Source organism: Diabrotica virgifera, chromosome 5 (assembly GCF_917563875.1).
Source record: "Diabrotica virgifera virgifera chromosome 5, PGI_DIABVI_V3a".
NCBI classification, from domain to species: Eukaryota; Metazoa; Arthropoda; class Insecta; order Coleoptera; family Chrysomelidae; genus Diabrotica; species Diabrotica virgifera.
The window spans coordinates 236,781,373-237,069,730 of NC_065447.1; the positions used below are offsets into that span (position 1 = coordinate 236,781,373).

The window sequence follows — 288,358 nt, forward strand, 5'->3', positions numbered from 1 at the left end:
AATAATACTAAATAGGGAAATTCAAACGGAAGAAATAAAAAGAAGAAAAAAGTTCGCATGGGCAGCATTCGGCAAACTGAACTATATACTCAGAAATCAGCAAATTCAACTACATCTTAGATCTAAAGTTTTTGATGCATGCATTATTCCGATATTAACATATGGGGCACAAACATGGACAATCACAAAAAAGAATATGAACATACTCAGAGTCACTCAACACGCGATGGAAAGAGCAATGCTTGGCATATCACTTAAGGACAGGAAAACAAATACATTGATAAGACAGAAAACCAAAGTCGCCGATGTGGTACAAAAATCATTAAAATTGAAATGGGAATACGCTGGACATGTATATAGCTAGGAGCGATCTAAACAAATGGTACAGAACAATTCTAACCTGGAGACCATACCAACACAAAAGACCCAGAGGCAGACCTACTATGAGATGGACAGATGATCTGAAACGAACTGGCGGGAAAAATTGGCTACAAAAGTAGCGTACAACAAAAAACAATGGAAAGAAAGACTTGAAGAGGATGTTCAGATGTGGACGTGAATGGCTAGATGAAGAAGAAGAAGCCATAAATAAACAAAATATGTTCATCAGGGGGAAGAAAATACCCTCTAAATACAAATAATAATTTTTTTATTATTTGGACGTCGTTGATCGAACTTTTTTAAGTTTTTAAGACATTTTAGTTTATTTATAACTTCTTTTTAGTAATTATTATACTAACATTATAGAATTTTACTGTTTTAAATTAAATGCAGTAATTAACTCTTACAATTGTTTTATTTAACTCCTAAAATCTAGAAGATATTTAACTCCTAAGGATCTAGAAGTGAATTGACAACTCTATCAAATTTGTAATACTAGCTAATCTTTTAATTAATGATTCATGAAGTCGTAACTTTAAGGAAACTTATTATCTCCTCAGAGTCCTGCTCTTTTGCACAAACTTCAGCATTTTTATCAGTGGGATCACTTATAGGGCTTTTTATCGCTTCTCATTTCTTTCGGGCACTTTTGTCATATATGTCGTATAATATTACATCTTTGGCATGTAAAATTGGTATTATAGTTCCTTTATTCAGGGCCCCCGTAACCGGGCGTGCAACGCGTGCGGCGCACGCGGGCGTAGCCCCAAAGGGGCGCCAAACGAAAGGTTTGGTAAATAAGAAATATTTATTTTAAATGAGATAATCATTTTTTATATACAATTTTAATTATTTCATGAATACCTAGATAAATCTCAAAAATCAAATATTGTGTTATTACTGAAAAAATAATTATTTCCGTCCTGAAATGTTGAACTTACTCCGAATTTTTATTGTTCCTTCCTAATTTTTTTCTTTGAAGTAGATTGAATTACGCTAGGCATACCATCCAATCGATTTTATGTTGTAAACTAAAGCGACACTCAAAATAGTCAAATAAACATCAAATCACACTCATTGACGAGTAGAAACATAAATTAACACCCATAAAACGCAACTTAGCAGTTTTACCCCAACAAAAACACTGGCTGGATCAAGCAGTTTTACTCGTATAAAGAGAATCTTTTACTCGAATTTATGATAATTACCCTTAAGTAAACAAATCTATGAATTATGATTATGTATTTGACTTGAGTATCTTTTCCCTTCTCGTCATGCGTTTATTGGGCACAAACATTATTTACTGTTAATGGTGAACGGGTGGTTTCCTGCAGTGAAAGGTTTAAAATTTTATTTTATAGTGTTAATAATGGTGTTAATAATTACCTACGACTATTATTGCAATATCACTTGGGTTTGTTCTGCCCTGATTTTAAACTTTTGTTTTCGAGTAAAAAATATTGGACAATATTTTTTATTTGTTGATATTTTAAGCGGCGTGGAAATTAAATTAATTGTGAAAATGGTAAGTATGATAATCATTGCATAGAATAATAAGAACTCATTTTAAATAGTTATAATCGGGTTTCCTTTAATAAAATCCACAATTTACAATTTATTTAAAAAAAAAGAGAAAATAATTAAGACATTGTGTCTGCGTTACTTGGAACCATATGGGAAACTTTTTTATTATTAATTTTACGGAAAAAATTTATTCTTCATCAAATGCTTTGCATAGGTAGTCTAAAAACTAAAATGCAACCAAATATAAAATTGTGTTAATGTTATGAGTATCAAAAATTTGAATTTCGATCAAGAGTATAGTCGGTACGCTAAACTCAGACACAACAGGCTAGTGATTTTAGTAAGTAATTTTGCCAATTTGGTGAAATTTGCAAAAAAAATTATTACTAAATAGTTAATAATTACTAAATAGTTAGTAATTTTGCTAATTTTGGCAAAATTGACCAAAAACAAAAAAATTACCGACTAAAATCACTAGCCAGTTGTGTCTGAGTTTAGCGAACCGACTACCTATACCTTATATGTATTTCACAATATCGTAAATTATTATTATGAAAAGTTGTTTGTAATTAATTAAAACCTGTTTTAATATGCAATTATATATCCTTTTAATTGAATTTTTTTTCTCAAATTACAGATACCCAACGCCCTTTTCATTTATTACGAATAATGCGATAACTATTTTACTGTTATTGATTAATTAATTAATAATAAAAATAAAATAGTTATCACATTATTTGTAATAACTGAAAAGGGCTAATTATAATTATTAATAATAAAAGACTTATCACATTATTTCTAATAAATGAAAAGGCCGTTGTTGAAAAGTACAATTAATGTACGATAAAAAGTTGTTTCTAAAAAGCTTTGCATGGTCTAAAATCTAAGATGCAACCATCAAATCCTATCAATTTTTTTCAATTTTATATGAGATATGTATATGTGAAAAATATAAGTTTCGATCAAAAGTAAAGTCCCTTTTTAGATCACAATATATTTCAATTAGAAGGATGTAATTGCATATAGAAACATAGTTTTTAATACTGAACAACTTTTCATAATAACTTTTCATTAAGTATTGTGAAAACTAAACGTACTTTACTCTTGACCGAAATTCATATTTTTGACATACCTCGTATAAGAATCATAAAATTTGATATTTGATGGTTGCATTCTTAGTTCTAGACAATGCAGAACTTTTTATAAATAATAACGTTTTTCGTAAAATTAATAATAAAACAGTTTCCCATATGGTTCCTAGTTATGTAGACATCCTGTATAAAATTTGTTTGAAAACTTTGAAATGATAAAATATTATTGTTTATTTACTTAAATGTATATTTTTTATTTATTATGCAGGGTGCTTCATTAATGTTGCAAAAAATTTAAGGGGAAAGGCGCAAAATGTCGCCTGTCAAAATTTTTAATGTGTTTTAAATGTAGTCATGTTTTTCGAATCCTGAGAAAACTAATAAGTATTTTTTAAAAAATTAAACGCAAAATGAAATATATCGTTATTGCCGAGGGCAGACAGTCCCTTAAAATAAATAAAAAGGTTCTTTTGAATTAAATATTTGCAATTATTAAAAATCACACTAAATATTCTCTTTTATTTTCACCCATGTAACTATATAATACTGTATAATATACGGAACAATAATCAAAAATAACTCATATGAGGTTATTCGATTTTCATTTGTTTCCGAGATACGGGGTGTTAAAATTTTTCTTACAAACTGACGATTTATTTATTGCTCTAAAACCGGTTGAGGTGTGCAAATGAAATTTGGTGGGTTTTAAGACATAGTTATTGCGCATGTTTTGACATACAATTAAGAATTTTATATTCACCATTGGCGCGCGTACGGGTATTAGTCTGAAATTTTTTAAAAATAAAAATGGTACGCCACTAAAATATTTCAAATTAAAAATCTTTCTTGAATTCCTCGTTCAATTTGTGATAAAAATATCTATCTTTCCTTTTTATCATGCAACCCTTCGTTTACAAGAAAATAATAAAACATCTTAATGCTTACAAAGTTTTCGACGAAGTTTCTATTTTAATTTGTAGAAACTTATTTCGAATAGTTTATAAGCGTTAAGATATTTTATTTTTTGCATGAAAACGAAGCGTCGAAACGAAACATGAAGATAGATTGTTTGTCAGAAATTGAACAGGGAGTTCAAAAATAATTTTTAGTTTGAAATATCTTAGTGGCGTATTATTTTTTTTTTGTTTCAAACATTTTAGACTATTACCCGTACGCGCGCCAATGGTGAATATAAAATTCTTAATTGTGTGTCAAAACATGTGCACCAACTATGTCTTAAAATCCACCAAATTTCATTTGCACACCTCAACCGGTTTTAGAGCAATAAATAAATCGTCAGTTTGTAAGAAAAATTTTAACACCCCATATCTCGAAAACAAATGAAAATTGAATAACAACATATGAGTTATTTTTGATTATTTTTACGTATATTATACAGTATTAAAGTTTTGTGCGTTCTTCCCCACTCACCCTGTATAGTAGATTTAAAGGGCGCTAAAATATATCCCGCACGCGGGCGCCAATCAGCCTTGCGGGGGCCCTGCTTTTATTATCTTTGCATATGCATGAAATTATTCAGGAATCACTTTTTCTATTAGGTCTCTTTTTTATTCACAGAAACTACACTTGAGAGCAAAATAATCGACTCACTTGCTGAATAATTGTACACATGGAATTTCCTAAACCTCTTGTCCGATTTGAGTGATTATTTTAGTATGTTATAGCCTTATTATTTAAGAAAATCGATGTAATATTATTGTTGCTATACAGGTAAAGGTCATTTTATACCGGGTGTAACAATCATACTGTGTCTTTTCTTAAAATTCGGAACACCCTGTGGAGTATTCTAGCATATAAAAAAATTTAAATTAAACTTCAATTGTAAGCTTAGGCTTTATTACATTTTCTTTTTTGACTCATTTGCTTATGTTGGATAATAAAAAAGTTAGGTACGTTTAAGAAAAAAAACACCCTAGGATTGTTACACCCGGCATAAAATGACCTTTGCCTGTCTAGCAATAATAATATTACATCGATTTTCATACATAATACGGCTATAACATATTAAAAAAATCACTCAAATCGGACAACAGGTTTATTAAATTCGAGACTTCTAACGTGTACAATTCAGCAAGTGAGTCGATTATTTTGCTCCTAAGTGTAGTATCACAAAATAAAACAGCTTGTCCATAGAAAACACAATAAGTTAAACAAGAATAAACAATATGGCATGTCTTTGATACCTTGTTTACTATGAATTTTAGGCCCATTTTCGAGATGGCGGTCGGGGGGACAAGGGTGGCCACCCCACAAACTTGAAGTTAACACCTTGGCTGCGTTGAGTGCGTTACGAGGCCTATATGTCCCCTATACCCCATTTGATACAGTCGACGCAACCCACCGTTAATGTAATATGAGGTCCATTCGTCCCGTAACGCAGCCAAGGTGTTAAGCTTATACTTACATACCTCCCCAACACGTGAAAAAAATAAAATTGCGCCCTTTGAAAAACGCACGCTAACGCCTGAAAAATTTAACATTTCTTTGTAGATATGATTGTCGGTTTTTTCAATGAGCCTCCAGCAGAGCTGGGCCTGGGGTACTGATAAATTGTACTCGGATACAGAGTACAGGGTACTTTTCATATTTGAGTAACGAGTACAGAGTACATTGCTCAAAAAAAAAGAATTCAGAGTACAATACTCAAAGAACAATTACCCGAATTTCTCGGGTACTTATTTCGAGTACATTCGAATATAGGACCCGAAAAAAAGTAAGAAGGTAATAATTAGGGAGCGGATTTATATGCGATCAATTTTGGTGAAATTGCGCATACATATATGCAGTAAAAAAATTTGAAATATGCACAAGATTTGCACAAAAATTCAAAGATTACACATTTCTTGAAACCACATATTTTCTGTTCTATTCAGTGAGTTTTATAAAAATATTATCTTTCAAATAAAAACATGTTTTATATAATATAGGTACGCAACAGGTATATAGAATCTTGAAAGTACATATTTAGAATAAAACACAATATGACTAGCATATAAAAATTTGTTTCAAACGATTTTCTACTGTCAATGGATAACTGAACAACTTTCGATTCGCTCATCTTTTGAATTTTGACTTTCTGTCCTGACGTGTTGTGTGACCGAAAATTTTCGCTAAGATGGTATCTACGACAATAACACATACTTTTTCAAACTGTTTAAACTTTGAAACTTGAGGATGCAGTCAAATATTATTTATTAAAGAAAGAATAAGAGGAAAAAAGCAATGTTAAAACCCACGTTGGTGTAAAGAATAAACCAAGCTATTGTTTGTTTTTTAACCAAGAGGAGTGATTCAAATTTACCGCGCCGTAATGCTTGTTTCTAATTGGTCCAACCGCAGGCAAGTTTACTCCACTGTTATTAAATTTTGACACTAATGACATTTATGAAATTTTGGCAATTCTGTCATTTTATAGGTTAATTAAATATATCGGCGATTTTTTGTGTTTTCTGCATTATTACTTTAATTTTTTTATTTTTAGTCTACTTTTATATAAAAACAGTTATTTTTAGAACTATTTAGCGATGTGTTGGTATAATATAATATGTATGGATTATCATTGAAAGCTGATATGATCAACGAAAAAAGAAGATGAATTTGGTGACTTTTCTGGTAACTTTCTTGGGTGTGAATCTGTCTTTTTTGTTTACTCCTCTTGGTTAAAAAATCAACTATAGGGTCTTTCCGCATAATGCACTATTCACAAACAGAAGTGCTTTTACACAAAAACTAAGCATTCGGATTGACCGACTAAGGGCCGGTTGTTCGAACGCTAATCAACAATGATCATTATTAAATATTTAATTACTGTCACCAAAACTGTCAATGTCAACTTTGTTTGGGTTGCTGAAAACATAATTAATTACAATTATGAGATTTATTATTAATTATGTTAATAATTATTGTTATATTAATTGATTATAGTCTCAGAATTGTAATTAATTATGTTTTAACAATTGACATTGACAGTAATTAATTATTTGATAATGATCATTGTTGATTAGCGTTCGAACAACCGGCCCTAAAAGTGGCCAATTTTACCGGCTGATTTACTTTCCCCTTTAGCAAATTATTACCCATCATTAGCATTATACCCATTATTAGCAACACCAACGGATGCGGTCGTTCCATTCTAATGTTCTGTTTCTTAACCAGTTTTTAATGTTCTCTAGCTTTGTCCCATAGTGTCTTACCTTCAATTTTTCGAATGGGTTTCATCTGAGCTCTCATCATTTTTTTGTCCTCTCTGTGTCAGGTCGTGTTTCTGTCACGTTTGTCATAATTGGTCTGATGACTGGTTTGTAAAGTCTGCTTTTTATTTCTTCATATTGTTTTATTCAGGCAACCTGTGGCTCTGTTTGCTCTATTCACTTGATCTTCCACTTCTGTTTCGAGCCTTCTGTAGCTAGATAGTGTGATGCCTAGATTTAAGCTCCGTCACTTGTTCTATTATCTGACCTTCCAGCTCTAATTTACATCTTAAGTAGATTTGCTTCTAGATTTCAATAGACTATAATTTTTCCTCGGTATTTTATTCAGGAAATGGTCTAAATTAATAAACAATTAGGCGTGTAATTTTTTATTTACTTATTTTTACTATATAATAAAATATAATTTAGGAGTAATTTAGAATAAACATGACAAATTTACAAGAAACATTGCTCAGATCTTATCTAGACATTCTAAAGACAAATATTATTAATTACAATCAATAAACACAATATTTGCAAATTCTTATTTGTAAGTATGAACAATTATTCGTAGTTCCAAGTTACCTGTTTAGAAAACATATGCCATATTTACCTTGTTGCCTTTCCAATTTTATTGGACAGTTATGATGACGCTATAAGTTATTTCTGTCATTTATCACTTGTCATATGTCATTCTCTTTGAAGACAAGAATGGTTAAAAAATTTGTTTATACTGAAAGACAAGAAGTTATAGAAAAATACAGATGATGAGGAAGATGTTGGTGGTATTTTGGTATTAAAGTGTGAGGAATTGTTGCCTTTCCAATTTTTTTGGACAGTTATGATGACGCTATAAGTTATTTCTGTCATTTATCACTTGTCATATGCCATTCTCTTTGAAGACAAGAATGGTTAAAAAATTTGTTTATACTGGAAGACAAGAAGTTATAGAAAAATACAGATGATGAGGAAGATGTTGGTGGTATTTTGGTATTAAAGTGTGAGGAAGTTAGGCTTAATATGAAATACAGGTATTCTTGGCGTATAAAAGTGTTTAAGAAATTATTTTCAAGTGAAAAGTTTTGAATTTTTAACACAAGTCTGCCTCAATGGTAGAGGGAAAACCACGAAGAAAAAATTCCACACCAAGGCTTATAAACACAGAAAACAATGAGCAAAAGATATTTTTTGTTTGCTGACCTGCAGCACAGTACAATTTTTAAAAGCTATACGACATATTTGTGGATTTTTTTGTCGCTACGTTGGTACCTCATAATTATTTTGCTATTACTTTACTTTCTTGGATCTTACATTTGTTCTACTTTAAAAGATCTATAAGTTCGCTCTCTGCTGATAGATTTGTCATAGAATATCACGATCTGAACAATGATCTTACCGAATTATTCAAGTTATTACAATTACAGTCAATTCACTGCGAAAGCCAATGTAGTAATGTTATAATAGAGTTTTACTGAAATTCACCGATAAATCTACGTCTATTTGCATTTTTCGAATACGAAAACTAAACTCCAATCTTTAGCATACACAACAGAAAGCACAGCTTCCCGTTTCCCTTTGTACATGAAAAGACCTAATAGTCCAAGAGGCAGCGCCGAAAAATCTCTATGAATTTACCAAAGCTAGATTTTTCACAGTTGATTACTGTGATTGTGTAGAGAAACATACTGCGGTCGGTCAAGCGAAACGTAGAACAGGGGTTACTGAGAGGGTATCAAAGTTGCTTTCCTACGAAGGTAATTAATCCATTTACTAAGGCTGAAAATCAGTACACACATTGTAAATTAAATATAAATATTAAATATAAAGTTATTATAGTCGGTCAGCTGTATGACGGGACAGAGCCGGTCGGTCGGGCCCAGTGAATGTACAGGGTTATTCACTATATTTTGACCCCCTTGTAAACTGCTTTATTTACAGAATTAGAAAAAAAAAATGTAAAATACAAAAGTTATTCGATTTTTAAATTATGATTTTTTGACATATATATCGTACTAGTGATGTCATCCATTTGGGCGTGATGACGTAATCGACTATTTTTTTTTAAATGGGAATAGGGGTCGAGTGCTAGCTCATTTGAAAGGTTATTCAATTCCCTATTCAGATAAACATTAACATGATTAATTATACAGGGTGTCCAAATTTTTTTTTAATTAAATTAATTGTTTAATTAACAATTCAAAATATTTTTTGGACGCCCTATATAAACAATGATTTTAATTTTTATAGTACTGTATAGAGAATTGAATAACCTTTCAAATGAGCTAGCACACGACCCCTATTCTCATTTAAAAAAATAGTCGATTACGTCATCACACCCAGATGGATGACGTCACTAGTACGATATATATGTCAAAAAATCATAATTAAAAAATCGAATAACTTTTGTATTTTACATGTTTTTCTATTTCTGTAAATAAAGCAGTTTACAAGGGGGTCAAAATATAGTGAATAACCCTGTACATTCATTGGGGCCGACCGACCGACTCTGTCCCGTCATACAGCTGACCGACTATAATAACTTTTATTTATATTCAATTTAGAATGTGTGTACTGATTTTCAGTCTTAGTAAATGGATTTAATTACCTTCGTAGGAAAGCAACTTTGATACCCACTCAGTAACCCCTGTTCTACGTTTCGATTGAACGACCGCAGAATGTTTCTCTACACAATCACAGTAATCAATTGAGAAAAATTTAGCTTTAGTAAATTCAAAGAGATTTTTCAGCGTTGCCTCTCCGTCTATAAATAACATCTCAAACTATGAGAATACAAAGAAAAAATAATCAGTCCTATAATCAGAAAAAAAGTACTATAACTAAACGCCTAATCCTAAGGAACGAAAACGATTACATTGCGGGACATAGGAAAATTGAAAGAATAAGTAAGGCTTGTCCGAAGCTTATACTAATTAAATAAAATGAACACAACGAAAATTCTTTAATGCCCAACGCGATTCACAAAAACATCAAAATCATATTTCCGGCAGTTCTCCAATTTGGAGTTTCCTTCAAATATTATATACAAACCAAAATGCAAAAAGACGAAGATTTTAAATGCGTACACATTTATATCTAGTAGGAGGCTATCCATATTGACAATAAAGGGCTAATAATAACGTTTTGAAGTTTGTTATTGTAGTGCTCTTTAGTTTGTAATTTACTTTGACAATTCCTTATTATTACCTTTTGCATATCCACTGTTAACGCAAGGAGTTATGGTGTAGACAATCGCCATTAAATAACGAGACTGACAGTTAGAGAAGTAGAATTTTTAAGTCACCTGCTCACAAATGAATCCTGATAACGTGCAGAATATATCGCGGCGGTCCGATAACTACTTAGCCTAACAGCAAGATGGCGCTACCATCGCAAGACAAGTTTACTATCCTATAGTACATTCTCGTTGACGGATTATGCGAAAACTTCAGACGAATCGTACTCGCATTTTTGTTTTGACCACGTGTGGAAGCAAAATCAAAGAGAGTTGGATGCTATGTGTAAGTTTCAACGCGGTCGCATGTCGGTTTTTGATAAGTCACTCCCAGGTGCCCCGAAAACGGCTACCACGGAGGATAACGTGACAAAAATGCATGATTTCGTATTGGCTGGTCGCCGATTGAAGGTATGCGAGATAGCTGATACAGTACTCCTCTTAATTGACCGCGTCGGTTATCTGTAGGCGTGACAAGCGCAACCGTAAGACCACTTTAGAACAGTTTTTGACAGTGAGTATCACAAGTTGAAGGTGAAGACTATCATATCTGGCGGAAAGGTGATCGCCACATTTTTGTGGCAAAATGGTTACAAGACCTCTTGAGTTGATTCGATGCCGAATTGCAGAAAAAACGACCCCGTTTTGGCGAAGAAAAGGTCCATTATGACAATGCACCAGCTTACACCTTCGCCACGGCTAAATTGACCTACTCATCCCCTACATTTTCCATATTTGGCCCTGTGTGACTTACTTTTGTTTCCAAACTTGAAAAAGTTTTGTTTCTCCTCGAATAAGGAGGCTATCGCCGCCACAAAGACTTACTTTGTAGACTTTGAGAAAACGAACTTTTCAGAAGCATTAAAGAAGAAGCAATTAATCTTGCCTCGGCATCTCCCCAAAAAAAAGAAACCCTGTTATACTTACTTAAAGTAAGACAGAGACACAGCGAACAACGAAAAAAATGATGGTGTCATCAGTTTGCTCTGTAGATTGCTCAGTCTATAGTGACAAATCGTGTATTTGCAGGTACTCTTCTTTTCATGAGCATTTTTCAGTGCGTCACAAATGATAGAAAGTAAGTCCGTGATTATAGGGCTTTTCATCGATTGTCATTTGTTTCGAGCTTCTGTCATGTGTCACATAATATTAATATATCTACGTCATACGTCTTTGGTTTGTATCATTGATATAAGATATATACCAATAACGTATGACGTAGATATATTAATATTATGTGACACATGACAGAAGCTCGAAACAAATGACTGTGAATGAAAAGCCCTATATACATTTTAGAGACATGACATTTTAGTTAAATCTGACAGTTGTCACATTTTATTTGCAATTTGGCATAAAATCAAATCAATTGTGTTTATTGCATTTATAAAATGGTGTTTTCTTTGATTTGTATAGTCTTATAAATTGAACAGATTATATTCGTAGATATATTATAATAATATAATAATAAGCGAGTCTTCTACAGCTGTCGCCGCTTCTCGCATCCTAATTTCCAGCGATTTCCGAATTATTATACAATTCGTAAATATTTTTTTCGATTATAGCGCCATCTATTGACAACTAGAATAAATGTTATAAATGTCACCGACCGACGAAACGTAATCACCGACGTGCGTTTTTTTCTGTCACATGCAATTTAATGCGTTAGAAAGAAATCGAAAAACTGTGACGCACTGATCCTCATGAGAAAAAGCATACTTGTTTTTAATAATTCGAAGATATTCATAAATACTTCTTTTTCTTAAGAGCAGCCTTTCTAGCTTTTGATGAACTTGCAGAAGCCTTGGCGGTTTTGTCGGAACTGCGAATGAGGATACAGTTTTAGGTGCTGACTTCTTTCCAACTTTCTTCGCTTTGGCTGGCTTTTTCTCTTTGATGCGGCTTTTTTAGCCTTAGTCACTTTCTTTACATATTTTGCTTTTTCACCGGTAGCAGCATGTTTGGTAGCGACGGCAGTTTTCTTCGGGTTAGCTGCTCCTCCAGCTTTCTTTTTGTCTCCTGAACTAAGCTTGGCAGATCCGGAAGACGAGGAGGTCGACGCTAACTTGAAAGATCCTGACGCTTCTTTTCTCTTTGTCTGCACCAACGACCCAGTAGCAACTGCAGTTTTTAAATATTTACTTGGTAATTTGCAGTGATATATTTCTTGATAGATTGAAGAGAAGAACCACCTCTTTCCTTGAGACGTTTGATAGCATTGTTCACCATTTCAGATGTTGGCGGATGGGAAGGTTTTGCCCGTGGATTTTTTGCCTTCTTTTCCTTTTGGATGCCGAAGATTTTTGTGGCGTTCCAGATGCCGATGTAGCCAAAGCAGCTGATGATTGGTTTTCTGTATCTGCCATTGCGTTGGGATATAAAAAATCGTAAGTTAATATGCAGTATGTGTCGATTCACTGACCGAAGAGCGAAAACTAAAAGTAAGACAGAGCCACAACGAACAACGAAAAAAATAATGGTGCGGTAAGTTTGCTCTGTAGATTGCTCAGTCTATAGTGACAAATCGTGTATTTGCAGGTACTTGTTTTTAATAATTCGAAGATATTTATATACTTCTTTTTCTTAGGAGCAGCCTTTCTAGCTTTTGATGAACTTGCAGCAGCCTTGGCGGATTTGTCGGAACTGCGGATGAGGATACAATTTTAGGTGCTGACTTCTTTCCAACTTCCTTCGTTTTTTCTGGCTTTTTCAGTCTTTGATGCGGCTTTTCTAGCCTTAGTCACTTTCTTTACAGATTTTGCCTTTTCACCGGTAGCAGAACGTCTGGTAGCGATGGCAGTTTTCTTCGGTTTAGCTGCTCTTCCAGCTTTCTTTTTGTCCGGAAAACGACGAGGAGGTCGATGCTAACTTGAAAGATCCTGACGCTTCTTTTCCCTTTGTCTGCTCCAATGACCCAGTAGCAACTGCAGCTTTTAAATATTTACTTTCTAATTTGCCACCTCTTTCCTCGAGACGTTTGATAGTATTGTTCACCATTTCAGATGTTGGCGGATGGGAAGGTTTTGCCCGTGGATTTTTTGCCTTCTTTTCCTTTTGGATGCCGAAGATTTTTGTGGCGTTCCAGATGCCGATGTAGCCAAAGCAGCTGATGATTGGTTTTCTGTATCTGCCATTGCGTTGGGATATAAAAAATCGTAAGTTAATATGCAGTATGTGTCGATTCACTGACCGAAGAGCGAAAACTAAAAGTAAGACAGAGCCACAACGAACAACGAAAAAAATAATGGTGCGGTAAGTTTGCTCTGTAGATTGCTCAGTCTATAGTGACAAATCGTGTATTTGCAGGTACTTGTTTTTAATAATTCGAAGATATTTATATACTTCTTTTTCTTAGGAGCAGCCTTTCTAGCTTTTGATGAACTTGCAGCAGCCTTGGCGGATTTGTCGGAACTGCGGATGAGGATACAATTTTAGGTGCTGACTTCTTTCCAACTTCCTTCGTTTTTTCTGGCTTTTTCAGTCTTTGATGCGGCTTTTCTAGCCTTAGTCACTTTCTTTACAGATTTTGCCTTTTCACCGGTAGCAGAACGTCTGGTAGCGATGGCAGTTTTCTTCGGTTTAGCTGCTCTTCCAGCTTTCTTTTTGTCCGGAAAACGACGAGGAGGTCGATGCTAACTTGAAAGATCCTGACGCTTCTTTTCCCTTTGTCTGCTCCAATGACCCAGTAGCAACTGCAGCTTTTAAATATTTACTTTCTAATTTGCCACCTCTTTCCTCGAGACGTTTGATAGTATTGTTCACCATTTCAGATGTTGGCGGATGGGAAGGTTTTGCCCGTGGATTTTTTGCCTTCTTTTCCTTTTGGATGCCGAAGATTTTTGTGGCGTTCCAGATGCCGACGTAGCCAAAGCAGTTGATGATTGGTTTTCTGTATCTGCCATTGCGTTGGGATATAAAAAATCGTAAGTTAATATGCAGTATGTGTCAATTCACTGACCGAAGAGCGAAAACTAAAAGTAAGACAGAGCCACAACGAACAACGAAAAAAATGATGGTGCGGTAAGTTTGCTCTGTAGATTGCTCAGTATATAGTGACAAATCGTGTATTTGCAGGTACTTGTTTTTAATAATTCGAAGATATTTATATACTTCTTTTTCTTAGGAGCAGCCTTTCTAGCTTTTGATGAACTTGCAGCAGCCTTGGCGTTTTGTCGGAACAGCGGATGAGGATACAGTTTTAGGTGCTGACTTCTTTCCAACTTTCTTCGCTTTGGCTGGCTTTTTCTGTCTTTGATGCGGCTCTTCTAGCCTTAGTCACTTTCTTTGCAGATTTTGCCTTTTCACCGGTAGCACCACGTCTGGTAGCGATGGCAGTTTTCTTCGGTTTAGCTGCTCTTATAGCTTTCTTTTTGTCTCCTGAACTAAGCTTGGCAGATCCGGAAGAAGACGAGGAGGTCGACGCTAACTTGAAAGATCCTGACACTTCTTTGTCTACACCAACGACCCAGTAGGAACTGCAGCTTTTAAATATTTACCTACTTTGTAATTTGCAGTGATATTTTTTGATGGCTTGAAGAGAAGAACCACCACTTTCCTTGATTGAGACCTTTGATAGCATTAAAACTTTAAAAAGGGGGTAAGCTCTGTAGTTGGCTGTATACCTTCGATATAACAATGTGGAATGAAGTAAACACTTCTGTTGTATGTAGGCATATGAATTTATTAAAATTCTTAAAATTTATCCACAAGGGAGTGGAAGTACAAAACGTTTTCGGTCAAACTGACCATTATCAGTGTAAACGTTCAGAAGTACTTGTAACTAGCCACGTCAATAGGTGTAAAAACCTCTAAATTCCATTATTGTTACATTCTATATTAAAAAGTAGTCGGCATTAAGTCGATGTCTTAAGATTTTAAAGATCACATGTGAATGTATTTCATCCTTACTCGAAAATTGCACAAGGTACTTGTGTTCTAGTAAGAACCAACTGTAGGTCGGTCGTCAACCTGTCACTAGAACACAAGTACCTTGTGCAATTTTCGAGCAAGGAAACATATATTCACATGTGATTTTTAAAATCTTAAGACATCGACTTAATGTCGACTACTTTTTAATGTAGAATGTAACAATAATGTAACTTAGAGGTTTTTACACCTATTGAAGTGGCTAGTTACAATTACTTGTACACTAGACGTTTACACTGATGATGGTCAGTTTGACCGAAAACCTTCCACTCCGTTGTGGATAAAATTTAAGAATTTTAATAAATTCATATGCCTACATACAACAGAAGTGTTTACTTCATTCCACATTGTTTGATAGCATTGTTCACCATTTCAGATGTTGGCGGATGGGAAGGTTTTGCCATCTTTTCCTTTTTGGATGGTGAAGATGTTTGTGGCGTTCCAGATGCCGACGTAGCCGAAGCAGCTGATGATTGGTTTTCTGTATCTGCCATTGCGTTGGGAGATATAAAAAATCGTAAGTTAATATGCAGTATGTGTCAATTCATTGACTGAAGAGCGAAAACTAAAAGTAAGACAGACACAATGAAAAAGAAAAAAATGATGGTGTCGTCAGTTTGCTTTGTAGATTGCTCAGTCTATGGTGACAAATCCCAAATAAGACCTTTCGTGACGCATGGCTATAGGAGTAGCGATAATAGGCAAATGCATATAAAATCAAAATAATATTTTAGAGGGTCAGTCATGTTATTTAATCGCCACATCTCGCAGAATATTGATAGGTGATATCAAAACAGCACGAACACTACAAACTTTTATGAAATTAAGCCTCTTACTGATTATAAACATAGTGAACGTAAACTATCAATATTAATGATTAATCTGTTAGTGAATATCAGCAAAGCCAAAGTTTAAGAAGTATCAGTGCTTTCTCGCAAATACATAGTGGATCGTAACGTAATTTTGACATACACTAACTACAGAAACACGTAATTCCATTTGACAACGATTACATTTTCTATATTTTATAATAATTGGTTAAGTGTTGGTCTGCATGCTATTTGCGATAAAAAAATTGCTCAAATTCTGAAAGGCGACGAGGACTAAAGGTCCGCGCCCACTTGTCCGGACCATCCCGCAAAGGAACGGACTACGACGATCGGCAATTTAATATCTTCGTGTATGGGAACATCCATAAACTACGTCGTTGAAAAGGGGAGGGGGGACTTTGCTTATTACGACGGTATACGACAGGGGAGAGGGGGCCATTAGTGTACATTCGACGTCGTTTAAAGTTCACGCATATAAAAAATATACTATTATAGAATTAAAAAAAATTAGTATATTTTTATCGCATACTTTTCATTTTGTTTTTATCACTCACAGCCTTAACCCTTAAATGCCCAATCGGGGTCACTATGGGACCCCAGACATACATTTTTGGCTATAATATCTTTATTTGAAACATTTGGCAACCGCGCAATCAGGTATTTGTGTCGACGTGTCTCCTACGTTTTCTGTTAGTATACCACGAACATTCGTGAGGTGCAGTGGTCTGTAAGAGAGATTTAGATAAGTGGGGTCTCGCTGTGACCCCGATTGGGCATTTAGAGGCACCAGAATATTTTTATTATTTTTAACATTTTTCGTCAGTTTACATTGAAAAATGGACCGTAAGAGAATGAAAATGACAATAAGCGACCAAGAACATGAAAAAATTATCCGAAATATAGAAGAAGGGATATCAGACTCCCATTTCGACTATGAGATTACCGACGAATCAGATAGCGAAGAGCAAGATGTTTTTGAGGAAAATGTTTCGGAAACTGAGGACAATTTAGAAGTCAACAGTGACGAGGAATCAGATGCAGAACCTACCGAAGTGGACGATAATATTAGTGAGGTTAGTGGTCCAACATATACATCCAAATCTGGAATGCAGTGGAATAGCCTACCTTTCGTGAGATCCAAGAGGCAACAAAAAAATATTATAAATGTACATCCAGGCTTAACAAACTATAGTAAAAATTCCAACACGTTTTTAGACTATTTCAATTTATTTTTGACCGAAGAGATGAAGAATGTCATATGCCTTCATACTAATGAAGAAGCTGTTAGGCGTTATCAAGAGTGGAACGAAAAACATCCGAATAACAAAAAAGAGTGGACGGTACTTACCAACAATGAACTGGATAGCTTTTTAGGAGCACTTATCAAAGCTGGTGCTTTAAGGTGTGGGAAAGAATCGACACGAGAGATATGGTCTACAGACACCTCAATACGCCGGTCATTTTTTACAGCCGCATTAGCTAGGAACCGATTTGAAGAATTATCGAGTTTCTTGAGGTTTGATGACAAAGTGACCAGGGTGGAGCGGAAGGAACAGGATAAGTTAGCGGCGATACGAGTAATTTGTGACATGTTCGTCTCTAACTGTGACAAAGCCTTTGAACCATACGAACATATAACCGTTGACGAACAGTTAGTGAGTTTTAGAGGAAAGTGTCCTTTTAGACAATATATAAAATCAAAACCTTGCCGCTATGGGATAAAAATTTGGGCTGCCGCGGATGTTAAAACATCTTATTTATCAAAACTTCAGGTGTACCTTGGAAAACTACCAGGTGGTACAATAGAGAAAAATCAGGGATTTCGTGTTGTGAAAGATCTGGTGGAACCATATCATGGCAGTTGGAGAGGAATTACAACTGACAACTTTTTTACCAGTGTTCCTCTTGCTCAATATCTTTTATCTAAAAACCTTACTTTACTTGGGACCGTCCGCAAAAATAAACCTGATACACCACCACAACTAAGTTTGACAAAAAGACCTGCGGAGTCGTCAATATTTGCTTTTACTAAAGAATTAGCTATGGTTTCGTACATACCTAAAATACACAGGATGGTACATCTTCTTTCAAGTCAACACGATAGTGATATAATTTGTCAAGACTCTCAAAACAAACCCTTGATGATTTTAGACTATAATAATACCAAGGGTGGTGTTGATAATGCCGACAAACTGATTAGGGAATATTCCTGTAAAAGAAGAACTGCTCGTTGGCCATTCAGGCTCTTTATGAATATTATAGACATATGTGCACTAAATGCCTATATTTTATACATTGAAAAAAATCCTGATTGGAAGAAAAATAATTTTTCACGAAGACGTATTTTCCTGTTACAATTAGGGGCTGAGCTTGCTCGAAACAACATGGAAAAAAGAGCGAAATATATAAAACATAAAGCCTATGTAAAATCTGCTCTAAAAGATTGTGGCATACCAATGGTAAACCCAACTACCGAAGTTGCAACTCAATCCGTCCATTCAGCTAAGAAACGTGCTCGTTGTTACCAGTGTCCGCGAAACTGTGACAGAAAAGTGAATACCGTTTGCTCTTTTTGCAAAAAATTTATATGCCAGGTGCACAGAAAAGAAGAAAAAACTATTGTATGTAAAAATTGCAACTAAAAGTTATATGCTTATATTATTATTTAATTTTAATTTTGTTCGAATTGAAAATAATTTGTTTCTAGAAAAGCCGTTAATTTTGTATGAAAAATAAATAAAAATTATTCAAATATGCTTAAAATTATTTTTAACCGTGTTTTCCTTTTAGTCAGTGCTAAATGACGTTACTAAATTGAAAATTTTAGTGGGGTCCCTAGGAGACCCCACATGGGCATTTATGGTTATTTTCATATCACGGGCATTTAAGGGTTAATAATATTGCTAGCAGTTTTATACAGACTAACAAACAATAAAACATGTCTTTGTCTTTAAACAAACGCTTCTTTTCAGAACAACGTCTGGAAGCAATAAATATTAAACTGTTCACTTATTTACTGAATACTCTGTGTGTGAAACAATTCTACAAGAATGAATAGAAATAAAATATTCTATTCTATTTAATTAGTACATTGTATCTATTTATACTTAATAAAAGAAATGGCATTGGAATCAAAACAAAATAAATATTAAGATTTACATGATGGAGTTGAGAAAGCATAGGAACTCCGATAAAAGTGTTGTCTTTTGTCCCAATAAAGCTAATTATTAGTTGTACCGTGAATTGAGAGAAAAAAGTACGCGGATATTAATGAGCTACATAGTAATATTGATTTGGATACATTCGTAAATAAACTTGGAGAGCTAACTTTAAAAAGAATTTTTAAAAAATCTCTAAAAAGGGGGGTCATGAGGGGGGATCAACTGTAAACGACGCTTTACGACGGAAGGGGGGAGGGTATTAAAAACTCCAAAATTTTTACGGCGTAGTTTATGGATGTTCCCTATTCAGCGCATACTTTACGGAAACGGACCACATCGATTCACACCGAAACGCGTCGAAATCTCTGAGTGGAATATTATCGCGGATAGCAAGTTCGACGAAATAGTTATTAAACGATTCGTTCTAAAGCTTTTTTTGTGACATCTTATACAATTTTTTTACAAGAAATCGCCACAATTTTAAGTCTAAATTTAAATAAAAAAAGTCTAAAATGTTGTATTTTGTTTTGTGTGTGTGTTTATTTAGATTTTATGGCCTTGGTTTGAGTCAATTGGTCACATATTTTTTGAGATCAGTTTTTACAACAGATAAAAGTTCTTGATCTTATTCGTAACTCATTCTAAAGTATTGATAAAATTTGTCTTGGTAATCGATTAAATCAGGAGATAAAGTAGCAAATTCACTTTTCGTGTGTCGCTTTTTCCAATTTTTACGCATCCATTAATTACGCTTCCTTTATGGAAGTTTATTGTGTTGTTCCTGTTCCTCACACCATATCTTCCATAAAATATGTAAATATACTGACTGAGCTGGCGTGATTTCGTCCATAAATGTGCCGTAGGTATTTAATTCCGGGCTGTAGCGGCATAGATATAATAACTAATAGATTAGGCAAGGTATGGGCCGCTCTGTGCATCGAGGTGTAACGCCAATATCAAGGACGTCATTGGCCAATATCCACTTTGAGTGGTTTAGCCATCTTTGTCTGTCACATGCGCGGGATCGCTTGGTTAAAAGAAATAGATAGACCACCGATCGACAGCCTGCGCGTTACGCTTTTTTGCTCAGTATGCCTTGTCTATCCTTAATATGTCTATGTGTAGCGGTCCGTTCCGTTGCCGACCGATTCGATCAAATGGGCGCGGACCTTAATAATATTATGAAAACCAAATTGATTTGGCACATTATCTTTGAAAGGTGCGTTACCACTATTAAAGAAATAAATTAATTAACAATATTAATATTTGTATGTTGAATGGGTTGCATATGTGAGTCCATATTAAATGAAGTAAAGAAACACAGACTTACTCACAATCATTTAATAATACTTCGACGACCGGTTTCGATCTCTACAATATTCAGATCATCTTCAGGTCGGCGTTACAAGTAGTTAACGCCGGCATCATTTAACGGCATCATTGCCGTTAATGCCTTGTAACGGCATCATTTAACTACTTGTAACGCCGACCTGAAGATGATCTGAATAGTGTAGAGATCGAAACCGGTCGTCGAAGTATTATTAAATGATTGTGAGTAAGTCTGTGTTTCTTTACTTCATTTAATATTAATATTCTTTATATACAGAGATATCCTTTATACAAAAGAACCATTCAATGGGGCGAACCATTCAATGGGGCGAACCATTTGAAATAACGCTTTAGTGTTTCATTGATAATCTTATCTTAAATTGCCAAGTTAACATATCTTTGTTTAATGTGAACAAAGAGAGACAGATATTATACAAAAATTAGTACATTAAACAAACATATGATAAAATAATATGCAGAAATATACAGATTGAATTGAACAAATTACGACTAAACGGGTTGCGTAGATCTTGCATTTTCAAAAAATCGATTTTTTTTATTCCATATGAAATTATAGTACTTCAAACCAAATTTGAAGTAAATTCGAGCAATATTACCAGAATTATAGAACGCGAGTTATACAGGGTGTTTCATTAATAATTGTCCATATCGTCACTGGAGAAACCTTAGCACAAAATACGAAGATTTAACTCAAAACACTTAAATAAAATATTCTTCCTTACCGAGATATAGAGTGTTTTATTACAAATGTCCTAAAATGATTTTAGCCCATTGTTAAAGCACCTTTTAATATTATTTGTTCAAACGACACACAGTTTACGCATGTTAGGATACTTTAACTAGTGTTAAAAGATAGCTTTCCGCTGTTGCCAGAGGCGTGCCGTACTGATATATACTTCATTTTCGTCCCCTTTCCCCCTCACAATCTACGCCACTGTCGTAATAATCATTTCAGCATGTTTTTTGATTCCTTGTTACTTTTTACATAAATATCATTCTTTTGCCTCATTCCGATAAAGTAAGTAGTTTTCAAGTTATTTGCGTTTAAAGATAATGGATTCCATAAGACTATGTAGTTTAACCCATCAAAGACTGGCGTTGCCATATGGCAACGCAAAACACTGTTTAAAATATTAATTCTTACACGAAAAGTTGAGACCAAAAAACACAGAATTTGCTACTAGTTATTATGTTAACGTTATTAGATTGTTTGTCTAATTTAGGGTGTCACTAAAACGAAAATTAATTTGTCAAATCAGTTGTTTGTGAGAGCGTTTGTGAAATTGTTACTTCAAGATGGACGTCAGATTTGCGTAAGTAAAATAATAATACTAAAAATTCGTATACGTGTTTGAAATTAATAAAATATAAAGTCAAAATAACGTGTTTAAAATACTCAATATTGTGAGACCAATTCTTTTAGTTTTTATTTGTTATATTATATCCCAAATATGAGTGTTGCCATACGGCAACGCTAGGACGCGCTATTACCGACTTTTATAATATACTGTTTTTTTTTAGAAACGGCTTAACACTTGAAGAGGCATTAGAAATTACGTACGATGATGACATAGAAGTGGTCGAAATCTACATTGAGCCTACAGAGGGTGAGCTGGCAGCTGAAGACTAAGGCGAGGAAGATGGTAATGGACGGTGGTCGATAATTTGTCAAAAGATCAACTTCGCTCACAGGCCGAGGTTGTTCGTTCTAACAAGAATAACACAGAAGAAGAGCGACTGGGGAGCAAAGATGGTCCATTTGAGGAAATAGATTTTGAAAGTGTTGGGGATGAAGAATATTTAAAAGTTGATTTGACAAAAGTCATTTGAGTTCGTGGCGATATTGAAGCAACAAGCAAACATTTTCCACAACCTACTTGGGTTGTGGAAGGTGTAACTCAAAGGTGGGCTGATAACACCATAGTGACCGTCGCATCAACCTGATATGGGATTTCACCTGTCAATTAAGTAAAACGCTATTCCCAGGTCGATAAAAAGAACGTACACATAGACAAACCTCAATTTATTGCGAAATATAATTCTGCAATGGGAGGCACTGATCTTATGAACCAAAACATATCCAGATATCGTATAGGAATCCGTAAAAAAAACGGTGATGGTGCTTTTTTACTTGGCTAATTGACTGTTCAGCGCAAAGCAGTTGGAATTTAAAAAGAAAAAAGGCTTACTATGACGCAGCTTTAGCTCAAGCGAGATATTATGAAAACATTTGTCATGGGTACAGAATCCGGCAAACCAAGGGGGTCGCCAGAATTTCCGGTGACGTGCGTTTTGACAATATAGGACATTTCTTAACAAACACCCCTGATAGAAAAAAAAAGAGATGTGCAGCTGAAAACTGCAAATCCATCATGTGCAAAATGTGTACTAAATGGAAAGTTGGAGTATGTATAAGTAGCAACGTTCATTTTCACACACGATTTTAATTTAATATTCACTTTTTTAACTAATTAAAAACAATTCATGTTTTCTAGCATGTGCTTATTTTTTGATCCTACAGGAGACTAGCGTTGCCATATGGCAACATGCTATTTTGAGAAAAATAGATAACAAACATAATTATAATCAAGTATATTCAAATGGGAAATAAGCCACAATTTTCCTAAAAATGATTTTATTAACGTTTCGACGCCCAAGTCGGGTGTCGTTGTCAAAATACAAAATAATACTTTTATTATTATTTTGTATTATTTTGTATTTTGACAACGACACCCGACTTGGGCGTCGAAACGTTAATAAAATCATTTTTAGGAAAAATTGTGACTTATTTCCCATTTGAATATACTTGATTATAAAAATGCCACAAGAAAATAGCTTCAGAAAAACATAATTATTTCTTGTTGTTTTAAGCATTACTAATAATTTACTTAATAATTTGTTTACAATTATTCTAATTTAAAAAAATTTAAAACTCCGTCCTTGATGGGTTAAACTACATTCAATAAGATTACAGTCGGAAAAATGAAAGAATACCAATGAGCGATCATATCAACCACATATTATTAAAATAACTAATAATCTATCTCTCTCGTTTGTTATTTATAGAAAAAAAAAACAGCAAATACAAAATATGTGATTGATATGATTGTTCATGGGTATTCTTTCATTTTTCCGACTGTATGTGTCTAAAATACATAATTTTATTGAATCCATTACATTAAAACGCAAATAACTTGAAAACTACTTACCCTATCGCATTGAGACAACAGGATGATATTTACGTAAAAAGTAACGAAGCATAAAAAACATGCTGAAATGACTATTACGACAGTGGCGTAGATTGTAAGGGAGAAAGGGTCGAAAAGGAAGTATATATCCCTACAGCACGCCTCTGGTAACAGCGGAAAACTATCTTTTAACACTAGTTTAAGTATCTTAACATGAGTAAACTGTGTGTCAAGCTTGAACAAAAAATATTAAAAGGTGCTTTAACAATGGGCTAAAATCCTTTTAGAACATTTGTAATAAAACACTCTCAGTAAGGTAGAATATTTTATTTAAGTGTTTTGGGTTAAATCTTCGTATTTGGTAATAAGATTTTTTCAGTTCCGATATGGACAATTGTTAATGAAACACCCTGTATATGCGCGGTCGGTACGTGCGCTCTTCCTTCCCTATTATACGCATGCGCTGCGGTCTACCGCTTAAAACCACCTTTAAATGCGTTTTTCTCGAATGCTAAGAAAATGCCAAAAAATATGAGACGAAAATTCATTTAAACATTTCAAAATATTAAATTGTATATATTTTTTTTTAATTCCTTCGTTCAATCACAGCTAAGGGAATTCTAACTGTAAGAAAATTTTCAAATTTTTGATTTCAGATGAACCTGCACCGAAATATTCTCCCTATCGCAAAAAAAGGCTGGACGAGGAAAACTGCAGGAAAATTCGACAATTTTCAATACTTTTAGCTGAAATTTTTTTTACAACTTATTCACATGCAAGTCTTTGCTGCGTGTAAATTCGAAATAAAATAGACCTTTGGTTTTTAAAATACAACTATTTGAAAAACTTGTCTTTTTTTCTTCAAGACCTATGTAACTCCTTAATCTCTAAATTCAAAGAACAACGTAACAATATTATCAATGAAACATTTGACATAAATTGTACATCTTTATTCCTTGATTTGGCAGTTCTGCTGTATAACTAAAACGAAGCAATTAGTCTTTTAAATACTGTTTGTCCTAACACTTCTCATCAAATTGTGATTAATAATCGAGTAAGATATTTTTATTAAGCTAAAATTGATTTATTAAGCTAAAAAGAGCCTTTGACTCGATCACTAACCGCTCCTGATCATATAAACAAATATGGTTCCTTCTATACCTCGTGCCTATGCAAGAATTGAGCAATTATCTTTTTTTATCGCAAAAATAGTTTAATCATCATCCCTGGGACATCAGAAATACGTTTGTCGCTTAAACGAAGATACTAGCGTTGAGCTTCAATGGGCAATTATACCAAGTGGACCACATTGTATTCTATTGAAAAATGTGTAAGTACTACAATTAGCTAAAGTGGAAAAATCATTATTCAAATTGATAATTTAACTGTAGGTTATACTTTGTGAGACCCCGTTCACAGTCTTTGATTTTAGCACATCGTTTTCGTAAGACAGCACAGTTTCTTTTCCGTTTTCAAAAATCCTAAAACAAAATAATATATTATTACAACAACATTTTGAGATCTTTCGGAACAACAGCTTATTTAATACAGTCACACACAGCCACAATCCCGTATCCAGGACTGTGGCGTTTTTTACCTAGTGCGCATGACATGGACATGTCCATGTCGTTGATCGAGTTAAAATGTATGAGCATATGCCTGCAATGACGCAACATACGTTTTATGTAAAAACATTCCCTAATCTCAGAAATAAGAGTTACATTAAAAAAAATTCAAAGGTAATCAGTTGACTGCAAAGAACAATTCTCAATTTCTCGGCAAATATTAAAATCTAGTGATGCAACCAATATACAGCTCTATAAAGAGCTGTGGAGTTAACAGAGACAGTAACATCAATGGTTACCAGGATTACAAACGAGGAAGTGGCTCAAGGGCTTCAAAAAATAAAGAAAGGAGAAGCAGTCGGACCAGATGATATTCCTGGGGAAGTATGGAGAGCATTGGGAGAGATAGGAATAAGTTGGCTAGCAGGTCTATTTAATAGAATTATGGAAGTTGGACAAATGCCAGACGAATGGAGAAGCAGTATATTAGTACCTGTCTACAAAAACAAGGAAGACATACAACAATGTACAAACTACAGGGCTATAAAACTACTTAGCCACACCATGAAAATATGAGAGAGAGTAATTGATAGACGGATACGTGAAGAAACCGAAATATCCGATAATCAATTTGGCTTTATGCAGGGCAGATCAACAACAGATGCAATTTTCATTGTAAGGCAACTGATGGAAAAATACAGGAATAAAGAGACCAACGCTCATATGGTATTCATTGATCTTCAGAAAGCATATGATAGAGATCCTCGAGAGATTCTGTGGTGGGCACTCAATAAGAAAGGAGTCCCTGGCGAATATGCAAAGATTGTGAAAGATATGTATGAGGGAGTAATGACTAGTGTTAGGACAGGTGTGGGAGAGACTGATAAATTTCAGGTGAAAGTAGGATTGCACCAAGGCTCGGTGCTTAGTCCTTATTTATTCTCATTAGTTTTGGACCAGATAACAGCGAAACTACAGGGTAGCATTCCATGGTGCTTAATGTATGCTGATGATGTAGTGTTAGTAGGAAATAGTGAAAACTGGAACAGTGGAGACAAGCTCTGGAGGAAAAAGGTTTAAAACTTAAAAAAAAATTAAATAAATATTGTAAAAGATAAATGCAGATTTCTGTTCATATTCGGTTCAGATTTGGATCACCATCTCCATATAGCCATTTCAGCATCCTCATGGCTCATCAGTGAAGCTATGCATGGAGATGATGGTCCAAATCTGAACCGAATATAAACAAAAATCTGCATTTATCTTTTCCATTTTTACTCAGTTCTGAGTATTTCGAAACTGTCTTTCGGTCCTTTTCCTAGACGAAGAGAAGGTAAATGCGTGGCCTAAGTGTCCTTTTTGCTTTCTCCTATTTTCGTCGTCTGTGATTATATATTGTAAAATCCGAAGATACGGGATGCAGCCAGAAAGCAGTTTATTAACGAAGAGTCTTGGATTTAAAATATTGTTTACTGTATTTTATTTCAATTATTCTAATTGTTTAAAAGGTAGTAAACTTTGTATCTAGGGCTTTTCGTTTTCCTCTTAATAAATATTGTAAATTCGCAAAGTAAGAGATCTTGAAGAGGCCTAGCTCTTCGAAACGTTGTATCTTGTTCTGCAATTGTAGGACCCACTAGACATATTGATGAAGTCTTCTGAAGACATTCGAATGGAAATTTTAAAATGAAAACAGTCCATATCTCCCAACAGACTTTACGACTTAAAAACAACCTCTTTATCCAATGGCTTTTTAGGTTTTTTTTTAAATTTATTTCTATTGTAATAAATTGAATAAGAAAAAACGTTCCATCAGCTAGAACCAGATTCTCTGCTTCCAAGGTCAGACGAACACTGAAATAAAATGAGTAGGCCATGGGAACGCGGCGAATAGGGCTTTTCATCGATTGTCATTTGTTTCGAGCTTCTGTCATGTGTCACCTAATATTAATATATCTACGTCATACGTCTTTGGTTTGTATCATTGGTATACGCTGTGAGCTCGTACGTAGAGGGGATATTTACAAATTCGCGAGCGCCTGTAGTGACAAGTCTGTAAACCTTTACCGGAAATTTGACATAAATGTCAAAGTGATTAATTTAAAATTAAAATTAAAAACATTAATTATAAAAAATATTAGTTGGTCAAAGCTGTGGTATATATTTTTAACTTAAATATACTTACGTTTTCAATACTGAATTTATGTTTTTTTAATGTTCCGTAATATGTAATTATAAATCAATCTTAGCGCCATCTACACGATAATTGTGAAAGTATCCGAAGTAAGAAATTAATATTTTATCAATAGAACGTCAAAATGATTAGCAAAATCTTAAAAAAATCGATTAAAATTTGATTAATTTTTTGCGTTGTAAATATTAAGCGATAACAATTAAATAATAAATTTAAAAATTACCGGTGAAAGTTGAATTAGTAACCGCTAGGAGCGACACCAGCGAAGCTCAGAGCGTATATACCAATAACGTATGACGTAGATATATTAATATTATGTGACACATGACAGAAGCTCGAAACAAATGACTGTGAATGAAAAGCCTTATAGAACGAACACTTCGAATAACCTAAGATGCAAAGAGAAAATGCTCTATAGCCCGATCAGGGAACACCAAATTTTACGAAAAACTCCAAAAAAAATAAAGGAAAGATGAAAATTTGGGAATAGGTAGTTGAAATTATATACATAAGAAAAAGTTTACAATTCTACATTCCCTCCATTTTACAAAAATTGGGAAATACGGGGTGAAAAATATTTTCTCGGGAGTGAAAAAATCATCATCATTCTCTTTGCCTTATCCCTATGCGGGGTCGGCTTCCCTAATTGCATTTCTCCACACAATTCTATCTTGGGCCATATCAATGTTAATCCCCTTTACCAACATGTCCCGCCTTATCGTCTCCCCCCAGGTCTTCTTTGGTCTTCCTCTCCTACTCCTTCCAGGAATCTGCACTTCAGCTACTCTTCGTATTGGGTGGTTAACGTCTCGACGTTGAACATGACCAAACCATCTTAACCTATGCTCTCTCATTTTGGCATCAATTGGTGCCACACCTAGACTTCCCCTAATATACTCATTTCTAATTTTATCCTTCTTTGTCACTCCACTCATCCATCTAAACATTCTCATTTCCGCCACATGCATTCGCTGTTCCTCTTTCTTTTTCACTGCCCAACATTCAGTTCCGTACATCATAGCTGGTCTTATGGCTGTTTTATAGAATTTTCCCTTCAGCTTCATTCGAAATTTTTCTGTCACACAACACACCTCTCGCTTCTTTCCACTTCATCCATCCAGCCCTAATTCTACTGCATGCATCTCCATCTATTTCTCCATTACTCTGTAATACCGATCTTAGGTACTTAAAACTATTGCTTTTTACAATCATTTCACCATCCAAAGATACCATTTTATTTGTAGTAGCTCCATCTTTAAATGAACATTCCAAATACTCTGTTTTTGTCCTACTAAGTTTTAAACCTTTTTCCTCCAGAGTTTGTCTCCACTGTTCCAGTTTTTGTTCTAAGTCTCTTTCACTATTTCCTACTAACACGACATCATCAGCATACATTAAGCACCATGGAATGTTACCCTGTATTTTCGCTGTTATCTGGTCCAAAACTAATGAGAATAAATACGGACTAAGCACAGAACCTTGATGCAATCCTACTTTCACATGAAATTTATCAGTCTCTCCCACACCTGTCCTAACACTAGTCGTTACTCCCTCATACATATCCCTCACAATCTTTACATATTCACCAGGGACTCCTTTCTTATTGAGTGCCCACCACAGAATCTCTCGAGGAACTCTATCATATGCTTTCTCAAGATAAATGAATACCATATGAGCGTTTGTTTCTTTACTCCTGTATTTTTCCATCAACTGCCTTATAATGAAAATTGCATCTGTTGTTGATCTACCCTGCATAAAGCCAAATTGATTCTCGGATATTTCGGTTTCTTCACGTATCCGTCTATCAATTACTCTTTCCCATATTTTCATGGTGTGGCTAAGCAGTTTTATAGCCCTGTAGTTTGTACATTGTTGTATATCTCCCTTGTTTTTGTAAACAGGTACCAGTATACTGCTTCTCCATTCGTCTGGCATTTGTCCAACTTCCATAATTCTATTAAATAGACCTGCTAGCCACCTTGTTCCTGTCTCTCCCAATGCTCTCCATACTTCCCCAGGAATATCATCTGGTCCTACCGCTTTTCCTTTCTTTATTTTTTGAAGCGCTTGAGCCACTTCCTCGTTGGTTATTTTGGTGACCATTGCTGCTACTGTCTCCGTTGACTCTACAGGCTGTCTGTCAAATTCTTCATTTAATAAGCTGTCAAAGTACTTTCTCCATCTCTTTTTGACATCCCTTTCGTGAACTAGTATTTTATTATTTTCATCTCGGATACATCTAATCTGATTAAAATCTTTTGCTTTCTTTGCTCTCTGTTTGGCTATTTTATATATCTTCGTTTCGCCTTCCCTGGTATCAAGTTGATCGTATAGGTTTGAATACGCTTCTGCTTTAGCTTTTGCTACTGCTACTTTCGCTTCCTTTTTGGCGACCATATAGTTTTGAAGATCTATGTCCGATCTGGTTTCTTGCCACTTTTTATATAATTTTCTCTTCTCTTTTATTTTTCCTTGTACTTCATTTGACCACCACCAAGTCTCTTTATCCTCAAACTTCTTAACTGACGTTTTCCCAAGTATTTCAATAGCCGTCTCTCTAATAATATTGGCCATTCTTCCCCAAATTGTATTAGGGCTTCCTTTCATGTTCCAACATATTTTTTCTACTATTCTTTCCCTGAATAGACCTTCCTTCTCATCTTTTAGCATCCACCACTTGATTTTTTGTGGTCCTCTCCGATATTTTTGTTTAGTTTCGCTTTTTACTTCGATGTCTAGAACAAGCAGCTTATGTTGTTGGCTTACTGTCTCACTAACTATTACCTTGCAGTCCTTGCATTCACGTATGTCTTCTTTCCTTATCATGAAGTAGTCTATTTGGGATTGATGTTGTCCACTTTTGTAGGTAATAAGTTGAGTTTCTCTCTTTTTAAAGAATGTGTTAACAATGTGAAAAAATATACGTTCAAAATAGACCCGGAATTGGAAAAATGACTAATTCTAAGCAACTTTTGTTCTATGGAGTTTTTTCACTAAGTCAATACTTTTCAAGTTATTTGCGAGTGAATATGTTTTAAACATTTTTAACAAAAAAAAAACATGTTTTTGGACGGTTTTTCGCAGATAATTCAAAAAGTAAGTATTTAGCGAAAAAATATTTTTATAAAAGTAAAAATATAGCTTATAAAGAATTGAAAAAAATGGTGTACACGTGAGGTCTGTAGACCCAGTAAAAGCAGAGTTGTAGCTAATGAAAAGTAGGTTTTTCTTCGGCAAATTCCAAATCGAATATTTCATTGTGATATAACCAAAAAACAGAGCACTTTTAGGGGAAAATTCATTACAACTTTTTTAAAGTGTTTAGGTTTATTTTTGGTTTTTTTTTTAAACTTCCAACATTAAAAATAAGTGAATTACGCTCAAAATATTGTTGGTCCCTTTTATTTTTTGGTACAAAAATCGCGAAAATCACCCCCTAATTAGCTTCCCAAATAAAATTAATCGTTATCGCTTCACAAGTTACTTTACTTATGTATTGTTTATATCTATATGTTTCATTGGTTCAAAGTGCTCATTTTTGAAAAAAAATTGGGTTTAAAATAAAACATTTTTCTTAATTTTGAAAAAAAATGAAATTGTTCATGGAATTAACTTAAAAATTATTAGTAATAGCAAAAATCTTAAAGAGTAATAAAATTTACGTTTTGCTTTTCTGAATGTTTTTGCTTTTTTGTTTTCTTGTTAGACAAAAATTGGTTATGCTATGGCTGTTCAAAATTTGCCTAAACTCGTGATTAGTTACTCGTTCAAGCCATTTTAACTACAGCTTTTTCAAAGATAAGCACTTTGAACCGATGAAACTTACAAATCGTATAAATAATACATAAGCAAAGTAACTTGTGAAGTGGTAATGATAAAATTTATTTGTGATGCTAATTAGGTGATTTTCGCGAGTTTTTTACCAAAATATAAAAGGGACCAACAATATTTTGAGCGTAACTCACTTACTTTTAATGTTACAAGTTAAAAAAAAAGCAAAAAATAAACCTTTTTTTAAACACTTTAAAAAAGTTGAAATGAATTTTCCCCGAAAAGTGCTCCGTTTTTGGGTTATTTCACAGTGAAATATTCGATTGGGAATTTGATGCAGAAGAACCTACTTTTCATTAGCTACAACTATGCTTCTACTGGGTCTACAGACTTCAAGCATACACCATTTTTTTCAGTTTTTTATAAGCTATATTTTTGCTAAGAATATTTTTTTCGCTGAAATACTTTTTGAGTTATCTCCGAAGAACCGTCTAAAAACATGATTTTTTCTGTTAAAAATGAACTATTCACTTGCAAATAACTCGAAAAGTATTGACTTAGGGAAAAAAACTCTATAGAACAAAAGTGTCTTAGAATTAGTCATTTTATCCAATTCCGGACTTATTTTGAATGTATATTTTTCACCTTCGAGAGGGGGGTATTCCTTTCTATTTTTGTAAAATGGAGAAATGTAAATGGAGAGATGTAGAATTGTGAACTTTTTCTTATACCGGGTGTCCACTTATATTTCCCCCATTTTAACTGCCTATAACTTCTAAACGGCTTAAGATAAAAATATGCGGTTTTCGCTGAAATGTTTTATTTTAGTAAAAGTTTTGTCTAAATGGATTGAATTTTTTATATCGCTGTTAAATACGAAAATAAAAATGGCGGAATTTTGAAAAAAACGTTGTCGACTTTATGTTTTTTATGTTTATGTTAATGGAACACCCAGTATATTTTTTGTAAATTGAAAAAAAGGTCATTCACCTATCTAGCGATATAAAGTTTTTCAAAATCGGTTGTCAAATCACTGAGTAATTAATCTTTAAAATGAGAGGTGCAACGTGGATATCACATACCTAAATAACATAACAAAGCAAATTGATATTGTTATGAGATTTCCACCTTGCATCTCTCATTTTAAAAATTGATTGCTCAGTCATTTGACAACCGATTTTAAAATTTTTTTATCGCTGGATAGGTAAATGATCGTTTTTTCAAGTTTTTAGGTAAATGGCCATTTTTTATATCGCCTTGAAATAAAAAATGGCGGATTTAAAAAAACGTTGTTAACTTTTTTTATTAAAACACCCAGTATATTTTTTTGTAACTTGAAAAAAAAACGGTCATTTACTTATCCAGCGATATAAATTTTTTTAAAATCGGTTGTCAAATGACTGAGCAATTAATTTTTAAAATGAGAGATGCAATGTGGAAATCACATATTACTATCATAATATCAATTTGCTTCGTTATGGTATTTAGGTATGTGATATCCACGTTGCACCTCTCATTTTAAAAATTAATTACTCAGTGATTTGACAACCGATTTTAAAAAACTTTATATCGCTGGATAGGTGAATGATATTTCTTTCAGTTTACAAAAAAATATACTGGGTGTTCCATTAAAAAAAAGTCAACAACGTTTTTTTTTCAAAAATCCGCCATTTTTCTTTTCGTATTTGAAAGCGATATAAAAAATTCAATCCCTTCAGACAAAACTTTTACTAAAATAAAACACTTCAGCGAAAACCGCATATTTCTATCTTGAGCCGTTTAGAAGTTATAAGCAGTTAAAATGGGGGAAAATATAAGTGGACACCCGGTATAATAATAAACAATTTCAACTACCTATTCCCTAAATTTTCATCCTTCCTTTATTTTTTTGGGGTCAGATTGTTCTTTGGGGTCAGATTGGGACTACTAGTCAAGACGCACCTTTACAGGTTGTAATTCAATATATACTCACTTTTTCGTAGTAATCTTCTTTCCATTGGCGAACCTTGTAGAAGTGGAGGTCCTCTTGACGTTTGCATTACTAGGAGCACCAGCGAACGAGGTATTTATTGAACTAAAAGAAGTAAAGCCGCCTGAATGCGGCCCCGGTGCAAAGAAATCGTCCATGAAGTTACCGCCGATTTGTAGACCGAAAGGACTGAAAAGGGACGTGCTGCTCAGAGCATTCTGCGGGTGTGAGTGCCTGTTGTGGTGATGATGACGTCTTCTATCTCTGGCGTGTGGATCTGAAAATATCAAAATGAATTATGTTTTATGATCCATACCAACCAATGAACTGTCAATACGGATGGAATGGCCCTGTCCCATTCAAATAGTGAAGCGAGATTGCCACCAACATACAAGAGAGAGGTCCTAGAGAGAGACAGAGAAGGTGCTGGAAAATTTGACAGGCCGTGTAATTTCAGTTGCCTATATCAACTTAAATCGGGGAAATGGATCTCATATTTTCTTAACTTGGTATCAGGGCTGATAAGCAGTATTTAAAAATTAAGTTAAGTTAATAAAATTTAAAAAATATGAGGTCTATTTCCCTGATTTAAGTTAATATAGGCAACTGAAATTACACGGCCTGTCAAATTTTCCAGCACCTTCTCTGTCTCTCTCTAGGACCTCTCTCTTGTATCGTGGCCGCATTAATTTTCTTCGTGCCTATGGACAGCCGGAGTGATGACGTAGAAGTGTCAATTTTTATTGACATATGTCATGTCAAAGTTTTCCAAACAAACGTTGTTTAGTGTGGCAAATTTGTATCTTTTATTGTTTTTTCAGTTTTTACAGAGAATATTTCCGTTTTTTGCAATATGTAAGTATTGTTATAGTTACTACAACAATTTTAGAAGGTTGTGTAAATAATAAAGCATGATGTTTATATAAATAGCAATAAACTATATGTATGGGTGAAGTAAGGTTAGAATTTATTTGATTTTTAGAAATTTTAGATTTAATATTTTATTTTATTTTTTTTTAGATTTTATACTAATTAAAAAGTCTCGAGATTCGGTAAAACCTTACTTTTCAACGTGTTTACAATCTTTGTTTGGAAGTGATCATCATAACACTTAATATAGCCGCAGTTGGCTGTGACGTCACACTCTGGTCGTCTATTCCATCCGTATTGACAGTTCACTGATACCAACTATGTTTTATGATCCTGCCAAAAGAAATAATATAACGAAAGACTTCTCCAAACACAAGCATTGATGGAACAGAAGAGAAAAATGCAAAGTAATAGAAGCAAAGAACTGAGAAGGAATGAACTTAGAAAGATAAGTAAAAAAACACAAAAATTTATTAGGATGGACAACGAAAGCATAAAAGTACACAACGCCAACAAACGAGTGAAGACAAGATCATCAAGGTACTAAGGAGAAAATTAAGAAATGACAAAAAAGAAATAATGAAATTTTTAATTAATGAATGAAAGAAATAATAAATCATACAGAAGTCATCAAAACTGATAGTAACTAACAGAAAAGTTAAAAAATTCAGGAAAAAGATTAGTCAACCAAGGATCGGAATTGATGCCAAGTCAACCAAGGATCGGAAAAGAAATAAAGCTTGTAGAGAATATAATATTGTTATTTTTTCTCAGAGGCCGCAAATATTGGAGGAGACAGACGGTTAGATAATATAGAGAAATTGTTCAACTTATGTTTGCACTAAAGTGAGACATCTACAAGATGGCACAGTGCACTTACCATTTTATTGTACCAAAAGGGCGATCCAACAGACCTCGAGAATTACCGGCCCATAAGAATATTAGACCACCTCTACAAGTTATTCACAAGACTAATAACAAATAGACTGGAAACAAAATTAGATTTTTAGTTTTTACCAATCTAGGGAATAGGTAATAGACCTGGATCCCGCGTACCTAAAAAAAGTTGATCAATAGCAAGCTGAAAATTTGTTAATAGCTTAACGGTGTCTAGTCGGACAAACTTTGATGTACAGGAACACTGGAACAGGGGAAGTTTTAATTGTGGAACAGTTTAAAAATTTGGAACGTCAGATTACGAAAACGTCCATGTATTTTGTCGGACAGAACATCCAATGGATTTGTTACCCTTTCATTAAACTCTCATGCAAAATCAGACTGCTATTAGTCACCAACACGATTCCTGTCATTTGACATGTTGTTCCTGTTCCACTCATTAAAATGCCCAGTTGGTGATAGACACCAATCTTATTTTTGCATGAGAGTTTAATGAAAGTTCTGCCCGACAAAATACATTGAACGTTTTCGTAGTCTGGCGTTCCAAATTTTTAACCTGTTCAACAATTAAAATTTCCCCTGTTCCAGTGTTCCCATAAATCAAAGTTTGTCCTACTAGACAACGTTAAGCTATTAACAAATTTTCAGCTTGCTATTAATCAACTTTTTTTTGGTACACGGGATCCAGGTCTGAGTTTTAGGAAAAACTTTGAAACTAACGACCACTTCTACCCCGTAACAGGGATTATAGAAAAATCTAAACAAGATCTAAAAGATATGGAAAAATCTAAACATTTCTACTGTAGTGGATAGTGGTCGATCGGTTGATCTTTTTACAAATCTTAAAAGAGAAGGATTTTGTGCTCTAGGCTATGCAACCGATGTAATTATAGTAGTGAGAGATAAGCATAACAGTATTATTGCTGATCGCAAGATGTTTTGCAAGCTTCCTGGCGTTTAAGAAAAACGCAGTAAAATAGGAAGAAATTAACAATATGAATGGAATCACACTTTAATTCTATGAAGAGGTTACGCATCTCGGAATTATCCTAGATATGACTTAGATCTTCATCTAGAAAATATAGCCCCTAAAGTAACGTACCCAGGCCAACTAGGAGAATGTTCTAGGCCAGTGGTTCCCAACCTTTTATGTCTGGCGACCCACTTTCTCATGTTTTTTCATATTCGCGACTTATCCCTTACCCATGATGATATACAGGGTGTCCAGAAACTCTACCGACAAACGAAGATAGGAGATTCCTCAGATAATTTTAGGACAATTTAACCCAATTCACCTAGTCCGAAAATGCTTCCTAAGGAAGCTAGAGCTCTTTGAAGATGGCGTCATGTAATTAGTTTTTCTTAAATACCTCCAGAACGCTTCCTTTTTGGAAAAACGAAAATTTGTGTACATATTTACTTTCCAGAAATGAGTCGATTCCATCCATTACGAATTTCAAGTACCGGTCATAGGCGTCCTCTTTGGGTAGGGCAACGGTTATTTTATCGTCTAATTTTTTTGTCTTTAATTTTTAAGCATTTTTGACTCTGAATTATTAAATTGTGAGGTATTCTAGTACTAAAAGGCACTCTTACTTTAAGTCGATAGGATACACCGTTTTCTAGAAAAATCGATTTAAAAATTTTTCGTTCTTTGAATTTCAAAAAAGAAGATTAAAAAAAAATGATTTAGAAAGATGAAAACTGGTACATTTATTTATATTCCAGAGATTAATCGATTTCATTAATGGCGAATTTCTAGTTCCGGTCATAGGCGTCCTTTTGGGTAGGTCAACAGTCATTTTATAGCATAACTTTATTATCTTTAATTTTTAAGTATTTTTGACACTAGATTATTCAATTATGAGATATTCGAGTACTAAAAGTTACTCTTGCTTTAAGTTGGTAAATTTTTTTCAACTTTTTTTTTCAAATTCCGAAAACCAAAAACTTTCAAATCGATTTTTCTAGAAAACGGTGTGTCCTACCGACTTAAAAGAAGAGTACCTTTTAGTACTAGAATACCTCACAATTTAATAATCCAGTATCAAAAATGCTTAAAAGTTAAAGACAAAAAAGTTATGCGATAAAATAACCGTTGCCCTACCCAAAACGGGCGCCTATGACCGGCACTAGAAATTCGCAATGGATGGAATCGACTCATTTCTGGAAAGTAAATATGTATACAAATTTTCGTTTTTCTAAATGGAAGCGTTCTGGAGGTATTTAAGAAAAACTAATTACATGGCGCCATCTTCAAAGAGCTCTAGCTCCCTTAGGAAGCATTTTCGGACTAGGTGAATTGGGTTAAATTGTCTTAAAATTATCTGAGGAATCTCCTGTCTTCGTTTGTCGGTAGAGTTTCTGGACACCCTGTATAATGTACATTATTCGGCTACTGTAAGAGCCACGCCGCGACCCACCTAAAATCCGCGCGCGACCCACTAGTGGGTCGCGACCCACCGGTTGGGAAACGATGTTCTAGGCCATAGGCTAGTAAAAGGTTATTATACCTTCCATTCGTTCCGTAAATATATTCTTCAAGCTTCCGAAGATTAAACTCGGAGTAATCACAAACAGTAATGAAACGACCGATGCTAGGTCTCTATTTACAAGACAAAAGAAGAAACGACTGGTTAACCCTTTCAGCCCCCTCGGGATACATATGTCCCACTAAAAGTTAAAAATATTTAATGGCTCAAATACGTCCAGATTTAAACGTAGTTTTGCTTTAGTAGTATTATTAGTGCAAAAGCAAGAAAATAAAACCTTGACAACACTGTGTAACTTCTGGAGTCAGTTACAGATTTATTTTCACAAGTTCTCGACGTTTTAATGCGGTTACATTCGCTTTTTACCATTTTCATCGAGATTTTTGAACAGTAAGTGAATATTTTTCTGAATTTATATCAGTGATACACCATATTCTAATAATATGGTATAGTATTTTGATAGAAATATTCCTGATTTTCTAAGAATTACCCTAATGGGACAATAATGTCCCAGTGGTATTTTTAAGCGGGACATATTTGACCCATTGGGTTTTTTGCAGTATGTCGAAACGAGGGCTTTCTGAAAAGGAACTTCGATCTTTAGCCGATAAGCTTTCAGATATTGAAAGTGAACCGGACCGTTTTGAGACTGATGACGACAGCGACAAAAACTATGAGACAGAGACAACAACACATGGACTTTTTTCATAGACTACCTCTGGGTTGTATATGTCCCAGTTAACAATACCATTGGGACACATGTCCCATCTGTCAATGTCAAATCTAAGAAAAAAATCTTAAGGAAACCTGTTTGGGTAACCTAATTACATACAAAAAAAAGCTCAGAAATTACGATTTCAACTCCGTTTATTTAAGTAACAAAAGTGGGGCTGAAAGGGATAAAAACAAAACAAAAGTAAAAGGCACAAACTCGCAAATCTTAAGTGTGAATTTACAGGATAAGTTGCAAGACGAGAGGATAACAGATAGAGTACAAATATTATTAAATGGAGGCTATATCTACAAAGAATAAATCGGGGAACACAGGATGTTAAACACAGGATAGAAACAAGTTAAGAATTATGAAGGAGAGAGACCATTGTTCAGAGCTGGATCCACGACGGCAAGAAGATAAGAGGTATGATGATCAAATATTTTAGCTGTTGAATATTAAAATTTTTCTACATTTTCTTACAAAATATACAAAGGAAACAAAAGATACAAGTACATACTGCGATTGCTAAATACGGTTATCTTTGTTTACCATTAAAACACAACGCAATATCAGTACCCATTCCTCTCTTCTCGTCAAGAAAACTCAGATTAACCCATTGTTATAAACACTTACCTAGAAGATCGAAAACTGTGGCACCGAAAAATTCTCTGAAAACATCTTCTGGGTCTCTGAAGGTAAAGAATCCAAATCCACCAAAGTCAAAATCGTCTTCGTGTCTACTTCTGCTGCGACTGTTGCCATTCAGTAAACCGTCTTTGCCATATTCATCATAAACACGTCTCTTTTTCTCTGAAAAATTATATTAAGTTATAAGGAATTATCAATAATAACTATATAAGCAAATAATTGACCAGTTTATCTAAATATTAAATCATTGTAATAATAGTACATTATTTCACGGTTTTTGCTGTAAATTTTAAAGAACCGCTTGGAATGACATGAAATTTGGCACACGCATAGCTAACACGTCAAAGAAAAAAAGTGATATGGTGCCGATGTGTGCTTTTGCCCTGGGGTGACTTTCACCCCATCTCGGGGGTGAAAAAATATATGTCCAAGATAAGTCCCGAAACGGATAAACTGACTAATTTTAAGCAACTTTTCGAAATCAATACTTTTCGAGTTATTTGCAAGTGAATATGTTTATTTTTCAAAATAACACAAATAACAAAATAACCACGTTTTTAAACGGTTTTTCGCAAATAACTCAAAATGTAAGCATTTTGTCGAAAAAAATATTCTTAGCAAAACTATAGCCTATAAAAAAGTGAAAAAAACGGTGTATATATTAGGTCTCTATACTTAGCAAAAAAAAAGTTATAGCTAATGAAAAATAGGTTCAAATTCGAAAAATTCCAAATAGAATAATTCAATGTGAAATATCCAAATAATGAAGCATTCTTGGGGAAAACACACTACAACTTTTTCAAAGTGTTTAAAAAATGCTTTATTTCTGTTTTTATAAAAAAAATTTCTAGCATCAAATGTAAGCAACTTACGCTCAAAATAAAGTTGGTCCCTTTTGTTTTGGCAAAAAAAATCAGGAAGATCACCCCCCAATTATCAACTTAAATGAAATTAATCGTTACCGCTTCACAAGTTACTTTACTTATGTTGTGTTTATATGATCTGTAAGTTTCATCGATTCAAAGTGCTTATTTTTGAAAAAAATTTGTTTTAAAGCAAAATTTTTTAAAATTTTAATTTTGAAAAAAATGCTTTTTTTTTTTCAAAATAACGTAAAAATTGGAGAAAAATGGAGAACAGTGCCAACGTTCCTTCCGATGAAGGCTCCAATAAGAGCCGAAAATCGCGATTCAAGGGACTGGACTGCACTCCGTATTCTAATTGAAAAGTAAGATTGTTTTGCCTTCGCATTGCAACTGAATAAAAATGGTATACATTTTTATTTTATAGTCGTATTACTCCGTAGAGTAACTAGGTGCATTTTTCCGTTGGAACTTTACCAGCTGCAGACGGGGGATGTGAATTGCATAGTGTAGAATTCCTTCCCTCTCGTCTTCACTGCAGCATCCATTTGACTTGCAAATTGTAGAAGTCTTGGAGGTGTCACCAGGAAAGTGTACCAATAAGTTTTCAATTTAAAAATCTTTTAGTAATATTTTTAATATTTTCAATATTAATAATTTACTATTAGGATTGAAAACTACTTCGTCGAACTTAAAAATTGTTAGAGATACCAAAAATCTTAAACAACAAAAAAAGTCGGCTTTACTTTTCTGAATAATTTGTATTTTTTTGTTTTTCTGTAAGACAAAAATTGGTTAAGATTCGGTGTTTCAAAATTTGCATACACTCGTGATAAGTGACTCGTTCAAGCCCTTTTAACTACAGCTCTGTCAAAAATAAGGACTTTGACCGATGAAACTTACGGATCATATGATCAATACATACGAGATTAAAAAACTTGTGAAGTGGTAACAATTAAGTTCATTTGAAATGCTAATTAGGGGGCGATTTTCCCGATTTCCTACCAAAAAAAGAGACCAACTTTATTTTGAGCGTAACTTGTTTACTTTTGATGCTAAATTTTTTTTAAAAAAACAAAAATAAGCATTTTTTAAACACTTTAAAAAAGTTAAAATGAGTTTTCCCCAAAAAAGTGCTTCGTTTTTTGGTTATGGCACGTTAAAATATTCGATTTGGAATTTGACGAATATGAACCTATTTGTCATTAGCTATAACTCTGCTTCTACTAGGTATAGTGACCTAATGTATACACCATGTTTTTCACTTTTTTTACGTGCTATATTTTTGATAAGAATTTTTTTTTTCGACCAAATACTTACTATTTGAGTTACTTGCGAAAAACCGTCTGAAAACGTGGTTATTTTGTTGAAAAAATGAACATATTCACTGGCAAATAACTCGAAAAATATTGACTTAATGAAAAAACTCCATAGAGCAAAAGTTACTTACAATTAGTGAGTTTATCCATTTCCGGACTTACTTTGGTCGTATATTTTTTCACCCTCAAACGGGGATGAAAACCACCCCCAGGGCAAAAGCACACATCGGCACAATATCACTTTTTTTCTTTGACTTGTTAGCTATGTGTATGCCAAATTTCATGTCAATCCAAGCGGTTCTTTAAAATTTAGAGGTTTTGCAATATTTTACCTTTAAAGAACGTTTAATATTAATTTTTTTTTTGTTACAAAAACAAATATTTAGAGAAATAAATCTAGAATATCGGTCTAATATAGATGATATTGCCTCATAGGTTATAAACTTCACACAACTCAGTTGGCAGGCTATTACAGTCCAAGACATATGTAATTGTTATTTCGAATGGGGACACATACTGTTCCCGGATAGTTTTATCCATTTTAATTGACTTTATGTCGTTTAATTTAATATTTTTATGTATAATCTGCAATTTAAACCCAACCACTGCTTGGTTTTGCGGTTATTAGCGCAAGTACTTCAAAGTTAACTGAAGATGGACTGATAAGTCCGAAAACGTCAGTTCTGAACAGCCATTTTTGGATTTTTAATTACTTATACCAATTACACCACATACTTCGATGTTAAAGCTTTTCAGATTTAGAAATGTATTATTGCTTTAAAATACAGTAATTGCTTAAAGTAATAGCTCCCCTAATAAAACAAACATTTATTCCCCCATGACCATCGGTCATCTGGAGGGTATGTTATTTTAACTACATGGTATACACTAGTATACAGTATTAGTCCAAGTAATGAAGCTTAAAATAGGACAAAACCTCGCAATTTTTACAGAATGGATCGATTTGCTTGAAAATTTGAGAGTAAGTAGTGGATAGTCCAAGGATCAAAATCTATATGATGCCGAAAGGCGCTTTTACCATGGGGGTGGTTGCCACCCCATGTCGGGGGTAAATTTTTTTTATTATATTTTGACCTCAAAAGTTGGTAAAAACATTCATTCTAAGCAAAAAATGTTGTATATAATTTTTTGATAAAATTAATAGTTTTCGATTTATTCGCTATCGAAAGTGTTAGTGTTATATTAAAAAAATTAGTGTTTTCAATCAGTTTTCTGCAAATAACTCAAAAAGTTTACGTTTTATCAAAACAACTTTACTTAACAAAAATGTACCTTTTGAAAAATCAAAAACACCATTTTTTTTATTTTCTTTAAGACCAATAGTAATCGAGCTATACTTTATTATATAATTGATGGATTCGACCGTTACTTGATGGAAGTTCATTTTATCTAACAATAAAAAACTGAAAACGTTTGTTTTCTATACTTCCACAAAATTTATTATATCTAAGTGACTACAGCTGTTTCGGCGGAGTGCCTTTCTCAAGTAATATAGTTTACAATATGTTTGCCTTTTTAATCTTCAACTGAAGAGGTTGAGGAGTGGGGAGCTGTTTGTCTCGAGTTGGTCATTCAGAATTATATCTGTATTTTTCAGTTTATTAATTTCCATAGATTCTAAAAAAGATAGCTTAAGGCCTTTATTTTGAATATGTAGAATTTTAAACTCTTCATTGAAAGAATGATTATGATCTAGAAGGTGAAGTGCGTATGTAGAAGTGTCTGTTTTTCTATTGTTGAATGCCCTTTTGTGTTCTGCTATCCGTTTGTCAAAAGTTCTGCCAGTTTGACCGATGTACGTTTTCGGACAGTCACCACAAGTTAGTTTGTACACACCACTCTGTAGTTGCTTTCTCTTTCGGCTTTTATTGTTCTTAATATATTTGCTTAAGTTGTTGTTAGTTCTGAAAGCTGGTGTTATTCCTTTCTTTTTTATGTATCTGGCTATTGTTGTTGTTATCTTGCCAGTATATGTGAGAGAGCAGAAGGTACTGGGTTCTTTCTGTGGTGGTGGATACACTAATTTCAGGGCTTTCTTATGGAGTTTTTGGTTTAAAATTTTGTTAACTGTTTGTTCGTTATAGCCGTTGTTTACTGCTATTTGTTTAATGATGTTTAGTTCTATTTCGAAGTTATTTTTTGTCATGGGAATTTCTGTCAGTCTATGTATCATGCTATGGTAGGCTGCTAATTTGTGTTGTGTAGGATGGGATGATGAATTGTGTATAGTTGTGTCAGTATGGGTAGGTTTATGATATATGGAGAACTCATGTTTGTTGTGTAGTCTGGAAATCGTTACATCTAGAAAGTTTATAGAGTTATTCTGTTCTGTTTCTACTGTAAACTCAATATTATTATGAAGTGAATTAATATATGATAGAAATTGGTCAAGTTGTCTGTTAGTTCCTGTAAAGCATACTAGTATATCATCCACGTATCTCCACCAATATAAGAACTGTTTAAATACGGGATGTTTAGAAATTGTTGTTTCAAGTTGGTTCATAAATATATCTGATAGCAATGGGCTTAGAGGATTACCCATAATAAGTCCTGCACTGTTGTTTGTGTATATTTGATTATTGAATTCAAAATAGTCTTGATTTATGCAAATTTCAAGAAGGTATAAAATTTCAGATGCAATGATCGGATTTGTACTATTATGTTCTAAAAGATTCTTAACTAAAACAAAAGTTTCTGTAGGAGGAACACTAGGAAAAAGATTTTTTACGTCAAATGAAATTAGTCTGGAGTTTTTGGGCAATTGAAAATGTTGTATTTTATTAACTAGTTCTAGTGTATTTTTTACGGTGAATTTAGGTGAAAATTTAGTGTATTCTGTAATAATATCTGACAGTTTTTTTGAAATTTTATATGACGGAGCTGTATAAAAAGAAACTACAGGTCTTATTGGGTGGTCAGGTTTGTGTAGTTTAATAAAAGAGTATAATTTAGGAGGTTGTGGGTTCATAATATTAAGGTATTTCTGTTCTGTTGGATTTAGTATTGATTTTGAATTTTCAATGGCTAGTTTAATTTGTTTTCGGTATTTTTCTGTGGGGTCTTTGTTTAGTTTTATACTGTTTTGGTTAGTTAAAAATTCTATTGTTTTGTTATTATAGTCTCGTTTGTCGATAGCAATAGTAGTGTTACCTTTGTCTGCTTTTGTAAATATTATGTCATGTTTTATTGATTTATTTTTAATTGAAACGGCTATTTGGTTTTCTTTGAAACAGGAATTATTAGTTTCACTACATACATCAGTAATAGATTTTGCAATGATGCTTTTTTCTATGTTTTTGGCAGTTTTGTTTAACGCTACTTCACACTCTACACCTAAATACTCTAAATTTTTTTGATTATTATGTTGAGGCAAGTTGTGTTTGAATCCTTTCTCTAAAAGTTCTATTTCACTATTATTGAATTTAGTATCTGTTAAGTTTATAAATCTATTGAAAAAACTATGATTTGAAAAATTTGTTGTATGAGTATTGAGTTTTTTACTATTGCAAATTAGATTATTTAGTTTTTTACATTGTGTATTAAATTTTTTGTCTATTAAATTATCTACTTCAGTTCTTACTTTAGAATCTAGGATGTCAAATTCTATATTATCTAATCTATAATGTAATTCTGAATGACATACCTTAAGATAAACAGCTATAATATCTCGTTTTCTGTATTGGGTGCTCCTATCCCGTTTCAGCCATCTGGTTTGACCCTGGAGGATACCTGCTATGGCAGCGGCACTGCGGTTGTTGGTTTTTAACTTTATGTATTTCGGGAACACGTTGTTTTTCACGCACATGTTTAGAAACCAGATATTTTGTGTTGTTACTCTACGCTTTAAAAGCAATCTTGAAAACAATATGGTCAATAGCCCTGTATTGGCTTCCTGTAAATAATTGATGGATTCGACCGTTACTTGATGGAAGTTCATTTTATCTAACAATAAAAAACTGAAAACGTTTGTTTTCTATACTTCCACAAAATTTATTATATCTAAGTGACTACAGCTGTTTCGGCGGAGTGCCTTTCTCAAGTAATATAGTTTACAATATGTTTGCCTTTTTATTCTGAATGACCAACTCGAGACAAACAGCTCCCCACTCCTCAACCTCTTCAGTCGAAGATTAAAAAGGCAAACATATTGTAAACTATATTACTTGAGAAAGGCACTCCGCCGAAACAGCTGTAGTCACTTAGATATAATAAATTTTGTGGAAGTATAGAAAACAAACGTTTTCAGTTTTTTATTGTTAGATAAAATGAACTTCCATCAAGTAACGGTCGAATCCATCAATTATTTACAGGAAGCCAATACAGGGCTATTGACCATATTGTTTTCAAGATTGCTTTTAAAGCGTAGAGTAACAACACAAAATATCTGGTTTCTAAACATGTGCGTGAAAAACAACGTGTTCCCGAAATACATAAAGTTAAAAACCAACAACCGCAGTGCCGCTGCCATAGCAGGTATCCTCCAGGGTCAAACCAGATGGCTGAAACGGGATAGGAGCACCCAATACAGAAAACGAGATATTATAGCTGTTTATCTTAAGGTATGTCATTCAGAATTACATTATAGATTAGATAATATAGAATTTGACATCCTAGATTCTAAAGTAAGAACTGAAGTAGATAATTTAATAGACAAAAAATTTAATACACAATGTAAAAAACTAAATAATCTAATTTGCAATAGTAAAAAACTCAATACTCATACAACAAATTTTTCAAATCATAGTTTTTTCAATAGATTTATAAACTTAACAGATACTAAATTCAATAATAGTGAAATAGAACTTTTAGAGAAAGGATTCAAACACAACTTGCCTCAACATAATAATCAAAAAAATTTAGAGTATTTAGGTGTAGAGTGTGAAGTAGCGTTAAACAAAACTGCCAAAAACATAGAAAAAAGCATCATTGCAAAATCTATTACTGATGTATGTAGTGAAACTAATAATTCCTGTTTCAAAGAAAACCAAATAGCCGTTTCAATTAAAAATAAATCAATAAAACATGACATAATATTTACAAAAGCAGACAAAGGTAACACTACTATTGCTATCGACAAACGAGACTATAATAACAAAACAATAGAATTTTTAACTAACCAAAACAGTATAAAACTAAACAAAGACCCCACAGAAAAATACCGAAAACAAATTAAACTAGCCATTGAAAATTCAAAATCAATACTAAATCCAACAGAACAGAAATACCTTAATATTATGAACCCACAACCTCCTAAATTATACTCTTTTATTAAACTACACAAACCTGACCACCCAATAAGACCTGTAGTTTCTTTTTATACAGCTCCGTCATATAAAATTTCAAAAAAACTGTCAGATATTATTACAGAATACACTAAATTTTCACCTAAATTCACCGTAAAAAATACACTAGAACTAGTTAATAAAATACAACATTTTCAATTGCCCAAAAACTCCAGACTAATTTCATTTGACGTAAAAAATCTTTTTCCTAGTGTTCCTCCTACAGAAACTTTTGTTTTAGTTAAGAATCTTTTAGAACATAATAGTACAAATCCGATCATTGCATCTGAAATTTTATACCTTCTTGAAATTTGCATAAATCAAGACTATTTTGAATTCAATAATCAAATATACACAAACAACAGTGCAGGACTTATTATGGGTAATCCTCTAAGCCCATTGCTATCAGATATATTTATGAACCAACTTGAAACAACAATTTCTAAACATCCCGTATTTAAACAGTTCTTATATTGGTGGAGATACGTGGATGATATACTAGTATGCTTTACAGGAACTAACAGACAACTTGACCAATTTCTATCATATATTAATTCACTTCATAATAATATTGAGTTTACAGTAGAAACAGAACAGAATAACTCTATAAACTTTCTAGATGTAACGATTTCCAGACTACACAACAAACATGAGTTCTCCATATATCATAAACCTACCCATACTGACACAACTATACACAATTCATCATCCCATCCTACACAACACAAATTAGCAGCCTACCATAGCATGATACATAGACTGACAGAAATTCCCATGACAAAAAATAACTTCGAAATAGAACTAAACATCATTAAACAAATAGCAGTAAACAACGGCTATAACGAACAAACAGTTAACAAAATTTTAAACCAAAAACTCCATAAGAAAGCCCTGAAATTAGTGTATCCACCACCACAGAAAGAACCCAGTACCTTCTGCTCTCTCACATATACTGGCAAGATAACAACAACAATAGCCAGATACATAAAAAAGAAAGGAATAACACCAGCTTTCAGAACTAACAACAACTTAAGCAAATATATTAAGAACAATAAAAGCCGAAAGAGAAAGCAACTACAGAGTGGTGTGTACAAACTAACTTGTGGTGACTGTCCGAAAACGTACATCGGTCAAACTGGCAGAACTTTTGACAAACGGATAGCAGAACACAAAAGGGCATTCAACAATAGAAAAACAGACACTTCTACATACGCACTTCACCTTCTAGATCATAATCATTCTTTCAATGAAGAGTTTAAAATTCTACATATTCAAAATAAAGGCCTTAAGCTATCTTTTTTAGAATCTATGGAAATTAATAAACTGAAAAATACAGATATAATTCTGAATGACCAACTCGAGACAAACAGCTCCCCACTCCTCAACCTCTTCAGTTGAAGATTAAAAAGGCAAACATATTGTAAACTATATTACTTGAGAAAGGCACTCCGCCGAAACAGCTGTAGTCACTTAGATATAATAAATTTTGTGGAAGTATAGAAAACAAACGTTTTCAGTTTTTTATTGTTAGACTTTATTATATGTTAGCTCTTCTTCGTCAAATGCTAAATATTGTAGTTTCAAAGTCAAAAGACGGGAAAACTATGCGTTTTTCGAGGATAATTTGTTTAAACTAATTTGAAGTATTTAAAAATATCTATCTCCAGAAATAAAAAAAAGTCTTTAGCTCAAAAATTAAGTGGCTTATAATGAAAAAAATGTCAGACCCTATATTTTTCAGCTAAAAAGTGATCGAAAGCAAACCCCTAATCACCACTCTGATATAAATTAGTCATTGACCTTATTTCGTCTTCTTTATTTATGTATTATTAATAGGTTCTAGAAGTTTAACTGGTTTAGAATGATTAGTTTTTAAAAAAATGGAGTCAAAAGCAAATATCGAATTTTTGAAGTTTGGTAAAAAATTCCTTTTCTTCAGAATAGAAAGATTATAATCAGAGATACGAAAAAATATTTAATTATGAAATTGTAGCTTATTTAATTCCCAAGAACCTGGTATGAAAAAAATTTTTCTATGGTAAAAATTGAGTGAGCTATTGACAATTAAATCTTGTAATAACATGCAAAAATCACCTTTACTAACCCTTTCAAAGTCACCAATTTTTGCGACTGAGGTTTTTAAAAGGATTTAATATCAATAGTCTTATAGATCTTATAAAAACCTACAAAATTATTTTTTACCAAACTTTCTAAGATAAAAATTAAAAAGGTTACGGTTAAAAATCAATATATATTTTTGAAAAAAAAAAGAAATCCAATTAGAAGCATAACATTGTAAGTTAGCTTTGCTTTTAGTCATTGGCCTTATTCATTTTTCTTTATTTATGTATTATTAATTGATTTTAGAAGTTTGACTGGCTTAGAATGATTAGTTTTTAAAAAACAGGAGTTAAAAGCGAATAACGAATTTTTGTAGCTTGGTAAAAAATGCCATTTTCTTCAGAATATAAAGTTTAGCATCAGAGATACAAAAAAATGTTTCAATATAAAATTGTAGGTTATTCAATTCCTTAGAACTTGGTTAAAAAAATTTTTTTCTACGGCAAAAATTGAGTGAATGGTTAATGAGTATATATCGATAAACATTGATTTTTTCTGTATAAAACTCACACTTTCGATAGCGAATAAATCGAAAAGTATTAATTTTATCAAAAAAATGTATAAAACATTTTTTGCTTAGAATGAATGTTTTTATCAACTTTTGCAGTCAAAATATAATAAAAAATTTCCACCCCTAAGATGGGGTGGCAACCGCCTCCATGGTAAAAGCGCCTTTCGGCATCATATAGATTTTGATCCTTGAACTATCCACTACTTATTCTCAAATTTTCAAGCAAATCGATCCATTCTATAAAAATTGCGAGGTGAAATGCTTCGGATCCTGGACTATATGTTTAAAATCAGCATTTTATGGGCCAATTTTTTTATTTTTGTAGCTCATAGAGATCAATATTGGGCATTCATTATTAGTGTTATTACTAAAGTGTGTGGTGTGAATATCTGTAAACGTGTAATACCACACACCAGACGACTCAAATCTAAAAACATTTATTGTCTGATTAAATTAAAAACTCAATTATTTATATCAACTTACTCCGGAAGTTTAAAAACACGCTTATCATAAAATCAAACAAAACAAAACAAAGTTATTAGTCTCAAATTATATTAAAAATTGCAATAACTTTAAATTCAAAATGTTACCAATGAGTGTTTTTTTGTTATTGATATTGATTATCTTTAGTTAATGATATAATTTTATAGCGAATTGAGATAAAAGAACAAATCGAAAACCAATATGAGGAAATAGAAGATCAGAGTGGATTCCGTGCTGGCAGACCTTGTGTTGATAATACACACACCGGCAAAATTAAAGGAACACCTTAAAAATGGGACATGTTTGAGGTCTCGAATCTCCTAAACCAGTTGTTCGATCTGAGTGATATTTTTAGTATTTTATTTTAGAATATTTAGTATTTTTAGTAATGCCATTTTATACCGGATGTAACAATCATACTGTGTTTTTTCCTTAAAGTTTGGAACACTCTGTGGAAAATTCTAGCATCTATAAAATATTTATATTAAAACTCGATTGTAGCCTTAGGCTTTCTTAACATTTTCTTTTTTGATTCATTTGCTTATGTTGGATAATAAAAAAGTTAGGTACTTTAACAACTAGCCATGTTCTTCATCAATACAGGGTGTTTCTAAATAAGTGCGACAAACTTTAAGGGGTATGACAATTTACTTTATAAACACATGTCCGCAAATGCTTCTTTTCCGAGATACGGGATGTTGAATTTTTTCTTGCAAATTGACGATATATATATTGCTCTAAAACCGGTTGAGATATGCAAATGAAATTTGGTCGGTTTCAAGAAGTAATAATTGCGCATTTTTTGACATACAATTAAAAATTTTGTATTCACCATTGGCGTGCATACGGGATATATCTAAAATGTTTATACCCGTATGCACGCCAATGGTGAATACAAAATTCTTATCCCGTATCTCGGAAAAGAAGCATTTGCGGACATATGTTTATAAAGTATACTGTCATTATGTTTTCATGCAGAATTACCCCTTAAAGTTTGTCGCACTTATTTAGAAACACCCTGTGTATTGATGAAGAACATGGCTAGTTGTTAAAGTATCTAACTTTTTTATTATCTAACATAAGCAAATGAATCAAAAAACAAAATGTTAAGAAAGCCTAAGGCTACAATTGAGTTTTGATTTCAATATTTTATATAGGCTAGAATATTCCACAGGGTGTTCCGAACATTAAGGAAAAAACAGTATGATTGTTATACCCGGTATAAAATGACAATTACCTGTCTAGCAACAATATTATTACACCTATATTCTTAAATAATAAGGCTACAACATACTAAAAAATCACTCGAATCGGACAACTGATTTAGGAGATTCGAGACATCAAACATGTCCCAAGGTGTTCCTTTAATTTTGTCGGTGTGTGTATTATTTGTACTTCAACAAATGATAGAGAAAAGAACCAGAAATTTACTGACTCATTATTTAATGTTCGTTGATTTAGAGAAGGCCTATGATACAGTACCCTTAAAAATATTGTTTGAACTATTGACGAAGGCAGGCCTCAGTAATGCATAATATATCAATGCTATAGCGAACATGTACACAGTCCCTTTGTTTAAAATATTATTTTTAAATTTAGTTTTGTTATGCAATGTTAATGTTATGCATTAACTATAATATATTTAATAATAAACAACAATAAAATATTTGAAAATATTGCATATTTATATTTTTTTAATATTTTGTTGAACTTCAGACCTTAATCAGATGAAAAATATTTGGGAGCTTTTAACACGAGAAATTTCAGATGAAAAGGTCACTAGCGAAATTGTTTTAATTAAAGAACTAATATATCATTGACACCACAATGACAAATTAAAGCAAAAAAAAATTTACCTGCATTCAAAATATGCCAAGACGGGTACTAGCGGTAATCAAAGTTAGAGGGGCTCAGCAAAATATTTAAAAAATGCACATATGTGATATTTTCAAATGGTTTATTGCTGTTTATTATTAAATGAGGGAAAATGAAAATGTAGTATGTCAAAGTGTGTAAATAATTTATTTCCTTAGCTGAGCGCTTTCGACATAAACGTCATCATCGGAGCTAATGCTAAAATAAAAAAAGAGATCTTGTAAGAAAAAGAAGTACAAAACTCTTTTTTTACTTACGTCAAATACTAAAAAAGTACCGCTACATAGAGGTGTAAACAAGTGCATCTTAGGAATGTAAATTTGATTTTTAAATTGTGAATGCTAACTTAGTCCTCCGTACAACAGCAAACAGCAAAAAAACGGAAAGAAACGGCCACAAACACGTTGCACAAAATCAGCTGTTGTTACTAGGCCAAGGATGGACGGGTGATATCGACACCCGTACCATGAAAAAAGTTTATGTGTTTTTGTGCAACGTGTTTGTGGCCGTTTCTTTCTGTTTTTTTGCTGTTTGCTGTTGTACGGAGGACTAAGTTAGCATTCACAATTTAAAAATCAAATTTACATTCCTAAGATGCACTTGTTTACACCTCTATGTAGCAGTACTTTTTTAGTATTTGACGTAAGTAAAAAAGAGTTTTGTACTTCTTTTTCTTACAAGATCTCTTTTTTTATTTTAGCATTAGCTCCGATGATGACGTTTATGTCGAAAGCGCTCAGCTAAGGAAATAAATTATTTACATACTTTGACATACTACATTTTCATTTTCCCTTATTCATTCAAGTGTGTACAAACTTATCAGTCTTTCAACTATATTATTAAATGTATTATATTTGATAATAAACACAAATAAAACATTTAAAAATATCACATATTTTTATTTTTTCAATATTTTGTTGAGCCCCCTTTAACTTTGATTTTTGATTAGCGCTTATATCCGTCTTGACATACTCTGAATGTAGCTATATTTTTTTTGCTTTAATTTGTCATTGTGGTTTCAATTATATATTAGTTCTTTAATCAAAACAATTTCGTTAGTGACCTTTTCATCGGAAAATACTCGTTTTAAAAGCTCCCAAATATTTTCCATCTGATTAAGGTCAGAAGTTCAACAAAATATTAAAAAATATATAAATATGTAATATTTTCAAATATTTTATTGGTGTTTATTATTAAATATAATATAGTTAATGTATAACATAAACATTACATCAGAAAATTTAATTTAAAAATCATATTTTAAACAAAACGTACCTAGTGGAATAGTTGATTTTTATAAAAATTCATAGGTGGTCATAATAATATGGCCAGAGACTGTAAATGCAAAAAGTACCGTTAAGATGGAGAATAAAGATAAAAGAACGATAAAAGGTTGAGGTAAGGATGTTCTTTATCTCCAACTCTAATCAAAATCTATGTTCAGGAAGGATTAAACAACTGAAGGAGAAAGTGCACAGTGATAGGAATAGAACTTGGAACAAGCCATCATCATCATTTGGCTCTACAACTATATGTGAACCTTGGCCGCGTTTACTATTTCCCTCCATTGTTGTCGGTCCTGAGCAGCTATTTTCCATTGCTGTACTCCCATTCTGCGTAGATCACTGGCTACTGCGTCCTTTCATCTCTTTCTTGGGCGACCAACTGACCTTTTGCCATCGGGCCCTTCCCAGAATGTGGCGTTCAGAAGCCTTTCGTTACTCGATCTTAGCACGTGGCCCGCCCATCTTATTAGCTTTGCTTTAAATGTGACATACTATGTTTTCATCACCATATACTGTCTGGAGGTCATCATTGTGTCTTCTTCTCCATTCTCCTGTTGTCTTTTCTCTGTAAGGCCCATAGATAGTCCGCAGTATCTTTCTTTCAAGTACCAGTAATTTTGTCGCTTCCAGCTGGTTCAGAGTCCATGTCTCGCTTCCATACGTTATTGTGGGACGAATTATTGTCTTACTCTTATTTTTGCTGGTCTTGAGAGTATTTTTGATTTAAGAAGGGTCGTTGATGAGTAATATGCCCTGTTTCCTGCAATGATCCTGGCTGCCATGTCCTTTTCATATTTATTTTCAGATGCTATGATCGCTCCCACGTACAGCTGGTTCCAAAAAAAAACTGATACGACTCTTAAAGCGTATTTTGTAGAAAATTGAGCAGTGTACTTTCTTCTTCTTCTTCTTCTTTTTGTTTTTGGTCTCGCTGCAAGGCAATTACCAGCACGATTTATAGGGGATCTTGATGTAGTCTGGCTCTAAGCCATGTCAAAATCGCTGACTATGATCTTGTCTATGTTTTCTCATCAAAAAGCTTTTGATGAGGTGTGATAGAATGACTATGAGTTTAATTATATTTAATTTATTATATTTTGAAGGATAAATACTTATTATTTACATACTGTCACTGTTACTGCCAAATCGTAAAATTTGTCAGATAACTTCAACCTCAAAAAATGGCTGTTTGTTTGTTTATTTTATTATTTGTCTGTCATAATAAATATAATATAATGTCAGACCAATCATACACTGCTCAAAATGATCATATCTTACTATGAATTAAGTGTCGTATCAGTTTTTTTAGGAACCAGCTGTACTTGAATTCTTTGATGACTTCAAAGTTGTATTCATTAATTGTTACGTTTTGTCTAACCCTTGGTCTTGTCCTCGTTGACCCTAAGACCAACTTACTTGGCTCCGTTCTCGAATATTGTGAAAATTTCTTTTGCATCTCTGGTGGATTGTGCAATTGTGTCCACGTCATCCGCAAAGGCCAATAGTATTTTTGATCTTTGGGCTTGTTAGTTGTGGCTGAGCTTTCCTTACTGCATGTTCCAGTGCAAAGTTAAACAGAAGGGGGGCGAGAGGATCTCCTTGTCTAAGCCCGGTGTCAATGAGGAATTCCTCATGGGAAGAAGTACATAACAAATCTTTTCTTCGCAGACGATCAAGTGATTATGGCAAACGATGAGGTAGACGTGGATTATATGATTCGAAAGTTAACCGAAGAATACCAAAATTGGGGACTCACCATCAACATTAACAAATCGGTATATCTTGGAATAAAGGACGAAGAAATAGACTCACAACTCTCGATTAGAGTTATAAAAAAATGCGAAGAATTTAAATACCTAGAGACAGTGGAAGGAAGGAACATCTTCTTCTTGCAGTACCGTCTCCTATCGGAGGTTGGCTACCATCACAGCAATCTTAACTTTGTTGACTGCAGCTCTGAACAACTGTATTGAACTGCACCCATACCACTCCCTTAAATTTCGCAACCAGGAAATCCTCCTACGTCCCACATTTCTCTTTCCCGAGATTTTTCCTTGGATTATGAGTCTTAACAGAGAGTACTTTTCTCCTCTCATTATGTGACCTAGATACTCCAGTTTTTTAGCTTGTATGGTTTTTATGACTTCGCATTCCTTCCTCATCTTCAGCAAAACATCTTGATTTGTTACTCTTTCTGTCCATGGTATTTTCCACATTCTTTTGTAACACCACATCTCGAATGCCTCAATGTTTTTGATGTTTATCTTTTTAAGTGTCCAAGCTTCCATGCCGTACAGCAGAACGGAGAAAACATAGCATCTTAACATTCTCGTTCTTAAGTTTATATTTATGTCCCGGCTGCATAGGAACTTTTTCATTTTGACAAACGATTGTCTCGCTATCTCAATTCGCCTCTTGATTCATCTCTTGATCCATTCGAAGGAACATCGAAACGGGACATTTAGCAGAAAATACAACAGGACTGAAACGTGGTACAAACACTAAACTCATTACTTTGGTCTCCTAAAATTAGTTTACGAACACAAATGACAATCTACAAGTCGGTTGTAGAACAAATTTTGACGTATGGATCTGAATCAAATGGCAAATGCCGATGAAAGAGAAGAAAAACTGGAAGTGGTAGAAATGGACTATCTAAGAAGAGCGGACATAGACTTGATCACATTTCAAATGAAGAAATAAGAAGTACAAGAAAGATTTACAATAGCGTAGATACAATAGAATCCATACAACTTTTATGGTACGAGCATGTAATGCGACTGAGAGATGAACGATAGCCAAAACAGGCCTTAAGCTATATAACAACTAGGGTTAGGACAGACTGATTACTTTATAGCATAACTAGTGCTTAGTCTTTATTCTTATTAGTGATGGATCAAATAACAAGGGAAGTTATCGGTAGACTTGACATATTAATATTAAAACGTCGTCGGTATACTGCGAAAACCAGATAAATAACAAATTTTAAAATATTGAGTTAAGTATACCAAAATTCTCAGCTTTTTACGCTCTACATACAGGTAAAACTCAATAAATGATACGACTTACCATTCAGCAGATAATTTGTGTAATAAACAAATAAGTTACACCTAACCAACTATTCATTTTTAAATAAAACAATATATCGCTACTTACTTCAATACAATCAAAGTTCTGTTGCATGTAAAACCAACTAAGCGCACATTTATATTTGCCGGACAATAATATATTTCTACTGCTGTATATCTACCATACTATATTGTAAACTTGTAAATAAAAAAGGAGAAATAACAACAAATAAGGAAGATATTTTAAAAATTGCTCAAGATTTTTACTCAGAATTGTATAAGCGAGAAGAACTTCCAGATCCTGATCAAAGTCAAATACCAAAAGTTCAAAATGTAGGCTCAGAAGACATCCCAGATATCACAACAGAGGAAATAAAAGCAGCTCTCTCGGAGATGAAAAACAATAAATCACCTGGAGAAGATGGGATAGTCATTGAACACATCAAAGAAGGAGGAGAAACGTTAATAAATGTGTTGAAAAAGATGTTCAATGTTTGTTTGACAAGAGGCGTAACCCCCTCTCAGTGGCATAATGCAATAATAACCATAATGCATAAAAAAGGTGACATTTCAGATCTGAAGAACTACAGACCTATTAGTTTGCTCTCCCATACATACAAACTATTCATAAAGATAATAACAAAACGGCTTGTGAACAAACTGGATAGTTACCAACCTTGTGAACAGGCTGGGTTCCGCTCCAGATACGGAACAAACGATCATCTACAAGTTATAAAAACGCTAATAGAAAAGTGCACAGAGTATAACAAGCCTATCTTTCTTATATTCGTGGATTATGAAAAGGCGTTCGATACTATAGATCATCATAAAATGCTTCGAGCATTGGCGGACTGCCGCATTGACTACCGATATATCGCCTTGATTAAAAGTATCTACGAAACTGGTACAGCTTGTGTTCGACTTCATGAAGATACCAAGAAATTTAGAATAGAACGTGGAATTAGACAGGGTGATACTATCTCCCCGAAATTGTTTACAGCTGTTCTTGAATATATGTTCAAGCAAATGGAAGGAGAGGATAATATGGGAATCAATATAAACGGGGAGGATCTGAACCACCTAAGATTTGCCGATGACATCGTTTTAATATCTGATAGAGTTGATAAAGCTACAAAAATGCTGCACACGCTCTATAAAGTGTCAAAAACAATTGGTCTTAAAATTAACACCTCAAAGACAAAATTTATGACCAACCTTGTAGTCAGCGATAAAATTCAGATTGAGAGTCATAGCATCGACCAAGTAATAGCTTACAAATATCTAGGGCATGAGATTCGCTTAGGCCGAGATAACCAGACAACTGAAATACAAAGAAGGATAGGTCTCACATGGGCTGCCTTCGGTAGATTAAATAACATTTTCAAGTCTAATATTCCAGTTTGTTTAAAAAGAAAGGTTTTTGACCAGTGTGTTTTGCCGGTTCTTACATATGGTGCAGAAACACTAACTCTGACAAAAAGAACAATAAATAAAATAAGAGTTACACAACGCGCTATGGAAAGATCAATGTTAGGTATTACCATCAGAGATAAAGTACCAAACCTAGAAATAAGAAGAAGAACAGGAGTCACGGAGGCAGTTGAAAGAATAGCCATGGCTAAATGGGCTTGGGCAGGACATGTTGCCAGACTGACGGATGACAGACGGACCAAAAAGATTCTGGAATGGCGACCAAGGCAGGAGGCATATCGAAGCAGAGGACGACCACCGACTAGATGGACGGATGATATCAAGCGCATCACCACAAATTGGATGCAAGAAGCTCAAGATAGAAATAGGTGGAAATTTTTACGGGAGGCCTACGTTCAGCAGTGGACAAATATAGGCTAGTTGATGATGATGATATCTACCATATTCAGTAAAAAGGTGATAAGTGTCTTTAATACAGTGTGATTTATTTTGATTTACAGGTAAAACCAGGTAAGTGATTGCACACCTGGATCTTAAATTTAGGTTTAATCAGCTAGGTCTCTTAACTTTTTCAAACTAATGATAGCATATTATTTCTGATATATGCATCTTTCACTAGCATATCGAATATCAAACACAACTGGTCCGCTTAATTCAAAATAAAGCACTAAACTTTAAAAACGTTTTTTCTCGATTTCGGTATTTCGACATTTACCTGGTTTTCGTATTATACCGACGGTATGGCACACTAAAAAGACGAAAACAATATAAAATGACTCCAAAACTTACGTAGAAAAGGAGGTTATTGAGAAATAGAAGAAAAATAAAAAATATAAAAATAATAAAAAACGGAAACATCAATACAAATACTAAAACACTGGGCTTCCGATTAAAGATGACATCTGAACATTCACAACTTATTCTTTTATTAGAACCCCCAAATATCTCGTTTTATGTTGACTTAAAATTAAAAAACATTTTTGTAGTCTAAAATTATTGCTATTTAAATAAACATTAATAATTATGGCAATGTTAATTTAATAAAAAACTACAAGCTACGCAGATCCAATTTTCCGAAGCAGAAAATTCGGCGACATTCCTAGACAACTTCTTAGCAGTAGTCCGGATATCTTCATAAAGGTCCGAACCAACGGAGTGTGTTGAGGCGCGCTTCACTATTTTACCAATTTAAACGTCGGCAAAGAGAGATAGAAAATATAAAACAGTGAAAAGGAAAGAGAGTTCAGTTAGCACGGCGCAGTACTGTAAAATTAATAAATATTTACTTCGTGATAAAATCGGTCAGATCATTGTGTCCCCAAGAATATCAAGGTATACCGTCAGTGTGGCCGGTAAAAAATATTAGCAGGTTGGTTAATTCACACAATGATACAAATTAAAACACAACGTCGCCAGACCACAAAATTACCACGGCACACACTCTACCCTCGGTTGCCAAGTTGGAAGGGTCCTGTTTGAGATTCTGATTTTCTTTTAACTGTGTAATTTTACCGACAATTGACGGGAAAGAACGCGCCGCTCCACAGGGGCCGTAACCAGAGGGTTCGGTATTAGTTTAAGGATTATATATCACAAATTTTGAGAGAAATGTCTCTATTTCACATTGCGTTGATTCCCGTCCTTAGTTTTTATTTTTTTCTATTGCGCAAAGCGTGCCTCAATACGCTCCGTTGGAATTCTTCTTAACGTAGTATTAGTGGAAGACATATTAGTAATACCCTAACCGGAAATTTAATCAGTATCAGTTATCTCCAAGCAGTATTCAAGCGTAGAATAATTGATTAGATGTAAATAGTTCCATTGTTATTCATTATCATTTGAAAGAACTTCCGAACGCACGTTTTTCGTGTACACGATCTTCTACTCTACAGTAAAAAGTATTACAGGAAATATTTAGAATGTATAGTTTTTTAGGAAGTATGTGGAAATCATTTTCTTTGTGTAAAATGTTATTCTACACCTAAAAATTACCTATATTAGTTTCTAATGCAATTATTACGTGGTTTGTTAAATAGAAACTCATCTTTGGCCTAGAAAAAATGTGTTCTTAACACTAGAAAGTCTGGGTTAGCATTCCTACCTAGAAAGCCTGAAGGGATAATTTTGGCCACAAGTTCTTAAATCAATAAAAATTCAGTTTAAAGAAATTATATCAACTCTAGACGATAGAATCTGATTTGATTTTTTTAGTTTCATTGTTTAACACGTTCGCTGCCTATCAAAAACATATGGAACACCATACAGTTTGCAATTTTTGAAGTGTGATTTCCTGGCACTGATTGGAAGTATGATTTCCTTTACAAAATATTTCAAGTGACATTTTTTTCGTTTTTGGATAGAAACAGTGCGGGTTGTTGGTAGAAATGGTGTTGCTGGGTGTAGTACCATATTTCGGAAGGCAAGGTATGGAGCCTATAATTCTTCACACAGACGAAGATTAAACTTACGAAGACTGAGTCTACGTCCATCTACTTATTTATAAATAATCCATGCATTTATTGCTCCTAAGTCAAGAGTATAATAAAACATGCACATAGACCATTGTCTTGTAACAACTTTCGTAGTATAAAGACGCACCATTTGGTCCTCTACACTCTACACCAACCCCATATATGGTTTGTTTATAAAAATATACTGTTTCAGGAAGTTTTATTCCACAGACAGCAACATCCACTGATTGATGTAACGAGCTCAAGAAAATCACTTGGTATTCAGTAAGTGTTATTTTTGTCGCTCTGGAATATAAGGGTATCTAATATATAGTGCTAGTCAAAAGTTCGTACCCCCCTCTTATCTTTTGAACGGTTACACCTATAATAGTGAAATTTTGGAGGGAGGAAATAAACGGACGTAAGCTTCTTAACTATTCATGACAGGTGACGTAATAGTGATAGATGACGTTACAGAGCCACTGTGACCGATAATTTTAAATGGGACCTTATGGCAAGTGATACCTCGTTTGAAAGGTATTCAAAATACCTATTCAATCATACTAATTTTTTTGGGTTTAAGTTGATTTTGATTTTGGTGAATAAATTAAATAAATATAATATTGCAGTTTTGCATTTAATTAATAAAAATTCAAATGTCCGCCTATGGTTTTTTTTTGTCAAAAAAGTTGACGTTTTTCAATTCTCTAGTAGTTTTTACGTCAACGTCAACCTTTTTGACAAGTAATCATAGGCAGAATTTTGAATTTTTATTAATTAAATGCGAAACTACAATTTTATATTTATTTCATTTATTCATCAAAATTACCTTAAACTCATACAAAATTAGTATGACTGAATAGGTATTTTCAATACCTTTCAAACGGGGTATCACTTTCCATTAGGTCCCATTTAAAATTATCTGTCACAGTGGCGCTGTAAAGTCATCTGTCACTATTACGTCACCTGTCATGACTAGTTAAGGAGCTTACGTCCGTTTATTTCCTCCCTCCAAATTTCACTATTACACGTATAACCGTTCAAAAGATACGAGGGGGGTACGGACTTTTGACTAGCACTGTATACAATTATCTATTTTCACACTTTACGCTTAATATATATTATTAATACTATTAACTTATTAATAGCAATAATAAAATTATTATTGCTTCGAATAAAAAAACTATTATAACTTCAAATCGCAACAGGGGCCAGATTGGCCCCTCCGACTTTCTAGTGTTAAATCTATCTACATATATGTATTACCACTACAATTAAGACACTCAACCCCTTGTTTCGCACCAATCGATTATATCCTGCTTAAAGAATTCTGGTGGCTGTTGCTGAAAGAATTCTTTTACGGCATTGTATACTTCGTCCTATTGAAAAGATTATGGTTTAACGCCTTTTTCAGATGCCCAAAGATAAGAAAATCGCAAGGGGATAAATCGGGACTATAGGGTGGATGCTCAATATCCTTCATTTCTTTTGTTGTAGATTTTGTTTCACTAATGAAGTCAAGACAAATAAAATCAGGTGGGGTAGGAGGATCGACGCACAGGACTCACTATGACTATGCGAAAATGATGAAGTTCAGAACATGGAACACCTACTGAAGTGCAGCTTATGCTATAGTAGATGAACTCGAAGAATTGACGATGATGTTACTTGGCGGAGAAACTTTAAACATTTGGAATTAAGCTTCTCTTACTGCTTGATGGAGCTTGTTCAAAGTTTCATTATACATTTTGCGTTGATATTCGCTCTCAGGAAAGTTATTACTGTTTTGCCTTATTCGATGGGTATGAAGTTCACCTTTTTCGACAAAAGTCAACCGTCTAATAGGAAGTGATCAGTGTGATGTTTACAAACATAACTAATATTGCAGAACGTGAGAGGGGTGTAGATTACAATAGTTTCCTTCCAAGGTTAGTCTGACCAAAGATGGCTTTCAAAACAAGCCTCGTATTAATATTATTTATTTCTACATTAGATGGTGCTAGCGACAGATAAGTTCGAGGCACATGAATCAGAATAAGTTGCTACGTTTCCACTTAGACTACTCTTGTATTTTTAACACGTTGACGGACAGTGTGTCAAATGTATAAGCAAGTGTTGTGACACTACAATATGTATTTTGCAAAGTAGAATAGGGAAAGTGCAACGTCTAAAGACGTTGTGTCACATTACATCAATCGAAATTAGACGTCTATAGATGTTCTGTCCGTGAACGTGTTAATTGAACGTAGGAGCTTCTTTCTAGAAAAAAGATGCAGTTGGCCATGGCATGGCTGTTATAATATATCTAGAAAATAACGGCATCGGGCATGGCCTTGCTGCATTAGACGATCTTCTGGACACAAATTACAATACATAGTATAATACGACGGCATCGAAGTTGTACAGTTTGGAGATATAGCACTTTGATCTTTTTTGTGCCATAGAATTATCAGACGATAGAGATCACCTTGGCAAAAGCTTCACGGTCTTTTGCCATATAAAAACAGTTGTCCTGCGTTTAGTATTTCTGTCAAATCTCCAATGTTTCGAAACTTGCTTTCTGTCTGACCTAATTTTTTGTCCTGAGACTCAGGTCGATGGTCTCCGAGGCACCTGGTGCCCAGAATGAGCATCTAGGTCTGGATCCCGCGTATGAAAAAAAAGTTGATTAATAGCAAGCTGAAAATTTGTTAATAGCTTAAGGGTGTCTAGTCGGATAAACTTTGATATATGGGGACACTGGAACTGGGGCAGTTTTAATTGTGGAACAGGTTAAAAATTTGGAACGGTCAGACCACGAAAACGGCACATTTATTTTGTCCGACAGAACAGACTTAAACTCTCCGTACAGAGATTAAACTCTCATGCAAAAATCAGACTGCTATTTATCACCTGTCATTTGACATATTCTACATGTTCCACTCATTAAAACGCCCATTTGGTGATAAATAGCAGTCTGATTTTTGCATGAGAGTTTAATCTCTGTTCGGAGAGTTTAAGTCTGTTCTGTCAGACAAAATACATGTGCTGTTTTCGTGGTCTGACCGTTCCAAATTTTTAACCTGTTCCACAATTAAAACTTCCCCTGCTCCAGTGTTCCCATATATCAAAGTTTGTCCGACTAGACACCCTTAAGCTATTAACAAATTTTCAGCTTGCTATTAATCAACATTTTTTTTCATACGCGGGATCCAGACCTAATTGTCTCCTGGACTTTTGTGATAATTCGATACAAAATCAGGACAAAGTTGTTATTCGAGGGGCTTTTGGGGTCGCCAAACACGAATGTCATGTCGGCGATGATCTGCGAGACACTTGGTGCCAAGGGCGAACTGATTTTGCATCGAATTTCCAGAAAACTCCAGGTTTCGAGTCAGCTTCTTGAACGGTGATTAATACTATGATTAAATTCAGGTGTGGGTTCTACATTTGGTTTTAAATTAAATGTACGTAGGTGACATTATGTCACACTATTACATGAGTGATCTTGATTTTGTGTTCTTTTCTTGGTGTCCAATGTAGTGTGTTGGTTTTAGAGTGTCACGCAAGAATGTTTAAAGTTAGTTTGACATTGAAAATAATAAAATACAGGTTAGCTAATGGTTAACAACAAATTTAAACACACCAAACCACACAATATATGTCTTTTTATAGACGTTTTAGCTTTTATAGACTAATTAATAGCTTAAAAACTATAGCAAAATCAAAAATAATATATCAGGGAATGATATATCGGAACTTGGCAACATTCGTGTTATTGACATTATACGATTATGACAAACATTATAAATGATGACACAATGAGCTATGGAGGCAAGGATAATGAAAATTATTGCAATATCCATCCTATTAGCCATATTTAGCTCCCTTTGATTACCAGCGTTCTCAGATGTCAAAAAATGCGTGGGAAATGATTTTAATCTAACGAAGAGGCAACAGCAATCCTGTTTGGCCCATTTTGATAGTCTTGCAGATTCTCACTTTCAGAAATGGAATCCCTAAATTCTAGTGATATTGATTACAGTTACTTTCGAGTATTCGTTAGAAATCGTTACTTTTGTATAAAGTAATCATTTACAGTATTCGTTACTTTGATTACTTTTGTTACTTTTGTATTTGAGTATGTACCGGTAATCATATCGAGAGTCGTATTTCTCAGTAGGTAGGTATTCACCCCTGTGATGTAACAAACCCGTTACAAATAACGTGTACACGTTATGTTAACATAACGTTTGATTATAACAGCCTGTATAACGTGTTGTCAAAAATTAGATGTGATGTATCATGTTTTTAACGTGTACGTTATCCAGCATGTTATTTTCAAAACGTTAAAGTATCGTCTTGCACGACAAATACAGAAATTGAATAAGTTAGAGGAAGACAGACATAAACATGCAGTGCAGCGAAGTACGCATCTTGTTCATCGCACATCTGGTACCAAAGCCAAGATGTTATTTGAAATTCCCGGTTCTCGGTCCGTGAGCCGTGAGGTGTTTTTTTTATTGTGCATTTTATGTCATTTTTGCTTGTCGTGTTGTTATGTTATAAAATGGCTCAACAAGGATTGAAATAAACTACAAAATGAACATTCAAATGGATTTACCCAATCTTTTCTTCATTTATATGAATAAAATGTTTTTGTTTACAAATAACATAACCTCAAAAAATAATACACTATTTCTAAAAAATAACTTTAACAAACCTTCTAATAGCATCATCTAATTATTTTAATAACCCGACGTTTACAATCTGACAAAATTCTGGACTAAATTGTCCATTTTTTATATTGAATTATTCTTTATACTACACGTTATTTTATAACAAGACGTTAAATAGGTCCCGTTAAAATGAGCCTGTTATGTTACCAGATAACGTTTTTGAGAAACGTTATTTGTCATACATCATATCAATTTGTAGAATTTAACGTAAATGCAGGATAACGTGCACGTTATTTATAACGTTTTTGATACATCACAGGGCTGAATGCAGGATAACGTGCACGTCATTTATAACGTGTTTGATACATCACAGGGGTGATTTTGTATAGGTATTCCGATATAACAACGACCTTCCCCGATCTGTTTAAGGGATAAATAATTCGATAACACTCGTAAAATACCGGTCCCGTCCGTTACTCGCTGGGATACGATTGGTATTTTTTTTATAGAAAGTAATCAAGTGTACTGGTTGTAGATACAATAGTCGTTACTCGCTCTGATACGATTGGTACGAAGTAATCAGAGTAATCAAAGTAATCAAAGTAAGGATTTGCCTCTCTGTATAGTAATCGTTACTTGAGGTATTCGGAAGTAACGAGTACTTTGTGGCGAATAGTTACTTTTTCAACATCACTACTAAATTGGAAGAGTACCTACTGGAACACGTGTACTGAAGTTCAAGGAGGTTACATTGAATGATACAATGTTTTATAAAACATAAAATGGTGTTTTTTTATCGAATTACAAAACTTATCGAATTCAATAATCAAAACTCTCTTCTCTGCAATCGAAATCAGCTATAATTCATCCACAATCGAGAAAAGCGCGCGAAATACATGAATTCTGAGTGATCATCTTTCCGATGGAGAGAATAGGGGGGTGAGTCGCTCCTATCCTTAGTAAAAGAGGACCTAACCCTGTTCACGGGTAATAAGTTAGGCACGCTATTGACTGCTATAGATTATGTCTGTAATTTTTCGTAGATTCACCTACTTCCATTTATTTAATATCATTTTTCGTTAGGTTTTATGTGATTTGTTTAGTTAGTATACTTCCAAACCATAATGAATAACATAATAAGAACACAGACTAATTCTCCCCAATTACATAATGGAACAAGGTCATAGAATCTTTTAAAAAATATGAAACGATGGAAGGCAACCGTAAATACATTTTTTGACTAGTTGGTTGTCATCAGTACAGTGCAGCCAAGTTAGAATAGGTGAACATTAACTTGGGAAAACCATTCCTACAGAATATTGCGACATATACCCCAATAATTTATTGTTATACACTCATGGACAAAAATATGGAATATTTTTAAAATTATCAAAAATATGTTCAATATGATGAGTTCATGTTACCAAGACACTTTTTTCTAAAAAGTAAACTTTAGTTAACACATTTTAAGAATAATTAAAAAAATTAAACCATGAATTTTTTGAAATGAAAACAAAAAATAGGTTGAAACTAAGTATTACTTAAGAGAAACTAAGTCATATTTAATATTTTAATAAAATTAATAGTATATCTCCTCCTCGAATTTAGACCACAACATTTAACCGTTTTGAAATACATACTCTGAATTAAATCTTGAATATATCTTGACAAATTGCATTCCATTCTTATTGTGCTGCAATTCTTAGCTCTCCCAGTGCCATATGAACGGGATTTATTTTCTGAATATGGCGTTTTAAAGTGTCCCACACATGCTCGATCGGATATAAATCCGGGCTATATGGCGGCCAATATAATCTTTCAAATTGATCCTCATCAGTTTGTCAATTTTGCTTCCTTAACTGAATTCTGGGCCTAGATTCCGTGCACTGTAGATATCTACAGTCGCTTTCTGTCGATGGAATTGTCATGAAAATATTTGAATTTTTAGTTTTAATTCAAATATTTTCTTGTTTTACTAAGTGTCACTTCAGCATCAATTAGAGTATAACCTAGCAAAACTAGAAAATAATTCAATTAAAGCTAAAAATTAAAATATTTTCATGACAATTGACATCGATAGAAGGCGACTGTAGATATCTACAGTGCACGGAATCCAGACCCTGGTCTCATCTATGTATGCTGTCATAACATATATTCCACATTTTTGGCCATGAGTGTATTAAGGGGGGAGGGTATGGTTTGAAACAAATATTTCAAGCACATTTTGTGAATTGTTTTTTAAACTATGGTAGAACTATTCTATGGATATTTATTCCTGTTTCATCGACTTCGAAAAAGCGTTCGACAGGGTCCGACATGAAAAACTAATAGAATTATTGAAAAACAGAGATATAGACAGACGAGATTTACAAATTATCATCAATCTGTATTGGAATCAAAAGGCCAATATAAAGATAGAAGAACAAGAATCCGAGAATATTGATATAAAGAGAGGAGTAAGACAGGGTTGTGTTCTGTCGCCGCTACTGTTTAACCTGTGCAGTGAAGCCATATTTCAGGAAGCGATAGCGGAGCTAAGTGATGGAATCTCTATAAACTGAAGAATAGTAAATAACATAAGATTCGCTGATGACACCGTTATAATGGCAGACACCCTGGAATCGCTACAAGAATTGCTAAATAGAATTAACGATTATTGCATTCGATACGGACTAAAAATAAACAAGAAAAAAACTAAATTTATGATTGTCTCAAAAACAGAACATGGAAATCAAAGGTTAATGATAGAGCAAACCCAAATAGAAAAAGTTAAGACATACAAATATCTGGGAACCTGGGTTGATGACAAAAATGACCAAAGCAAAGAAATTAAAGTCCGAATTGAAACTGAAAGGCAAGCATTTATAAAAATGAAGACACTGCTTACAAACAAAGACCTTCAGTTGCCTCTCAGATTGAGGGCTCTAAGCTGCTACATATTTTCTATATTTCTATACGGAATGGAAGCTTGGACACTGAAGAGACAACACATAAGAAGAATAGAAGCGTTCGAAATGTGGTGTTACAGATTGAAAATTCAGTGGGTTCAAAGGATTACCAATGTTGAAGTGCTACGACGTTTAAATAAGGAGTTAGAAATTATGAAAAGTATAAAAACTAGAAAACTGGAATATTTGGGTCACATTACCAGAGGAGAAAAATATGAGTTGCTGAGAATTATTATGCAAGGAAGGATCCAAGGAAGACGAAGCATAGGAAGAAGACGCATCTCCTGGCTGAGGAACCTTAGAGAATGGTTTAACTGTAGTTCATTACAACTATTCAGAGCAGCAGCCAACAAAGTGACCATAGCCATTATGATATCCAACCTCCGATAGGAGAGGGAACTTTAAGAAGAAGAAGAACTATTTTATTTTTAAATTAAATAAACTCATTCAGTCCATTTCAAAGAGTATTAAAACAAAATTGCAAGGCAAAATATTGAAAAATAAGCCAACGGTGACAAATTTTTACAGACACCTAAAAAATAGCTCAACAAAGTTACCTCACGAAGTGTCTAAAGAAAATATACGCAAAATTTCAGGTGGATCAATCAAGTAGTTTTCGAGTTACAATGTCCACCGCTTTTGAAAGAAGTAGTTTTGAGAAAGACGTGTTTAAAGTTTTGACAACTTTTATTTTCAATCTCTCTTTGTCTGGCAAATCCTAAAGTGATACACACCGGAATATGTAGTTGAATCGCAAAGTAATTTGCAAAAGAGAAGGGGAACATCTGTTGAACTTTTCCCACTACGCCCAAGTGCGCTGGTGTGAAGATGCTGCAAATTGAGTCGAAGGTAGGGATATTCAATATGCTGTATTGTCGGTAATTTTGCTCAGACCCATCTGAAATTTTCATAATATTCTTGAAGTTATCTACTTTCTAAGAATAAAAAAATCAAAAATTTCAAAATACTCAAACCATACTCCCCCCTTAATAAAAATTTATATAGTTTATAATTTAATAATAATGAACGCATTATGCACTCCTTGCCCCATTATGCAGTTGTTAGAGCTCATAACAAAAAGAAAATTCAAACAAAAAGTCATTAGCCACACAAAAAACTTAAAATATACCAAAATATCTCTGTGAGAAAGGATTGAAATCGAAATCTCTTCTGTAGGATCTTGTTTTTGACGAGGTAGTTCGGCTGCTTCGACTGTCATAAATCTTTCTTTTAGAATCTATAAAAACGAAACAACAACGATATCTAAGACCTATATTTAATTATAAAAAAATAGTAATGATGATTAGGCTGAAATCTGGTGTGTAGCAAAAAAATAGTCTAGGGACAAAGGGGGCTTTCGTGGCCGATTGAGGTCCATGCGAACTAGTTCGCTAAAAATTGTTTTCACGGTGAACGACAAGTCGTGGATGCAATTATAGATCCCCTTGTCGACTAATCCAGTACTCTGTTCTGCTTTGTATTTTCCATCTTAAAAATCGCAGAGGAAAACAATTCGAATTTTAGTTCCTGTCCCTTTTGACTAACTATTCATGGATGGTGCTACACTAAAATCACAATAAAGATGCACTAGAAATAAATACACCAGACACGTTGAATGTTACGAAGAGAACTCCCAAATCATGATTTACAATGTATATACATTATGTATATACATTGTAAATCATGATTCGGGAGTTCTCCTCGTAACATTCAACGTGTTTTGGTTTGTTATTTCTAGTGCATCTTTATTGTGATTTTAATATATAGTTGCATTTTTGGTAATTATTTTAATAATTACACAGAAGAGATGAAAATATTTGATTCCAGTTAAGTGTCTCTACACAAGTGCTCCGATGAGTATATGGTAAAGCCGAAATTCGTATAAGCAGCCCTGTTCTGTAATCAAATCTGAATCATCTCTACTCTCACTTTGATTTTTACGTATTTTGACCCGCTGAATTCGAATCTTCAACATAATAATCCAAATGTTTGGGCAAGAATTTATTATCACCAAATTTGTCATTAAAAATTTAAGTGTTTAAATGCTTATAACTAATAAAGTCGTATAAATAATAAATGAAGATATGTCGTATTCTCAAATCATGGCTTGTTTCTTAAAAAACAAACAAAGAAAACAAACTTCGAAAAATTAAAATCCGCCAATTAGAAGCCGAGATATTGCCAATTTATTATTAAAAAATAACAAATGGTCGACCATATCAGACATTTTTGCTTATAACTTTACTTTTGCTCAACCTAAAAAGATTTAAAGCACCTCATTTTAAAGCTACGATTATTCGCCCCGTAGATGACTGACACGACACCTAGTGTAGCCGCCTTGACATTTTTGGCGACCACATTTGTGATAAAATTTGTTATACAAACAATAAGTGTGTTCGCGGAGACAGCAGGGACTAGTCCACGACACGTGGAGCATGCGGACTTTAAAGTAATATAAATAATACCATTGATAGATAAATATACAAGGTAGACTTACTATTAATTAATATTATTAATTAATTATTAATATACTAGTACATTTATCAATAAACGATAATACATTAAATACAGTGCGTCCATAAAGTAACGCATAAATTCATTATTTCGTAAACCGGCGACTTTAACGAAAAATCCTGAAACAGGTCGATTTTTATTTTTACACTACGATTTTTTGGCATATATATTATACTAGTGACGTCATCCATCTGGCCGTGATGACGTAATCAATGATTTTTTTAAATGGGAATAGGGGTCATGTGATAGCTAATTTGAAAGGGTATTCAATTATCTATTCACTAATATCAACAGTAACATAATTATTTATACAGGGTGTTCAAAAAAAAATTAATTAGGTAAATTAATTAAGACAAAAAGAAGAATGTATGTAATTTATTTGATTCAAAATACATTTTACTGTTGTCAGAAAACAGGAAAAAAATATTTATTTGGCAAATAAATATTGTTTTTCGCTTAAATTCAATGTTAAAGCTGCCATCCACCTGCCCCTTGGCAGTTTGAACATTTCGTTTAAGCGAAAATCAATGTTTTTTTTCTCAAATTGTTTTTTTTGTCTGTTTTCTGACATTAGCAAAATGTATTTAGAATTAAATAAATTACATACATTCATCTTTTTGTGTCAATTAGTTTAATTAAAAAAAAATATTTGTTTGGACACCCTGTATAAATAATTGTGTTAATGTTTGTATTAGTGAATAGAGAATTGAATATCCTTTCAAATGAGCTATCACATGACCTCTATTCCTATTTAAAAAAATCATCGATTACGTCATCATGGCCAGATGGATGACGTCAGCCAAAAAAATCTTAATTTAAAAATAAAACTCGACCTGTTTCGTAATTTTTCCTTAAAGTCGCCGGTTTACGAAATAATGAATTTATGCGTTACTTTATGGACGCACTGTATAATATGGAATTCAGTTGCGCATGCGTTGTCGTGGACTAAAAGTCACCGACAGGGTCCGCGAACGAACATAATGACACTGACAATACAAAATTTCGCCAAAATTGTCATATTTCGCCGCTACGGATACGGACGCTGGCATAATTTCGTGTATCCCCACCATGATCACGCACGGAGCGAATAAGCTTTAAAATGAATTTTGAAAATTAAAATTTTATCAATTTTTGACGAAGATATTTGAGTTTAAAGTATAATTACGCTTAAATCGACGTTTAGTAAAGCTTAAAATGATCATTTTCCATTGTACTATGGTCCTCATAAACATGATACTAATTTTTTTGATCTTGTACCACCAAAAAATCGTTATCAACAAATTCAATTGTTTTTTTACAACTCAATTGTATACTTCAAACTTGTACTGTTAAAACTTGTACTTGTATGTATATACTTGTAAAATAAAATTTTTCAAAATTCAATCATAATTAACTATTCTAAAAGGGAAATAAGCCACAATTTAACTAAAAAAATGATTTTATTAACGTTTCGGCGTCCATATCGGACGTCCTTATCAAAATACAAAATATCAATAAATTAAACAAAAATGTTGTTGCTTAGTGAAAAATTCTTCTAATAATTTAATTATTGGCAATATCATTTTAAAGTATTTAAAATGTATAATATATATGTCTGAATTGCCGATATAAATGAGTCAGATTAAATTTAATTATTAGAAGAATTTTTTACTAAGCAACAGCATTTTTGTTTAATTTATTAATATTTTGTATTTTGACAAGGACGTCCGATGTGGACGTCGAAACGTTAATAAAATCATTTTTTTAGTTAAACTGTGGCTTATTTCCCATTTAGAATAGTTAATTACAAAAATGCCACAAAGAAATAGCTTCAGAACAACTTATAATCATAGCTTTAAAACATGGTACAGTGGAACCTCGATAAGTCGGCGTTCGATAACCCGGACCGATTTTCGTCAGACAAAACAAACATATTTTCTCCTTGACTAAGTTTTTTACCAAGAAATAAACCAATACTGTATACAACTGTACGTAATTTAGATGTACTGTGCATATGTATTTCATGTTTTTGCAATTATAATGGAGTTTATCTGTAAGTATACCGTATTTTATTAGGTTTTATCATATTCTCCGGTTAACCCGGATTTTCGATAACCCGGATCAGCCGGGGTCCCGATTAATCCGACTTATCGAGGTTCCACTGTACATTAAATTTCTTTACCTTGAGCAAAAGCAAAGTTATAACGCTGGTACCTATGATTAATGTGATTCCTAATACATTTCCAGTGAAAATAATAACTCCCTGATAAGTGTTGGCGATACAATGTTTTTAAATATGCGTGTCCGCGAAGATTATAACTCCCAAAATATTTATAACGAAAATATTTAGTTCATAATAGATGCCGACGAAAACAATTATTTCCCTTTCTGTTTCTGCTTCTGACGACGAAAACAATTATTTCTGAGAACTTTTTAGTAATTATAATTTTCGTGGACCCACAAACAGAAATGATGTTTTTTGCTGATACTCCTTAAAAAATAAATTTTTTCGCTAACAATTAGGGATTATAATTTCACAATGATATAATCGAAAATAATTGTTCGCGGCGTTCATTGAAAGTTCTACTCTTAACGGCATTTTTCGGAGTTACACTTTTCGTAGGCGGCGGCGATAAACAAAAATATCTGATATAGTCAATAAATAATTTATTATTTTTTAATAATAAACTTGCAATACCTCGGCATTAATGATTGCGATCCAGCAGCATTTTCAATCCAGCTGGATTTTTGCAAGATTGGCCTGAATCCAGCTGGATCCAACGCGGATCCAGCAAAATGTGGAATCAAAATAAAAACACGATTTCAATGTTTTTTTTTGTCCGTATTCTAAATTTCTAAACAACAGAATCATGAATTATTTAGTTTTTTTAGAAGTGAGACTTTAAAAAACATAGGCCTAACCCTAACCTACTGCGCACAGAACTGCACATATAGCTGGTTGCGGAGAAAGCCCTTCCGGCCTCTATACTGGTCGGTTTTAAGATCATATAGACCATGGACAAATGATCGCCTTTCACTCCTCCGGTCTCATAAATGGCCATTTCCTTTTCCAAAATCTTTTCGTAATCTTTTTGAGAATCCGTTTTTTTTTTTGTTATAAAAGTTGTCTCTTTCTCGTTTCAATTCAATGTTCTTGTTCCAGTAAAATTCAAGAGCTCCGGATTAGTTGGCCCATCTTCTTCCATTATGTCCTCTTGCACTGGTTCCACAATGACTTGTTTATTTATGCGACTCAACAAATTTTTCATATCTTGACGCATTGCATTCTTTTTCGGCATGAGGAAGTATAACCAGGATTGTTTAGTCCACTAATGTACCTGTAATTTCAGAAAGTCACCGTTCCGCGATTCTGGTGCGTAGTGCTTCAGATATATCGGCACTAAGGCTAGAGTCCTGGCTATTTAGTTTGTCTAAGGCAAATTTCATAGTTGTGTCGGCCGTTATTCAAAGTCAACTCTTATCTGCAAAGAGATTTTATAGCCAGTTTCACCGGTTAAAATGTGGCGATCAACTCATTGATTATTGACCATTCGCCAGCAGGAATTTATCTCAGAATCAATGTCTATCAACGCTTTATCGATGCAAACTTTTAGGCTGTAGAAGCTTTTCAGCATACTAAGCTGCTACATACTACTACTAGCGTCATAGAATGGCAAGTTGCCGACTCACGGCTTTGAATAAAGAGGATAATGAAGACATTAAGTAACTTATTTCGAATTTGACATGTTTGCGGATCCGCGCTGCTGGACCCAGCACGGTTTGTTGGATCCAGCATGTAAAAAAAAGCGCTGGATCCAGCTGGATTGCTGGATACTGGATCCAGCAATTCCCATCTCTACTCGGCATCTAATGAACCGATTTTAATTTTTCAAAGTTTGGTTCGTTTTTTGTTAAGAGACAAAACATGATTTTTGAAAAAAATTATAACTGTATTAGTTTATTAGTTATAAGCATTTAAACAATTAAATTGTTGATAAAAAATTTCTGCCCAGAAATTCGGATTATCATGTTGAAGATTCGGATTTAGCTGGTCAAAATACATAAAAATTAGTTGTAAAATCTTATAGACCTCAATCAGCCACGAAAGCCCACTTTGCCCCTAGACAATGAGGTTAGATGTGTTATAATACAATTATGTAAATTGTCACTACTTTTGCTTTCTCTTATTGTCATGTTAATGTATTAAATTCTACGTTCCATATTTCTATAAATTAATAAGTTAAAAATTAAATTATTCAGTTCGTCCAAGGTCATTATGCAACATAAAGTTTACTCGTTTTTTCCCATCATATATGGAGAAACCATTTTTATAATAAGAGATATAAGAAATAGTGTAAAAGATATACGTGTGGTTTTTATCTTAAATGTTGGATTTTCAAAACAAATTTCTAATTTCCTGATGACTATACACTTCTGGTAAAAAAAAATCCGGAAACTTACATTTTGTGTGTTTTTTAAATTATGTAGGTGTTGTGGTTTATGTATTTGGGGAGGAAGTAAACATTAATAATAGAAATCTTATTTATTAAAACACCAAAAAAGTAATACAGTGGAACCTCGATAAGTCGGCCCCCGATAACCCGGAAGTCCGGCTAACCCGGACCGATTTTCATCGGACAAACATTTCAACAATAAAAATGTATGTATTATGTTAAAACATTTTATCTGCAGCCGCTTCTGGAATGTCTTAAAAATATCGAATTTCATTGATAAAACTTCCCTTCAATCATAATATAATATTTGAGAGATAATGGGTATCTGTGTAATTTGAACTGTATGATAGTAAAAATGACTCATGCACACGGCGGCGGCAGAGCGACATCGCAAACAACAGGCACCTGTTATTCCTTTATTTATTTTCAACTGTCTTTTAAAAAATTGTTTTTTAAACAATGGTCTTTTAAACAATGAAAGAGTCACTGTTCTTAAATTACATAAGCAGACCAGACGAAATTATTGACACAACCAAACTGACTGAGGTGTTTTACCTAGAAATTAATAATACTCTATATTGTCTATACTAAACTCTATACAACCATAGGTAACTGTGCATATATATTTCATATTATTTTGCTTATAAGGGACTTTATCTATAAGTATACCGTATTTTATTAATTTTTACCATGCTCTCCGGCTAACCCGGATTTTCGATAACCCGGATCGGCCGCGGTCCCGATTAATCCGAGTTATCGAGGTTCCACTGTAATAGGAAAAATAAGTAGCCCAAAAGAATGTAATAAGTAGCGCAAAAAATTAACTTTGTTCGAAAAATTAAACAAAAGAAAAAATAAAATTTTAATTGTCTACAGTTCGCTGTTCTTTAGGTTTAGTATCGGGTATTACCTCCCCTACATTTGCGGAGGATTTCAATACGCCTAGGCCTAGGCATCCTTGGGATATGTTGCTGAATCTGTTCTTGCGGTATATGTTTCCATTCTTCATTCAATGTTATTTTCAGCTCTTGAAATGTTTCTGGTAAGTGTTGCGCCTTTTTAATCGTTTTCCCTAAAATGTCCCATAAATCTTCTAATGGATTCATGTCAGGACTACAAGCGGGCCAATCAAAAATTTGAATTCCGATAGTATTTAGGTAGTTCCTAACGATTCGCGCAGTATATGTATGCGCATGATCCTGCATAAATAAGAAATTATCCCCAATGAAAGGGGTGCCCCAACATTGTCCTCTAGTCTAGACACTATCGTATGTATCTGTCTGCTGTTAGAGTTCCATGTTCGATGAAAATTAATTTGATGCATCCGTTGAAAGAAATACCCGCTCGTATCATAGCACCTAATCTCATCCTGTTAGCTCAATGCATGCTAAATCATCTCTATTAAAACCACTATACACTGACAATATAAAAAAAAATACAAAATGGAAGTGTCCAGATTTGCTTGACCAGTTTATAACACATTAATGAAAAAAATAAATAGAAATAACAGATATATACATACATATACACATATCTACAAGGGAAACTATAAATTTCACAGATTATATATTCAGTCATAAGAATATCAAACCCAAAGAAGAATAAATATATGAAACAGACATAATTAATGTGGCCAATCTGCTCATTGAAACCGTTGCCAGAGAGAATAGGAAACAGATGTGATATAGGAATGAAAAGCCTGGAGGCGTAAGAAAATGTGGAGGAATTGTGGACAAAATGTAGAAACATAACTGGAGGAAACGGAAATATTGATGGAAAACTAATTGGTTAAAATGCAACGAAAAACAAATGGTTTGACAAGGAGTGTCAAGATGCAACGGATAATAAAAATAGACCATACATAAAGGCAAATCAAGCAGGATGCACAAGGAGTGATATAAGAACGATATGTAAAGTGTTGAATGTTGTGTGTACGCTTCTGTCTGGGTGAAAATGAAAGAAAAACTTTCTATGATCAATTATGCGGAACGATGGAATGATATTCCATCAGAGGAGAGAGTCATAACAGGAGATTTTAAAGCACATTTGTTCCAATCCAAGAGAGGATGTGAAGCAGTACATGGAGGACTAGGCTTTGCAACTAGAAATAAAGCTGAACTTCATATGTTGGAATTTGCAACATTACTAGATATGGTGATTTTTAAAACATTCTTTTAAAAGACAGAAGGTCACTTTGTCACATACAAAAGTGAAGAAAATCGCTCTCAAATAGATCATTTCATGACAAAGGAAGAAAATATACGTGAATGTAAGAAATGCAATAATTAGTGAGACAGTAAGCCAACAACATAAATTGCTTGTGCTGGAAATCGAAGTAAAAAAGCGAAACTAAACCAAATATTCAGCGCAAATAGTAGAAAAATATACTGGAGCATGGAAGTCTTAATATAATTATAAGAGATATTGCTATTGAAATACTGCACAAAAAACCCAGAAAAGTGAGTCTCGGTGTAAAAATAAAGAGACCTGATGAAGAAGTAGAGAAGTAAGCTGTGGTAAGAAAATAGATCTGACAGAGAGCTTCAAAACTATAAGGTTGCCAAAGAGGAATCGAAAGTAGCAGTAGCAAAAGCTAAAGCAGAAGCGTATATAAATCTATACGATTAACTTGATACCAAGGACATTCAGACTTGAAAAGTACTTAGACAGTAAACCTATTAAATGAAGAATTTGACAAAAAACCAGTTGAGCTGCGCAGACAGTAACAACAATGGTTACCACAATACCAAACGAGTTTTTCATCTCTGATTATATTTATTACATATATTAATTTTCATTTTATACAATAGTTACATTAATAATGTACATCGTTATCATCTGATGGTGACGTCTAACATATTGGTTTTTTAAGTCAATTATAAAGTAATCTATTTTATTGACTAATTAGCTGGGAAATTTATATTGATCTAACAACAAATAAAGACATCAGACGCTACCATATATGATTATTATCAGCATACGGAAACTACATACTAACATATAAAAAAAATTACTAATAATTCCAGTACAGTTCATAATTAGGTAATAACACTCATTCCACTAATCATCATTTGTAAAATCGAAGATCACTGTATAGTAGAAATATGGTTTTTCTGGTAAACGGATGATTCATTATTAAAATAAAATTTTTAAATAATATATGTATAATGCGAGAACCGGCTGCAAAAATTTTGACCTATCATTTGTTGTGTCAAAAATATTCCTAAAATTGTTTAGGAACTTCAAGCATTGACGAAATTGGATAGCAAAAATATTTAAGTACTACCTACGTTAACTTTAACAATCTCATTTGAGGGACCGCAGATTTTCGGATACAATTAGCGTCTCTTTGTAAAAACAATGAAGTGGACTTTACTAAGTAACAAGGCATTCACTCAACACACATACCACACATTACTCCTCTATTGTGACTGGCTGAATAACTAATGTCTATGAGAGCACTGGAAGGAAAGCAGTTTTATTCAGCCGTTTTTTTGGATGCTGCTCAAGCTTTCGACAGAGTATGGCATTAGTTGCTCATTTTTATTGGATTCTTACATTTTAACAGATTCTTCAGGAGGAGGAGGAGGATGCCTATTCTGGGTTGAAAGAAATCAAAGCGGGGGTACCGTAAGGTAGTGAACTGGGACAGCCACACTACCTATTATACAATTATACACTAATGACAGTCTTGAAGAAGATATGAGAGGCACTTTTGCTGATGATCAAGTTGTCCTATCAGTTGGAAAAGACCACGAAGAAGCTGCAACAAAACTGCAGATGTCAGTCAGAATGAAAATTAATAGTACAAAATCAGTGCATGTCAATTTCACCAATAAAAGAGAGCGATATTAGCTTATCAGAATAGATAACATGAAGGTCGGAGGTCCCTGTTGATTCTGATCTGCAAGATTCTGAAAAATACCTGGGGTTACATTTGGACAAGAGACTGGGAATGTTCACATTAAAAAGAAGAGAGAAAAACTCAACATAAAATTTAGAAAGATGAACTGGACGCTTGGAAGAAATTCTAACCATTGAATCATAAGAAACATCAGAATCTATATTTTTTCACCTACTTCGTTTTCTATAGGTACTGAGGTATAAGTTGTTAATCAAAATTAGGATTTTAATTTATACAGGGTGAACAGAAACTACAAGTACTTTTGCTTTAAGTCGGTAGGATGCACCGTTCTCTAGAAAAATAAATTTGTTTTTTTCAGAAAAGCGTTTTTTGAATTTGAAAATTTTCTTAAAAATGATGTATTTTACGGACTTAAAGCAAGAGTAACTTTTAGTATGTACTAGAATAGCTCATAATTTAATAATCTAGTGTAACAAATCTTTAAAAATTAAAGACAAAAAAGTTATGCATAAAATAACGGTTGGCCTACCCAAAATGTACGCATACTCGTATATGACCGGTACTAGAAATTCGCAATTTTGATGAAATCGATTAATCTCTGGAACATACATAAAGGTACCAGTTTTTGTTTTTCTAAATAGACTTTTTTTTTGAAATTTTTTCAAATTCAAAACAAATAATTTTAATATCAATTTTTTTAGAAAACGGTGTATCCTATCGAAGAGTACCTTTTAGTACTAGAATACCTCAAAATTTAATAATCCAGTGTCAAAATTGCTTAGTTAAAGACAAAAATGTTATGCGATAAAATATCTGCTGTCCTACCCAAAACGGGCGCCTATGACCGGTACTAACAATTTGCAATTGATGAAATCGATTTGTCTCTGGAAGATAGATAGACGTACCAGTTTTCGTTTTTCTAAATACAAGCGTTCTGGAGGTATTAAAAAAACTAATTACAAGACGCCATGTTTAAAGAGCTCTAGCTCCCTTAGGAAGCATTTTCGGACTAGGTGAATTGGGTTAAATTGTCGTAAAATTATCTGAGGAACCTCCAGCCTTCGCTTCGTTTGGCAGGAGAGTTTCTTTACACCCTGTATTTTTTGCTTCCGTTTGTTCGTTATTTAGTTGATAAAGAACTTTCGATTTAATAAAAATATTTGCCACTTGTCGACTCATATCGATATCGATCACGTTTCCTTATAAGATATTTTTAACAATCTAGGTCTGGATCCCGCGTACCAAAAAAAGTTCATTAATTGCAAGCTAGTCGGACGGACTTTGATGTATGGGAACACTGGAACAGGGGAACTTTTAAATATAGAACGTGATTTTAATTGTGGAACGTGTCATCATGACAAGTTTAGGATTGTGAAAACTAGCAGGTTGTTTATAAGTTTATTTAATAGCAAACTTTATATAATATATGAAAAAATGTTTGTCTGACAAATGCGTTGAGCATTTTAATAAGTCCGACACGTAGAACATGTCAAATGACAGGAATTATTTTGGTGGTAAATAGCAGTTTGATTTTTGCATGAGAGTTTAATGAAAGAGTAACAAATCACTTGTAAGTTCTCTGGCGTTCAAATTGTAAGTTCAAATCAATTGTGGCGTTCGAAATCTGTAACTCGTTCCACAATTAAAACTTCCCCTGTTCCAGTGTTCCCGTTCATCAAAGTTTGTCCAATTAGACACCGCTAAGCTATTAACAAATTTTCGGCTTGCTATTAATAATTTTTTTTTGGTGCGCGGGATACAGACCTAATACAACAATTTTGCAGCCGAACCTAACATTAACACTACTAACCTTGTAAAAATAAAATTGACCAGTTATCTACTATTATACATAATAAAGATCAAATAATATCCTATTTACATTTAATAATGGTCAAACTAGTAAAACCTATAGTTTTATTACCATCTGTTGTTATGGTTATTTTCTTTAAAAAAGCTACAGATTCTACTTACCGTCTGATAAAACTTCGTATGCTTCTGATATTTCTTTGAATTTTTTTGTTGCTTCGTCCATGTTGTCTGGGTTTTTGTCGGGATGCCATTTTAATGCCAATTTTCTGTATCTGTAATACAAAAATAACGTGTGATACAAAATTATTGTCACCATAGGTGGCTCTGAACGACAGAGATAGCTATACAGTGCATGTCTATTCTTAATTCAGATATACTTTCCAGTTTACGTCAACTTTGCAGTGTACGTCAACTTAACAAGAAAAGTAAGGTTATGTAGAGATCTTGTTTGATTTTATTTATTATTGTTACTTATAATTTTGTTAATTCTTTTTATTTTTAATTAAAGTTCTGGTTTTGACTGATTTTTTATGTTTTATAATGTTAATCAAAATTAATTGATAAACCAATGATATAAATTCAGATTAAAACAAGACATACGTAATTTTTTGCACGGCTAGCTTTGATCCCAATAATTGTGGATCGCTCGTTATAATAAGTATGTAAAATGCTTACAAACAAGTCATTTTTTTTATTTTATAATAATTTCCATACAAATTTGGTAAAAATTCACACTCAAAAAATAAAAAAATTAGAAGCATACAAAACGGCCAGTAATCGGTAACAAGGAATCCCGAAATGATTCTATCGGAGATAAGAAAATTACTCACCGATATAAAAAAAATCAACAACAAAGGAAACTGTACAGACGCAATAGAAATCGAGGCCTAAAAAATAGGGATAAAAATGAAAAGATTACAAAATCTTGAAGAAACAAAAAACACACACTGAAAAAAAAAACAAAAAAAAGAAGTTAGTATTATTTTAAGCGACTTAAATAAGAAGGTAGGGAAAGGAGGAGACGGAGATGTAGTATGCGAATATAGGAGAATATATACCTGGAAAACCAAGATGATGGTCACAACGCAGTAAGGAACCATATTACACCATTATAAACCAAAGATTCCTTAAGGGGATGGGTACGTATTTTCGGCTGCAATGCTATTCAAATGGGGATTCATTTATTTCGAATCCTGAGAAAACTAATAAGTATTTTTGAAAAATTTAAACGCAGAATGAAAGATTACGTTCTTATCGAGGGCCGAAAGTGCCTGAGAACTTCTATAATGTTTATTTTAATAAATTAGAGGGGTGAAAAACTAAGAGAAAATTTAGTGTGATTTTTAATTTCAAATTCAAAATAAACTTTTTATTTATTCTAAGGGACTTTCGGCCCTCGGTAATAATTTAGTCTTTCATTCTGCCTTTAAATTTTTCAAAAATATTTATTGGTTTTTTCAGGATTCGAAAAAAATGAACACAATGTCCGTGGTAATATTTTCCAAATTTATCCTTGTCTTACAACGCACTCAGTCGAATAGAATATTGTCAGCATATTGTCAGCTAGACAGTGACAATCAGTGACAATTTTAAATATTTGACATGGCATCGGGAATATTTTGAGCTGTTGATTAAATAATGTTGATATATAGTGTACATATTTGATAAATTAATTGATTAAGACCTAAACTTAATAAAAAGTTATTTATTGTGCATTATTTGTGGAAAATCCAAGCAGTGAATACATTAGGATAATATATTCTGTGATCCAAGTATTTTGTTGTTAAAGATGTTCAAAATTGTAAGCGTTCCATAGTAACAATATATTATATAAATTATTACAATCACTGAATACATAGTTAGTGAAAAAATTATCAGTAGCAATTGCACAAGAGCTCTAAAATTATCGACTTTTTCCAGAGTGACACTTTGACAGTTTTAATTTCACGACCCGAAGGAGAGTGAAATTATGTCAAAGTGGCACGAGGGAAACAATTCGATAATAATTTTAGAGGTCGAGTGCAATTTGCTGCGATTATTTCATGAATAAAACTGTTCAAAACCAAAATTTTATTGTAATTGATTTATGTAAGTAGAAATTACTACAGTTAAACACACATTTGTTAAATATTTGACGGTTGAAAGTCATCACTTTTATAACTTTTAAAACAGTAATTGTCATTAATGTCACTGAATGTATTTTTTCGTTGCAACGAAGGGCATCTGACGTAATATACTTGACGACGGGATATTATCAAAAATTATCACTTTAATTTTTATTTCTGTAGCTTTCTATTGGTCAGAATCTCCTATGAATGAAATAATCACATTTATTAACTGAATTAATAATTTGCAATTATACAAATAACAGTTATCCAAGAACATTCAAAAGACATCTCTTTAAAGTTAATCACGACATTGTCAAGTAGAATGACGTTCTAGTAATGTTTACATATCCATACCAGTGTGAATTTAACTAAACGTGATTTGCCGTGTAAAGACAGAAAAAGTAGGGATAGCCGTAAAATATTTGCGAATTATGTACCGATGGCCTTAACGCCATAACCATCGACTACAGGTGACCACAATTTTGTTTTAGCTGACATGAAACTCAAACTAAACAAAATAAAAAAGCCACCGAAACACGTAGAATTTATCTGAAAATACTGAGAGAAGCTGATCTTTGCTAACAAATTAAAAAGGTAGCTGGCATATACAAGAAAAAGGTATTGGAAACATAATGGACAAAAATAACAAAATAATATTTGAAAATTCAGACAAAATAAACAGATGGAAAGAATGCATAAAAGAGCTATTTGAAGGCGAAGAAAAAATGGAGACCATAGAACAAAGAGGAAAAAGTGGGCCTGCAATTACCAAAGAGGAAATTGAAAAATTAATAAAATAAAACAAAATGATAAAATCATGGAACCGTATGAAATACGTACAGAAATAGTAACAGATAACTTTATTGGGATACTAGTAGAATTATTCAATGAAATCTTCGATACTGGGGAAATTCTAAAAGAAGGGCAAATATCTGTGTTCATCCCAATACCAAAAAAGTCAAAGCAATTAAATGTGAAGAATATAAAACGATCAGCTTGATGAACCTTGATTTAGAAAAAGCTTTATTTACTAAAGGGGCATATTTACTGTACAAACACTCATAAAACGGTGTCAGATGTCAACTGTGATGAAAGCCTTCTACAAAACACAACACAGAAGGCTTGCAAACATGTTACGGGACATAGAAATAGACCATCAGTCTGTTTCTATGTCCAGTTTCTAGTCTGGTGTAACGTGTTGGATTTGTAAAGGTGTATTCTAGCCACAAGTAAATTTCTCATCATTTTTTGTTTGATAAGTTTATTTGTTCATCTGTAGTTAATTCGCAACTTATCTGTTCCCCCATTTCTTTGGCAATTTTATCTGCAATTTCATTGTTTGTTATTCCTACGTGTGCTTTAACCCAGAAGAATTTTATAAATTTATTTTGATCTTATAATTTTTTAATAATTGTTTGGATGTTAAAGATAATATCATTGAATACTAGTTCTGTTAAAGCTAATATATTAAATAGTTCTGAACCAAAAAAAAAACAAAAATTATTATAGTCAGTAAGAACAAGATTAAAATCGAAACAATCTACGTTAAAGAAAAAGCTTTCGAGAAAGTACCCACATACAGGGTAGCGAGAGAAAGTATGGAAACACGGTAATTTCTCGGAAACAGCTTAAACGATTGTTATACATTTTGGTGGGTAAGGGTATTCTAATACGGCCGATTTTATAGTGATAATTACACTGTTGTCAAATCTTCCGTTTTTCTGGGAATCTAATGCACTTTCTTATTTTAAATGGAACACACTATATTTTTGCGTTTTGAAGTCCTTAAGAAATACTGATGGTTTTTCATGTTATGTTCCCTATACCTAAATGCCATAATTTCGGAGTTATTGCTACATTTATTTAAAAAAAATTTAACAAATTATACAAATTAATTTTTTTGGACCGGGTAGATATTATTTTAGGTTCTTTGGGTCATTGGAAACAAAAAAGATCTTTTGTAATTTTCCTCAAAAGTTAATCGTTTCCGAGTTATAAACAATTTAAAACTGAAAAAAATCGGACAATGACGATTTTCTGGGTTCAAAAACATAAGTAAAAAATATTATTTTTGAAACCATGAAGTGCCTAAATTCAAGTTCAAACCTTACTTTATCAGATGCCGATAAGTGATTTGGCCTTATTTCATTCTAAAACATTATTTTCTAGTTGTTAATGCAGCCCGATAGCCCGGTCCTCTCATATGAGCTTTATTAACAATTAATGTTGTTCTGAAGCTATTTCCTTGTGGCATTTTTATATTAATTATTTATATGGGAAATAAGCCACAATTAAAATGAAAAAAATAATTTTATTAACGTTTCGACGCCCAAATCGGGTGCCGTTGTAATATTTTGTATTTTGACAACGGCACCCGATTTGGGCGTCGAAACGTTAATAAAATTATTTTTTTCATTTTAATTGTGGCTTATTTCCCATATAAATAATTAATCATTAACAATTAAAAAAAACAATGTTTTAGAATAAAATATGCCAAAAATTCTGGGGATCTGATAGAAAAAGGTTTGAGCTTGAATTTAGGTACTTCGTAATTTTAAAAATGAATTTTTTACTTGTGATTTTGAACCTTGAAAATGTCATTTTTCGATTTTTTTCAATTTTAAATTGTTTATAACTCAGAAACGATTAACTTCTGAGGAAAATTACAAAAGACCTTTTTTGTTCCGAATGATCAATAAAACCTAAAATACCCTACCTGGGCCGATAAAATTGACTTTTATAAATTGTTAATTTTTTTTTAATAAATGTAGCAATAACTCCGAAATTATGGCATTTAGGCATAGGGAACATAACATGAAAAATAATCAGTATTTCTTAAGGACTTCAAAACGCAAAAAATATACAGGGTGTTCCATTTAAAATAAGAAAGTTCATTAGCCTTCCATAAAAACGGAAGATTTGACAACAATGTAATTACCACTATAATATCGGCCGCATTACGACACCTATCCCACCAAAATTTATAAAAATCATTCGACCGGTTTCCGAGAAATCACCGTGTTTCCATACTTTCTCGCTACCCTGTAGAATTACCTGCGATGTGCTGGGATGATAGAATAAACAGAACCATGTCCTACAAGAAGAAGAAGAAGAAAAAGTACTAAAGAACCAGAGATGCTGATGAAACAATAACTACCTAAAATGGAATTGGGCAGGAAATATATAATTAATGGAAGATGGACTAAGAGAATTATCAAGGGGAGAAGACGTCTTTACAAATACAGGGCACCCTCAAACATGATGAGATTTTATATGACAGCAGTGGTCAAAAATGTAAAAGCTAAAAATGATAATGATGATGAATTATACATTAATACTTACGCTTTTTTGATTTCCGAGTTAGTAGCGGTTTTTGGCACCTCAAGGACTCTGTAGTAGTCCACCATGTTGGTGCCACAAGTGTCTTTATGCCCCAGTTTTTAAAATACGCCTGAAAACAAAACACAATGTCAAAAACAAAACAAAAACGAAAATTTTAACGTAATACATAAATGCTTGATGTTGTTTTTTAAACGTTTAATAAATGTACTGTTTTAAAAAACTGATTGCGTACTTATAAGTTAATCAAAAGAATCAAATAAAAACCAATGATGTCGAAAGCTATAAAAAGAATCTCTGTATGTTTGCAATTTTTTTTAAATAAATCATACTATAAACAAAGCACTCACAAAAGATACGCAGTAATTTTAACATTTCAACTCAACAAATCTGAACAATATAAAAATTAATACACAAAACTTTTATGGAATATGCAAAATAAGTTTGTCGGTAAAAAACAAGAACTCACAAACGACACAAAAAAGACGCCTATTAACGAAAATCATTGCCTTGTTTTAGTATTTATTGATTTCGAAACAACTTTTAACAAAGTAAACTTGGTACACATCTACATACGACTGTTTTATGTTTATTACCATGGTTTCGTATCTGACGCAAATTCCAAATGCAGGGCTATCAATAAAGATAAAAACTACCTAATCATCCATATCAATAAGATAAACAATAATGAAACATGGTTATTCAGAATAATGTGATAAAAACATTCATTTGCAATGTGGCGAAAGATTTCGATTCATTGCACTTTATACCACGTTGTTCAATGCGTTTTGTCATTCGATAAGAGATAGAATTTGAAGCTCGCCGTTTTATTTTTCTAAAGATGGTACAGTCTTGAAACTTTGGCAGTTGGTAGTGGCCATACTGCTGAAGCTACATCTGTCAAATTGGCTGTCAGATTGTCGATTATTAAACGACAAGACCAACGATCGTTCAGCATGTGAACAACTCAATTGAGGGTCAGACGGTACCCGGGGCCCAATTCATGTGATATCTAATACATCCATGTTTATTTTAATAATTATTGGGACCGTGCAAGTTCGGCAAAGCGACCCCTATTTCTACGCTCTGTACTTTTATTCGCACTTTTAATTATATTGGCCAATTATATTAGTCCTGGTTACTGGATAATTGTCAAGGCCATAGTCCAAAAAAATAATAAGAAGAAAAACTAAGATGCAGGTTATGTGATGCAAACGTAAACAATTGTATGTAGTAAATAAAATTAGTTATTAAAATGCAGTACTGCAAGCAAAATACAATTAATTAAATTTACCTTTATATAATAATTGCATATCATATCAATATTGTGGAGCAATATATAATTTTTCGGCTTCAATGACAGAAGGTATGAAATATACGTCAATTTGAAAATTTCAATTGACAATATGAATTATTTAAGATAGTTGCAATATTTCTCCGCGACTCGCGCACGGTCGTTTCTCGTTTCCCTTCCAAGTACTTGCACACCGCGAATAGTCAATGTTTCCATGACTGATTAAGTTTAAAAGGTTTTTACCAAATATTTTCATTTTGCTGGTTAGCATGTCAGCATTTTGTCAGGACTGATGATGATCTGTAATCAGATCGAAAACTAGTTCTGCTTTTGTGATTACGCCCTTTTTACTGAATTTTAATAAATATACCTTTTATAAAGGATTTTACTTATTATTTTTTGTAATATATGGTATACAGCCAGCTACAAGAAAACCTTTTTCCCTGCGGATTTGCATCTATTCTCTTTTCTGTTCCAGAGTCCTTCTTCATCCTCAGTCCTTCCAGAGTCCTCATCTTGGGTAATATCAATGTTAATCCCCTTTACCAACATGTCCTGTCGTATCGTCTCTCCCCAGGTCTTCTTTGGTCTTCCTCTCCTACTCCTTCCAGGAATCTGCACTTCAGCTATTCTTCGTATTGTGTGATTAACGTCTCGACGTTGAACATGACCAAACCATCTTAACCTATGCTCTCTCATTTTGGCATCAATTGGTGCCACACCTAGACTTCCCCTAATATACTCATTTATAATTTTATCCTTCTTTGTCACTCCACTCATCCATCCAAGCATTCTCATTTCCGCCACATGCATTCGTTGTTCCTCTTTCTTTTTCACTGCCCAACATTCAGTTCCGTACATCATAGCCGGTCTTATGGCTGTTTTATAGAATTTTCCCTTCAGCTTAATTGGAATTTTTCTGTCAAACAACACACCACTGGCTTCTTTCCACTTCATCCATCCAGCCCTAATTCTACTGCATGCATCTCCATCTATTTCTCCATTACTCTGTAATACCGATCCTAGGTACTTAAAACTATTGTTTTTCACAATCATTTCACCATCCAAAGATACCATTTTATTTGTAGTAACTCTATCTTTAAAGGAACATTCCAAATACTCTGTTTTTGTCCTACTAAGTTTTAAACCTTTTTCCTCCAGAGCTTGTCTCCACTGTTTCAGTTTTTGTTCTAAGTCTCTTTCACTATTTCCTACTAACACTACATCATCAGCATAATACATTAGGCACCATGGAATACCACCCTGAAGTTTCGCTGTTATCTGGTCCAAAACTAATGAGAATAAATAATGACTAAGCACCGAGCCTTGGTGCAATCCTACTTTCACCTGAAATTTATCAGTCTCTCCTACACCTGTCCTAACACTAGTCGTTACTCCCTCATACATATATCTCACAATCTTTACATATTCGCCAGTGACTCCTTTCTTATTGAGTGCCCACCACAGAATCTCTCGAGGAACTCTATCATATGCTTTCTCAAGCTCAATGAATACCATATGACCGTTGGTCTCTTTATTCCTGTATTTTTCCATCAGTTGCTTTACAATGAAAATTGCATCTGTTGTTGATCTGCCCTGCATAAAGCCAAATTGATTATCGGTTATTTCGGTTTCTTCACGTATCCATGTATCAATTACTCTCTCCCATATTTTCATGATGTGGCTAAGTAGTTTTATAGCCATGTAGTTTGTAAATTGTTGTATGTCTCCCTAGTTTTTGTAGACAGGAACTAATATACTGCTTCTCCATTCCTCTGGCATTTGTCCAACTTCCATAAATTTATTAACCTTCGGAGTACGGAGATTATTTGACTTACTTAGATTACGAAGATGGGTCAAGCGTGACCCATTCTCATTTTATTTATAAGGATGTTTTAAATAGTCAGTATTATTAAACAGTATCTTTAATTTAACAAAAAACAAAGAAAATCCTAAATTATTGCCTTTAAATTTTTTAAGATGGTTACCCATGGGCATATACTAGTTCGCTCCCGCGGCCAGATTTTAATACCTTACAGAAAACGGGCATAGGTAAATTTGCTCCGGCCATATATTTGAATACAGTGGAACCTCGATAAGTCGGATTAATCGAGACTGCGGCCGATGCGAGTTATCGAAAATCCGAGTTAGCCGGAGAATATGGTAAAAATTAATAAAACACGGTATACTTACAGATAAACTCCATTATAATTGCAAAAACATGAAATACATAAAATATGCACAATACATCTAAATTACGTACAGTTGTATACAGTATTGTTTATTTCTTGGTAAAAAACTTAGTCAAAGTGAAAAAATGTTTGTTTTGTCTGATGAAAATCGGTTCGGGTTAGCCGGACTTCCGGGTTATCGGAGGCCGACTTATCGGGGTTCCACTGTACGTATACCCGTAAACAGACACGGCTGCGATTTACGTGTACCTACAAACATATTGAAAATATTCTTCGAAATCCGAAAACCGGGTCAGGACTGACCCGGCATCATAGATGTTACGTAGAGGAAAAACTGTAGTTTGCATGTTCACGAATTATAAACGAAAAAATAGATTGAAACAAATAAGGAGAACTTACGATTAATCGGATTTGTAAAAAAATTATTTCATAAAATATTAAGAAATAACTGAATTTCGGGTCACGCTTGACCCAGTCTTCGTACTCCGAAGGTTAAATAGACCTGCTAGCCAACTTATTCCTGTCTCTCCCAATGCTCTCCATACTTCCCCAGGAATATCATCTGGTCCGACTGCTTTTCCTTTCTTTATTTTTTGAAGCGCTTGAGCCACTTCCTCGTTTGTTGTTCTGGTAAGCATTGCTGTTACTGTCTCCGTTAACTCCACAGGCTGTCTGTCAAATTCTTCATTTAATAAACTGTCAAAATACTTTCTCCATCTCTTTTTGGCATCCTTTTCGTGAAATAGTATTTTGTTATTTTCATCTCGGATACATCTAATCTGATTAAAATCTCTTGCTTTCTTTGCTCTCTGTTTGGCTATTTTATATGTATTTGCTTCGCCTTCCCTGGTATCAAGTTGATCGTATAGGTTTGAATACGCTTCTGCTTTAGCTTTTGCTACTGCTACTTTCGCTTCCTTTTTGGAGACCATATAGTTTTGAAGATCTATGTCCGATCTGGTTTCTTGCCACTTTTTATACAATTGTCCCTTGCCACTTTTATTTTTCTTTGTACTTCATTTGACCACCACCAAGTCTCTTTATCCTCAAACTTCTTTCCTGTCGTTTTCCCAAGTATTTCAATAGCCGTCTCTCTAATAATATTGGCCATTTTTCTCCAAATTTTCGCAAAGGTTCGCTATGACGAACTACCCCATTTATTATATTTTGTAGTTCTTGTGCGTTGCTTGCTTTATTAGGACGGTATCATCGGCGTACTTGATGTTGTCCATAGTAGGTGGTTCCGTTAATCTTGATTCCATCTTGGACCTCGTCTAATGCTTCTCTGAATATAGACTCCAAATACAGATTAAATAATAGCGGTGATAAGACGCTAAATATTAGCGGTGATAAGACGCAACCCTGTTGCACTCCTTGTCAGATTTGTATATCTTCGGATGTTGTGTGCTCTATTTCAATAGGGATGTTCACAAAAAATTAAAAAGTCATTTCAAACATGTAAAACGATTAGGAAACACCCTTTATTAGAAATCTAGCATTATTTTAAATTTCAAGAACGCTTCTCTATTGGCCTGACGTCACTAGTTGCATACCCAAGCGCGCGCCATTCTCATAGTGTTACTGTTTACCTGTTTGACGTTTCAGGTCATTTTATTTTGTTCTCTTCTTGTTTTATCAGGGTTAAAGTGGAGTTTTATAGTGAATTTGTTTAGTTTAAAGTGGATAGACTGTTTGGACTGTTTGTAAGGACATATTTTGGGTTTTACAAAAATAAACAAATAAAATGGAAGAGGGTTTTCAGAAAGCCGATTCGTATAAACTACCGACTGTAGTGTAGATGAAACAATGGTGTATGATTTATTGGAATCTTGTAAAAAAATAAATCTACCACAGCTTTACTGAGTGTATATTCCATATAATTTTCCATGTCTTCTTTAAGCTAAAAAAATAAATGCTTAATACTCCACAAAAAAAAATAGAGAAAGTTGTATGCATGCATTGTACGCATGCATATTGTATACATACATCGGCTGGTTATTACTTTACCTTGGTTAGGTGTATTAAAAATATTTTTATTCTTCTTCATGTACCTTGTCCGTTGTGGACGTTGGCTATCATCATGGCAATTTTAATTTCATTTGAGGCGTTTCTGAATAACTCGATCGATTTTTGTCCAAATCATTGGCGTAAGTTTTTAAGTCATGCGTGTCTTTTCTTCCGGGTCCGCGTTTGCTCTCTATTTTACCTTGCGTTATCAGTTGGAGTATACGATATTTATCATGCCTCATGATATGACCGAAATATTTAAGATTTCGTTTCTTAATTGTAAAAGAGATTTCTTTTTGTTTTCCCATTCGACGCAATACCTGTACGTTGGTGTGGGTCGCCCAGGATATTTTGAGGATACGTGGGTACACCCACATCTCAAATGCCTCTAGCTTTTTCATTAATGTTTCCATTATTGTCCAGGCCTCTGCGCCATATAGCAAGACCGGAAATAATAACATTTTAGCAGCCGCATTTTTATTGGGAGATATTATGTCGCAATGGGTGAAAATATTTCTCATGCATGTTGTTAAATGTTGCTATGTCCTTTTCAACTCTAGATCTTATTTCGGTTGTTTGGTATTTCGAGTTGACAACTGTTCCAAGGTAAAAAATATTTTTGAACTTGGGTATTATACATTTTCATTTCAACCAATCTTTTCACTAAATTATTAATGATTTTAATATAATATAAAGTCATACCTACATCCACATGTAGTTATTTCAAGGTTTACTTTTACTGTATGTACTATTAGAATCCCGTTTTCAGGAATATCCCAGTTTAAGGAATACAAATTTGATGTCCCGAAACTATTTCATTTACTCTTTAAGGGGGTAGGTGCAAAATCTTGGTCCAATGCTATTTAAATTAATTAATTTTTTTCGAATCCTGAGAAAACTAATAAGTATTTTTGAAAAATGTAAATGCAGAAAGAACAATTACATTATTACCAAGGGCCGAAAGTCTCTGGAAAACTTCTATAATGTTTATTTTATTAAGTTAGTTCTTTAAGTTAGTTATTTTAAGTTCTAGCTGCAACAAACCATTTCTTTTTCTGTTTTAAATTGGCTGGAACGGTAATAAAAATCTTGTCAGAACTGTTTTTTGATGTATTTACACACCCAGGAACAAAACACCACTTATTTGGCTTTATTTTTAATAATTAAATACGTAAAAAACTGCGCACATTCAAATACACCGAGTAAATAAGTATACAAAAATACATATAAAGTCATACTATATAAAGTCATACCTACATCCACATGTAGTTATTTCAAGGTTTACTTTTACTGTATGTACTATTAGAATCCCGTTTTTAGGAATATCCCAGTTTAAGGAATACAAATTTGAGGTCCCGAAACTATTTCATTTACTCTTTAAGGGGGTAGGTGCAAAATCTTGGTCTAATGCTATTTAAATTAATTCATTTTTTTCGAATCCTGAGAAAACTAATACGTATTTTTGAAAAATGTAAATGCAGAAAGAACAATTACATTATTACCAAGGGCCGAAAGTCTCTGGAAAACTTCTATAATGTTTATTTTATTAAGTTAGTTCTTTAAGTTAGGGTCATTTCATATGAAATCAACCAATAAAATGGTGACTTTGGAATTTCATCTTCCCGATTTTGATAATTTTTGGTACACTTATTCTACTTATAAAGTAGATGAAAAATCTGAATTTTCAAATTTTTTGGTCCAGTAGTTTTTTTGTAATTAATTTTTGAAAATTATAAAATTACCAAATTTTGCTCTTACATAGGTATAGAAAAATAGGAATATCTGTAAAACTACTTATTGGATATGCATGAGCGATACCTTGTTAAAAAGGTCTTTTAAAGGCCTTTCAAACGATGTGTCACATGACACATTTTCAAAATAAAAAAATTGAAAAAAATTTTGAAAAAATTTTTTTTTTATTTTTTTCAAAAGCACCATTTTTATTTTTTTTCAAAAAAATATATATTTTTTGCCAATATTTTAGTGAGATACTGACCAAATTTTAAGATGGAGAAATCATGGGTTTAGGTACAAAAAATAAATAAAGTTTTCAATACACATGATTTTACCTTAAAAAATTAACTTTTTATTAAAGCTAATTTGGTTTCTCTTGGTTTTTGTAAAACTTATTTTGTTTCTATGAACCACTTTTTAAACTAGATACAAAAACTTGCATGTTCACGTTTTAGCTAGGCCACACCTCAATTTCCCTGATTGGTCAGTCTTAGAAATAAATTAGAATGCATGTTTTTGCAGGAAAAATCCTGCATAAAAGAAGCACAGGGGTAAACTCACTTTTAATTTATTTGAGCTCAACAAATAGACGTTGGCGTATCTATTGTGGTGTAAGAGTACGTGTTTAAAACTGTAAAAAAATTGCAAGTGTTGTTTTTTGAAAAATAGTGATTTAGGGGTTACGGCAAAACAATGTCTGAAAACCAGGCAAAAGAATGGTACAAGTATTCAACTAAGTGTTGTGATCCATTTAAAACTGGAAAACATTCAGGAAAACTTAGAAATGTTACTGAAGCCATGTGCAATCGCGTCAACATAAAAAAAGGAATGAAGATTTGTGATGGGTGTAGGCTAAAGTACATGAAGACTTTGAAAAATGCTGAATCTCCTGAAGCCGGGTAAGTTTTAATTTATTGTTTTTTTTTTACAAAAGTAAACATCTACATTGGATTTTTTTATTATATAGACATGAACTTTATTTATTTATATTAAAAAAATATTTTTTATTTATTTTATAATTTTTTTGTAACTTTAACACTTATTCAGTTCTTTTTTTTTTCAGACCTTCAACAGAAAATCCATCCCCCAATTTTAAAGCCGAACCTAAGGTTGGACCAGACCTGTCTTTAGAGCTACTTGAGCTAGCAATCACTTGAGCTTTTAGGAGAATCACCAATTAAAAAGAAAAGATTGCCAATGCAGAAAGCGGAAAAGGTTAAAACTGTTATTGAGAAAGAATTAAGAGAGGAAAGACGAGCTGAAACTGAAGAGCCACCTGTTGAAGCTGTAAAAGAACATGAATGCGAGATGGTACAGCAATTAAAGAAGAAATTTAGGGAACTTACAAAAAGGAGCGAGAAAATGCATTTGCTATCCTGCCTGCCTATTAGTTGGAGTAGATCAAAAATAGTGAAAGAATTCGGAGTCAGTCAGTATATGGCAAGGGCTGTTAAGCAGATGGTAAAAGAAAAAGGGATTCTGTCCACCCCAAATCCAAAGCCAGGAAAAACGGTTTCCCCTGAAATAGTCAAGTTAGTTACAGAATTTTATTTAAGAGATGACATAAGTCGTATGATGCCAGGAAAAAAAGACTGTGTTGTGGTCAAGCAAGAAAACCAGAAAGAACACGTTCAAAAACGCTTACTTTTAGCCAACTTAAAAGAAATTTATGCCCTATTTAAACAAGAGAATTCTGAAGTTAAAGTTGGATTTACAAAATTTTATGAGTTAAAACCAAAAAATTGCATATTAGCAGGACAAAGTGGAACACACTCAGTATGTGTTTGCACTATTCATCAAAACATTAAATTAATGATTAATGGTTTAAAACTGAATAAAATAATTGTTAATGAAAATAACAAACCTAGCTATCCGGATTACTATGCTTGCTTAACCAAAATAATGTGTAATCCCCCAAATATTGATTGTTATTTGGACCGATGCTCAACATGTCCTGGCATAGAAAATTTGAAAAATCATCTTATGGAAAAGTTCAATGAATCCTTCATTGATAATGTTTCCTACAAAAAGTGGATTTCTGTTGACCGGTGCAATATGGAAACGGTGATTAAATCTACAGAAGATATTGTGGAAGACTTTGGTGAAAACCTTTTAAAATTAAAAACATACTCATTTATTTCAAACATTCAAAAGGAATTTTATAACGAGACCAAAAATAATTTAAAAAATGGAGAAGCGCTCATTACGTCAGATTTTGCAGAGAATTACTCATTTGTTTTACAAGATGAGGTACAATCGTACCATTGGAATAATTCGCAAGCCACCCTGCACCCATTTGTGATTTACTATAGAAATGAGCAAGGAGAAATAAAGCATATGAATTATGTTTTCATATCTGATTGTTTAATACATAATACAATAGCTTTTCATTTATTTCTAACTGTGTTGATACCGGAATTGAAAAATGAAATTATGAATCTATCAAAAATATTCAACTTTTCTGACGGATGTGCCGCTCAATATAAGAACAAAAAAATTTTTTTAAATCTGTCCTACCACGAAAAAGATTTTGGTCTTACAGCTGAGTGGCATTTTTTTGCCACATCACATGGTAAAAGTGCCTGTGATGGTCTAGGAGGCACAGTCAAAAGATTGGCCACTAAGGCCAGTTTGCAAAGGCCTTACGAGAATCAGATACTAACACCAGAGCAATTATTTCAATTTTCCACCGAAAATATTCACGGAATCACTTTTAAGTACTGTTCAACTGAAGAATATAATGAACATACTCAAAAATTAGAACCAAGATTTGCTAAAGCCCAAACAATACAAGGGACACAAAAAGTGCATGCGGTTATTCCTTTTTCAGAAACACAAATCATAACCAAAAATTATTCATTAAGTTCTGATCAACAAAAACAACTAATTCAGAAAGATTTGTCAGAATTAAATCAAATGGAACTTAAACTAATTGAATCTGGATTTGTAACGGTAGAGTATAACAATGCTTGGTGGGTGGCTTGTATTATAGGCAGAAATGATGAGACAAATGAAATTAAAGTTAGTTTCTTGCATCCAAACGGGCCAGCCCCCTCCTTTTATTACCCCAAACCTAAATCAGATATTCTAATTATTGAAAGAAAAATGATTTTAAGAAAAGTTCAACCCATTACCGCTACAGGTCGGACTTACACACTGACAAAGGAGGAAATGTCAGATTCCACCCACATTTTGGAAAGAAAAATAACTTTAAAAAATATTTAATTTATTTGAAATTTAGAGAAGCGTTTGTGTTACTTATAAAAAATTATTGTTTTCTATATTATAGCATGTATCTTTGACTTTTATGTGTTTTACTTAAAAAAGCTACCATTTTTTAATGTTTGAATATTGTTTTATTTTTTTTTCATATGGAACCCACCATTTCTCCATCTTGAAAATTGGTGTGTGTCTTAGTAAAACATTGAAAAAAAAAATATATTTTTTTCAAAAAAATAAAAAATGGTGTTTTTGAAAAAAAATAAAAAATACTTTTTTCAATTTTTTTGAAAAAAAATGTAATTTTAAAATGTGCCATGTTATACATTATTTAAAAGGTTTTTAAAAGACCTTTTAAACAAGGTATCGCTCATGAATTTCTGATAAGTAGTTTTAGAGATATTCCTATTTTTCTATACTTATGTAAAGGCAAAACTTGTCAATTTTATCATTTTCAAAAATTAATAAAAAAACTACTGGACCAAAAATTTTGAAAATTTAGATTTTTCATCTACTTTATGGATAAAATAAGTGTACCAAAAATTATCAAAATCGGAGAGGGTGTCTGCCAAACCCCTGGTTGATTTGATATGAAATGACCCGTTAGTTATTTTAAGTTCTAGCTGCAACAAACCATTTCTTTTTCTGTTTTAAATTGGCTAGAACGGTAATAAAAATCTTGTCAGAACTGTTTTTTGATGTATTTACACACCCAGGAACAAAACACCACTTATTTGGCTTTATTTTTAATAATTAAATACGTAAAAAACTGCGCACATTCAAATACACTGAGTAAATAAGTATACAAAACTACACCTCGTCCAATTTACTTACCGTTGCACGTCATCCGCGCCATAGCCTGTGACACGATACCAACACGAAATATCTAGGCGGTAGGTGTGTTCCCCTTTAGAATCATTTTGATTCTAAAAAAGAACACACCCACCGCCTAAATATTTCGTGTTGGTATCGTGTCACAGGCTATGGCGCGGATGACGTGCAACGGTAAGTAAATTGGACGAGGTATAGTCGTCGATCAAAGACGTTACGACTGCTGACGTCACAGACCGTAGCCTCGCTGCAGGGTACCGTTTTTCTAGCCTCCAAGAAAATCAACATTATGAACTCATTTATCTTAAAAAATATACATTTTTAAACAGTTTTATGATTGTTACGTTTTTATATACCTTGTAATCTATTGAATTTAACTATATTTAAAAATTAGTGAACATCCCTATTGTTGCTATTTGTTGCCAATATACTTCTGAGATAATTCGCAGGTTTTGCTCTTCAACTCCAGTTGTTTTTAGAATTACGATCGTCTTCTGATGGTTAACGCAGTCAAATGCTTTTAGATAATCAATAAAACATGCGTACACATCTACATTCATGTCTCTGAATCGTTGTGTTAACACATTTAAGGCAAAAAGAGCTTCTGGTGTTCCCAATACATTTCGAAATCTCAACTGAGTATCACTCATCTGGAACTCACACTTCTTATAAATTCGTGTATGGATAATTCTCAGAAAAGTTTTCAGGACATGAGACATCAAGTTTAATATTAGATAATAATCTCACTGCGAAGAATTGAGATCTGATAGATATTTAAAATATTTAAAACTGGTTTGAGGTTATTACACCAAAAGATTTGGCTCGTACAGTGAACTCCATACCTCGCAGAATCGGAATTGAGTGTATGCTAAAAAACAAAGGTTATCCAGCCAAACACTATTGCATACAATGACGCAATAAAATTAAAAATAATTTTGCAAATAACAAAGTGAAAATGAGGAATACTAATAACATAATTAAAATTTTTGTTAAAGTTTACACAATTTTGGCCATTGGTGTATATTATCTGTAATTGTTACTTACTGTGTAGTGCGTATGTTGACTTTTTTCTATATTGTCATTACTAATAGTTTAATATACAATAATAATCACTTTTATTATCTGTACAAGGCAACAACAACAAAAAATTTGTGCTTAATATGGCGATCTGATGTAATGAACTCATTCAAGTGTGTACCAAATGCCTTGAATTATTTAATACTGTATTGTAATCTAATATTATTCCCATGCAAGTTACTAACAGGAATATAAAATAGAGGGATCATAGTTTTTCATTGTGTTATAATGGAAAACAATAACATAAAATTTATGAAGAATGCTCCATTACTAAAACATAATGTGTATAAGTTGTAATAGACGAAGTGTGAAACATTATGTTAATGTTGGTATTATATTATTAATAAACGTGATTATATGCTGGATATTCTCATAAAATCCAACAACAAAGCTATTCTACAGTTTAAACAATTCGCGCAAATTTAAGATAAAAAATTGAAAATATACAGGGTGCTTCATCTTATTCGCCTCGGTCTCTGTACGGAAAACCACTTGATATTTTAAAAAAATTTCTTCACAGCAATATACAGGGCCTTTAATACTACAACCTAAAAATAATGTGAATTATACAGGGTGTTCCAAAAAAGAGTGGTATATCAAAGTTATATTTTTTCTTATGGAATGTCCTATATCTGATGACATTATTAAATTGACCTTAAAAAATAAGCTATACTTTCATAAGGGTTCCCTATAGCTAAATACAGGGTGTTTTGATTTATTTCGATTTTTATAAAAATGTAAGGTTTTAGAGAAAAATAAATATCTACGAATCTAAGAAGCAGTAACAAATTCTTTCTTGGATCTTAATAATAGACTATTTAGCATACTTAAACAGATGCTTATTGCAACAAAATTTCTTACAGGGTGGTCAAAATATGAGATTGTTCTATTAACAAATTCAAGCTGTAATAACTTATTTATTTTAAATGGAACACCCTGTATCTTACTAGTCTATCGCGTAGAAAATTTAATTAGCTTTCAATTTGTATTAGGGTTTCCTATACCTATCTTTTTACAGGGTGGTCAAAATATTAGATTGTTCTATTAACAAATTCAAGCTGTAATAACGTACTTATTTTAAATGGAACACCCTGTATCTTACTAGTCTATCGCGCAGAAAATTTACTTAGCTTTCAATTCTTATTAGGGTTTCCTATACCTATCTTTTTACAGGGTGGTCAAAATATTAGATTGTTCTTATTAACAAATTTAAGCTGTAATAACTTACTTATTTTAAATGGAACACATCCGATTATGGATTTGCAGATTGAGAACATTTTGATTACTCAGAAATATCCTCATCTTCAAAAAAAAACTACTCTCGATGGCTCTATTCTTAATCGAATTTCTCATCTCGGATTTAGGTCTTTAGTAGATCGTCCTTTAACATTCTACTTTTTCTTGTATTCAATAACTTGCTTCTTCATTCGTACCTATTGATTGATACCTCTATGGGAGATTGCCATTCATATCACATAGTGATCCTTTGGACTTAATTGATCGTGGAGGTGATTATTCCTGAAGCCGAACTGATTTTTTGAAGATTTTTTCTTATAATATCAAGTCTCTTAACAATCGCTCCCAAACAGTTTTGATATTATTGGTAATACTAGGATACGGTAGCATTGTCCAATACGAGGAGACTGTATTTAGTGATTTTTTATCTTTGGGGGCATTATGATTTTAGCCTTCAGGCTTCATTTTTTTTAATTATTTCTGTTATGAGATTATATTTTGGCGTTTTTTGGATTGATGTTTTTCTGGATTTCTTTAGCTACTTAGTTGGGAGTTAGCTGGCCTGATGTTTAATTATAGCTTCATAACTTTACGGATTTTGGTCTAATTGGAAAATCTTCTCTAGGTGCGTAGCGAACATGTTTTTCTTCTGCGTCTTGTCTTACTTTATATAAACAGAGTTGTTTGTTTATTTTGGGGCGGTTGCCTCTATGGAAGATTGTTACTCTATCTCTTGCTCGTTCGACCGATACTTTTTCTACCACTTGATGATTTGCCCCTTGCTATTTTAACAACTTTTGCTTCCTTCATTATATTCATCTGATTATGTCATTCTTTTTTCTATTTAGTGTCTACTCGTTTATACCCAGTACGTTACATTTTGTTCTAATCACGTCACTCCTAGCATCATCTTGGCGTGCTGTACTCGATCAAAATTCCATTATAAAGAATAGAATATCGAGTATGTCATTTAAAATAAGAACACTCTGTGCGATTAAATGATAATAATGTGAATTTTATTAATGAAACTATCTTGACTAAGATATTTAAGTATATTGGCGGTGTTGATGATGTGTTGTACATAACCACGACATAGGTATTTAATTCTAATTTTTAAAGCTTACAAATTAGGAAATCTTTAAATATTTAAAAAATGAAGGGAGATAGGTATAGCAAACCCTAATAAGAATTGAAAGCTAAATAAATTTTATACGCAATAGACTAGTAAGATACAGGGTGTTCCATTTAAAATAAGTAAGTTATTACAGCTTGAATTTGTTAATAGAACAATCTAATATTTTGACCACCCTGTAAAAAATAGGTACAGAAAACCCTAATACAAATTGAAAGCTAAGTAAATTTTCTACGCGATGGACTAGTAAGATACAGGGTGTTCCATTTAAAATAAGTAAGTTATTACAGCTTGAATTTGTTAATAGAACAATCTCATATTTTGACCACCCTGTAAGAAATTTTGTTGCAATAAGCATCTGTTTAAGTATGCTAAATAGTCTGTTATTAAGATCCAAGAAATAATTTGTTACTGCTTCTTAGATTCGTAAATATTTATTTTTTTCTATAACCTTACATTTTTATAAAAATCGAAATAAATCAAAACACCCTGTATTTAGGTATAGGGAACCCTTATGAAAGTATAGCTTATTTTTTAAGGTTAATTCAATAATGTCATCAGATATAGGGCATTCCATAAGAAAAAATATAACTTTGATATACCACTCTTTCTTGGAGCACCCTGTATAATTCACATAATTTTTAGATTGTAGTATTAAAGGCCGTGTATATTTCTGTCAAGAAATTTTTTTAAAATATCAAGTGGTTTTCCGTACAGAGACCGAGGCGAATAAGATGAACCACCCTGTATAATATATCATTAATAGTCGTAGTTTCGTATGTGTTATTAGTACATTCTTTGACGGTTTTTGCTGTAAATTTTAAAGAACCGTTTGGATTGACATGAAATTTGGCACACGCAGAGCTAACATGTCAAAGAAAAATAGTGATTATGAATGTTGCAGTATTAAGAAGAATTAAGACAGAAAAAGAATAGAGAGATAGAGAGGAAGAGGGAGGAAACAGAGAAGAACACTGAGATGTTGGTACAGGTACAATATAGAATTTTTTTTAAATAACGAACTGAGGCATGAAGACATTGAAGGATCATTTTTATGAGGTACTCAATAGTAATATAGTACAGGAAAAGGGGATTATGATAGTGCAAAAACAGAATTAGTAGTCACAACTCAGGAAACTTTAGAACATTTAAGTGAGATAGAAAAGATAATTGCAGAATTGAACATAAATTGAACATTTTAGGCTATTATAGTAAACTGAATTATAATTTTTGTTGCATTATTTTTCCAATGTCCTTTTAGACCAGTAAGGATCTGCGAAACAACGTCTATTTTTGAATGTGAGGGGTGGCATTCGGATTTTTGCAGATAAAGTTAGGTGACACCTTCAGTAATAATAACTGACTTATGCTCCTTCTCAAATATGCCCGGAACATTAATAAAAAAATTAAAATATTTAAAAATTTCGAAAAACATCGATTTTTTTCTGCTTTCTTTGCTTATAACTTTAAAACGATTCGTTTTGGAACAAAGTCTTACAGAAATAAAATAAAGATAATTAAATTTTGTATGATATACGACTGGTAAAAAATGTCTTAAGGTATTACCTTTTCTGCAATATAGCAATAAATACAAAATAAGGGGGCAAAATAAGTCTGTTGTTATTCAATATTTTTTAACCACTTTGGTGGCACTTAGAACCTTAGTAATTCGTTTAGGAAATTCTTTGTAACATACTTAAATCGTGTACCAAATTTCATTAAAATCGACTTAATAAATTTTGCATAATAAATTTGCAATCTAAATGTTTTTAAAAAAGTTCAAATTTTTTAAAATCTTTCTGAACAAAAAGTAGACCTTTTAGAAGTTGGCTAATTTTTTTATATATAAAGAGGTGCTCTACCTATCTAATACACTTTACAGAATTAAAATCGGATTATTTAAGGGGCCTCAGCAATGTTTTAAATTTATAAACAATTTTTTGGCTTATAAACAAATAGGTTTGTTTAATAATAAAAAAATTAATTTTTAGCAATGCAAATAATTAAAACCGGTATAATTTGACTTAAACTTTCAAATGCTGTCAGCAGAATTGCTATTTTATTTTTTAATCAAACGTTATTCGCGTTCAAAAATTGCAATTTCTCGATTTTTTTAAAGTTCCACCGCGTTTATCTCGAAAACTATGCATCCTACGAAAAAACTTGTAAAAACATTTTTTTGCTTAGAATTACCCAAGAAATACAAAAAAATGTTTTATTTTGCGAAAAATCGATGTTATGTAATTCCTCAAGTTCTTTGTTTATAACAATCTTATCGACATCCGGATCAACTGTTACCCAAAAAATTCGTGTTCTACGGGTCAAATACATACGGGTCAAAAACTTGGGTAAGTTCATCTAAATAAAGGAGTCCGTAGCACCCCCTCCTGGCCACAGCACTAATTTGTTTATAAGCCAAAAAAATTGTTTATAACTTTAAAACATTGCCGAGGCTGCTTAAATACTCCGATTTCAATTCTGTAAAGTGCATTAGATAGGTGGAGTACTTCTTTTGTAAAAAAATTGACAAATCTTTGTATGTTCTAGTTTTTGTTGTGCAAGATTTTAAAAAATTTTAATTTTTTAAAAAAAGTTTAGATTGCAAAATTATTATGCAAAATCTAGTAAGTCAATTTTAATGAAATTTGGTGTACGGTTTTAGCACATTACAAAAATTTTCTAAGCGAATTAGGAAGGTTCCAAGTGTAACCTAATTGAGGGAAAATCATTGAATAAGGACAGGCTTCCCCTTTATTTTATATTTATTGCTATTTTGAAGCAAGGGTGATAAATTAAGACATTTTTAACGAATCGCATCTGATAGAAAATTTAATTATACCTTTGTTTTATTCCTATACGACTTTGTTCTAAAATGAACAGTTTTTAAGTTATAGGCAAAAAAAGTAGAAAAAAAAACGAAATTTTTTGAAATTTTTAAATATTTTATTTTTTTTTTATTAATGTTCCGGGCATATTTGAGAAGGAGCATAATTCAATTATTATTAACGAAGTTATCACCTAACTTTATCCGCAAAAATCTGAATGCCATCTCTCACATCCACCTAAAAACAGATCCTTACGGGTCTATTTCAATAAAAAAATTATACACATCAGACAAATTTACTGACTTCGTTTAGATTTACATACCACTTTTAATAATAAAATTTTAATATCAGCCTTTTTTATCGTCTACTAGTCTACTGGATTATTCTTGTTGATTAATGTTTATTATAAAGTATATTCATGAATAAATTTCGCTTTTAATTTTATTTTACTGATCTATAAATAGAACACTGGTACTTATCGTTATCAAAATTTGCACCATTTCAGTATTCAATTGAATGTGTGCACAAGTCGTATTTTTTTTAATTATACATTTATTTACTGCGACTTGCATAAAAAGTTTTCTATTTTATCAAATTTAGGAGTAATTATTCCACAGTAACTAATACTTTAACGAATATTATTTTTGATAATAAATATGAAAATATAAAAAATAAAATTACAAAATCATATGAACAAAACTAATTGAAGGAATTTGTATGTGGTTCAAATTTTCCATTTGAATACAAATTTTGGAATTTTTGTTGAAGTAGCGGATACTGTTTTAATTTTGACATTTATACTGACAAAAAAAAATCACTAAAATGATTTGGGGGTTAATGGGTTAAAGTTATAAATACTTAATACTAAAAAATAAGCTGATATCAGTGCATAAATAAACATAATCAGCGTGAATAAACAAATCAGTAATTAGATGTACAATGACCTTATTATAATAATATAATATACAGTATACATACATTATACTGATTCTAAAACAAACAGGTATCAAAGCTCTATCTCTATAAAAGCATGGTAAAGGAAAATGATTAAGAAAATATTAGATCAAGCAAAGGACATCGCACACATCTTATGGAAAATATAATGTCACTCAAATTCAATAAAATTTATACCAATAGATTCGTTTTAAATTAACGATCAAATCTTATCATTGCGCCAACTCTCTATTTTCAAAAATAAGAGCAGAAATTGATATAAATAAATCTGAAATCAAATGGGTAGGTACATAAGTTAGAGAGAGAAAAAATATTTTAAAATACCCAGATTTTCGGTACTCCATAAATCAGCGTATTAGTTTCACTAATCCGCTTAGACCCAGCGGGATTTAAGCTGTTATGAATAGCACTCAGAGCAATAATGATTGTAAACTAACATTTTATGGACTCCAAAAATGTGATTTCGATAAACTTTAATTTCAATTTGCGCCGTAATTAATCATAATTAAGAGTTGGCGCAATGATAAGAATTGATCGTTATATTAAAACGAATCTAATCGTATAAATTTTATTGAATTTGAGTGACATATTTTCCATAAGATGTGTGCGATGTCCGATGTGAGAAAACGAGAAAAGTAAGACCAAGGGATATATGGAATAGTGAAGTGGAAGTAGTTTAAACTTGAAAGAGAGATACAATCCAAAATTAGAACAACTGCTAAAGAAGAAATTCTTCTTCTTGTGGTGCTTTCTCCTTTAGTGGAGGTTAGCGACTACACAGGGAAATATGTCTGTGTCACGTGATTCTAAATCCTGACCCATTACTTTGTGCTGTGTAATTTGGGTTGCGTATATGAACTTGAATCGGCGAAATGGGCATATTAAATAATAAAGTTGTAAGGCATGAATGAATCAAATATGTAGTACCTTTTTTGTAGATGTATTTAAAAATGAAACTGAAAAGTTGTTAAGTACTATAAAGAGTGATCTGTAGGTAATACCTATAACTGTAGCTACGCTTGACTTAAATAAAACAATTAGATATAAAAATCACAAATTTTAGTAAATTTGGGAAAGTATCATAAAAACAAATACCGATGTTGAAACGTGTTTAAATAAATACTAAAAATGTACCCAAGTTTTTGGGTAAATTTTTTTCTTAATCATTCACGCTTTTTGTACATTTTATATTTTTAACTTGGTATCGGAGCTAATGGGCCGTATTTCAAAATTTAAATACTTATTTTGTAGGTATTTAAATATTTTAGACTTTAGAGCATTTAAATACCAAGTACTTATTTATAATTATAGAGTATTTAAATACTTGCCATTTAAATAGGTACTTACTCTAAAGTCCAAAGTTTTAAATACATACTTACAAAAAGTATTTAAATTTTGAAATATTGCCCATCAGCTCTGATACCAAGTTAAAAATATAAAATGTGCAAAAAGAGTGGATAATTAAGAAAAAAATTACCCAAAAACTTTCCCAAATTTAATAAAACTTTTGATTTTTTTTTTATATCTAAACGTTGTTTTATTTTGGTCAATCATATAGGCACAGCATAGGTACATATCACTCTTTATAGTAATAACTTTTCAGTTTCGTTTTTAAATAGGGCCACCTAGGGTTAGTGTGACGGAAAAATACGCAAATTTGATTTTAAAATAAAAAAAATATATTTGCTTTTAATTCTACGGTTTCAGATTTTTAATGAAGACTTTCTGGTTAATTGTCAGTAGTAATAACCCAAGGACATTGATAATTGTTCGAAAAAATTTTATAACAGATTTCGAAAGCTTGTTGCTTGGAAACAGACCGACGCCGTAGGCGGAGGTCTGTTGCCTGTAAGCAACAAGCTTGAGAAAGTTGTTAAAAAATTTTTGAGCATTTATCAATGTTCGAGGGTTATTCGGATAGAAAATTTTTTGCTGGTTATGAAAAAAAAATACAGAGCAGAAACAATTTATTTAAATGTGCAATTAACAATTCTTCCACCGTCCGATTTCCATCTAATTCATATTTTCTATCATTGCAAAAGTCCATAAACGCTTTCCATACAAATTTTTTACTGTAAACAGTATTCTTTGGTATATTTGATTCGATAATTTCATTAATATTCTCATCAGTACTACAACCAAATCGTGACATTTTGAAATATTGAATATTTGAAATGTCAAAATCGAAATGAAACGAAATGTAGGTATCCATAGCTACATGATTGAGTGAAAACAGCCCATGGGATCTGTTTTCAGTATAATGTTGGTTTTATTGGTTGTATTCAATCAGATGACCACAAATTAATTGATTTCATTGGATTTCTAATTGAGCAAAAAATTTTCACAATCATTGCACAGTGAATACGCATGTTGCATTTTTAAAATTCCTTCTACATTATATTTTATTTAACAGGGTAAGGTGTCACACTATCCCTTCATTATGGGGTTACTGTGACTAGGATTAGGGATAGTGTGACAACTAGCTTTTTTGCCATTTAAAAGCACCTAGGATTGAGTGTGCCTTGGTGTGACAAAGACATTACAAAAATATTGTAATAATTTTTGGCATTTAAAAATTCGACAATTTTAGAAAAAAAATGCGAAATCTCTCATTTATAACACCAATTTTTTATTAAACGTAGATATTTTGAGAATATTTTCTTATTTTACAAATTCAGTAACATCTAACATTCAAAAACATCAACTTTTAGAACTTTTCCATTAAAAGTATACCGAATTCTTTCACCATTAAGGGATAATATCGGATCCATCAATATTCCTATAATTTGAGACATTCTAATAAATGAACTGTATTTTTCATTAACAACAAAACTCTTTTTATCCTTATCAACACTTCTTAATCATACCACTTCTATTTCATCTTTAGCGTGATCAAAGTTTTCAATTACACAGACATACCTAAAAGCAGTTCTACCACGCTTCCCACCTATAAAAGTTGCAACTACATATAAAAGAGCCTTGTTTAATAACTTCCTCGTTTACAGGTTTTAGTGTCGCAGTTTCCTCTAAGAATTTCTCTTCTGCTTCGTCACTTTCCCCTAAAGACATATCTTCTATCTCCTCATCACTGTCTGATTCATCTTTCTTTGACTTTTTCTTGATTGTTTTTGGACAAGTTTTCTGTTTTGCTTTAATGGACTCAGCCTTTTTGTCTTGAAAGAACTGATGTACATATTCTTCTTTTGTTATTATTTCTGCAGTATCAAATCTTCGTTTAACTTTCTTTTTTACGCTAGTTTGAACTATCTTTTCCAGAAGCATAATATGCTCAAACACTTTCCCTGGTGTTTCTTGCCCATCAGAAAGTTCGGTGATTTGACACCCTTGTAAGGGACTGGAGGATTGGCCAGTGATTTGATGCTCTTTTAATAGAGTGATAGATGATGAACCAGCGATCCCTTGCTCTTCTGATGAACAGTTGCAAGTTACTGTCAACCATAACCTGATCAAACTACGGTAGTAAGTGGTGATAGTGTCACATGTCACACTATACCCATGTTTCACTGTCACAGAAACCCCACATTGTCAAAATCTGTGGGGTTACTGTGACATGCCTAAAAAAATAATAGATAAAGATAATTAGGCCTTTAAAATAAGTTTAAATGTTTAAGATAAGTTATGCAATACCATGCAGAGAAAAAATCATAATTAAATACAAATAATTTTGAAGAAATCCAAAATTTGGACTAATATATCAGAATTTCAAATTCGAATTAAAATACATACATTAATAAATACTATGATTTTAACATAAAAAAAAGAAGGGACTGAAACAATTTTTTTTAAATAATCTGTTGAAATGCAATAGAAGTGTAATATAACATCATGTGTAAAATAAAAGCACAATACAAATTAGTTAGTATTTAATGTTGTCACACTAACACCGCTGTCACACTAACCCTAGGTGACCCTACATCTGCAAAAAAGGTACTACATATTTGATTCATTCATGCCTTACAATGTGAATTTTTAAAGTGGTTAATACAGCAAAACTTTATTAAAATAAAAATGTATACCATTTTTATTCAGTTGCAATGCGAAGGCAAAACAATCTTACTTTTCAATTAGAATACGGAGTGCAATTCAGCTCTCTGAATCGCGATTTTCGATTCTTATTGGAATCTCATCGGAGAAAGCGCAGGCTTTTCTCCATATCCTAACTGACCAGCACCGAGAGCTTTTCCCACACATTGCAACTGAAACAAATAGGGTAGGTGACTAGCGTCATCTGGCAAATGAAAGATGAAGTTTTTTAATCCTAAAAGCAACATTAATAATATTGAAAATATTAAAAATATTACTAAAAGATTTTTAAATTGAAAAACTTATTGGTACATTTTCCTGGTGACACCTCCAAGGCTTCTACAATTTACAAGCCAAATGGATGCTGCAGTGAAGACAAAGGGAAGGAATTCTACACTATGCAATTCACATCCCCGTCTGCAGCTTGGTAAAGTTCCAACGCAAAATGCACCTAGTTACTCTACGGAGTAATACGAATATAAAATAAAAATGTATACCATTTTTATTCAGTTGCAATGCGGAGGCAAAACAATCTTACTTTTCAATTAGAATACGGAGTGCAATCCAGCTCTCTGAATCGCGATTTTCGATTCTTATTGGAATCTCATCGGAGAGAGTGCAGGCTTGTTCTTCATATCCTATCACCAGCACCGAGAGTTTTTCAATTTAAAAATCTTTTAGTAATATTTTTAATATTTTCAATATTATTAATGTTGCTTTTAGGATTGAAAAACTTCATCTTTCAAAACTTTATTATTTATATGCCCATTTAGCTGATTCAAGTTCATATAGGCAACCCAAATTACGCGGCACAAAGTAGTGGGTCAGGATTTAGACAGAATAGTCTCTGTCCAATGTTGCTCTAAACAAAGATGTTGAATCAAGTCGGTTCAGTCTCTGACATTTCTAAGCCATGAAATCTGGTGCCTACCGGGACCCCGTTTTCCTTCAATCTTACCCTGGATGATCAGTTGCGTGAGGCAGTACTTTTCATTTCTCATTATGTGTCCCAGGTAGCTAACGTTCCCTATCTGTACCTATCCTCCTCAGAACATTTTTGTTGGTGGTGTGGGTTGTCTAAGGTATTTTCAAGACTTCTATAAAGCCAAAGTTCAAAGGCTTCTAACTTGTTTATCAGTGTTATGTTGAGTGTCCAGGCCTCCGTACCATAAAAAAGTATTGACCACACATAGCATTGTAGAAAACGACATCTAAGGTTGATATTAATGCTAGTGTTACAAAATAAGCTTTTCATTTTGATAAACCCTTGTCAGGCTACCTCTTATTCTCGCCCTTACTACTTGTTTTAAAGAAGAAATTAGTTAAGAGAAAATTGCAACGGGAGTTATGTTCAAAATTGTGAATAATAAAGTAGAGAAATAGAAAGGTAAAAGAGAAAAGCTGGAAAAAGTAAATTATAACTGAATTCTCAACTCAACTCAAATTATAACTCAACCCAAAAACCTATAAAATTATAATGGGCAGGGCAATATTACAAAGACGACAGAAAAGAAAAAGACATAAGAGGAAAAAGACGAAACAGAAAAGAAAACAATAAAATCAAAAGAAGTGATACAAATGGTAACATGAAAATTAATATAAGAGGAAGCAATAAAAAAGGAATAAAATAGAAACAAATGGTACTTGACCTTTTAGAGAACATACAGTAGAACCCCGATTATCTGTGTGCAGATTATCCGGGCTGCGGATTATCCGTGCTATGAATTTCTATTACCAAAATTGTTTTTTGAGGTTTTATCAAAATAGCGTCACCGTAAATCACTCTGCATAAACTCTATACACTGTGAGGGAGACTCATGAATGAAAGATTTATTTTTTCTGTATCTTTTTATGGCAGTTGTATATGTATGTATATACGTACATATGTATTATATTATATAAGAAATAAATGTTCGGCTTATCCGTGCTTTTCAATTATCCGTGCCACGTCCGGTCCCGAGGAGCACGGATAATCGGGGTTCTACTTGTACTTATAACTTTCAGATTGAAAGAAACTACTCGTATTATTACACCATTACACGAAATTAAACAAGTAGGCCAATATAGTCATGATTATCTACTTATTCTTTAATATCAGAGGAAATAAACGAATGCTATGTACAGGCTTTTTAATACATATGCCAAAAAATTTCATTTGTAAATATTAACCTTCAGAAGGAAAAGAAATAGAGGCAAAGGGCATGTTTTATAACTTACTATACTAAATTTACAATCGAGATGCAATAGAAATAAACAAACCAAGACACGTTAAATGCTACTAGGAGCACTCCCAAATCATAATTTACAATGTATATACATTGTAAATCCCAAATCATGATTTCCAAAGTTTATACATTGTAAATTATGATTCGGGAGTGCTCCTAGTAGCATTTAAAGTGCCTTGGTTTGCCTATTTCTACTGCATCTTCATTGTAAATTTAGTATAGACAAAGTATAAAGAAAATTGTATGGTAGGTTTTGAAAATAAATTGAGGATGCCTTCTTTATCCTAAATAATTTTCAACTAATAATAAAAAAGCTTATTGGCTAGACACGAAGATTAGCTTTACACAAATGCATACCCACTGTTACATAATGAACGAATTGCTGTTGACCAATATAATATCAACAAAACATCTTTTTTCTTTAGTTTGATAACAGACAAAAGAATCTTAAATGCGTTTGCGGCTCTCTGACCATTATTAAAAATGATTCTAATACTTGTTATTTCTTTTCACTAATTTATTATCTTTTAGTGATTTTTTGACTATTTTAATGGTTTTCTGACTCTACTTAAATATACGAAAGTTATTCTTAGATCGAAAATGATTTTTATATATTCTGTATTTTTCTACTTAATTAATAATTAATACAGGTTTTACTTAGAGGTAGGTATATGTATGATGATCATTAGCATGAGTAATGATAAATTTAAAAATTACTTATTTTGTAAAGTAAATATGACCCTTATTAAATTAAAAACTTGGTTCACATGACTAGACATTGTTGATGTGTGTACAAGACCAATGAATTGTTTTGTTTGATCAAACACTGACTCAGATTAAAGGTTAAATAATCAATGAGCAAAATGGATGCATTTGTTAGTAGTTTCCAATACGCAAATACATAATAGGAATTTCATTATTTTACCTATGCAGTTTGATGGATCCATATTTTGAGAAAAATAGATATGATTATCTAGGTCAGGGGTCACCAATTGGCGGACCGAGGTCCGCATCCGGACCATGGGCTAGTTTTGTGCGGACCACCATAAAATTCTAGTGTTTGGCAATTTTGAAAATGTTTGGCCATGAAATTGTGTACTATTTGTGGCTCAACTTATGTGTGCAAAGTTGCTTTATCAAGAATGAACTTGTTTCAATAACTGGATTTAAAGAAAGTTAATAACTATGTACAAAACTGAAGATGTCTAAAAACTTCATTAGCATTCAAAATATAAATTCCTGACTTTTAAAATATTCTCAGTAATAATTTACAATACTGCTGCGTTCAAAATATACTGATAATAACATCAAAATAATAGACAATGAATTTATATTTTCTTTACTGTACCAGGAAAGCTTTAAGTCTACAGTGACCAAAAAAACAATCAGATATTATTAGTTTTCCTTTCCATATTAGTCTATGTGTGAGGCCACTTTCGTATGAAGAATATTTTTGACTCAATTTCTTTGCAGATTCCTGTTCGAGAATGTCTCCTTTAAACAAATCAGAAGGGTGCCGGGCAAAACAATTTTTTAAACAAATTCAAAATTACCTTTTAGCCTCGAAAAATGTATTTTTAGGTTTCTTAGGTAATTTTAAACAAAAAAGGTCTCGTCATATTTCTGAAAAGTTGATAGTTTTCGAGTTATAAGCGATTTAAAATTTGAAAAATGCGAAAATAATGCTTGAAAACTCTCAAGTTTTGATAAAATGACAGATCTTTTTTGCTGAAGGTGACTCAAAACTGCTAAAAACATATTTTCGGGGGCAAAAAAGTGATGTTTTGAATTTGTTAAAAAAAATTGTTAAACAATTTCTGCCTAAAAATTTCGCCCGGTACCCTCTTGATTTGTTTATAAGAGATATTTTTTAACAAGAATCCGCAAAAAAACCGAATCACAACAACCAGATACAGGCAGCCTTAAATCCGGACCCCAGAAGTTGAATCCTGGACACTCACTGAAGCAGTGGAGGAAAAAAGCCTTTGAGATGTGGCTATACAGGTGAATCCTAAGGATATCCTGGAACCAACGAGACTGTATTACGAAGAGTGGGGAAAGAAAGAGAGGTGATGTATACCATTAAAAGGAGAAAGTTAGAATATCTCGGACACATAATGAGAAACGGCACTAAATACAGATTACTGAAGGTATTCCTTCAAGGTAAAGTATTCGGAAAGTGAGGAGTTGGGAGAAGAAGAATATCATGGTTAAAGAACCTGAGGAAATGGTTCTCCACAACAAGTAATCTATTTAAAGCATCAGTTAATAAAATAATTATAGCCAGAATGATCGCCAATATTCAAAACGAATAGGCACTAAAAGAAGAAGATAATGGTGTAAATAAATAATTATTGATTGGCGTAAGGTTTATGTTATTTATGTCTGTTTACTATTAATAATATTGGCTAAGAGCAGATAATATGTTTGGTTGTGTAGTAATTTCCAGAGACATGAAGATTAGCTTTAAACAAATGCCTAGCCACAGTTACATAATGAACTAATTGCTGTCAGGCCCGGCCCCAGGGGTGGGCAAACTGGGCGGCCAATTTAGAGGCGCCAAACTTTAGAGGACAGCCAATTTTTAGAATTGAAGAAATAATTAATTATGTTTTTAATATTATAAAAAATATTATGAACAAGAGCGGCAAAAATGGAACAAAATGGAAAAGTGAAAAAATAACAATTGCAAGGTTCATTCGACGGGAAATCGACAACGCCTCCTTCTTCTTCATCGCATAAGAATAGTGGGATCGTCGTCATTGGACAAATTTAATAGAACTACAGTTGAGTCCGCGAATCTTTACCCTTGCGTCATCATTTAAAGCATACGAAATAAGTCAATAATAAGTCAGAAATTGAAATTTACTAAACGCAACAGCAAGTCACTTACTGTCACTTGCTGTTGCGTTTAGTAAATTTCAATTTCCGACTTATCAACGACTTATTTCGTATGCTTTAAATGATGATGCACGGGTAAAGACTCACGGACTCAACTGTACTTATATCAATAATACAGTTATTAGCACAACAGTGTCTTCCACTGAGGGGCGATCCTGATAAACTTTTTCATCACAACAATGGTAATTTTTTAAGCTTGTTGAGCTCTTTAGAAAATTTGATTCTGTTTTACAAGAGCACATTAGAAGAACAATGAATGGTAGTAACAAGCAGCATCACTAATTGGGAAAACGTATTCAAAATAAAATTATTCAGCTCCTCCATGACCAAATCAAAAATAAAATTTTAAACTTTTTGAAATCAGCAAAGTATTATAGCATAATTTTAGATTGTACACCTGATATTTCTGTCGATACATTTTGTCGATTTAGGTTCACAAAGTATTAAAATTGCAGAACATTTTCTTGGATTTGTGCCTGTACTGGAAACCACAGGCTTGGGACTTACAAAAGTTAGGTATTTTACAACTGAATGAACTGGGAATACCTTTGGAAGATATGAGAGAACAATGGTATGATAATGGGGCAAACATGAAAGGGAAGAACTTGGGAGTTCAAAACAGAATTTTGAAAATGAATCCTAGAGCACTTTTTGTCCCATGTTCTAGCCATTCACTCAACTTAGTCGTGAACGATGCTGCTAAAGCCCATCACAGTTTGTAGTTTCTTACTTTTCCTCAGTGACAAAATTTTACAACTTTTTACAACATATTTCTAGCCTAACATTGAAACCTTTGTCCGAAACTAGATGGGAAAGCAGAATTGATGCAATTTCTCCCATCAGATACCAAATTGAAGAAATCTACAATGCTCTTTTAGAAATCAGTGTCAATAAAAACAATGATAAAATGGTTGCTCATGAGGCAAGCTGTTTGGTAAATCAAATCCGTGATTTTACTTTTCTTTGCTCTATGGTAATATGGCATGACATTTTACTTCACATCAATGTAGTCAGCAAATCACTGCAGAGTATTGATATGGGAGTGTATCAAGCTGTCGGTTTATTAGAAAAAAGGAAATCCATTTTAAGTCTCTCAGAAGTGATCTAAAATTCCAGGGCTATTTGACAGACGCAAAGTTAGAAACTGAGAACTTGAAAAACGGAGGCACAGTAATAGCAAGAAAGAGAACAAATGGAAAGACAATTCGGCTATGAGGCTGAAGATGAAAGTATGGACCTAGATCCAAAGACACAATATAAAGTTGACTTCTGTTTAAAAATTATAGACACAACCGTTAATGCATTAAGTGATAGATTTCAGTGCAAATCAAGAGACATGGTGAAATTTTTGAGTGTTTGTATGACATAAACTAGATTAGATTAGAAGGACATTACTGCTATGGATTTACCAGATAAATGTTTTAAGCTATGTGATGCTTTAACTTTTGATGAGTCAAAAGATCTAAATAATGCTGATCTAAAAGATTAATTCAAAATATTTTCCACGATTGTGAAGCCCAATAGTACACCTCTACAGACCCTGAAAATGATTAGAGTATGATTTTGATTTCGCACCCAATGTTAGTGTTGCTTTGAGGATTATATTAACCCTACCAGTGACAGTGGTCTCTGGAGAGAGAAGCTTTTCAAAGCTACAACTAATTAAAAAATACTTAAGATCAACTATGTCCCAGGAACATTTGAGTGCTCCAGCGACAATCTCTATTGAACACGAAATTGCTGAGTTCCTGGATCTTGGAGAATTATTAAAAGACTTTTCCGGTGCCAAGGATAAAGCGTTATATTACAAAATTTATAAATGTTATCTGTTTTAAAAATTACTTGGATCTGAGTTGTGAGCAATGAATGTGTTAATATAATATAGTAATGTAGTAAAATTTCATGAAAATTTTGGAAATACATATGTGTTTTTAAGCATGTATTGTTCAAATAAAGTGGAAAATTGTGTATTAAATAATTTAGCACAAAGCACACATCAATAGAAATACAATTGTGGTTTAAGTTGGCGATCGCTTGAAAGGTGGTCAGTCATGGGTCTACCAAAGGGGGGGGGGGCGGTCGCCGATCTTGCCCAGGGTGGCAAAATCCCCTAGGGCAGGGCCTGATTGCTGTTGATCAAATCAATATATTATCACCAAAACATCTGTTTCTTATAGTTTGATAACAGATAAAAGAATCTTGAAAGTATTTGCAGCACCCTGGTTGTTCTTAAGTAATTCTAATAGTTGTTAATATTATTTCTACAATTCATCATCTTTTAGTCATGATTTTCTGAATCGACTTGACTATACAGAGTTATTCTTAATACATACTGAGAATTATTTTTAATATTAGATATTCTTCTGCTTAATTGATACAGGTTTTATTTAGTTGTATTTATGATTATTAACATGAGTAAGTAAAGATAAATTTAAAAATTACTCATTTTGTAAAGTAAATATGAACCTTATAGGCCTGGTTCCCACATATCAAAAAAAAGTTGATTAATAGCAAGCTGAAAATTTGTTAATAGTTTAACGGTACCTAGTCAGACAAACTTTGATGTATGGGAACACTGGAACAGGGGAAGTTTTAATTCTGGAACAGGTTAAAAATTTGAAACGTCAGACTACAAAAACTCACATGTATTTTGTCGGACAGAACTTCCAATTGATTTGTTACCCTTACATTAAACTCTCATACAAAAATCAGACTGGTATTTATAACCAACTGGGCATTTTTGACACTGGGTCATTTGCAATGACAGGAATTATGTTGGTTCTAAAAAACAGTCTGATTTTTGCATGAGTTTAAAAAAGAGCAACGAATCTATTGGACGTTCTGTCTGACAAAATAAATGGGACATTTTCGTGGTCTGACGTTCCAAATTTTTAACCTGTTCCACAATTAAACTTCCCTGTTCCAGTGTTCCTGTACATCAAAGTTTGTCTGATTAGACACTGTTAAGTTATAGCTTAACAGTGTCTAATCGGACAAACTTTGATGTACAGGAACACTGGAACAGGGGAAGTTTTAATTGTGGAACAGGTTAAAAATTTGGAACGTCAGACCACGAAAATATCCCATTTATTTTGTCAGACAGAACGTCCAATAGATTCGTTGCTCTTTTTTAAACTCATGCAAAAATCAGACTGTTTTTTAGAACCAACATAATTCCTGTCATTGCAAATGACCCAGTGTCAAAAATGCCCAGTTGGTTATAAATACCAGTCTGATTTTTGTATGAGAGTTTAATGTAAGGGTAACAAATCAATTGGAAGTTCTGTCCGACAAAATACATGTGAGTTTTTGTAGTCTGACGTTTCAAATTTTTAACCTGTTCCAGAATTAAAACTTCCCCTGTTCCAGTGTTCCCATACATCAAAGTTTGTCTGACTAGGTACCGTTAAACTATTAACAAATTTTCAGCTTGCTATTAATCAACTTTTTTTTTGATATGCAGGATCCAAGCCTATTACTAAAAGTTTGATTAAAATGACTAGACATTGTTGATTTGTGTACAAGACCAATGAATTGTTTTGTTTGATCAAACACTGACTCAGATGAAAGGTTAAATAATCACTGACTAAAATGGATGCATGTGTTAGTAGTTTCTAATATGCAAATAATAGCAATTGCATTTTACCTATGCAGTCTGATGGATCCATATTTTGAGAAAAATAGATAGGATTATCTAGGTGTACATTATTAAATGATAACTCCCACTTAGCACTGCAAAGTGTGGTATCCCACGTCTCAAACTATATTTTAATATTGAGTGGGCAGACACATCAATGTAGCCAGAATTTTACATGAATTTTGGTAGATTTCTACCTCATTTTTTCAAGGTCGGGTCATTGATTTTCGTAAATAAGTCCAACTGTTCTAAGCATGTGGAAAATAAATAGAAAAGTTCACTCGATGCAAAAAATAAACAGGCCAATCTACGTAATTTTCAGAAAGCTGATCAATTTCTAAGGTGAAATCAGTAAGCAAGCATAGACTTATTTAGGAATCGGACACAGTGGGAGGTAAATATTTTGTTGTTTACCCACTTATTATCGTCAGACACTCAAAATACCACAATTTAATTATATCTAATGCTAAAACACTCACCTTAAAACGAAACACGAAGTATATTGATAAATCTATAGCACTTTAACCTGATTGATAATTTTTTCAGACTTCCATTGTATGGGCACCAGGAAACAAAAACTAAAGCACTGACACAGTTTACTGAAAAAGAAAATGCAAACGCTTAAAATGATAATTAATATGACTAATAACTACTGAAATTTCCATATATTTTATAAAAATTGGGTACAAAGTACTTTAACGCACCTTCTAAAAATTTCAGGTGACTGTCAACTGTCAGACATTTTAGAGCAGGATGTGTTCCATAAATTGACTTCTGTATGAGCTTTCGTAACGTTCGGTTGTGTGACAGTTCAGTGTGGAAGTGATAATTCAAAAAAAACGCAGGCGGCAAAAACAAAATAGGAACTACATAATAGAGGTAACTAACAAATTTCCTATCTGTTGAATTCCTAAATTTCCTGTACTTTCTTTGAATAAAATAAATTATACATTATCTAGTTAGGTAAAAAAGAGACAGCTTTGCATTACACGGTTAATTATGGGGGATACTACCGGGGGGGCTAACCCCCCCGGTGATGAGGAGATGTTAGATAATATAGAAAACACTGAAAAGAATAGTAGTTTAAATAATACACCATTACTTGATAGCAATGCTAATTCAATCACTAATAATAACAATGAAATAAAAAAAGGAAAAAAACATTTCTATTATCAGTACACTGATACCGGTCCCTTTGAGGTATTTATGGAGTCAAAAGGCGATAACGTCGGTAATTATAGTTTTTTGAAATTAGCAAAATACATAAATGACAAAAAAATCGAGAATGTACTTAAACTTAGCAAAAAAGGAAAAAACCGAATTAGCGTTGCTTTCAAGAAATGGGAGGATGCTAATAAATTTGTTTTAAATGACGTGGTCAGAAATGATGGATATGAATTGTTTATTCCGGCAAATAACGTAACATGTAGGGGAGTCGTTAATAATGTAGATACTAGTATATCGGATGCAGATCTAATCAAATTTTCGGGATTGGCTTCGGCCAACATTAAAGTACTAGAAATAAGACGATTTAAACGGAAGTCTAAATATGACACGGAGAAATATATTGATACAGAAACGGTCGCATTTACCTTTTCGGGAAAAGTAATCCCGAAGGAAGTGAATATATATGGGATCCCTTTTAGGGTAAAACCATACATGATACCAGTGGTTCAATGTTATCGGTGTTTTCTTTTTGGACACACAAAAAATCTTTGTAGAGGGGGAGAAAAATGCAAAAACTGCGCGGAAAAAATACATGAAGGGGACTGTTCGATGAAATGTTTACATTGTAATAGCAGCTTTCATATAAGTACCTATGAGGAGTGTCCAGAGTATGTGAGACAGCGGAATATTAAGGCTGTCATGTCTCTGGACAATCTTTCATACTACGAGGCATGCGAGAGATTTCCTTATGTTTCTACTAGAAAATCGCAAGAGAATAATATATTCAGAATGAGCCAGGAGGAATTCCCAACATTACATAAAACTCAAACAAATAATTTAGAGACAATTCCCATCAATATGCGATGGATAGAAAATGTAAAGAGTAACCCTGAACACCTGTTTAGTAGAAAAATTGAGAATAACTCAAACAAAAATAAAAGAAAGGCTAATGAAACAAATAAGACATACAATAAAGAAGTACACAATCAATATTTATTATCTCCAAATGGGAGAAGCGAAGAGAGAGCTCGTGCAGTAAACAATGAGACTCCTGGATGTTCCCGTACAGAGCAACTAGAGAGGGACACAGAAAAAACACTGAATGCGATATTAAAAAAACTAGATTGGAAACATAAGGAACATATAATCAATTACTTGAACCAGCTATTTATACATGAAAGCTCATCGAATCAAAAGTTGCTAGATTTAGATGGATATCAAGAATCCACTTATTATCCAATGGAACATAAAAAGTTTAAGCAGTAACTATAACAGTCTGAAATATTTCATAAGCGAACATAGACCCAAATTAATTCTATTAAATGAAACTTGGCTAAAAAATAATCATCACTTCTATCTAAGAGGATATGAAATACATAGGTTGGATCGAGGGGATGGTTATGGTGGCCTAGCTACTGTGGTTCATAATAGTCTGGATCACAAAATAGTATATAGGTATAATAATAATGTTAGTAAAATTCAAATTTTAGCAATAAAAATAATAGATTGGGACATTACAGTTATTAACATTTATATCCATCCTAGGGCAAAAATAAATTTAAATAGTTGGGTTGGACGCATAAATAAAATCAGGGGAAATAAAATTTTAATGGGGGATATGAATGCACATAATGCACTTTGGGGAAGTCAAGTGTCTGTTAATGTTAATGGAAGAATAATTGCTGAATCCTTAGAGGATTTGGATCTAGTTTGCTGCAATGATGGGAGACCCACGCGGATTACCCTACCTGGACAGAATGCCTCAGCGGTAGACCTAACACTAATTTCCTCGGAAATTGCAAATATATGCCAATGGGATGTGTTAGAGGATTCTGGAGGCAGTGATCATTTTCCAACTTCTTGCAAAATCGCAATTGTAAATGAAAATATAGTAACACAAAAAAGTCATAAAAGAAATACAAAGAATGTCAATTGGGAGAATTATGCTTCAAAAATGGAAGACTTGATGAAGAATGGGTGTGAAGACTATAATTCATTTACACAAATTATGGAAATGGTGAGTGATGAGGAAATACCTCTCTTGAAAACAGAAAAATCTATAAGAAAAAAGAAAAGCCCTCCCTGGTGGGATAAGGAATGCTCTAATTTAATAAAAACAAGAAAAGAAAAAATTAAAAAATATAAGGAAGAAGCAAGCAATGAAAATTATATTGAAATCAAAAAAATATTTGCATACAGTAAAAAAATATTTAAAACAAAAAAAAGAAATAGCTTCAAAAGCTTTTGCAATGGATTGACAAGGGACACTCCTCTATCTGAAATATGGCGAACAGTTAAGCTATTCTCCACATATCAAAATGCTGTAATCCCTGCTAAACTTCCCAACAAAAACATAGCTCAGAACATATTAAATAATTTGGCAATTGACATAACAGATCCTGAGTTCACGGTTACCCTAACTAACGAGGATGTGGAGGACATTTCAAGGCAAGAAATAATAAGTGCCATAAATAAAAAGGATAAGGCTACTGGCTTAGATCTTGTAACATATAGCATGATAAACAGACTTCCCCTGGTGGCGCTAGATGCATTGTCAAAAATATTTAATCAAATAGTTAAAAGAAACACAGGTTTTCCACAAGAATGGAAAAACACCCTTGTCATTCCCTTTTTAAAACCCAATAGAGACCCTTTATGTGAGGATAATTATAGAAACATAGCTCTAGAGTCATGTGTAGGCAAAATTTTGCAAAATATAATTAAATTAAGAATAGAACAAATAACGGAAAAAAAATCGATACTAAGCCCTAAGCAGTTAGGTTTCAGAAGAAACAAAGGGTGCAACGATAACTTAGCTTTAACAATTAATTATATTAGAACTGGATTTAGTAAAAATTTAAATACAATTGGAATTTTTTTGGATATCAGTAGGGCATATGATACAGTCAATATATATTTGCTATATAAATACTTATTAAAGTATGACATCCCAATAACTTATGCAAACTTGATCTTGCAATTTTTGCTCAACAGAAATATCTACGTTAAAGACAAATCAAATAATATATTAGGCCCAATGCAAGCATCCACTGGATTGCCTCAAGGGTCTCCACTCAGTCCAATATTATTTAATCTCTATACTAGATCCCTACATGATTTAATAAACCATGAGATGGAGTGTTTTCAATATGCAGATGATTTTGTAATTCTGGTGCAAGGATCTGATATATACAAGCTAATTAATTCCTTAAATACCCATATAATAAATTTACAGGAGTGGTTTGAGAAACACAACTTTAAAATTTCAGCACACAAATCAAAAGCAATAATATTTAGAAAAAGAAGTCAGGCTTATAACTTCCCACATTTGATATATCAAAATATGGAAATTCCATGGAAAAATGAAATAAAGTATCTGGGATTTCATTTACAGTGCAATTTGAATATGACAATTCAAATTAACGACATGATAACTAAAGCAAACAAAGGAATAAATGTCATGAGAGCAATTTGTGGTACAAAATGGGGAGCTGACCCGAACATTCTTTTGAGTTTATACAAAGGAATAGTTAGATCTCATTTAGATTACGCAGCCAATCTTTTAAACCCCTGCAGTAAAAGTTTGATGATGAGGTTGGAACAAGTACAGAATGTTGCCTTGAGAATCGTAACGGGTTGTCTACGTTCTACACCCATCTTAATATTGCAAGCAGAATGTTCAGTAACAACGTTACAAGTTAGAAGGGAGATACTAGCACATAAATATATACTCAAACAAATGCCGGAAAAAAACAATATCATAGTAAAGAGTCTAAATAAGCTAAACGAAGCAATAAATGCAAACAATAGATTCTGGAGGAACAAGGTCATACCAGATTACTCACTAGCATATACAAATATACTCAAAAAAACAAAAAACATAATTAGATATAAAATCAATCCGATATATGAGGTAGAAAGAAAAACTCTTCTATACCCCATTACAATTAAAAGTCTAGAATTTGAAAAATATGAAATTGAATCGAACGAAAGGTTCATAGCTAAATATGGTGGAATATATAATAATCATACCCACGTATATACAGATGGATCAATAGACCCACAAACAAATCAATCGGGATTTGGAATTTACATCCCAAGCATCAATTATAAATATTCGTCACGACTCCATAACTACACACAAATCTGCACAACTGAAATAATAGCGGTATACAAAGCCATGTCGGTATGTATTGAAAAGGAAATCATGAAAGCAGTGATCTTTGTAGATTCAAAAAGTGCCTTATCCAAAATATCTAGTCACAAATGGGACCAAATGGATTATGTAACTATAATGACCAAAAAACTACTGGTAGATGCAAATAATATGGGATTTTCAATAGGATTAGAATGGGTACCGGGACATCAGGGGATTAAAGGCAACGAGGTGGCAGATAGCTTGGCCAATATTGGGAGAGAATTAAGAGTACCATATGATGTAAAAAACATCAGCACAGATATCTTTTGTGTTACAAAAAAGAACATCTTGACTCAATTTTACAATAACTGGTATTCCCAAATTAAAGGTAAATATCCGGACTATTATGGACTGCAGGATAGTTTCCCTATAAAACCTTGGTATAACAAATGTGGATATTTGGGTAGGAACAATATTACTAACCTTAATCGTTTACGAAGTGGACATTGCAAAACTCCTTGTTATCTCCACAAAATAGGCAAAACGGAAACACCGATATGCGAATGCGGTACTATGGGAACATTGGTACACATCATCTTTGAGTGCCCCATAAATAAACATAAAGATATGGATTTGTATCTAGAACTAATAAAAGCTGGAATAGACAGTCCAATATCTTTACAGAGCATTTTATATAAACCCTCGAATAAAGTTATTAAGATAATCAATAAATTTATCAAATTTTTTCAAGTAGATCTATAGAATTTTCAAAAAATAATAATAATAACAATAACAATAAATAAATACTTCAGAAAATACAGGGAATCTCCTAAAATGTCAAAAATTATATTGGTATCCTTAAAATCCTTAATCCTAACCGAAGGTAGCCAGCCCTAAACCTATGTGAAAATGTTTGGAAGCTACCCCCAAACGAGAAAAGTCTTAAGTTAACCTTAAATGTTGTAACACTTTTCCCCCTCTATCTACAGAAAAACAAAAACAAGAAGGACAAGGACCACATAGGACCAAAAAAAAAATAGATCTGAAGTTGACAGGACACCTGGTTGTGCATTGCCTTGAGCAAGACGCGCATAACCAATAACATGTACTGGGTAAATGATTAAAAAAAAATCGAAACCCAAAAAAAAAGGAAGAAGAAGTGTTCCATAAATTACCCCACAGGTGATTACGCATCGTTGCCGGACTTCCGCAAAGTATCATAAATAATGGTATTATTTTTCTCATCAGCATCTTTCAGTGCGTCACAGTTTTCCGTTTTCTTTCTAACGCATTAAATTGTATGTGACAGAAAAAAAAGCACGTCGGTGATTACAGACATTTATAACATTTATTCTAGTTCTGTTGTCGATAGATTGCGCTATAATCGAAAAAAAGTTATTTACGAATTATACAGGGTGTTTCATTAATAATTGTCCAAATAGTAACTGGAGAAACCTTAGCCCAAAATACGAAGATTTAACATAAAACACTTAAATAAAATGTGGTTCCTTACTGAGTTACAGGGTGTTTTATCTAAAAATTTAAAAACTATTTTTGCTCAGCATTTTAAAACTATTCGACCTATCCTTTTCATACTTGGCAGAAGGTGCGACTACTGTACACCCTACTAAACTATGATTCGCAAACGTTTTTAGCTACTACCAGAGGCGTACGACAGGGGATAGTGAACGGTTGACCCTTCTCAAATTCTACGCTACTGGAGAAATTACTATTTTAGTACCAGTTTTAGATTCTCCAATACTTTCTACGTAAATAATATACTCTTCATTGGTAACGATAAAGTCATTAGTTTTCGAGATATTTGAAGTTAAATATGAAACGGCACAGTTATTTTGATTAATTATGAAATAATTCATAATATGATTAAAATTTAAAAATTATTTGTACCCAGTACTTTAAAACTGTTTGGCGCATCCTTATCATACTTGTCAGAAAGTGAAGGTTCTGTACACCCTACTAAATTAAGATAAATACACGTTTCTAGCTACTACCAGAGGCGTACGACAGGGGATAGTGGCTGGTTGACCCTTCCCAAATTCTACGCCCATGACTAAATTACTATTTTAGTGTAATTTTTTGATTTTCCAATACTTTTTATGTAAATAATATATTGTTCATTCGTAACGATAAAATGATTAGTTTTCGAGATATTTGAAATTAAAAATGAAGCGACACAATACATTAATCAAAATAACCGTGTCGTTTCATTTTTAACTTCAAAGATCTCGAAAACTAATGACTTTATCGTTACGAACAAAGAGTATATTATTTTCATAAAAAGTGTTGGAGAATCCAAAAATTGAACTAAAATAGCAATTCCGCCAGTGGCGTAGAATTTGGAAAGGGTCAACCATTCACTTTCCCCAGTTGTACGCCTCTGGTATTAGCCAGAAACGTTTGTTTATCATAATTTAGTAATGTGTATAGTAGTTGCACTTTCTGCCAAGTATGAAAAGGATACGTCAAATAGTTTTAAAATGCTGAGCAAAAATAGTTTTTAAATTTTTAGATAAAACAGTAAGGAACCACATTTTATTTAATTGTTTTATGTTAAATCTTCCTATTTTGTGCTAAGGTTTCTCCAGTTACTATTTGGACAATTATTAATGAAACACCCTGTATAATATATCTACGAATATAATCTGTACAATTTATAAGACTATACAAATCAAAGAAAATACCATTTTATAAATGCAATAAACACAATTGATTTATTAAACGTTATACGCTCTGAGCTTCGCTGGTGGCGCTCCTAGCGGATTACTAATTCAACTTTCACCGGTAATTTTTAAATTTATTATTTAATTGTTATCGTTTAACATTTACAACGCAAAAATGTAATTAAATTGTAATCGATTTTTTTAAGATTTTGCTAATCATTTTGACGTTCTATTGATAAAATATGAATTTCTTACTTTGGATACTTTCACAATTATCGTGTAGATGGCGCTAAGATTTTTAGATTAAATTATAATTACATATTACGGAACATTAAAAAAACTTAAATTCAGTATTTAAAACGTAAGTATATTTAAGGTAAAAATATATACCACAGCTTTGACCAACTAATATTTTTTGTAATTAATGTTTTTAATTTTAATTTTAAATTAATCACTTTGACATTTATGTCAAATTTCCGGTAAACGTTTATAGACTTGCCACTACTGGCGCTCGCGAATTTGTAAATATCCCCTCTACGTACTAGTCCTGTCGCCAGGGGGGGTACAACGGCCTTCTTAATTCAGATGGACTTACCCAAGTTTTTTTTATGTATTTTGACCCGTAGAACACGAATTTTTTGGGTAACAGTTGATCCGGATGTCGATAAGATTGTTATAAACAAAGAAGTTGAGGAATTACATAACAGCGATTTCTCGCAAAACAAAACATTTTTTTGTATTTTTTGGGTCATTCTAACCAAAAAATGTTCCTACAAGTTTTTTCGTAGGATGCATAGTTTTCGAGATAAACGCGGTTGAACTTTCAAAAAATGGAAAAATTGCAATTTTTGAACCCGAAGAACGTGTGAATAAAAAATAAAATAGCAATTCTGCTTACCGCCTTTAAAAGTTTAAGTCAAATTATATCTGTTTTGAATATTTGTATTGCTACAAATTTATTTTTTGATTGTTAAAAAAGCTATAAACACATACTGTTTCCCGTGCCTAATACATGCGTTTTATTGCATGCTACTTAGAAATAGCCCCGCTTGCACTTTTTCCTCCTCTACGTACTCGTTCGATTTTAAATGAGAAATCATTGAAACATCACTCAAGCACTAGTTGTTTATAGCTTTGTTTTAACAATAAAATAATACATTTTTGGCAATACAAATAATTAAAACCGATATAATTTGACTTGAACTTTCGAATGCGGTAAGCAGAATTGCTATTTTATTTTTTAATCAAAAGTTTTTCGGGTTCAAAAATTCCAATTTTTCGATTTTTTGAAAGTTCAACCTCGTTTATCTCGAAAACTATGCATCCTACGAAAAAATTTGTAGGAACATTTTTTGGTTAAAATGGCCCAAAAAATACAAAAAAATGTTTTGTTTTGCGAGAAATCGCTGTTATGTGATTCCTCAACTTCTTGGTTTATAACAATCTTATCGACATCCGGATCAACTGTTACCCAAAAAATTCGTGTTCTACAGGTCAAAATACATAAAAAAAACTTGGGTAAGTCCATCTGAATACAGGAGGCCGTTGTACCCCCCCTGGCGACAGGACTATACGAGCTCACAGCGTATAAGACCAAGGCCAGAATCAGAACAAAAAAAACAATTGATTTGTTTTTATGCCCAATTGCAAATAAAATGTGACAACTGTCAGATTTAACTTAAATGTCATGTTAGAATAAATGTGTATTATCAAATACTATAGAAGGGTTAGGGTCACGGTTATTAGACTTTATTACGGTTGTCTTGTCCGACGGTGGTGGGGAGACTTATATTTTTGACTTTACGTCACAAGAGTTTACAGTCCCATATTTTTAAATTATTTTCGATCATTGAATGTATGTTATTGTGTATATATGTGTATTATTTGTGTTATTATGAAATAATAAGACAAATAGTACACATTTTATCTTATACCGGGTGGCGAATCGTAAAAAGGGCCATAGGAAACTCAATGTAAAGTTCTGAATTGTTGAATTCCTGTTTCCCTAATTATTCTACATCAAAAGTCATGAGAGAATACTTGTAGAGAATTAAAATCTGTATTAAAATCAAAAGTTAAAATTGTTCTACGATTTAAATGCATTCCAAAATTTTGAAAAATATGATACATTTGCCACAATAGGTATGCGTGTAAAAGTAAGGCCACACGTTACTTTTTAACTGACAGTGCTCACACCATTGACTGAATAAAAAAAAACTTTATTATTAATCCTTTCTCCGTAACTGAGGGTATCTTATCAACTGTATTGTTTTTAAACAATAGATGATAAAATAAAAATATTGACAGTTCAAAAATGTGAACATTATTGCATTGTGTGTGGCCTAAGTTTGGGCTGAAAACTAAAATGTATTACATTTTTACAAAATTTTGGAATATGTTTAATTACGTAGACCAATTTTAACAGTTATTTCCAATACAGATTTCAATCCTCTTCAAATAGTTTCTAATGTCTTTTGATGTAAAATAATTATTAGGGAAGCTGGAATTCAACAGTTCAGAATTTTACATTGAGTTAATGCAAAACTTTGACGCATGTCAAAATTCTCAATGTGTTTTAATTGTATTCATCTTTTTCGAATCCTGAGAAAACTAATAAATATTTTTGAAAAATTTAAACTCAGAATGAAAGACTACATTATTGCCGAGGGCTGAAAGTCCCTGAAAACTTCTATAATGTTTATTTTAATAAGTTACAGGGCTAAAAAGAAAAGATAAGTGTAATATTTAATTTCAAATATTTCATTCAATAGAATCTGCTTGTTTATTCTAAAGGGCTTTCCGCCCTCGGTAATAATGTAATCTTGCATCCTGCGTTTAAATTTTTCTAAAATACTTGGTTTTCTCAGGATTCGAAAAAAATCATATTACGATTCAAATGACAGTAAACTCTCGTGACGTAATCTCACCCTTAATGTTCATTGGTTAGTCGATTTAGGCAACCGTAGTAATGTCTAAGAACCGTGGGTTAGGGTTACCCTTCTATAGTATTTGGTATTATCACGGACTTACCTTTTTTTTCTAGGATTTGTGACCCACTGAAAAATGCTCATGAAAAAGACCATACAGGTTTTTGACTGTTTAAAAAATTAAATAATAAAAAGTTATATTGTAGTAGACTACTTTATGGTCCAATCGGGTTAGATGAAAAAAAAGAATGTGTGTATTTTGTACGCACGTAAGAAGTTATACTTCTATTATATGATTTCAACGAAATCAATATACTTTAAACAGTTTATTTATATTTAATTTAACTATTAAACTAATTTTAATACTTACTACTTTCCAAAAATTTTTGTTAAAACAATACCAAAAATTAAAAAAATAAAAGAATAAAACACACACAAACACATTGAAAAATGCCACAAAGAAATGATTTCTGAACAATAATTGTTGCCAAAATTTTTAACTAAATACGTATTTTCTGAAAAAATTATATAATAATATACTTACAATCATAAAATGTATAAAAAAAAATAAAAAAATTGTAACTTGCATTGGGGATCGAACCCACTTCCCGTCGATCCCGCCGATCGAAAATCTAAGTGCTTTCCCATTGCGCCAACTTCGCGTGCCTGTCATGTGGGAATATACACCAACTGAACGTTTACACCATAAACTTTTTGACAGTAGTTGTTTATTACTTATATGAATTTAATCAAATCAGTTTGATTTTTGTGGAATTAAAGGAATATTTTGTGGAATAACAATATATTAGGTGAATATCGGTAGAAATTTTGATGGCAATCAAATTATTTATATCAAAGCATTACATACTATTTTGGTAGATTCATTTTAAATTTTCCTGATACTGAAACATTTACAATTATTACGTACCTGTCGCTTTTAAAAAACTATTTAAAAAGTCACTACAAATATAAACCTGCTTTTTTCTCTGCCATCACAACAATAAAAACTAATATACACAACATTTTTTATCCATAATCTCCATATTGAACAATTACATATCGACAGATGATTTTAACACCCAATCAGATCCCGTATAACGTTTGAGCGACTAATACCATACTGTCCGTGTCCGCATGCGCCAGGGAATGTAAAAAATTCACCCTATTGCCTAAAGAAGTAAAACTTCAAAAAGTGCTAACCTTCCATGACAAGCTGCCCGAAATTTTATTATTTTAACCTTTAGAAGGGGTCAATAGTAGTCTGAATTTAAAATTTCGACTGAATCCGACATCTTGATAAAAAAACAAGATGGCGGTTTTTGCTCAATATCTGCGATTTCCTACAATTTTTTTGTGCGCTAAATATTTTCCGAATCAAGGGGGAAATACTGGAAGGATGGATGAGAAGCATAATTCTTAAGTTATCTCGATTATTATAAACTTTACGACATAATTGTACATAAAAAAATGCATAGAATTATGTTATGAATAGTTGTAATGGATAGGTATACAATTTTGCAATATCTTGCATTTTTTGCTGAAATTAATATTTGAGGTCGTAGGTACGTATGCGGGAAAGGCATCAATACTTTTGAAATATATTCATAAGTGCAATATTGCGCAGGATTGCGCAATATATTTTCCCCACCCATCATAATAAAAATGAAAGTCACGTTGATTAACACACTATAAATTGCGCAATCATTGAATGAGATCTACAGACGATCAATATATTGTAAGATTTCAATTTTTATTGTGCGATATATTGACCGTCTCAGATCGACGTTTGACCGAATCTGTCTGTCGATTCTAGGATCGTCCAGGCAAAGCCCGAAAATGATTGTGTTTCTTTCGATGTTTTACTGAAAAGCTTAAGTTTTGCTAAAATCGCTTCAGTTTAAAGTTTGAAATGGATATTTTGAGATTTTACCAAAGGCATGATACAATTGATTTTGAAATATATAACCTTTTCTTGTTAATTTTATTATATTTATATATTATGATAAAGAAAATGGAAGAAATGATAAACACTACTTTTTACAAAAAATATCATAGAATGTGTTACAACGTGGCAACGTCGATAACCGTTAGATTTCCTTTATTAGTGTATGCAGCCGTCCAGCAAAACTACAAAGCTCTTTTCGCGTTTGAATGATAAATAAGTAGCTGTGCAAATGTCGTGAACGAACGGAACCGTTCGAATGCATTTAAAGTTTCTGCGACAAGGTGACGGAATATGATTGGCGGATTAGTAATCGATTATTAAATTGGAGTATTTCGATTGGTGGTTATGCAGATAAGGATTTTATTTAAAATAACTTGGATATTTTTATTTTTATTTACATTTTAAATTTATATTATGTATGCTATAAAAATAAATAAAGGGGAAAATAACAAAGGCTATTGTTTAACAACATAAATATTTGTATTAACTGGAGAAACTCCTTACAAACTATACACATTAACGATAATTTACAATATCAGTTATGCTTCGATGGTTACAAACCTATAATCTAAAATATGTGGATTATTTTTACCATTGACTGTTTTTGTAAACCAAATTATACAGCTACAACTTTCTGATATATTTTACCTTTTAAAAAAGTATTTTTAACGTGACAAGACACCTCGTAAGAATTCCTAACGCCATCAGTTCGTAACGGCGACATCAATTCGACACTGAAATATATTTGAAACTAATTGATCTTTAAAAAGTACTACTTCTTCTCGTGTAGGAAAGTATGCTAAATTTGCTAAAAAAAAAACAAAAATACTTAAATGTTGGCGTTACGAATTATACTGTTACGAAGTGTCGCCGTTACGAACTGACGGCGTTACGGATTTTGGGGTTACGAATTGTGGCGTTACGAGATGTCATGGAACCATTTTAAGAGTCCTGGTCGTACCGCTCTTTGTCAGCTAGGCTTTTAGACAGAAACCATTTTTCTTTTAGAACTTTCTTTTTATGGGTGACAGGAATTGGTTCAGAAAATCTAGCATCCAGTTCAGATTTAGGGAATTTAGATTTCTTTGAGTGTTTATATTTGTACGATTTGTGTTGTTTGCTTCCTTCGTTCCTGAAGTATTTATCTTCTGGAATGGTGTATTTAGAGTGGTAGCTTTTCGTCTTTTTGTACTTTTTAGGATGCTTCTCTCTTTTAGGAACATGCTTGGAAGAACCACGTTTGTTGTCTTCTTCAGCTTCATCCTCGTCGTCTTCAAGGTTTTCGTGATGTCTAAAAATAACAGTTTAATATACCGGGTGTCCACTTATATTTTCCCCCATTTTAACTGCCTATAACTTCTAAACGGCTTAAGATAGAAATATGCGGTTTTCAATGAAATGTTTTATTTTAGTAAAAGTTTTATCTGAATGGATTGAATTTTTTATATCGCTTTCAAATACGAAAAGAAAAATGGATTTTTGAAAAAAACGTTGTTGACTTGTTGGAAACGTTGTTTAATGGAACACCCAGTATATTTTTTTGTAAATTGAAAGAAAGGTCATTCACCTATCCAGCGATATAAAGTTTTTCAAAATCGGTTGTCAAATCACTGAGTAATTAATTTTTAAAATGAGCAGTGCAACGTGGATCACATACCTAAATAACATAACTAAGCAAAATGATATTATGTTATGTGATTTCCACATTGCATCTTTCATTTAAAAAATTATTTGCTCAGTCATTTGACAACCGATTTTAAAAAATTTAATATCGTTGGATAGGTAGAGGAACTGGTCCGAATATGGGCTATGTATTTAATATGGGCCACCACACTATCTATGAAACAAGTAGTGCTATCTGTTAGAAAATGCCCAAATATACTAGAAGGCCCCTCTCTTGTCATATATTTACAGATTCGTCGACCAGCACATATGTTGTTGTTACACAGTGTACACCGTTTGATTTTGACTTTTGAAAAAAATTTATTGGGCAGGTTTATATTACGTGATATTTGTGTTTATTGACATTATTGCGGAATTGATATATTATGCTTGTGTGGCAGAAAAAGGGAGGAAAATAGTTTTGATATAGGTTGGAAACAAAAAATAATTACAAAATCATAAGCTACTATTTTTCTTGAACGTACATATTTTGAAATATGGGCCCCTTGTGTGACGTAAATATGGGCTAGGGGCTCATATTTAGACTGCTCGCATAAATCTAGCAGAACTATTGGAAACGGCATTATTTTTGAAATGCCAGGCGGCAGAGATAGCTAAGAATGGTTTTAAAGTAACAGAAATAGGGCCAATAAATATAACCATTTTTTCTGATGCTGATTTCAGTGCTGAAAAACTTGAATCTGAGAAAACTTGTAACTTGACTGAAATTTATTTGTAAGCATTGACAAGCGACCTTGCAAAAACGATTTCTTCAGAAAATATAACAGTTCGTTCAGAAGATCAAGGACCAAGTTATTCTAAAGACCCAGATCAACTATTAAGGAAAACAACGAACACAACAACTGTGCTAGAACACCGTTCAAAACATTCACGAGTCCATTCGTTTTTTCAACTGTCCCATCAGTTACGAAGCGAGCGTCTTCAAGAGGAAGGAAAAGTTCTCGTTCTCAAGTTATAATTTCATATTCGTATAAATCAGACCTTGAATTATCAATTGAGAATATAAATAAATCAAAAAAAGAACGGGGAAGAGAACTGTTTTTTCAGTTGAATCAAAAGAAAATGTAAAAACCAAGGAAGGAAAGGGGGGAACTTCCTAATAAATTCTGCGCTAAAGCCGAAAGAAAATGTAAAGAAACCCAAGAGAAAAATCAAATTCAGTTCGGATGAAGAAGAGGAAGAGGAATTTTTGCCTGCTGACGAAGACCTTGACGTAAAACAGATAGGACAGTATTCTCCTGAAAGCATCAATGACACCGCATGTCTATTTTCTGAACAACAGTTTTCTGATGATACTAGAGGAGAACCGTGGGTTCAATGTTTAATGTGCAATGTCTGGGCACATGAACAGTGTTCCGGAACTGAGAAAGACTCTTACGTTTGCGATTTTTGCAGTTAATTTCATTTTATTTTTTCACATATATGTTTCTTATTCTCCAAGCATAAATTGTTGGCTAGGTTATTTCGTATTTTTGTTGTCAAAAGAAAATTTTGCTAGTTTTTGAATGGGGCCCATATTTTAGACAGCCTGGCCTGGTTAGAAAAATATGCCTCACATCATATTATTACCCGTAAAATAAATAAACTTTGTTATAAAAAATACATAGTTAGCAGTTTTTTTTTTCTAAGGTCTCATAGCATGTATAAATGATATTTAGACATTGTTATAAAATATTATAAGCAAGTTTCAATAGAAAAACAAATGGGGGGCCCATATTCGGACCAGTTCCTCTAAATGACCGTTTTTTCATCCTACAAAAAAATATACTGGGTGTTTCAATAAAAAAAGTCAACAACGTTTTGTTTCCAAAATCCGCCATTTTTTATTTAAAAGCGACATAAAAAATTATAATTTACCAAAAAACTTGAAGAAACGGTCATTTCCCTATCCAATGATATAATTTTTTTTAAAATCGGTGGTCAAATGACTGAGCAATTAATTTTTAAAATGAGAGATGCAATGTGGAAATCACATAACATAATATCAATTTGCTTATAGTATGATAGAATTGATTCAAAAAATGACATAACCCAGACATCCAAAGTGAAAGTTATCCTCCAACACCAGATTGTTCTATATGGTCCATATAATGTTCAGAAAAAAGTCACACCTTTTTGAGCGTCGGGTTTGGAGGGAGAGGGGGGAGAAGTCGGTAAATTCGTAGTTTTTTACGTTTTTCGTCAATATTTCTAAAACCATGAGGTTTAGCATGAACAACCTTCTATACAAAAATGTTCTACAATAAATTTTAAATAAAAAAGCTCTATACATAATCCTTCTAAAATGAACGGTTCCAAAGTTACGGAGGTAGTATAGCATCATTGGTCCAAAAAAAATCCTAACCCAAACATCCAAAGTAAAAGTTTTCCTCCAACACCAAATTGTTCTATATGGTCCACATATTTTTCAATAAAAAGTTACACCGTTTTGAGCGTCCTGTTTGGGGGGGAGGTTGGGCAAAAGTCGGTAAATTAGTAGTTTCTTTACGTTTTTCGTCAATATTTCTAAAACTATGTTTAAGCGTAAACAATGTTCTATACAAAAACGTTTTGCATAAGATAAATGGTCCTATCCATAATTGTTATAAAATCAACGGTTCCAGAGTTACGGAGGGTGAAATGTGGAGGTTTTCGATACTTTTTATATTTTTTGGGCAATTGATGATGATTTTGGGTGGTGAGGTTGACGTTTCTTCAAGGGCTTATTACTAACATACCATCGGCCACTGAAATAGCAAATCCTGTTAAAGAAAATATCTTTCAATCAGTAAAAATATTATAAATTGCCCAAAAAATATAAAAAGTATTGAAAACCTTCACCTTTTACCCTCCGTAACTCTGGAATCATTGATTTTATAACAATTATGTATAGGACCTTTTTTGTTTTAAATTTGATGTAGAACATTTTTGTATAGAATATTGTTTGCGGTAAACCATAGTTTTAGAAATATTGACGAAAAACATAAAAAAAACTACTAATTTACCGATTTCTCCCTATCTCCCCACCAAACCGGACGCTCAAAATGGTGTAACCTTTTACTGAACAATATCTGGACTATATAGAACAATTTGTTGTTGGAGGAAAACTTTTACTTATAATTTCTGGGTTAGGCCTTTTTTGGACCAATTATACTATACTACCTCCGTAACTTTGGAACCGTTCACTTTAGAAGGACTATGCATAGGACCTTTTTTGTTTCAAATTTAATGTAGAACATTTTTGTATACAAGATTGTTCATGCTAAACCGCATAGTTTTAGAAATATTGACGAAAAACTTTAAAAAACTACGAATTTACCGCTTTCTTCCCCCTCTCCCCCCAAACCCGACGCTCAAAATGGTGTGACTTTTTTCTGAACATTATGTGGACCATATAGAACAATTTGGTGTTGCAGGATAACTTTCACTTTGGATGTCTGGGTTTGGATCTAGTTATACCATACTATTAGTTATGTTATTTAGGTATGTGATATCCACGTTGCACCTCTCATTTTAAAAATTAATTACTCAGTGATTTGACAACCGATTTTGAAAAACTTTATATCGCTGGATAGGTGAATAACCTTTCTTCCAATTTACAAAAAAATATACTGGGTGTTCCATTAAAAAAAGTCAACAACGTTTTTTTTCAAAAATCCGCCATTTTTTTTTCGTAATTTAAAGCGATATAAAAAATCCAGTCCATTCAGACAAAACTTTTACTAAAATAAAACATTTCAGCGAAAACCGCATATTTCTATCTTAAGCCATTTAGAAGTTATAGGCAGTTAAAATGGGGGAAAATATAAGTGGACACCCGGTATTATAGAAGAAATGGGCAAGTGACGGACATAGGGGGAGGGAAAATGGGAAAATTTCTCCCACCCCTCTAAAAAGATCCAAAATGAAAGAAAAAAATTGTTGAAACCTAAAATATATTAGCCGACATGAAACGTAAACCAGAAACAAACAAATTCAACCCAATAAATTTGTCTTTTGGTTGAAGTTTCATGGAAAGTTCCTTGCTAAGGCAAATTTTCCCTCCCAAGGCAAATGTGTAGATCCGTCACTGGAATGGGTATACTAATAGCATTGTATAGCAAATAGTAAGGAACGAATACCTATATACCCTAAATTTTGCTGACTACCAAACAGTGATCGCACAAGACGAAGATGACCTCAGTTTTGTGATGAAAAAACTGGAACAGGAATATACAAAGAATGACGAAGGTAAACAAATCAGAGGAACAGATAAGTACAATTACCTATTTATGTTTTATAATATCAAACTAAAAAACAACGGAAGAATATATAAAAAATATACTAGGACGAACAAGAGACGAAAATTGAACCCGGTACTGTGGAATAAGAACATTAGCATAAAAACAAAAAGAAGAGTATATACAGGGTGATTCATTAAGAATGTCCAATCTTTGAGATGTAGATTCTAGACCTCAAAATATTAAGATTTAACCCAAATCATTTAAATAAAATGTGGCTCGTTACTGAGTTACAGGGTGTTTTATTTAAAAATTTAATAACTATTTTTACCCAGGGCTTTAAAACTATTTGACATATCCTTATCATACTTGGTAGAAAATATAGGTAGTGTACATCCTACTAAATTATGGTAAATAAACTTTTCTGCCTACTACCAGAGGCGTACGAGAGGGGAAAGTGAATGGTTGACCCCTCCCAAATTCTACGCCACTGGCGAAATTGCTATTTTAGCACAATATTTCGATTTTCCAATACTTTCTATGTAAGTAATATACTCTTAATTCGTAACGTTAAAGTCATTAGTTTTCGAGATATTTGAAGTTGAAAATGAAACGGCATAGCTATTTTGATTAATGTACAGTAGAGCGTCGATTATCCGAACGTCGATCAACCGAACGACCGGTTATCCGAACTCCCGACTCCCGCGCCCCGCACTCAAGTACTGAGCAAGCGTTAGTAATTATCGCTTAAAATATCTTCAATTTTCTTCAATTGTGTATCCAAAAATATGTTGTTGCAAAGACTGCACTTTTTTGTTTAATTGCTATTTGTCATTATCAAGGTATAAACAAATATACAGTTATACAAATATGGTTTTTATTCACTTGTGGATAAATATGCATGACAATCTCAATATAGTTCGATTATCCGAACAAATCGGTTTTCGGAACACCCATGTCCCCCAATTAGTTCGGATAATCGACGCTCTACTGTATTTTGTGCTCTTTCATTTTTAACTTTAAATATCTCGAAAATTAATGATTTTATCGGTACGGATGAAGAGTATATTATTTGCATTGAAAGTATTGGAGAATCGAAAAATTGCAATAAAAATAGTAATTCCGCCAGTGGCGTAGAATGTGGGAAGGGTCAACCATTCACTTTCCCCTGTCGTACGCCTCTGGTACTAACCAGAAAGTTTTATTTAACATATTTTAGTAGGTTGTACAGTATCTACACTATCTGCTAAGTATGATTAGGATATGTCAAATACTTTTAAAATACTGGATACAAATACATAGTTAATATTTATGTAATAGGGATGTTTAATTTAAAAATTTTAAAATTATTTTTACCCAGTACTTTAAAAGTATTTGAAATTGCCGTATCATACTTGCCAAAAAGTGTAGGTACTGCACACCTTACTAATTTATGTTAAATAAACGTTTCTGGCTATTACCAGAAGCGTACAGGGGAAAATGAATGGTTGAACCTTCCCTAATTCTGCGCCACTGGTGGAATTGCCATTTCAGCATAATTTTTAGATTCTCCAATACTTTCTATGCAAATAATATGCTCTTCATTCGTATCGATAAAATCATTAGTTTTCGAGATATTTGAAGTTAAAAATGAAGGGGCACAATACATTAATCAAAATAACTGTAAAGTTTCATTTTCAACTTCAAATATCTCGAAAACTAATGACCTCAACGTTACGAATGAAGAGTATATTATTTACATAGAAAGTATTGGAAAATCGAAATATTGTGCTAAAATAGCAATTTCGCCAGTGGCGTAGAATTTGGTAAGGGTAAACCATGCACTGTCCCCTGTCGTACGCCTCTGGTAGTAGCCAGAAACGTTTGTTTATCATAATTTAGTAGGGTGTACGTCAACTACACTTTCTGCAAAGTATGACAAGGATATGTCAAATAGTTTTAAAGTACTGGGTAAAAATGGTTATTAAATTTTTAAATAGAACACCCTGTATCTCAGTAACGAGGCACATTTTATATAAGTGATTTGGGTTAAATCTTAATATTTTGAGGTCTAGAATCTACAACTCAGAGATTGGACATTCTTAATTAATCACCCTGTATAATATATATGATAAGAAGTATCTTCACCTAAGGGTGTGAAAATTGGACAATAAATAAGGAAACCAAAAACAAAGTAAGAGCAATGGAATTCCTAAGGAGAAGCTGCAGAGTAACAAGAAGAGATATAATAAATAACATAGAGATTAAGAAAAGAATGGGGATGAAGTCAGATATAATAGACTATATTGAACAGAAGAGATTAATGTGGTACGGACATGTCAGAAGAGCAGACCAAAGTCGTTGGATAAATAGAATAACAGAGGGGATTGTGGACGAAGCAATGGAAAGAAGAAATCTACAGGAAGAGAATTGGCAAAACAGAAGAACTGGAGAGAACGGTTGAGTCAAGAAATACAGTGAAAACTGTGGAAATCCTTATATTAATCTGTGTGATAATGTAATTGCATACGAGAGCAGTAGTTCTTACCCATATTCTATTTCTTCTTCTTCTTCAAAATATTTCCCAAAAGGTGCGTCGTATTCTTCGTGTTCGTCCTCATCTTTATAGTTGGATCTATCATCGCGTTCATCATCAGCTTCTTCATTTTCTACTACTGGCTTTTCAACCGGTCTTCGTTTCGGTTTTTCTTCTTGTACATTTTGGGAGGGCATATCGATGGTTTGATATTGGTTTTTGCTAGGAGGTCTAAACTTTGGGTTGTTTTGGGTTATCGGTGGGATTTCCGTCGTTGTTAGCATTATGTTATTATGCCTTAAAGGATAACATATAGTAAGTAAAATATAAAATATCTCAAGATGGACAACACTATATGTAATAGGTATTGTAATAAGGCTTTAGGTCGGGAAGATCATGCACCGACTATATTTATAATGAGACAAATTCAAGAGAAATCGTTAGAATACAATAAACGAGCATATTTATGTTTCGTGGACCTTAAGAAAGTATTCGACAGCGTCAAATTAAAGAACGTTATCCCAGTGGCGTAACGTAGTGGGGGCGGTCCGTCCCGGGCGGCACTTTTTAGAGGGCGGCAAAATTTCACAATAAATAATAAAAATATTTTGTAAATATTTGAACCGTTTTATATTTTTATCGCAACTACAAATTCGGACCGATTGAAAGGAGCACGGAATTTTTCATTGCTTATTTTGTGACGAATTCGGGGAATTCCTTTTCTTTGAATGCTATTTTGTAGCAGGTGAAAGCTTAAACACTAGGACAGATGCAGCTGCTTTACTAGTTTCGATGCAGTAATTTTCCTTTGTTTGTTTTTTGGGCCTGTGGCAACCGGTGCTACATGAAGTGAATGATGCACAAAAATATTTACAAACAAAGGGACTTGACATAAGATTGTGCGCTCAGAAAGTAAATGCTTTGCAGATGATATTGACAGAGAAAAGAGAGGAATGGGCAAATGGCGTTATAGGTTATGCAAAAATATGTGTGAAAAACTTGGAATTTCCATAAAACCTCGGAGGCGCATAAAAAGAAAACATATTTTTGATGACGGAACTAGAGATGCTAACTTGTCTTGTGAAAATGACTTGAGACGAAAGCTGTTTTCTTCGTTAGATAGAGTTATTGTAGAAATTCGTGAACGTGTTCAACAGCTGCAGAATTTATCGGATAAGTTTGCTTATCTAACGCCGGCTATATTATTAGATCCAGACAACACTGAATGTAATCTAGACTACGCATCTGACGAAATTGACGAGCAGGATTTCAAGCTGGAAAGGCTTCGACTGTGGACTTTCGTTGCTGCTACAGGCAACGAAAATAAATTGATTAATGCAGACTCACTTGAATTATTTAAATTTATTGTTAAATCTAAGCTGTAAGATATCCGATATTTTAATAATGTTCCGAATATTTTTCACCGTTGCTCTAAGCAATGCTAGCTGTGAGAGAAATTTTTCAAAATTGAAATTGATTAAAAATTATTTAAGAACGACAATGAGTAGTCTAACACTATATAACTAATTTGGCTATTTTGTCTATTGAGCAAGAGGTGTGTGATGCGATAGACATTGACGGTGCAATAAAAGACTTTGCTTTTAAAAAAGTAGACGTATAAATTTTTAATTGAAGAAAGAAGTTTTGTTTTTAATTCTAACAAATACTCATATTACTTTTCAATAAAAATATAATATTATACTATCGTTCTGGTTCTAATTAAAAATTGATTTTATTTAATCTTGTCGATCGTCAAGGTGTACCTAATCTTAAGTGATAGGTACCTAAGTTATATCAATGTATCTAATTGGTTAAAATAAAAGAATTTTTGTATTAATAAACGTGATTTTAAAACTTAGATAAACTTTTTTATTTAAAATCTAACCTGTATAATGCAAAATAATGATGACTGTTCTCGCCGAAATGTTCTCTATAATTAATGTATGTAATGTATAGTATACATTAAATTAAAATATATAAATAAGAGGGCGGAAAAATTGTCTTCCGCCCCGGGCAGCCGACACTCACGCTACGCCACTGTGCTATCCATTTGTTATACTCAAGAGAGGTACCTACCTCTAGGAATAATTAAAATGATGGAAAACATCTACCAGAACATCACAATAAACGTAAAAGTAGAAGATGAACTAATTGACCCAATTGAAGCTGTTTCCTATTGTTCAATCTGATCATGGATGAAATAATAAAAAAAGTAAGAACTAAAAAAGGATACCAAATGGGAGAAAAACAACTTAAAATAATCTGGTATGCAGACGATGCAATAGTAATCTCTCAAAGTGAAGATGGTTTACAACATATACTGCACCAATTTAATATAACCGGCAAACAATTTAACATATTAAAAATTCATATTCATAGAAAGTTCAAATTAAAAACAAAAGGGAAGAACTAAATATCCGTTTATTTATTTATTTCCGTTACAAGAAAATGTATTGACCGATGGGAAGAAAGTCAGTATTGTCCATACATAACAAATAACTGCTATATAAACAAATACTGAAGAAGATGTGACGAGGTCACCGGTCAAGAACAATTTGGCTTCAGGAAAGGTATGGGGACACGAGAAGCAATATTCTGTCTTCAAACTCTGGCACAAAGGTGCAAAGATCAACAAGCAGACCTTTTTGTCTGTTTTATAGATTTTGAAAAAGCGTTTGACTGGGTGCAGCACATGACCTTGATAGAGAGATTAAACGACATCGGAGTCGACAAAAGAGATTCTAAAATTATAGAAGCTATTTATTGGAATCAGAAAGCAATCGTAAAGACCAATGGTAACACGTCAAGGCCAATTGAAATACAACGAGGTGTCAGACAGGGTTGTGTGCTATCACCGATATTGTTTAACGTCTACTCTGAGGTAATATTTGCGAACGCTTTATCGCACTCTTCAGAAGGAATCAGGATAAACGGGTAAAGAGTAAATAACATCCGCTGTGCAGATGACACGGTATTTTAATGACTGATTCGGACCATAGTCTTCAGATACTGCTAAATAGGGTTAATGAGAGTTGTGAAAAAATAGGCATGAAGATCAATACTGCGAAAACCAAAGTTATGAAAATATCAAGGAACAAAAATTTACCCCTTCCAATATATGTGAACCACCAACAGCTTGAATACGTAAAGCAATACAAATATCTTGGTTGCTGGTTCAACAATCAACTTGATTATAAACAAGATGTAAGAGCGAGAATGGAGGTAGCCCGACAAGGGTTTATCAAAATGAAAAGCTTATTTTGTAACAGTAGCATTAATATCAGCCTTAGATGTCGTTTTCTGCATTGCTATGTGTGGTCAATACTTTTGTAAGGAACGGAGGCCTGGACACTCAACATAACACTGATGATCAAGTTAGAAGCCTTTGAACTCTGGCTTTATAGAATAATCTTGAAAATACCTTGGACAACCCACACCACCAACGAAGATGTTCTGAGGAGAACAGGTACATATAGGGAACTGCTAAAAATCATCAAAGTTAGAAAAGTTAGCTACCTGGGACACATAATGAGAAACGAAAAATACCGCCTCGCGCAACTGATCATCCAGGGTAAGATTGAAGGAAAACAGGGTCGCGGTAGGCGCCAGATTTCATGGCTTAGAAATATCAGAGACTGGACCGGCCTTGATTCAATATCTTTTTTTAGAGCCGCATTGGACAGAGACAGATTTGCCAGTGTAGTCGCTAACCTCCACTAAAGTAGATAGATTTCATGGCTTAGAAATATCAGAGACTGGACCGGCCTTGATTCAATATCTTTTTTTAGAGCCGCATTGGACAGAGACAGATTTGCCAGTGTAGTCGCTAACCTCCACTAAAGTAGATAGCACCACAAGAAGAAGAAAATAAACAAATACTAAGACTAGTATGGGCGTATGGAGGCCAACTCAGGAGCTGTGCTAATTCAAGTAATATCCAGAAAGTTTTAAAGAACATCGTTGATGCTCCCTATATTAGAAATCTCGACCTCCACAAGAACATTTATATGGGAGATATAGATAAAGTTATCAAAAAGGTACACACTAAAAACGGCTCCATATTCTTGTAAACATCAAGGGCATTCAGCTCCTCGATAATACTGGATTACAAAGAAGTCTCAAATGAAGAAAACCATTTGAGTTATTATAAAGTGTTAACTATTAGTGAAAAAGCAAAGCATAGTGCTGAGATGTGTATTAGCTATAGTGCACAGTTGTTAGATTAAATAAAAGGACACCATATAATTGATAATTGGTCAACAGTGTCACAGCTTAGGTATTTAACAAAAAAACTACTTAAAAATGAATAACCATTTTCTATTTCGTTGCAACACGAAACTACAGCCGCATCATTATTCTAGTCCAATCAGAGAGTGCAGCAAGCACCTCTACCGGTTTCGAAACTTATTAGTCTCTCATCAGGAGGCACATATGCTACTCTCTCTGACCCAACTAGGACAAACCCGGGCGTGCAGTCACGGATTGCAACGAGCGAAATGGCAGCAGGGATGCCCTAGCGGCAACTGCTAGCAAAAACTAAGCTTTCAATCTAATAGCACATAAAACAACACCAAATGATGTTACTCTAAATCCTACCAGATTGAAAACAATGGGAACCTTCTCTGGTAACACCTCCGAGGCTTCTACAATTTGCAAGCCATAACGGATGCTGAGACTAAGGAAGATGAGGGAATTTTACAATTTATAATTCACGTCCCATCTGCTCAGCGCGGTAAAGTTCCAACGAGAATGGTTCCCTTCGTACTCCAATCAGAGTAAACATGTAAATCAAAAATAAATAACCATTTTCAATTTCGTTGCAACACGAAACTACAGCCGCATCATTATTCTAGTCCAATCAGAGAGTGCAGCAAGCACCTCTACCGGTTTCGAAACTTATTAGTCTCTCATCAGGAGGCACATATGCTGCTCTCTCTGACCCAACGAAATGGCAGGGATGCCCTAGCGGCAAAAAAAACTTCTTCTACTGAGAGCAGTTCCACAAATTCCTCATTTCGGTACTCCAGTTTTATGCCGTTAGTAGATTCCTTTTCCAGCAACTGTCGAAAGTGTCTTACATTGTAACAGGATATCCCCTTTGTTAGCAACTTTCGTAAGCAATAAGCAAGTTGGCATATCATTACAGAGGTTGATTCGTGGCTTGAGTTATTATCTAATAATGGTTATGTGGTGATAGAACTTTCTTGTTTCCCTTTGATATATATGGTTTATTTTTTCGGTGTATGCGTTTCTCCTCTCTCCTTAAATTGTTGTACCTATCTATTGTTGTTCTAGTTCTTCATTGTTGAATGGTCCTAAATGTCTCAGACAATGACAATATTCATAATTCGTCTTCTTTGTTTAGGTAGGTATATGGGATTCATACATATTCTTGGACTCTTTAGCAATATTCCTGAGGTAATTTTAGCAACATTTTATATCCTCTTGTGTAGAGCATTTGAATGAGAAGATTTTATCAGAGGAGGCTTTAAAACTATATAACTATAATACTGAAGAAAATATCCTAATTTTTAAGTAATTGTACAATACATTTACTAGTAAGGCATCATCTTAGAGCAGAACCTACATTCCAAATTCCAAAATGTTTCATCTGCTAGTACATACCTTGGAAAATGGTTAACATAGTTCAATATCGGTTTTCCATGTTGTGCTCCTTGGGGCAAGAACGGCTGATTCGAATAAAATACATTCGGACTTCCGGGATGATGATAGTTACTTTGCTGTGGATGCTGTGGAAGAGTAGAATCTACTATGATCTTCCCGTAGACATACTTCTTGGGCTCAAGAAAGGAAGGTTGGATGCTGTAAAGGGGATGCTGCTTAACATTGAAATTTTGAGGGCTAGGATTTTGTGGATATTGTTGATATTGTTGTGCTGGTACCACAGTTTCAGAGGCCATAAGAGTCTGGGGATTGCTGGGCGGTGGTGGTTTCAGATCAGGCTGAAAAAGTTGCTTCACGTGGACGTTAGATACGGCATCTGTGGGGGTTTGTTGAAACTCGTATAATACTTGTTGAGATGCAACCTAAACATTTAACTGTTACTATCTGCTAAATCTAGATTTAAGCGAGGAAATAAAGCATTACACTTCTAACTTTTTTAAAGTAAGACGGATCGTTATGAAACCTTTTGGATTCGATTCGGGACAGTGGCGTGCTGGAACTTTTCAAGCGGCCCGTTGATTTTATAGAAAAGCGGCCTCCCATCCTCATTTTACCTTCTATTTATCAGGATGTTTTATTTGTTATTTATAAAATAAAAAAAAAAACGAAAAGATAAATTATTTTTAGATAAAACATAAAACTTTGAACTTAATGATTTTTTTTAATTAGCTATATTTTTTTATTTAAAAATAACCAATCTTACAAATAATAAATGACATGTATGACAATATTGTATGCAGTAAGGTAGGAACCATAATTTCCTGAATAAATATAATATGAATTTGATTTAGGAATTAAGATAAAAGTAAAATAAAATTTTGAGCATGATTCAATTATGTATTGGGTAAGTTGAATTTTAGTAAATCAATTATACAAGAGAGTACAAATACAAGTACAGTGCAAATACCTACTTTAATTTAACAATATTTAAATATTAATACATCGCTATAATCTAAACATTCTTTTGCAATTATTTTATAAAATAATTACTTAACTCTCGATCAATAATTTCCGTATCAAAGTAGATTTTTGAGCAAATTTTCGATTATTTCATCATGTTTAAAGTTAATACATTTTTTTCTATAGCCATTAGCATGAATATTTTCAAGTGATCTTTTGTTAAAGTACTTCTTAACCGATTTTTTATGTATTTCAACGTTGAAAAACTTCTTTCTCAAGATACTTGTGTCACTTAAAGAGTTAATAAATGCTTATAGGTATACTATATTTAAATTTGGATGAGCACACTGATATAAGTTATACATATGCAAAAGAGCGTAATAGCAAGCTATAGGTACAAGCTTTACACTTTTTAGTACCACAGGGAGGTGAAGTTTTCACGATGTCAACAACATTGTCATTTGTTACTTCATGTTCGTTATCACTTAGATTAATAATATCATCCTTCATATTTTCTGTATATATTCATCATTAACTCGATCTTCTATAATTTCAGTTATTTGCAAAATCCTATTTTTAATACAGTCCATTTATCAGAAAATCGAGTTCTTCTTGAATTACAGTCGCAGATAATATGGTAGGATATTTTTTTAAAATTTTTAAACAAATGATTTAAATGCCGTTAAAGGTATATCATTTTTTATTGTATCAAAATCACAACGATCATTTGGCGATACTTCCAATAATTCGGTCAAAAATGCACGTTTTTCCGATTTTTATTCTGCAGAGTACATATTAGATGTTTGAAGGAAATTGGAATACCATAAATATACTTGTATGTATGAAAATATATATTATCTGTAGCAATAATTTATGTATAATAGAGTCTTATTCATTTACTTAAAATGTATTTTACAATTAAAAGAAAATTAAATTTTATGGAAATGTTTTTGAAATTAAAAAAATATTTTTTTTGTTACATCTAAAATTTTTGGTAAAAGAAACCTATTTAACCGGCCTCAAGAGGCCGCGGCCTCTCGGTGATTGCACCGATTCATTTATATGGCCAGCACGCCACTGATTCGGGAGAGCTTCAGGAAAAAAGTTGACCTATTGGCATGAGGGACAAATGAAAATTGCATTGTTGTAGGCGGAAAATGCATTTTCCAAAGTGCATATCAAAGTATAAAAAAAAGAATGTGTGTACGTTGTACGCACGTAAGAAGTTATATTTCTGATTTCAACGAAATCAATATACTTTAAATAGTTTATTTATATTTTTATTTAAAGTTTAAACTAATTTTAATACTTACTACTTTCCAAAAATTTTTATAAAAACAATATCAAAAATTAAACAAATAAAATAATAAAACACACACAAACACATTGAAAAATGCCACAAAGAAATGATTTCTGAACAATAATTGTTGCCAAAATTTTTAACTAAATAGGTATTTTCTGAAAAAAAAAATATAATAATATACTTACAATTATAAAAGATGTAAAAAAACTAAAAAAATAAAAACTTGCATTGGGGATCGAACCCGCCTATTATAGAGCTGTTAGATTGGAAATCCAAGCACTTTACCATTTAGCCACCTAGACGTATTGGTCATGTGGGAAGATACACCAACTGAACGTTTACACCATAAACTTTTTGACAGTCGCTTATTACTTATATGAATTTAATCAAATTAGTTATATTTTTGTGGAATTAAAATGTTAAAATACAACAAAACATCGAGTAAGAAAACAATATATTATATAAAACTCATACAGAAGTAAAAAACTTCAACTTCTATTCTGGTATAAAATCGTTTATTAAAAAAACTATTTAAAAGTCATCCAAATGGATTGCAAAACGTTTTCGTTCTAATTCAGAACATCTTCACTGCATTCTGCTGAGTAGTTTGAAACTAGCACACTATCTAAAGTGGTAACCCCATAATATATGGTTTAAATATCTTATTTTACTAGAACATGGTGGCTACAAGTCGATGTTGTTAGATATAATAGAACACATGCTCAAAGGGCAACATGGTTCCCTGCTTGAAAATGCTAGGTACTTGCCAGTTCAATGGGCACAGACTAACTCAGTTTGTACCTCATGTCAATAGGTCAACTTTTTTCCTGAAGCTTTCCCGAGTCGAATGCAAAAGGTTTCATAACGATCTGGCTTACTTTAAAAGAGTTAGAGGTTTAGGCGATTTTAGTGCTTTATATCCTCGCCTAATTTGATAAATCCGATACTTTAAATAATAATGACAATTTTCTTACTTTTGGCTCAATAACCTTAACTGGTTGACTGAGATCCACAAGAGCCAGGGGTCTCACTTGGTACGTATTTATATGTTTTGGTTCATAGTAAGTTTTCGTACTATCACTATACGGTAAAACCAAACTAGACTCTCCATAAGACTGAAGATCTCTGGACAAGTTTCTTTTAGTTTTAGCCAATATGTTTGTTAAGTTTTGGGCTTGGACAATCCACATACAAAGCCATGTGACTCCAATCTAAAACAATACAAGGTATAACACAGCAGGAAGAAAACCAAATATGAAGTAAAAATGGAAAGACAGATGTGTCAAAATCAGAGAATACAGTAATAGTCCAGGGCGCATCTGTTTTGAGATATACGTTGAGAGGTGACTCATATTTTTTTGCAGAAACTGCTTGGAATTAACTCATATAATAATAATTATCCTCCCACTCAAAAAGGTCCGGAACATTGTTTAAATAATCAAAATGTCAAAAAATAAAGGAAAAAGTCGATTTTTTCTTCGCTTTTTGATTATAACTTTAAAAGTATTCACTTCCTAGAAAAGTTGCACCAACATAAAAGTAGCATAATTAAATTTTTTACAATACAGGATTGGTTAAATTTTTTAAAAATTGTCACCCTTGTTGCAAAATAGTACTAATTGCGAAAAAAAAAAACCATAAAACACACAAGTATTCGCATTTTACGATTTTCAACCATTTATGCTACTCTTAGAACCTTAATATTTTACACAGAAAAACTTTACGATATAATAAAACAATACTGTAAATTTCACTAAGATCGTTTCAATAGATTTTGCAAATCCAGCTTTCGCAAAAAAATTCATTTTTCAAAATGTTGCAGGACTGAAAATAAAACAGATAGCAAGTTGAATTTTTTTTACATATAGAAGACTACAGTACCTTTCATTTGCAATTTGCAAAATTAAAATCGGTTAACTACCACGGTGTCAGGAATTTTTTTAAATAAACATTAATTTTTGGTGCTACGCGCAGGACAACGGTGTTCGATTCACACAAGTTGATTTCCACCAAAATGTCGTCCAATCTTTATCTAATATATTATTTTCTTACTCTATATTTTGTTGTATTTTAATATTTTAATTCCACAAAAATCAAATTAATTTGATTGTTGCTTGTGAAATATTGTTTAAACAATATATGTTTAAAAATAATAAACTTTTATTCTCTAAGTTAAAATATATGAACAAAGAAAGTTTTTGCTAAAAAAAGTGTTATTTCAAAGGACAGAGTATGTGTTTTATTTTTCAATAAACAAATTTATTTATTTATATCGAAACGTAGTAAAAATTAAAATGTATCAAATAAAATAAAAATGTATACCATTTTTATTCAGTTGCAATGCGAAGGCAAAACAATCTTACTTTTCAATTAGAATACGGAGTGCAGTCCAGTCCCTTGAACCGCGATTTTCGGCTCTTATTGGAGCCTTCATCGGAAGGAACATAGGTAAAATGTATCAATCATTATCAAAGGTCATTGGAATGCCCAATCACAGCAAACGTATCCGCTGTTCTGCGCGTAGCACCAAAAATTAATGTTTATTTTAAAAAATTCCTGACGTCCTGGTTGTCAACCGATTTTAATTTTGCAAATTGAAAATGGAAGGTACAGTGCTCTTCTATTATATCAAAAAAAATTTAACTTCATATCTGCTTTATTTTCAGTCCTGCAATATTTTCAAAAATTGATTTTTTTTGCGAAAGCTGGATTGCAAAATTTATTTTGCAAAATCTATTTAAACGATCTTTATGAAATTTACATTATTGTTTTACTATATCATAAAGTTTTTGTGGTTAAAATATGAAGGTCGTAAGTGTAGTACAAATGGATGAAAAACGTAAAATGAGAATACTCGTTTTTTTTATGGTTTTTTTCGCAATTATCGCTATTTTGCAACAAGGGTGACAATTTTTAAAAATTTTAACCAAACCTATATTGTAGAAAATTTAATTTTGCAACTTTTAGTTCAGTGCAACTTTTCTCGGAAGTTCAAAAAAATCGAATTTCTCCTTCATTTTTTGACATTTTGATTATTTAAACAATGTTCCGGACCTTTTTGAGTGGGAGGATAACTCAATTATTATTATATGAGTTATTTTCAAGCAACTTCTGCAAAAAAATATGAGTCACCTCTCAACATCCAAATGTACTAATATTTTATAGATGCGCCCTGGTCTATAATAACAATTGTGGAAACTAGAAACGCGCTTTAAATTGCTGTATATGCGTCTATATATTGTGCCGACTCACCTGAGAACATGATAAGAAATCAGATAGATTATATTAGCAGTACCAACAGGATATAAAACATGATAAAAGCATCAAAAACGTAGCATCGAAAACGTACCCTGGTGCCAATGCCACTACGAATCACATTCTGCTGGTGTGGAGAATGGTGATGAGGGTAAAATGGCTTGAGAAAAAACTAATCTAAACACCATAGATTGGAATAAACTCACAAACCGAAATAAAAGTACAAGCACAACAAAAAACGGGAATAAAGGACATTAACGAGAACACGTCGGATATGATAGAGAGATTGGACAAATCGAGGAAATCTATACAAACCACATGCGCGACTCTATTAACACGTGACATACAGAAGAGCAAATAAGGTGTCTGATGAGATAATGTATACGATGGATGAAATAAAATATATTCAATAATACAAATGCAGAAGAATACCAGCAGATACACAAAATCATAAGAACAAAAATTAGAGCAACGAAGGAAAACGGAGGGAAATATGTAGAACAATACGAAAGGAAAGACTGTTACAAAATGCAAAAAAAAATAAAATCGTGATAAGCAAGAACAATTTAAGAAGTCCAGTGAAACGAAATGAAGACATCTCTATTAAGGCGGGTTGACATTACTAGTGAATAACGAACGTGGCTCACGCTTACGTATTTTGACCGTGCTATTGTCAGATATTTTATTATCTATTTTCAAACTCGAGCAGTACATTTGTATCTATTCATTGCATAAATACAAAAGTACTGCTCAAGTTTGAAAATAGATAATAAAATATCTAACAATAGCACGGGCAAAATACGTAAGCGTGAGCCACGTTCGTTATTCACTAGTAATGTCAACCCGCCTTTATACTCAATACTTTCGCACAGTGGTGGATCTACGGGGAGGGAAAATGGGGAAATTTCCCCCATAACAAAGTCCAAAATTTAAAAAAAAAATGGTTGAAACATAAAAATATATTAGCTGACATGAAAGTTAAGCCACATACAGACAGACTCAACCCAATATACAGGCTACTTATGAAAATTAAGGAAACTTAATGCTTATAAGTTATTATCTATACCTTTTATGTGGTTTGGGTTTATCTATTTTCTGTTTTTTGGTTGAAGTTTCATTGGAAGTTACCCAAAGGCAAATTTCCCTTCCCAAGTCAAATTTCTAGATCCGCCACTGTTTTGCATGAAAATCTTAAATCAAAAAAAGAAAAAGAAGAAATAATGGATGACAGATCAAATATTGCAGATAATGAAAGAGCGAATTAAATTAAAAGGTAAAAATGCCAATGAATACAATAAGTTGCATAATACTATACTACGGGAAATACAATGAGCAAAATGAGCCTGGGCCATGTACTTATTTTCGAAAAATTATTTTTGATACCTAGAATATTTTCACGGCCAACCTAATAAAATTTTAAGAAATTTTTGTTACAATTAATGTTTTGGAAAATGCTTAAGAAATAAACAAATACCATGAAATATCATTTCATTATAATACTAAAATACATACATCATCATTAGTACACTATATTAAAAATCATTTGAACATAATTAGAGTTTTTGATGTCAAATCAGTCAATTCTACAGGGTGTGAAAGTGTGAATATTGCTACAAAATTAATAAAAAAAACCGTAATTATCTTTTAAACTACCCTGTATAATATTACAAAATCTCATATTTTAAGAAAGAAAACATCGAGGAGAATCCAAAAATGTAAAAATATGCAGAGTGGCCCATTTAAAAAACGAAATTATAAACAAATTCCAGTATAACCGGAAATCTACAAAGGAAAAGCTTTAGAGAAAGTACCCAGATACAATTACTTGAGATGTGAATTAAATGAACAATGGGAGCGTACCCATGAAAGAAAACTATGATTTGAGATGACCAGAAATGCTTTCAATAAGATGAAAACAGTATTATGTAATGGAGAACTGGGAATAGAAATTAGAAATAGCGCATTGGGATACTACGTATGCACTGTCATTTTATATGGAGTTGAAGCCTGGACAATTACGGACGCAACTGAAGAAAGGAAAAAGAAATACTCAACACCATGAAGGAAAAAAATGAGCTACTTTGGTCATATACTAAGAAATGAAAAATATGAGTTAATGTGATTGGTTATACCAGGAAAGCTGGAAGGAAAAAGAGGATCGGGGAGACAACCCACTTATGGTTGAAAAATTTAAAGCGGTGGGTGGAAACACAACAATAAAGCTTTTCAGATCCGCTACCCAGAGAAAAATGGGCCGTGATGGTCGTTACTGTCCTTAAAGGATGAACTACACGAAGAAGAGAGGAATAGTTACATTTAACCATATATCTAATTATTGATAATTGGAAAAATGCTATGCTGTATGTAAAAAAATTGAAGGAATATATAAATATGTAAAAACGGGCCTTTTCCAAATAAGGCAGAAAACAGCGGGCTCTACCTAAAATGTTCAATTTAGGGTTCAATTATAACTGAAAAAGTACTTACGATAAAATACGTCATACTGTTCTAACTAAAGTTCATGAATTTACTAAAAGTGAAAAGGCCATTTCTAATCTTTTATAGTTTTATTGAAATGATAATTGGAGTAAAGAGAAAACAGAGACGTTTTTCAATTTAATATTGTACAAGAACGTATTATCTTTTTTTTATCCTTCAGAGAGAAAACATGAGGTTTGGCTTTTGTGATGCCAATAAAATTAAAAGGTAAATAATTGAAAATAGCTTTGTTTCTGTGTGGTGATTGTTTTGCGGTGAGCGTGTCCAATTTTGAATGTCAGAGATTATTTAATCTGATTTGAATGGTTTATTGATCCCATTGGTAATATGTTACTTCCTGAAGAATGTAACAAAAAGTTGGGATATTTGCACGAGTTCTATGAACCCCCTAGTCCATGTTGTGAGGCCTTCCCCTATTTAAAATTTCTGATTCGGATTCTTTGCGAATTCCTGTTCAAAAATGTCCCCTTTAAACAAATCAGAAGGGTAGCGCTCGAAATTATTGGGCAGAAATTGATTAAACAATTTTAAATAAATAAATTTCAAAACTCGCCTTTTTCTACTCCGAAAAATATTTTTACTCCGAACAAGTTTTGTGAGCTATTTTAAAAGTTGATAGTTTTCGAGTTACAAGCGATTTAATGCCAAAATGTGAAAACAGCCGCCACAAGTCACACTATATGGTGCGTCTCTGTCACACTATATGATTGGCGTATTTAATTAGCACACTGGCAATAATTAATTGAATGAATAAATATATTATTAAAAAAAAATATGTTAAAAATAATTATAAAATTGTAATATAAATATCTCAAGTATTTTTACATAAGTACATATAATACGAATAAGTGCGACAGACACGCTCCATATAGGTACGAGCGAAGCCACGGTGCGGTGGCTTAAAAGGCCAGTGGACGCGCATAGTTAACAATTAAAAAACAACGGTCTATATCGAAATAAGAAATAAGCCACGATTACCCATCAGAATCTTGAAATTGAATGTTTAAACTTTAATTTAGGCACTTGGCAACTTCAAAAATAATAATTTACATTACAGTATTCAAGTCTCCAATTTTTTCAGACGGGAGCGGTCTCAAAACATGGACTATCATGGTTTCGTATACACCATACTTGAAAAATTATAATTTGGAAAAAATATGAAAGTAGGAAACAAATTGGGATATATAAGGAATAAACAAAACCAAAATCCAACAAAAACATTGAAACGAACACCATGGGAGTTTAGTTAAAAGAAATGAGGAAATTTTAAACTGCTTGAAAAATCCCAAGTATATCGAGATAGATAGTAATGCAACTATTAATTTAAAAGAGTTCAGTTCAATTTACAAGAGAAAGTATTAGAATATAAAAATATATAATCTATAAGTATTATTATAATCCTCAACCGCTTACCCAAAAAAGAGACTGATGACGCAATTATCAGGACCTGACTAAGGAAACAAAATCAAGACCTTATGACGAAAGACTGGTTATTGAAAAATTGGAAGATTGGTAGTCATGGAGGTTAGCGTGGTTAGCCTCCAGCATAGTAAGGCAGCTTAGACAGAACTTACTAAACTAAGAAGTTTATCCGATCTGCCAAAATCCCGGATTAGACCAGGGCGGATCTGTTTTGAGGTGGATGTGAGAGGTGGCATTCGGATTTTTGCAGATAAAGTTAGGTGACAACTTCAGTAATTATAATTGACTTGCGCTCCTTCTCAAATATGCCCGGAACATTATTAAAAAAATTTAAATATTTGAAAATTTCGAAAAATATCGATTTTTTTCTATTTTCATTGCTTATAACTTTAAAACGATTCATTTTGGAGCAAAGTCGTATGGAAAGAAAATAAAGATAATTGAATTTTGTAAAATATACGACTGGTTTAAAATGTCTTAAATTATTACCCTTTCTGCAAAATAGCAATAAATAGAAAATAAGGGGACAAAAAAGACTGTTTTATTCAATGTTTTTCAACCAATTTGGTTGCACTCAGAACCTTCATACTTCGCTTAGAAAATTCTTACAACATACTTAAACCGTCCACCAAATTTCATTAAAGTCGACCTAATAGATTTTGCATAATAATTTTGCAATCTAAATTTTTTTAATATAGTTCAAACTTTTTAAGAACTTTCTGAACAAAAAGTAGACCATTTAGAAGTTTGCCAATTTTTTTGCATATAAAGAGGTTCTCTACCTATTTAATACAGAATTACAATCGGATTATTTAAACGGCCTCAGCACTGTTTTAAAGTTATACACAATGTTTTGGTTCATAAACAAATACAGTGAGGACGTTTGAGTTGGAATAAATTCATTTCCTTGAGAATGGGCGACTCTGGAGAAAAATCCCGAAACAGATCGATTTTTATTTTTAAATTATAAATTTTTGGCATAAATATCATACTAGTGACGTCATCCATCTGGGTGTGATGACGTAATCTAAATATTGGAATTAATGTAATTCAAATTTTTTTTATTCAAACCCTGTATAAATAATTATGCTAATGTTTATATTAGTTAATACAAAATTGAATAGCCTTTCGATTGAGCTATCACACGACACCTATTCTTATTATAAAAATCATCGATTACGTTATCACGCCCAGATGGATGACTCCACTAGTATAATATATATACCAAAAAATTAGAATTTAAAAATAAAAATCGACCTGTTTCGGGATTTACTTTCAGAGACGCCTATTCTCGAGAAAATGAATTTATGCCAACTCAAACGTCCTCACTGTATTTGTTTATAAGCCAAATAATTGTTTTAACTTTAAAACAGTGCTGAGGCCGCTTAAATAAATAATCCGATTTTAATTCTGTAAAGTGTTTTAAATAGGTAGAGAACATCTTTATACATAAAAAAATTAGCAAATTTCTAAATGGTCTCCTTTTTTTTCAGAAAGTTTTTAAAAAATTTGAACTTTTTAAAAAAAATTTAGATTTCTAAATTATTCTGCAAAATCTATCAGGTCGATTTTAATGAAATCTATCAAGTCGATTTTAAGGGTAATAATTTAAGACATTTTTAACCAGTCGTTTATCATACAAAATTCAATTATCTTTATTTTATTTCCATACGACTTTGTTCCAAAATGAATTGTTTTCAAGTTATAAGCAAAGAAAGTGGAAAAAAATCGATGTTTTTCGAAATTTTTAAATATTTAAATTTTTTTATTAATATTCCGGGCATAGTTGAGAAGGAGCATAAGTCAATTATTATTGTTAAAGTTGTCATCTAACTTTATCTGCAAAAATTCGAATGCCACCTCGCACATCCAAACATAGACGTTTTTTCACAGATCCGCCCTGGTCTAGATCTGTATATTAGCCAAACGACTCATTAACCAACGTGGTGTGGTGACCAACGTTCTGAAACAACATGGTGCATGAAGAAGAAGAGGAATTATTAAAATATTGCTGTTGATGAATTTCTCTTCCAGAAGTTTAACTATGATATAGATAAAAATTACAGAGAGAGGGACTATGAGATAAATAATTCACGAATCAGCATAACTTTATGATTATGACAAACATCCACCAACAAGGGACATGGAACAACTATTAAGATTAGACAGTACAGTAGTTGAATTGAATTACGACCTAAAGGAGCCAGTGCCAGTGAGAAATTGTGCAAATAATAATTGGGCTTTCTGAAGCTGCATTTGGCCCATGTTACCACATCAGGGATTAACATTTTGGGTCATTGAACCTTCGCCATTTGTGTCTCCCACTTATTTTGCCCTATTTCGAGCATGTGTGATCTTACTTCGGATTTTATTTGCGGTAGATGACCGTTTTCTCTTATATAGAGTTTATATTTCTTGAGCTAGGAGGTGACTGAGGAGGGTACCCGTTATGGCCTGTAGGGCAGTCTTAGAATTAGTTCGGTACGCGTCAGACAGAGCTAGATTGTCTGCGTATGTAGTAGCTTTGGTTTCTGATCCATGGTCGATTTCTAGTACATACTTCATTATATAAAACCTTCCAAAGCGTTGGTCCTCATACGGATCCTTGCGATATACTTGCTGATGTTTTCAGATCCTTAGGTTTTGCCACTTGGACATACCTCTCATTGAGGTAGTTCTTGATATCATGGCAGAACTGGCGATCGGGGTCGGTCGATCGTAGTTGATCGAAGGAGTATCCGTGTTGGCGCACCCCCTCTTCATACCCCACTAGACGAAACCGAAGGAGAAGTGGCATGGAAAGTAGCGTATTTAAGAAGATAAGGAGAATCATAGGATCAGTTATGCTTAACGTATTGAATTAGGAATAGCTCGATGGCAGAGATGCACCGGGTTGAGGTGGTACTCTACCTAGGTAGGCGCCGCAGTGAGCGGTAGTAGCGATGGATGGGTGACTGTGTGTCGCTGTTTAACGTTATCGCATTGAATTGAAATGCGATTTCTCCGAGTCTGAATGTGTAGATAGGTTGATTCCATGTAGCGAGATTGTTATTGTATACATTGTGTTGTGTATATATTGTGTTGTGTATTATATCGTTTTAATATTACTATTGTTTCAATGACAGTAATAAGTATAATGTTATTTTTCCTTTGCATAAGATATAATTATATTTTATTTTATTTATTTTGAACTGTATATAAATAATAAGTCAGGAAATAAAATTAGAAATTATTTATCCTCTGAGCTTTTTAAGTTGGAAAAATAAAGCATAACATAGTGGCGAAATACTCGACAAGGGAAATCTAAATTGCATTTCACATCCTGTCATTCACCGTGATAATAATTTTAGCGAACTATTTCATTTAATATCCACCAAAGGTGAATAAAGTATAAACTAAAAGAAAAGAAAAGATGGTTCAGATTTGATTACAGTACAGAGCCTCTACTATGTGCTTATACGTATTTCGGAATAGCCGTTTTACTTTATTCACCTTTGGTGGATATTAAAGGAAATAGTTCGCTAAAATTGTTATCATGGTGAATGACAGGATGTGAAATGCAATTTAGATTTCCCTTGTCGAGTATTTCGCCACTATGTTATGCTTTATTTTTCCAACTCATAAAGCCCAGAGGATAAATAATTTCGAATTTTATTTCCTGGCTTATTAGACTTTTGATTTATAGATGGTGCTAGTAGCATCTTTGGTAATTATTTTGATAATTACCCGGAAAGGATGAAAGGATTTGATTTCATTTCAGTGCCTCTACCCAGGTGCTCCGATGAGGAAACGGCTATTCCGAAATACGTATAAGCACATAGTAGAGGCTCTGTAATATAATCAAATCTGAACCATCTTTTCTTTTCTTTTAGTTTTTTGTATATAAATACTTTAAATATATTTACTTTGTATTAAACCTGTGTTTTACTGAGGCTGTCGTCTTAAAAGAGCTACCCGTTACAGGCTTTCTGCCCGGTTTATTTATTAACGTCAGTCCTGCCTGTTTAATCTCTTTGGGAAACATTTGTTTCTAGAAAATTTCATTGACAATTTTTTGGACCCTATTTATCGCCATCTATATCTCCTCAGGTGGCACATCATCAGGACCAGCTGCGTTTCCTAATTTTTAAACTTAGTTAGTATTGCTATGTCTTCAGCTAAAAAATCGTCAGATCGAACGTTGACGTTATTTGGAGTTAACTGTAGCGGTGGCTTAGCAGAAAATTAATAATTAGCTATTTCCTACAGTTTTTTTGCACAAAGATGGGGATGTATGGGGTCTTTGTCATTAATGTTTTTGCGGCAATCCTATAGGCTTCGCCCCATATATCATCTTCTAGTTCGGTGAATAGGTTCTACCAGCAAGCGTGCTTCTCAGGTTTAGTTGCTCTACCCACTTTTTTTTAGCTCGCTTGTAATTTTCAGTATGTTATGGGAACTTTTTTGCCGTTCACTTGAGTTTAAAGTATTTAGCTGTCTTGCTTTGGATCTCGTCATTCCACCAGTATAGTACTGTATAATGTAATGTTTTCAGTGGAGCTACTTGAGATGTATGCATTCATATTTTTCTCTCTGAAACTTTGGAATTTAATAGTATTGTCTTCTTGTAACCTTGTAGGTTACTTATCTTACCCCCATGTAAGCTTCTTTATTGAAGGTTACTTTTTCCGGCCGATTTTCGAGACCTTTGTACCAGTTTCAAAGACTATGTATCTGTGAGAAGTATAGACATTATTCTCCAACACATCCCAGCCCACAATTTTGCAGGTACAACTTTCTCATTCACAGGGGTAATATCATTTTGTTAACCTATTCATCATTCTTTTGTGGAGTGCTTGTTTCTCTTCTTTGTTATTGAATTTTCCATTTCTGCACTTATAAAACCTAAACTTGAAATGTTGGACATACAATTTTTTACGTTTTCATGTCTCATAACTGATAGTCCAGAGAAATAATATTTTTCTCATGACACATCCCCCTCCAGGCCGCAACCAATTTTTTTGAGTAGTATGGACAACTATATTAATAACCTATATTATGTTTCTTACAGCCGATTTTGATGATATACGTAGTTATAAACAAATGAAGATAAAAAACGGTGAATTTTCGGTTTTTTCGTCTATAACTAAAAAGTGAAGCATTCCAAACAAATTTGAGAATAAGAAACTCATAAATTATATAAAAAAAATTTCAATATGGCGTTCGCTGAATATGTATATCCTTATTTGTTGCTTAGAAACTTGCAAAATAAGTCATAAATTTTGAGATTTTATAAATGTTCATAACTTATGTAAAAATTAACTTAGAACCTTCTAATTACACGGAATGCTGAGACTTCTGGTGCTTAAATCATACTCTAAATTTCAAAGCAATTGGTCAAATAGTTTAAAAGTTATTTAATTTGCAACACTATAAGTTAGAAAATGAAGTTACAGTAATACATTGGATAGTTTATGAAAGAAGAAGATTTACACTATTAACTTAATTAAAAAAAAATGACAAAAAATAATTTTAAACAGTGTAAAATTATTTTGCAAGAACCTGTCGATTTTTTGCTTACTTAAAAACAATTAGAATAACTTTTTAACCGTTACCCGTAGAAAAATTATTTTTTCATATTTAGAAGAACTGAATTTTTATACACATTTAGAAAGAAAAACAATTGTCCTAGGACAATTAGGGACGAAGTTAGTCCCCCCCTTTTTTTAATTCACATGTTCTTGCAATAATTAGAAATATTTTTGGTCATTTTTTTTTAAATTAAATTAATAGTGTAAATCTTCTTCTTTCATAAACTATCCAAAGTATTACTGTAACTTCATTTTATGACTTATATAGTGTTGCAAAAAAAATAATTTGGGATAAACGAATTAAATAGCTTTTAAACGATTTCACCAATTGCTTTGAAATTTGGGGTATGATTTAAGAACCAGAAGTCTCAGCATTCGGTGTAATTAGAAGGTTCTAAGTTATTTTTACATAAGTTATGAATATTTATAAAAACTCAAAATTTATGATTTATTTTGTACTTTTCTAAGCAACAATAAGGATAGACATATTCAGCGAACGTCATATTGAAGTTTTTTATACGATTTATGAGTTTCTTACTGTCAAATTTGTTTAAAATGCTTAACTTTTTGATAATCGATGAAAAAAGCGAAAATTTACCGTTTTTTATCTTCATTTGTTTATAACTATGTATATCATCAAAATCGGCTGCAGGAAACATATATAGGTTATTATTATAGATGTCCATACTACTCAAAAAATTTGGTTTCGGCCTGGAGGAGGTTGTGTCACTAACAAGATATTTTTTTCCTTATTTCTCTAAACTATGAGTCTAGAATTATTTTTCCAAAATTTGAACAAATAATACGTAACACCTTGTACATCAAATCACTACATACATGTAAACGTATACAAATATAATTTTTTCTAATTTTGAATTAAATTAGCAGCAAAAGAAAAACTACTACATTTTTTAGCATAGATCATCGCAACCTGATATTTTGATTTTTTGAAATCGTGCTCCATTCTGATCTTCTCTTCGCTTTAAGGCCTTGCGTATAAAATCGATATCATCTCAGCAGTGGGCTTGACAACAGGGCGGGCGGCCTCATCTCCGATAGTTTCCTAAAAAATGTTGCTTAAAGTTGTAATTTACGGTTTGATTTGTTGTTGCTTTTTGAGTTTTTTGAAAGCGAATCCAAGGGATTGGCCCAATCCGACGGTTTTTAACATCGGAGGGGTTCTTAGCAGTAATGAGAGTGAAAAATATTTTCAGGAGACTATTGCGGTAAATATTTTCATTATTTATTATATAATTCTACTCAATATACACAACTGGCTTCTATTTTTTTGTTAAACTTTTTTTCTGCATTTAAATTTATTTTACAAATTTTTCTAATGGTTTTTTAATACGTATAATTAAATATTCCAAAAAAACACAAAATTTTGGTTACAATAGATTGGATATTGTCACGTTTTGCTGTAAATTGTTCTAGATCATTTTAATTTTCCTAATTTTTATTTGTTATTACTTTTGCACCTTTATGTTTTATTTATTATTAATAAGTACTTTCATATTTATGTATATATTTGAGATTATTTGTTTTATTTTAGAGTCTCTCCTTTGTTACAGTATTATATTATGGTGATATTAGAGTGAAATCAAATTAATCTTTATCTTTTTGGCACACTCTTTACTCATTGCTAGTGTTCATCTACTTATCTATCTTACTTATCAATTTTAGCTCCTAATCATATGCCTCTATACTTTAAGATCTTTCGCTAAATGTTTAATTTATTCTAAACTTTTACTTGGTCCTAGTTCTTCTTTCCTTTTTTATCAGCTTTTACTTAATCTGCTTCCTCTTATATTGTCCATTATTTTAGCATCTACTCCTTCAGGACTTTATTTTCATCTACCCTTACGATATTATGTTCAAACTATTTAAGCTGTTTTATCTCTACTTCTAATTTAATATATGGCTCTCAGATATGGACGTTTACAAAAGAGAATATGGAAAAAATAGCAAAGACAGAAAGAGCCATGGAAAGACAAATGCTGAACATTAAACTATCAGACAGGAAAAGAAACGAATGGATCCGTAACAAAACAAAAGTAAAAGATGTCTCTACCCAAGTAGCAAAGCTTAAATGGAAGTTCGCCGGACACACCCTACGGCAGAAGGATGAAAGATGGACTAAGATGATTATATATTGGAGACCGTGGAACCACAAACGAAAAAGGGGAAGGCCACAGATGCGATGGTCAGATGACCTGAAGAAACACACTGGGTCAAAATGGATGCAAATTGCCCAAGATAGAGAGGCATGGAAGAAAGAAGAGGAGGCGTATATCCAAGGATGGATGTTTAGGGCTGATTAGATAGATAGATTATCTCTACTTTGGTTAATCTCTCTCTCTTGAACCATATCTCCTAGTTTTGTTATTGGGCGCATCTGCGTTTCTGGGCCGGTGGTGTAAGATGGCTGGTTGTCAGCTCAGCGCGTCTTCTTAGTGTTTATTCTCTGGTTAATCTGCTTACCAGTTCCTTCCATTCTCCCCTGTTTCTTACTTTGTTTTTCACTTCCCCCCATCTTAAGCTGATTCTGTTTTCTGTTGTGTTCTCTGGTTACTGTTCTTTTACAGATATTACCTTGTCTTCCCCTCTTTCTTGTCCCCTCAAGTTGATACTAAGTGCTTGTCTTGTGATGTTATTAGGATTTTTCCTTAACCTGTGGCCAATCCATTTCCATAAGATAAAAAGATAACAGGGAAAGATAAGAGGCGGAAGAAGCATAGAAAGAAGGAGAATATTATGGTTGAAAAATTTAAGGGACTGGTTTAAATGCAGTTCCATAGAACTTTTCAAAGCAGCAGTAGATAGAGTAAAGATAGTGATGATGATATCCAACCTCCGATTGGGAGGCGGCGCTTAAGGAAGAAGAAGAACCCATTTCCATTTATTCTACTTGTTGTTATTATACTGGTTTGTCTTCTTCTTTTCCATAGTTCTATATTCGTTATTTTATTAGGTCAGTAAATTTTTAGGATCTTTCTTAAGGACCTATTTATAAAAGTCTGTAGCCTCTTTGTTGTGCTTTCGTCGTGCTTTCAAGTTTCTGCTACGTAGAATATGCTTTGACACAGGTATTGAATACATTGATTTTTGTAGCTTCTAAAATTTCTTCTTCTTTAAATACCACTTCAGTGTAGACATCGAAGAGTGGTGAGGATAAATTTTGTGTTACTAATTTCATATTCAAGTATTTTAATAATTCTGCTGTGTATTATTTTCAAAAATGTTTTTAAAGTGTGCAATAAAGCTATTGTTCTGTGATCTGAGCAGGTTGGTGCATTTGGTAAATACTTTATTATTTATTATTATTTTAAATATATACAAATGTTGATTTTGTCTTTTATATTTCAGCATTTAAACTTTGATTCGCAGTATGTTCCAAAAGGCGTAACGTACTACCACACAGCTATATTAATGGATCCAAACCCTATCCGCACTGCCCTGAATGTCTGCAAGTACTTGATATCTAGGAAGGTAATGTATCGAATAGCTTATACAATAGTTTTATTATTACGTCATCACATATAGGATTTGGTATATTATCGTCATTATTTTCGGCTGAAAAATTGCACAATGCCTTTAAATGACTATCTCATCTAGTTAGTTATAGTTATTCAACCATTCGTAATCGTAGAGCATGTTTTGCCTCTTCTTTGAGTGTGCACCATTTTATATATTATCTCTTAGGAACTCTATCCTATCTCGACAACTTTTGAACTATTTTTGCTATTTTTACTTCGAAATAATTAAAAATATTCTTTCAAAATGGGTCATATGTATGGACGATGTAATAGGTGTAAATAAATTAAAATAAAAACTAATAAAAATCAAATAAATATTTAAAAGACATTACAATAGATATACATCGAGTTTCTGAAATTTGTTGGCCTCCTCGGTCTCCAGATTTGACGCCACTTATTTTCTTCCTTTGGGGTTACCTATAGGAAAAATTTGGGCTTTCAAAGGCCATTTACGATGTTGTTCTTCTTCTTATTTTTGTATAGACATGACTCTGTTTTTTCAATGTGCCTCTAGTAAGTTGTCATTTCATCGTTTTCGTGATCTTCCCACTGATCGTCTTCCTATTGGGGAACCGTCTCTCGCTGTCCTGACTACCCTATTTGTTGTCATTCGGCTTATGTGGTCATTCCATTCTATTCTTCTGTTTCTTACCCAGTTATTAATGTTATCCACCTTGCATCTCCGTCGTATATCTGTACTTCTAGCTCTGTTCCATAGAGTCTGACCATCGATTTTTCGAAGGGTTTTCATCTCCGCTGTTTCGAGCAATCTTTTTGTCCTCTCTGTGTCGCTTCGTGTTTCTGCCGCGTATGTCATTATTGGTCTGATGACTGTTTTGTAAATTCTGTCTTTTATTTCTTTTCCGATATTTTTATTTCTCCATATTGTGTCATTCAGACAACCTACGGCTCTGTTTGCTCTATTCACTTGATCTTCCACTTCTGTTTCGAGTCTTCCGTAGCTAGATAGTGTGATGCCTAGGTATTTAAACTCCATCATTTGTTCTATTATCTGATCTTCCAGCTCCAATTTATATCTTATTGGATCTGTTAAATTAACATGTTAAATTTTCTGGCAGTTATGTTGAATTGGTGCAGCATACGTTGTAAATCATCTTCAGTTTGACATAGCAGATTACTTTAAGTTGTTTTTCTCCCATTTGGTATCCTTTTTTAGTTCTTACTTTTTTTATTATTTCGTCCATGATCAGGTTGAACAATAAAGGACTCAAGGAATTCCGCTGTCTTATCCCATTGCCGGCTTCAGTTGGGTCAGTTAGTTCATCTTCCACTTTTACTTTTATTGTGTTGTTCTGGTAGATGTTTGCTATCGTTTTAATTATTCCCAGAGGTACCTCTCTCGAGTATAACAAGTGGATAACGTCCTTTAATGTGACCCTGTCAAATGCTTTCTTAAGGTCCACGAAATTTACAAATGTTGCTTCAGAGTATTACTGCGGCTATGGTTAGAAGGATTGAGTAACTTTCGTGATAGAACAATTATATATGTATTGAAACAGAAGGAGGATATCTTGAGTTGTTAGTGAATTGAGGGAGCTAATAATCTTCTTTAAATCACTACAACAAAATGAATTATTATGGTAGATATTAATAATTTTAATGCATCGCTAAAATGTCAAACGCACATCGCTAAAAGGCACATCCACGAATGAAAAGATTATTAAGAATTAGTCATAATAATTATCGAAAAAAAAAATAATATTTTTATCTCAATTTCTATTCTATCTTATTTTATAGGTATATGCTGTCGTTGTTTCCCATCCCTTAATAGGCGATCTATCCCCAGCTGCGGTGTCATATACAAGTGGGTTCTACCATATTCCTGTTATTGGCATATCGTCTAGAGATTCAGCATTTTCTGATAAGGTAAGTTAAAGAAGGAGCTCGTATAGAATCCAAGATTTTTAATTATAATTCTAAATTCCAAATTGAATTTGGTTATGATTGAATGTTCCTATTTTGTTTATATCATTAGCGAATATATAATAGTACATTATATACCGCGGGACTGAAGTAGTACATTTAATCCTGAAGGTAAAGTTTATGGCCCGACCGCAGGGAGGGCCATAATTTACCTGAAGGATTAAATGTACTTCAGTCGCAAGGTATATACGATACTTTTCGTACTTCCGGTATGATTTTATTAATTATTTCAATAATTTCAATCAGTTTTTTCTCTCTTCAACTCATTTAATAAACTGTCTTTAAAATAAGTTACCATAGTAACATTGCGTTGTGACAGTTATAATTTAGAAACATTGTCATTACTAGTGTCATTGTAAAGAAACATTGTTATTGATAATTATTGGTATCATGAGTGAAGAAGGTGTATCTGATATTGATAAAAGAGCAGCCGAAGTAGGTGAAGAATTGTTACCACCGAAATCTAGAAAACTATACGAGCAGCAGTACGATGCTTTTAAAAAGTGGTGCCGCTTAAAAAATGTGAGACAACCTACTGAAAATGCGCTGTTAGTCTACTTCGATGATAAATCAAAAGCGGTTTGTGCCTCAACTCTCTGGGCACATTACTCAATGCTGAAATCGGTTATTAACATTAGAGAAGATATTGATATAAGTAAATTTCCAAAATTATTAGCTTTTTTGAAGAGAAGAAATGAGGGATTTAAGCCAAAGAAGTCAAGAATTCTCACGTCTGAGCAGGTAGATCAGTTCTTACGGGAGGCTCCGGATGATAAATATTTAATGCTTAAGGTAAATTTGGAAATTTGTTTATATTCAGAAATTTTAAGAAATCAATTTTTTTGTAGGTTGCACTTATTTTGGGCGTTGCGGGAGCTTGTCGTGGAAAAGAGTTGGTTGATTTAGAAATCGACGATGTGAGAGATTTGGGCGATTCCTTCCTAATTGCGATTAGAAACACCAAAAATAAAATTGACCGAAATTTTGTGATCAAAAATTCAGAAAACAGTGCCATCAGTTTTGTGGCGATATTTCGGAAATATGTGGCATTGCGAAAGACAGGGACAACTCATTCAAAATTTTTTGTTCAATACATCAACAAAGAATGTACTACGCGAGTAGTAGGAAAAAACATGTTTGGTACAATTCCACGGCAAATAGCAGCTTTCTTGAAATTAGAAAATGCGACGTCTTATACGGGACATTGTTTTAGACGCACATCTGCGTCTTTGTTAGCTGATTCGGGAGCAACAATAGACGTGCTGAAGAGACATGGAGGATGGAAATCCTCCAACGTGGCCGAGGGATATATTGAATCGTCTATTAAAAATAAACAAAAAATTTCAGATAAAATATTTGGTCAAGTCGCCGATTCGTCCACTATAGTTATGCCACAGTCCTCATTCTCGCTTCCTGTTTCCGCAGGATCTTCGAAACAAACACCAGTTCAATATGAAAAGGACCTATCTGTTACTCGTCAGTTACCTGCTGCATTAACCCAGGAAAGACTGGTCAATATGACGAACTGTCACAATATTAATTTGAATATTAACGTTAATTACCATTCTAATTAATTATATTTTTCAATAAAATATCCCTTAAATTCGTTTGTTTGTGATTTAATCGTTCCGGGAGTTTCGTCAATATTTAATCCCGGAGGGATTAAATGTGACACTTTAGTACCTGTCACAAGGGAGTGAAGTTGTCACTTTAGGCCCGGAAGTACGAAAAATTAATTTAATGTCTTATTTCTAGAATATACACGTGTCATTTTTAAGAACCGTTCCTCCATACTCCCACCAAGCTGATGTATGGGTAGAAATGTTAAAGCACTTCAAATACAAAAAGGTAATATTTATTCATAGTTCTGATACAGATGGAAGGGCTTTGTTGGGACGCTTCCAGACTACTTCTCAAAGTTTAGAAGATGATGTGGATATCAAAGTTCAGGTAAGAAATTTACTCCTACACTTTTTTTACATTAGGAAATTTTGAATATTGGAAACATGCAACTCTTTTCTTCCAAATGCGTAATTAAGTTAGTTTTCTAAGAAGATGGTAGAAGCGCTAGTCTTAAGCCTTAATTGACGAGTAGTATCAGAAGGAAAACGTCACTTCTCTCTAAAAATTGGTTCTTTTACTCTGCATATTCCGGCCTATAAATAAGCTTGCCGGAGCAAAGGCAGATAGAAGACAGACTCATGAGAAAAACAGGATTGTTAACTACGATAAGTTTTTAGTTTTGAATTTACTTATTCATTCCTCTTTAATTATTAAATATCCATACACTATAATTCACTTTTCGTGTTTAAGGTGGAGTCCGTAATTGAATTTGAATCAGGATTGGATAGTTTTCGAGATCAATTATTGGAGTTGAAGAATGCTCAATCCAGAGTATATTTGATGTATGCCAGGTAAGCTAAATTAAAGAGTTTACTTTTGAACACAGTCTTAACACCTTGTATTTGTGCCAAACTTATCATTTACTGATATTTTATTCCTTTCGATATTTTGTAATTTGTATTAGGATTCACTAAATAGCATCTATAAATAAAATCAGATTATGTACAATCACAGAGGATAAACTTGTATACACTTAAAAGAACATCGACCCAGATAAAAAAGAACAAAAAACACACATGTTTTTCTAGAAAATGAATTGGTAGACGAGGAAACATAAAGTGGTCCCCAGCCCCCAAGGTCTCCAAATCTTACATCCCTTGATTTTTTCCTATTATTATGAATTATTTTTGCTACCCTGTATAAACATTTATGTTAATTATTATATCACTGCACTCCAAAGTATCCTATTTTCGAAAAAAAAAATTCCATAATTTTACTCCTTACTGTATACTGAAGACGAAACGATTGAATAATGCAACGAATGCGAAAAAATAGCTAGACCAGGACTAAAAATAATAAACCCACAAAAATTTCAAAAAAATTGTATCCGTTTTTGAGATACTATATTTTGTTCTCCATTATTTTTAAATAATCTTGGATCTTTTTCACTATTTCATCAAAAGCAATGGGTGCGTTCGGACGACCATAGCGGCTGGCTGGCAGCAGAAATCGGCTGAGAGGTTGCATCCAGCCGTGATAGGGAAAGCTTAGTAAATCTCTCAGCGGCTGGCTTCCAGCGGTGACGTCTGACAGCTACTGCTGGCTCAGCTATCCAGCCGCTGTGGTCGTCCGAACGCACCCAATGTTAAGCAATAGAAAGTACAAATGATTTATATAAAAATGCTGCTGTATATTAATGAATCTAATTTTTATTTATAGTACTGTATCATTTATTCTTCTTGTTCCTTCTTGTATGTAGGTTTTAAAGCCTGTTTCTTTTTCAATATTAGCCTCCTAAATTGTTTAAGTTATCGCACCATCTTTTTCTTGATCGTGACTTATCTCGTGCTATTCGTACTATCCTATCCTCTGTCATTCTACTAATGTGTTCGTTCCACTCCTGTTTCCGTTTTGTCACCCATCCATTTATGTCTTCTACATTGCATGATCTTCTTATGTTTTCACTTCTCTCCCTATCCAACAGACCTTTCCCTGATATTCGTCGGAGTATTTTCATCTTTGTTGTTTCTAGTAGTCGTCTCATTTTAGATGTGTCAGGTCTTGTCTCTGCCGTGTATGTCAATATAGGTCTAATTGCTGCTTTATAGATTCTTGCTTTTGTGTCTTGTCTTAGGTGTTTGTTCTTCCAGATTGTGTCATTCAGACATCCCGCCGCTTTACTGGCTTTTAAGCTTTGTTGTCGTACTTCCTCTTCAATATCTCCTTAACTGGTTATATCTATTCCCAGATATCTAAACCTTGCTTCCTGCTTTATTATTTTCCCATCAATTTCGATTTTACATCGTAGTGGGTATTTAGATGTTGTCATACATTTGGTTTTTTCAGCTGATATTATCATATTGTATTTCTTGGCTGTTGTATTGAAGATGTGTGTTAATCTTTGGAGATCATCTTCTGTCTTGGCGATTAATGGGGCGTCGTCTGCATAACATAATATTTGGATTTCTTTGTTCCCCATTCTGTAACCATGACCTTTACGTACTAGTCGTAGTATTCCGTCCATTATTATATTAAAGAGCAGTGGTCTTAACGAGTCACCTTGTCTGACTCCGCTTTGTACTGGTATAAACTGCGTTAGTTTTCCATTTATCTTTGCCTGTATTCGATTATGAAAGTAGATGTTTTCAATGGTTTGTATAATATTTATTGGTACGTTTCGTCTATACAGTAAATGTAAGACGTCTTCGACTTGGATGCGATCGAAAGCCTTTTATTTGTCAAGTCTAGAATACATAGATAAGTTAATCAATTAGGATAATTTCTTCTTCATGTGCCTTGTCCGTTCCGAACATTGGCAATTATTATGCCTATTCTGACTTTGTTTATGGCAGATCTGACTAGTTCGGCAGGTGACAATCCCAACCAGTAATATATTTATTTATTTTTTTAATATACACTCATCGGCACAAAATTCCGCCACTCAAAATTTTTGATTAAGTTTGACAATTTATAACTTTATTATTTGTACTTACTTCGATATTCAAGATTCTTGCATCAATTTGTAGGTATCCACATGTATTAATGTCGTTTGTTATTATTCCGGTAACAAAATTTTTTGCTTAGATGGCATTATACGGGGGTGAATGGAAGCGTTGAATTTTCTTCTAACTTTAAAAAATTCTGTGGAAAAATTGAAGGGTTGATTTTGTTTCATACTCCTTTTGTATTATCTTGGATGTATCCCTAAGATTTTGTTTTTTTTTTAATTATACGAATATCTCTTTTCTTGTAAAAGCTGTAAATGAAAACACTGCTTTGAAGGTTTATTTAATTAAAAATATCAAACGCACTAAAATTAACAATACAAAACAAAACAATTTAATAGCAAGTATGCCCACCTCTAGGAGCAACGACTACTCGCATCTGTTGGGCATCAAATAAAGATGGGTAAATTTTCTGGGGGCCTAGGATGACGGCGAATAGCTATTTTTTATTCATCCCATAAAGTCTCAAGAGGATTGAGATCTGTGCTGCATGCGGGCCATTCTAATCTTATCAATCCAACCTCTATTTTATGTGTCCATCAGTGTTTTTATTTACAAAAAAGTGTACAGTTCTTACAAGAAAAGAGATATTCGGATAATTCAAAAAATAAAATTTTAGTAATGCCTCCGGGATAATATGGCAGGACTATGAAACAAAATCAGCTCTTTAATTTTTCCGCAGAATTTGTTAAAGTTAGGAGACAATACAACGCATCCATTCACCCCCGTATAATGCCATGTAAGCAAAAATTTTTTGTTACCGGAATAATAACAAACGATATTAATACATGTACCTACAAACTGATGCAAGAATCTTGAAAATCGGAGCACAAATAATAAAGTTATAGATTGTCAAACTTAATCAAACATTTTTAGTTGCGGAATTTTGTGCCGGTGAGTGTATTAATAGGATACTTTACAACAAGATGTAAGAGTTAAAAAATGTTTAGCACAATAATATCTATTAATCGTGAAAAGATATTAAAAAAAAAGAATGTGTGTACTTTGTACGCACGTAAGAAGTTATACTTCTATTATATGATTTAAACGAAATTAATATACTTTTTATTTATATTTTATTTAAATATTAAACTAATTTATACTTACTACTTCTCAAACATTTTTATTAAAACAGTGCCAAAAATTAAAATAATAAAAGAATAAAACACACACAAAACACATTAAAAATTACAAATGATTTCTGAACATTAATTGTCGGAAATTTTTTTAACTAAATACGTATTTTCTGAAAATAAAATTATATAATAAATATACTTACAATCATAAAATGTATAAAAAAAATAAAAAAAAAAAATAAAAGTTTTTATTGGGATTCGAACCAGCTATCAGCGCGGTTGGTATATTGGGGTTCATTTGCCTTAAACGCTTCGCCACGGAGGCAATGTGTCATTATGTGCGAAGATCGACTAACTAAACGGATTAAGCTTTTGACATTTTTGAATTAAATTAAATTATTTTGATTTTGAATTGAAATGATTTAGAATTGAAAAAATACAACAAAACATAGAGTAAGAAAACAATATATTAGGTGAACATTGATAGAAATTTTGATGGTAATCAAATTATGTAAATAAAAGTATTAAATACTATCTATTTTGGTAGGTTCAAATAGGTAGGTACCTATGATACATTTACAATTATTACGTACCTGTTGCTTTTAAAAACTATTTAAATGTAAAACAATTATAAACTTTTTTGTTTCTGTCCTCACAACAATAAAACTAATATATTATACATTTGTTTACCTTCATATTGAACAATTATTTATTATTGACAGATCATTTCAACACCCAATCAGAGCCCGTATAACGACTAATACCATACTGTCGGTGTGCGCATGCGCACAGATCAATATAAATTCACCCTCAATCTCAATCGCGCCTAAAGAAGTATAACTTCAAAAACAAAAATTAATTAAATAGAACATTATCGTTGGTTTGGAAGAACACTGTCACAAGTAGAAAAGTTCTAGTTTTCATTATAATTTTGGTAAGGTAAAAAATAAGAGGTAAAATCTTTTACAATATTAAAGAGCCCATTATTATCATTTAAATATAAATAGAAAGATCTTTCTTGTTCTCACCTTTCTACCTGTAATTAGCATTTGGAACAGTTTTCTCCAAAATGTGTTCGAAATGTTACTGTTTTGCTCATAATAATTCTATATAGACACACATATCCTATAAGGCATAGGTTCTCAATCTGTGGTACATGTACCACTGGTGGTACATATCATTATTGGCAGTGGTACACAAAACACAGAAAAAATTAAAATAGTGGTAGTTAGTAAGTATTGGTAATACAATTTAAAAATATAGGTGGTATTGTCGAAGCGAAGATCGGTGGAATATGCGCATTTTATCAATGAAATTTGATATTTTTAAGATATTCCAGAAGCCGCTACAGATAAAATGTTTTAACGACCTATTAATCATTCATAATTACTGAACGGCTATTAGTACAGTTAAAATAATTAAGACGATAACCGGACAACATTGATTTAATGAGTAAAATTTAGTTTTTTTTACTTTATTGACAAAAAAAGCAAGCCCATTAGCAGAACCCAATTAAAAATTATTTTGCACATCATATTTGAAACATTATTTGGTTGAAAAATCTCATTTTTGTTGGCAAAAAAATATATTAATTTGTTTGGACTAAATTACAGTTGTGCTTATCTTAAAAAGGATATGTTACTATCAACATTCGCACAGTGTTGCCAAACTGAATTTTGTTATTTTGGGTGTAAATTTTTTCCACGGATCTCCGAGGGTACATTACCAAAAATAATAAAAATAACTGTAGGTGGTACATCACTCAAAAAGGTTGAGAACCGCTGATAAGGAATACTTACCTAAGACGAAATGTAACTGTCTTGAATTAAATATTAAACACAAAATCCCAAAAAAATACGTTCCTTTTTTAACTTGTAACACTGTTCTCCAAAAAACACGTGGTAACTTCCACAACAACTGAAACACAACTAGGTACATTGCGCCACTCTTCCTTAAAATGTAGTGCATGGATTTAACAAAGTCAAACTGTCATAAGTCGCCATCTAACGGAAATTCTATGAGTGCAACTTCTGACAATTTTTCCCATAATAAAGTTTAACGTGTAGAGTTGATTAGAGGATAAACCTCAAAAATAGCAATTTTTGAGTTGTGACATTCTTCTTCCAAACCAACGATATGTTGCGGATAAACACCTGATAAACCATATTATGTTACGGATAATATAAATATGTTACGAAATTGGGTAAAACTAGTTTTGTCTGGATACTTTGCTTATTATCCAAACTGGCTGGAAAAAAAGGCAAAGAAGATTGATAACTTCTTGATTTATCCGGGTCATTCTAGATAAGGTAGGGGAGCCCAAGCGGGGATTTTTACAGTTACTCGAGAGCTTTACAAATTCACATGGGGAGAAACCTTGTCCTGTAAATGTAACCTCTACCATATATTGGCTCTTAATACAGGAGAGTTCGTTAAGGGGGTCCGAAAAAAAAAATTATCCTTAGAAAAACTGGAATCGTCAGATTAAGGTAAGGTAAGTTCAGTACATGCAGAACAGTGTATATTTAAAGAATCAGACGATTTGCGAGGGGTGTAAAGAAATGGGCGAGTCACAAAGTTTCACCAAAAAAGCGAATATTTCGCGAAATGAATGTCAGATCGAAAAACTAAAAAATACATGTTCAATATTTTTCAAAAATCTATCGAATGATACCAAACAAGACTCCACACGGAAAGGGGTGGGGGGTTACTTTTAAATCTTAAATAGGAGTTCCCATTTTTTATTACAGATTTGGATTTCTTACGTAAAAATAACTTTTGTTCGAGACATTTTTTCGAATTACCCCCCTTCCTGAAAGAGTAGTCTGAAAAGAATTAAACAATATTTAAATAGTGTCATTCATACTAATATTAATCGTTAAAATGAATTAAAATGAAACTAAAATTAATTGAATGACATATACAATCAATTAGGTATTATATATCTTCCATCTTCCTTTTTTTCAGCAAAAACGACGCGAAAATTATATTCAGAGATGCCGCAGCATTTAACATGACAGATGCAGGATTTGCTTGGATTGTAACAGAACAAGCTTTAGAAGCTGATAATATTCCTGAAGGAATATTAGGCTTAAAACTAGTCAACGCCACCAACGAGAAGGCTCATATCAGAGATAGCATGCAAGTAATTACAATTTATTCCTCTTCTGTTCTTTAATATGAACATTTTTTAGATACGTTTTAGCTTCAGCTCTGCGTGACATGAACCAAACGAAGGAAATCACAGAAGCTCCTGAAGACTGCGACAATTCGGGATCCATTTGGGATACAGGACGAGATCTGTTTAATTTCATTCGAAAACAAGTATTGATAAATGGTGAAACAGGCAAAGTTGCTTTCGATGATCAAGGTGATCGAATTAACGCTGAATATAACATTGTAAATATACAGAGAAAGAAGAAGAAAGTGGTAGTTGGAAAATATTTTTTCAATAAGGTAATTCGATAGAGTTTATTTTTTGCATTCTTCTTCTTCTTTTATTGCCGTCTCCCAATCGGAGGTTGGATATCATCAACACTATCTTTACTCTATCTACCGCTGCTCTGAAGAACTGCTATAGAACTACATTTAACTAGTCCCTTAATTTTTTCAACCATAATGCTCTCATTCTTCCTATAGTCCTCCCTCTTCTTAATTTCGCAATACTTTCGTATTTGTTTTCTTCTTTGTCCATGTTATCCTAAGCATCCTTCTGTTATCTGTAACACCACATTTCAAATGACTCTAGCTTATCAGATACATCAGACGCATCTCAGACATGTCTTACTCTCAGTTTTAATATAAGATCTTTATTGCAGAAAACTTTTTTCATATTTACAAACCAATTTCTAGCTATTTCTATCCTGGCCCCAATTTCTGTTTTTTGATTATTATTTTCTGAAATCCAGGTTCCTAGGTATTTGTATTTATCAACCCTTTTTATCTGTACAGCTCCTAAGTGTGTGTTTATTTTGGTATATTTGTTGTCTTAGTTATTATCATATATTTAGTCCTTCATTTTTAGTCCTTCATTTTTAGTCCAAATTTTTCACAGAAACTATTTGTGTTGCTTAGTGTATAGTAGTCGGAGTTGTTCAGTAGAACTTGCCATGATCACAGTATCATCTGCATATCTTATGTTGTTGATAGTTCTTCCGTTTTTTATTATTCCTTCACTTTTAGATAGTAATGCTTCTTCAAAAATGGATTCACTATACAAATAAATAAATAAATAAATAAATACTTTATTTTCTTTTAGACAGACAGAGTCTGTATATAATTAGTCAAAAGTAATACATTAAGTAAATATAACAAACAAAATAAACAATCACACTACACAAACTAACAACGAAAATACATTTAAAATTGAAGAAATTCTTCAACTGAATAAAAAATGTGTGTCATCAGAAATTCCTTTAAATTTAGTTTAAAGCTTGTCAGGCTCTTACACAATTTTATATGCGTTGGTAATCTATTATAGAGTCTTTGTCCCATTATACTCGGGGACCTGCAATATACAGGGTGCGCCAAACCTCTGGTCTTCTTTGATTACGGCTAAACTATGAGATATACAAAAAAATGTTTATAACAAAACTAATGTGTATCAAAGAGGTCTATAATTTAAAATTATTTTCAATTATACAGGGTGAGTCAGAACGACGGTATGAACCAAAGTTTTATTTTTTTAAATGGAACACCCTGTATATTAAATCATTTTTGAATATATTATTTAAAAATATGAAAAATTTGTATAAGGTCTTATAGGCCTAAAGTTAATAATTTTCGAAATATTTACATTTTTATTGAGAAAAATGGTAATATTTATAGGGTTGTGGATTATGTTTCCAAGCAAATAAAAATTTAGGTGATAGGTCAAAGTTTTTAAAATATAGTGGTATTTGTAAATAATTTAATATTTTTTACTTTTAGCCATAAAATATACAGTGTGATCACTATTTGCAAATACAAAATTTTCTCATTTTTTTTAAATGGGACACCCTGTATATTAGTTTTGCGTTTTGTAGTAAATATTACAACCTTTCTTTTGGTATAAGGTTGTATGTACCTAGCATGTTTCGTTTTGTAGATATTTTAAAAAAACTATAGATTTTACGTGTTTGCGGATTTTTTATTTAAATTTTTTTTTGCAAAAAAAATAATTATAATCTGGTTTTAGAAACATACACTAAAATATAAAATATGAAAATAAAAACGTAATTAAAGATTAAAATAAATCGTATGGTAGTACAACTCAATTGAATTTAATAACTTTAAATTATTTTACAAAAAATATTTTACCATATTAATGAATGCATAAATTAGTTACTAAATTAAATAAACAACCAAATTTTAAATCAACCGTAGTAATTTTTCTACTACAGCAACTTTCCTGTACCAAATTAATTGTTAGTTAAATTGTATTTAGTTAAACTTTTAATTTACCTTTTAAATTTACTTACATACATCTTGAGAATATAAAAATTATTATAAAGTATGCTTTGAAACAAATGAATGTTAAATGTATCATCCAAATTATTTATTAATATAAATAGTATTTACTGGTGTCACAAAAACTGGTAATACTTTTGTAGTTGAAATTTTTGTAACAATTTTTTATATTTTAAATTTTAATTTTTTAACCGAAAAATTTTTGGATATGACATTTGTTTTGGGCGAAACAATTAGAAATTATTACCAGCTTTTGTGACACGAGTAGGTACATAGATACTATTTACTTCTTAATATACTTCCATAACGTTCATTTGTTTCAAAGCATACTTTATACGTTCTCAAGATGTAGGTAAATTAAAAAGTTATTAACTGATCTTACTCGTAAATACAATATAACTGACAATTAATTTGGTACAGGAAAGTTGCTGCGGTAGAAGAATTACTACGATTGATTTAAAATTTGGTTGTTTATTTAATTTAGTAACTAATTTATGTATCCATTAATAAGGTAAAATATTTTTTTGTAAAATAATTTAAAGTTATTAAATTCAATTGAATTGTACTAGCATACGATTTATTTTAATCTTTAATTACGTTTTTATTTTCATATTTTATATTTTAGTGTATGTTTCTAAAACCAGATTATAATTATTTTTTTTGCAAAAAAATTTTTAAATAAAAAATCCGCAAAAACGTAAAATCTATAGTTTTTTAAAAATATCTACAAAACGAAACAAGCTAGGTACATACAACTTGTACCAAAAGAAAGGTTGTAATATTTACTACCAAACGCAAAACTAATATACAGGGTGTCCCATTTAAAAAAAATGAGAAAATTTTGTATTTGCAAATAGTGATAACACTGTATATTTTATGGCTAAAAGTAAAAAATATTAAATTATTTAAAAATAACACTATATTTTAAAAACTTTGACCTAGCACCTAAATTTTTATTTCCTTGGAAACATAATCCACAACCCTATAAATATTACCATTTTTCTCAATAAAAATGTAAATATTTTGAAAATTATTAACTTTAGGCCTATAAGACCTTATACAAATTTTTCATATTTTTAAATAATATATTCAAAAATGATTTAATATACAGGGTGTTCCATTTAAAAAAATACAACTTTGGTTCATACCGTCGTTCTGACTCATCCTGTATAATTGAAAATAATTTTAAATTATAGACTTCTTTGATACACATTAGTTTTGTTATAAACATTTTTTTGTATATCTCATAGTTTAGCCGTAATCAAAGAAGACCAGAGGTTTGGCGCACCCTGTATATTTCCCCTACACATTGGGGCACGTAAGGGATCTTTATATTATATCTAGTATTCATGTTATGTATTTGACCATTGGTTTTAAAATTTTCGAGGTTACTAAATATATTATGCAAGTCTCCAGAATATAAATACAGGCCAATGGCAATATTTTGAAATTTTGAAAGTATTGCCTACAACTTGTTTTATGAGGGATACCAGCAATAGTCCGTATTATTCTTTTTTGTGCAAAAAACACTTCATTGATATGGCAACTTGATCCCCAAAAACAAATACCGTATCGCAAACGAGATTCGGCTTAGCACAATAAAGCATTATTAATTGTTTCTCCGCTAATACTTGTTTTAAATTTCGAAACAAAAACGTTACTGAGTTCAATTTTGCGGCCAGTGTATCACAATGTTTCCTCCAATTAAGACATTCATCTATATGAAGTCCTAAGAACTTTAATGATGAAACAAGTTCAATATCATTATTATTTATATTTAAGTTAATTGGGTTAATACAACGTTGCCTATTATGAAATTGCATGAAAAGAGTTTTTTGGGTGTTCAACAATAGATTATTATTACAGAACCAGTTAAAAAGATCTGGCAGTAAACTGTTAGGACTTCAAAGAAGTATCAGGTCCATTGACTATTGCATTTATGTCGTCTGCAAATATCGTGAAATGTCCATCCGAGTTAACCGAGACAACATCGTTTACATAAATAAGACAGAGAACAGGTCCTAAAATTGAGCCTTGCGGTACACGGTACACCTATGTCAATATTAAGATAGTTGGATTTATGCGTCGCATTTGATAATTTGCCTTTTTCTGTTAAGCTGACGTATTGACGACGTGCAGTTAAATAGGATGTTAACGATGTTGAATGCCGATATTTTTTAATTTATAAAATAAAATTTCGTGATTGACACAGTCGAAAGCCCTGCTAAGATCACAAAATATCCCAACAGGACTCTCTCCAGTATCTATTAAAGATGTGAGAGTATCATAAAAGGAATGCATTGCTGTTTGGGTAGATTTTTTAGACTGGAAACCATGTTGGTTACTAACAATCACTTTATTCGTCTGTAAAAATGAATCAAGTCTTTGTAAATAACTGTATTCAAAAATTTTAGAAAATACCGAAGAAATTGTAATTGGACGGTAGTTATTAACTTGTTTTGGGTCACCTTTTTTATGAATTGGTAACACCTTTCCAGTTTTTATACAATCTGGAAAATCGCCGTTTAAAAACGATAGATTAACTAAATATATTAATGGCGATATTATACAAGAAACAACCTTTTTTATTAAAAACCCAGGGATTTCATCAAAGCCCCGAGATTTTTTGTTTTTTAGTTTTTGGTTTAATAATTTGTTTAATTCTATTGTAGTGTACGGATGAAGAAGAAGGTGGTCATCCAAAACAGTGTTGTTACAAATATATGTACTATCAGGTTTGATTGGGATGGTCGCAATTGCATCCAATGGAGCATTTAAAAAAAAATAGGTTAAATTTATTGGCTATTTCTAACGAATCTGTAATTAAGTTATCCCCGTTTGAAAGTGTTATGTTACTCTCATTTTGAAGTGAAGAGTTTGAAAAATTAACAAAGACATTATCAATCGTCGTAATGCTGGTATCCGTGACCCTAGTGGGCCATTTTACGAGATTAAAATTTAGATTAAAAGAAGAAAGGACATTTTGTAGTTTGATAACATCATAATTTAAATATCTTGTATCAACATTAAAATCACCGCATACAATAATATAGGTATTAGATTTAAAAACGAAATTTAAAACCGACTCAAGATTTTCTAAAAAAGTATTAATATTGCCAGAGGGGGCAATAAATAACATCTATAACAGTTTAATATTATAACTATGTTATTTAATCTGTCTTTATATGAAACTCAACAAAATTCTGAATGTTTATTAACACAAAACTCGTGAACATCGATTTTGTTTGATTTGATACCATTTCTAACCCATATTTCTACGCCTCCACCTCTGCGGAATACAGATTATACATTGAATAGTAATGGAGATATAAAACAACCCTGCCTTACTCCTCCCTTGATTTCAATTTCTGAACTAGGTTCGGTATCTATTACAATTTGTGGTCTCTGATTCAGTGGCGTAACTAGTCTGACCTGCGCCCCTATTCCCAGACTTATTCTCCACCCCCCCCCAACCTCCAACGAAACTAACATTTCTCCAGAGAAAGATTATACAAAAAAATATAACAGTAATTTTAAAGTTAATTATTAAAAAGTTATTATTCAAAAAATTAATTGAAAGTAAAATTAAGGGGCTATCTTAGTGTAAAAGTACGAAATTCGTATTGTTACACTAGGATAGCCCCTTAAGTTATTGAACATTTCCAAATACCAATAATATAACTGAAGTAAGGATCACATTATATACTTACAATTAATTAATGTACTTTTTAGGACGATAAAATATACACTACTTACTTTACTCAACATTTTTTATTTATTCAGTGCCCTATACAGTATCGTATACATGATATTGCAAGCAACAATATAATGTTTATGTTCCGTTTCTCAAACTTTGATTAATTTTACCAGATGATGCATTCTTACAGTCAAACCTACCTACAGCTCATAGGAACAACACTGTACGTTAATTCCTATTCCCTGACAAAGCCCCTGCGGCTCTTTGTTTCTAGGAACAGTCTTGCTAACTTTTCTACATCTAAAGACCGAGCTCTTTCATGTTCAATACTAATTACACTAAGATCACACAGTCTAGTATTGGACATAGAGTTCCTTAAGTAGTTCTTTATTATTTTTAGTTTAGAAAAAGTTCTTTCACTACTTGCAACAGTTACGGTAATGTAAGAAACATTATTAATGCTGTACTTACATTTGGGACACTTGATGCAATAAATTTATTCCTAATCAATAGATAATCAGCCAAGTGGCTGATTTTGCTTATTTTATTACTTTTGATATCGTCTTTGACTACATTTCTAAGGCAAATTACTTCATTGGTCAAAGCATGAGTCACATCAGATTCATATTTTTTACAAAACTCAGAGGCTGACTTTACAAGTTGTTTGTCAGAAAAATGTAATAAATTATCTTGGTTTAAAAAACTGAACGTGTCAGTTATACATACCATAGATTTAAACCTTTCGTTTTGGTAGGGGAGCCCAAGCGGGGATTTTTGCAGTTACTCGAGCGCGTCAGATTATCATATGGGGAGAAACCTGGTACCCTGCAGATGTACCTCTACCATATATTGGCTCTTAACACAGGGGAGTTCGTTAAGGGGGGCCCGAAAAAAAATCTATCCGTAAAAAAAACTCGAAATTGTCAGATTAAGATAAGGTAAGTTAAGTACATGCAAAAGAGTGTATATTTAAAAAATCTGACGATTTGAGCCGGGCGTAGTCTCAAAAGTCCCAAAGTTTCACAAGAAAAAAGCGAATATTTCGCGAAATGAACATCAGATCGAAAAACTGAAAAATACACTTATTCAATATTTTTGAAAGATCTATCGAATGGCACCAAACAACCCCCCACGGAGGTGGGGGTGGGGGTTACTTTAAAATCTTAAATAGGAGCCCCCATTGTTTATTGCAGATTTTAATTCCTTATGTAAAAATAAGTAACTTTTATTCGAAACATTTTTTCGAATTATGGATAGATGGCGTTATAATCGGAAAAAACGATTGTTGGAAATGGAAAATTAAATTAAAAAATGGCAAGCGCCCACTAAAATGGAAAACTTTACTTAACTTTTTTTGGTTTTAGGACCTACTCTTCAAAACCCAGTAGGTCCCCATAACGCTCGAGTGACTGCACATTTAGCATACTTTGCTCCCCTACCATTAACTGTGAAATAAGAATATCAACAGCTCTCAAAAATACCTTAACTTTAAAGCAATGCACAGGATCACTAAACTCATAGTCACTAGAAAGTTCGTCAAAAAAAGTCTTTACTTTTCTTTTGCGTTTGGAGGTCATTGAGGAATCAATATTCCACTTCGCAGCTAACTTTCTGGCTTGATCCAGGATATCGTCGAATTCTCCTCGCAATTCGCTCACAGTCTTTAAACACTTCTGAATGAGCTTCTTTGCATCATCTAGATTACCATTGGATCTCTGTAGGGTTTTCGATGTAATCTGGATTCTTTCTAAAATTCGACTTTGAAACACTAACATCAAAACAAAATCAAATGAAGACATTTGCTTTATAAGACTATTTGCTTCTGCAACTTCACTGTTCTTGTTCGAAGTCAAAATTATTTTTGTTGGACTGACACATGACAGGGACACGTTGTCCTAGTTACTAAAATAATACTAAAATATTTTACCTGAATATCTTTGTAGCTAACAACGATAAATAAACAAAAGCAGTTTTGATGAGAAAGCCATAAACACAGATGTGCATCGTCGCGCTGAGGAGATAAGATAACGATAATAGTATAGAATAGAATAGAATAGAAATATGCTTTATTGTCACTGAAAATACAAATTTTATGGACAAAGCTTAATTAAAGTCAGAAAAAATAAATAAATAATATCTAACAATAACAATAACAAATACAATTTTATGAAATTTGATTAATCGTCAATATAAAAAAAATATACAAAAATACAAAATATAAGTTAATAAAGTAAAGAAAAAAAAACAAAATCGATATATTTGCAACAATTTATAGAAATTGCAAAGTGAATATACAACAAAGTAAACTATTTATAGACATAGGAACTAATAAGTTTAAGCTGCTGCATGTGACACCCAAATATAGATAAGTTTGGTTACTTGTACATTACTGTAATTTCTTAGTTAGTCATTAAGAAACTCTTCTACTGAATAATATGGTCTTTTAGATAGATGAGCTTTTGTCATTTTACGGAACTTGGGGAAAGATGTTGCAGATTTGAGTTGTAAAGGAAGATGGTTGTATAGTTTTTTTGCGGAATATAATATAGATTTCTTTACTAACTCAGAGGACGGGATCGGTAAATAGACATCAAAATTTGAATTTCTGGTGGAGTAGTCATGACGAGGCCTTGCTGGAAAGACATGCATGTGTTTACGAATTAAGCAAACAGTTTCTAAAATATATAAAGATGTAAGGGTTAAAATGCCGTGATCTTTGAAGTAACTTCTGCAATGTGTTGTTCTTCTGAGGCCAAACAGATACCTTATTGCTCTTTTTTGTAATTTAAAAATAACATCTAACTGGGCAGCTGTACTAGAACCCCAAAAAGGAAGACCATATCGAAGATGAGACTCGAACAAAGAAAAATATGTTAGTTTAGAAGATGCTAAATTGAGTTCTTTCGAAACAGATCTTATAGCATAGCAGGCTGAGGCGAGTTTCTTACTTATCACAATACACTTTCTTACTTACACACAATTATCACTTATAGTAAACAAAAAAATCACCAACATTCTGTTGTGACTGAACTGAAGTGAGTGAACGTAATAAAATACCACGAATATTTTTTTACATTTTTTATTTTCGGGAAGCTACAGGTAGTTTTGCTTCAACATATTTTTTAGCTAAAATTTTTCCAGAATATCAGTTTTTTGCGCCCCCCTAAGGCCTGCGCCCCAATGCACCGCATTGGTTGCATTGGCGTTAGTTACGCCACTGCTCTGATTCCAGTAAAGGTTCGTTATTGTTCTTAAGTCCCTTTTTTCTATGTCTTTTGTCTTTAGAATTTGGACTAAATGTGTATGTCTTACTTTGTCAAATGAACTGAATCCAAACTGACTATCTTCTATTCCTTCTTTCAGTTTTTTATTTATACCACCATGTATTATCTTCAAGAATAATTTTTGAGAACATGATGGTTTCCACTGTAATTTGGTCTGGACCTACTGCTTTGCCATTTTTGCTGTTTTTAACGCCATTTTAATATCATCTTAATATCCTTTAAACCATACCATCTTCTACTTCTACTTCAATCTGTTCTGCCCTATTTTCTTTGAACAGTTCATTGATGCATTCTCATATTCCACATTTCTAGTAGAAGTGCTAACAAGTCCACCTTCCTGTTGTTTACACATGGCAAGTTTAGTGGCCGTAAGTACTTTCAGCTAGTAAACTTGCCAAGTGTAAATGAACCACTACTATATTTTGTGCATTTATTTAAAGGAACTTTTATGTTCCCATAGTGTCGTTAATTTTATATTTTTAATAACCTAAATTAATTTTAGGAATTAAATAAAATGAATTTAAAAGTGGACGAGAATAGCATCATATGGCCTGGTAGACAAACAGAAAAACCAGAAGGTATTGAAATTCCCACTCACCTGAAAGTACTAACCATAGAAGAAAAACCATTTGTGTATGTAAGGAAACTGACTGAACTGCAAGAAACTTGCAATCCTGATGAGATCGAATGTCCTCATTTTAATACAACGTTTGAAGAAAGTAAGTAGAAAATGTATAATTTTGGTACATCAATGTATGTTCATCAATGTATGTTCTAACGAATTGTATTTATATATTTTCTGGTGTACAAATTTAATTCTTTTGTCTTTTATCACATGCTTTTCTTGCAATCTACAGTGCAGACTGTCTCTCCATATTTTAGGAAACCTTCCTACTGGTCGACAACGATTGGGATTGTCTTTTCACTGCATAACTGTTTAATTTTATTGTTATTAAATGATTATGTAAGAACCTATAACAAAAGTGAATAATGTAAACCCACGTTAGGAGTCAATGGTGACAAAAAGAGTAATGAAAGCGAAGTCAATTTTGACGAATAAAGATGGTGATAATGTTAACAAAAAGGAGTACCTAACTTATATCCTCGGTCTAAAAAAACCAAGAACATTATTGCCACTAGAGACTCAAGGACGAAGTTGACCCATTTGCATGCTCGTTAAAAACAGTGGAATATGGAACAAGATCAATAACAAGCAAACAAATTAAAAGAAGCCGAAACTAAAAAATGACAAAGAATGAAGATCCTTTACTAAACAGAGTTGTGATCTATGTTAAAATAGTCACTGGTTTATGAAAAATAAATAATGATGAGAATAAAAACAAAATTGTATATACGACCCCTTTTGACAATACATGGTAAAATCTAGTTAACAATATTTATAATAAATATTTCTTGTTCTTCTTCCTTACCATTACCCCTTTCACAAGTCTCTGAAAAACCTTTCTGTGCTGCTAAACCTTTTTCAAGTCAGCTGCCACATGCTACTTACATCTTCTCCTCGGTTTTCTTGTACATCTCTTTTCCTAAGCTTCATTATATTACTATACGAAGTCTATATTTTGCAGTTACAAGCGTCTACTGCTGCAGAGGATACTGTATAGATCTACTCAAAGAATTGTCCAAAAAGATCAACTTCACATACAGTTTAGCTCTATCGCCAGATGGCCAGTTTGGGAACTATCTGATTCGTAACGTGTCAGGCAGTGGCAAGAAAGAGTGGACTGGATTAATAGGAGAACTGGTAGCAGATCGGGCAGCTATGATCGTAGCACCCTTAACAATAAATCCGGAAAGAGCTGAGTTTATTGAATTCAGTAAACCGTTTAAGTATCAAGGAATAACAATTTTAGAAAAGAAGGTAGGTTAAATTTCATTACGTTCATCATCACGGCATGTACACTAGGGTGGTGCGAAAAAAGTTAAGTTGATAATTCCGTATCGCTATAGTGGGGAAAAGTTGGGATTGGTAATTAAAAAAAAAAAACAAAAAAAGAATTATTCAAATCGGACTTTATCTTCCGATCCCGCAACGGACCTAAAGATTATGAAAAAAATGAAATTTAACCTTTTTTTCAAAAATTTTTATTTATCCTTCGAGTATGTTTTATTTATGGTTACGCATTTAACGGATATTTTCCGATCCTCAAGGTCAATCAAAATCTAAAAAAAATTGAAATTTTTGATGATTTTAAAAAATTAAAAAACATTTAGTAATCTCATTTTTTTGTTACATTGTGAAGCTCTTCGCTTGTTTAGATATTGCACGACAATATTTAAACAACCCAGATCTCAAAACTAGGGGGTGGTAGCACTTCTAACTCCACACGCCCCCTTGTCTCCAACCAGCCAATGAGTGTGTGTTTTTTACATTATTTACATATGTACATTTCTTTTTCATCTGTTTGTGTCCAGCTCTCAAACACCAACTTTGCATTGTGATTTCTTGATAAAATCTGGCAACATGGACCTTGATTTAAATGTTGTCCTGATGCATCCATCTCTTGATTGAGGCCCACATACATTAGCATTAGATGATGCTTCCGTGCCCAACTTTAGACACCGCTCATCAGCTGGCCTGTGGCAGGGATAATTTTGTACCTATATTCCAGTCTGACATGTCGCCTGATGTAATGGAGAAGATAGTTTTGCATCATTCCAGTCTATTATTTTAGTTTAGTCCTGTGCTTCAAAATTTCAAGTAGTAGGGAGAAAGGAAACACATTATAGAGAGCTAGGGTCAAGAAGAGTGTTAAAAGCTGGACAGACTAAAGCCAAGGGCAAAAGTATTAGAAATGTCATCCCTCCTACTTGAAATTTTCAAGCACAGGACTACACTGGAATGTTACAAAACTGTCTTCTCCACCAGTTCTTCGAAGAGTTTCAAATGAAGATATAAGTTCTTGCATTACATCGGGAGACATGCCAGACTGGAATGTATAAAACTATCCCTGTCACATGCAAGCTGACGAGCGCTGTCTAAAGTTGCCCACGGAAGCATCGTCTAATGCTAATGTATGTGGGGCCGAATCAACAGATGGATTCATCAGGAAAACATTTAAATCAAGGTCCATGCTGCCAGATTTTACCAAGAAATCACAATACAAAGTTGATGTTTAAGAACTGGACACAAACAGATAAAAAAGAAATGTACTTATGTAAATAATTTAAAAAACACACACTCATTGGTTGGTTGGATAGAGGGGTGCGTGTGGAGCTAGAACTGCAACCACCCCCTCGTTTTGAGTCCTGAATTGTTTAAATATTGTCATGCAATATTTAACCCGCGAGTAGTCGCGCGCTGAGATAGAATCTCAATTTTTATCCTTTTTCGCGATAACTTGATGAAACATTTTGAAATTTTGAAAAAAATTTGTAAGTGCCTCGAGGAAGGGTGTAGTAATGCGTAGGAATTTTTTTCTTCTTCTTCTTCTTTTTGTGGAATTTATGGCTTTGGGCAGAGCCAATTAGCTTTAACCCGCGAGTAGTCGCGCCGTTAGATAGAATCTCACATTTCATCCTTTTTCGTAATATGTACAGTAAAATTTGTCAGTAACGGCCACTAAAAATGAAAGAAGGAAATTTTTAAATTGGCCGTTAGGACAGGTGGCCGATGTTGGCAGGTGGCCGTTAACACAGGTTTTTTTAATAAAATTGTTAGAAATATATATTTTCGATATAAAAAGTAGATAAAAATAGTACAAAATAAAAATTTGTTTTAAATTCGTATTTTGAGATAGAATCTCACACGCAACTATCGACGTTACAGAAGTGAGCGCGACTACTCCCGGGCTAAACAAGCGAAGAGCTTCACAATGTAACAAAAAAATTGGATAACTAAATATTTTTTAATTTATCCAAATCATCAAAAATTTCAAATTTTTATAGATTTTGATTGACCTTGCGGGATCGGAAAATATTCGTTAAATGCGTAAATCAATTTTTTCTACTACTCTACCATGCAAACTGTAAATAAATTTCACTATAGCGATAAATAAAACGTACACGAAGAATAAATAAAAATTTTTGGAAAAAAGGTAAAATTTCATTTTTTTCATAATTTTTAGGCCTGTTGCGGGATCGGAAGATAAAGTCCGATTTGAATAAATCTTTTTTTGTTTTTCTTGTAATTACCAATCGCAACTTTTCCGCACTATATCGACACGAAATTATCAACTTGACTTTTTTCGCACCACCCTAATGTACACTCCAACCGGAGTGATGGCTTCCCTCTTTGGGCTCTTCCGATTCATTTGTCGCAAGGCATTAGTCCGCATTAACATTTTGGTTTTACAATTGGTTGTGTGACTTTACGTCTTCTTCCTTATTTCTCCATTCGTTCCTGTTTTTGCTTATGGTTGTTTATTCTCTAACTACCATCTTCTTAAGGAACGCAGTTATCTAGTTCTCCTATCTCTTTTTAGGTCTTCCTCGTGGTCTGCCTGATACTGGTCTCCATTTGGTGATTTTCTTGATAATTTCTTCTTTTTATATGTCCCATCCATCATCCATCTGGGTCTTTGTGCCTTGATAAATCTGACGATGCCTTCTCTTTCCAAAAGTTGTCTTACTTCGTAGCTCATCAGTTTTCCAATTTCATTACTGCCTTAGTTTAGTGGGCCTTCTATTCTCCGAATGATTTTTCTATCTAGGATCCTCAACCTTTCTTCATCTTTCTATATCAGGCACATTACTTCAGTACCATATGTGATTACTGGTCTAATTGCTGCTCTGTAAATTTTCAGTTTTGTATTCTGAATAAGCTTCTTATCTTTGACGACGTTGTTATGTATCCAGTAGGATCAGGTTGCCGCCAGGATTCTTTAATTGATTACTTGGTATGCTTCTATAATTAGTTTCATTAACTGAGACCCCAAGATATTTAAAGTGTTCTACATTTTCAAACTTATATTCACCAATATCCTCATCTCATTAAAATTATTTTTCTTGAGCATATTAGGTGTTTTATTTTATTTTGATTTATTGCCAAACCCTTCTTGGAAGCTTTCCTTGGACAACTTTGCAAATTCTTCCTTTACACTACTTACGTTTCTGCTAATGAAGGCTATGTCGTCAGCGTACGCCACAAGTTGCACGTCAATGTTATAACTGCACATTTTATTTTTTCTATTTTAGCCATCAAGATCTTCAACACTCGTATCTTTCTTGCAACCATTCAGTAACACTTTATGGATACTTGTGATGGTGTCAGTACACGTGGTCGCTTTGGTGCTTTATCTACTGGATAGATTTTCTCCATTTGGCAGATTTAAATTAGCAAATACTGATGGAACGGAAGAAGATGCCTTAAATCTCTCCAGTGCCATCTGGTTTGCTTGGGGAGTACTTCTTAACAGTGGTATAGGCGAAGGTAAATGTGATGTAACAGAATTTTAGTAAAATTTATTAATTTTATTACTGCTATTCATCGAAAGGATTGAACAGATTTGTATAATATATTGTAGGAACCCCAAGAAGCTTTTCAGCTAGAGTTCTGGGAATGGTATGGGCAGGATTTGCCATGATCATTGTTGCCTCATACACAGCCAACTTGGCTGCTTTCCTCGTGTTGGAAAGACCGAAAACTAAACTGACTGGTATTAACGACGCTAGGGTAAAATTTTTAAACGCCAAAAGGTGCATATAAACTAAATATGTTTTGTTTTAGTTGAGGAACACAATGGAGAATCTGACTTGTGCTACAGTGAAAGGATCATCGGTGGATATGTATTTTAGAAGACAAGTTGAATTGTCTAATATGTACAGGACTATGGAAGCCAACAACTACGATACTGCCGAAATTGCAATACAAGATGTCAAAGAGGGGTAATATATAATTTTTATGGTTTATGTTAGTTTCCTTAGTTGGAATCTTAATTTAGTATTTAATGGTTTCTCTTCTTCTTCATATGCCTCATCCTTTAAGGCCATTGGCGATCGTCATGGTCCATTTTACTCTGTCTGCAGCTGTTCTGAAGAGTTCTATTGATTTCTTTCCACTCCCCTGTTTTAAAATTTTCAACTAAGACGTTTGTCCTTTCCTCGGTCCTCTTTTTCCTTTCACTTTCCCTTTTATAACCAATCGTATCAACTCATATTTTTCATTTCTTATAGTGACCAAAGTAGCTCATTTTTCTTTCCTTCATATTGTTGTATATTTCTTTTTCTTTTTTCATCTTTCTTAAGGTTTACGTGTTTATTACGTGTTGCGTCCATGATATTTTCCACATTTTTCTTTAACACCACATCTTAAAGCTGGCAAGTCTTTTTTCAATTGCGGCCGTCATTGTCCAGGTTTCAACTTCATATAAAAAGGTAGAGAATACGTAGCATCTCAATACTTTAGATGAATGAGTTCGTCTCAGTTAAACTTCTAGCTGAGCCTGGAATCTTCGTTGGAGCCGTGTAGGTAGTGAAACACCAAATTTACAATGATACGAATTTATTTAAACTGATACTTTGACCCGGGACAATTACAAAGTTTAAATTTGACAGTAATAAGATGTAACTGTTAATAATAACGAATGAAAAATGATCGAGACTACATCTTGTCTCTATGAAGTGATTCGAATGAATGATCATGAATGTACGCTTTTCTTTGTGGCAGTATTTTTCTGGGTCAACACCACACGTGCCGTAACGTTAATACGACATATTAAAGAACAAAGAAATTATACTAAATCATCAAATTTATGTGCACTGTCCGAAATTATTGTTTACGCTTCGTAATAATTAACTAAATTAGCCGGCCGTGCATGTTTGTATAACAATAACAATTCGTTAGTTCCATATACAGGACGTTTAATAGATTATTTAATTCTCGGATATGAATTTAAATATTGAAGATTAAACACTAGTTCTAATTTCTATTACCAGTTTTCTGCTTGCATTGGGGTACTTTTTCTAAATCTTTTCTTTTAACTTAGGTTGTTTCGTCTTCAATCTTGTTCTAACTGATAATCATGATTTTTGTTTTTTTTTGTTCATTTTTTTTGTGTTTTTAATTATGGAGACATCTATTATGTCGTGAATTTTGTTTCTGTCTGTAGGTCAATAGGTTGATCTACTATTAGATCATAATTCTATATTCGTTAACAACTACAAAGGCTCCATTTCATTTGAAGAATGGGTATTTTTAATACTGATGTCTCTCCTATAACATATTTCACCTAAGCTAGCTAAAAACTCATTATACAGCTCTTTTTTAATGGCATGATTTTATTGACTTAATATACAGGGTGTTAAACCTTAGCACAGATTACGAAGATTCAACCTAAAACACTTAAATAAAATGTGGTTCCTTACTCAGTTACAAGGTGTTTTATTTAATAATTTAAAAATTATTTTTGCTCAGAATTTTAAAACTATTCGACGTATCCTTTTCATATTTGGCAGGTAGTATAGGTACTGTATAAACTACTAAATTATGTTAAACAAACGTTTCTGGCTATTACCAGAGGCATACGACGGGGGAAAGTGAATGGTTGACCCTTTCCAAATTCTACGCCACTGGCGAAATTGCTATTTTAGTTAATTTTTTTGATTCTCCAATACTTCCTATGAAAATAATATACTCTTCATTCGTAACGATAAAGGCATTAGTTTTCGAGATCTTTGAAGTTAAAAATGAAACGACACGGTTATTTTGATTAATGTATTGTGTCGCTTCATTTTTAATTTCAAATATCTCGAAAACTAATCATTTTATCGTTACGAATAAACAGTATATTATTTACATAAAAGTATTGCAAAATCAAAAAATTATACTAAAATTGCAATTTCGTCAGTGGCGTAGAATTTGGGAAGGGTCAACCAGCCACTATCCCCTGTCGTACGCCTCTGGTAGTAGCTAGAAACGTTTATTTATCTTAATTTAGTAGGGTGCACAGTACCTACACTTTCTGCCAAGTATGGTACGGATACTCCAAATAGTTTTAAAGTACTGGGTACAAATAATTTGTAAATTTTAATCATATGAATCATAATAATATCATAAATTAATCAAAATAACTGTGCAGTTTCATATTTAACTTCAAATATCTCGAAAATGAATGACTTTATCGTTACCAATGAAGAGTATATTATTTACGTATAAAGTATTGGAGAATCGAAAAATAGCACTAAAATAGTAATTCCTCCAGTGGCGTAGAATTTGAGAAGGGTCAACCATTCACCATCCCCTGTCGTACGCCTCTGGTAGTAGCTAGAAACGTTTGTTTATCATAATTTAGTAGGGTGTCTAGTAGTCGCACTTTCTGCCAAGTATGAAAAGAATACGTCAAATAGTTTTAAAATGCTGAGCAAAAATAATTTTTAAATTATTAAATAAAACACCCTGTAACTCAGTAAGGAACCACATTTTCTTTAAGTGTTTTAGGTTAAATCTTCGTATTTTGTGCTAAGGTTTCTCCAGTTACTATATGGACAATTATTAATAAAACACCCTGTATATACTTTTTTACACTTTTAGGAAGCTAATGGCGTTTATATGGGATAGTTCTCGTCTGGAATTTGAAGCTGCACAAGATTGTGAATTAGTGACTGCTGGTGAACTTTTTGGTCGCTCAGGCTATGGAATCGGATTACAAAAAGGGTCGCCCTGGTCAGACGATGTAACTTTAGCGATACTAGACTTCCACGAGAGTAAGCATAATTTGAAACGCTTCTATGGACACAAAAGTAAAACCACTAATTGACCTAACTATATTTACGTTTATTTCCATTTTTAGGTGGATTTATGGAAAGTCTGGATAATAAATGGATACTTCAAGGCAATTTTCAACAATGCGAACAATTTGAAAAAACTCCGAATACGCTGGGACTTAAAAACATGGCTGGAGTTTTTATTCTAGTAGGAGCCGGCATAGTTGGTGGTATTGGATTGATTGTTATAGAAATGGCATACAAAAAGCATCAAATTAAGAAACAAAAACGTATGGAATTAGCAAGACATGCTGCCGACAAATGGAGAGGAGCAGTTGAAGTAAGTTCAAAGTCATCATCATCATCATTCAATCTTCGCTTGTACACTGCTGGACATATATCTCACTCATAATTTTCCATCTGTTTCGATCTTGTGAATCTTGCATCCAATTCCTATGACAACGTTTTAAATCGTCATCCAACGTGTTGATGGACGACCTCTGATGTTTCGTAGGTAGGCAATATCTCTTGGTCTCCATTCCAGTAACCACTTTGTCCATCTTTTATCTGTCATTTGAGCCACGTGACCTGCCCAGTTCCATTTCAGTGTTACTATTATCTCTATAGCATCAGCCCGTTCTGAACTTCATCGTAGCTGGCGGTTTGGGCTTGTCTCGTATTGACATACCCAATATAATCATGGATATTTTGCACTGTTCTCCTTGTCATGGTCAACGTTTCCACTCCATAAGTCAACACTGACAAAACACACTGAATAAACGTTTTTATTTTAAGACACATTGGTATGTTATACGATTTAAAAATGTGGTTCAACTTGCTGAAGGCTGACAAAGTCAACCTTATATGATGGAAAAGCTCAACGGTTTGGTTACCTTGGGGGCCCCGGGGCAAACGTGATCTGGGGGCCCCTGCCAGGTGGTCTGGGAGGTTTACCACCCCCAGCGGAAAGGGGGGGTCCGGAAAAATGTTTGATATTTAGCTCCTTGAAAACACATTTTGATGCATTCCATGACTGAAGTTTCTTATACCTACATATTGCTATTTTAGTTGACAAACATAAAAAAAATTTAAAATCACCTTATCTTAAGCTAAATAATTTTGCAAGTACATACCTTCAATATAGTATCTTTTCTGTTTTCATAAAAAATATACTATAACGTTAATTACATTGTTCGGCTACAATGTAGGTTTGTAATCGCGTTATATTACCCATAAGCAGTATAAAGCGATTACAAACCTACAGTGTAGCTAACCTAATTCGGTACGTATTTAGCCCTGCTTTCATTCCTTAAGAGTGTCCAGCTGATGGCAACGATTTGAATTCAGCAAATTGACTTGCAGGATTATTACTTTCGAGTACTTTTGTACATATTTGCAGCGACATAGAACTTTTGATTTACTTTCCCTTTCCCTTTTCCTTGTTCGCCTTCTTTTTGCTCTGACGTTGTATACATATTGTTTGCAAAATTTTTAATTTTTTAATAGTCCATTCGTTCACGGTTTTTGCTCTAAATTTTAAAGAACCGCTTGGATTGACATGAAATTTGGCATACGTATAGCTTACATGTCAAAGAAAAAAAGTGATATTGTGCCGATGTGTGCTTTTGCCCTGAGAGTGACTTTCACCCCCTCTTGGGGGTGAAAAAATATATGTCCAAATAAGTCCGGAAATGGGTAAACTGACTAATTTTAGGTAACTTTTGTTCTATAGAGCTTTTTCGCCAAGTCAACACTTTTCGAGTTATTTGCGAGTGAGTATGTTCATTTTTCAACAAAATAACCACATTTTTAGACGGTTTCTCGCAAATAACTCAAAAAGTAAGTATTTTGTCGAAAAAACGTTCTTAGCAAAAATATAGCATATAAAAAAGTAAAAAAAATGGTGTACGCTTTAGGTCTCTGGATCTCGTAGAACCAGAGTTATAACCAATGAAAAATAGATTCATATTCACCAAATTTCAAATAGAATATTTTGACGTGAAATATCCAAAAAATTAAGCACTTTTTGGGGAAAACACATTACAACTTTTTTAAAGTGTTTAAAAAAAGCTTTATTTCTGTTTTACAAAAAGTTTCTAGCATTAAATTTAAGCAAGTTACGCTCAAAATAAAGTTGGTCCCTTTTGTTTTTGCAAAAAAAAAATCGGTAAGACCACTCCCTAATTAGCAACTTAAATGAAATTAATCGTTACCGCTCCACAAATTATTTTACTTATGTTGTGTTTATATGATCTGTAAGTTTCATCGATTCAAAGTGCTTCTTTTTGAAAAAATTTGGTTTCAAAGTAAAATTTTTAAAAATTTAAATTTTGAAAAAGATGCTTTTTTTCAAAATAACTTAAAAATTGTTAGAGATACCAAAAATCTCGAAAAACAAAAAAAGTCAGATTTGCTTTTCTGAATATCATGTATTTTTTTGTTTTTCTGTTAGACAAAAATTGATTAAGATTTGGTGTTTCTAAATTTGCATACATTCGTGATCAGTGACTCGTTCAACCTCTTTTAACTACAGCCATTTCAATAATAAGGACTTTGAACCGATCAAACTTACAGATCATATAAACAATATATACACGAGTCAAGAAACTTGTGAAGTCGTAACGATTAAGTTCATTTAAGATACCAATTGGGGGGTGATTTTCACGATTTTTTTACCAAAACCAAAAGGGACTAACTTTATTTTGAGCGTAACTTGTTTAATTTTGAGGCTAGAAATTTTTTTTATAAAACAAAAATGAAGCTTTTTTTAAACACTTTAAACAAGTTGTAATGACTTTTCCCCAAGATGTGCTTAATTTTTGGTCCACTTTAACGTATTCACGTTAAAGTATTCCATTTGGAATTTGACGAATATGAACCTATTTTTCATTAGCTATAACTCTGCTTCTACTCGGTGTAGAGACGTGATATATACACCATTTTATTAAATTTTTTACAGGCTATATTTTTACTAAGAATGTTTTTTCGACAAAATACTTACAATTTGAGTTATTTGCGAAAAACCGTCTAGAAGCGTGGTTATTTTGTTGAAAAAATGAACATATTCACTGCCAAATAACTCGAAAAGTATTGACTTAGTGAAAAAACTCTATAGAACAAAAGTTACTTAAAATTAGCCAGTTTATCCATTTCCTGACTTTCTTTTGACGAATATTTTTTCACCCCCAAGAGGGGGTGAAAACCACCCCTAGGGCAAAAGCACATATTGGCACAATATCACTTTTTTTCTTTGACTTTTTTGCTATGTGTATGCCAAATTTCATGTCAATTCATGCGGTTCTTTAAAATTTAGAGGTTTTGCAATATTTTACCGTTAAAGAACGGACTATAATGTGTACTTAATAACTGTAAAATTATATTAAGTAGTATAACTTACGCCATTTACTTAGTGTCTGTTTCTGTTTTTGTTTTGTTTGTAGTTTTTTATTATTTTTTGTTTTTTATTGTATTTTTTTTATTTTGTATAAGCTTTGTCCACAAATTGGTAAAATTTTATGACAATAAAGCATACCTTACTTACTTACTTACTTACTATGGCATAATGTGTCGATCATTGAGTAGAACATGGTTACTCTAAAGTATAACTTACGATCTTGAAGTCTTTCATCTTCGCACAGTTCATCGAAATGTTTTTTCGTCTTCTGCATTCTTTTTGGAGCGAACCCTACTGGTATTCCCCAACGTTGACACATATTTGAAGTCTCTTCAAAGAAGGTTTCAAATTATCCTCTCATTTCAGTCAGTTTTAAGAGGTTCTCTTCAAGTAAACTGTAAGCTGTTAAAAGGTCCAAAGATTCTGATTGCAGTGCTTTCGAGACTATGTTAAGGATTTCAAGGATTTTATACAACTAGTTTTTTACAACTAGTAACAAAACAAATTTGATTAATTGTAGTTTCTTTTTCAGTTGAGCCACTTCATTTCAAAATTGTGTCATTTGAAAATATTTCTTTGGGATCGGCTTTTAAAATACATATTTTTATTTTCCTCGTTAAAATCTATGCACTGCCAACCAAACGGTGGCCTCTGCGGGGCCCCCTTTTGTCAAGGGCCCCGGGGCACTGCCCCGGTTGCCCCAATGGTAGTTACGGCCCTGGTTCCTACCCATATATCTTCGCTGGCTGCAAAATTTGTCATTGTCTGGATTTTAGATATATTTATTTTCAATCCCCACTCTAGCGAGGAAAGGTAGAGCTGATTTAAAAGTTCTTTGGCCTCATCCTATCCTATCAGCTATTAGTACAATATAATTTGCTAACTTCAGGTGGCTAAGCTTTTCTCCGTTTATATTTATACCCTTGTTGGTCAGTTTTGCCATTTTATATACCTAACGTTGTATCGGAAATATCTGAGTTTGATGATCACCTACTCTAACTCTAATAAATTCAAAGTCTTGCTGCGTAAATCTATAATTTGTGATCATATTTTGGTCATTACCTAGTAGGCTTCGGAAACCATGTACTAGGCTTTCTTAACACGTTGACGGACAGAACGTCTATAGACGTCTAATTTCCATTGATGTAATGTGACACAACATCTATAGACAACATTTTTAAAATAACGAGTTGTGACAAAAAAAATCGATAAATCTACAGATGCATATGAAATGTGACACAACGTCCATGGTCATCGTACACATGTTTATAAAAGATGTTAAAAAATTCATTGTTTCCATAAACTATACCTAATAAGCGCTAAAAGAAATTCACTAATTTCTTTATTCTACATTACAAAATATCGTCACAACAATTGCTTACATACATTTGACGCACTCTCCGTCAACGTGTTAACTTTAATATGAAAATATGATGTAGACAAAGATACAAAGATATTAATTGTACATCATGCATAATGGCATTAACAATATGTTTTAAAACCAGATGCAGTTAATATAATTGTAAAACATCCATTTTTAAGAATGCGAATATTGGTAATTAAAAAAAAATAATTTTAGAAACGAAAAACTCTTCGTGCTTCTTCTACTGCCCAGAGAAGAATAAAATCTAACGGAGTCAATGAAGCTGTAACAATTTCTCACGTATTTGATAAATTCCAACGAATAGGTATGTATCCTGAACGGACTTGGCCTGGAGATTCTGATGTCAGACAAAGAAGAATGGACGATGTGGGTGGTGGAATCCAGCCTGTTCCACGTTATTTGCCATCCTACACACAAGATGTATCCCACTTAATAGTTTAGAATAAATTTACATGTTTATAAATTTGAAATAAATAAACGTTAAATGTTAAAAACAAATAATCGACTTGGATATAAAATAAAGTAATTAAAATTAATACCTACTTAAGAGTCACTCATATAAATAAAAATAAGTTAATATGACTATATGTATAAATGTTAGAATATTATATATTCTTTCTAAAATGTTATTAAAAATAATTTTTTGTTAAATATTCATTTTATTATTAATAAAATTTTTTCGAAAACCATCACGAGAGGTTTTGTTTTATTTTTACTTTGGACCTAAACTTTTAAGAGCAAATACATAGTCCTGTCGCCAGTGGGGGTACAACGGCCTCCTTAATTCAGATGGACTTACCCAAGTTTTTTTATGTATTTGGACCCATAGAACACGAATTTTTTGGGTAACAGTCGATCCGGATGTCGATAAGGTTGTTATAAACAAAGAACTTGAGGAATTACATAACAGCCAGCGATCTTTCGTAAAACAAAACATTTTTTTGTATTTTTTGGGTGATTCTCAGCAAAAAATGGTCTTACAAGGTTTTCGTAGGATGCATAGTTTTCGACATAAACGCGGTTGAACTTTAAAAAAATCGAAAAATTGCAATTTTTGAACCCGAATAACTTTTGATTGAAAAATAAAACAGCAATTCTGCTTACCGCATTGGAAAGTTCAAGTCAAATTCTATCGGTTCTGATTACTTTCATTGCTAAAAATTAATTTTTTTATTGCTAAACAAAGCTATAAATACATAGTGATTGAATGACGTTTTCAATGCATTTCTCATTTGAAATCGAACGAGTAGACGCGCAACATGCATTGTACACGGAAACACTATGTGTTTATGGCTTTGTTTAACAAATAAAAACTTCATTTTCAGCAATGCAAATAATCAGAACCGATAGAATTTGACTTGAACTTTCAAATGCAGTAAGCAGAATTGCTATTTTATTTTTTAATCAAAAGTTATTCGGGTTCAAAAATTGCACTTTTTCGATTTTTTTACAGTTCAACCGTGTTTATCTCGAAAATGATGCATCTTACGAAAAAACTTGTAAGACCATTTTTTGCTGAGAATCACCCAAAAATACAAAAAAATGTTTTGTTTTGCGAAAAATCGCTGTTATGTAATTCCTCAAGTTCTTTGTTTATAACAATCTTATCGACATCCGGATCAACTGTTACCCAAAAAATTCGTGTTCTACGGGTCAAAATACATAAAAAAAATTTGGGTAAGGCCATCTGAATTAAGGAGGTCGTTGTACCCCCCCCCCCCCCCCCCGGCGACAGGACTAACAGTGAGCATTTTATGGCCACAAAATAAAATGCCCTGAAAAAATCATACTATAGAGCATTTCACGTTAAGAATAGAACATTGCGGAGATAGCCCCATGTATTTCTTACGGACGATAAAAGCGCGCCAATGCCACGCCGTTCTGACTAGAATGAATCGTATATCAGCAGTCGAGTTTCCACCCGTGCGTGAGAAGTTTGGCAACACTGATCTTCGTAAGCGTAACGTTCTATTCTTAACGTGAAATAAAGTATAGAGGACTGTTTTTAACTGTAGTCCACTCGAGATGTGTTTAGGTTAGGTGCTCTACTAACCCATTTGGATAATAGTACCTAGTGGCTAAAAACCTATGACTACAAAAAGACATCCAAACCTTAAACGAAGGATCAGGAGATTATAATCCCATACTCCCAGAAATATGCACATGGGAAGAAGATAACCTACTATCAAGGAAAATAAAGAAAACAAAGTGGTCAAACTTCAAACGACTAGTGAGCATAGGAATTGTGAACATCCACAAGAAATAGAAGGAAAAATCCTAGAGCTCGAAAACGTAAAAGAAGCACTAATAAATAATATTGCTAAAGAAAAAGACGAAATTAAAAACTCAGACATTTACAAGTTGTTCGTCAGAAAAATGTAATAAATTATCTGGGTTTAAAAAACTGAACGTGTCAGTTTTACATACCATAGATTTAAACCTTTCGTTTAACTGTGAAATAACAATATCAACAGCTCTCAAAAATACCTTAACAACTTTAAAGCAATGCACAGGATTACTAAACTCATAGTCACTAGAAAGTTCGTCAAAAAAAGTCTTTACTTTTCTTTTGCGTTTGGAGGTCATTGAGGAATCGATATTCCACTTCGCAGCTAACTTTCTGGCTTGATCCAGGACATCGTCGAATTCTCCTCGCAATTCGCTCACAGTCTTTAAACACTTCTGAAGGAGATTCTTTGCATCATCTAGATTAACATCGGATCTCTGTAGTTTTGCTTCAACATATTATTTTGCTAAAATTTTTCCAGAATATCAGTTTTTGCGCCCCCCTAAGGCCTGCGCCCCAATGCACCGCATTGGTTGCATTGGCGTTAGTTACGCCACTGAGGATTGGTTACAAATTTTAAAAGTTGTCACCCTTGTTGCAAAGTAGCAAGCATTAAAAACATAAAAAACAAGTATTTGCATTTTACGTTTTTCAACCATTTATGCTACACTTAGGACCTTTATATTATACCCAGAAAAACTTTATGACATAAAAGAACTCAGTGAATTTCATTAAGATCGGTTCAATAGATTTTGCACAATAAATTTTGCAATTTGCAAAAAAATATTTTTTTCAAAATATCGAAGGACTGAAAATAAAGCAGATAGCAAGTTATTTTTTTTGCATATAGAAGAATAATGTACCTTTCATTTTCAATTTTTTCACGGCGTCAGGAATTTTGTTAAATAAACATTAATTTTTGGTGCTACGCGCAGGACACCGGTGTTCGATTCACACAAGTTGATTTTCACCAAAATTTCCTCCAATCTTTATCTAATAGGTATATTATTTTCTTACTCTATATTTTGTTGTATTTTAATATTTTAATTCCACAAAAATCAAACTAATTTGATGATTGTTTGTGAAATATTGTTTAAACAATTTCTTATGTTTAAAAATAACAAACTTTTATTCTCTAACTTAAAATATATGAACAAAGAAAGTTTTTTCCAAAAAAGTGTTATTTCAAAGGACAGAGTATGTGTTTTTATTTTGCAATAAACAAATTTATTTATTTATATCGAAATGTACTAAAAATTAAAATCTATCAATCATTATCAAAGGTTATTGGAATGGCCAATCAGAGCAAACTATCCGCTGTCTTGCGCGTTGCACCAAAAAAGGTAATGTTTATTTAAAACATTTTCTGACGCCGTAGTGGTTAACCGACTTAAATTTTGCAAATTGCAAATGAAAGGTACAGTATTCTTCTACAGTAGAGCGTCGATTATCCGAACTAATTGGGGGACAGGGGTGTTCGGAAAATCGATTTTTTCGGATAATCAAACTGTATTGATATAGCAATATTATTTATCCATATTTGAATGAAAGCCTTATTTACATATTTTTAGTGACAAATAGGATAGAAATTAAACAAAAAACTGCTGTATTTGCAACGAAATGAAGATTTTTAAGCATTAAAAATTTTTATAGAAAGGGCCGGCAATACGCTTTCGTTTAGGCATTTTCAATCGAGTTTTTACACAAGTTGGGAGTTCGGATAAGCGGTCGTTCGGTTGATCGAAGTTCGGATAATCGACGTTCTACTGTATATGTAAAAAATAATTCAACTTACTGTCTGCTTTATTTTCAGTCCAGCAACATTTTGAAAAAATGAATTTTTTTTGCGACAGCTGGATTGCAAAATTTATTTTACAAAATCTGTTGAACCGATCTTAATGAAATTCACAGTATTGTTTTCATATATCACATAGTCTTCTGGGTAAAATATGAAGGTCCTAATAGGTCTGGATCCCGCGTATGAAAAAAAAGTTGATTAATAGCAAGCTGAAAATTTGTTAATAGCTTAAGGGTGTCTAGTCGGATAAACTTTGATATATGGGAACACTGGAACAGGGGCAGTTTTAATTGTGGAACAGGTTAAAAATTTGGAACGGTCACACCCCGAAAACGGCACATTTATTTTGTCCGACAGAACAGACTTAAACTCTTCGAACAGAGATTAAACTCTCATGCAAAAATCAGACTGCTATTTATCAACAAATGGACGTTTTAATGAGTGGAACATGTAGAATATGTCAAATGACACGTATTATGACAGGTGATAAATAGCAGTCTGATTTTTGCATGAGAGTTTAATCTCTGTTCGGAGAGTTTAAGTCTGTTCTGTCGGACAAAATAAATGTGCCGTTTTCGTGGTGTGACCGTTCCAAATTTTTAACCTGTTCCACAATTAAAACTGCCCCTATTCCAGTGTTCCCATTTATCAAAGTTTATCCGACTAGACACCCTTAAGCTATTAACAAATTTTCAGCTTGCTATTAATCAACTTTTTTTTCATACGCGGGATCCAGACCTATAAGTGTAGCATAAAAGTTTGAAAAACGTAAAATGTGAATACTTGTTTTTTTAATCGTATATTGTAGGAAATTTAATTACGCAACTTTTATGTCAGTAGGTACATCTTTTCTCGAAAATGAATACTTTTAAAGTTATAATCAAAAATAAAGAAAAATATCGAATTTTTCCTTCATTTTTTGACATTTTCATTATTTAAACAATGTTCCGGACCTTTTTGAGTGGGAGGATAACTCAAATATTATTATATGATTTATTTCCAAGCAATGTCTGCAAAAAAAATGAGTCACCTCTCAACGTCCAAATGTACTACCTAATATTTTACAGATGCGCCCTGGGCTAACAGGTATAATTATTTAACTTAAGAATAATTAAAGAAGAAATTGTTAATAGGTACGTGTTTTTCGGTTGGTTTTTGGTTTATCATTCCTACCTACCTACCTATTGTGAGATATTTCGTTTGATTGTATTTTCATCCATATTAGCTAAATATAGTTACAATTGACGTACATTAATTTGCAAAAATATTGAGATCTGCAGTGTTGTCAATTTCTCATTTTCTCTAGAAATAATAGTCAGTTTTATTATCCATTTTAAAACATTTTAAAATTTTCGATTATGTCACCAATCCACCTTGTTCTTGTTTTTCATCTATTATATTTTGCTTTCTTCCGATAGTCGTCTCCCCTTGATCTATTCGTCCTGTATTCTGATTTAGTGTATTCCCATGAAAAAGCTACAAAAATGGACCTAAGCATAAATATCAGCAAAACGACGAATCCTACGGTCACTCGTTATAGAACGTGACTCTATCGAATTAATTAACGAATTGGTTTCAGTACATGGAAGTACATTCTTGTCTACATCAGATAATATAACTCCTCTTCTTCTTAAAGTCCTATCCTCTATCCTCTATCCTCGATGGGATGGAGGTTGGCTACTACAATTGCAAACTCTTCTCTGTCCTCAGCTGTTCTTATTAGCTGTTCAAAATTTAGCCATTGCCGAATGTTTCTCAGCCACGATAGTCTTTTCCCACCTAGTCCTCTCTTTACCTCGATCTTTCCTTTCACTATAAGTTGAGCATATTGGTACTTATTATTTCTCAGTATGTGGCCTAGATAATATGATGTTTTTCTGACTTTCACTTTGTTGAAAAGTAGGTAGGTATTAGGTATAACGTTACCGAGATAAAACACAAAAACACAAAATTTTCACAGATATCTTGCGCTATTTTCTATCCAATTCCCATTTTAAATATTCAATTATCTTGAGAAATATAAATAGGTATGTACCTACAGTAGGAAAAATGAAAGAATACTATTGCGCTGGGCAATTTTCTTTGTGACATGGTGACAGGAAAATACAGCGTGTTTTATATGTTCGTTCATGGGTATTCTTTCATTTTTCCGACTGTACTAAACTTTACACAACAATAAAAAAAATAATGAAAACGTTAAGATTCCGACAGAAACATTTTTTGGATGTTACAACACAATTTCTTTTTTCAATAATCTTTTTTTAAAACGATTTCGGGAATGGAACGCTAAATATCAAATCTTTTTAGGTAAAAATATAATTTTCATTACAATACAATCAACTGTGATCAATATCACTATCAATAATAAACATAATAAGTATTTGACATGCCACAAAAAAAACATTTCAGTATCTATACAGTATGGTGCAAATGTTTGGAATAAATCCGGTATTTCGTAAGCCCGCGACTTTAAGGAAAAATCCTGAAGTACCTATTATGTTGTTGTTTATTTGGGTTTATATGACTGCGGACACTAAATCCATTAGCCAATTTGACTATTTTTGAAGTTTTACTTCTTTAGGCATGAGGGTAAATTTTTATTTTGCTGGGCGCATGCGCACACCGACAGTATGGTATGAAACGCTATGAGGGATCTGATTGGATGTTAAAATCATGTGTCAATAATTGTTCAAATGGAGATTCTGGATAAACAAAATGTTGTGTATATTAGTTTTTATTGTTGTGAGGACAGTGACAAAAAGCAAGTTCATAATTGTAGTGACTTTTTAAATAGTTTTTAAAAGCAACTGGTACGTACCATATTGTAAATGTTTCAGTATTGTAATAAAAAATTACAAATTAGGTAAATACCTATTTGGAAAATGTACCTACCTAGCTAGTAGGTAATGCTTTGATTTACATAATTTGATTACCAACAAAAATCTCCATCTAATATATTGCTTTTTTAGTCTATATTTTGTCGTATTTTAATTCCACAAGAATAAAACTTATTTGATTAAACTAACAGAATAAGCAACTGTCAAAAAAAAAGAATGTGTGTGTACTTTGCACTCACGTAAGAAGTTATACTTCTATTATATGATTATATAATTATAAACGAAATTAATATACTTTTTATTTATATTTTATTTAAATATAACACTAATTTATACTTACTACTTCTCAAACATTTTTATTAAAACAGTGCCAAAAATTAAAATAATAAAAGAATAAAACACACACAAACACATTAAAAATGCCACAAATGATTTCTGAACATTAATTGTCGGAAAATTTTTTAACTAAATACGTATTTTCTGAAAATAAAATTATATAATAAATATACTTACAATCATAAAATGTATAAAAAAAATAAAAAAATAAAAGTTTCTATTGGGATTTGAACCAACTTACCAGCGCGGCTGGTATTGGCGTTGTATTGGGGTTCACTCGCATTTTACGCTTCGCCACGGAGACAGTGTGTCATTATGTGCGAAGATCGACTAACGGATCTAACTAAACGGATTAAACTTTTGACATTTTTGCATTATGTAAATCAAATTATTTTGATTTTGAATTGAAATGATTTAGAATTGAAAAAATACAACAAAACATAGAGTAAGAAAACAATATATTAGGTGAATATTGATAGAAATTTTGATGGTAATCAAATTATGTAAATAAAAGTATTACATACTATGTATTTTGGTAGGTTCAAATGATAGTTCAAATGATATAAACTACATACTATGTATTTTGGTAGGTACCTATGATACATTTACAATTATTACGTACCTGTTGCTTTAAAAACTATTTAAAAATCACTACAATTATAAACTTTTTTGTTTTGCCATATTGGATAATTTTTGTCATGCCATTTGAATATCCAATCAGAACAAAGTTGTAATGCGACTGCGCCGGGATCAAAGGTTTTAATCCTATTAAAATTCACCCTCTATCGCGCGTAAAAAAGTATAACTTCAAAAATTTAAAACGTTTAGTTGCTAGGTATAGCTTTCCACTTCGTTCACATGTCTCGGTAGTTAAATTCTGCGTGGGGTAAGTTCAAAATAATCTAAACCTGATATACGCAGGTTCAATTCCCAATGCAAATTTTTATTTTTTTTTATACATTTTATGATTGTAAGTATATTTATTATATGTTTTTTTCTGAAAATACGTATTTAGTTAAAATTTTCTCGACAATTGTTCAAAAATAATTTCTTTGGTTTCATTTTTCAATGTGTTTGTGTGTGTTTTATTCTTTTATTTTTCTAATTTTTCGTATTGTTTTAATAAAATTTTTTGGAAAGTAGTAAGTATTAAAATTAGTTTAATATTTAAATAAAATATAAATAAACTATTATATTGATTTCGTTGAAATCATACAGGGTGGTGAATCGTAAAACGGGCCATAGGAAACTCAATGTAAAATTCTAAACTGTTGAATTCCTGCTTCCCTAAATATTTTACATCAAAAATCATGAGAGCTCATTTGTAGAGGATTGAAATATGTATTAAAAACAAAAGTTACAATTGTTCTACGATTTAAACACATTCCAAAATTTTGAAAAATATAATGTATTTACCGCAGTAGGTATGTGTGGGCATGTTAGGCCACACGTCACTATTTAACTGACAGTGCGCACACTATTGACTGAAGAAAATATCTTTATTATTAATAGATTCTCCTTAACTGAGGGTATCTTATCAACTTTATTGTGTTTTAAACAATAAATGATAAAAGAAATAAAAAATTGACAGTTCAAATTGTTAATACAGGGTGAGTCATGAGGAACTGTACATACTCCTACCTCGTATAGAGCCCCCTATGGGGAATAACAAATGACCATTAAAAAGTATCTGCTCCCATTGTTTAATAATATACAGGGCGAGTTTCGCATTTTGACGGAAATTTGTATTCGTCATAATTTTTGAACGGTCAGATCGATGTGTCTATTATTTTGGTCAATCGTTACACTATTACCACCTAATCTACTGATTTAGTCAAACTAGAAAAAAATCAGGTCCGGCTTTAAAAAATTAGTTCGTTTTGGTCTTAGAAAAAACTTCACCCTGTAAACGCTTTTTGAAAACTCTAATATGAATTTTACAAATAAGACAAATAGGGCATTAAAATGGCATATTTATTTTTTTCCCACACGATTACCTAATGTTTTATAAAAAAATCAAATTTGACTACGAATTAAAAGTTTGGTAAAGTGAACCATAGATTTAATAAAATTAACTTTTATTACAAAAATTAATTTTTTTTTAACAAATATTTAATTTATGTTACCACCCAATCAACTGATTTATTCAAACGAGAAAAAAATCAGGTCCGGCTTTAAAAAATTAGTTCGTTTGGGTCTTAGAAAAAATTTCACCCTGTATACGCTTTTTGAAAACTCTAATATGAATTTTACAAATTAGACAAATAGGCAGTTAAAATGGCATATTTATTTTTTCCCCATACGATTACTTAATTTTTTATTAAAAAATCAAATTTGTCAAAATCGCAATTTTACCATAAAAATAAAAAAAATTAAACAACGTTTTTCTTTAAATTAAAAGTTTCACCATTTTTTTTTTTCTATAACACGTCTAGATCTAGAACTCCCCATACACTTCTCTTTGGACTCTATAGTTTAGCCTAGACGTGATCAAATAGACAAATTTTAAATTTTTTCACTTAATTTTTGCGATTTAACTTTGCAATTCACGAATCTACACCTTTTATTTTTTAAAATTCATAACTTTTACGAGACGAAGACTGAAAGTCTACAACAATTTTTATAGTCTTCACAATGGTAAGAGAATTGTGCTGTAAAAATTTTAGAAAAAAGAAATATTAAAATGGAACAGAGTTGTAGCGAGTTACCGTGATTTCATTTTTTTTTTCATTTTTAGGTTAAAATTCCCATTTTGACAAATTTGATTTTTTAATAAAAAATTAAGTAATCGTGTGGGGAAAAAATAAATATGCCATTTTAATTGCCTATTTGTCTAATTTATAAAATTCATATTAGAGTTTTCAAAAAGCGTATACAGGGTGAAATTTTTTCTAAGACCAAAACGAACTAATTTTTTAAATCCGGGCCTGATTTTTTCTAGTTTGAATAAATCAGTTGATGGGGTGGTAACATAAATTAAATATTTGTTCAAAAAAAAATTAATTTTTGTAAAAAAAGTTAATTTTTTTAAATGTATGGTTCACTTTACCAAACTTTTAATAATTATTCATAGTCAAATTTGATTTTTTTATAAAAAATTAAGTAATCGTGTGGGAAAAAATAAATATGCCATTTTATTTGCCTATTTGTCTTATTTGTAAAATTCATATTAGAGTTTTCAAAAAGCGTATACAGTGTGAAATTTTTCTAAGACAAAAACGAACTAATTTTTTAAAGCCGGACCTGATTTTTTTCTCGTTTGAATAAATCAGTTGATTGGGTGGTAACATAAATCAAATATTTGTTTAAAAAAAATAAGTAATTTTTGTAATAAAAGTTAATTTTTTTAAATCTATGGTTCACTTTACCAAAATTTTAATTCATAGTCAAATTTGATTTTTTTATAAAAAATTAAGTAATCGTGTGGGGAAAAAAATAAATATGCCATTTTAATTGCCTATTTGTCTAATTTGTAAAATTTATATTAGAGTTTTCAAAAAGCGTATACAGGGCGAAATTTTTTCTAAGACCCAAACGAACTAATTTTTTTAAAGCCGGACTTGATTTTTTTCTAGTTTGACTAAATCAGTTGATTGGGTGGTAATAGTGTAACGATTGACCAAAATAAGAGACACATCGATCTGACCGTTCAAAAATTATGACGAATACAAATTTCTGTCAAAATGCGAAACTCGCCCTGTATATTATTAAACAATGGGAGCAGACACTTTTTAATGGTCATTTGTTATTCCCCATAGGAGCCTCTAGACAAGGTAGGAGTATGTACAGTTCCTCATGACTCACCCTGTATAATAACAACTTCATTGTCACCAAATGCAACCTTATACATATTATTGCACTGTGTGTGGCCTATCTTTGGCGTATTACTCTGAAAATTGTATTATATTTTTACAAAAATTTTAATAATAATTATTGTTCGTAGAACAATTTTAACAGTTGTTTTCAATACAGATTTCAATCCTCTACAAATAGTTTCTTATGACTTTTGATGTAAAATAATTAGGGAAGCAGGAATTCAACAGTTTAGAATTTTACATTGAGTTTCCTATGGCCCGTTTTCCAATTCACCACCCGGTATAGTATACTACAAAAGCGATATTACGTAGGTCAAAATTTTTGACGTAAGAGAACTGTCAAAACATTAGAATGTGACTTTTCATTATTGCCATGTTTATTATAAATCATCATTTATTATAATCATCATATAAATCATCATCATTTATTATAAACATGGCAATAATGAAAAGTCACATTCTAATGTTTTGACAGTTCTCTTACGTCAAAAATTTTGACCTACGTAATATCGCTTTTGTAGTAAAAATACTATATAGGGCTTTTCATTCACAGTCATTTGTTTCGAGCTTTTGTCATGTGTCACATAATATTAATATATCTACGTCATACGTTATTGGTATATACAAATGATACAAACCAAAGACGTATGACGTAGCTATATTAATATTATGTGACACATGACAGAAGCTCGAAACAAATGACAATCGATGAAAAGCCCTATAAGCCCTATAAGAGACGTATAACTTCTTACGTGCGTACAAAGTACACACACATTCTTTTTTTATTTTATTATCTATAATAGTCATTTTTTCGTATCTTATCCTAAAACTAATACTAATATTAATCTCTAATAAACAATTCTACTAATAAATAATTATTTTTGTATTTTTTTTAATAATTTTTTATAATATATTTTTTTGTATTTTTTTTAATGATGTTTTCTCAGAGTTCCACAGCAAAAACTGCAACATTCTTCTTTAGCCCTCTATATATTTAATTCGAAAGCTTTTTACTATGGACTGTCCAAGTTTAAGTGTTTAAATTATGATTTTTTGACATATATGTCACACTAGTGACGTCATCCATCTGGGCGTGATGACATAATCGATGATTTTTTTTAATGAGAATAGGGCTTTTCATTCACAGTCATTTGTTTCGAGCTTCTGTCATATGTGATATAATCCGTGTATATTAATATTATACACAGATTATACAACATATGACAGAAGCTCGAAACAAATGACAATCGATGAAAGGCCCTATATAGAGGTCGTATGCTAGTTCACTCAAAAGGTTATTCAATTCTCTATTAAGGAATATAAACATTAACACAATTATTATTTATACAGGGTCTCAAAAATATTTTTTTTAATTAAATTGATTTTGACATAAAGAGAAGAATGTACGTAATAATTTATAATTCAAAATACATTTTATTGCTGTCGAATAACATAAAAAATATTTATTTGATAAATAAATATTATCTACTTTTCGCCTAAATTCAATGTTATAGTTGCAAACCCATGTCTCTTGGCAGTTTGAACATTTAATTTAAGAGAAAATCAATGTTTATTTATCAAATAAATATTTTTCATGTTATCTTACGGCAGTAAAACGTATTTTGAATTAAAAAATCACATACTTCGTTTTGTGTCAATTAATTTAATTAAAAAAAAAGTATTTTGGACATCCTGTATAAATAATTGTGTTAATGTTTATATTCCTTAATAGAGAATTGAATAACCTTTCAAATAAGCTAGCATACGACCCCTATTCTCATTTAAACAATCATCGATTACTTCATCACGCCCAGATGGATGACGTCACTAGTATGATATATATGCCAAAAAATCATGATTTAAAAATAAAAATCGCCCTGTTTCATGGATTTTTCCTTAAAGTCGTCGGCTTATGAAATATTCAATTTTTCCAAACATTTGCACCATACCTGCTACTGTACAATATTATGTTGGCTTTGGTTTTCAATAATTATTTTTATTTATACCTACCTACTATTTTCACTGTTTTTTTTTTAAACACTATTTAATTTTCACTGTTTGCGAATTTGAAATAAATCTGTTTTGTATTTAATATTCTAACGTATTATCTTCAGTAATTTAATTAATTAAAGTACCTACCTAACAATAACAGATAAGAAAATAGAAGTAAACACGGTTTGTGAATGTTTTTAAATTTAATATTAATGTGCGTAGGTAATATTTTTGATTTGAGTAAGAGTAGGTATAAATAAGTGTGTCAGATTAGGAACTACATATACAATTCTTTTAAATTACTCAGACAGAATATATAAAGTTTTTCTATCTAATATATAAAGAAATACTTTAGCGAAATACTATGAAACCGGCAGCACCGCAGTTGCCATTTTTAGTAGTAAATACTGTATTTTTTTTCTATTTTTTGTATTGTTTGGTATCATCCAAAAACAACAGACTCGTCATACGCGGGATGATGACATTGCGTTTTGTTTGTCTATAAGGTTGTTCGTTAGATATATGTCATCAGTTGCTGTCTGTCATTTGTTACTATCTCTTATTCGTTTGCATTGGTTGACTAGCGTGACTAGTAGAATTTTGTTGACAACTGACATAAGTCATCAGATCCGATCATATTAACGTGAAAAGCATATTTATGACAGACAAATTAATGGAAGTTTAGTAGTGAGTAGTGAAAAAATATGGCCGGAGCAATGTTATTTGAAAGAGCCCCGTCTGTTTCTTCTCAACACGAGAAGCTTTTAAAATTATCCAGGGATTCAGATGATGAAGATCAAAATATTGTCAATAAAGAACAAGACATCCTTAATCTTGGTGAGAAATATAAAAAGGAGGGCAAGGCAAAGGAACTCGCAGAGCTTATAAAGGCCACCAGGCCTTTTTTGAGTTTAATAAGCAAAGCAAAAGCTGCTAAATTGGTAAGGTCTCTAGTTGACTACTTCCTAGATTTAGAAGCTGGTATTGGTATCGAAGTACAACTCTGCAAAGAATGTATAGAATGGGCAAAGGAAGAGAGAAGAACTTTTCTACGTCAGTCCCTTGAAGCCAGGCTGATTGCTCTTTATTTTGACACTGGAATGTACAGCGAAGCGCTACAACTGGAATCGACCTTACTGAAAGAGTTAAAAAAGTTGGATGACAAAAATTTGTTGGTGGAAGTACAACTACTTGAAAGCAAAACATATCATGCTTTAAGTAATTTACCGAAGGCTAGAGCTGCACTAACTTCAGCACGAACCACAGCTAACGCTATCTATTGCCCTCCAAAGATGCAGGCAGCTTTAGATTTACAATCCGGAGTATTACACGCTGCAGATGAGAAGGATTTCAAAACAGCTTATTCTTATTTTTATGAAGCTTTTGAAGGTTTTGATAGTGTTGAATCCCCAAAAGCCCTCACAGCCCTTAAATACATGCTTTTGTCAAAAATCATGATAAACAGTCCGGAAGACGTCCAACAAATCGTTAGTGGTAAATTGGCCTTTAAATACGCTGGTCAAGATATAGAGGCTATGAAATCAGTTGCACAGGCTGCACACAAAAGATCACTAGCAGATTTCCAACAAGCTGTAAAACAGTTTAAACATGAATTAGAAGATGATGTTATTGTTAGAGCACATTTAGGAACGTTGTATGACAATATGTTGGAGCAGAACCTTTGCAGAATTATCGAACCATATTCTAGGGTACAAGTAGAGTATGTAGCAAAAACCATAAAACTCCCAGTACTACAAGTAGAGAAGAAATTGTCACAGATGATTTTAGATGCCAAGTTTCATGGAATTTTGGACCAAGGCGAAGGTTAGTTACTTTTCATTACTTTCAATAGTTTATTGTATAAGTATTGACCCTGTAACACTCACACTGTTTTCTAAAAGTCGAAAGCAACTTTGATAATCATCCAAAAACTACAGTCGAACCCGCTTATTGGAATAGCCTTTGTGCCAAGCAAAAGTATTCCTTTAACCAGGATATTCTAATAACAGATCACTGATGGCTAGTAGAAACGTTTTGGGACCTTAAATTTCTATTCCTTAAACCGGGATATTCCTTTAACCGGTTTCTAATAAGCGGGTTTGACTGTATTAGCAATGACAGTATGCTGAAACATTTGGAGTCTACATTTTTAGCCACATTTACTCCATGTGCCTACATCGTGATTTGTAAAAAGTGTCCAATAATGTTGTTATAAGAAAAACATGTACATTCAGAGTATTTTTTTAGTGGTTACAAATGTAACCACTAAGGGTTAAAATGCCTAACTTAAGTATAAACTTTCATTAATGTGACACTCTTTGATATACTGTGACTGTCTCTGTCAAATCAGCTTATTTTTCTACTGGCGGTACTTTTGTATAGGATTTTATCATCTTCCAACTCTGGAAATCTGCTTCTCCTCATATTTTTAATGATTGGTCTAGTGGTTGCCATTCTTATTCTGTTTTATTGTAATTTTATTGCATTTTTACTATTACTTGGTATCATTATCTATTTATATAGGGGCGCTACCCATCATTCTACAAGATTTTTAAAATGTATATGCATGTCACAAAAACACAACATAAAAACATTAATCTTCTTCTCTAGGTGCCATATCCACATACAGATGTTGGCCGTCATCATGTTTACAATTTTCTGAAAACAGCTTCTCTAACAGCTGCTGTGCGAAATAATTCTTTTACTGTGGAACCATACCATTATCTAATATTCATCATCATCAGGGCTTTTCATTCCAGGTGGAATGTTTACCGCTCTTACTTAGAGCTCTCTGATTCACTTATTGCGGCGAATCACTCCGCATTCCACTTGTATGTTGTCAAAGTTTGGTTGTATGACTTGGCTTTTGTTACAATTTTTCCACTCATTTCGATATGTGCATAGTTCCCTCCAGTTTCTCACTTTCAGAATTTTGATATCTCTCATGACCTGGTCCTCCCATCTCTCTCTGGGTCATCCCCTTGGTCTTTCAGTTTCTGGTTTCCATCTGGTGATCTTCTTAATCAGTAGGTCGTTTTTCCTTATGTGTCCCAGCCATCTCAGCCTCTGTGCTTTAATAGATCTAACTATATCTTCTCCCTTCATTATGTCTCTTAGTTTATGGTTTATTCTTCTTCTCATTTCTCCATTGTTTGTACATTATTATCGGGCCCATAATCCGTCTGAGGATTTTCCTTTCGAATATTCTCTATTTTTCTTCATCTTTTTCTGTGAGGCACATTGTCTCAGCTGCGTATGTAACTACTGGTCTGATTGAAACTCTGTATATTTTCAGTTTTGTATTTCTGGATAAGTTCTTGTCCTTCATAAGCCTATGATATCTCCTATATGTTTTGTTGCCTGCTAGTATTAGTTCCGTTACTTCTTCACTTCTCTTGTTTTGGCCATTCACTATTACTCTCAAATATTTAAATTATTGGACTCTTTCAAAAGTGTAGTTTTTTATTTTGATTTCTCTCATCCTATTATCTTCTCTTCTAGAGCAGAGTAGATATTTTGTTTTTTCTTTGTTAATTTCTAGACCTCTTTTCCGTGCTTATTTGCCAGGATTGTTACTGCTTCTTTTAATCTTTCCTTGTCGCTTCCCATAAGAACTAAATCATCTGCGTATGCAACTATTTGTGTTGAGGCTTGGGCTATAGTTCCTTTAATTTGCTGGCCTTGACTGTTCCTTCTACTGCTATGCTGAATAAGGTGGTTGACAGGGAATCACCTTGTCGCATTTCTGTTTCTATTACAATTGATTTTATGCTACCTTCTTCTGTTGTTACTTTAGCTCGAGATCCATCCATGGTCATTTTTGTTAATCTGGAGGATGTGGAGTTTTATGTTTTGATCGTGGCATTTTCCGATTGTTTGTGTAACTATGTGGATCGCATCTGTAGTAGATCTGCCTTCTCTGAATCCTTGCTGGTAGTCCCCAATTTTTTCTCTGTGAATTGAGTGAGTTTTTGTTTGATGAGGGCTGTTAGAATTTTATATGTTGTATTCAGTAGAGATATTCCTCTATTCGCGGTGTGCAAGTACTCGGAAGGGAATTGAGAAACGATTGTGCGCGAATAGCGGAGAAATATTGCAACTTTCTTAAATAATTCATATTGTCAATTGAAATTGTCAAATTGATGTACATTTCATATCTACTGTCATTGAAGAAGAAAAATTATATGTTGCTCCACAATATTGATATGATATGCAATTATTATATAAAGGTAAATTTAATTAATTGTATTTTGCTTGCAGTACTGCATTTTAATAACTAATTTTATTTACTACATACAATTGTTTACGTTTTAATAACATAACCTGAATCTTATTTTTTCTTCTTATTATTTTTTTGGACTATGGCCTTGACAATTATCCAGTAACCAGGACTAATATAATTGGCCAATATAATTAAAAGTGCGAATAAAGTTGCAAAGCGTAGAAATAGGTATCGCTTTGCCGAACTTGCACAGTCCCAGTAGTTGTTACAGTTTGTTACTTCTCCTTTCTTAAATGTTGGTATAATTCTGCCTTCTTTCCAATCCTCAGGCATTTCTTCTGCTTCCCATATTCTAACTATTAGGTTATAGATGCTTGTTAATAACTGTTCCCCTCCGTTTTTAATTAGCTCATTGGGAATGTCATCTGGGCCAGGTGTTCTTTTCTGTTTCATTTTTTGAATGATGTCTAAATATTCATCATATGTTGGTATCCCTATTTCATTATCTCTAATGTATTCCATTGTGCCTACTTCCTCTTCTCCGGGTTTTCTTTGCATCTATATAGTTCTGTGAAGTGTGTTTGCCATGATCTATTGTCAATTTTAACTACTGGTCTGCCTTTTCTTTGTTGAGCTTTTAGGTATCCAAATAGTTTGGCACTGTTGTTACTATTCTTTTCTAGGTCCTTTAACAGCTCTTCCATCCACAGTTTTTTTTTGTTTTTGCAACATTTATCAGCTACTTTCTTTTTTTCTTTATATTCGTTTCGATGATGTTCTTCTTTAGTTGATATCTATTTATCTCTTGCTTGGTTCTTCTGTTTGATTTTGATTTCGCATTCTGCATCAAACCACTCTTTCCTTCTTTTTATTTCCTTCTGTCCTAGCACCTCTTCAGCTGAATTCAGAATGGATTCTTTTATATTTTTCCATATGTCCTCTGTGTTATTTGCTTCCGTTAGCTTTTCCTTTAGGGTTGTCTCATATTGTTCTCTTAGTTCCTGTACTTTTAACTTCTCCAGATTCCATCTTCTTTTGTTTTGTCTTGTTCTCTCTGCTTTAATTATGCAGCCATATTATGCCATGGACCTCTCTAGGGACCGCTGCGTAATGACGAAACTACTGCTTGGCCTGGGGGGCATTTTTTCAATATTGTGTCTGGCTTTAACATGTTAAGATAACAGGAAAACAAAAAAATCACTTGAAATTCGGAGAACAATAAAATATGATATATATAATAGCGCTGCAGGCCTCAGGGGCCCATGGCTTGAAATTTTTCAACTGTCTTTCTCCACTTTACTCTGTCCAGGGCAGCTGTCTTCCAGTTTACAACGCCTGCTCTTTGTAGATCCTCTTTGGCTGCTTCCAGCCACTTTTTCCGCGGTCGACCCCCCTTCTTCTTCCCTCACCTCTTAAGGCCGGCCGTTGTATGAAAGAGAGGTCCCCAAATGCCGGCGCAACAGAGAGAAAAGATTCTTTCCCGAGAGATGCTGCCTCTATCGGAGAAATAACGCAATAGATATCTAAGCGAGGCCGCAAACGGCAGAATTTTTAGTGAGTCGATAGTTTAGTTAAGTACAGAGAGTATGCAGGTGCGGCCTCGCTAAGATGACTCGAAATCGTTTTATATATCAGGTGCGAACTTTTAATTTTTTAGTAGGCGGTTTAAGGACGGGGTCTCGCTGAAAATTTTACTTGGATAAATACTGTGCTCGTATCTCGTGGTAAAATCTAAACCAAAAGTATTGGAGAAATCTATTTTAGTCCATGTGGTGAGACCGCTCCCGTCTGGGAAAATTTCTGATTCGGTTTCTTTGTGGATTCCTATTCAAACATGTCCCCTCTAAACAAATCTGAAGGGTGCCGGGCGGAATTTTTGGGCAGAAACTGTTTAAACAATTTTTATAAACAAATAGAAAAGATCACGTTTTTTTGCCCCGGAACATATATTTTTAAGTTTAGTGGGTCATTCTAAACAAGAAAGGTATCTTGTAATTTTTTTCAAAAATTGATAGTTTTCGAGTTATAGGCGATTTAAAATCTGAAAAGTGCGAAAATACTCATTTACGAGGCCTAAAAACTCATATTTAAATTAGAACTTTTGAGGTTGCCAGATTCTTAAATTGAAGTTTAAACATTCAGCTTGAAGATTCTAAAGAGTGATTGTGTCTAACCCTAATTTAAACCGTCGTGTTTTAATTGTTAAATATACATGTCCATCCGATTTTTTTGTCGGTGCGGCGCGCTCTATTTCAAAAATCTCCAGTTTTCCTCCAAAAAATATTTTTTCTAGATTTTTTGGGACATTTTAAATAAAATAAGTTTCTTGACATTTTTCTCGAAAGTTAACAGTTTTAAAGTTATAAGCGATTTAAAATCCAAAAATGCGTTTTGGCATTTTTCGGATTTAAATCGCTTATAACTTTAAAACCATTAACTTTGGAGAAAAATGTCAAGAAACTTATTTTATTTAGAATATCACAAAAAATCTAGAAAAAATATTTGGAGGAAACTAGAAGATTTTTGAAATAGAGCTCGCCGTACCGGCAAAAAAATCGGATAAACATGCATATAACAACTAAAAAAAAACGGTATAAATTAAGGTTAGACGCGATCACTCATATGTGGACCATATAGAACAATTTGGTGTTGCAGGAAAACTTTTACTTCGGATGTCTGGGTTAGGCCTTTTTTGGACCAATTATAACATACTACCTCCGTAACTTTGGAACCGTTCATTTTAGAAGGGTTATGCATAGGACCTTTTTTGTTTCAAATTTAATGTAGAACAATTTTGTATAGAAGGTTGTTCATGCTAAATCGCATAGTTTTAGAAATATTGACGAAAAACGTAAAAAACTACGAATTTACCGATTTCTCCCCCCTCTCCCCCCCAAACCCGACGCTCAAAATGGTGTGACTTTTTTCTGAACATTATGTGGACCATATAGAACAATTTGGTGTTGGAGGATAACTTTCACTTTGGATGTCTGGGTATGGGTCTAACTATACCATACTATATTCCCTAAAATAAAATGTTTCATCATAACGGCTGACCTGAGTAAAAATCACTTATTTATAAGTTAAATTTGAATTATAGGCTTGGATCTCGCGTACAAAAAAGAAGTTGATTAATAACAAGCTGAAAATTTTTAACTTAACTGTGTCTAGTCGGACAAACTTTGATGTACGGGAACACTGAAACAGGCGAAGCTTTAATTGTGGAACAGGTTAAAAATTTGGAACATCAGACTACGAAAACGTTCCATGTATTTTGTCTGACAGAACTTCCAACTGATTTGTTACGATTTCATTAAACTCTTATGCAAAAATCAGACTGGTATTATCACCAACTGGGCATTTTAATAAGTTTAACACGAAGAACATGTCAAATGGCAGGAATTATATTTTTGATAAATAGCAATATGATTTTTGCATGAGAGTTTAATGAAACAGTAACAAATCAATTGGAAGTTCTGTTCGAAAAAATACATGGAGCGTTTTCGTAATCTGACGTTCCAAATTTTTAAACTGTTCTACAATTAAAACTTCTCCTATTCTTCTCCTGAAAAAACTTCTCCTGAAAACTTAGTGAAAACAGAGAAAATTTAGTGAATTGCAAATATTTAATTCAAAAGAAACTTTTTATTTATTCTAAGGGACTGTCGGCCCTCGGCAATAACGTTTTCTTTCATTCTGCGTTTAATTTTTTTAAAAATACTTATTAGTTTTCTCAGTATTCGAAAAAAATGAACACATTTAAAACACAGGAAAATTTTGAGAGGCGACATTTTGCGTCTTTCCCCTTAAATTTTTTTGCAACATGAATGAAGCACCCTGTGTATTAAATTAAAAATATACATTCAAGTAAATAAACAATAATATTTTGTTATATCAAAGTTTTCAAACAAATTTTATATAGGGTGTCTGCATAACTAGCAACCATATGGTTTCATATTAATTTTATTAATTATTAATTTTAATTATTATTAATACATTATTAATTTTACGGGAAAAGGTAATACCCAAGTTAAATACATAATCATAATTCATAGAGTATGTGTTTACTTAAGGGTAATTATCATTAGAGTAAAAGATTCACTTTATAGGAGTAAAACTGCTAAGTTGCGTTATGGGTACTAATTTATGTTTCTAGTCGTCAAGGAGTGTGATTTGATGTTTGATTTTCATATGGCAAGCGTAATTCAATCTATCTACATACTTCAAAGAAAAAAATTAGGAAGGGACAATAAAATGTAATATATTTTAGACGGAGTACGTTCAACATTTCAGGACGGGAATAATAATAATTTTTTCAGTAATAACACAATATTTGATTTTTGAGATTTCTCTAGCTGTTCATGAAATAAATAAAATTGTATATAAAAAATGATTATCTCATTTAAAATAAATATTTCTTATTTACCAATCCTTCGGTTTGGCGCCCCATTGGGGTTACGCACGCGTGCACCGCACGCGTTGCACGCCCGGTTACGGGGCCCTGATATTATTCCAAGTACGCAATAATGAACCACCCGCATCCCTCAAAACGGTATTACTCTCTATACAGTACCGAAATTTCCAAAGGAAAGTTTCAAACGGGCCATACCGCTCCTGAATTTTGCACATGTATATAATATTTTTCGTAGCGCCATCTTATACATAATGGCTACATTAACAGAGCTTAGATTCTTACAGATTCCTATACTGTATTCGTATTATATGTCGAATATTTACGTTTCACATGCCAATTTCTATTAATTTCAGAAATTGATTTTAAAAGTACACCACGCAAAAAGTACTTTATTAATTCACATTTTTTTAACGTTATATCCTTCCATTACTTCTACTGTAGTGCTAAACGGAATTTTATCATGAAATTCATTTAAATACTTAAGTAATTTAGATATAAACGCTCTTATATTTATTGAGAAAAAAGCAAAACTTTCACATTTTTTTATAAACAATACACAACACGTAGGATAACAAAAATATGGCTGGAACTAGCGACATATATTGTTAGTAGGTTAAGCATTTTTCGGTATACATATATGCTCTAGATTATGAGTGGTGTACTTTATAAAGGTGATGGGATCGGCTATACTTATAACATTACCAATGGCCGGCCTTAACAATATACTCTTCGCCCATCGGTCCCCTGACATCCTTTCCACATGTCCTAGCCAGCGAAGTCTTCTAGTTTTTACCATATGGCTGATTACTGGCTTCCCAAACAGTTCTTGAACTTCCGCATTCGTCCATCTTCTCCATTCGTTCTCTCCCACTTTCACACCACCGAAAATCTTTCTCAGCACACTCCGTTCCCATCTTTCCAATGCATTTTCTTCTCTCTTATTCAGAACCCAACATTCACTACTATACAGTACTGTAGGTTGTATCACCGTACTATATAACCGCAATTTTGCTGCTCTTGAGATAAGACTACTTTTTAAAAGTATGCTCAATGCTCCAACTGCTCGTCTTCCCTTCGCAATTCTTTTTTCAATTTCTGGAACTTCATCTCCTTTCTCTGTTACAGTGACCCCTAGGTATTCAAATTCTTTTACTTTCTCGAAACAATATTCTTTTCCATCGTTATCTATTCTAATTTTCAAAACCTGTTCTTCATTTAGTGTATCTCCCATTTCCATAAATTTTGTTTTGTGTTCGTTAATTTTCAGACCGTACTGCTTAGCTTTTCTTTCAAAAAGGTTAAATACTCTTAGCAGTTCTCTTTTTGTTCTTGTTATCAATACTATGTTGTCTGCATATGCAAGTACCTGAGTTCTTCTATCATGGATCGTACCTTGCGTTCTGATCCCGCTCTCCCTGAATATTGCCTCTAATACACAATTGAAAAGGACAGTTGATAGAGGGTCTCCCTGCTTCAAACCCCTTCGTACTTTAAACTTTTCTGAGAGGCTACCCTCCAGTGCTACTCGATTTTCTGTTCTCTCGAGTGTCATTTTCACCAGTTTGACCAACTTCTCCGGTATCCCAATTAACCGAAGTGCATGATAAAGGCGTTTCCTTACGACTGTATCATATGCCTGCTTGAAGTCTAAACAGGAGCTTCATATTTACCTGTTGTTCGTAGGTACCACACTGTAACATCTTTAGTACGAAAATCTGATAGATGGTAGATCTTCCTTTCTTAAAACCACCTTGATATTCTCCTACCTGCACACTCATATAATTGTCTAATTTTTCTCTTATAACCTTGGCAAGGACTTTATAAATTACATCAAGCAAAGCGATAGCTCTGTAACTTTCACATTGAGATTTATCTCCCTTTTTGAATATCGGGCATATTACAGCCTGACTCCATTGTCTCGGCATTTCTTCCTGATCCCATATCATCTTTAGTAGGCTGCATATTCTCTTTTCTAATATTTTACCCCTATGTTTAATCATTTCTCCTGGAATGTCGTTGATACCCGCACTCTTGTTGTTCTTTATGCTTCTTAAAACTTCCATTATTTCCTCGTCTGTTGGCGGCCCCACTACATCCTCTTGGTTGTAGTTTTCTTGTATCACTTCCATCTGAACCTCGTCATTACCTTCCTGCCTCTCATTTAGCAGTTCCTCAAAATGCTCTCTCCATCTATCTAGTTTTCCTTCCTTGTATGATATAGTAGAATATGATATAGTCGATATAGTAGAACAAAATACAAACTACTACACATGTTACCCTGCATTTTTTTTGTTGATGATTATAGACTCATTTTGTTGGGTGCTTCTTTTAGCCCTATTCGCAGTGTGCAAGTACTTGGAAAGGGAAACGAGAAACGACCGTGCGCGAGTCGCGGAGAAATATTGCAACTATCTTAAATAATTCATATTGTCAATTGAAATTGTCAAATTGACGTATATTTCATACCTTCTGTCATTGACGCAGAAAAATTATATATTGCTCCACAATATTGATATGATATGCAATTTTTATATAAAGGTAAATTTATTTAATTGTATTTTGCTTGCAGTACTGCATTTTAATAACTGATTTTATTTACTACATACAATTGTTTACGTTTGCTAAACATAACCTGCATCTTATTTTTTCTTCTTATTATTTTTTTGGACTATGGTCTTGACAATTATCCAGCAACCAGGACTAATATAATTGGCCAATATAATTAAAAGTGCGAATAAAAGTACAGAGCGTAGAAATAGAGGTCGCTTTGCCGAACTTGCACGGTCCCAATATATGGGTCTCATACATAATTTTTTATTGTTATTAAAACTTACAGCTAAGGATTTACACAAATTTGTTATATTAAATCTGTGGTTGTGTTTTGTGCTTATTACTTTCTCTATCGCTAGATTAACATTTTCGTTTATATTGCTGATGAGCGACTTGCACAGAGAACGTGTTAAACAGTATACAGGAGAGAAAGGACCACACTGGTGTCGAAAGATGTTGGTTTTAAAGGTTTCAGACAATACCCCTGGATGCGTACCTTGTACTCAACTTTTTGAAGGGCTATTGTGTTAACATTATCAGCAGATTTAGTATTCATTAGGTCTCTCATTACCCTAAAAATCTCTCCTATTTACTAATACTCAAATACAAGGTTAATAGATTAGGGCATGATTAGGACCCCCTATCTGTGAACCTTGACTCAAATAGGTATCCATACTCGCTATGATATGATTGGTACAAAGTAACGAAGTAATCAGAGTAATCAAAGTAACGATTTGCCTCTCTGTATAGTAATCGTTACTTTCGGTATTTGTCAGTAACGAGTACTTTGTAAAGAATATATACTTTTTCAACATCACTATTTACTATATTACATTATACTTTAATCCAAATAAAACCAAATTCATTCAAAGTAACACGAAATTATACTCCGAACGGAAGAAAAAATATTAAAAATTTGTATAATCAATGGCATACATGCACGCCATCCGCAGATTGGTGAAACCATCATGTAGCTCACATGTGTATTACCCACACGGAACATGTTAACTCATTCAGTGCCCCGCTGCTGACTTTGTGTCAGCGAAAGGGTTTCATTGAGGGTACCACTGACACTTAAGTGTCAGCAATGGTATTGCATTACTAAATGGCCCGTAATGAGAGTTGAGGTTGAGGTCTGTTTACGGTATGGGCATTGAATTAGTCTATGGGCATTGAACAAGTTAAAAGTCTCCACAGAAGTGTATTAGAAGCATTGTATATTTGCTTATTTTTCAGTACTACATTAAACAAAGGAATTATAAAGTGTTGCCCTTTTACTTTCATATCATATAGGTACAACGTTATGTCCTTATTAACCTTTTGACTGCCACGCACAATAAGAGGTTATTCTCCATATGCCAGCGAAATTTTAGATCCATAAGATGAATCATTGAAGAAAACGAGAGTTGCATTGCCGGGACATAAAGTTGTGCCACTTCTAGTTGTATATTTGTTATCATTTATTTTATCCCTTTCCTCATCAACTAAATCTGGTTTTACTCTAATAAATTGTTCGTGCTATAATACATAACATCCTAAAAATCTAATAAAATACCAATGCTGCTAGAATTGTGGAATTCTTCAACAGTTTAGGGTATCAGATTTAGTTTTTGAGAATGAGTCACTCTCTTCATTTTTATTGGACTATGGGAAAATGAATTCAATAATGACTTCTGCATTTAATATTTTCTATTTACCAGCGAAACTAGATGGAGTTGCCCTCTTCTTCTTTAAGTTCCATCTTTTATTGATGGTTAGACATCATCATGGTTATGTGAACCCTGTTGACTGTCAGTCTAAATAGTTCTGTACTACTATATTCAAACCATCCCCTTAAGTTCTAAAGGCAGGATATTCTTCATCTTTCTGCATTTCGCTTTTGTCAAATTTTGCCTTGCATAAAAACTTGTAGTAATGAGTATTTTTGCCCTACTACATACTCAGTCGCAATGCAGTTGCCTAGGTAATAAATTAAAGGAATTATAAATCCTGTCTTATTAATTGAAAAAGTCGCAGATTAAGGATGTACCAGTAAGAACTTTCAACGCGAAAAGTCTGAGGTTTAAATCACTATTTACCATTTTAATTTTTATTAAATTGGTGGATTCTGCATCTGAGACTCTTCAATTTGTTATGAGATGTCGCTGTATCGCGTCTAATGGGAAGTTTGAATTATTTTTCAGATTCCCTTTAAAATGATGGTGGAGCTATTTTTCGATTCAGAGGTGTGCACTCTAACAAAAGCTACTGAGGACGCCTTAAATGGTAGAAACAGCCTGTCTAGCGGGTGTGCAACCCTCTGAATCGAAAACAAGCAAAGCCATCATTTATTATTTTAAAGGAATTATATTCACATTTTAAATTCTAATGTGCCTATATCTGACAGAGATGTAAATCCACATGTTCCTCGAGTTCAACTTCACCCATCGGACAAAATCAGTGATATGAACTATAACATTATTTGTAAATGGGAATTTTTTATGTAAATGTAAAGATTTTATGTGAATTCTAAACAGTATTTAATACTTTTGTTGTTTTTAGGTGTCCTCATAGTATTCGAAGAAAGTGCAGTAGACAAAACATATGAAATGGCCCTAGAAACGATCCAGAGTATGAGCAAAGTAGTAGATACTCTTTATCAAAAAGCAAAGAAATTGTCATAGGTATAATGTAGCCGAGAATGTTATGAAAATAATAAAATGACTGTAAATTTTTCAGAACTAGATTTTTTGTAGACACTGTGTTTATATAACCTATTTAATTTGCTTTTGTTAATTCTTGTCTTTTTAAGGATTCTTATAACTCATAGTTTTCGGAGCTTGAGGGTTTTGGATGTGATGGAGTTTTTTTGTTAATACAGTATAGATATTTTTTAAGATACTTAAAGCTTATCTAAATCTAGGAAAATATCATGCCTAAAGTCATAAGAGATTCATAATCCATATGTAACTAACTCATAGAACTATTTTCTTTATAATATTTTTTACAAGCAATGAAATAAAAGCCTCAAAAAATAGACTGAACTTTAGAGACTTTAGGCATTGAGTTTTGGTCTTTATTGGGAAAATATTAATACAAAAGTTCTATAAGAAATATCTTTGTATGGTTTATTAATTCATTTTTTAACCTGCCAAGACATTGTGATCTCTATTACTATCAGTGTCATTGGCTTGTTTTCATACAATTTTTCCCTAATAATACAAATAGTTACAATAACTCTAAGATAATGTTTATTTTTCTCTTAAGAAATTCCTTTTAAAAGTAATACAAGCTTTTTATTTTTCTCCTTACCAATTACATACAAGTACACCAGTTTAGAAAAAGATGTATTATGTGGATACAGGTGTCTGATCGTTTTGAGTCATAGGGGGACATGGTTAAAGAAATATATGTACATATTTAGGTACTGTTAGATCAGCACCTTTTTATAAACAAAGGCCAAAGTCAAAAAATGTAGCTTTAACCTGTAGTATTTTTTGATTATATTAGTAACAAAACTATCTTATCGACCTATGCAATGAAGATTTTTGGTTGAACTGAAGTAATAGCGCTTGAAAAGATTTAGATTTAAAAGATAATAGTATGAGACCCCAATGCAGAATCACTATGTATAAGTTAGTTAATTAAAATTACATTTTTATATAAATTTAAGAATAGGAGTCGGTATACATTAGGATTGTCCGAAAAAACTAAAATTATTTTTTTCAAGTCGTAATACCACGGAAAAGTTGCGAATGTATGAGACTAAAAAGGGGTAAGAATTTAAAAAATATCGGTTTATATCTCCCATTCGCGCATGAGCCATAAAGTTTGCCGAAATTGGTAAAAAACTGATTTTTTACTATAATTTTTAATAGATTAGATTTAGCGTGGATACGTTTGTAATAGCTCATTTTCTCATTCTTAATAACCATACTAACTAAATTTAAGCGTGTTATTAAAATCTCGTTAACATTTTCCGTTCGCGCATAAGGCAAAAAAATAGCCAAAATGTGACAAAATTGCATATTTCATACACATTTAATTTTTCGTAATTAAGAGTTTAGTTGAATGAAAATAATACTCACATATACACTTTGTTGAACTTGTATTGAGAACACTTAAAATAAACACATCATTTTCAGAACTTTAGTAGGCTATTATTTAAAAATATTGTTTGTGACTATAGAAAAAACCAAATTTTTTTACGAGATGCAAGTTTTCAATTCGACAATATGGTCCATTGTCCGTCCAGTCCATCTTGTATTATTTTAACACCTTTTTGCTATTACATAGTAGAAGGCACTTTGAACTGTGATTTCTGTGTAAAGTCCGGCATTGCAGACCTTGATAACAATGTTGTTCGTATGAAGCCGTCGCGATTCTCAGCTCCGCAAACTTTTCCAACGGCTTCTGTTACGAGTTTTACACATCGTTCTACTGCCTGTGTATGAACAGGAAATGACTTTAATATTACATCCCAGTTAAGGGCTGAATCACTCTAAATAATTAATGTTATTTCATCATCATTTATATCTTAATAATGGAGGAGAAGATAAGTCACAGTCTAACCAATGAATTATTTCTGAATAGTCTCGACATTCAAAATTTAGTTTTGGCGGTTTGAATATTCTAATGTTAGATCTTGTTTTATCTAGCTGTCTCTGTCTAGCTGTCTAGCTTTTTTCGCCCATCCAGAACATTTGATGTTGGCCATGACACAAGATAACAGAAAACATATAAGAGAGCTTGGACTTCGCAGAATTCTGAAAGCTAGACAGCTAGATAAAACAGGATCTAACATTAGAACATTCAAACCGCCAAAACTAAATTTTGAATGTCGAGACTATTCAGAAATAATTCATTGGTTAGACTCTGACTTATCTTCTCCTCCATTATTGTTTGTATACACCGTTCTTATGCGTCAACGCCCTTCGGTAGGGATCTATGGAGGAGTATCACCAAGCCGCAAGCCCTTATCTCTTGCCGTACCGCTCCTCCATAGGCCGATCCGACGCCAGTTTATCCAGACCAAGCCGTAGACTCTATTGAGTTTTATACTACGGCGTTGGCCTTTTATAAATTTCATGGCCTAGCTGAGGCTCGAACCAGCGACCGCAAATCCACTAAACTTGTCGATCGACTGCGTCCCAGCTAACTGGACCGCCAAGACCGACTCCTCCATTATTAAAAGATATAAATGATGATGAAATAACATTAATTATTCAGAGTGATTCAGCCCCTAACTGGGATGTAATATTAAAGTCATTTCCTGTTCATACACAGGCAGTAGAACGATGTGTAAAACTCGTAACAGAAGCCGTTGGAAAAGTTTGCGGAGCTGAGAATCGCGACGGCTTCATACGAACAACATTGTTATCAAGGTCTGCAATGCCGGACTTTACACAGAAATCACAGTTCAAAGTGCCTTCTACTATGTAATAGCAAAAAGGTGTTAAAATAATACAAGATGGACTGGACGGACCATATTGTCGAATTGAAAACTTGCATCTCGTAAAAAAATTTGGTTTTTTCTATATTCACAAACAATATTTTTAAATAATAGCCTACTAAAGTTCTGAAAATGATGTGTTTAAAGTGTGTTTATTTTAAGTGTTCTCAATACAAGTTCAACAAAATGTATATGTGAATATTATTTTCATTCAACTATACTCTTAATTACGAAAAATTAAACGTGTATTATGAAATATGCAATTTTGTCACATTTTGGCTATTTTTATGCCTTATGCGCGAACGGAAAATGTTAAGAGATTTTAATAACACGCTTAAATTTAGTTAGTATGGTTATTAAGAATGAAAAAATGAGCTATTACAAACGTATCCACGCTAAATTTAATCTGTTAAAAATTATCGCAAAAAATCAGTTTTTTACCAATTTCGGCAAACTTTATGGCTCATGCGCGAATGGAAGATATAAACCGATATTTTTTAAATTCTTACCCCTTTTTAGTCTCATACATTCGCAACTTTTCGGCGGTATTACGACGTGAAAAAAATAATTTTAGTTTTTTCGGCCCACCCTTAGTGTACATTGATAACAGGTTGTCAGTCAAAAAGTGGCCGTAAATAGTTTTATTTAACTTAATTGCAATTAATTTTTGAAAACAAGTCGTTTATGACTAGGATGCATTTTTTTATATAAAATTGAAGCTATTTTTTCTGATACAGTGATATAAGGTTGAGTGCGGTAAAATGGCCGCAAATTAGGGTTGCTAGCTGTTAAAATGTGAGGTATCAGTGATAAAATGAAAGAGAGCTAGCGCGCAACGCCACTGGTTTGACAAGATTGACAATGTTTGATGACTGTTTTAACAACTTTCATTCGCCTTCAAACATTGTCAAACCAGTGGCGTGGCGCGCTAGCTTTCTTCCACTTTATCTCTGATAGCTCGTGTACAACTTGCAATCTTCGTTTGCGGCCAGTTTTTCACAAGCAACCTTATAGTGATTATGCAGTAGGATCTTAGATTATAAGTAATGATGTCATCTTTGGAAAAATGCACCTTGTATACGTACATTTCGTATATCTATATAATATTATACAAGGATTTTAAGGGATTTCAAATGTCAAGCATAATAAAAAACACATTTTCAACGAAAACTTTTAGTATATAAATTCGCAAAGTCTGTGTGTTATTGCGTTGCCGCTCCTGCAATACTTAGAGCAGATTTATCGATGGATTCATGTAGTTTTGTCTTCTGAATCCAAATCTGAAAACGACATTTCGATATCTCTAACAGTCTTCGAGATAATCGACCTCAAAGTCTAAAATGTGACGTGACAATCCTTTTATTTTCTGCCGACACACTAAACGTCAGCTGAAATCGTTGCTAGTAAGTAGGCTAGTTTTTTAATATAGGTTATTTACATTTGAGTTTGACACTTCGTGAATGTCAAAATAAATTTTAAATTAAGTATTAATAAAATATCAATGAGATTTCATAGTGAATTTAATTATATAAAATAAATACGATGTTCAAAAATACAATTTGAGTATATTTTGAAAGCAATAATTTATTAATAATTTTAAAAAGGTTTATACGAGTATACGGCCTCCCCTTTAACGGGAGTACCTGATGATAAATGGACTGTTCCATTTGTTATGAAATGAAAATTGTTATTATAGTCGATTCGCTAAACTCAGACACAACTGGCAGTGATATTAGTAGGTATTTTTTTTTGTTTTTTGGCAAAATTACTAATTATTTAGTAATTATTAACTATTTAGTAATTATTTTTTTGCCAAATTGGTAAAATTACTGACTAAAAGCACTAGCCAGTTGTGTCTAAGTTTAGCGAACCGACTATATGAAATGTTGCTTGGAATAAAAAATTATTTCTTTTTTTATTTATTTATTATTTATTTACGGACCGAAGTCCATTAGTACATGATACAATTAAATTAAAATCTCACACAAATTAGAAAAATAAGTTCTAGTAGGTACAAAATTGGTAAATACATAACAAACAATAATAAAGAATAAAATTACTTGCTCTCATTTAACAATTGAGAGCTAGAACATTTTGAAATTGACAAATACAACTTATCCTAGAACAAAGACAATAACAGTAGTTGACAAATCAGTCTTGAAATTAGAACATTAAGTTAAGTATAAATGTAATTGTGTGGAAAACGCAGTAAAGTCGTTCACAAAGAAATCAATTTGCGGAGATAATGTGTTTGCTAATTTAATAGTTTTAGAGAGATAGGAACTTGAACCATAATTTGTGCGGTTAATGACCTCGTGGAAGGTGGTCACAGAACGGGTGGTTCTTGAAGGTACATGTAGACCAATTTTATTTAAAAGTGGGATACAGAATTTATGACCATGAATTAAGTTATATAAGAAGCAAAGATCTTTATGTTGACGACGACTCTGTAATGAGTCAAGTCGAATAATTTGCAGTAAAGACTCATAACTTTGACCAGTGAGATGCATCTTATAAGCATAATAACGTAAGAATTTATGCTGAACTTGTTCGATTTTATTAATATGACAGTTATATTGAGGTGACCAAACACATGATGCATAATCTAAATGTGGTCTAACCAAAGAACAATAAAGAAATTTTAAAGAACGACCAGTCGTAAAGTCACAGCTGCATCTTTTAACAAAGCCAAGCATCTTTAATGACTTAGAAACAATGCTATTAATGTGTAGGTTGAAATTCAAGTTAGTATCAAGAATAACACCCAGATCTATAACTGAGTCAACTAATTGTAACCCTTATGGTCTGATATTATAACCAATTATATCCTAATCGAAAAAATATTTGAAGATTTTTATCAAATTATTGATAACAACAACATTTTCATTTATAACTCTTTTATTTTTAATTTGACGAAGAAAAGTTATTCTTCATAAAAAGCTCTTCATGGTCTAAGATTTATGATGCAACCATCATATTATGTATATCAAATTTTATTAATTTTATACGAGGTATATAAAAAATATGAATTTCGATCAAGAGTAAATTACCTTTATAGTTCACAACATTTAAATTAGAATTATATAATTGCACATTAAAACATAATTTTTAATTCTAAACAACTTTCCATAATAGCAATTTTCCAGATTTTGAATTAAAATACGTAAATAAACAAAGTTTTCGTTATGATAATGCTCGCATTTTCAGCTTGTTTTTGCTAAATTTTGTAGAATTACTATAGTCTTTGTCAAAGCAACTAAGATAAAAAGTATTTACTTACTCTAGACTCTAGAGCTCTAGACTTAGTAAAATATTTACTCAACCAAGGTAGTACTGTTAAAAAAAAATGCTATATTGTATACTGTATAAAAATGGTGCAGTGCAAAGTCACTATAGGAAAAAGTTGAATGTAGTAGTAGTAGTAATCTTTATTTCGAAAATTGTACATGCATATAATATACAGTGGAATCGAAAAAAAAACGGTTATCGAAAATCCGGGTTAGCCGGAGAATATGGTAAAAATTAATAAAAGACGGTATACTTACAGATAAACTCCATTATAATTGCAAAAACATGTGTTAAACGTTAAAAATACATCTAAATTACGTACAGTTGTATACAGTATTGTGGTAAAAAACTTGGTAAAAAACTCAAAAGTGAAATTTTGTTTTGTCTGATGAAAATCGGTGCGGGTTAGCCGGACTTCCGGGTTATCGGAGGCCGACTTATCGGGGTTCCACTGTACAGAGATATACACATACGTAGAGCAAACTGCATGTCAAAAATATAGTGCGGTGTCCCACATAACAATGATGTTCGCATCATGTTCTAAGCATATCCTACCAACATTCGTCGAAGTATATCCTTTTTAGTATATGCGTAGTACAAGCATAGCATGTACCATAAAAAACATTCTAAATTTCATGTTCTTTGCATGTGCCTCAAAGAATATTCTTCCACCGAATATACTGAGCACATTCGGGTACGTAGTATCTCGGAATGTTCGTAAAAGTTTATTCTTAGAATATACCTTAATCGAATATTCTTAGTATATGCAAAAGTATATACTTAACACATACCTACTTGTATATACTTTTAAAATATCTAAAAAATAATATACTGTATGTATGTACCTATAGGAACAAGAATAATGTGAGCCTATAGATTATCAACTTCGCGTTAAGAATAATTAATAAAATTTATGTATTTTAGTAGGTACTACTGAACTATCTAATTCATTTTTTTTAAACCGTTTTAATTGTATGGTAAAAAGTTTAAAACTTAATTCTATTGTGAAGAAAAATGAGAAATTCTCGTTTCGTTTTCAGTTGAAATGAATATACCATTTTGATTTGAGTTTATACCATAAGTAAAATAATTTTCGGGAATCCGGAAACGGCCATTCATTGTCATTCTGACCCTTGCACTGCATTTTATACCTGCACAAGGGAAGGGGGTAGGTAACAAAAGAGCAAAATATGAAAATAGTTTCCAGTACAGTTATGCATTTATGTCTACGCTGTTAGGTAGGACCAAGTATTTCTAGCTACAAGGACTAAAACATTTTTAAGAACATAAAAAGCAGTTTGAAAATAATAAATTCATATTGGTACTTCAATATTTCCTAAATACCTAGTAAGTAAAAGTATGTATAATGTATATTAGATACCTATAAATTTTAGTAATTTACATACATATTATAATATATTTGGCTATTATATAATTATATAAGCAGCATTTTTATTTTGATGTGCACATAATAACTAAATATATTACTTATATTTTATATATAGGCTACTTACCCATATAATATTTATTATACATAGGTAGGTACCTATATAACTAACTAAAGTTTATATATTTTATACTTACTTTTTACGTAATATTGCAGAATGTAATAACTACATTCTCATATGCAATTAGAATATGTAAATATAATATATTAGTAGAACCTATAGGATGAGATTGGGTGATGTTGAAAACATACTTCTGAGAAATACAGCACATCCTTGGAATATTCTTCCCATATACTAAAAATATGTGCGATAGTACATTCTAAGTATATACATAGAAGGTATATAGCACTTCCTTGGAATATTCTTCCCATATACTAAAAATATGTGCGATAGTACATTCTAAGTATATAACTAGAAGGTATATAGCACTTCCTTGGAAGATTCTTCCCATATACTAAAATATGTGCGATAGTACATTCTAAGTATATAAATAGAAGGTTTATAGCACCCCCTTAGAATCTTCTAAAAAGTATGTTCTTGGTATATACTGAAAAGAAGTGCGGTAGTACATTCTAAGTATATACATAGAACGTTTAAGTACTGTAATGTAGTATATACTCAGTATATGCTCTGCACATTCGCAATGGTAATTACGCATATTCTAAGTATATACTTTTTCTGAAAAGTATGTTCTATGAATCTACTAAGAACATGAAATTGTTATGTGGGGTGAAGTCATCAATTATTACCCAAATGGTATTTGTCTTTTTAACCTGAGCTGAAGCCTGCCTGTTTTTTGAGCTGATAGAAATCAAGATCCCTCTTTAAGATTTTCGTAAATAGGTTGTACATGTGTCAAGAGGCTGATGGGTCTATAATTTTCTAATTTAGTAATATCACCTTTTTATGTAACAAGGCTATCACTGCATTGTTCCAGTCTGTTGGAATCATAGTCTCATCAAAGATTTATTAAACAGTTCATTACTGATTATTCATTTCCTTTATAGCTGCATTTACTTCTGACACTGTAATGGGTAAAAGTACCTTCAGACCCATATTTATGAGAGTCCTTACTCCTGTCGGGAAATTGTCTTGTGTTCTTTGGCTGGTAGAGAGGTCTTTTTATTTATTTTTAGAATGACCTGTTCATCTGCTGTTGCCTTATCGTCTTTCTATTTCATATTGTATATTTATTTTTAACTTTGTGTAATTTTCTTTTCATTACTTTTATACCTTCTTTCTTTTCTATTGTTACACATAATCCTAATGTAATTACTCAAACAACCAATAATAAAAAAAGAAAAATATTTTATAAAAGTACATTTTTTTAATAAGTAATGAAAATATATTATTATACAAAAGTAATACTAAGTACAGTCTTATTGTTTTTTTATTATTTTATTTCGAACTTTAAAAACGACTCGCACCAAATTCTCTCTCCCTCTCTCTCTCGAACGATTTATTCTTAATCTCTATGAAGATATGGTACCTGAAGACTCAAGAACTGAAGTCGGCGTGATTGGACGGCTGTTAGTAGTATTCTGGTCATTTGCTATCTGTTGACCTTCACTAGGAACCGAAGGGTGCTCATTCGCATCTAGTAGATGTTCGTTGGAACTCGATGGACGCTCATTGGAAGTTGAAGGTTGTTGCTCATTAGAACGAGGAATATGTACATTAGAATCTGATGGATACTGGTCCGGAATGAAAGGACTTAATGCGCACAGTTTTAGTATATTCTCTATGTGCTTCTCTGTGGAAATAAGTTCATTATTTTCTGAAACTGAAGGGTGCTCATTCAAGTGTAATGGGTGTTCGTTGGAACTCAATGGACGCTCATTGGGTGTTGAAGGTTGTTGCTCATTAGAACGAGGAACATGTACATTAGAATCTGCTGGATACTGGTCCGGAATGAAAGGACTTAACGCGCACAGTTTTAGTATATTCTTTATGTGCTTCTCTGTGGAATCAAGTTCATTATTTTCTGAAACTGAAGGGTGCTCATTCAAATAAAGTGGATGTTCGTTGGAACTCAATGGACGCTCATCGGGAGTTGAAGGTTGTTGCTTATTAGAACGAGGAATATGTACATTAGAATCTGATGGATACTGGTCCGGAATGAAAGGACTTAATGCGCACAGTTTTAGTATATTCTTTATGTGCTTCTCTGTGGAATCAAGTTCATTATTTTCTGAAACTGAAGGGTGCCCATTCAAATAAAGTGGATGTTCGTTGGGACTCAATGGACGCTCATTGGGAGTTGAAGGTTGTTGCCCGTTAGAACGAGGAATATGTACATTAGAATCTGATGGATACTGGTCCGGAATGAAAGGACTTAATGCGCACAGTTTTAGTATATTCTTTCTGTGCTTCTCTGTGGAATCAAGTTCATTATTTTCTGAAACTGAAGGGTGCTCATTCAAATAAAGTGGATGTTCGTTGGAACTCAATGGACGCTCATTGGGAGTTGAAGATTGTTGCTCATTAGAACGAGGAATATGTACATTAGAATCTGATGCATACTGGTCCGGAATGAAAGGACTTAATGCGCACAGTTTTAGTATATTCTTTATGTGCTTCTTTGTAGAATCAAGTTCATTATTTTCTGAAACTGAAGGGTGCTCATTCAAATAAAGTGGATGTTCGTTGGAACTCAATGGACGCTCATTGGGAGTTGAAGGTTGTTGCTCATTAGAAAGAGGAATATGTATATTAGAAACTGATGGATGATGACCCGAAATCAAAGGACTTAATGCGCACAGTTTTAGTATATTCTCTATGTGCTTCTCTGTCGAAATAAATTCATGATTTCCAGAAACTGAAGTGTGCTCATTTGAATCTAGTGAATATTCGTTGGAACTCAATGAACGCTCATTAGAAGTTGAAGGTTGTTGCTCATACGGCTTTGAAAGTAAAGAACTTATTAGTCTCTGTGTTATATTTTTTCTCCTCTTCGTGGAAATAAATTCATTATTTTCTGAAACTGAAGGGTGCTCATTCGAATCTAGTGGGTGTTCGTTGGAACTCAATGAACGCTCATTTGAATTTGAAGGTTGTTGCTCATACGGCTTTGAAAATAAAGAACTTATTAGTCTCTGTGTTATATTTTTTCTTCTCTCCGTGGAAATAAATTCAATATTTTCTGAAACTGAAGGGTGCTCATTCGAATCTAGTGGATGTTCGTTGGAACTCAATGGCCGCTCATTTGAAGTTGAAGGTTGTTGCTCATACGGCTTTGAAAGTAAAGAACTTGTTAGTCTCTGTGTTACATTTTTTCTCCTCTCCATGGAAATAAATCCATTATTTTCTGAAACTGAAGGGTGCTCATTCGAATATAGTGGGTGTTCGTTGCAACTCAATGAACGCTCATTTGATTTTGAAGGTTGTTGCTCGCACAGCTTTGAAAGTAAAGAAGTTATTATGCTCTGTGTTATATTTTTTCTCCTCTCCGTTGAAATATATTCATTATTTTTTGAAACTGAAGGATGCTCATTCGAATATAGTGGGTGTTCGTTGGAACTCAATGAACGCTTATTTGAATTTGAAGGTTGTTGCTCATACGGCTTTGAAAGTAAAGAACTTATTAGTCTCTGTGTTATATTTTTTCTCCTCTCGGTGGAAACAAATGCATTATTTTCTGAAACTGAAGGGTGCACATTCGAATCTAGTGGATGTTCGTTGGAACTCAATGAACGCTCATTTGAATTTGAAGGTTGTTGCTCATACGGCTTTGAAAGTAAAGAACTTATTAATCTCTGTGTTATATTTTTTCTCCTCTCCGTGGAAACAAATTCATTATTTTCTGAAACTGAAGGGTGCACATTCGAATCTAGTGGATGTTCGTTGGAACTCAATGAACGCTCATTTGAATTTGAAGGTTGTTGCTCATACGGCTTTGAAAGTAAAGAACTTATTAGTCTCTGTGTTATATTTTTTTTCCTCTCCGTGGAAACAAATTCATTATTTTCTGAAACTGAATGGTGCTCATTCGAATCTAGTGGGTGTTCGTTGGAACTCGATGCACGCTCATTTGAAGTTAAAGGTTGCTGCTCATTCGAAAGTGTAAAATATGTAAGTTTTAGTTTTAGTATTCTTTCTTCTTGCTTTCTCTTGGAAATAAATTCATCATTTTCAGAAACTGAAGGGTGCTCATTCGAATCTAGTGGATGTTCGTTGGAACTCAATGGACGCTCATTTGAAGTTGAAGGTCGTTGCTCATTGGAACCCGGAATGTGTACATTAGAAACTGATGGATACGGCTTCGAAAGCAAAGAACTCAATATGCTCAGTGGGATAGTTTTTTTCTTTTCCGTGGAAATAAGAGAATGCTTATTTGAACTTGAAGGTTGTTGCTCGTTGGGATCCGAATTATATACATTAGAATCTGGAGACTGGTCCAAAATCAAAGGACTTAATACGCTCAAATTGAGTATATCTTCTTCCTGTTCCTCCGTGGAAATAAGTTCACCATTTTCTGAAACCGATCGATGTTCATTCGAATCTAGTGAATGTTCGTTGCAGATGAATGAACAGTCATTTGAAGTTGGAGATTGCTGCTCATTCGAACTTGCAACATGTACATTAGAAACTGATGGATACTCGTTCGAAGTCAAAGAATTTGATACGCTCATTTTTCGTGTGTTTTCTTCTTGCTTCTCCGTGGAAAGAAATTCATCATTGTCTTCTATTTCGAGATCGCTATCAATTGTCGAAGGATTTTCGCTCGTTCCGGTGCTTGATGATGACGGTGACCAGGAGCGTCATTTGAAATTTTGATAGGGGGGGGCAAGCATTATATATACAATACATTTATATGCAAACATAATACAAAATTGATCTATTTTTTGTAAATTTCAGTAATTTTCAGGGCCAGGGGGGGGCAAATGCCCCCCCTGCCCCCTATCAAATGACGCCCCTGACGGTGACGTAGCCGTTCCACGTAGTGTTTCTATATTTTACGGGAATGATAAATGAATTAGTAAATAATTAGTGGATGGTCAAATACATGACAATAACTAAGAAGACAAATACACAAACAAACATACATATATACAAACAATATACAAACAAACATACATACATGTGCAGAGAATGCCAGAACACCGTCTGCCCAAACAGATTCTAGATTGGTCAACACATGGAAAAAGAAAAAGAGACCCACCCAGAAAGAGCTGGAGAGAAGGAATAGACAGAGAGATCCGATAGAGAGGTTTAGACGAAGACCTTTGGAAAGATAGAGATGCATGGAGATTGGGCATCGGAAGACGTCGGAGGACGTTTAAACCGATTATATATATACATATATATATATATATATATATATATATATATATATATATATATATATATATATATATAATTAAACGAAAAGATTTCTCTGGTATACAGAAGAAATCTTTTCCGTAGCGGACGTGAAAATGTAAATTTCAAAGTCTTCATAAAAGACGATGAACGACAAAAGACACCTCTTTGTGTCACAGATTTGTCTACAAAGCCACGTTATTCGCTACACATTCGTCAATAACGGAGAAGAACCGTGATATGAAAGGAAACGGCAATTGCATTTTATTTCACTTCGACCACCACCGATATTCTACACGACGTGTTTCGAGCTCATGTCAAGCTCTCGTCAGGAACATCTAGGTGGATGGTCGAGGTGTAAGAAAATGCTTTTGGCCTTTCTGGTAATAATAAAATAACCAGACTTCAGTACACTTGGTACGACATCTATATTAATTAAACGAAAAGATTTCTCTGGTATACAGAAGAAATCTTTTCCGTAGCGGACGTGAAAATGTAAATTTCAAAGTCTTCATAAAAGACGATGAACGACAAAAGACACCTCTTTGTGTCACAGATTTGTCTACAAAGCCACGTTATTCGCTACACATTCGTCAATAACGGAGAAGAACCGTGATATGAAAGGAAACGGCAATTGCATTTTATTTCACTTCGACCACCACCGATATTCTACACGACGTGTTTCGAGCTCATGTCAAGCTCTCGTCAGGAACATCTAGGTGGATGGTCGAGGTGTAAGAAAATGCTTTTGGCCTTTCTGGTAATAATAAAATAACCAGACTTCAGTACACTTGGTACGACATCTATATTAATTAAACGAAAAGATTTCTCTGGTATACAGAAGAAATCTTTTCCGTAGCGGACGTGAAAATGTAAATTTCAAAGTCTTCATAAAAGACGATGAACGACAAAAGACACCTCTTTGTGTCACAGATTTGTCTACAAAGCCACGTTATTCGCTACACATTCGTCAATAACGGAGAAGAACCGTGATATGAAAGGAAACGGCAATTGCATTTTATTTCACTTCGACCACCACCGATATTCTACACGACGTGTTTCGAGCTCATGTCAAGCTCTCGTCAGGAACATCTAGGTGGATGGTCGAGGTGTAAGAAAATGCTTTTGGCCTTTCTGGTAATAATAAAATAACCAGACTTCAGTACACTTGGTACGACATCTATATTAATTAAACGAAAAGATTTCTCTGGTATACAGAAGAAATCTTTTCCGTAGCGGACGTGAAAATGTAAATTTCAAAGTCTTCATAAAAGACGATGAACGACAAAAGACACCTCTTTGTGTCACAGATTTGTCTACAAAGCCACGTTATTCGCTACACATTCGTCAATAACGGAGAAGAACCGTGATATGAAAGGAAACGGCAATTGCATTTTATTTCACTTCGACCACCACCGATATTCTACACGACGTGTTTCGAGCTCATGTCAAGCTCTCGTCAGGAACATCTAGGTGGATGGTCGAGGTGTAAGAAAATGCTTTTGGCCTTTCTGGTAATAATAAAATAACCAGACTTCAGTACACTTGGTACGACATCTATATTAATTAAACGAAAAGATTTCTCTGGTATACAGAAGAAATCTTTTCCGTAGCGGACGTGAAAATGTAAATTTCAAAGTCTTCATAAAAGACGATGAACGACAAAAGACACCTCTTTGTGTCACAGATTTGTCTACAAAGCCACGTTATTCGCTACACATTCGTCAATAACGGAGAAGAACCGTGATATGAAAGGAAACGGCAATTGCATTTTATTTCACTTCGACCACCACCGATATTCTACACGACGTGTTTCGAGCTCATGTCAAGCTCTCGTCAGGAACATCTAGGTGGATGGTCGAGGTGTAAGAAAATGCTTTTGGCCTTTCTGGTAATAATAAAATAACCAGACTTCAGTACACTTGGTACGACATCTATATTAATTAAACGAAAAGATTTCTCTGGTATACAGAAGAAATCTTTTCCGTAGCGGACGTGAAAATGTAAATTTCAAAGTCTTCATAAAAGACGATGAACGACAAAAGACACCTCTTTGTGTCACAGATTTGTCTACAAAGCCACGTTATTCGCTACACATTCGTCAATAACGGAGAAGAACCGTGATATGAAAGGAAACGGCAATTGCATTTTATTTCACTTCGACCACCACCGATATTCTACACGACGTGTTTCGAGCTCATGTCAAGCTCTCGTCAGGAACATCTAGGTGGATGGTCGAGGTGTAAGAAAATGCTTTTGGCCTTTCTGGTAATAATAAAATAACCAGACTTCAGTACACTTGGTACGACATCTATATTAATTAAACGAAAAGATTTCTCTGGTATACAGAAGAAATCTTTTCCGTAGCGGACGTGAAAATGTAAATTTCAAAGTCTTCATAAAAGACGATGAACGACAAAAGACACCTCTTTGTGTCACAGATTTGTCTACAAAGCCACGTTATTCGCTACACATTCGTCAATAACGGAGAAGAACCGTGATATGAAAGGAAACGGCAATTGCATTTTATTTCACTTCGACCACCACCGATATTCTACACGACGTGTTTCGAGCTCATGTCAAGCTCTCGTCAGGAACATCTAGGTGGATGGTCGAGGTGTAAGAAAATGCTTTTGGCCTTTCTGGTAATAATAAAATAACCAGACTTCAGTACACTTGGTACGACATCTATATTAATTAAACGAAAAGATTTCTCTGGTATACAGAAGAAATCTTTTCCGTAGCGGACGTGAAAATGTAAATTTCAAAGTCTTCATAAAAGACGATGAACGACAAAAGACACCTCTTTGTGTCACAGATCACGGTTCTTCTCCGTTATTGACGAATGTGTAGCGAATAACGTGGCTTTGTAGACAAATCTGTGACACAAAGAGGTGTCTTTTGTCGTTCATCGTCTTTTATGAAGACTTTGAAATTTACATTTTCACGTCCGCTACGGAAAAGATTTCTTCTGTATACCAGAGAAATCTTTTCGTTTAATTAATATAGATGTCGTACCAAGTGTACTGAAGTCTGGTTATTTTATTATTACCAGAAAGGCCAAAAGCATTTTCTTACACCTCGACCATCCACCTAGATGTTCCTGACGAGAGCTTGACATGAGCTCGAAACACGTCGTGTAGAATATCGGTGGTGGTCGAAGTGAAATAAAATGCAATTGCCGTTTCCTTTCATATCACGGTTCTTCTCCGTTATTGACGAATGTGTAGCGAATAACGTGGCTTTGTAGACAAATCTGTGACACAAAGAGGTGTCTTTTGTCGTTCATCGTCTTTTATGAAGACTTTGAAATTTACATTTTCACGTCCGCTACGGAAAAGATTTCTTCTGTATACCAGAGAAATCTTTTCGTTTAATTAATATAGATGTCGTACCAAGTGTACTGAAGTCTGGTTATTTTATTATTACCAGAAAGGCCAAAAGCATTTTCTTACACCTCGACCATCCACCTAGATGTTCCTGACGAGAGCTTGACATGAGCTCGAAACACGTCGTGTAGAATATCGGTGGTGGTCGAAGTGAAATAAAATGCAATTGCCGTTTCCTTTCATATCACGGTTCTTCTCCGTTATTGACGAATGTGTAGCGAATAACGTGGCTTTGTAGACAAATCTGTGACACAAAGAGGTGTCTTTTGTCGTTCATCGTCTTTTATGAAGACTTTGAAATTTACATTTTCACGTCCGCTACGGAAAAGATTTCTTCTGTATACCAGAGAAATCTTTTCGTTTAATTAATATAGATGTCGTACCAAGTGTACTGAAGTCTGGTTATTTTATTATTACCAGAAAGGCCAAAAGCATTTTCTTACACCTCGACCATCCACCTAGATGTTCCTGACGAGAGCTTGACATGAGCTCGAAACACGTCGTGTAGAATATCGGTGGTGGTCGAAGTGAAATAAAATGCAATTGCCGTTTCCTTTCATATCACGGTTCTTCTCCGTTATTGACGAATGTGTAGCGAATAACGTGGCTTTGTAGACAAATCTGTGACACAAAGAGGTGTCTTTTGTCGTTCATCGTCTTTTATGAAGACTTTGAAATTTACATTTTCACGTCCGCTACGGAAAAGATTTCTTCTGTATACCAGAGAAATCTTTTCGTTTAATTAATATAGATGTCGTACCAAGTGTACTGAAGTCTGGTTATTTTATTATTACCAGAAAGGCCAAAAGCATTTTCTTACACCTCGACCATCCACCTAGATGTTCCTGACGAGAGCTTGACATGAGCTCGAAACACGTCGTGTAGAATATCGGTGGTGGTCGAAGTGAAATAAAATGCAATTGCCGTTTCCTTTCATATCACGGTTCTTCTCCGTTATTGACGAATGTGTAGCGAATAACGTGGCTTTGTAGACAAATCTGTGACACAAAGAGGTGTCTTTTGTCGTTCATCGTCTTTTATGAAGACTTTGAAATTTACATTTTCACGTCCGCTACGGAAAAGATTTCTTCTGTATACCAGAGAAATCTTTTCGTTTAATTAATATAGATGTCGTACCAAGTGTACTGAAGTCTGGTTATTTTATTATTACCAGAAAGGCCAAAAGCATTTTCTTACACCTCGACCATCCACCTAGATGTTCCTGACGAGAGCTTGACATGAGCTCGAAACACGTCGTGTAGAATATCGGTGGTGGTCGAAGTGAAATAAAATGCAATTGCCGTTTCCTTTCATATCACGGTTCTTCTCCGTTATTGACGAATGTGTAGCGAATAACGTGGCTTTGTAGACAAATCTGTGACACAAAGAGGTGTCTTTTGTCGTTCATCGTCTTTTATGAAGACTTTGAAATTTACATTTTCACGTCCGCTACGGAAAAGATTTCTTCTGTATACCAGAGAAATCTTTTCGTTTAATTAATATAGATGTCGTACCAAGTGTACTGAAGTCTGGTTATTTTATTATTACCAGAAAGGCCAAAAGCATTTTCTTACACCTCGACCATCCACCTAGATGTTCCTGACGAGAGCTTGACATGAGCTCGAAACACGTCGTGTAGAATATCGGTGGTGGTCGAAGTGAAATAAAATGCAATTGCCGTTTCCTTTCATATCACGGTTCTTCTCCGTTATTGACGAATGTGTAGCGAATAACGTGGCTTTGTAGACAAATCTGTGACACAAAGAGGTGTCTTTTGTCGTTCATCGTCTTTTATGAAGACTTTGAAATTTACATTTTCACGTCCGCTACGGAAAAGATTTCTTCTGTATACCAGAGAAATCTTTTCGTTTAATTAATATAGATGTCGTACCAAGTGTACTGAAGTCTGGTTATTTTATTATTACCAGAAAGGCCAAAAGCATTTTCTTACACCTCGACCATCCACCTAGATGTTCCTGACGAGAGCTTGACATGAGCTCGAAACACGTCGTGTAGAATATCGGTGGTGGTCGAAGTGAAATAAAATGCAATTGCCGTTTCCTTTCATATCACGGTTCTTCTCCGTTATTGACGAATGTGTAGCGAATAACGTGGCTTTGTAGACAAATCTGTGACACAAAGAGGTGTCTTTTGTCGTTCATCGTCTTTTATGAAGACTTTGAAATTTACATTTTCACGTCCGCTACGGAAAAGATTTCTTCTGTATACCAGAGAAATCTTTTCGTTTAATTAATATAGATGTCGTACCAAGTGTACTGAAGTCTGGTTATTTTATTATTACCAGAAAGGCCAAAAGCATTTTCTTACACCTCGACCATCCACCTAGATGTTCCTGACGAGAGCTTGACATGAGCTCGAAACACGTCGTGTAGAATATCGGTGGTGGTCGAAGTGAAATAAAATGCAATTGCCGTTTCCTTTCATATCACGGTTCTTCTCCGTTATTGACGAATGTGTAGCGAATAACGTGGCTTTGTAGACAAATCTGTGACACAAAGAGGTGTCTTTTGTCGTTCATCGTCTTTTATGAAGACTTTGAAATTTACATTTTCACGTCCGCTACGGAAAAGATTTCTTCTGTATACCAGAGAAATCTTTTCGTTTAATTAATATAGATGTCGTACCAAGTGTACTGAAGTCTGGTTATTTTATTATTACCAGAAAGGCCAAAAGCATTTTCTTACACCTCGACCATCCACCTAGATGTTCCTGACGAGAGCTTGACATGAGCTCGAAACACGTCGTGTAGAATATCGGTGGTGGTCGAAGTGAAATAAAATGCAATTGCCGTTTCCTTTCATATCACGGTTCTTCTCCGTTATTGACGAATGTGTAGCGAATAACGTGGCTTTGTAGACAAATCTGTGACACAAAGAGGTGTCTTTTGTCGTTCATCGTCTTTTATGAAGACTTTGAAATTTACATTTTCACGTCCGCTACGGAAAAGATTTCTTCTGTATACCAGAGAAATCTTTTCGTTTAATTAATATAGATGTCGTACCAAGTGTACTGAAGTCTGGTTATTTTATTATTACCAGAAAGGCCAAAAGCATTTTCTTACACCTCGACCATCCACCTAGATGTTCCTGACGAGAGCTTGACATGAGCTCGAAACACGTCGTGTAGAATATCGGTGGTGGTCGAAGTGAAATAAAATGCAATTGCCGTTTCCTTTCATATCACGGTTCTTCTCCGTTATTGACGAATGTGTAGCGAATAACGTGGCTTTGTAGACAAATCTGTGACACAAAGAGGTGTCTTTTGTCGTTCATCGTCTTTTATGAAGACTTTGAAATTTACATTTTCACGTCCGCTACGGAAAAGATTTCTTCTGTATACCAGAGAAATCTTTTCGTTTAATTAATATAGATGTCGTACCAAGTGTACTGAAGTCTGGTTATTTTATTATTACCAGAAAGGCCAAAAGCATTTTCTTACACCTCGACCATCCACCTAGATGTTCCTGACGAGAGCTTGACATGAGCTCGAAACACGTCGTGTAGAATATCGGTGGTGGTCGAAGTGAAATAAAATGCAATTGCCGTTTCCTTTCATATCACGGTTCTTCTCCGTTATTGACGAATGTGTAGCGAATAACGTGGCTTTGTAGACAAATCTGTGACACAAAGAGGTGTCTTTTGTCGTTCATCGTCTTTTATGAAGACTTTGAAATTTACATTTTCACGTCCGCTACGGAAAAGATTTCTTCTGTATACCAGAGAAATCTTTTCGTTTAATTAATATAGATGTCGTACCAAGTGTACTGAAGTCTGGTTATTTTATTATTACCAGAAAGGCCAAAAGCATTTTCTTACACCTCGACCATCCACCTAGATGTTCCTGACGAGAGCTTGACATGAGCTCGAAACACGTCGTGTAGAATATCGGTGGTGGTCGAAGTGAAATAAAATGCAATTGCCGTTTCCTTTCATATCACGGTTCTTCTCCGTTATTGACGAATGTGTAGCGAATAACGTGGCTTTGTAGACAAATCTGTGACACAAAGAGGTGTCTTTTGTCGTTCATCGTCTTTTATGAAGACTTTGAAATTTACATTTTCACGTCCGCTACGGAAAAGATTTCTTCTGTATACCAGAGAAATCTTTTCGTTTAATTAATATAGATGTCGTACCAAGTGTACTGAAGTCTGGTTATTTTATTATTACCAGAAAGGCCAAAAGCATTTTCTTACACCTCGACCATCCACCTAGATGTTCCTGACGAGAGCTTGACATGAGCTCGAAACACGTCGTGTAGAATATCGGTGGTGGTCGAAGTGAAATAAAATGCAATTGCCGTTTCCTTTCATATCACGGTTCTTCTCCGTTATTGACGAATGTGTAGCGAATAACGTGGCTTTGTAGACAAATCTGTGACACAAAGAGGTGTCTTTTGTCGTTCATCGTCTTTTATGAAGACTTTGAAATTTACATTTTCACGTCCGCTACGGAAAAGATTTCTTCTGTATACCAGAGAAATCTTTTCGTTTAATTAATATAGATGTCGTACCAAGTGTACTGAAGTCTGGTTATTTTATTATTACCAGAAAGGCCAAAAGCATTTTCTTACACCTCGACCATCCACCTAGATGTTCCTGACGAGAGCTTGACATGAGCTCGAAACACGTCGTGTAGAATATCGGTGGTGGTCGAAGTGAAATAAAATGCAATTGCCGTTTCCTTTCATATCACGGTTCTTCTCCGTTATTGACGAATGTGTAGCGAATAACGTGGCTTTGTAGACAAATCTGTGACACAAAGAGGTGTCTTTTGTCGTTCATCGTCTTTTATGAAGACTTTGAAATTTACATTTTCACGTCCGCTACGGAAAAGATTTCTTCTGTATACCAGAGAAATCTTTTCGTTTAATTAATATAGATGTCGTACCAAGTGTACTGAAGTCTGGTTATTTTATTATTACCAGAAAGGCCAAAAGCATTTTCTTACACCTCGACCATCCACCTAGATGTTCCTGACGAGAGCTTGACATGAGCTCGAAACACGTCGTGTAGAATATCGGTGGTGGTCGAAGTGAAATAAAATGCAATTGCCGTTTCCTTTCATATCACGGTTCTTCTCCGTTATTGACGAATGTGTAGCGAATAACGTGGCTTTGTAGACAAATCTGTGACACAAAGAGGTGTCTTTTGTCGTTCATCGTCTTTTATGAAGACTTTGAAATTTACATTTTCACGTCCGCTACGGAAAAGATTTCTTCTGTATACCAGAGAAATCTTTTCGTTTAATTAATATAGATGTCGTACCAAGTGTACTGAAGTCTGGTTATTTTATTATTACCAGAAAGGCCAAAAGCATTTTCTTACACCTCGACCATCCACCTAGATGTTCCTGACGAGAGCTTGACATGAGCTCGAAACACGTCGTGTAGAATATCGGTGGTGGTCGAAGTGAAATAAAATGCAATTGCCGTTTCCTTTCATATCACGGTTCTTCTCCGTTATTGACGAATGTGTAGCGAATAACGTGGCTTTGTAGACAAATCTGTGACACAAAGAGGTGTCTTTTGTCGTTCATCGTCTTTTATGAAGACTTTGAAATTTACATTTTCACGTCCGCTACGGAAAAGATTTCTTCTGTATACCAGAGAAATCTTTTCGTTTAATTAATATAGATGTCGTACCAAGTGTACTGAAGTCTGGTTATTTTATTATTACCAGAAAGGCCAAAAGCATTTTCTTACACCTCGACCATCCACCTAGATGTTCCTGACGAGAGCTTGACATGAGCTCGAAACACGTCGTGTAGAATATCGGTGGTGGTCGAAGTGAAATAAAATGCAATTGCCGTTTCCTTTCATATCACGGTTCTTCTCCGTTATTGACGAATGTGTAGCGAATAACGTGGCTTTGTAGACAAATCTGTGACACAAAGAGGTGTCTTTTGTCGTTCATCGTCTTTTATGAAGACTTTGAAATTTACATTTTCACGTCCGCTACGGAAAAGATTTCTTCTGTATACCAGAGAAATCTTTTCGTTTAATTAATATAGATGTCGTACCAAGTGTACTGAAGTCTGGTTATTTTATTATTACCAGAAAGGCCAAAAGCATTTTCTTACACCTCGACCATCCACCTAGATGTTCCTGACGAGAGCTTGACATGAGCTCGAAACACGTCGTGTAGAATATCGGTGGTGGTCGAAGTGAAATAAAATGCAATTGCCGTTTCCTTTCATATCACGGTTCTTCTCCGTTATTGACGAATGTGTAGCGAATAACGTGGCTTTGTAGACAAATCTGTGACACAAAGAGGTGTCTTTTGTCGTTCATCGTCTTTTATGAAGACTTTGAAATTTACATTTTCACGTCCGCTACGGAAAAGATTTCTTCTGTATACCAGAGAAATCTTTTCGTTTAATTAATATAGATGTCGTACCAAGTGTACTGAAGTCTGGTTATTTTATTATTACCAGAAAGGCCAAAAGCATTTTCTTACACCTCGACCATCCACCTAGATGTTCCTGACGAGAGCTTGACATGAGCTCGAAACACGTCGTGTAGAATATCGGTGGTGGTCGAAGTGAAATAAAATGCAATTGCCGTTTCCTTTCATATCACGGTTCTTCTCCGTTATTGACGAATGTGTAGCGAATAACGTGGCTTTGTAGACAAATCTGTGACACAAAGAGGTGTCTTTTGTCGTTCATCGTCTTTTATGAAGACTTTGAAATTTACATTTTCACGTCCGCTACGGAAAAGATTTCTTCTGTATACCAGAGAAATCTTTTCGTTTAATTAATATAGATGTCGTACCAAGTGTACTGAAGTCTGGTTATTTTATTATTACCAGAAAGGCCAAAAGCATTTTCTTACACCTCGACCATCCACCTAGATGTTCCTGACGAGAGCTTGACATGAGCTCGAAACACGTCGTGTAGAATATCGGTGGTGGTCGAAGTGAAATAAAATGCAATTGCCGTTTCCTTTCATATCACGGTTCTTCTCCGTTATTGACGAATGTGTAGCGAATAACGTGGCTTTGTAGACAAATCTGTGACACAAAGAGGTGTCTTTTGTCGTTCATCGTCTTTTATGAAGACTTTGAAATTTACATTTTCACGTCCGCTACGGAAAAGATTTCTTCTGTATACCAGAGAAATCTTTTCGTTTAATTAATATAGATGTCGTACCAAGTGTACTGAAGTCTGGTTATTTTATTATTACCAGAAAGGCCAAAAGCATTTTCTTACACCTCGACCATCCACCTAGATGTTCCTGACGAGAGCTTGACATGAGCTCGAAACACGTCGTGTAGAATATCGGTGGTGGTCGAAGTGAAATAAAATGCAATTGCCGTTTCCTTTCATATCACGGTTCTTCTCCGTTATTGACGAATGTGTAGCGAATAACGTGGCTTTGTAGACAAATCTGTGACACAAAGAGGTGTCTTTTGTCGTTCATCGTCTTTTATGAAGACTTTGAAATTTACATTTTCACGTCCGCTACGGAAAAGATTTCTTCTGTATACCAGAGAAATCTTTTCGTTTAATTAATATAGATGTCGTACCAAGTGTACTGAAGTCTGGTTATTTTATTATTACCAGAAAGGCCAAAAGCATTTTCTTACACCTCGACCATCCACCTAGATGTTCCTGACGAGAGCTTGACATGAGCTCGAAACACGTCGTGTAGAATATCGGTGGTGGTCGAAGTGAAATAAAATGCAATTGCCGTTTCCTTTCATATCACGGTTCTTCTCCGTTATTGACGAATGTGTAGCGAATAACGTGGCTTTGTAGACAAATCTGTGACACAAAGAGGTGTCTTTTGTCGTTCATCGTCTTTTATGAAGACTTTGAAATTTACATTTTCACGTCCGCTACGGAAAAGATTTCTTCTGTATACCAGAGAAATCTTTTCGTTTAATTAATATAGATGTCGTACCAAGTGTACTGAAGTCTGGTTATTTTATTATTACCAGAAAGGCCAAAAGCATTTTCTTACACCTCGACCATCCACCTAGATGTTCCTGACGAGAGCTTGACATGAGCTCGAAACACGTCGTGTAGAATATCGGTGGTGGTCGAAGTGAAATAAAATGCAATTGCCGTTTCCTTTCATATCACGGTTCTTCTCCGTTATTGACGAATGTGTAGCGAATAACGTGGCTTTGTAGACAAATCTGTGACACAAAGAGGTGTCTTTTGTCGTTCATCGTCTTTTATGAAGACTTTGAAATTTACATTTTCACGTCCGCTACGGAAAAGATTTCTTCTGTATACCAGAGAAATCTTTTCGTTTAATTAATATAGATGTCGTACCAAGTGTACTGAAGTCTGGTTATTTTATTATTACCAGAAAGGCCAAAAGCATTTTCTTACACCTCGACCATCCACCTAGATGTTCCTGACGAGAGCTTGACATGAGCTCGAAACACGTCGTGTAGAATATCGGTGGTGGTCGAAGTGAAATAAAATGCAATTGCCGTTTCCTTTCATATCACGGTTCTTCTCCGTTATTGACGAATGTGTAGCGAATAACGTGGCTTTGTAGACAAATCTGTGACACAAAGAGGTGTCTTTTGTCGTTCATCGTCTTTTATGAAGACTTTGAAATTTACATTTTCACGTCCGCTACGGAAAAGATTTCTTCTGTATACCAGAGAAATCTTTTCGTTTAATTAATATAGATGTCGTACCAAGTGTACTGAAGTCTGGTTATTTTATTATTACCAGAAAGGCCAAAAGCATTTTCTTACACCTCGACCATCCACCTAGATGTTCCTGACGAGAGCTTGACATGAGCTCGAAACACGTCGTGTAGAATATCGGTGGTGGTCGAAGTGAAATAAAATGCAATTGCCGTTTCCTTTCATATCACGGTTCTTCTCCGTTATTGACGAATGTGTAGCGAATAACGTGGCTTTGTAGACAAATCTGTGACACAAAGAGGTGTCTTTTGTCGTTCATCGTCTTTTATGAAGACTTTGAAATTTACATTTTCACGTCCGCTACGGAAAAGATTTCTTCTGTATACCAGAGAAATCTTTTCGTTTAATTAATATAGATGTCGTACCAAGTGTACTGAAGTCTGGTTATTTTATTATTACCAGAAAGGCCAAAAGCATTTTCTTACACCTCGACCATCCACCTAGATGTTCCTGACGAGAGCTTGACATGAGCTCGAAACACGTCGTGTAGAATATCGGTGGTGGTCGAAGTGAAATAAAATGCAATTGCCGTTTCCTTTCATATATATATATATATATATATATATATATATATATATATATATGTATATATATATATATATATATATATATATATATATATAGATATATATATATATATAAACAAACAAATGAAATAGAGAATGCGGAAAAATCCCCTTACGAACAATTCACACATCCACTACTTCGGGCTGGGAAAATTTTTTTGAATAGAATCGAAGATCCAAACACCAGCTCTTAGAAATGTGTTTCGCCCTCTTCAACCTCTATGGGCTCATCGGTGAAGATGAGAGGTTGAATATCTTCAGACACATTCCAATCAAAAAACAACATTCGAGACCTAGACATAGCAGGAACGTAAATCTACGCCCAACCTGACAATGCCATTCTCAAGTTTTAATTCCCTAATTACTTTAGAGTAAGTAAGATAATGTTTATGAAAAAACAAAAGATGTGAAGAGATATGAAGAGGGCGAAACACATTTCTAAGAGCTGGTGTTTGGATCTTCGATTCTATTCAAAAAAATTTTCCCAGCCCGAAGTAGTGGATGTGTGAATTGTTCGTAAGGGGATTTTTCCGCATTCTCTATTTCATTTGTTTGTTTTCGTACGAGTGGTCGTCCAAACCAGTACCTGTGGATCTTTTGATCACTGAGTGTGTTTCAAAGATCTACATCTTTTGTTTTTTCATATATATATATATATATATATATATATATATATATATATATATATATATGTAACTCGTAAAGTTTGGGGACAGTATCGGTTACTTAATGGTGAGTTTGAGGACATTAGTCAAGTTTGGGGACCGTCCTCAAACTTTTTTTTTGGGAAACGGTTAGTTTGAGGACATGTCCCCAAACTGTTGTGCCTATTGACTATTGGTGATTTTGAGGACATATCTGACAATAGTAATGTTTTTAAAGTATGTAAGCTCTCACGGCTGGAAAGTTCATGATGGGTGTTGTTTTTGGGGCTTATAAGTAAAAATTGTAATTGGCTGACGTTTAGTCTGGAACTGCATCACACTTTTTCAAAGTATGGTAAACGTTTATATTACTAATTTAAAAGTTGTTAGGTCATAAATTTTGTGAATTATAAAACATTATTTATATGTTATTTAATTTCACTATGTCCAACCAATATCTTCAGAGCACTAAATGTATTTGCAAAATTGGTTTTACATTACAATCTTAGTTTTTAATAAGCTACCTAGTGATGTTATAGTACAAAGAAGGAACGAAAATTGTCGTGGCCGACGTGGTCGTGTTAAAGCTATAAGATACCTTATCAAAAATTAAGATACTAATATGTCTGTAAACCTGTATTGCCCCAGTTCCCAATATATTTTTTCACAACTGTAGCAGTTAGTGCTAGGTTTGTTCTAGTTTGTTCTGTAATTTTGAAGTTTGTTCTAAAAAATAAAAGAATTATTGAAAAAATATGTGGTTTTTTAACTTGACATAAACTTGTATGGCCCACTCGAAAACAAAAACTTTCCGGAATATTCAAGCAGATAGCCACTTAGTGCTAGGTTTGTTCTACCTCCCGGCGGAAGCCAGAAATTAGTTGTTTCCCATAAACAAAAAAGTTATTCAACATACAATGTAGCGCTCCAATTTTACGTAATTTCAGCTGTTTCTACTACGCCAACAATGGATGGGTGATACCTATGCCATGAAAAAAGAAAAAAAAAGTTTTGTGTTTGTGTAACGTGTAATGTGGCCGTTTTTTTTTCTGTTTTTACTGTTTGGGGTTGTACGGAGGACAAAGCATTTCCAACCAAAATTCATGTTTATATTCACCAGATGCAAATGATAACACCTCAATGTTGTAGTGGTACTTTTTTACTATTTGACGTAAGTAAAAAAAAAGTTTTGTACTTCTTTTTCTTACAAGACCTCTTTTTTTATTTCAGCATTAGCTCCGATGATGACGTTTATGTCGAAAGCGCTCAGCTAAAGAAATAAATTATTTACACACTTTGACATACTACATTTTTTATTTCCTTTATTTTTATTTAGTCAAATTGACTGAACCGGCTGTGGAAATTGTGCGCAAAAAACAGGAGAAATAATTTGAATTGGAAAGATCGATCAGGCGCATCTTTAGCGTACTTTTTAGCAATAAAACTCACAAATTTAGATACACTTAAACAGATGTTAGTCAATATACAGGGTGTTTCAAAAGTAAGGTATACTATTTAAGCGGATTCTTTGGTTTATTTTAAATGAACGTATGTCTAAAACGTTTTAAATTTTTAGATACAAGGTAATAAAATAAATAAAAGCTACCTAATGTAATAAATATAATAAATAATCATCATCATCATCAATGGTGCTACAGCCGTATGAAAGAGCCTCGACCTTCCCAACTCTATTACGCCAGTCAGTCCTACCCATTGCCAACCGTTGCCAGTTTGCTGCGACTATTTTTCTCCCATCCTCATCTACACCATCGTTCCATTTGAGTTTTGGCTTACCCCTATTTCTACTTCCCACAGATTGTGACATAAGGGCTCTTCTAGAAGGGTTGTTCTGCTGTGATCTTGCTAGATGTCCTGCTTATCTTAATTTTCCTATTCTTATAAGAGATACCTACTACGTCTTTACCACCAAATTTTTGTTTATATCTGTGGTATACCTCGTAGTTGTACCTCATCCCCCAAATGCCATTTTCACAGATGCCACCGAATATTCCTCTGAGGATCCTTCGTTAAAATATAAGCATAAGGTTTTCATCTGCCTTGGAGATGGTCCATGTCTCCGATCCATATGTCAACAATGGTTGTATAAGGGTTTTGTATATGGTTATTTTTGTTTTTTGGTCGTTTTTTCTTTTCATATGTCTACTTAGTCCAAAATAGCATTTGTTTGCTAGGATTATCCTTCGCTTGATTTCTTCCGTCATGACGTTCTCCTTTGAGATCAGGGAGCCTAAGTATGTGAATTTGTCCACCTCTTAAAAGTAGAGTTATCAACCGTGAATTGGTGACCGATGTTTCTGGCTCTATTGTTGGGTGTTGATGCCATCATCTTAGTTTTCTCCTCGTTTACTTGCAGGCCCATACTTTTTGAGGAATTTAAGAAGGTGGTATACATTTCTTCTAGCTTGCGTGTTGTGCGAGCAATTAGGTCCACGTCATTTGCGTATGCCAAAATTTGGGATGACTTATTAAAAATATTTCCTCTGTTGTCTATTTGGGCATGTCTGATCGCCTTTTCCAGAGCTATGTTAAACACGCCAGCACATCTCGCCAGTACACCTCGCCAGCAAAGATGTGGACATTATCCATGACTTCATACAATTTATTTCTTAGGAAAATATCATAGGCCGATTGAAATCTACGAAAAGATGGTATGTGTCGATATTGAATTCATTGGTTTTTTCCAGTATTTGCCTTAGCACAAAGATCTGGTCTGTTGTTGATCGACAACTAAATAATAAATAAATAAAAAAATAAAAGGTAATCTTTATATACACAACGTTTCAAAAGTAAAGTAAAATATTTAAGGGGGTGATTTTTGGGTTTATTTTAAGAAGAAAACTTTATTCGAGATGTCATAAAGGTCTTAAATTTTGAGATATACGAAACATCTATAAATCCCTAGGTTGTTCAATTTGTTAATAGAACAGTCTAATATTTTGACCACCATGTACAAAGATAGGTATAGGAAACCTTAACAAAGATTGGAAGCTAAGTAAATTTTACATACGATAAACTAATAAAATACAGGACGTTTCATTTAACATAAGTACGTTATTACACATTGAATATTGTTAATAGAACAATGTATTATTTTGACCACCCTGTACAAAATTTTGCTACAATAAATATCTATTTAAAACGCTGAGTAGTCTATTATTAAGATCCAAGAAAAAAATTTGTCACTGATTCTTAGATTCATAGATATTTACTTTTTTCTAAAACGTTACATTTTTATAAAAATCGAAATAAACCCCCTTATGCCCTTATAAAAGTACAGCTTATTTTTTAAGGGAAATTAAAAAATGTTACCTGATATAGGGTGTTCCATAAGAAAAAATATAACTTTGATATACTATCTTTTGGAGCACCCTCAATAATTCACATTATTTTTAGATTGTAGTGTTAATGGTCCAGTATATTTCTACGAAGAAATTTTTTTAAAATATCAAGTCGTTTTCCGTGCAGAGACCGAGGCGAATACAATAAACCACCCCGTATAATATTTTTCTATGAAATAAAATGAACACTCTTGTCACAAACTACGTTTCCGTCAATAATTGGTAATTGTCGTATTTTTGATTATAAAATTATTGTAATATTCACTTTATTCCCTTACATGGAGTCTAAACTATAATAATACCTATAGTAGTAAGAAAATATTTTATAAGACCTTAATCTTAAGCTTATTACGAAGTCATTTGTATTTGAATGGCGTTATTAAGTTTTCGGCCCAGGTAGAAATTGATACATTTTAATCTATTGTACTTTTAATTAATATACCTGCTATTCAGTATGTCCACTGTCCACCTCTTGAAATTTAATGATAATACTCAAATACAAATAACTTTGTAAAAGGATTAATATACCGTTTTATAAAATATTTTGACACGGACTATAGATTACTTCATTTAAAGGACATCACACACATCTTATGGAAAATATAATGTCACTCAAATTCAATAAAATTTATACTAATAGATTCGTTTTAAATTAACGATCAAATCTTATCATTGCGCCAACTCTATATTTTCAATAATAAGAGCAGAAATTGATATAAATAAATCTTACATCAAATGGGTACGTACATAAGTTAGAGAGAGAAAAAATATTTAATACCCAAATAATTGTCGGTACTCCATAAATCAGCGGATTAGTTTCACTAATCCGCTTAGGCCCAGCGGGGTTTAAGCTCTTTTGAATAGCACCCAGAGCAATAGTGATTGTAACTGACACTTTTACTGACTTCAAAAATGTGATTTCGATAAACTTTAATTGCAATTTGCGCCGTAATTAATCATAATTAAGAGTTGGTGCAATGATAAGATTTGACCGTTAATTTTAAACGAATATATTCGTATAAATTTTATTGAATTTGAGTGACATTATATTTTCCATAAGATGTGTGCGATGTCCTTTTCACTTCACTATTTTATTGTTGTTCTGAAGCTATTTCCTTGTGGCATTTTTATGATTAACTATTTAGATGGGAAATAAGCCACAATTAAGTTGAAAAAAATAATTTTATTAACGTTTCGACGCCCAAATCGGGTGCCGTTGTCAAAATACAAAATACTTAATTAAACAAAAATGTTGTTGCTAGGTAAAAAATTCTTCTAATAATTTATTTAATCTGACTCATTTATATTGGCAATTCAGACATATTGTTATACATTTTAAAGTAGAAGACTTTAAAATTATATTGCCAATATTTATGTGTTGCGTTTCTGGGACGACTTTACTGAAAGATAGTTCATTCGATTACATGAAATTAACCCCAACTCAAGAATATCCGTCACAAAAAAAAATTATAGCATGTGATTTGTCTTGAAAGAGACAACGAAATGCAACGATGACAGTAAAATTCTCGCGTTAGAGATTCCATAGTAAATCACGAGGGAAAACCAGGAAAACCCTCGTGATACTATCCCGACGTCGTGCGTCGTAAGTATTTGGTCTTACATTTAATTTTCTTTCAAAAAAATAATACCAGATTCTGACTTTAATATGTTTAAATTATATATAATATTAATCATACATAGATATATAATAAGTAATACTAAAATATAAAATATGTACTATCTCGATATGTTATTGACTTACTAATCGTGGTATTTTCTTTCTTTTGACTTCTTCTTTCAATATGGGTAACCACATCCAAATTTCGTTTTAAACATAATCAAAACGAAATTAGAGAATGATAATACATTGACAACTCGGACAAGACTAAATGTATCAGCTAGAATGGAGTTATTGACATTATGTACTAATAATACCTATTTTCCACTAAATAATGATTTCTATAAACAAAATTTTGGTCTAGCAATGGGCTCTTCTTTATCTCCATTATTGGCTAATATATTTATGGAGGACTTCGAAACTAATATCATTTCTAAACAAAATTTAAAACCCACAGTATGGTGGAGATATGTAGATGATGTGCTTTCAATATGGCCTCATAGATCAGAATTGTTGGATACATTCCTGAATATTATAAATGATCAAGAAGAGACAATAAAATTTTCAATGGGAAAGGAATACAATAACACCCTACCTTTCCTCGATGTTTTAGTCTCAAAGAAGGATACTGGATATGAGACTCAAGTGTATAGAAAACCAACACACACCAACAGGTATCTCAATTACAAATCAAATCACAACATCAGCGTTAAAAAGGGAATCAACAAAACCTTATATGATAGAGCCAAAATTACTTGTTCTAACGAAAATTCATTTTAAGAAGAAAAACAATTGTTAACATCTGACTCAGTGGCGGCTTTTCTTTATGTGCTGCTGAGCTGCAGAACTACCAAACAACCATAGCAAATCTTAATTATTAAAGAATAATTAATATAGTTTTATTTCAAATCTGCCATATTATCATATTAAACATCAACTGTTAATAATAATTCACCAACAACGATGATTAATATTATTTTTTTTACGTATTTACTCCTCTAGTGAAACCGTATAATTTTTTTACGTATTTGGTGCTCCAGTGAAGCAATCTTTTTACGTATTTGCTGCTCCAGTGAAGCCGCGTCGATAACAACCGAAACACTGGCAGCGGTAAAATGCATTTATTAGGCAAACGGCGATCTTAGCCGATGTGCTTCGGCAATCGGCTGATTAACGGCCTCGGAAATGTGTTTGCGAGCTGCAATTCACGACAGTTATTCGTGACCGTTGCATCTGTGCCGTGTTTAGAAATTCTTAGGTTACAATTTTGTTTAATTTGTTTTGTTCGAGCGTGTTTAAAACAATGGAGTTTCAATTTAAATTAGGTGTAAATAAATTTCAAAAACTTCACTATCAACAACAGTTGATTATAAAAGAACGTGGCCGTCCTATGCCTGATCTTAATATTGAAGTGTCCGGTAAAAGCCGTGGAAAAACATATACGCGTAAATTTAATAAAGACATGTATCTACGAAATCAGTGGATTTGTGGATGTTCCGAAAAAAATGCTTTTTTCTGTTTTCCGTGTGCATTATTCGGCGCAGATAAAGAGGAAAAATTGTGGCGCGAGACAGGAGTGCGGGATCTAGTGCATTTAAGTGAAAAAATAAAGAAGCATGAAAACACGCAAACTCATATGAACAATGAAATGCGATTTGCATTATTTGGGAAACTTAATATACAGGCCCAACTTGACTCTGCTTATTGGATAAATATACAAAAACACAATGAAGAGGTGACGAAAAACAGGTATGTTTTGTCAAAAATAATTGACTGTATAAAATTCTGTGGGGCTTTTGAGCTCGCCTTACGAGGACACGATGAATCTGAAACATCAGATAACCCTGGAATTTTTCGTGGTTTAGTGAATTTTTCTGCTGAACTTGATAAAACACTTAGTGAACACCTTACAAATGCGACAATTTTCAAAGGTACCTCAAAAACAATACAAAATGATATTTTGGATTGCATGCTAGAAGTATACGCTGAGGAGATTTTAAACGAAATCAATGAAGCCCCATTTTTAGCAGTGATAGCTGATGAGACAACGGATGTTTCTATGAAATTTCAAATGGTCATTGTTTTTCGTTATGTAAAAAACGGTGCTCCAGTTGAAAGGTTTTGGACTTTTTTGCTTCCAGAAAAACATGATGCTGAAACCTTAGCTAACACAATTTTGAATGTTTTAGACCCAATATTAAAGAATAACAAAAATAAGCTCATTGCACAAAGTTATGACGGAGCAGCTGTTATGAGTGGGATACATGGCGGAGTGCAAACAATAATTAAGAGAAAATATGAAACTGCTCATTTTGTGCACTGTTACGCCCATCAATTGAATCTAATAATGTCAAGAGCATGTTCTATTAATTCCCAAGTACGCGTATTTTTTGGAGATTTACATGATATACCTGGATTTTTTAGTCATTCACCTCAAAGAATAGCTGTCTTAAATCAAATAGTTGGAAAAAATATTCCTCGTTCAATCCCTACACGCTGGAATTTCAATATTCGTACAGTAAATGTCGTTTACGAATATAGAGACTTTATTATTGAGTGTATGGAGCAACTAGAAGAAGAGTCAAATGCTATTACTTCCAAGGAAGCAAGAGGACTTAGACGTATTCTGGAAGATCAAAATTTTACTTTCTGGCTGACTGTTTTTCATTATATTATGCCACATGTTGACGTTTTGTACAATAATCTTCAAAAAAAGAACATGGACCCAACCGAAGCACAGAAAGCTATACATGTTTTTGAGCAAAGTATTAACAATGTCCGAAATAAAATAGACCCTATCATACATCAAGCTTCAAATTTAAATGCGGCGCCTAGTGTCCAAAAAAGGAAACGCCCAAATAACAGCCAACAGGATCACCGTATTGCCTGTCTAGAAGTTTGTGATGTTATTATAAACAATGCAAAAGAACGGTTTGCATATACAAATCATCTAGTTGCCGCAACACTTTTATCTTCAGAACATTTCGAAAAATATAATAATAAGTTTCCTGAAAATGAATTGGATTTAACTTGTACAGCTTATAACTTCTTTGATAAAAACCGTTTGCGAACAGAACTGTCAGTTTTGTATTCCAATATCGAGTGTAGAACATTAAAAGGTGCAGTGCCTTTACTAAAATTTATAATTTCTAATAATTTAGAGGACACATTAACAGAAACCAAAAAGTTGATACAAATTCTGGTGACTACGCCAATGACCACAGCAGAAGCTGAACGTAGTTTTTCAACTTTAAAACGGATCAAAACATTTTTAAGAAATTCAATGCGCGAAGACAGATTAACAGCCCTTTCCACACTCTCGATAGAAAAAAAGTTCATCGCTTCAATACCGAACTTTAACGATAAAGTAATCGAAAAGTTTGCGACAAAAAAGGACCGGCGTATTAATTTCCAATTTAGAAAAATGCAATAAATGTAAGTTAATCAGATTTTTATAGCATGTCGTTATTAGTTACTATTAATTAGTATTAAAGCTAATTTTATTGTTTTTGTTTTCGTATGTTATTCTATTTCTATTATTTTATATTGGCCGTGGTTCATGCAGCACACCCTATAGCAGATGTCACGAGCCGCCACTGATCTGACTTATTAAAAAATGATTATCCTTTATCGTTTATAAATAAGGAATTGTCAAGATTGGATCGAATGGAACAGAACAACTTAGAACGGGATCCTACAACATTCACAAGAAATAATACGAGGAAAATATCAATACCATATTATTGTGTTTTAAATTTATCAATCAAAAGCAAAATGAAAATTAAATTAAATTTTTTTTAAATAACGCGGGCACATAAATTTGATACACCCTGTATATTGAGCGGTTTTAAAATTTATTAGAATTTAGTGAATGTAAATAGTTCTCTTTTAACGAGCTTTCCGCGGAACCATTAAAGACTTTTGTGAATAATTAAAGTGAAAAGAACTATGTATTTAGATTTAAAATGGAAAAAATTGTTTACTGTATAGGTAATTATCAATATTTCTCGAAATTGATAATTGAAAAGAAAGTTGGAATTTTAATATCTTCATTTCAATACGAGTATATATGGGAGAGTTTCTCCGAAAGTAATTAGGATTGTCGGAACAAATTTGAGGGTGACTGTTGTTTGTCAAATGGAAAAGTCAATGTTTTGATTCTTGGAATGTGGAAGGGGAAAAGATGGATTGGATGATGGAGAGAGGTTGAAAAATTATTCATTATAGTTAGCATATATCAGTGGCTGGTTGATAGTGGAGAATAGTGTTGAAAAGTGGAACGAGAGACAGATCAAATCGAGACGAAATACCTCTTTGATTCTGTATTATTGTGAGAAGGAGAGCAGAGAATTTTTGGAGTTTTGTTTGAATCGAGAACGTGTCAAAGAGACACGGTTTGTTGGAGAATTAGTGCTGGTATGCTGATAGTTTTGAAGCTGGACAACGGAGAGAGGCTTTGATGAGTAGCCTTTAACATAATCAACGAGGGAGAGCTGTTTGGGGTCACGAGAAGACATCCGAGTGAGGGAAGCAAAAGGTCAGTCAATTTATGTGAAAGAGATTTTTATGTTCGGGAAATAAATTTTTGAGTAAAAAGCATATGAATTAAAATTCCAATATTTCAAAATATAAATAGTAAATATAGGTAATCTTGCGAAGACATAAATTTGTTTGGTTTAGTTTGTTTTACCAAAATCATCGGGAACAAACCGATAAATTGTTTTTTTGTAACGATAATAAATTTAAGTGGTAAAAATTTCAGTCGGACATCTGTGTCCACAGGTTTATTAGATTCGATAGATTTCAGAGTATTAATTTGATAAATAAAAGACAATTCTGTATTTTTATTTTAATATTTTGCTTTATTTCTTTTCCCTATTTTATCCCGATTAGGATCAACTCAGAGATACTGAACCCACGAGAGAAGATAAGTATAACGTGAGATAATTTGGATTTTTTTTAATAGTATAAAAAAGCACCCTGAGATTTTTTTATTCAATTTTGATGTATGATTTGCGACAATTAAATAATTAATCAAATAAATAATAATTAATATAAAATAAATAAGAAGCAGATCACAACAATATATAAAAGGACTATCCGAGAAACTTAAAACTATAGGAAATAAATTCAACTTTTCAATAACATTCAAAACAACAAACACATTGAGATCTATACTATCTAAAACTAAACCTAACAATGAACAAGAAAGAACAAAGAATTGCATTTATAAAATACCTTGCGAATGCGAACAATTTTATTTAGGTGAAACATCAAGACCCTTAAACGTTAGAATAAGTGAACATCAGTCTTATATTAAAAATAGAAAATTTGATAGATCTCAAATATGCCAACACGCATGGGATAATGAACATATAGTTCATTGGAGAGATTCAAGTATAGTCCTGAAAGAATCAGATAGTAAAAAGAGAAAAATCAAAGAAGCGGCTCTAATTATGCTAAATGAAACCAATTGTGTCGCAAATTCCTCGGTAGAATGCAGTAGGATGTGGTTACCCATACTGAAAGAGGAAGTCAATAGAAAGAAAATACCACGATTAGTAAGTCAATAACATATCGAGTTAGTACATATTTTATATTTTAGTATTACTTATTGTATATATATGTAGGTACTATTAATATTATTTATAATTTAAACATATTAAAGTCAGAATTTGGTATTATTTTTTGAAAGTAAATTAAATGTAAGACCAAATACTTACCACGTCGGGATAGTATCACGAGGTTTTTTCCTTGTTTTCTCTCATTATTTACTATGGAATCTCTAACGCGAGAATTTTACTGTCATCGTTGCATTTGGTTGTCTTTTTAAAGACAGATCACATGCTTTGATTCTTTTTGTGACGGATATTCTTGAGTTGGTGTTGATTTCATGTAATCGAATGAACTATCTTTCAGTAAAGTCCCAGGAACGCAACTCATAAATATTTGCAATATCATTTTAAAGTCTTCTACTTTAAAATGTATAATAATATGTCGGAATTGCCAATATTAATAAGTCAGATTAAATAAATTATTAGAAGAATTTTTTACTTAGCAACAACATTTTTGTTTAATTTAGTAGTATTTTGTATTTTGACAACGGCACCCGATTTGGGCGTCGAAACGTTAATAAAATTATTTTTTTCAATTTAATTGTGGCTTATTTCCCATCTAAATAGTTAATCACTATTTTATTATTTCACCTGCAATTTATTTAACATAACAAAAATTGTTAATAATTTTCAAAATTTGGATATAAAGAATCGACACAGAAAAATATAATAATTGATTAATCCTAATACTCCATCAGTTTCTATATTTTTCCGTTAATTATCTAGATATTTATTTAAAATAAATATGTAATGTTAAGTATGTAAATACCAAATGAAATATAAAATTTCTTAAGCCGGCCCTTTCCCTACTTATTACCTGACGAGGCAGAGGTCCCTTTATCGCTCTTAAATTCTGCATAAGTAAATTCTTATAATTATTACTTATTAAATTATTAAAGTTAGCACTAGTTGTTGTCTATTCAAATTTTTCTTTGGATTTTATATGGGGCAGTACATTTTTAGGTAGAATTGAAGCAACGCATAATATATTGTGTAACTTTTTTTAGCGCAAATTTCACGCTTTGGCAGAAATGCAAAACAAACCCAGCACTAACTTATGGTCAACATATTTAGATTTCCTCCAATCGTTCGGATCCTATAATAGGTGGCAGAGCGCTATACTGTACATATCTTGAATAACTTTTTTGTGTACGCACAACAAATTACACGCTTTGCCAAAAATGCAGAACAAATCTACCACTAACTTGGTGGTTTATACCCTATTCCACGAATATACGACTGTTTTGGATTATCTCAACAACGAATACTTCACTGTGGAAAATATAAAGAACGAAACTAAATTGCAAATTACATTGTTGCTTAGTGAAATAATTATTGGAGCCATTTAATTTCGTACTTCTTATGTTGCACACTAAAATATTCGTTGACTCGATAATCCAAAAGAGTCATATATTCGTGGAATGACCTATATTCAGATTTTATTCAATGGTTTGGATTATATATGGGGCAGTACAGCCGTACGTAAAATTGGAGCGCAACATTATATCTTGTATATCTTTTTTATTTATGCAGAACAGATTACACCCTTTGGCAAAAATGCAGAACTAACTTGTGGTTTATTCAGATTTTCTCTAATCGTTTGGATTCTATTTGGGGCAGTACAGCTTTACGTAAACTTGGAGCACCACATTATATCTTGTATATCTTTTTTGTTTATGTAGAACAAATTACACGCTTTGGCACAAATGCAGAACAAACCTAGCACTAACTTGTGGTTTATTCAGATTTTCTCTAATCGTTTGGATTCTATATGAGGCAGTACAGCTTTACGTAGAAACAAAGATTTCTACTTGTGAAAATCAAAATATATTCAACATGCTGGACCATCGGCCTGGACTTTTTCGCCTTTGTAGGTTTTATTATAAGAAACAATCGATGAGGAATCCAACAACATTGTTGGAAGTCAACTAAAATTAATATAAAATAGTTTACATTATCTATATACATATATCGAAAACTACTTTTTTGTATTACAGGATATTTATAAAAATTGGTTTGTGGATAATCCCCACAAAGTTATGACGAATATAAATTATGACTTCAGAGAATATTTTGACGACACGTCCCTTCTGTTTATACCTGTTCTGTCGTGTTCTGTTCTGTTATACCCTGAGCCGTGCGGTAGGGGAAGGCGGGCAAAGCGGGGTAGCTGCCTAAAACGGGGTACCCCCTTTTTTTTTCAATATCACTCGTTCCATCTAAACGACGTTAATGAAATTATATTATAGACTGCTGTTTACGCCTTCTGTCATAAAGCAGATATAATTAACTGTTAGATGATTGTTGTGAAGAGTACATGTGCGTTTTTAGTTAACCAAGTTATAAAATCGGCCGAAAAATAATCCCTCGTTAGTATTACTAAAACAATTTATTATTTAATTAGTGGAGTCACTGAAGGTTTTTACCTCCGATTTCGTTGAACCTTTCGTTAAGTAATTAGAGGATACCTCAAGGAACAAAGGTGACATGATGCCAACTTGCGCTTTTACCCTGGGGGTGGATGCCACCCCTTCTCGGGGGTGAAAATTATTTTATTAAAAATTACACCATAATTCAATAGAGGGACAAATTATAAGCAAAATTTGTTATATAAAGTTATTAATATAAATCAACACTTTTTGAGTTATTAAAGACCAAAGATTTTATTTTTTCGTAAAAAAAATGCATGTTTTAAATCGGTTTTTCACGTATAACTCAAAAACTATAAGTTTTTACAAAACATTTATTATTATTGAAATTGATGGTAATAAAAAACTAAATACATTCCTCACTTAAAGAACTAAACTAATGTTAGTTCAAAGTGGGTTATTGGCAATTGAATGTGTATTTTTTTCGACGAATACTCAAATCTAAGTATTTAAGCTTAAACAACGGAAAAACGATGCAATGTATAAAATATACCATATACCTGCTAATCATTTGTCAACGTACTTCGGAATACCTATTAAATGAGCTTCAGAACAAGTTAATAGCGTCAAAATTAAGCAAGTTATGATGAAAATAAAAGAGCCCTTTCGAATTTTTTAGGAAAAAGTGAAAAATAAAACATACGCCATTTCCACAAAAATTAAAATGTATAGTAATCCTTAGAAGAAATTCTTTATATTAGCATAAGTAATGATTTTAATAATTTTGACCGGTTTCGAATGCATATTTTTGAAAAAAAGATATAATTTAAAAAAATCATAATTTTTAAAATTGTTGTAATTTTCATATTCTTTTGATAATAACTCCAAAAATACTCAATATATGTAAAAAATGATATATACCTAAATTTTAGTTTTTTCTATGCCAAATATTTTACCTGTTTTACTATTTCCATAGGGTAAAAAATAACCGAGATAGAATCGTTTAAATCTTAAATTTTGCTGTGAAAACCATGCAACCGGGGCCATTTAACCTTTTATTCTTAAAAAAGGAAGGGGTCTAAAAGATTAAATTCAACCTGGTTAAATAGCCCTTGGAATTAACTTGCAAACGGTTTTTAGATAAACCAGATATCCTAAAAACAAACGGAATTATTAAAAAAAACAATAACATTTTTTGGAAAAATTTATAAAAGATAAATTTTGAAAAAATTTTGGTGCATAAATTTTAATGCTATCAACATGTTCGGGGCTCATTTGATAGATATTTTTAAGTACTTTGACAAATGTTTAATAAGTTTATGTTACAAAATGCATCATTTTCCCGTTATTTCAGCTTGAATACTTAGATTTTTTTACTCGCCGAAAAAAATATATATTCAATTACCTATAACTAGAGACTGGAAAATATGCACTAAAAAATGTCTAAAATATGCATGCAATATGCATTTTAAAACAAGCTGAATATGCACAATTAACATGCAAATATGCATTTATATATGCACTTATTTTTATATGAATAATTTTATGGTTTACGTTAAATACATAAATAAATAAAAAATAATAAAAATAAATAAATAGGTTTGAATTTAAACCAAATTGTATTATTATTTCTTAATATATTTTTTTAACTTCAGGTTTTGTGACAAATAAAACGGCAAAATATTTTATTTTGACCACAAGATAAATAAGAGTACAATAAAATAAATGTACATATTTTTATTGTTACAATATTGATTCATATTTTCTAAACTAATATTATAAAAAGAGTACAATAAAACAAATTTACATATTTTTATTGTTACAATAAATAATCATATATTGATTCATATTTTCTAAACTAATATTATGTCTTCTATCTGTTAATATTTGTTTATAGGCAGAAAAAGATCTCTCAACGTCACAAGATGTAATTGGGGCATATTTAAACTTTGCTATTAGAGACGGATCCATATTAATATTTTCATCGAAGTTTCCAAAATTGATTATATTATTTATTGAACGCAATAAAGTGAAACCCTCATTTTTGTTTAAAACGTCATCAAGTTTATCTTTAATTTTTACTCCAATTTCCCCATTCAGATTTGTTATTTTCTGTTTAACCGAATCAACAATAGACATACTATTGTGAAGACATAAATTTTGAGCCTCTAATTTTGTAATTGAACTTTCAATGATATCGAAATTCGATTTTATATACAACAATTGATTTTTAATAGACTTTTCTTTAAAAATATTTTGACAGTTATCAATAGCGGTACAAGTCGGATCAAAACTTGAAATAACGCTTTTGATGTCGTCGTAGTGTTCAGATAAAAATATAGCACTTTTAAGCCAAGTTCCCCATCTGGTTAATACTGGTTCTGGTGGTAAAGGAATATCGGGAAGCATCTCCCTATATACCTGTACACGTAGTGGTGCTTTCAGAAATACTTTTTTTACATTATTTATTAAGGTGTTTACATTGGGAAATTCAATTCTAACTTTCTCTGCAACTCTGTTTAGGCCGTGCGCCAAACATGTACAGTGAATTAAATTAGGGAAAAAGATTTTAAGATTGGATGCAGCTTTCATCATATATGAGGCGGCATCACTAAGCATTAATAATATTTTTTCAAATGGTACTTGATCAGGTAAAAAAAAATTTGTTAGGGATTCGTTAACAAATCTAGCTATTGTAGCATAGTTTGTTTTTTCCAAACATTTTACACTAATTAAGTATGAGTTTTTAAAATCGCCAGAGTCGTTAAGAACTCCAACAATTAGATTCGCAATTTGTCGACCCTTTGTATCCGTTGTTTCGTCGACGGAAATCCAAAGATAATCGGCTTTTAACTGATTTTTAATACTCGTCATCACATCTTTGTAACATGCACTGACATATTTTTTCCGAAGAGTTGAAGAACTTGGTATTTGAGCTGGTTTATCTTTAATCTTGCAATAAGTTTTTAAAAAGTTTTGACACGATTTATGTTCTAACTTGTGCAGAGGGATATTGCAGTTCAAAAAAAAATGGCATAAATCCTTTGCAAAGGTTTCTTGCCCAACTGACGTATTCTGAATCTGCAAACTGTTCTGTAGAATCTGCTGGCGAGGTTTATTATCATTTTTTGATAGCTTAGTTTGGTGAAGTGAAGTTTTTATGTGTTGAACTACTTGGAATTTCTTTTGACATGGAATCTGGAATATAATGATAATGATGTTTTAGATGTTTTCGTAAATAGATACCTACATTAAAATGATCAAACTTTTTAAACCTCCCCCAATTTTTTTTTATTTCTCAAAGTGAAATTGAAATCGTCAAACAATAAAGTACAGTCAGTGTACCGTAGTATACAGGGTGGGCCACTCTCAACACCTCGCTCTGTATAAGCCAAACCGTTGCGAACTTTAAAAAACAGTTTTTGAAGAAATGGGACGGTTTGTCATTTTAGAATAGACAGACACATAGATGTGCAAAGAAGTTTGATAAGTTTAAAAATCTATTGAAGTGGAGAACTTACCTTTTTATCACAAATGGTGCAAAACATACTTTCACTGTCGATAACTTTTAGATGATTGTTACTTCCAATCCAACTTCTGAGAAGACTTGATTTTTCCCTTGCTACTTTAGGCATTTTCACAATAATAATAAAATGATTTTTTTACACAGTATAGTCAATAACTTGCAATCACAAAAGTTGAATAATCGGCGATTGATTTAAGACTAACCATTCATAAAATAAAATAATCTATCCTACCCTTAAAACAGTGTTGCCAACTCGACCAATATAGTATTTGCCAAACCTCACAAGAATGATGGAATGATCAGTTCAACAGTAGGTATTCCATTATCAACTAATAAAAAATCCCTATAGCAAGCATAACCCAGTACAGATAAATTATTTGTTTTAAAAAATGCTGAAACATGATCCTGTAGTTAATAGTAATCTCATGGTCCACAGACATAAGTACTAATATAAACATTATTGAAGGCGAAGGGATTTGCTGATGTAGGTGTGTATGTGTGAATGGTTAAACATTTTTTGTTAGGAATCAGATTTGACTCACTGATATCAGTTTCAAGTTCCTGTGAGAGAGTTCCTAAGTTGTTTTAGTAATTGTAAGGCCAACATAAAAATTTGTTCTGAATTAGAAGATTTTCGATTTTTACTAAATAATTTTTATATTATTTAATATGCTAGAAAATATGCTATATGCTAAACAAGAAATAAATAAGCTAAACAACACAAAAATATGCCAAATCTAGCATAAAATAAGCTAAATTGGCAACGCTGCCTTAAAATTTCGTTTTGGTTGGTTTTCCCAGAATAATTCATAGTTGGCCGACACCAGCAGAAAGTACAGGTAATATTTGTAATGTTATTCAAAATATAATCGGTATTTACTTAGGTAATTTGTAAATTCTGAGAAGTCTATAAATCTTAAATATCCGGATAATGATACCTGCAGCTATAAATAACGCCCATTATGTTTATGGGTACAACAACAAAGGAGCTTAACAGCAAAATATTTACTTTCACATTTTATTTTAATGGATGTTGATGTTACTAATATATACCTTATTTTTAAATGGGGTAGAGTAAATTCCCATCAAAATATGCATTTATATGCTCTTAAATCTCCAAATATGCAAGGCATATGCATTTATGAAAAACATGAGAAATATGCAGCATATATATGCATATGCATTTTGCATATAATCCAGTCTTTACCTATAACTCACTTTTAGTTAACATTAAAAGGTTTTTGTAGTAAAGGGTTTATTTCGTTTTTTATTAACTTCAATTTTGGTAATAATAACTTTTTTGTAAAAACTTATAGTTTTTGAATTATTGATGAAAAATCGGTTAAAAACATGCATTTTTCTCAAGAAAAATTAAAATCTTTGATCTTCAATAACTTAAAAAGTTTTGATTTATATTAATAACTTTATATAACAAATTTTTCTTAGAATTTTTCCCTCTATGGAATTATGGGGTTATTTTCAATAAAATAATTTTCACCCCCGAGAAGGGTTGGCATCCACCCCCAGGGTAAAAGCGCAAGTTGGCACCATGTCACCTTTGTTCCTTGAGATATCCTCTAACCATTCACCAATTTTCATGCAAATATATGCAGGTTCAACGAAATCGGAGGTATTAGCTCATATCCACCTTCAGTGACTGCACTAAATATCATTACTTCCAACTAACAGTGAATGTGTTCTAGAGTATTTATTTGTCATTATGTTAAAAAATAAAAACTTGTAATAATTTAAACAGGTCATAATCTCAAAATCTGCTCTTTGGGCAAAATGGGGTACCAATAGGTAGGGTAAAATGGGGTACCCTTTTTACCATACCTATTGGTAGTCTTTACCCTTTTACCATACCAAGTAAGATAGCCGATGATCAAACCAAATGACAGACGAGTAAGAAATCGCAATTGAATAAAACTAAAAAAGTAGAGTCAGATTCAGAAGGCGAAGATAGTGACACTGACTGGTTCTGCGGAAACTTTTATTCAAGTTCCACAGAAGGATAGATAAGCTGATCCAGTTGCCTTAAATGGGTTAAAAATTCATGTGCAGGTGTAGAAGATGAGGATGATGAAGTAGTACTTGTATGCGAATTTTGTCAATAGGCTTTTCTTGGTTTCAATTTGGTACCCCATTTTACCCTATACGACGGGCATAATGGGGCAATTTACATTAGTTTCTGTTTTTTTCATACAGTGCTAGTCAAAAGTCCGCACCCCCCCTCGTATCTTTTGATCGGTTATACCTATAATAGTAAAATTTTGAAGGACGAAATAAACGGACGTAAGCTTCTTAACGAGTCATGACAGGTGACGTAATAGTGACAGATGACTTTACAGCGCCACTGTGACAGATAATTTTAAATGGGACCTTATGGCAAGTGATACCTCGTTTGAAATGTATTGAAAATACCTATTCAGTCATACTAATTTTGTTTGAGTTTAAGCTAATTTTGATGAATAAATGAAATAAACATAAAATTGTAGTTTCGCATTTAATTAATAAAAATTCAAAATTCCGCCTATGATTACTTGTCAAAAAGGTTGACGTTGACGTAAAGACTACTAGAGAATTGAAAAACGTCAACTTTTTTGCCAAAAAAAGCATAGGCGGACATTTGAATTTTTATTAATTAAATGTGAAACTACAATATTATATTTATTTAATTTATTCACGAAAATCAAAATCAACTTAAACTCAAAAAAATTAGTATGACTGAGTAGGTATTTTGAATACCTTTCAAACGAAGTATCACTTGCCATAAGGTCTCATTTAAAATTATCGGTCACAGTGGCTCTGTAACGTCATCTGTCACTATTACGTCACCTGTCATGACTAGTTAAGAAGCTTACGTCCGTTTATTTCCTCCCTCCAAATTTCACTATTATAGGTATAAGCGTTCAAAAGATAAGAGGGGGGGTACGGACTTTTGACTAGCACTGTATAATAAAAAACACTTTGACTTTTTTAAATTTAAATTATATTAATAAATAATTACTACTATAACAATGATATTTGTCTTATTTTAAGACCTTAAAAGTTACAGATTTTTTTTAAATCCCAATTTAAACCTTAAGTACCCCATTTTGCCCGCCTTTCCCCTACATATTTTAAATACAGTGCGTCCATAATATAACGCATAAATTCATTGTTTTGTAAACCTGCCATTTTAAGGAAAAATCCCGAAACAGGTAGATTTTTATTTTTAAATTATGATTTTTTGGCATATATATCGTAGTAGTGACGTCATCCATCTGGGTGTGATGACTTAATCGATGATTTTTTAAATGAGAATAGGGGTCATGTGATAGCTCATTTGAAAGGGTATTCAATTCTCTATTCACTAATATAAACATTAATATAATTATTTGTACCTGGTGTCCAAAAAATGTTTTATAAATTAAATTAATTGATACAAATAGATGAATGTATTTAATTTATTTAATCCTAAATACATTTTACTGCTGTCAGAAAACAGAAAAAAATTATTTGAAAAATTAACATTGATTTTCGCTTAAAAGAAATGGTTAAACTGCTAAGAGGCTAGTGGGTGGGAGCTTTAACATTGAATTTAAGCGAAAAACAGTATTTATTTGATAAATAATCATTTTTCTTCCTTTTCTGTCCTTGTGGAATCGGTACTCACCGGAGGGACCGAAGATGTTCGGATACAAAATTAGCCTCTCTTTGCAAAGACAATGACGTCGACTTTGTAAAGTAACAAGACACTTACTCAACACACACACTACACATTACTCCCCTGACTTAGTGATAAGTTATACAATTACGTGGCTAAAGGTTCTAGTTCTAAACCAAAGCCAGAATAAGAGAAAAAAAAATTTTCTTCCTGTTACCTGACAACAGTAAAACGTATTTTGAATTAAATAAATTACATACATTCTTAACCCCCTCTGTGGCTCAGTGGTAAGAGCGCCTAACGTTTGGATCGAAAGTTCCGAATGGTAGTGAGTTCGAATCCCACCAGGGTCAGAAATTTTTTCATTTATTATAAATTAATAAATGAAAATAGTTTCTGTCCTTGTAGGATCGGTACTCACCGGAGAGACCGCAGACGTTCGGGTACAATTAGCGTCTCTTTGCAAAGACAATGACGTCGACTTTGCAAAGTAACAAGACGCTTACTTAACACACACACTACACATTACACCTGAGTTAGTGATAAGCTACCTATACAATTACGTGGCTAAAGGTTCTAGTTCTAAACCAAGGCCAGAATCAGAGAAAAAAAAACATACATTCTTTTTTTTTCTCAATTAATTTAATTAAAAGATAATATTTTGAACACCCTGTATAGCTAATTATGTTAATGTTTATGTTATTGAATAGACAATTGAATACCCTTTTAAATGAGCTATCACATAACACCTACTCTCATTTTAAAAAAAATCATCGATTACGTCATCAGGCCCAGATGGATGATGTCACTAGTATGATATATATGCCAAAAAATAGTAGTTTAAAAATAAAAATCGACGTGTTTCAGGATTTTCCCTCAAAGTCACCTGTTTACGAAATAATAAATTTATGCGTTATTTTATCTGTATGCTGCAAGTCTTTGAAATGCCGCCCCTTATACAGGGTGTTTTTAAATAAGATGACAAACTTTAATGGGCAGTAAACTACATGAAAAAATAATGACAGTTTGCTCGATAAACATAATATGTACGTAAATGCTTCGTTTCCGAGATACGAGGTGCTGAAATTGTGATTACAAGCTGACGATTTATTTATTGCTCTAAAACCGGTTGAGATATGCAAATTAAATTTGGTGGGTTATAAGAGGTAGTTATTGTGTATTTTTTGACATATAATTAATAATTTTATACGCACCATTGGTGCGCATATTGGTAATGGCCTGAATTCTTTATAGAAAAAAAAATAGTACGCCGCTGAGATATTTCAAATTAAAAATAATTTTTAAATCCCTTGTTTAATTTGTGACAAAAATATATCTTCCCTTTTTTTCATACGACGAAGCTCCGTTTTTATGCAAAAAATATCTTAACGCTTACAAAGTTATGAGTTTCTAGAAGCCAAAATCGATTAATCAAAGAATTAAGAACATAGGCGCAAATTTGCTTGCAATGCTGTTTAAATGAATTCATTTTTTTTCAAATTCTGAAAAATCTATTAAATATTTTTGAAAAATTTAAACGCAGATTGAATGACTGAAAGAAAGAAACCGAGGGCCGAAAGTCCCTTAGAATAAACAAATGTTTCTTTTGAATAAGATATTTGAAATTAAAAAGTAGACTCAATTTTCTCTTTTTTTTTCACCCCTGTAACTTGTTCAAATAAACATTATAGAGGTTTTCATGGACTTTCGGCCCTCGGTAATAATGTAATCTTTTATTCAGCGTTTAAATTTTTCAAAAATACTAATTAGTTTTCTCAGGATTCGAAAAATATGAATGCATTTAAAAAGCATTACAAGCAAATTTTGCGCCTACCCACTTAACGGCAATGTCTAAAGCCGGCCACTAACGATACTGCGGCGTCGTTCAATTTTGTCGAATTCCACCTAATCGGTAAATATTTTGATCGTGTGTGACCGTGCATCCAACGATATCGTACAATTTTACTGCAGACAGACAGTCTATCTGCTGCAGTACTGCAGAATTGATATCATCGACGATTTTGTCGAACGACACCGCAGTACTGTGAGTGGCCGGATTAAAATATAGATGAACAAATTCATTTTAAATTTAGCTCCATCTGTTAAGACCGCGTCCAAAGATTTTTCTTAATCAAGTAAACGCTTTTCCTCCTGGCTCGAATTTTCTTTTTCAGCTGGAAATTCGGAACTTATATCAAGATTTTCTGCAATTGTATTAAATTTTCCTTTGCTCATTAGCCATATTGTCTTTAACTTTTCAGTTTTTCTATAGTTTCTGACAACATTTTTACACAATCTGACACTACTTTAATTTTTGATTGTACTGATAATGCCGCCCCCCTTGTAATGCCGCCGAATGCGAATGCCTCGCCGCATCATAGCACGGCACGGCCCTGATTATACCCCATTCTGTTGACTGACTTTATTGTAGTTATCTCAAAGAAGAATAATCCCCTTTTTGCATCTCTTCGGAAATTTACAATACTCTGTGAATTGAAAAGAATATACTAATCCCGAGCTTAATTATTGTATTGTTACAGGCTTAAAATTTTTGGACTTTCCTAATAGTTACGATTTTCAGTATTGTGAGATATAAATGTATGGACCTTTGACTAATTGTATTTGGCACTAAAATGAAAAATGTGAATTTTAAGTACATAGAGATATAAAACTAATAAAAATATACCGGGTGATTCATTAAGCAATCTTATCCGGCAACCGGCAACCAAAAGCAACCGGCAATATCTCAGAAACTAACAGTCGTAGAACTTTGGGAAAAAATCCATATTGTGAAATTAACAAAAAAATATTAACATAGCACCTTTATAATATGAATTTATACATACACATTTTATTACACAAAAGTTTATAAGTAAAGAGTTTCTCAGAGGCTTCTTTCAGTGCGTCATAGTTTTTCGATTTCTTTCTAACCCATTAAGTTGGATGTGACGGAAAAAGTGGTAGTTCCGTGATTAAATATAAAAATATTGCAGCGTTACATAGATAAGCGATCTATTTCTAACCTACGTTTGATTCGTTGATATTTAGATGCACGCTTTTTCCAGCCAATCAAATACGCGTTTTACGAACATGTGACGGTTGTCGTTCAGGTCAGTATTTGTGTACGACTTGTGGTATTTCGAGTTCAACTTCCGACATAATAATATTTGATATTTCTTAGCGTTGTGCAGTTGTGTATTATTTTGCAGCTAACAAGTCAAAGAAAAAAAGTGATATTGTGACGACGTGTGCTTTTGCCCTGGGGGTGACTTTCACCCCCGAGAGGGGGTGCTTGCTATCGCCCATTCTGCAAACTTTCACATGCGTGCCTTAAACGTGTACTTTTAACACTTATATCATAAATAACTATTAAATAAAGAAGCACGTTTTTGATTAATTCATGTGTGGACATTTATTGACCCTCCTTGGTCCTCGCCGTTTTTAATAAAAGGTTGGTCCTGTAAGGGTTAATAGCAAAATATGTAACAATTCATTAGCACTAACTTCAAATTAATTTTTAATTGATCTTTCTAGAAATACGAATTGTGTAGTACGTTCTTTAACGGTAAAATATTGCAAAACCTCTAAATTTTAAAGAATCGCTTGGATTGACATGAAATTTCTCATACACATAGCTAACAAGTCAAAGAATAAAAGTGATATTGTGCGTATATGTGCTTTTGCCCCGGGGGTGCTTTTCACCCCCTCTTGGGGGTGAAAAAGTATTCTTCCAAAGTAAGTCCGGAAATTGATAAACTGACTAATTTTAAGTAACTTTTGTTCTATAGAGTTTTTTCACTAAGTCACTACTTTTCGAGTTATTTGCCAGTGAATATGTTCATTTTTTCAACAAAATAACCACGCTTTTAGACGGTTTTTTGCAAATAACTCAAATAGTAAGTATTTTGTCGAAAAAACATTCGTAGCAAAAATATAGCCTTTAAAAAATTTTGAAAAAATGGTGTATATATCACGTTTTTATAAATAGTAGAAGCAGAGTTATAGCTAATTAAAAATAGGTTCATATTCGTCAAAATCCAAATGGAATATTTTAACGTGAAATAACCAAAAATGAAGCACATTTCGGGGAAAACTCATTACAACTTATTTAAAGTGTTCAAAAAAACTTCATTTTTGTTTTATAAAAAAAATTCTAGCATCAAAAGTAAACAAGTTACGCTCAAAATAAAGTTAATCCCTTTTTTTTGGTAAAAAATCGGGAAAATCACCCCCTAATTAGTATCTCAAATGAACTTAATCGTTACGACTTCACAAGTTTCTTGACTCGTGTATGTATTGTTTATATGATCTGTAAGTTTCATCGGTTCAAAGTACTTATTTTTGAAAGGGCTGTAGTTTAAAGGGGTTGATCGAGTCACTGATCACGAATGTATGCAAAATTTAGAAACAATAAATCTTAATCATTTTTTGTCTAACAGAAAACCAAAAAAATACATGATATTCAAAAAAACAATGCTGACTTTTTTTGTTTTTAGAGATTTTTGGTATCTCTAACAATTTTTAAGTTATTTTGAACAAAAGCATATTTTTCAAAATTAAAATTTTTAAAAATTTTATTTTAAAATCAAATTTTTTCCAAAATAAGCACTTTGTATCGATGAAACTTACAGATCATATAAACACAACATAAGTAAAATAATTTGTGGAGCGGTAACGATTAATTTCATTTAAGCTGCTATGCTAATTATGGGGTGGTCTTCCCGATTTTTTTTGCCAAGACAAAAGGGACCAACTTTATTTTGACCATAACTTGCTTAAATTTAATGCTAGAAACATTTTATAAAAACAGAAATAAAGCCTTTTTAAAAACTTTAAAACAGTTATAATGGGTTTTCCCCAAAAAGTGCTTAATTTTTTGTATATTTAACTTCGAAGTATTCTATTTGAAATGTGGTGAACATGAATCTATTTTTCATTGGCTATAACTCTGGTTTTACGAGGTCAAGAGACCTAACGCGTACACCATTTTTTTTTACTTTTTTACAGGCTATATTTTTGCTAAGAACGTTTTTTTCGACAAAATACTTTTTGAGTTACTTGCGAAAAACCGTCTAAAAATGTAGTTTTGTTGAAAAATGAACATATTCACTAGCAAATAACTCGAAGTGTTGACTTGGCGAAAAAGCTCTATAGAACAAAAGTTACTTAAAATTAGTCAGTTTATCCATTTCCGGACTTATTTTGGACTTATATTTTTTCACCCCCAAGAGGGGGTGAAAGTCACCCCCAGGGCAAAAGCACACATCGGCGCAATATCACTGTTTTTCTTTGACATGTAAGCTATGCGTATGCCAAATTTCATGTCAATTCAACCGGTTCTTTAAAATTTAGAGCAAAAACCGTGAAAGAATGGACTAGTGGTTTCATTATTAAAATCGTAATAGCCACAAGCGCGTATGTTAGAGGTATTTACGTTTTTCGCTGCTGGATCTATCAGAATGACAGAGGAGTGCTATACATTTTTTTATTCCATTTTGACATGTAAACGGAAGTTTATTTCGCTACCTGCTTAGTGTCAAGATTTCCTCCGCCCTAAAATGGATCTGCCAAAGAAAACACAAACCCTCTATAAAAATAACATTATTTTTGAGCATACATATCTGTTGTTAAATTGTTATTTACATTATATGTTAAATGTACAATTAGAAAAGTTGTTATATATTTCTTTAAACTTTAGTTTTAAATAAAGTTTTTGCAATATTATAGCTCGATATCTGTCCCTTTTTTTACAAAAAATAATCTGATATTAAGAATCGTAAATAGAACAGATTATATATATTCATATCGTTTTGAAGTCTGTAGATACCATAGCAATTCAATTAAAGTAAAAATGTGCTGCAATCTATTTGCAACATTTTGAGTTGAACAAAAGGACCCGTTCCCATTATTTTTATCTAATGTTATAGTTTTGCGCAATAATAGGTCTGGATCCCGCGTATGAAAAAAAGTTGATTAATAGCAAGCTGAAAATTTGTTAATAGCTTAAGGGTGTCTAGTCGGACAAACTTTGATATATGGGAACATTGGAACAGGGGAAATTTTAATTGTGAAACCGGTTAAAAATTTGGAACGTCAGACAACAAAAACGTCACATGTATTTTGTCCGACAGAACTTCCAATTAATTTGTTACCCTTTCATTAAACTCATGCAAAAATCAGACTGCTATTTATCACCTGTCATAATTCCTGTAATTTGACATGTTCTACGTGTTCCACTCATTAAAATGCTTATTTGGTCATAAATAGCAGTCTGATTTTTGCATGAGAGTTTAATGAAAGGCTAAAAAATCAATTGGAAGTTCTGTCGGACAAAATACATGTGATGTTTTCGTGGTCTGACGTTCCATATTTTTAACCTGTTCCACAATTAAAACTTCCCCTGTTCCAGAGTTCCCATATATCAAAGTTTGTCCGACTAGACACCCTTAAGGTATTAACAAATTTTCAGCTTGCTATTAATCAACTTTTTTTCATACGCGGGACCCAGACCTATAATATATTATGTTGTTTGATTGCTGTAAGATCCAAAAATTTGATAATTTTTATCTATTTTTATGATCCTTCAGCATTATTGCTACAAACTTAAGCAATAATATATTATATCTGATGGCTGTTTCCAGATGGTGGTAAGATTACAAAAATCGATCATTTTTTATATATTTTCGTGATTTTTCTGCAATATTGCTACAACCTTGCGCAATAATATATTATATTTGAATGCTGCAAGGTTGCAGCAAAACTAAAAAATCAATGATTTTTATTTATTTTCATGATATTGCTAAACTCTTGCAGGATAACATATTATGGTATTTGAGTTATGTAAGATTGCAGCCAGACTTAATAAATTGGTGATTTTTATATATTATTGTCTATCAATCTATCAATCAAAGATAGAATAAATTTTTTATTTTTTTAATATAACGCGGGCACATAAATTTGATACACCCTGTATATTGATTTGTAAATATTTATTAGAAGGTAGCTTTCACGTAGTAGATTTCTCCTTAATTAGTTTTTCCCTGAAAAATAAAATACATTTGTAAATAAAAGTGAAGTGAAAGTGATTTAGGAATATAAGTTTAAAAATATTGTTTACGGAAAAGATAAAACCACAGGTAGATGTAATTAGTAGTTTTTAGAAAAACAGAGGTAAAGAGAATTGGAATTTTAAATATGTTTGTTTAATGACAGGAATATTTAGATAATTTCCGTAAAGTCATTAGTGTTTGAGTAGAAATATTGTTTGAAAGAATGACTGGGTTTTTCGATTGAAACAGAGGAAGGTGGAGAGAGAAATGTTTCTGATTGGCTTGGCAATTTGGAATGGGGAAAGTTTTGTTTGAATGTTGAGACATTTTGGAAAAGAAAAGATCATTGTGTTACCGGCATCCGAAAGAAGCAGTCAAAAGTTTTCGTGAGTAGTTCAGAAGCAAGTACTAGTGTTTTGTTTTGATAGTGAGAGTAGCTGAAAGTTGAACGAGAGACAAATCAAATCGAGAAGAAATACCTCTTTGATTCTGTAAAGTCCAAGAGAGTAAGTTACAAGAATTGTCATTATTAAAATAATTTGTGACACCAAGTGAAAAAGATACTTGGGTCTCAGGAGATTATTGTTGAGAGAAAGAGAGGAGAGAGTTTTGGAGTTTATTGCACGAGTACTGGTCAAAAGGAGCCTGGCTTGTGTTTTGGGAGAAATAGTGCTGGTTTGCTGCTGGATTTTTGCTGAGAACGGAGAGGGTTTTGATTGGTAGCCTAACATAATCAACAAGGAGGAGCTGTTTGGGTCAAGAGGAGACATCATTGTGTGTGAATCAAAAAGGTCAGTCAATAACCTATGTGATAGATTTTTTTTTATAATCAGAAGTTAAATTTTTTTACGTAAAAGCATATGCATTTAAGATTCCGACATTTCAAAAATTTAATAGGAAGTATAAGTAATTTGCGAATACCAAATTTGTTTGTTTAGCTTGTTTTATTAATAGTATCAAGAACAAAGCAATAAATATTTGTTTGAATTAGATTAATTTAAATGGTAAAGGTTTCTTTTGGACAGTTATGCCCACAGGATTTAATTAATAAATTTACAGAGCATTGCTTTTTATAATAAAGGTATTTATATGTGTTTATTTATGATTTTTCTATTTATTTCCTTTTCCTATTTTATCCCGATAAGGATCAACTAAGAGATACTGAAGCCACGAGAAAGGATAAGTATAACCTAAGAGAATTTAATTAATTTTTTTTTTTCAAAAGGCACCCTGAGATTTTTTCTTAATAATTTTTATGTATGATTTGTGTTAATTAAATAATTGATCAAATAAATAATAATTAATATAAAAATAATAAGAAGCAGATCGTAACAACATGGCGAACCAACGTAAGGCGTGAAAGTATCTCTGGTTGTGAATTTGAAAGGATAGGAAAAGGAAAAACAGCTGAAGGAAAATTTATTTGCCCGTCGGAAAAAGTTGATATATTTAAAATTTTTGAAATATTTTGTTTGACTTGTTTTTTTTATCTAGGTACAATTTTACATATTTGTTTTATTTTTGATTGATTTAAATTTTGAGATATTTAAAAATTTGTGTGATAAATTGATTATATTTGGGGAGAGAAAAATTTTCGTCTCGACAGCATACAAGGTATTTTCGAATTTCGTATCAGGCGGGGATAAATTTTAACTACATGTCGATAAGCAGAAGCAAAAGCAAAGAAAACAAAAAACAAGAAGAACATATAGATCAAGAAGACATTTTCGAAACAACAATCATGGCATCAGAACAACAGGAATTATCAGGAATAGATAAATTATTACAACTGATGCAACTCCAGTTACAAAAATGGGACGAAATATTAAATAAAATGGATAAAAATCAGGAAGAAACATCAAAGAAGATGGATAAAATGGATGAATCACAACAGAAAATGGATCAAAAAATGGATGAAACATCAAAGAAAATGGATGAATCACAACAAAAAATGGATAAAAAATTTTATGAAAATCAACGTGAAACGAAACAAGCCATGGAAGAAACATCAAAGAAAATGGATAAAATGGAAGAAAATCAGGAAGAAACAAAACGAGCTGTGAAGGAAACACAACAAAAAATGGATGACAATCAACAGGAAACAAAACAAGCAAAAGAAAAAGAACAGGACATTCTGGAAATGGACAAGGAACATGAGAAACGGAAAAAGGATAATTTAGACAAAAAACAAACGGTGGAAATGAATTTGGCAATGAAGCAAGGACAGAAAAGAAAGAGGAGAAAGCTGCAGAAGATAAGTAAAGAAAATGAAGCCTGGGATTCCTCGAAAAAAGAGATGAGCCCAGAAGAAGAAAAAGAAGAAAAAAGAGTGATACAAGAAAATAAAGCTTGGGATTCCTCAAAAGAAGAGATGAGCCCAGAAGAAGAAGAGATCAGAATAAAAAAGGAAGGCGAAAGAGATACAATTGAAACTGGGATATTTGAAGAAGAAGTATGCAAAATGGAGCAGGCAGAATACACAATAAACATGTGTAAAGTATCGGAAGAAAACGAAAGAAAATTGACATGTGGAGAAGAAAAGGAGAAGGAACTGCGTGTAATATTGAGGGAGTATGAAAATCTAATAAATGAAGAAAACAGAGTAGCCAAAAAGTATGAACATTCATTTGAGGTTAAAAATGTAGGAAATTTTCGATCGAAAATGTACCCAATCCCATATAAGTAGACACTGGGACAAAGGAAGCAATTGTTTTTCAGGCGGGAATAATTATTTTGACATAAGAGAAAACTGTTGTTGTCGAGAGAAAATCATTTTTTCGTTGCACTTATTAAAAACGATTTTATCTCAAAACAAGGCAGGGATGTTATTGTGTATCAATCTATCAAGCAAATATATAATAAAATTTTTATTTTTTTAATATAACGCGGGCACATAAATTTGATACACCCTGTATATTGATTTGTAAATATTTATTAGAAGGTAGCTTTCACGTAGTAGATTTCTCCTTAATTAGTTTTTCCCTGAAAAATAAAATACATTTGTAAATAAAAGTGAAGTGAAAGTGATTTAGGAATATAAGTTTAAAAAGATTGTTTACGGAAAAGATAAAACCACAGGTAGATGTAATTAGTAGTTTTTAGAAAAATAGAGGTAAAGAGAATTGGAATTTTAAATATGTTTGTTTAATGACAGGAATATTTAGATAATTTCCGAAAAGTCATTAGTGTTTGAGTAGAAATATTGTTTGAAAGAATGACTGGGTTTTTCGATTAAAACAGAGGAAGGTGGAGAGAGAAATGTTTCTGATTGGCTTGGCAATTTGGAATGGGGAAAGTTTTGTTTGAATGTCGAGACATTTTGGAAAAGAAAAGATCATTGTGTTACCGGCATCCGAAAGAAGCAGTCAAAAGTTTTCGTGAGTAGTTCAGAAGCAAGTACTAGTGTTTTGTTTTGATAGTGAGAGTAGCTGAAAGTGGAACGAGAGACAAATCAAATCGAGAAGAAATACCTCTTTGATTCTGTAAAGTCCAAGAGAGTAAGTTACAAGAATTATCATTATTAAAATAATTTGTGACACCAAGTGAAAAAGATACTTGGGTCTCAGGAGATTTTTGTTGAGAGAAAGAGAGGAGAGAGTTTTGGAGTTTATTGAACGAGTACTGGTCAAAAGGAGCCTGGCTTGTGTTTTGGGAGAAATAGTGCTGGTTTGCTGCTGGATTTTTGCTGAGAACGGAGAGGGTTTTGATTGGTAGCCTAACATAATCAACAAGGAGGGAGCTGTTTGGGTCAAGAGGAGACATCATTGTGTGTGAATCAAAAAGGTCAGTCAATAACCTATGTGATAGATTTTTTTTTATAATCAGAAGTTAAATTTTTTTACGTAAAAGCATATGCATTTAAGATTCCAACATTTCAAAAATTTAATAGGAAGTATAAGTAATTTGCGAATACCAAATTTGTTTGTTTAGCTTGTTTTATTAATAGTATCAAGAACAAAGCGATAAATATTTGTTTGAATTAGATTAATTTAAATGGTAAAGGTTTCTTTTGGACAGTTATTCCCACAGGATTTAATTAATAAATTTACAGAGCATTGCTTTTTATAATAAAGGTATTTGCATGTGTTTATTTATGATTTTTCTATTTATTTCCTTTTCCTATTTTATCCCGATAAGGATCAACTAAGAGATACTGAAGCCACGAGAAAGGATAAGTATAACCTAATAAGAGAATTTAATTAATTTTTTTGACAAAAGGCACCCTGAGATTTTTTCTTAATAATTTTTATGTATGATTTGCGTTAATTAAATAATTGATCAAATAAATAATAATTAATATAAAAATAATAAGAAGCAGATCATACCAATATTTACATAATTTTGCCGCAATATTGCTACAAGTTTGCGCAAGAATATATTATGGTATTTGAGTACCGCAAGATTGTCGCAAGATAAAAAAAAAATCGAGGATTTTCATGATCTTGCTACAATCTTGGGCAACAATATATTATGGTATTTGACTGCTTCAAAATTAATTCAAACGATTATTTCCATGATTTTCTGCAATATTGCGACAATCTCGCCCAATAAAATTGATGGTATTTTACTGACGTAAGATAAAAAAATCTATGTCATCTATTTTCACGATGTTGATGCATTATTGTTAGAATCTTGTGCAATAATATATTATATTTTTGGATTGCTGGAATGTTATTGCAATCTGGTCAAGATTGCTAAAAGTTTGCATATATATTAAGTGCTATTTAAATAGCAATTTTCAAAACAAAGGGCCGTGATATAAAAAAATAATTGTTGGATAAAATCATCCTTCGTCTTTTATTGAGACGGAACAACAACTTGATTTTTGTAGTAAAGTGATCTTTAGTGTTTACAATAAAACACCAGATATGATAAAACTAAATGTATATCCAAATATACAAAAAAATACTGTTAAAAAAATAGTCCTCAAAGTTGACACTTTACAAAAATAAATGTTCTCAAACTTTACAGTACATGACCATTTCTTTAAAATACTGTATTTTTCAAAAATTCGTATTTTTTTGTGATGACAATATAAATGTATACGAATGTATACAACAAATGTTCGATTTGTACAATGTCCCCAAACTTTACGTTTTACAAACATATATATATATATATATATATATATATATATATATATATATATATATATATATATATATATATATATATATATATATATATATATATAGTTTGAGTTTAGTTTCTGGACCTGACCTTACATCGAGACAACAGCATCATAACTACTTCATGGTGCACCAAAAAAACCTGGTCGTCAAGATACCTAAACTTCAACTCTCATCACCCGTTGTCCCAGAAGAAATCAGTAGTTATTGGCCTAGCCGACAGAGCCATCAGATTGTCTGATCCCATCAATAAACCTCATGATATAAAAAAAGCAAAAACAGCACTAACACTTAATTCATACCCACATTACCTCATTGAAAACACCTTCAAGTCACGACTACATACATTTTACAACAACAAAAACAACAACAAAAATAATAAGGAAAAGAAGAAATATATGTCTTTGCCTTACATACAAGGGTTATCTGAACAACTTTCGAATCTCCTAGCCAAGCATAACATTACAGTTGCTCACAAAGGATATAATCTCTTGAAAAGGAATTTTACTAAACTTAAAACTAAAACCCCGCAATCAAAAAAATCACATGTTGTATATGAAATTCCTTGTTCAAATTGCGATGGGGTATATATCGGACAAACCAGCCAGCTACTAAACTCTAGAATTCGGTCTCACAAATATGACAAAAATAACACTACAGCCCTCACAAAACATGAAAACGAAAAGAAACACAAATTTGATTTCGATAAAACTAAAATCCTAAAAAGTGAACCCAACAAAAAGAAAAGGGAACTGCTAGAGTCCATAGAAATTAAAAAAAAAATAACAAAGCTGTCAATGATAAACGGGATATCAAAAACCTTAATAGGGTGTATTTCAACTTAATCTAAAATTAACTATATAATATTTCAGCACGCCTATGAGACGAAGACAACTATTTTGACTTAACATAAAATCAAACATCAATAAACACCATAATAATTTTTGACACAGTTCATTACTCTCTTAACGCAATGACTTAGTGGGTCCGTTCCTATGCTTTAACATTTTAACATTGTTTTAATTGTGACGTCTATTTGTGTACTTGTTTCAAAACTAAATTTACGATTGCATGGTAAGTCGATTTTCTTTTAAATTGTATTGTAGCTTTCAATAAATGCTGTTTTAGTCAATCCTTGAAAAAGGCATGGATTTCCTGTCGAAACGTCGGATAATATATCAATAAATATGGTCATAACATCATAGACAAGCTTTTTTTTATGAACCTAAACCCAAGAAACATTGGTAAAAATGTATATATATATATTATTATAAATTTTTATATGTTAATTTATTTTATTTATTTTTTTTTATAATTTTATTATTAATTATTTTATTTTATTTAATTTAATTATATTTTTTAAAATATACTGATTTAATAATTATTTTATATTAGTTTATTTTACTTACCTTATTATTATTAATCACTTACCTTACTAGCTCAGTTATAATGTAAAACCTGCATGAAATCTCCTATCTGTGGAGGTGTGAGAAAAAGATTTCTGAAATATCAACTAAACAAACGACACAAAAATAAAGCTATGAAATGGTGGATAAATAACAAAAAACTGTCGAATATTGTACACAAATTTGGAAATATATTGAAAAATAAAGGCTTTGTTATGCAACATCAAAAATACAAGGTAATTATACAATAATGTAGATCAGATCAATATGATATCAACTTGAAATATTTGCTGATCTATCTAACGCTAAATTATTTATTTTAGGTTATCTAGTCGAAAATCTGAATAAAGAAATACGATGCAATGAATTTGATTATGAAATAAACGAGAATATTTGACACAAAAAAAAAACTAAGTCGAAGATAACCCAAAATTATCTTGAATATTCAAAATTTGTTATACTAAAGCTAGAAAATGAAAAACATTGACTTTCGATCATGATCAATTAAAAAAATAAACTGTTCAGTACAACCTTTCACGATGTAATATGAAGATAAACCAAACTGCTATGAAGTCTCTTCGGATCCAAGAAGAAACCAACTCCTTCTCCTTCACTGGAACAATGTTCTAAATATGGTAGATACCCGCATCAGAATACTTTTTCACTTTTCTTATAAAATTGAGGGTCATTTTTAAAAAAATTTTTCTTCACCATGAAGATTATTTATACAGGTTAGTAGAATAAAAGTCTTTTAATTTAAATTTTTACGATTTACCGCATTTTTCTCAAAAATTTGCGGAGCTACTTATAACAAGGTGTTGCCTGTTCAAAGGTCTGCAAAACTCTCTTCAAAATGGATTCTTTTTGGCTTGGCGTCCCTTCACAGCCAATGGAAATTAATTATTAATAACAATCCTTGCTATGAAAATTTGAATTCACCAATCAAAAAATTCCAATAAATTTGACATTTCATCAAAATGATAATTTTGATGAAAATTTTGGAAATATGAACCCAAATTGTGATTCTATCCTAATCTTTGGGTATAATCTAATCTGGGATTTGAATAGATTAAACTTTTTAGTTCATTTTGATATAATGTCCTTCTTGCTAGGTGCCCTTATTAAAGTTCTATTAGGGTTCACTTCAACGTCCGACACTTCATTTTTAGTTTCTTTAACACTTACACTCACATATTAAAATTCAAATATTTACACAATTACTACATACAAAGGATTGAAATAACTTTCAATTTACACAAAATAAATCAGCAATTGAATATGCATAAGCCATTTCCTCAAAATATCATTCTTATACGTTAATTTGACCTAGAGTTTCGACACTTGTCAAAGCTATGATTCTATTGAACTATTTTCCACATTTTTTGTTAAAATTTATACTAATACTATTAATATTGAACTAACTATTGTTCTCAAATTTTAGATTGATGTCTATTTCAACATAATTTCACAAATCCATACATGCAGCTAAGTGATGCAAGACGTATCACCTTAACGAAGTTCCTTTCGAAGTGACTTTTGGAAACATGGAACCTTTTGATGATTCTTACGAACAAATAAGGCTATTGTATGATACAAATAAAAGTAATTCTCTGGTAAAACTCAAAATTCAAATTATTATATGTTCTAGTTACTAATTTCTAATTTATATGTCATTGAAATATCATCTTTGATATAGGATTACCTATTTTGATTTCTTATGTAATTCTACCTTTATACACTTAAATAAAACCATCTTATAACTATTCAATTATTACTAAGTGCTCTCCTAACTTTAGTTCTTTTTATAATTCTCATTCTTCTCAACCTTCCAATCAACAATACCCCTCAAAAGTGGCAATAATAAAAAAAATTATCCATATACTTTGGGCTTTACTAAAATTACTAAATTATCTATTATTTTAACTATTCTATGGTTTGAATATCTTAAAAAATCATAATAACTATTTAAAATCATGACAATATATATATATATATATATATATATATATATATATATATATATATATATATATATATATATATACAGTGGAACCTCGATTATCCGTCAGGGCACCGGACCAAGGGTATGACGGATAATCGAAAAGACGGTTAACAGAACATAAAAAAAAATAAAAATTCTCAGAATATCATACTTTTTGCTCAATGCGACTGCAGAAACACCTTTCTTTAATTCTGCAATAATTTCTATTTTTTTTGACACAACAAGACGTTTTTCTTTTAGATGCTCCAGATGTGGAAGGCTCCATTCTTCAAAACTTAATTGTTCAAACGACTAAGTGACACAATCAATGTTCGAATTTGAATCAAACTGAATTATGGTGACACACAGATATTGACTGTAATAATTATTGTGCTGTGCGTTTTTTATTTTCGGCTTGCGATTCTAAAAATTGAACTCTAAAAGCAGGATATCATTTATCATTATCTATATAAATTGAAATTTAATCCAGAGCCCTGAATAAGAACAAAAATTATATAAATAAAAATTGCGGTGGTGGCATAACAGCACGTGTACATTTCAATGAATTTCGTTTGGCTTATCGCAATGCCCAAACAAAATAAATTGATGACTAAATTTATACTTATGTAGTCAATATTAACTTTTAACTTATGTATGGACCCTGACGGTTAACAGAGGTGACGGTTAATAGAGAGACGGATAATCGAGGTTCCACTGTATATATATATATATATATATATATATATATATATATATATATATATATAAAACAAAATATGCAACAGATGGAATGCAACCATAGACACGTGTTTCTGACTTATTAGTCGTCATCAGTATGATATAGCTAAACAGGAGCAATGCAACCAATTTGTGGCTATAATGTTAGAAGACCCTCAGGATTCGAGAGCAACAACTAACAAATCCACGGAGGAAGCTACAGCTACCTGAGGCAAGGAATGCCAAACGTTTAGAACGTTTTAAACAATCAAACAAGGAGAGGTTAGCGCGAGTTAATAAATATCGGCATGGCTCGCAATAAGTATGAAAAACAAAATATGCAACAGATGGAATGCAACCATAGACACGTGTTTCTGACTTATTAGTCGTCATCAGTATGATATAGCTAAACAGGAGCAATGCAACCAATTTGTGGCTATAATGTTAGAAGACCCTCAGGATATTTTGTTTTTCATACTTATTGCGAGCCATGCCGATATTTATTAACTCGCGCTAACCTCTCCTTGTTTGATTGTTTAAAACGTTCTAAACGTTTGGCATTCCTTGCCTCAGGTAGCTGTAGCTTCCTCCGTGGATTTGTTAGTTGTTGCTCTCGAATCCTGAGGGTCTTCTAACATTATAGCCACAAATTGGTTGCATTGCTCCTGTTTAGCTATATCATACTGATGACGACTAATAAGTCAGAAACACGTGTCTATGGTTGCATTCCATCTGTTGCATATTTTGTTTTTCATACTTATTGCGAGCCATGCCGATATTTATTAACTCGCGCTAACCTCTCCTTGTTTGATTGTTTAAAACGTTCTAAACGTTTGGCATTCCTTGCCTCAGGTAGCTGTAGCTTCCTCCGTGGATTTGTTAGTTGTTGCTCTCGAATCCTGAGGGTCTTCTAACATTATAGCCACAAATTGGTTGCATTGCTCCTGTTTAGCTATATCATACTGATGACGACTAATAAGTCAGAAACACGTGTCTATGGTTGCATTCCATCTGTTGTATATTTTGTTTTTCATACTTATTGCGAGCCATGCCGATATTTATTAACTCGCGCTAACCTCTCCTTATATATATATATATATATATATATATATATATATATATATATATATATATATATATATATATATATATATATATATACCGTAATTTGGGGTAACTTGAGACACTTTTTAACTTAAACCTGAAGTTTATTACATACCGAGAAAAAATTAATGTTCAAAAACTATTTGAAAACATTAGTCGCATAGGTAACTATGATATGTTTATAGAATATTTCTGTTTATTTTGTCATAAGTAGTTTTTTAAATTTTTTTTATGTCTGTCTCAAGTTACACACTAGAATGGGGTAACTTGAGACAGCCGTGTAAATTCAACAAGTGACTCAAATTACGCCTTGATAGAGTAACTTGGGACACCGAAAATATAATTATAAAGTGTTTTGTTAAATTGAGACATTCAGAATATTTTTTTGGGTTAATAAAAAAGACAGAGAGCTCAAAACTTTTATTTAAAAACAATTAATTACAGCAATTTTAGTTCGGGTACTGAAAAAATACCTCTATTATTTAGGGCTTTAGGCGGTTTAATACCACCTACAATGTCCTGCCAGCAATAATACAGTTCATCCTTAGGTTTGGGCCATTTCCAGTTTCCCGTGAAGTCTTTGTCATTGCACTTATTATTGCGCCTTTATTGCCAATCTTTTCAATTACCCCAGGATAAAAATTTGAGTCGTAACGAACTATGACAAAGCATCCAACTTGTTTAATTATTGCCGTTATTTGCTGCAGATGATGTTTTTCCTGATAAGAGTAAATATTATCCTGGTCATTAGTCTTTTCAGTAATATTGTCTTCAATATTGTCAATCTGTTTTGCTTGAAATGAATCCCAGTCATCATCTGAACTGTCGTCAAATACAACCTCATTGCAACTGTCTTCGTCACTTTCACTAGACATAATTACTTTACTTGTCTTTTGCCTTTTCTTACTGGATGATGGTTTTTCTTTATTTTTTTCCATTAATTGGCTTCTTTTCTTTTTTTCTGGCATTGGTTTGTCTTCCAAAATTACTATATCCTCTTCACAGATTCCTCTACCAATTCAATTTCTTTTTCTTTTGTTTTCTTAAACCATCAGTCCCTTTCCTTCTACATTCTTCTAAATATTCTTGAAATGTAGTTACCCAGGCAACGGTATTCTCACTTTCTTTGCCATCCTCTACTGCCTCTTTACTTGGAAGCCTCTTCAAGACCTCTCCTCGATTTAGTGGAATTAATCCTGCTCCTTTAAATCAACTTATTACGTTTTGTGAAAGATTTTTCTCTCCCATTGCCTCCCGATATTTTTTTAATAAACGAGGAAATGTATCTTTTGGCACAGTTCCACGATTTTTTGTTTTCCAAGAATCTAAAGTTTCACGCCACTTAATTTTAAGTGGGCGGAAAAATGCGACATCTAACGGCTGAGTAAGTCCAGTGCTATTTGGGGGAAGTAGGATGAAGATTATGTTGTTTTTTTACATTCCTCTACTATTATATATGGGGATATATGGCTCGCCAAATTATCCCCAATCATTACTTTTTTCTCTTCTTTATCTTGCTTCGAGAAATAAGGCAAGGCAATTTTTCGAAACCAATCTTCGAATATCTCCAAAGTGAACCACCCACTCTTACTTCTATTATAAACTGTCCCCTTAGGGCCATGTTCGGTCCAGGTATTATAAAGATTCTCAGCTTTGTATGTTACATATGGAGGGAGAAGGGTCCCGTCTCCGGCAGCGGCAAACATTACAGACGTACTTGACTTAGAAAAATCAATAATCCTTTCAGGATGTCGACACCCTCTTCTAACAACAACTTTTTTACGACCAGGATCGTCTGTCATATTTGTTTCATCATAATTAATGACAGAATGAGAAAGAACTCCCTCCGTTGACCTCTTCTAACAACAACTTTTTTACGACCAGGATCGTCTGTCATATTTGTTTCATCATAATTAATGACAGAATGAGAAAGAACTCCCTCCGTTGACTGATTTAACTTATCAAAGTAAATATTTATGGCGTTATGGTCGACTTTGGCTCGAGATCTCTTTATGTTTTGGCACATTTTATTACTCAAAGTGTTCTGGTGATGCTTCAAGGAAGACATGACAAAATCTCTACCTGGCATGTTGTTTTTAAATCTATGTTCATTTCTTCCAGAACGGTCGAGGAATGCTTTGACAATGAGTCTAATATCGTATAGTGTGAGAGGAAAGCCCCAATCCCCAGCTGAACATAGACACATTACTAAAGCATTTTGGTCAACTTCATTTAAAACAA

The 288,358-nt window shown here is 32.8% G+C and overlaps 4 protein-coding genes across 12 annotated transcripts; 2 read left to right on the forward strand and 2 right to left on the reverse strand.

Annotated features, from left to right (window-relative positions):
• Window positions 1–25,194: 25,194 nt before the first annotated feature.
• LOC114331108 (dnaJ homolog subfamily B member 6-B) lies at window positions 25,195–117,628 on the reverse strand. Of its 5 annotated transcripts, XM_050650916.1 has the most exons (8): window positions 117,412–117,628; window positions 117,187–117,306; window positions 85,403–85,511; window positions 80,115–80,224; window positions 68,461–68,568; window positions 39,001–39,177; window positions 33,397–33,670; window positions 25,195–25,375 (listed from the first exon to the last, which is right to left on the reverse strand). In XM_050650916.1, exons 3-8 carry the CDS (start codon window positions 85,465–85,467, stop codon window positions 25,276–25,278), a joined length of 834 nt encoding a protein of 277 aa, XP_050506873.1. In that variant the 5' UTR covers window positions 85,468–85,511; window positions 117,187–117,306; window positions 117,412–117,628; the 3' UTR covers window positions 25,195–25,275. The 5 variants fall into 5 exon arrangements, with proteins under 5 accessions (XP_050506873.1, XP_050506875.1, XP_028136379.1 ...); XM_050650918.1 differs by lacking the exon at window positions 68,461–68,568; XM_028280578.2 differs by lacking the exons at window positions 117,187–117,306; window positions 117,412–117,628 and adding an exon at window positions 116,717–116,858.
• Window positions 116,966–196,277, forward strand: LOC114331106 (glutamate [NMDA] receptor subunit 1). Of its 5 annotated transcripts, XM_050650899.1 has the most exons (16): window positions 117,443–117,586; window positions 123,002–123,194; window positions 161,963–162,085; window positions 163,891–164,019; window positions 165,832–166,026; window positions 166,390–166,490; window positions 172,688–172,861; window positions 172,915–173,176; window positions 182,652–182,868; window positions 183,736–184,028; window positions 187,304–187,538; window positions 187,633–187,781; window positions 187,836–187,993; window positions 190,638–190,810; window positions 190,897–191,150; window positions 195,784–196,277. In XM_050650899.1, exons 3-16 carry the CDS (start codon window positions 162,026–162,028, stop codon window positions 196,027–196,029), a joined length of 2,646 nt encoding a protein of 881 aa, XP_050506856.1. In that variant the 5' UTR covers window positions 117,443–117,586; window positions 123,002–123,194; window positions 161,963–162,025; the 3' UTR covers window positions 196,030–196,277. The 5 variants fall into 5 exon arrangements, with proteins under 5 accessions (XP_050506857.1, XP_050506856.1, XP_050506855.1 ...); XM_050650900.1 differs by lacking the exons at window positions 117,443–117,586; window positions 123,002–123,194 and adding an exon at window positions 116,966–117,101; XM_050650898.1 differs by lacking the exon at window positions 123,002–123,194 and having other exon boundaries at window positions 117,444–117,586.
• Window positions 130,024–151,627, reverse strand: LOC114331107 (uncharacterized). Its single transcript, XM_028280576.2, has 5 exons — window positions 151,593–151,627; window positions 146,825–147,061; window positions 143,588–144,009; window positions 137,975–138,259; window positions 130,024–130,856 (listed from the first exon to the last, which is right to left on the reverse strand). Exons 1-5 carry the CDS (start codon window positions 151,605–151,607, stop codon window positions 130,508–130,510), a joined length of 1,308 nt encoding a protein of 435 aa, XP_028136377.1. The 5' UTR covers window positions 151,608–151,627; the 3' UTR covers window positions 130,024–130,507.
• A 12,747-nt stretch (window positions 196,278–209,024) lies between the features above and the next one.
• On the forward strand, window positions 209,025–223,109 carry LOC114331110 (26S proteasome non-ATPase regulatory subunit 11). Its single transcript, XM_028280583.2, has 2 exons — window positions 209,025–210,477; window positions 222,381–223,109. Exons 1-2 carry the CDS (start codon window positions 209,358–209,360, stop codon window positions 222,500–222,502), a joined length of 1,242 nt encoding a protein of 413 aa, XP_028136384.1. The 5' UTR covers window positions 209,025–209,357; the 3' UTR covers window positions 222,503–223,109.
• The last annotated feature ends 65,249 nt before the right edge of the window (window positions 223,110–288,358 follow it).

Bases quoted from the DNA above. Each gene is read 5' to 3' on its own strand.
- LOC114331108 (XM_050650916.1), bottom strand. From the start codon at position 85,467: ATGGTGGACTACTACAGAGTCCTTGAGGTGCCAAAAACCGCTACTAAC. The intron at 80,225-85,402 runs GTAAGTATTAAT...TTTGTATTACAG, and splicing joins AACTCGGAAATCAAAAAAGC to ATACAGAAAATTGGCATTAA. The intron at 25,376-33,396 runs GTGAGTATATAT...ATTTTGTTTTAG, and splicing joins AAGAAGATTACTACGAAAAA to GATTTTTGAAAACGGAAAAG.
- LOC114331107 (XM_028280576.2), bottom strand. The intron at 144,010-146,824 runs GTAAGAAAATTG...TTAAATGTTTAG, and splicing joins TTAAGGTTATTGAGCCAAAA to GTTGCATCTCAACAAGTATT. The intron at 138,260-143,587 runs GTATGTACTAGC...TTATCCTTTAAG, and splicing joins TATGTTAACCATTTTCCAAG to GCATAATAACATAATGCTAA.
- LOC114331106 (XM_050650896.1), top strand. From the start codon at position 159,667: ATGTTGCTTAAAGTTGTAATTTACGGTTTGATTTGTTGTTGCTTTTTG. The intron at 164,020-165,831 runs GTAAGTTAAAGA...TCTTATTTCTAG, and splicing joins ATTCAGCATTTTCTGATAAG to AATATACACGTGTCATTTTT. The intron at 187,994-190,637 runs GTAATATATAAT...TTACACTTTTAG, and splicing joins ATACAAGATGTCAAAGAGGG to GAAGCTAATGGCGTTTATAT.
- LOC114331110 (XM_028280583.2), top strand. From the start codon at position 209,358: ATGGCCGGAGCAATGTTATTTGAAAGAGCCCCGTCTGTTTCTTCTCAA. The intron at 210,478-222,380 runs GTTAGTTACTTT...TGTTGTTTTTAG, and splicing joins AATTTTGGACCAAGGCGAAG to GTGTCCTCATAGTATTCGAA.